The sequence below is a fragment of the Labeo rohita genome, chromosome 4 (assembly GCF_022985175.1).
Source record: "Labeo rohita strain BAU-BD-2019 chromosome 4, IGBB_LRoh.1.0, whole genome shotgun sequence".
Classification (NCBI taxonomy): Eukaryota; Metazoa; Chordata; class Actinopteri; order Cypriniformes; family Cyprinidae; genus Labeo; species Labeo rohita.
The window spans coordinates 39,876,223-40,164,580 of NC_066872.1; the positions used below are offsets into that span (position 1 = coordinate 39,876,223).

Below are 288,358 nucleotides of genomic sequence, written 5' to 3' on the forward strand. Positions count from 1 at the left end.
TATTTAAGAGTGTATGGTGGTTTATTGTTGTTTTGGAAGTTTGACAAGCACCCATCCCCATTCACTTCCATTGTATGGAAAATATGAGGCTGAACATTGCTCAAAATAACTTTCAAAAACAGAATTTTAACAGGTCAGCTTATACTTGTTTTAGTTAGCTGCCAAAGCAACATTTCTAATTTTCGTATTAGATATTTATGTTTTTCAGCTAAATGGGCTAATACCAAACGTTCTCACAAGTTACTATTTTGTCTAACTTGTCTTCACATTCTCCTTTTTAATGAGGTAGATATGTTGATCTTCAAATATCCTGAGCTTTAATGAAATGTATGATGCTGAATATTGAATGTGATACTGAAATCTGTCTTTACATCTGTCTGTTTCAAAGCAATCATGACCCACAGGGGAAAACACCAGAGACATCCTTCAAAAGTGGCTCTTTGGCTCCAGAATCAATCACCCTATGAGCCCTCTCCATCTTACCTTCTTCAATAAATGAATGATGGAGAGCGAACGAGAGAGAGAGAGAAAAAGGATAAGATAACACAGAATATGTAATGTTTATACACCATTTACATCCACGAATTTTAGTTAGCAAACTATGATTTTCAGCAAAGCACAAAAGCCTTTTTCTGTACGCCAGCTTGTGCAGAAACTGTTTTTGTACAGTAGACGACAGACCTGCATGCTGTGATGTGGCCATTAGTTGTCATGACTAAATTTTCCAGCTGATTAAGGGGCTTGTATTCATGTTCCCATGTAAGGCTTGATTTTTACATTTACTGAAAGAAATGTGATTGGTGCTTGCCTGTTGCTATGTGGTTGCTAGGGTAATGAGATAAGAAAATTCGTTATACTATTCATTTTTGTTAATTAAAATAAGGCTGAGATAAAAAAAAAAATCTAAACATTTTCTGAAAAACATAATTGAAGTAAGGCGATATTGCAGAAAGATTTATAATTTTTTTTAAAGACCTTTCTTATGCTCATCAAGGCTGCGTTTATTTGATTAAAATACAGAAAAATCCGTAATATTGTGAAATATTTTTGCAATTTAAAATAATGGTTTTTAAAATAGAATTTATTCCCGTGATGCAAGGCTGAGTTTTCATTATCATTACCCCAGCCTTCAGTGTCACATGATCCTTCAGAAATCATTTTAATATGCTGAATTATTATCACTGTTGGAAACAGCTGTGCTGTTTAATATTTTGTTGGAACCTGTGATAATTTTTTCAGGATTCTTTGATGAATAAAAAGTTATATTTTGAATAAATGCTGTTCTTTTTAACTTTTTATTCATCAAAGAATCCTAAAAGAAGCATTACAAGTTCCAGCTAAATATTTGGCAGTCAACATACATAATTCTAATAATAAATCAGCATATTAGAATGATTTCTGAATGATCATGTGACAATTAAGACTGGAGCAATGGCTGATGAAAATTCATCTTTGCATCACAGGAATAAATTATATTTTAAAGTCACAATATTTCACAATATTACTGTCTAAACAACTAAAATGTAAATGAAAACTGAAATAGAAATAAAAGCTTAATAGTAAAAATAGTAATAAATATACTGAATAGTTAATAAATATACTTAACTGAATAGTTAATAAATGTACTTAATAGTTCAAAATAATAATAAATATACTGAAATAACAGTTTAGTTATCTGTGTGTTTGAAGCACAACTCAACTATGAGTTAAAATTTTTCTATAGTTCATAAACGGCAGTTTTAATCAAACAAAATAATAGAACACATACATTTAGTATACATTTACATATGTTTATACTTTAAAGCTTTCCTAAAAGCCTTGCATACACACATGCTCACACTCAAACACACAGACTGCACCCCAAAATGTAATTTCGAGGAAAAAAGCCATTTTCTCTAGATGAATGATTAATATTTTGTGATCATTAATCTTTGTAGGCTCATGTACCCAAACAAATGCATCACAGCTGTCACTGTTAAAATACACAAACTATAGCATTAACCACAAATTTTAACGGACCAGCTTAATTTCTAAGCTTGTAGCCTTATGCATATAAATTGGACATTAAAACACTGTGATGGCAACGGAAATTAAAATTCTCTTTTATTTACTCACACACCTCAAGACATGGTTTCAATACAATAAGCAGCGAATGGGCTTGTGTCGACTTCACAGCTGCTGTTTTGTGGAAAGACGCAAGTTAAGCCGCGGTAACGAGGTTAAAAGATATGTGGGCTGGGAGATACAGACAGAGATGTGGGACGTGTGATCTCTAGATCTGTTCTGGCCTGAAGATCGCCCTCATGTTCTCTAATAAGGAGACAAATTCTCGTTTTATCTGTTGGTTCATGCTGCAGTGCTGCCCACATCCTCCCCGTCCAACACTTCATCTGCTAATAATTAATCCCTGAACGGCTATAAACTTACATCTGAATGTCCTACCCGGTAAAGTCACTGTTAAAATGACTAACGCAGTTTCTGCACAAAACCAAAGAACAGTTTGTTTCAGATTTAATGACCTATGCAGTCCAAGCCCATCAGTGACATTACTAACATTACAATAGAAATAACCTCAGCCTCTAAAAGCATGCATGGACTGGCCAAAGTTGATTCAATGACCACCTAATGCACAAAATGGCAAGAACTGGCTGAAATCCCCCACTCCAATCTGATTGACTGGCTTTACACAATTTATAAACGAATGACTTTGCTAAAGTTCATGGAATTAAATCTTTGGGAAATAACATTTAAAGTGGATTAACAAATTAATCTGTGAAATAAACAGTACACATTTTTGGATGGAGAAAGTTGGTTTTTTTTTTTGTTTGTTTTTTTGTGATAGTTGGTTATGAGTCCCTTATTTGTCCTGAACTGCCCGCTGTTTTTCAGAAAAATCCTTCAGGTCCCACAAATTCTTTGGTTTTCCAGCATCTTTCGCATATTTGCACCCTTTCCAACAATGACTGTATGAGTTTGGGATCCATCTTTTCACAATGAGGACAACTGAGGGACTCATACTCAACTATTACAAAAGTTCAATCGGTCACTGATGCTCCAGAAGGAAAAATTATGTATTAAGAGCCGGGGATGAAAACTTTTGAACAGAATAAAGATGTGTACATTTTTCTTATATTGCACAAATATCTTCTTTTTTTTCCATTTAGTAGACCTACTGCCCTTTGGAAGCATGTTTCCCCCGAACCAAAAACTTCAAAGAACTTCAAAAACAAACAGTCATTGTTGGAAAGGGTTTAAATACACAAATGATGCTGAAAAACCAAATAATTTGTGGGACCTGAAGGATTTTTCTGAAGAACAGAGTGCAGTTTAACTGTTCAGGACAAACAAGGGACTCATGAACAACTATCACAAAAAATAAAGAGCTGTGGATGATTCAGGTAACAACACAGTATTAAAAATCAAGCATATTTACATTTTTGAACGGGCTAGTTTTTTTTTTAATTCAACTACTATTGTCTTTTGTGGACTATATGTATACGTCTTCTATGTAAAATATCTTATTCAAGTCAGTACTAAATAAAAAATAACATTTTGTATGATCACTCTTATTTTGATAAAATAGTTAACATTTTGCAGACACTGCAAGTGTATGTAAACTTTTGCATGACTTGAAAAATATAAATATAGTGGTCCCAAAAAGTATTTGGACACTTGAACCACAATTAAAAAATATACCTTTACATAACAGAATATCTAAACATTTTTTTGTTGTTGTTTTAAATAAAGATTTTTAGGTTCTAAAATATGTAATTTTGTCTCTAATTCAATGAAATTTAGAAATTTTTAATGTGTGAGTCAAGTGTCCAAAAGTGTCCATACACTATTTGTGTTTGGACACTATATTATTTACATACATTTTACTACTTTTTCTATTCTATTCCTCCGAACAATCTTGAACTTTCTATTAAAGTGGCGTGACTCAAGTGTCCAAAAACATTTTGTACTTGGACACTGTATAATAATTTTGTATATTTTTACATGTTTCATTTTTTTCTACCCTATACTCCTCTGAACAGTCTTTTGAACTTTCTATTACAGCACATCTCATGTTATGTTCACCTTAGCATGATGTGCTCTGTTATATTCCTCATTTGTGGGATTCTTTGACTAAAAGCATCTGCCAAATGAAGAAATGTATATGTAAATGTGCCTCCTCTAAGAGCGAACCCTCAGCGCACACCGATGATGATTGCAGTCAATGGATGCGTCATGCAGCATTATTGATTACCTCCGACCATAATGAAGGCTCATCAGAGAGAGGGGCCAAAAGAGCATCAGCATCTGAGACAGACAAGCATTCACTCCCACACGACTGCAATCCCTGTCCTAGATGACAATTTTCTTCTAAGCGTCACACTTTGTATTCCCCCCATACTTTTTCAAGTGCTCGAGACACTTACCCCAGGCGATAAAACAGCAGAAACCTTTCAGTCCATCCACCTCTTTACAAATGTTCAGAGTAAAAACCACTCTGGGGTAATTTAGCATTGCTTTCGACTGTGGCCTATTTCTTCACCACACCTCCACAACAGTGTTCTGGGGAAAAAAAGGGGACAAGAAATATTTCAGAATGTTTTTTAAATCCATTTAGCAATGATAAAAATAACCTATGAAATGGCTTGACAAATGTCCTCTTTCTATTGAAACAGTAAGTTTGGACAGGACATAACGAATAGATGTTGAAACATAATTTGCTACTTGCTACTTTTTTTTCCAAAATTGTAAATAAAACAAAGACTATTGTAGCACTTTATTAAAGAAAATACTGGTCTTTCTACTTGAAAATGTCACGCCTAATTCAATGTGTTACATTCTGTTTCTTAGTAATACTTGTGGAATTTACTAGCAAGTAAATCCTACACAATTTTTAATGTATCTGCTAATAAGTACACACACACTAAAAGGCACAGATGCTTTTAAATTCAATCAAACAAGCCATGTGCTAATTCATTTCACAAATGTAAATTCAACATCAGAGCCTCGCTCAACTCATTTGTGCTTCAAGCAGACGACCTCCATAAGCGAAAAAGTAGCGGTGTGAATCATGGGTAATGAGGCACCTGTTCCTCATTATCTGCACTCTCATCGTAATGAGACTTAGTGTTTAAATATGACAAGTGAGATTTAAGCATTGTGTACAAACCTTTGCTCTAAGTGACCACATCCGACTTATGAAAACCAGTGATTGCTTCATCACGGCTGAAAACCTTGAAGCTGAAAAAACATGGATTGGAACATGTTGTTAAATTTGATGGCATTAAAAAGAGTGCAATTAGGCATATACTATAAGCATTTTACACCAAAATCAGAGTGCATTTTACAGTTTGTATAGAGTGTTTTCGCAACATGCCATCAGTGGCAGCACTGAAGGTAAACAATGCCACTGAACCAAACAAAACTTGCATATTTTGCTGATTATTGCTGCTGAAAATGGTCAATTATTGCCATGTTTGGGACTGTTGTAATCAGTTGTACCGGGAAAAACATTTGGAGTACTACAGGCTGCCAAACATTGTCTGAGGAACAAAAGGCGTTTGTGGTTGGCCAAATTGAACCAGGATTTCCAGGGCAAGAATCTTCAAACATTTGGGTTTGTTTTTATCATTTCCACTCAGGTAGGCGAAATATTAGCATATCATCTTAATTAATACTCCTCGTACATATTTAACTTTAGTTTGTCAAAATATTGCATCCTTTCCTGCTTACTAAGTCCTACTCTATATGATTTAGCAGCTTCCACACATTTTTTCCCATGGTTTAGACAGCATAAATTAGCAGAACGATGTATTTAGTAGTACATTAACCGAGCAATCCATGCTGTTGTTGGGCAAATGAACAAATTGTGACATAAGTGCAATCCCTTTATACTCACCCCACTTTGCTGTTTATTTCTTTCTTCTCTCTCTCCTTTACTCTCTCTCACATACACATACACACACACACACACACACGCTTAGGCAAGATATAATGCTCAGCTGTGACCCCAAATGTCAGCGACAACTGAATAAGCTGAATTACAAAACTAGGTTGAGTGTTTTAAGGTGTTTTTAATTATAAATCTATATTGCAACAAACAAAACTATATATGCCAAAATGACAAGCATATTTTATAGTACTTTAAACCATCTTTGTAGTATGTACTGTGCAGTATGCATACTGCACATTGGTCGTACTTCTACAATTAGGACAAGAAAATAAGAAAAATAAACATATTTTCTAGCCAGATGCTCATAAACACAATAAGCGAGTAATGCTAATAAAACTATATTGGATCCAAACGTCTCTTTCTTTCTCATAAACATGTCTGCACACTGGCCTTAGTATAAATATGACTACAAATTGGCCTGTGGGTAACACTTCGGATTCATTATCCGCTATACGGAAATAACGAGAAGAATAACAATGTGCAATGAACAGTAAAACTGTTTGCACTACAAACCAGTGTGTTCATAATTAAGACAGTACATTAAAATAATATGGTAAGACACACCAATTTGCAATATCAAGCAGCAAAACCAGCTGTTTTGTAGCTAAAAGTAGCTAGAGGCAAACCAGAAGCCAAGCCCATACAATTTACAAATGGCCGCGCCATGCTTATGGGAAACATAAGGATGGCATTTGTATTTGGAACATGATGGGATAGAATTAGAAAATTTATTAAATGTTTGTCATTAAGGACAATCGTGGTTTCCTATAAATGAGAAAAACAATGCTATATTTGCCAAATGTGAAAACCACTTATAGTTTTATATACCCCTAAACTGCAAAATAAAAAGACTGAATAAACTAAATAAAACTGAAAAATGATAATATTGTCTTTTTAGAGCTTTTCATAATTGAAGACCTTTGTAACATTAATACTGTTATGTTCTTGTTAATTGCTGTGAAGCTACTTTGATTAAATCTGTACTGAATGAAATAGACTAGAACGCACACGGTCGCTTCCACTGAGGGCGCGAAACGCGCGTACTTAGATTGACTTGTACCAAGGTTGTTTTTAATGTTGGTTAGGGGCGTGCTGTCGAGGAGGGAGAGGGCGGCTCTTGAGCTTGCCACCCTCTTCAGTGAGGGCTGGATTTAAGGAATGCAACACTTGTCGGGCAATATTCCTTACCTTTGCGCGTCAGATCACCACAGCTGAGGCGCACCAGAATATGATCCGCGTCTCTGAGACTTAAATGCATCAGTCCTCTCCAGTGTGCTCACTTGAAGACTCTGTGGGGGATTCCCATCTGCTGCCTTTTACGCACGAGTATCCGTGCGCAATGACGCTCCGGCTAGCGCGCACCTCTCCACATACCTGAGAGAGCGCACTCGATTTTACGCATGAGAATCACAGCTCGTTTCCAAACCCAACCATGGGCAACGCGTCGAACCAAACCACGGTGAGCAACGACACCGACCCGTTCGGCAGGAACGAGGACGTGGCCAAAATGGAAATCACGGTTTTAAGCGTCACCTTCCTCGTGGCGGTGGTCGGAAATCTGTGCGTGCTGCTGGCCATGCACAACACCAAGAAGAAGAGCTCCCGCATGCACCTGTTCATCAAGCACCTGAGCCTTGCAGACTTGGTGGTGGCTTTCTTCCAGGTTCTTCCACAGCTCTGCTGGGAGATCACCTTTAGGTTTTACGGACCTGACTTCCTTTGTAGGATTGTCAAGCATCTCCAAGTCCTAGGGATGTTCGCGTCCACCTATATGATGGTGATGATGACACTGGACCGCTACATAGCCATATGCCACCCTCTCAAGACCCTCCAGCAGCCTACGAAGCGCGCCTACATCATGATCGGGTCCACTTGGCTCTGCAGCCTGTTGCTCAGCACCCCTCAATACTTCATCTTCTCTCTGAGCGAGATTCAGAACGGCTCGGACGTGTATGACTGCTGGGGCCACTTTATAGAGCCATGGGGCATCCGAGCCTACATTACCTGGATCACCGTGGGCATCTTCCTCATCCCTGTCATTATCCTCATGATCTGCTATGGGTTCATATGCCACAGTATCTGGAAGAACTTCAAGTGCAAGACCAAGAAAGGCACCCCGCACAGCACTAAGAACGGGATGATTGGAAAGGCGTCTGTTAGTAGCGTCACCGTCATCTCAAGAGCCAAACTAAGAACAGTGAAGATGACTTTCGTGATTGTTTTGGCGTACATCGTGTGCTGGGCTCCGTTCTTCATCGTGCAAATGTGGTCAGTCTGGGATGAAAACTTCTCCTGGGATGGTAAGTTGACACAGGGTTACAAATGTAGATATATTTACGCACAATATTAAGTTTAAAAATGATTCAAAGACTTTCAGAGGGTTGGCGTTTTAAACGTAAAGCGTGACCCTGGACCACAAAACCAGTCATACTGGGTATATTTGTAGCAATAGCCAACAATACACTGTATGGATCAAAATGATCGATTTTTCTTTTATACCAAAAATCATTAGGATATTAAGTAAATATCATGTTCCATGAATATACTTTGTAAATTCCCTTCCGTAAATGTATCAAAACTTAATTTTTGATTAGTAATATGCGTTGCTAAGAACTTAATTTGGACAACTTAGGCGATTTTCTCAATGTTTTGATTTTTTTTTTTTTTTTTGCTCCCTTATTGTCCTAACAAACCACACAAATATGTATTATGTATTCAGCGTTCAGATGATGTATACATCTCGATTTAAAAAAATGGACCCTTGTGACTGGTTTTGTGGTCCAGTCACAATAATATTTTTTGGGCGGGAACGATGACGGTTAGTCTTTTGTCACTCTAGAGCAGTTAAAACCAACGGTAAACATCTTTAAGATGTTATAACAAAAATAGGTAGTGTTTTGTTTAATTTCTGTGGCTTGTAATTCTTTAAAAACAAACAAACAAACTATATTTATGTTTTTCGACTTACCATACAAAACAAAACAATCGGCTTGCTGTTGCTATGGTTACCTCCTGGCGCGAATACGATTTCCGTTCGCAAATGTATAACAAATTTATTATAAATTTGAAATTTATAATAAATTTATATAAATTTATATTGTAATCTAAATTTTGTAGTTATTTTTGAAACTTGTATGTGAACCCCGGACCACAAAACCAGTCATAAGGGCAAATTTTTTGAAATTGAGATTTACGCATCATCTGAAAGCTGAATAAATAAGCTTTCCATTGATGTATGGTTGTTGTTAGGATAGGACAATATCAACTATTTGAAAATCTGGAATCTGAGGGTGCAAAATATATATATATATATATATATATATATATATATATATATATATATATATATATAATTAGAAGTTTATTCAAAGTTAATAATAAATAATTTACATTGTTATAAAATATTTATATTTTGAATAAACACTGTACTTTTTAAACTTGTTATTCATGAAAGAATCCTGAAAAAAAAAAAAAATCACAAGTCTTACTGACCCCAAACTTTTGAACGGTAGTGTATATATATATATATATATATTTTATATATATATATAAAATATATATATATATATATATATATATATAAAATTATATATATATATATATATATATATATATAAAATCGCCTTTAAAGTTGTCCAAATGTTCTTAGCAATGCATATTACTAATCAAAAATTAAGTTTTGATACATTTATGGTAGTAACTTTACAAAATACCTTCATGGAACATGGTCTTAATATCCTAATAAATTTACTTAAGACTGGTTTTGTGGTCCAGGGTCACATATAAAGGCTAAGGAACAAAAAAAACTATATTTCAAGCCTTAATTAGGCAATCATAACAATACTAGGGTGAATAATAGCCCTAATTCTGACAATATTCACATTACTAACAGGATGTAATTGCAAGCATCTACAAAAATAATTGCTTACATGGTTTTAATTTCCTTGTTAATGAAAATGCTAGTGTAATTTATATAATAACTAGGAACCGCTCCTAAAAAGACCAAACAAGAAAGAACCAAAGATAACACTGGAGTCCTGATTCAATGTATTTTCCAGACCAGAACTTCAGTTTATCCAAGCTTGCCGGTTGCATAAACATAGTCACTATGCTAAGACTGTGTATTAAACAGTAGTTTCACCAGCTATCAATAGACAAGGGGTAATCAGTCTTACTTTTAATATTCATATTAGATCAATCTAGCTTTTTGTAATAGAATTTAACGTTTTAAGACTAGTCTAAGACGTTTGTGCAACCAACCACTTCAGATCTTATCTATCAGAGGATTCTTTTCTGAATTCCATTAGCATTCCTTTGAGATTACAGGATATATAGGTTGTATTACTTTTTTTTCATTATTATTATTAGTGTGTATCCTGTACTATTGCATAATGCTCATTATAGGCTAAAACTAATGTTTTATTAGAAGAACATCTTTTAATCTGGAGACATACTTGCATTCCATTCTAGGAAAAAAATTGATTACATAATCAATATTTTGTGGTTCATAAGTCTAATATTGATCTATCTATCATTTATTTATGCTTGAAAGACAGAACTGTGCATAAAACTACCGTGCACTCAAGAGTACTAAAAATGCAATTAATTTTCAAAAACACCAATGCCAGACTACTATTATTTGATTATATCTGTCAAAACAGATTTTAGTACAAGTAGATATGGCTTGATAAATTACAAAACACATTATAAAAGTTCACACCAGATCAGCCACCAGTTAACAGTTTTGATTCAAAACTGTTAACTGCAAGGTTTCAACCTGCAACTTTTCAGTTGCCAGCCCAAATCTTTAACCCCAAGGCTACATCACTCAATCTTTCTCTTTTTCAGATTCTGAAAATGCAGCGGTGACTCTCTCTGCCCTTCTGGCGAGTCTCAACAGTTGCTGTAACCCGTGGATCTACATGCTCTTCAGCGGCCACCTCCTCTATGACTTCTTAGCCTGTTTCCCCTGCTGGAACAAACCCAGAAACACGTTACACAAAGAGGACTCGGACAGCAGCATCCGGAGGAACACCCTCCTGACCAAGCTGGCTGCTGTCCGGACCAAAGATGGGTTCGACCCTTGGAGAGACCCGTGCAACTCCCGAAAATCCAGTCAGTCTTTAGGGCTAGACAGTTCCCGCAAATCCAGTCAATGTTTGCAGCTTGACTGTTCACGCAAATCAAGCCAGAGCGTTCCAATGGAGTCCTAGGAGCCAGATGGGGATAAATAAAGAGACATGAAAATAAATATACACATAAATATATATCTACTAATCTGTTTTATTATATATATATTATACATAAAAGTTGTGTGATGAGAGTCTGCTCATTTTCTGCTTATATAGGTCCTTATGGTGAATGAGATGGTCTGGTTAATCTACACTGAATGAGTTCTGATGACCTAAAATGTGTTCATTCTTATAAATGATGCATTTATTTTACAGCACATTATGTCATGTTGCACTTTCCATTTAGGTTAAAGTCTGTGACTTCAGGTTTGTGTTTTACTTGTGTTTAATATTGATGAGAACTTCAGCTTAATTTCTTAGGCTGACGCGTATCTTATTTGTTTACACCGATAACATGAAGCTCTTTTTAAATAGGTGGGAGTAAAAAAAAGTGTATTGTGAGTGTGTGTACGTGTCAGTGTTACGACTGACTAAACTAAACTTTATTTCCGCACTGGTGTATAGCTTGTGCTCTGTCTTGTATTGGTCGTGCCAAACGTTAACTGAGCAAAACAACTAAAACTGAAACAGCTTGTCTGGTGTTTGGCGAACTGTTTACGCAAATATTAAAAAAGTATGTGCATGACAACATGCGTCGTCTTGTTTCAAATAAAGGAAAAAAAAAACATGTGAAGAGAATTAATCTCAAGACATGTGAATATATAAAATACCTCAACAAGAGCACAAACATGCCAGTTACAAACAATCTTGAGTGTGTGTCCAGTTTGGTTAAAAATGAAAATGTACCTGCAGGCCAAATCCAAAAGATTTGATGAAATGTAGCATTACATCACTTGCTCAACAACGGATCCTCTGGAGTGAATGGGCGCTGTCAGAATAGAGTCCAAACAGCTGATAAAACACCACTATATTTTACAAGTAATCCACACAACTTCAGTCGATCAATGTTAACATTTTGTAACTTAAAACCATTGCTCTATTCATAACATTGCTTTCTCCAGTGAAATTATTCATCATCCTTATAACACACAGGCTCAAAAAATGTTTGACAGGTCTCTTCCAGATTTAGACGTATTATATTAGTAATAATGGCACTGAGATCAAAGAAGGATGGAATATAAACTTAATTAAGTTATTTTTACCGGCTCGCTGAGCTGTGGGAGTAATTTTCCACTGCGTTAACCAGTGTCTGCAATCTTGGTTGCATAACGTGGGACCAGAACACACACTTATTACAGAGTAAATCTTCCACCCTTAAACACACTGCATAACTAAAATATCAAACCAAGGGGAATCTGCAACAAGAACTAACTTCATATTTCTAAATTGTTATATCATTGAGTGTTTTCCCAACGGCTGCTCTCAAGGTGATTTAGTAGGTGTATGAATACAAATCTTATATAGTCCACATAGGTGATCCTTTACATCTGCTTCAGTCTCAGTGTTGGTTACATTTAAACACTTCATCTCCCACAGCTTTTCTTTATCTGTTTAAAATGAAAACCCCATTGGCTCCAACCTGCCAATCACAGTGTTATCAACAGGTTCTGGCTAAGCCAGGATTTGAACAACCTTGTCACATAGTGCTGGTTTCATGCCAAGCAATCAGCATTTTATTATAGGATTGTAACCCAATTGACAGGTAATATCAGGCTCATCTTTTGAACTAAACGTTACGGATGAGGAAAGCCAGCTTTATCAATGAGAAGAGAGAAGGGGTTCTTTGTTTTTCAGACAGAAAATCTAATAAAGACAAGGGCCATGTGGACTTAAAAAGACATTGAAAATAGAGAGCCAGGAGGGAGGTTCCACAGAAGCAGGTGCAGACACATACAAACACAAACAAACTGGCCCGGAACATTCATGGAATGTTCTTTATAGTGAAAAAAACTTATTTAGAATGTTTATGTTCTTTTAAGAATCTTTGACTGAAAGATTCTTTGACAAATCAGAAATTATTTCTCTATGCTGTGAAAACACCTTTCTGGATGTCCCTGTCACATTTAATTATAGAGTGAAGAAGGCCTTTTTATGGAGTATTTCATTAATGTGTCACCTTTTCTTCAAACACTCACATTAGTTCTCCAGTCTTACCAGGGCTGTCAGCTTGCTGGTGTAATTGGGATCGCAGCGGTTACCTTGTCCTCACATGCCCCTGAATAACAAAGAAAGGTTCGATAAGTTCAGGTGAATGATGAAACTTTCTCTCTTCTCTTGATTTCCATTTATAAACGCAGTCTTTGTTTAAAGGAAATTTTTGGTTTACCACAGAAAATGTATAAAAGTAAACAAAAGCGTGTTCATTTGTATTGGCGAACCATTGTTCCTAAGACACAACACTAGAGTGCTTCAAGGATATCAAAGAACATTACTTATTTTAAACACAATCAGTTTGAATGAACACATTGTTCTATAGCTTGGTTCGAACGTAAACAATGCGTTACATTATTTTGCAAGGTTGTCAGGAAGGAAAGTGCATTGTTTAAGACAGGAAGTTTAGCTTAGGGTTAATGGGAGAGAATCCAAAATAGAACAACTTTCATCATGCAGCTTGACTGCAGGAAGCTTTCCTGTCAAGAAGTCTAGATGATGACAACAAACTCAACTCTTTATCCATAATTCTCATGCTGTACATTCCTTCTAATGGCTTCCTCTCCAGCTGTCTGCAGCTTCTTCACCTCACATCTCCACCTCACCCACTCAACCGGTTTCTCCTCGTTATTTCTCCGCTTTTTTACTGAAATGCAACACTGTGACATAACAAGAGGTCAGTCTTCCACAACAGAGATTTTACACACAGTAAACTGTAAAAATGACCATTAATTTAACGGTAAAAGACTGTAAAAAAAAAAAAGCTACAGTAAAAATCCATTAAATAGTTAACACTAAGTTCCCATATGGTGAAAAACTGTATTAGACATTAAATATAATTTTATGGTAGTATACAATTTTTTAAAAAACTGGAAAAAGAACGTAAAATAACCATAAAGTGACATGCCCCAAATTCCCTGCATTACATTTTTTAAATTTGATGTTTGTTAAAATGTTTCTTCTTAGATTTTTCTTATCAATTTTGTACATTAGGGTTGTATGTTACACGTAATATTGTTAAATTGTTTATTGCATTATTTCAGTTTCATGTGTGTTACCATGATGGTGTTTAGTGTTTGTGTGAATAACACTGTGCACCTTCCATATATGTTAATATTTGAAAGCTGCTTGTGATTGGCTTTGGTTCACCATGTGACTTTCTCATCACCACCTGCTTTTGGTGGTTATCAGTGTATTACAAAGGTACAAAACAGATTTCAGTACTTCAGTAGGTTGGTACATTAACATTACATCAGTTAATGAAATTACGGTATTTAACTGTAAATTAAGGTTAAAACCGTAAAACCTAAAACATTGCTACTGTTTTTAAATTTTGGCAACTACATCTGCCGCTTTTTTTTTGTTGTTGTTTCTTTTACTGTAAATTCATTTTATTGATTTTTTTTTTTTTTTTTTTTTTACAGTGTATGGTTATTGGAAATCCACATAGTGCATACTGAGAAACAGTGAAACTTTCCAGTTCTCAGAATGATGTTTAAAGGGGAAAGTAGATGCAAAATTCACTTTTACATGATGTTTGCATATAAATGTGTCTTAGCAGTGTGTGGACACAACCACCCTACAATGATTCCCAAAAAACCTAAACAGTCTCAATTATAAAGCCGTTTTGATTTTCTGAGCAATATGATGTCATACTGCTCAAGCCCCACCCACAACCGCTGATGGACTGTTCCTTATTTGCATATTTCTGCTCTCAGCCATTTGTACGCTGTCCGCCATTTTCTCAGCGTTCGAGCAGCTGTAGCAACAACATCTCACAAGCAATGCAGGTGTTTTGTAGTTGGATGCAAAAGTGAACATGAGGACACAGTGCATTAGTTTTGTTTTTAAAGGTAACTGAATACACAAAAAACGGAAGGGAGGGGCGGGGCGAGCAGTGGCTCATTATTACTTAAAGAGACATGCACCGAAATGGGTTGCTGCGAATGGAGCTGTTTTTGAAGGTAAAAAGGGTGTTGTTTCACAAGACAACTGAGGAATTTTAATCCAAGTAGGTTGTAGACATTTCATGAAGACTCTGAAGAATCATAGCAACTTGTGGAAAATGGGCATCTGATGTCCCCTTTTAAACTTTTCTACGGTAATTCTCCTCTTCCGGCATCCCTCGCTTCATACTTTCCTCACTCTGGCAACCCCCTGCAAATGACATCATTCTTTTTCCTACTTTGAAATAAGCATCGCCATCTCCTTGTTTATTTTTCCACAGACTCCCAATCTCTCCGTCTCTATGCTCTCTGTATTTATCTTGGAATCTGTTTTGTGTAACCCTCCATTCCTCATCTGCTGAGTGCCTGTTTTGTTGTGACACACATTTGAAAGAACAAGTGACGTTATTTGTATATTAATCAATAACAGCTTACATGCCACTTTTGTCTTTTTCCTCGTTCTGTTCCTTTATTGTTATTCGTATAAACTTTGTAGCTCTTTCATTTCATTCATAACAGCAAGATAGATTGTTAACATAACAAGATTGTTATGTAAGGACTAGCTGACAGGTTGTTCAGTCACTGTCCATCTTTCAATGTTTTTTTTTCTCTCTAAAATCAGCGAAGGAAGTGTAAGCTGTCGTCACCTCAAAGAAGTGCTGTCTATAGATGGAACCCATTGTTCTTTTTCAATGTAATTTACAGACACAGCATGAAGCAGGTTTTCAATTACGAAAGCCAAACCTTATTTTAATCTCAACGTCAGTTCAAACTTAGTCTTCGAGATGTTTGCTTAACTCTAAAGGTAGCCTTCAGAATGCCTTATTTTTCATATTTCTTATATAACTTTATGTAAGTAATGCATTTACTATTACATCATGGAACAATTGTCTTGCACCACCAAACAAACGCCATTTTTAAATGTCACTAAAAGGCCTCAAATGTGTTCTTCACATCTGCATGCCTCAGAGAAAACAATTTGTGAAGAAGAACTTTAATACTGACATAAACTTGCAGTCTTTTGATTCATAGTTTTGAGTGAATATAGCTAAACCTATCACAAACCATAACGTCTAGTGTTTATGGTATGTCTGTAAAATCATTCCTCATTTGCTATGCCTCTGTAAACCCCAAATCCTTATACAGACTTTTGCTGACCTCTAGGTTTCACATATGATATTACAACTTAAACACAGTTTATGGACAGTAGATATTAATCTTCTGCTGTTTTGATGCCTTTAAAACCAAATTAATATTTTTATCTTTTGGTTGTTGTTGTTTAAAAATAAATATTAAGATATATAAATAAATAAAAAAAATAAATAAAATTTTATATTATATATATATATATATATATATATATATATATATATATATATATATATATATATATATATATATATATATATATATATAAATAATTTAAAATTTTATTTATTTATTTTTATACACATTATATAATATATAACAACATTTTTCTAAAATACATCCATGCATATACACACACACACACACATATATATATATGCATGGATGTATTTTAGAAAAATGTTGTTATATATTATATATTATATAATGTGTATGTTATATAATTAATTATATGAATTAAAATATATACATGTAAATATATCCAAATATATACTGTATACATGTGCATTTATATATACATAATAAATATATACAGTTCACATATATCATGTAAACAAAAACATTTATTTTGAATGCGATTAATCGTCTGACAGCACTATTTATCATTTTAATTATAATTAGAATGTTATAATTACATATTTTAATGTAGCATTTATTTCTTTCACCGTCTACAGTACTTATTTACACATTTAAAAACAAGGACTTTCTTGTCATGCATTTGTCCTATTATATTATAATAATGTGATGAATTGCTTTTACAGTCCTCGGGGCTTATTTACTGTATTTGCTTAAAAAAGAGGGAGGAGCCTAAGAACTACAAACGAATTTTGATTGGTCAAAAGTGCGCCGCCTTTTGACCACGTGATAGGCGTTGAGCCAATCACAGACACTGTTCCACGCATGTGGAAGCGGTGTTTGCATGTAGTCCGCGTTTACTTCAATGCTTTAGTGCAAAATCAAACATATGTTATAACTGATAATTTATTATGATTAATAAGGGTCCCATATGGAAAACAGTGCGGTCTTACGCTGGACCTGTCCCGAGGGCGAGGCACGGGCACCGGGCTGTGGCCATACGGGAGCTGGTGGTTGTGTTTGGAGGTGGAAACGAGGGAATAGCGACCAATCTGCATGTTTATAACTCGGGTATGGCACTAAATAGACACCAACTGCGTTCATACTACATGCATAGTTTATAAAAAACAACAAAATGCACGCATATTTTCATACAGAGAGGTGTATGTAGATCACAGCAATTAAACCACTGAATTACTGTAACTAATCGTTTGTTAATATACTTTAAAGTAGTTAGAATTCCCAACTCTATTATTATGTTTCCATATTAATTCATTCATGAATTCTGGTTTATGTGCATTAATATTTTTTATATTTAATGCTGATGTACAGTGCAACTCATTAATGAAAGTTCTAAACTATATTTTCAGTGACCAGGCAATGGTTCCTGCCAGCAGTGAGAGGCGATATCCCACCTGGTTGTGCAGCTCATGGCTTTGTTTGTGAAGGCACACGGATCCTGGTGTTTGGAGGGATGGTTGAATTCGGGCAGTATACCAACAGCCTCTATGAACTGCAGGTGAGTACTTAAAGTAGCTCAGCTGATACTTAAATGAAAGCATGATGGTAGTGCACACAACATTAGGAGCCAGGGCCCTAATTTCATATGTGTTCTTAAAGGCCAGTCGATGGTTGTGGAAGAAACTGAAGCCCCGCCCACCAAGGAACGCATCACCTCCATGCCCACGGATTGGCCACAGCTTCACTCTTCATGCTAATAAGTGTTACCTTTTTGGTGGAATGGCCAATGACAGTGAAGATCCAAATGGCAATGTACCAAGGTGTGCATATTTATATGCATTTATTCACGTCAAACTTCATACATTACTCACATGGATTGTGTCTCTATGCAGGTATTTAGATGACTTCTATGAGCTGGAGCTGCAGGTCCAATCTGGGGTTAAAGGCTGGAACATTCCTGAAACCAAAGGGGGAGGCCCGTCAGCCAGGGAATCCCATAGCTCTGTGGTGTACTGTGGCAAGGGTGGAAGTGCACCAAAGCTGTATATATTTGGGGGCATGTGTGGGCACAGACTGAATGATTTGTGGCAGCTAGACATTGGTAAGTCCTTGTTCATATTCATCAAAATAACAGAGCTCTTTTTATATTAGGTCATTTGGTTCAAGCTGATGTTTTCATTAATTTCAGAGACTATGACTTGGTCATTACCTATGATCAGAGGTCAGCTGCCACAACCCAGGAGTCTGCACACCTCCAATGTGATTGGAAACAGGTAATGCCGCAACTTGTTTCTTTTTGAGTAGATTTACTGTAGAAAGCCTTTCAGTATGTGGTCCAAAAACCATAACAATAAGAAAGCCCTGCAATATTTGCAGATTGTCAAAAAAAAGGGCCTAATATTTTTTGTTTTGGGATACTGTTTGTGTGTCTTTATATATACATAATAAACAAACACAGCACACATACATATATAAACCAAATTTTTTTTTTGGATGTGATTAATTTCCCAGCACTAGAATCTTCATATTATATGTATCAGTTTTAATGCACTCAATTGTCAGAAGTTTAAATAAAAAAATATTCAAAATATATAATTTAACTTCCAATCTGCAAAGAAGTAAAGAAATGCTTTTAAATATTTAATTTAATGTCAAATAACAAATAAGTTTATGCATTGAAAAAAAAATCTATAATTTTCTGTTTGGATGCAATAAATAATCTAAAGAATTTTTCTGTTGTCACTCACTATAATTTTAACCGTAAAATCATGTATACATGTAAAAATCGAGTAAGAATTGAACAAATAATTGTAACCTGGCTTCTTTGTGGCAGTTCTTCTGTTAATTAAGGGATAATACAAGACTTCATCATGGTAAAAACTGTTATCAAAAGCAAAAATGCTACAAAATAGCATGTTTTATGAGAAAGTGTGACATTTTAGAGCAAAACAGGCACTATTTTTTAAGGAAGTGCTGCAAAATTAGTAAGAAACAAGTACTGGATTTTTCAGCAAATATAATTCAGGGCATGTCATGTCGTAATAGTTTCAAAATTCCCATTTGAGAAATGACAGTGTAATTTATATTGTAGAGCAAAATGTGAAAGGCTCTTCATGTAATGTTAACAAAACTGCTACTCTAAAAACCCATTAGAAATCCATTAGAGGTGAATTAGCCTCTTGGGTTTGCCTAAATATTGATGTAATGACTAAACAGCTCCATTGTCCATTTCCTCTCTCAAATTCACTTTTAAAGTCAAGATGTTCAGTGATGGTTTTACAGTCAGAACGGTTATTCCAACATCTTGTATATTATCTTACCTCCCACTGTCTCAATTTTTCCTCATTATCTCTTCTTATTTATCTTGTCTTTTTAGGTTATATGTGTTTGGAGGCTGGGTTCCTGTTGGAGAGGCAGAGGACACGCTCCACGCTGATGGAGTCAAGTGGGTCTGCACTGACTCTCTTTCCATGCTAAATCTTGGTATGATCAAGAATAATATGTCATTTGTGCAACTAGATAATCTCAGAAGCTGCTTTAACAGCAAACATTGTTTTCTCTTGGTATGGTTTGCTTACTTTAGACACAATGACATGGCATGACTTGACACCGGAAGAACACCAGCAAAGATTGACTTCAGACGAACAGTTGGACGAACAGGCAGAGGGTGATGCACACTGGCCGAAAGCACGAGCTGGACACTGTGCGGTAACCGTCGGCACTCGTCTGTATGTCTGGAGCGGACGAGATGGATACAAAAAGTACAATAACTACCAGGTGTGCTGCAAAGATCTGTGGTACCTGGAAACAGGTGAGTGATAAAGGACGACAGTGGTTAAATCAACAATTTTTACATCTTAAAATTGAAATCAACAAGTTGTCATTTGTTGTGTGTAGAGAGGCCTTCCACTCCTGGTGCGGTGTTCCTTGTGAAGTCCACAATTAATATGCTGCATGTCGCCTGGCGGCCCCTACCTGCAGCTGAATGTTATTTGCTTCAGCTGCAGCCAATCACATCTCAGTCCGCTTCCAGTGATCCACAATCCACACCAAGTCCACTGCCAGACACTGACAGAAAGGAGTCTGTACAAAAAGGTATTACAACTTAAACATTTGGTATTTGGTGATGCTGCAAATTACTCTGATTTAAATGTGTCAAGTTAAAGGGATAGTTCACCTAAAAATGAAAATGTAGTCATTCATTACTCACCCTCATGTCATTCCAGACCTTCATTCATCTTCAGAACACAAATTAAGATATTTTTGATGGAATCTAAGCTTTCTGACTCTACATAGTCAGCAACGCAACTGACACTTTCAAGGCCCAGAAAGGTAGTAAGGACATCGATATAATAGTCCATGTGACTTCAGTGGTTCAACCATTATTTTTTGAAGCTACGAGAATACTTTTTGTGTGCAAAGATGGATACATGTCACATGACTATTTTAATGATGTCCTTACTACCTTTCTGGGCATTGAACGTGTTGGTTGCATTGCTGTCTATGCAGGGTCAGAAAGCTCTTGGATTTCTGCAATAACATCTTAATTTGTGTTCTGAAGATGATCAAAGGTCTTACAGGTTTGGAACGACATGACCGCGGGTAATTAATGACAGAATTTTCATTTTTGAGTGAGCTATGCCTGCAATAGTATCTAGCTGGTAAGGCTGACATACAGTAGATGAGGTGTTGTCAAAATTGCAAAAACTTGAAATTGGAATGATTTTCTGAAAAATATTAACATTTAACACTTACAAAAAAAAATGCTGCTAAAAAAACTACATTTTTATTTATATACATAAATTTATTTATTTAATTTAATTTGAATTTAATTTTGGAAAAAGGTGTAAGAACCCTGATTATATTATTATATGTAAATATATATTAATTTTCTGTCTAGTGTCCCAGCCAGGTGCTGATGTCAAAGTTAAAGAAGAGAGAGAATCTTCATCACAGGTCAGATTTCTGCATTTTACTGGATTTTATATATAAATTTTTTAATATGTGACCCTGGACCACAAAACCAATCATAAGGGTCATTTTTTTAAAAATTCAGATTTATACAACATAAGCTTAATAAATAAGTATAATAAATAAATTTTCCATTGATGTATGGTTTGTTAGGATATGACAATATTTGGCCGAGATACAACTATCTGAGGGTGCAAAAAAATCAAAATATTGAGAAAATCGCCTTTAAGGTTGTCCAAATGAAGTTCTTAGCAATGCATATTACTAATCAAAAATTAAGTTTTGATATATTTACGGTAGAAAATGTACAAAATATCTATATGGAACATAATCTTTACTTAATATCCCAATGATTTTTGGCATAAAAGAAAAATCAATCATTTTGACCCATTCAATGTATTTTTGGCTATTGCTACAAATATACCCATGCTACTTAAGACTGGTTTTGTGGTCCAGGATCACATATATATATTATATTTTTTAATCTCAGTGGGCCTTTCTCATTTCAGGAAAGCATTTTAAGGCCAAAAGAACTGGGTGAGGACGGGGCAGAAGTCCAACCAAAAGGTGACAAAGGGACAAAAGCGAACACTGCTTCTTTGTCTAGTTTGTCTTATTTAATATGCATGTTTATTTCCACTCTTGCATTCTTGCTCTTTCTGTGTTGCACAGTGGTTTAGTCACATATATATATATAGCTAATGATGTCTTTTTAATGTGCATGATCAAAGATCAAGGTGTTTCCGTGATGTCAGACGTGAATAAGACTGGTAAGCTGAATAGCACATCTCAGTGCCAGAAAGGTAAGCGCACACTCTTCCTGTTGAAAACAGATCAACTGTTACTGTAGTTTTCCTTTCTTACTATTTATATTCTCTTACACAGAACGAGACAATTCTCTAAAACCATCCCAAAAGGTAGGGTGTTACAAGTGTGTTTCTGTATTAGTATAAAACGCCTAACACACTGACCCATTTTCTCTCTTTGCACTTACAGTCTGAAGACCCAGTGTGGTTTGATGTTGGTGTGTTTAAAACACTGTACTGTGAGGTTACACACTACTTCCTGCCTTCTGAGGATGGTGACATGGCAACAACCCTGTCTGGTCGAAACTCATCCAGCAGTGAGGTTTGTCTGTGGTACTGTTTTGGTCCTACCACACCTAATTGTAACGGTTACTAGTTGTGTCAAATGTGTGTTGTACATCACCGCTTCTGTCCCACAGTGGAAGTTGCCGGGTCCTCATTGTTTTAAGGATCGGGAGAAGCAGGAATTGGCCTCAGGAGTCACGTATAAATTCAGGGTGGCCGGACTGAACAGCCGTGGCCTTGGCGACTTCAGCCCCCTCAGTGAGTTTAAAACCTGCCAGCCTGGGTTTCCTGGAGCGCCATCTGCTGTGAAAATCACCAAGGTATAATCAGTCTTCTTAGTGATGACGACATTTTGCGTTTAAAGATGTTTAGATGCTATGTGATGATTTCAGGATAAAGATTCAGTGCATATCACCTGGGAGCCTCCCACCTCTCCATCCGGGAAGATTACGGAGTATTCCATGTACTTGGCTGTGAGAAAGAGTCGAGGGAACAGCGTGGAGAGGCCTGGCGAGCTGGCCTTCATCCGAATCTACCGTGGTACCAAGACCTCATGCACAGTCAGCGAAAGCCAGCTGAGCAACGCGCACATCGACTGCTCAGCACGGCCTGCAGTCGTCTTCCGAATCGCTGCCAAGAACGAGCAGGGCTACGGTCCGGCAACTCAGATCCGCTGGCTACAAGGTGTGCAAGAACTTCAAAAGCTTTGACTCATGAATGTATCTTTATATTTTCCTTTGTGTTTATGTATTTTCCATTGAACAGGAAGTTAGGGTGGGTCCTATTGAGGGTCTCATATTCAAATAGCCTTTGGTTTTTATGTCACAGCCATGAGACAAATATATATACAAAGTGAATTCACATCTTTAAAGGAGTAGTTCACTTCCATAAAATTTCCTGATAATTTACTCACTCCCATATGATCCGAAAAAGTTTTTTAGAAAAACATTTCAGGTTTTTTCTTCATATAGTGCACTTTGATGGGAGACGGGTTGAAAGTCCAAATCGCAGTTTCAAAGCAGCTTTAAAGGGCTCTACATGATCCCAGCCAAGGAATAAGAAAAGTCACGTGCGGTTAGTTCGTCGTCTGTGTTCTTCGGTTCAAAAAGGATTACATAATGCATCGAGCTAGTGCAAGATGAGCATTTGTGGTTAAAAAGTATATCATTTTATTTTATTGTTTTTAAATGGCCAATCATTTCACTAGATAAGACCATTATTCCTCGGCTGGGATCATGTAAAGCCCTTTAAAGCTGCACTGAAACTGCAATTTGACAGTCAAAAAAAGTTCTTTTTGACTGAAGACATGAACATCTTGGATGACATGTTTCAGAGTTGCTTTTAGAAAAAATGGCAATTATGGCATTTAAACTCTACACAAACTAATCGTAATTTCAATAATTAAAGAAGCATTTAAGAGCCAACTTCCCTTGATTATGGCATTGTTGATGTTAATTGGCCAAGTATTTGAACCAAAATACAGTAAAAATAATATTGTGAAATCTTATAATTTAAAATAATGTTTTAATTTAATCTTTTGTTACATTAGAAATGTCTCTACTGTCATTTATGTTAAATAAATATATTTCTTCAATTCCTTTAATTTCCTAAACTGCTGGAAATTAAAGGATTTCAGAATAAACATTTCTTGATAGTTTACTCACCCCTATGTCATCCAAGATATTCATGTCTTTCTTTCCTCAGTCGAAAAAAAATCAGCTGAGGAATAAGGGTCTTATCTAGCGAAACAATCGATCAAAAAAAGTATATACTTTTTTTTTTGCACTAGTTCAACCTCACGCATTATGTATTTACGCACTTGTGATGTAAGCAGTCCCAGTGTTTACAAAGCGAACGTGCAAATAAAGTCAAACATCCTTTACAAAAAAAGTAAAAACGTTATACGATTTTGAAGTTGAAGAAGAAAATGAGATGGACTTTTTTGCCCTACCCTACCTTTTTGAACCAAAGTACACAGATGAAGAACTAACTGTGCATGAGCTTCCCAGCATGATTACGTGCATCGCAGAGCTAATGCATAAGGAGCATTTGTGGTTAAAAAGTATATAAATTGTTTCACTTATTCCTTGTCTGGGATCACGTAGAGCCCTTTGAAGCTGCATTGAAACTGCAATTTGGACCTTCAACCTGTTTGGTCCCACTGAAGTCCACTATATGGAAAAAAATCCTGGAACTAATCCTTTAATGTATGCTGCAATATAATATCAAATGCAATATACAGTCCGGTCTTAATTGCTTTTTATGTCGTCCTACAGATGCAAGTAAGCTAAAATCGTCAGTGACACAGGCAGACTCCAGTCCTCCAGCAGCAGAGCCTGACACCACCTGCAGATGAACTCTCACCCCTGATGGGTCGACCAGCTGCTGCACTGACCGCCAAAGCTCTAATACTTAAGGACTACATTTCATGCTCTCTGTTATTCACAAAGCCTTTTACTATTTTAATTTAACCCCTTCGATGACTGATCTCAGTTGACTGTTTTTCTAATCTTGATTGTCTTTTAATGTCACGGTTTTGTTTATACTGTGAGCTTTAGGTTTATCACTATAGGTCAAATAGGTCATTATCACTGTAAAATGTACATTTAACACTTTTTATACTGAGTTCGTACATTTATTTTTATTATGGACTGTTGTAGCGACAAATGACACTTTTTTTTACAATCTCCAAATCCCTAATATGTTTTTTTGTGAGCAAAATGTACCATTTCCCCATATCTTAAACTGCATGTACGTTTCTTAAAATAGGCTCCTGTATTTTTAGGAACTGCATAATTGCCAGTAGTTTGAACATAAACCGCTCCACCAGAGCTCCTTTTATTTCTGTTTTTTCCATTTGAGCTGTTTCCTTTCTAACAGACTTCAGTTGCATAAATGGAGAATGAGAGTACCATTTAAATTCAATCATAGAACAATTATAGTTTTGTTACCATTATAAAAACTGTTACGCCTACATTTTGCAACAATTTGGCTTAAATATTCTGTGCATTAATTAAACATAACATTTAGTATAATCTGTCTACTGGGGGATTTATATCTCGAATGTAGAATTGCTTATGCATTAACTAATATATTCAATTAGCATGTCACTAACCTAGAGAACTTTTTTTGTTCTTTTTGTTTCACAACATTTCGGTCAAATTTAAAGCATTTTTTGGTGTACACTCCAATCCTGGTCTTTTTGTATAGACTAAAATTTACTAAAATATATATTGGATTAAAATTCATTTGGAAATAGTGTTACGACAACGCATATTAATTTTTTAATCTTGACCATTTTCATCAGTTTCTTTTTCTGAATGTTCATAGTCCACTGTTTAAATATTAAACAACATTCAAACAAAGACAGATTACTTTTTTATTCAAAGAATCAGCATAACAATGTCAGTTCAATAGGTTAATTAAGATCAAATGTCATATCAAATGAGAATTCCCCTAATTCTGGGAATGTAAATTGTCAATATGGCCTATCTGTCTTCCCACTGCCCTATCCCAAACTTTAAAAATTATTAAATACAAGGAACCCCCAAAAAACATAATTTGGTGTGGCCTGTACCAAGCAGACCAAAACAAACTGGCCTAAATATAATACTGAATGAATTACAAGACATCACATTAGATCAAATCAGCCTCCTGGCAACAGGCACTTTTGTTCCTGCTCTGGTAACCAGGCATCTCTTGGTCTTACAGCACTGACCTGAAAACTTCAGGGCAGAGATAAGTGTGTCTGGACACTGGACAGGCTACTAGATATAGTTGGGCCAGTCTACAGTCATGAGAATTGTATCTGCTGAACGCCAGGGATCTGAAGGAGCAGAAAAAGAGAGATAGTATAAATACTAAGCATACAACAGTAAATGCTTCAGCCATATATCTGTAGGTTAACTTGAGTTGGTTTACATACTAACCTGCTGGTATGAGGTGGTGTATACCATCACATTCTGTTGCTGGCCATCAGCAGTGATCAGTCCTGCAGGCAACTGACCAGCTGCAAGTTAAAACACAACATTAATTGATTTTGGAAACCTTTTAAAAGACTAATGGCTATAAACAAGCAAGAGAATAGTGCTGTATGTTTCAACTGCATCAAATTTTCTGAACAAGGCACTTGCTAAAGAGTTTAGATAAGTCTCTTATGCCAACTCGGATGTATGAAATAAGCTTTGCACTTACTGAAACTCTCATCTGTAAGCTCTTCTCCAAGGCCTTCACTGACTGCACCCGGAGTGATGCCTTTCTCACCCTTCATTGCCTAGGAAACATGAATGTTACTTCTTACACAATTTGAGCTCTAAAAATAACATTTGTGATAACACATGCAGGTATTGCTGAATGTGTCTCTCAAAGACAGGTTCTCTACAGTCATTCATGTGTTGTTTTTAGACCATGATCCTCAATTTTTATTAATTTGCATATGTGAGTGAGTGAGTGAGTAATACCTCTCTGAACTTCTGCAGGTAGAGTTTAAGCGGCTCCACGTACATGTCAAAACCCAAAGTGGACATAGCAAACAGAATGTCCTCTCCGTTTATGGTCTTGCGCTTCTCTTGATGGCATCTCTCGCTGGCCTCAGATGTGATGAAGCTAATGAACTCGCTCACACACTCCTGCACGCACTCTTTTGCATCCTTGGCTATCTGTGATTAAAAAGAGAAATGACAGAAGCGATCACGGTTACTCATACATCAGATTAGGATTTTATATCCACCTTATTTTTCTCTTAAGAGCAGAAATATAATGTGCAAGGCATCCGGTTTCATCCGCTTCCAGCTATTTTCAGCTGTACAAAACTCGTTTTGCTGCTTGACATTGCTAACTGGTGTGTCTTACCATATTATTTGAATGTATTAGCTTAATAATGAACACAGAAGTTTGTAGTGCAAACAGTTTTACTGTTCTGCACTTTGTTATTCAACCAGAAGCCTTGCACGTTCACAGAAAATGGCTTACTTCCAAATTGAAAAATAAAGTGGATAGACTGCACTCAAAAAAAAAAAAAAAATCTAGCTAATTAAATACTTTGAATACAGTTCCCCATACCAGGAAACTATTTTAAAATTCCCTGATATTACCTTTCCAGTTTGTGGGATGGCATTCTTCATAATGCGGGCGACATTTGCGATGGGAAGGTAGATGTCTTGCTCTCGGAAATGGTCTTTGCCGCCATTGCCATCCTCATGATCGTTGAAACTTTCGTCTCCATCATCTGCACAAGAGGAAAAAAACATGACAATGAACGATCAAACTTTTCATAATAACCATTTTCTTTATTCAAGCACAGATTAATGATTTATGGTGACGTCATGTCCATACCATCCTGGGTCTGTAAGACATAAGTCCCTCCGGTCATATACTCTCCAGTTATTCCTAACTGAGTGGTATCTGTGGTGCTGCTGTCTCCGTCCATCTAAAAAAAACACAAACAGGACAATGAGGGTTAAGACTTTTATTCCAATTACAGCTTTTTTTACATGATCCAAGACAACTAAATAACTCTCCAGAGTGTAATAAAATAAAAGTGCAAATAATAAATAATATTAAATAATAAATATCTACATATTTAGAAAAAAAGGCACACATTTAGCAAACATTTTTATCCAAAGAGGAACATAAAGTACAATTACAAAACAGAAACTAAAAGTCGTCAAACAAGCAATAAAAATTGTAACATATTTAAAAAACTGTAAGCTAGAGAAGAAACTTTTTTCAACACATTTACGAACTATAAAGCAAATATTAAAATAAATATGTACGTGGTTCTAAATGTCTTAATAATATAGCTAATAAATGGTTATGTAATTGTTTGTATGCATCTCTGTCAGCCTTTGTTTTGATAGTCAGCTAGCATTAGCATCGTACCAGCTCAAGCTAACGCAGTACACATCCTTAACATAGTAAAACATCTAACTTATACACAATTTGAAAAATTTAACCAGAATTAACTTCTTCTTTTAGAATTAAACTTGCTTGTTTATTAAATGTGGTTAAATGTGGCTTCGGGGCCTCGTTTTCATGTAGCCTCCATCTCTCCACTCAAATAATCCCTTACCCATCCTCAAACATTCAATCTTTTAAGACTTCCTGCATTTAACGGCTGCTTCGGCCCGGTAAAACCTGTAAAAAACCTGCCGGTATCAGCTTTTCCCACCCGTTTAACACGAGAATTACCGCTGAAGCGGATCATTTGACCGGAGCCACAAATACAAACCTGACTCGCGCTCGCGCTGCAACTTGATTGGACGGAAATGGAACTGCGCGCGACAGTTTGTGCCCGCGCTTGTGCATGCGCGTATGTCGGTCGCCAGGGGGCGCGCTGGAAATAAGATAGTGAATTAAAACTACAGAAAAGCTTGCATTTATCGACATTTCTGTGCGCAAACGATCTTTTATTGACCTTAATAATTAAAACGTTGTTTTTTCATCATGTTCCCTTCATTTGGTTTGATGGCATGATTAGATCCATACTCATTACGTATGTAGGCCTACATGGGTAATTATCATATAAATTAATTTTATGGAAATAGGTGGAAATCCTCTACACACTTGCATCTAATTTCCCTTTCCTTCCCATTTTCGTGTCTCAGGTAAAGATTAATGGTGCTAGAGCTCAATTTGACAAACCAACCTAATGAGGTGGATTTCAAATTCAAAGGCAGTCTTTGTTTATCATCATAAACTGTGAAATATTGTTTTTTTCTGCATTTTCTTCATATTTTCACTTTTTCTTCATGCATGAATAATGCACCTATGGTGATGCTTTATTACTTGCAATATGGTCAAAATGATGGAATGATGTTTTTTTTTTTTTTAAGAAGTCTTTTCTGCTTATCAAGGCTGTTTTTATTTAATTAAAAATGTAGAAAAAATACTAATATTATTGCAATTTAAAATAGTGGTTTTCTAGTTTAATATACTTTAAAATAAAATTTATTCTTGTTATGCAAAGCTGAATTTTCAGCATCATTACTTCAGTCTTGTGTCAAATGATCCTTCAGAAATCATTCTAATATGCTGATTTATTATCAATGTTGGAAACAGTTATATGTTTTTTTGGAACCTATGATACTTTTTTAGGATTCTTTGATGAATAAAACATTACAAAGAACAGCATTTATCTATAATAGAAATCTTTTGTAACAATATACACTACCGTTTAAAGTTTAGGGTCAGTAAATGTTGTCTTTCTTTCTTTATTTTAAAGAAATTAAAATTTTACTGAGCAAGGATGTGTTAAATTGCAAAAAGTGATAGCAAAACTTTTATTGTTAGAAAAGGTTTTATTTTGAATAAATGCTGTTCTTTTTATTAATCAAATTAATAATTTTGCATATTAGAATGATTTTTGAAGGATCGTGTGACGCTGAAGACTGGAGTAATGATGCTGAAAATTCAGCGTTGCATCACAGAAATAAATTCTATTTTAAAGTATATTAAAATAGAAAACCACTATTTTAATTTGCAATAATATTTCACAATATTACTGTTTTTTCTGTATTTTTAATCAAATAAACACAGCCTCGATGAGCAGAAAATCTGACTGGTCACAAACTTTTGAACAACAGTGTTTGTTGCACAGTGAAGCAAGTGGAAAGATATTAAAGTTATATATATGGGCATAGTTCGCACCTAAAGAACAAATTAAAGTAATAAAAAAACATAATACATTTTTACTAACTTCTGATTGCTTGTGATACATTTTCATAAGAGTATTTCACCAGATGCTTGTACAAAGAAACAAACCTTTCCTAAGAGTAGCAGTTTAATCGCAGCAAGCTCTGAAATATTAAAATATAATTACAGAACCCTGACATCCTCATCCCAGACCTAAGTAGAGGGAAAGAGAATTATGTTTAATGCATTTTAGTACTTAAGCCACTGTAATTTCCTCATTATTGTGTACAGTAATGGCTTTAACTAATTTCTTACAGTCAAATAAAAATATAACACTATTTCACCCCTGTCCTGGCTGCATATTGGGAGTCTAATCTGGAGTTTACAGTCACCAGCTGACCACAAATAACTGCATTTACCAGGAGTTTCCCAGAATACTTTTTATGTTGTAATTTCTGGCTGTACAGTAAAAACTCTTCTTTCTTCTCCTCACAGGGTCTCAGAGGACATCAACACCATGACCTTGTAAATCTGGCCTAATTCCCTGAGTGCTTCCTCTTGGGAATGGACACCTCAGAAAGTGCCTCTAATCAGCAGGTCCAGAATGCAAAATCACTCATGAATTTTAAACGTTTCTGCTTCACTCAGCACCGAATGCTGTGGAGCGTGAATGCATAATTATATTAGCGACTGCTTATTGAGGAGGAAATGTTGTGGCAGTTTATATCCATATAAATTAAGACTTAATTTTCAATTTGGAATTGCCACAAACTCTTCTGCACTCAGCCAAGAAACTTAGAAGACTATGTAGAGACATTAACGCCTGTGATAATCTTGTTAATATATAATTAACATTCGATTAGACTTCCAGTTTTTACCATTGATTAGTTTCTACTGTAAATCTCAAAAGTCATTTCTGCCATTGTGATTGGCTTCATGTTGCAAATGCACACTTCACCACAGGGGGACATCGACTGAACACTATTTGCCTGAAGCTGTAAAGCAAACTGGTAGCAGTTTGAAATCAGTTTTTCAGTTTTCTATGTTTAAATGATTCCATTTTATTTATCTATCTGATTTATGGCTTTTTGTCTGGAATAAGACTGATTTTAAATTATATTAATAACCCCCTGGTGGCATATATTTAACAGTCCACTCGTTTTTTTTTCGGGTCTTTCCAGCTTCTGCATTTACCAGCACATGCTCAAAAAATTTCCACCAACCTGACCACAGTTTCATAATGCAGATTGGGATTTTCAGGCCAGTAGTCCACGTGTTAATGAACTTCCTCTTGTAAATACATGAATATATGAGCACAATATCATATCATCTATCTATAGTGGAACCAAATGACTTGGCACATTATAAATTATTAATTTAATAACAAAAGTTTTCCAAATGAAGTTCTTAGCAATGCATATTACTAATCAAAAAGTTTTGAAATATTTACACTAGGAAATTTACAAAATAACTTCATGGAAGATGATCTTTACTTAATATCCTAATGATTTTTGGCATAAAATAATAATACTTTCGACCCAATGTTTTAATGTTTTTTTAAGGAAGTTTTTTGTCATTTAATTTAATTTAATTTATTTAATTTATTTTTTATTTATTATTAGTTTGTAATAAAATGGAATGCAATTACAATTTAATTAAATAAATAAATGTAAAATAAATGAATGAAAGCTACTTCTTTTATTACACTGTTATTTTATTTATGTATGTACATGTAGTTTCTATTATATGCAAAGTATAAATTATTATCATTATTATTTGAATATTTGCATGTAGCATCTATACATGCACACAGTAAAATGTATATTCATTATAATTCTAATTATTTTTAATTAATTATTATATAATTTACAAATTACAACACATTATATTGTGTTATAATTATTACACATTATATTATATAATTAACACATTATAAATTATGATAAATTATATATTTAATCACATATTCACTATACCTTTTGACTTGATAAACTTAAGGATTTATTTGTAATTTCCTGTTTATTTTTTATCATTTTATTACAGTTTTATAAAAAAATAAAATACAAATAAAATAAAAACTAAAAAATAAAATAATTGTAATAAAACTGCATGACAAAAATAAATATTATATATATATCATTTATTTTATTTATTATTAGCTCTAAAAACAGAATGCAGTTTTATTAAATAAATAAATGTATAATAAAAAATAAAGAAAGAAAGCAAAGCTACTTGTTTTATTACACTATTATTTAATTTATGTATATGTGTGTAATTTCCAGTTTATTTTTTTTTTTTACATTTATTATAATTTTGTAATTAATAAAATATAAATAAAAATAAAACTAATAAAAATACAAATATATATGCATGCAGCATGTCATTTATATTTATTAAACAAATAAATAAATAAATGAACCTTCCCATACTGTTTGAATCAGATTTACAATAAAAATAATAGCTACAATGATTACCTGTGGTTACAATGGGAAATTGTACACTTTTTCCACATATGCAATGTTCACATATGCAATAACCATCAAATTCAGTGGCAGACTTTGGTTTGAGACACTTCTAAGTGGTATATGTAGAAACATATAACTTAAAACCACTAACTAAAAACCTTGAGTTTAATTGCCATGCTGCCTTTATTTTCAAAGCAACTTAAAGCGCACTCTCAGACCTCTTTGCATTTAACTGCTGATGAAGAAATTATAGTTGCGACTTTGAAAACTCGAGCAGAAATTCGACATACAAGTCAAACTGAAACAAAGATGCTGTTGTGAGATAGAGATGAAAGCATTTTTACAGTGTGGGCGCGCTCATTCACCGCGCGGCGAGAGGGGGCGGAGTTTCGCCGCTGTAGTCTAGTGTGCGGAGGAAGGTAGTGCACTCCGGGGAGCTGCGCTGAGATCTTTGAGACACGGACGCAGGCGGCAGCAGCGAGAGCATCAGCAGCATCAAACACAGACCCGCTGTACGGGGCTCGGCAGCCTCCCTCCGTCCCTCCGTGTCTCCGTGCCCAGCCATGAAACAGACATTACTGGACCTCATGAGGATGAGTAGGATCTGCCGGATGGTGCTGGCCACTTGTTTAGGATCTTTTATTCTGGTCATCTTCTATTTCCAAAGTATGTTCCAACCAGGTAGGACTTCGTGACGGTTTCATCCTAATCGATTTGTGATGCTCTTTTCTTCCCCTTTTGTAGCCCGTGACATGCTGATTTAGTGTGGAAGAATGTCATTAATAATCAATGAGCTGTTTGAAGGAGCTCATCGATCGGCAGCGGCGAGAGTGAATGATGCACTGACTCACATCAAAGCTCCAGCTGTCTGTAGCCTATCAATAATGTCGTACGGGTTTATGTGTTTTTAAGCGTTTTACTTATATAAAACACAACTGGGAGAGCCCGGGACCGTGTTTAGTTGTGGAGGGACGGTCATTATCTCCGGTGGCCGGTGGTATACAGTAGAGCCACTGTAGTGAATCAAAGAGCTGACACGCTGTACAAACATTCATACATCAATACTGACACACAGCTGACATACATACTGCTGCTTCTGTTCATAACTGTTGTTCATACTGATGTGAAATTGAATATAAAGTATAAAGTGGAGAACAATTCAGTCAAAGAAAAATATATACTGAATACTGAATAGCACAGTTTTCATGTATTGTGCTTGACTGGTTGAACTATCTATCTATCTATCTATCTATTTTATTTGACCCTGGACCACAAAACCAGTCAAGGGTCAGTTTTTTGAAACTGAGATTTATACATCATCTGAAAGCTGAATAAATAAGCTACAATATTTGGAGATACAACTGTTTGAAAATATAGAACCTGAGGGTGAAAAAATCAAAATATTGAGAAAATCGCTTTTAAGGTTGTCCAAATGAAGATTGATAATCAAAAATGAAGTTCTGATGTTTTTACAGTAGGAAATTTACAAATATCTTCATGCAACCATCTAATATCCTAATGATTTTTGGCGTAAAAAATCGATCATTTTGACCCATACGATGTATTTTTGGCTATTGCTGCAAATGTACCCGTGCTACCTGAGACACAGGGTCACGGGGTCATATTTGCGACCCTGGACCGCAAAACCAGTCTTAAGTCGCTGGGGTTTATTTGTAGCAATAGCCGAAAATACTTTGTATGGGTTAAAATTATTGATTTTTCTTTTATGGCGAAAATCATTAGGAAATTAAGTAAAGATCGTGTTCCATGAAGATATTTTGTGAAGTTCCTACTGTAAATGTATGAAAACGTTTTGATTAGTCATATACATTAAGAACATTATTTGAAGAACTTTAAAGGCGATTTTCTCAATATTTTGATTTTTTTGCACCCTCAGATTCCTGATTATTAAATGGTTTTATCTCGGCCAAATACTGTCCTATCCCATACATCAACAGAAAGCTTATTTATTCAGCTTTCATATGATGTATAGATCTCAATTTTGAAAAAATGACCCTTATGACTGGTTTTGTGGTCCAGGGTAACATTTAGGATTTTTCAAAGTACATCTATCTACACTGTCTCCACTGGAACTCCACATTAGTTGTGCATTGAACACATCTGGAAATTGTATTGATAGATGATGTGGGATCTATAATTAGGCCTGTCCTTTAGACTTTTCCGTTGTCCTGCTCACTATTTTGGTTCATCTAGACCAGAGCATGTGTCATGTTTTTTTGGGGATTCCCATGTGCTGTGGATGGAAGATCCAGATAAGGACAATGAAACCTGTGTAGTAGTGCAGTTGTGAGTAACCGCTGTGGTCACCGGCACGGAGGAATGTCTCTGGAAACGGTGAGTCATCAGCGTTACCGGCATGTGAAGGTTCTCAGCAATCCGCTGGAATGCCCATGTCATCATTGTCTTACACAGAGGGGATGCTGAAACGAGAGGGGGAAACTGATGAGTTCATGCACGCTCATCTCCACATCTGGACATTATGTTTCAGAGAAGATCAAAAGCGCAGCCTCTTGTGTTTTACCGATTTAAAGGAATAGTTTACTGGAAGCTTGCTCAGACATGCAAGAGTTTGTTTCTTCATCAGAACAGATTTGGAGAAATTTAGCATTGCATCACTTGCTCACAAATGGATCCTTTGCAGTAAATGGGTGCCGTCAGAACGAGAGTCCAAACAGCTGATAAAACATCACAATACATGTGACCCAGCACGACAAAAAAGTCATAAGGGTCAGTTTTCATGATCTTTACTAAATATCCTAATGATTTTTGACATAAAAGAAAAATCCATAATATTGACCCATACAATGTATTTTTGGCTATTGCTACAAATATACCCGTGCTACTTATGGATGGTTTTGAGGTCCACGATCACAAATAGTTTCGTCGTTAACACGCTTGTAACTTCAAACCACTGCTTCTGGCTAAAATATGAGTATTCCATAATATTTCTTTCTTCAGTGAATATTTGTGTATTAATCAGGAGATAAATATGCACAGATCAAGGACTGTTTGCAAGCAAAAACAGTTCAAAACATTTCTAAACAAATATTATGAATAATATAATAAGCATTATAATGGATTACAGACTGGTATTTTGGCAAGAAACAACTGTTTTAGGTTTACGAACACGCAGCTTTGTGATATTTCATCAGCTGTTTGAACTCATTCTGACGGCACCCATTCACTGCAGATGATCCATTGGTGAGGAAATTATGCTGAATTTCTCCAAGTATGCTCTGATGAAGAAACAAACTCACATCTTGGATGGACTTGGAGAGTCCTTTTTTATGTGGTCTACTCCTTCAATTCAGTTTTTACAAAGCAACGATGGGGTGCAACGGCATGCATGGTCTGTTGGGATGTACGGGCATTTTTATGCATGGTGGTACGAGCAGCTGTTTCTAAACGCATCTGTGCATCCCACATGCTTTTGACTAAACATGTCTAAAACAACAGTCTTCCTTATGCGCCACATTGGCTTGACAGGTGTTTCAATTTCCTCTTCTGTGTGTGTGTGTGTGTCTATGGCCGCATGCCCTTGCTCTTTTCTCCTTTTCTCCCCCCGTGTGTGACCTGATTATGCACTCTAGCCTACAAACATACCCCGAGAACACACACACTCACACTGGAAATTGGCTCAAGTCAACCTGAGCAGTTGAATGACAGACTAATGTAATGCGTCAGTGCGTTTCTGATGAAGTCTGGGTTGCGGTGATCTGGATATTAATACTTTTTCAATTGCACAGTCATGAGACCTAACATGCTTGCTGACATGACTTCATTGTGAATAATTCAGCTTTGTATTTCTGCTTTTAAATCCTCCAAAAATGTCCAGATGTACAATTGATCCAAATAGGTCTGTGCTCTGATATGTCAATATACGAAAACAATACTTCTCATCACATTTCTCTGTGTTAAAGTTATCTGAGCTATGCTATCCACGTATTATTGCTCAGTTGTCTCTATTTTTATTTCTCCTGTGGAAACATCTGAGAAAATGTTACTCAGATGAAGAATAACCGAGAGCTGTTGATAAGAGCTGCTTCTGAGCGCTACAGTTTTCCTCTGGGCCGAACCAGAAAGATAGAAGGAAATATGGGGTGGAAATGAACCAAAATGAATTGTCTTAGGAGAAAAGAGATAAGGAATGTCTGCAGGGAGCTCAACATTCCTTAAGGGTTGGTTACTCAGGGCTGGGACGAGGACCCAGACCGGTAGACCAAAAAATCCCGGTTCTTCCTGAGAGCTTAGATAAGGCCGGGCCGTCTTTCTGTGTTTGTCTGAGTGACTTTCCTTGACGCACGACAGTCTTTCTTCTTCATCTTCCGAGTCTGGGCTGGCGTTTGATGTTTATGAATGATAAAGGTCACGCCAACGTGAAAACAAATAACATACCGAAGCTCAAATCACACTCGTTGTTTGCCATTGCGCAAGTGTTTGCCTGCCAGTTGTGAGTTCATTGTTATTTTAATTTCATTCTGTGTCCATTTTTTTTGAGAATGCATATGCAGGATATCCTGTTTGTGTGATCTTGGTGGGCTGTTGTTTTTCAAGCTCTCTGCATCAGTTTGCACACACCCACATGCTTAAGTTGGCCCCAGAGAGATGTGGACACTGGTGCAGCTGGAGTATTAAGGAATCTAGAATATGGTTATGCTGAATAAGGCATTAATATGTGCTTTATTAATACTAAGCAAACATACAGCCAATATGCTAGTAATATGCATGCTAAGCCACTAGTTAAACTCCTTAAAATAAAGTGTAACTTTATTTTTAATAATAGTTTTTTACACACACACACATATTTATATATTTGTTTATATATATATATATATATATATATAAATTACAAAAATTATTATATTATTATATTGCTATTATACAATTATAGATTATCAAGTTGTGAGAGATGTGTGATATGCTGTCATAATATTTATTTATTTTTATTAATGATTTGATTATATTCATAATAAATTAATAAATATAATAATTATATTAACATTAATGTATGTTTATTTATTTATTTATGTATTTATTTATTATAATACCAAATTCTGTAATAATATTAACTGAATGTATGTATATATATAAGTTTTTTTTTTCTTTTTTCTTTTTTTTTTTTTTTTTTACATATGTACATATATTGTCTACACTGGTACAGCTATTTCATAAAAAAAAAAAAAAAAAATATATATATATATATATAGTATAGCAAATATTATAGTAGCAAATATATTATAATACCAAATTCTGTAATAATATTACGCTTTTTTTTTGTTTTGTTTTTTTTACATATATACATCTATTATATGCATATACATATAAATTCTATAATACATTACATTACATTACAATAATTATTTTACATATAGGCAAATATATTATAATACCAAATTCTGTAATAAAATTAATAAATAATTAAGTAATATTACAGCAAAATGTTCAATTTGAATTATATTGAATTATATATATTTAATATATAATTTAAATTATATACTTATACATTTATTTATATATATTTAATATAAATAAATAATATAATAAATATATAAAATTTAATATAAACTTTATATGTAATGGTCACAAAGAGGAGTGATGTGGTTATTAAGATGTGTTATTGAGATACACACATTATTCAAATAGGTTTAAAGCAACATTTCTTTTGCCTGTGTAACATAAATTTAGTGAGCTCAGGTTTGATTAATGGCCCTGATCCACATTGTCCTCGCTGCACTTGTCATTATTGCACCATGCTTTGTGTTCGAGCCAGAGCCTGTGTTGTTGGAGCCCACCAGAGCAATTTGGTTGATATCCATCTGCTGAAACGGATTGAATTTGTGGCTCACACTCCCGATTCATGTTTTTGGGTGGCATACGAACAGCTGCCGCTATCATACCTGCCCCAAAACATGTAGCGTATCCCGATAAGCTTGCATCTCTAGAGAATGTGAACGGTAGGATTCCCCAGCATATCTAAAAGGCTTTTTTGTTCCTTCATTTCGGCTGATGTCAAAAGCCACGCCTGCAGACAGACGGGCAAAAGCTTTCTGCCCATCTGTCTCCCTCTTGCTTGCCCCTTTCTGTCTCTCCGATGGTTAATTGTTAAAATAATTCCCAGCGCAGCCATATGTGTGAGATAAAAGGTGTGCACATGTTTGTGGTTTATGAGTCAGCCCATTAGGCTCATTAAGCCCAGTTTGCGCCGTCTGCAGCGCGTCGTCGTGGGCGGAGCCGCGTCTTAACGACGGAAAACGGCAAAAGTGTCATTTACCAAATCCAACATCTGGATGCCAGCCACCCGCAGCTGGAAGAATGAAGCGATCTCTGTGCATGGCTGATTATATCCCAAATCCCATAATAACTTTGCTTTTTTAGCAGCCGGTGCTTGAAATATTTCGGTAGAGTGAGTTTGTGTTGCGTGATTATGTGTTGCTTCTTTTTCGAATTTGATAATTACAGATTCGGGAGGTCATGGTGTGTGCAGATCCCAGAAGAAATGCTCGGAGGTTGTTCTTTTATAGCTTAGGAGAGATAAAGTTCTCAGATACGCTTTATTTAAGTCACTTGGTTTTGATATTGTTCCTAAAAGTCCTTAGGAGGAATAAAATTAGACAATTGTTGACATGAGGTTTAAAATGACTGTGTGTGCTGATATTTTTAACGTCTTTTGTTCAGAAGAAAAATCAGCAGGAGACTTCTAGAAGAATCAGATGAGATCTTATTTGTGCTTTTTTTCTTATGGGCATAATAAAAGAGTGAATGTGTGTGTTTGTGTGTCTCATTAGGGCCTTTGTCAGCTTACTAGCTGCAGTCATTATGCTCAGCGTAGAGTGTCAGCACGTGCTGAATTGAGTGTTTTTCTGGCGAGAGTATTGATAAGCATTGATCTTGGCGTACGACTTGAGCTTTGGACTGTTAATGGGAGAATAGAATAGGAGAAGAGGGACCTAACCACATTTGGCCGTTGTTTTTGTCTTTTACCATGATGACATGGAGAGGTCATATATTTTGTCTTTGACAGAATGAACTATGAACCCAATAAAGGGATGAGAATGGCAAACATGCAAAAGACAAAGTCAGCTGGACCATAGTTACATGTCATAAATTGGAACGTCTAACTAATGCACCAAAAAATATGATTACAGAATATTATAAACTATTTAAATGCCAAAGTATATAGAACAGAATAGAATGGAATAGAATAGTATACAATAGAATACAATACAATAGAATTTCAGAATTGTCAGGGTCATATTTTACCAAAATTTATATTTTAAAATGAAGTCGATTTTTTTCCCTTCCATTTTCTTGACATTGAAGCATATTTCCCCACAAATTTCCATTAATGTTATGCAAAACAATCAGATATTAAATTACAATAATGATATATCACTTTCAAAATTTCAGAATTTTTCAGAAAATATTATTTAAAATAAATAGAAAATATTATAGAATATTATGAACGATTTGCAGTATAATAATAATAGTAATAATGATAATAATAAAATTATCGTTGTATGTTCTTTTTGTATTCTTTGGGTGAATTTCACAAAACTTGTCAAATATGTCAAAAATATAAAGATATATAAAAGGAAAGATAATATTTGAAAATATTTTCAATTATATTTTTAGGATCATTGTGTTTGTTTGTTTTCATTTTCTTGAAAATTCTTCCCTACCCAATTTCATTAATGTTATGCAAAGTGATTAACAAAACAATCAGATATTAAATTATACTAATGATATATCACTAATAATTATTAGAAAATATTATAAAAAATAAATATAAATTAATATATAAATATTATAAACACTTTGCACTTTAATAAAATTATTATTATTAGTTATTTTTTTATTGCCATACCAGCATTTATGGATATTTTCATGGCCAGATCAATGTAATTAAAAAAAAACAAATTGTAGTAACATAGTAGTAATGAAAAACAACAAGTGACAGCCAACTTACATCAATATAATATAATATAATATAATATAATATAATATAATATAATATAATAATATAATATAATATAATATAATATAATATAATATAACATATAACATTTTTTGGATCTTAATTGTCATGAAAATAATGACACAATGCAAAATATAACTTCTTTTTTTATTATTCCCTTTTTATTATTGTTTCTGAAATATGACCTGCATATTTCAAGTTTTTCACATTCAGGCTGAGCGGGTCTTTGGACTTGTTTGGAATTAATTACATTCTTGAAAAGTGCTAAAGTGAATTATAGTTTTTAATAAGGGAAATGGTTCGACTGTGTGTGTGTGTGTTTGCCTTTAGGAGGTGTGTGTATTTGTACAGACTTCTCCTGACTGTTGTGTGTTTAAAAAATGGCCATTAATAGGCATAGATAAGTTATCTATCACTAACCACTAGTGCTGAACAAGCACACTTGTCTTAAGCACACAAATTATATTTGTGCATATAAGGTCAATTTGTTCTTGCAATACTTGATAGTTCATCCTGTTCGGGAATTAAAACATATTTATCAGCGCAACAGGCCAAAGTAGAGAAACGAGATGAAAGAGGCCATTAGAAAGAGACAAAGAAAAGCACGAACTCGAGTGAGAAGATATGCGATGACGAAGAAATTCCACATTTCACGGGGTGTAAGCGATCACCATGGAAACAGTGGCATGTATGATGTGTGTTTTGGGGGATGGGGTGTGAGAGTATAAACAGGTGTTCACACGTGTGTGTGTGTTAGCAGTGTGGATGATTTTCTTTGTAGGTGTTTGTAAGCATGTGGACATGAGGGCTCACTCCTTTGTATAATAAGATGATGAGTCCTACAAAAAGTGGGTGTATAAGCATACATATGCACCCATATTTATATGTACGTTAAAGGGATAGTTCACCCAAAAATGAAAATTACCCCATAATTTACTCACCCTCAAGCCATCCTAGGTGTATATGACTTTCTTCCTTCAGACGAATGCAATTGGAGTTATATTAAGCAATGCTCTGGCTCTTCTAAGCTTTATAATGGCAGTGAATGGGTGTTGAGATTTTGAACTCCAATAAAGTGCATCCATCCATCATAAAAAGTGCTTCACACAGCTCCAGGGGGTTAAAAAAGGCCTTCTGAAGCAATTCGATGCGTTTGTGTAAAAAAAATATCCATTTTCATATGACGTAGGTGAATATTGTGACGAATGCAGAAGTGACAAATGCAGTTTAAATATGGATATTTTTGTCGCACAAACACATCGCTTCACTTCGATTGGCTTAACACCATTGGTTATGCCAGTGTTGTTTTATCTCTAGCTGGTTGAGACGCTCAAACAAATGAATATTAAGTTAAAATATGAGAAATTTGTGCTACTTATTTGAAAATGTGACGTTATAACTAGCAACGACTGCTTGGGATGTTTCTGAAAGCTTTTTGCAATAACAAGAGGCTTCTGAAATAACAAGATTGCTTTTATACACCAATAAACATAAAAGTAACGTTAAGTAACTTGCATTTCAGACATAGTATTGTCAATTACTGTCTGTTTTCACTCTGCCCAATAAATTTGAAATAAGGAGAGCCAAGAACACAGCAATTGTGTTTTTTTTTTTTAATTCCCGAGTGATTTAGCAGTTTTTAACAAAATGGTTAAGTGAATAGTTCAACAACTCATTCATAATAACAGTCAGCTGTTTCATTTGTTAATGAAGCAAGGCTGATAAATGAATAGGTTGAATGAATGATTCAATCACCCACTCGTAAGGTTAGTAACCTGTTTTATTCCTGAGTGAATCAGCATGTTTGAACAAATCACCTGAAACAATGATCAATTCAATGACTCACTCGTAAAGTTAGTAACTTGCTTCATTCCTGAATTAATCAGAATGTTTGAACAAATCTCCTGAATCAATGAATGATTCAATGACTCACTCGTATGGTTAATAACCTGCTTCATTTCTGAATGAATCAGAATGTTTCAACAAATCACCGAAATCAACGAATGATTCAATGACCCACTCATAAGGTTAATAACCTGCTTCATTCCTGAATTAATCGGAATGTTTGAACAAATCACCTAAAAACAATGAGTGATTGAATGACTCACTCGTAAAGTTAGTAACCTTCTTTATTCCTGAATGAAGCAGAATGTTCGAACAAATCACCGAAATCAGTGAATGATTCAATGACTCACTCGTAAAGTTAGTAACCTGCTTCATTCGTGAATGAATCATTCAATGACTCACTCGAAAGTTCATTTCTGAATGAATCAAATGTTTGAACAAATCCTGAATCAAATGATTCAATGACTCACTCGTATGATTCAATGAATCAGCATGTTTAAACAAATCACCTAAATCAACGGATTCAATGACTAACCTGCTTCATTTCTGAATGAATCAGAATGTTTGAACAAATCACCGAAATCAGTGAATGATTCAATGACTCACTCGTATGGTTAATAACCTGCTTCATTCCTGAATGAATCAGCATGTTTAAACAAATCACCTAAATCAACGAATGATTCAATGACTCACTCATAAGGTTAGTAACCTGCTTCATTCCTGAATGAATCAGAATGTTTGAACAAATCACCGAAATCAGTGAATGATTCAATGACTCACTCGTATGGTTAATAACCTGCTTCATTCCTGAATGAATCAGAATGTTTGAACAAATCACCAAAATCAAATGATTCAATGACTCACTCGTAAGGTTAGTAACCTGCTTAATTCCTCAATGAATCAGAATGTTTAAACAAATCACCTAAATCAATGAATGGTTCTATGACTTACTAATAAAGTCAATAATGTCGCCACCTACTGGCTTAATGAGTCCATGAAAAAAAATCCACCACTAAACTCTCATTATGAGTTTTTTTCCAATGAATGACAAAAACACTGACAGCCAATCAGAATCAGAACTTTAAAGAGCTTGAGTATTAAAGTGATAGTGTATTGTAAAGTGAGTATAAGTGTATATTATAATAGATTACTGTTGCATTACAATGGCCTTGTCCCTCACACAGTCTATAAGTGAAACCATTTTTATGTTGTGACACTGTTGAACGTCCTGGAATAATTTGCATCCTTTTGGTCTGACTACTGTCACTTCCCCCCCTCCGGTCTATTTTAAGATCTCTCTGTTGCATAGTCCTCTTCCAGTCTGTAATTTTGTGGTTTGTGTATGTGTGTGTGTGTGTGTGTATTTCAGCTTCTTTAAAACCATACCATTTGGTTACGAGTATAAGGAAGAGAAACTTTAGCAGGAACGTGGACGTTATGTAGAGAATCGATCGTATTGCCTAGGATGAATGTGGAAGTGTGTGTGATTCAATAATAGTGCTTAATAGACGTCCATTCAGAGCCTAATTGCAAAGCCTGATTATTAAGTCTCAATGCTGTTGTTGTTTGTTTAATTCACATTTTTCTTGGTTTTTTAAAAGTACGCCCTTGGCCGTGACACGAAGACATCCCATCAGTGCGCTTTCCTGTACATGTTTCCATGGCAACAGTCACAGTGGCCCTTATGGGGGCCTTTTGGTAAGAGGTAGCGGGTGATTTACGGGCCTGATTTTCTGAGCATGCTCCAAAGAGTAACACTAAACAAAGAGCCAAAACAGTGCTCGCACAGACAGCGTCGCACGGCAGTTCACTGCTTCATAGTCATTCTCACACATAAAGCTGATTGTTCTCTGATTTACGCCTCATAAAAGCTGCCATTGTGCAAGATCTATGTGTTTAAAATTGTCTCAAAGATGAAGTCTTACAGAGGAGTACTATTCCATTTTGTGGCTCATTTATTTGTTGAGATCTGCCATGCACAATAGGGCTTTCACATTTATAAAATTTCTGCCGAGGATGAATTCTATTAATACAAATGATTGCCATTAATTTTTTTTTCTCTTTTTGTTGATGTCATTTACATCTTGATGTGAAATGCATAATTTGCTCATAATCAAATATTTGAAAACGAATGTTGCACAGGGTAGAATTACAACAACAACAACAACAATATTTATTATTATTGTTGTTGTTGTTGTTGTTGTTGTTATTATTAATTAATTTACTATAATATTTAGATTTTTGTCTGGGTTCCAAATACTAACAGTAATAATAATAATAATAATAATAATACTCATCTACTATTGTAATTATTATTATTATTATTATTATTATTACTATTATTATTATTATTATTATATTTGCAACATTATCATTAAAATTATATTGTTATTTCGTTAATATTTTACTAAATAATAATAATAATATTATAAAATATTATAAATTGTATATATTATAAAAATTAATATAAACAATGTTCATCAGTATTTTAGTAAATAATAATAATAATATTAATAATAATACTGACATGGAATATTATAGTATTAATATTGTTTATTAGTATTTTAGTAATAACAACACTACTACTACTACTACTACTAATATACTTTAAATTATTTTGTTATTTTATTAATACTGTCTTTTAATATTTTAGTGATACATATTAATAATTACATTACAGTTTAAATTATATTGTTATTTTATTGATATAGTTTATTATTATTATTAATAACACACCTGCTATTGATCACAATATCACTCAGTTTGCACTTTCCCCTGTTGAGTTTGTCAAGGTTGTTGATTAGATTTTTGTCATTTATGTCAGATGACATTTATTATCCTTGATTGCATGTTTACTGAAGTTTGTCAACAGGGGAAAAGTCCAAACTGATTGATAATGTGACACCTATGTTGGAGTTTATTTTGAAAAAAAAAAAAAAAAAAAAAAAATATATATATATATATATATAATATTTTACTAAATAATAATAATAATAATAATAATAATAATAATAATAATATTATTATTACTCATTTACTATTACTGTAGTAATTATTATTATTATTATTATATTTAGAACATTATAGTTAAAATAATATTTTTATTTGTATTAATGTTGTTTATTAATATTTTACTAAATAATAATAATTGTTATTACTTATTACTTATTTACTATTACTGTAGTAATTATTATTATTATTTTTATTATTATTATATTTAGAACATTAGAGTTAAAATGACATTGTTATTTGTATTAATATTGTTTATTAATAATTTACTAAATAATAATAATAATAATAATAATAATTATAATCGTTATTATTACTCATTTACTATTACTGTAGTAATTATTATTATATTTAGAACATTATCATTAAAATGACATTGTTATTTGTATTAATATTGTTTATTAATATATCACTAAATAATAATAATAATATAATAATAATTGCTATTATTACTCATTTACTATTACTGTAGTAATTATTATTATTATATTTAGAACATTATAGTTTAAATGATATTGTTATTTGTAATAATATTGTTTATTAATATATCACTAAATAATAATAATAATATAATAATAATTGCTATTATTACTCATTTACTATTACTGTAGTAATTATTATTATTATATTTAGAACATTATCATTAAAATGGCATTGTTATTTGTATTAATATTGTTTATTAATATATCACTAAATAATAATAATAATATAATAATAATTGCTATTATTACTCATTTACTATTACTGTAGTAATTATTATTATTATATTTAGAACATTATAGTTTAAATGATATTGTTATTTGTAATAATATTGTTTATCAGTATTTTAGTAAATAATAATATTAATAATACTAGCAAGGAAAATTATAGTATTAACATTGTTTATTAGTATTTTAGTAATAACAACAACAACACTACTAATACTACTACTACTAATAATAATACAATTTAAATTATTTTGTTATTTTATTAATACTGTCTTTTGATATTTTAGTGATAAAGAATAATAATTACATTTGGAATATTATAGTTTAAATTATATTGTTATTTTATTAATATAGTCTATTATTATTAATGATTAAGTGATTAGTCAAAGTGAGTCACACACCTGCTATTGATCACAATATCACTCAGTTTGCACTTTCCCCTATTGAGTTTGTCAAGGTTGTTGATTAGATTTTTGTAATTTATGTCAGATGTGTCATTTATTATCCTTGATTGCATGTTTACTGAAGTTTCTCAAAAGGGGAAAAGTCCAAACTGACTGATAATGTGACACCTGTGTTGGAGTTTATTTTGAGCGGTCACAAAATGTGCTGCAGTACTGTTAAGACGTGGCATTTCAGACTGTACGTGATTGAAATATAAAGTGTATAACAATCGCAGTCATGTATATAATTGATAACACTGTAAGGAACCAAAACTGTAATATCTGTCAAGGTGAGCAGAGCACAAGAGGCAGAGGAGAATCAAATCTGGAAAATGCTCGAACCGCACTTGTAATTCAGGGGTTGTTTGATTTAATGAAGCTAATTAGTGGTGTAAGTGGGTGATCTAATCAAACCACACTCGAAACAGAAGGACCGTGGATGTGAGAGGTCCGTCAGCCTGACCTCCCCCGTGTGGCGCAGTAATGGTGCGCTCCTGTAGTAATGGACTGCACGGATCACCATTGTGAGTCTCTGGGGTAGAATCAGCGAGCGCATTATTTGGGTTGTTGTATCTCTCCATCTTTTCCTCATGCCACTCTCAGTCTAAAACATTCATGAGGTTGCCCGGGTCAAATCAGCACCGGTCTCGTGCAGTTAGACCTTGACTAATAGCATAAGACCGGCCACTTTGACCCACATGAATAGCAGACAACTCTTAAGAGCCATTTAGAGGCAGGTTTACTATTTTACAGAAATAAAATGGGTTGCATGCCTCGCAAGCACTGCAAACGTGTACAGATTGCACACGAGTGCATTCATGCCCTATCCTCTCATTACAGTGTGGTGGACACAGTGTGTATTATGTCTGTGGTAGCCTATACACTGAGTCATGTTTTGACACTTTGCAATGGAAAGAGAGACGTTTCAAACAGCTCAGAGGTGATGATTGAATGACACTGTGGCTGAAGTGTTGTAGCGTCATTTGTCTTCTGAGCATCAGGCTGACGGCTGTTTGCTTCTCCATATCTACCCATACATTAGACCTACGCCGGTTCCTCCTGATTATAGAGCTTCTGCTGCTCTGACTCTGACTTCAGACTCGGACACCGTGGGTTTCAGTCTCATCAGTTGCTATTTGTTGTGTTTCTGTCCTGCAGCTTCTTCTCCTTCTCCTTCTTTAAGGGTGTGTCATGCAGAATTAGAGGTTTGTGGTGGAAGCGTGTTTGAGAGAGGAGAAACTCTGACCTAGCAGCTATAAATAGAGTCTGGCTTGCTTCACAGGGAGAATTACAATATATGCGACAGTATATGTGAGTATAAGTGCACGAATTGATTCAATGTTTCAGTTTAGAAGGACGTTTATTAAACATTTACAATGATTCAGTTCTGTCACTGCATGTTGGAAATAGTTACCAGGTATGTAAAATCTCAAAATGTGCAGTTGTTACCTTAATGCAACCCATTTTACTTCAATAATGTGACATATTTTCAAGTGAAATGAGAAAAACGTGGGATGGGACTTGATTTCAATCAAGTTTGATAAAAAAAAAAGTGCTAAAGCCATTTGTCTAATGGTTAACATTATTTAAAAGACCATGCAGTTGTTTCATTGTTTATTATTATTATATCATTTTATTTATTATTTATTTTTTAGACAAAGAATAAAAAGAAGATTTTATTTTATTGTATTTTATTTTATTTTTACCTGATCCTTAACTCTCAGATCTATGAATTAATAATTCACAAATATTGTCTACATAAAATAGCGAGGCATCTTCAGTTAATTTAATTTAATTTAATTTAATTTTTTATTTTGACCTGATCCTTAACTCTCTGATGCATGAATTAATAATTCACAAATATTGTCTTTTAAAACATAACAATTTTTATATTTTTTTAAACTTAAAGGCAAGGCATCTTCAGTTAATTTAATTTAATTTAATTTTTTATTTTGACCTGATCCTTAACTCTCTGATGCATGAATTAATAATTCACAAATATTGTCTTTTAAAACATAACAATTTTTTTAATTTTTTTTAAACTTAAAGGCAAGGCATCTTCAGTTAATTAAATTAAATTAAATTAAATTAAATTAAATTAAATTAATAATTATTTAATGAATGCATGAATTAATAATTATAATTATAAATAATTTACAAAAAGATTTTTATATAAGAAGTTTATTTTTAAAGGAAACACAAATAACACTGTAATAATTGTATATATTAAATTCATAAAACAAAAACTGGTAAGTGTTGTTACTAGAACTTAACTGTAAAACTTAACAATAAAACTAAAAAAATACATATTGTCCTTTAAAATATAACAATTTCTATATATTTTTTAAACTTAAAGGCAAGGCATCTTCAGTAAATTATTATTTTTTTTTATTTTTTATTATTATTTTTTTTTTTATTTTATTTTATTTATTTTTGACCTGACCCTTAATTCTCTGATGCATGAATAAATAATTCACAAATACAAAATAAGTTTATTTTTAAAGGAAACACAAATAACACTGTAATAATTTTATATATTAAATACATAAAACAAAAACTGGTAAGTGTTGTTGCTAGAACTTCACTGTAAAAATAAAGCTAAAAAAATACATATTGTCTTTTAAAATATAATTTTTTTTTATATTTTTAAACTTAGACACAATGCATCTTCAGTAAATAATATAATTTTAATACATAATTTTTCCTAAATTATGTGTTTGCTTTCATCAGAAATGTTGAATTAAGACATCATAATGATATAAAAAGAGGACATAAAAATATATTTTTTATTGTAACATCACATCCTAAATGGTTAAAATTTGCTTTTTGTCAAACTAAGTGGACCTTGTGCATCAGGGAGCTATTTCAGTCATATTAAACATTGTTTTCTTGACTTGAACATTTTTTAAGCTACCTACAAAGCATTTTTACAGTACAATTAAACATCAGTACTACATCAGTAGCCATCAATGCACACTGAAATACAATCCGTCATGTGGTAAGGAGACAAAATGCAGATCTTTTTAATGATCGAACATCCTTAAATGGAGGCTAAATGCTTTTTTAACCTCCCATAGGCCTTTTTTAATGCCTATGGGGACTATGTTGTAGTTCTCGCGCGCCGCAACATTATACAGCTCAGTTAGATGCTTTTATTTTAATTGCCGAGTCTAGTTTTGAGAGATTTATTTACATTTTGAAGCTATTTTCTGAACACCCATTTAAAGTGATTTATTGCATTTCTGTCTCATTTTTAATCTAAAAAAAAAAGCCACTGAGATGGGTGGTATACATGGTAGGCAAGCAAATCTGGTGAGAGACGGATATGTTTGTAGAAAGGCATATTGATTAAAGGGTCACATTCATGCACTGCGCTCTCTAAAACTGCGTAAACACTTTGGAGAGTTTATCAGATACCTCATTTTTGCTTCAAAGAGCTTAAGTATCCATCATTTTATTTCCCAGAGTCCCCGGTATAAACAAACGTCTGCCATCTGCCAGGTTTGCAGCTTGATGTCACCCGCTGGTGTTGTCAGATGTGGTTAGTTGCTGTGTTTCCCAACAAAATGGTCCACAATGACCTGAAATCAGAAGCAGTTACAGAGAGGAGAAGTTGCATCAGAATAAGACAGAGAGCAATGCAATAGAAAAGTTCATGAAGGGAATAGTTTACTCAAAAATTACAGCTCTGCCATCGTTTACTCAAACCATATGACTTTCTTTTTTCTGTGGAAACAAAGGGAGATGAGTTTGCAGAATGAGATAGCGACAAGCTACTCTTTTCCACACAGTAAACCTGAATGATTCAGCATTAAATGATTCACTCATTAAGACAGCTCATTCAGTTTGTGGATGAATCAGCATTTTTGAGCAAATGATTCAATGATTTGTTATAAAGATTCTATTATCTATTATGAATGAACCAATCTGGTGAGCAAACAATACAATGATTTACTTGTAAAGAGTATCTTAATTTCATGATTTACTCACAGAGATTTCTGAATTAATCTGTTGACAAATGATTCAGTGATTCCCTTATAAAGAGTCTCTTGTTTAGTTTCTGAATGAATCAGCATTTTTGTTAACCAATTTATAAACCTTAGAAATGAATGAATAATAATTTAATAAATAAATAAAGAATATTTAAAACATCATATTTAGCAAGAGTGCTGTTGTTCCAGAATATCTGATTCACTGCATCTGTGAGCAAAAACAAAGATGTTTTTGAATGAATCTGTTGACAGATGATTCAATGATTCCCTTATAAAGAGTCTTTTAATTAGTTTCTGAATGAATCTGCATTTTTTGAGCTAATCTGTTAAGCAAATGATAAAATGATTCACTTGTAGAGAGTCTGTGAATGAATCAGCATTTCTGAATGAGACAGTTGAGTGAATGATGCAATGATTAACTTGTGAAGACAGTCACTGGTTTAGTTTTTGAATGAATCAGTGTTTTCAAATGTGTCTGATGAGCAAATAATTCAGTGATTCTCTTATAAAGGAGTCTATTGTTTAGTTTCTGAATGAATCTGCATTTTTGTGAACTAATCTGTTGAGCAAATGATATTAGATTCATTTGTAGAGAGTCTTTTGTTTAATTTCAGAATGAATCAGCATTGCATTTTTGTACAAAACAGTTGAATGAATGATTCAGTGATTAATTAATAAAGACAGTCACTAGTTTATTTTCTGAATAAATCAGCATTTTAAATGTATTTGATGAGCAAATGATTCGATGATTTCCTTATAAAGAGTCTCTTGTTAGTTTCTGAACGAATCTGCATTTTTGTGAACCAGTTACTTGAGCAAATAATACAATGATTCACTTGTAGAGAGTCTTTTATTTAGTATCTGAACAAATCAACATTTTTGAATGAAACTGTTGAGTGAATGATTCAATGACTCACTCATAAAGAGTCACTTTTAGCAAGTCTTTTTATTTAGTTTCTAAACAAATCAGCAATTTTGTACGAAACGGTTGAACAAATGATTCAGTAATTAATTCATAAAGACAGTCACTTGTTTCATTTCTGAATGAGTGACCTTTTTTAAATGTTATTGATGAGCAAATTATTGAATGATTGTCTTAAATGAATCTGCATTTTTTTTAACTAATCTGCTGAAAAAATACAATACAATGATTCACCTGTAGAGTCTTTAGTTTCTAAATGAATTTGCATTTTTGAACAAAACAGTTAAGCGAATGATTCAATGATTAAAACACAGTCACTTTTTTAGTTTATGAATGAATCAGTGTTTTTAAATGCATCTGGTGAGAAAATGAGTCAGTGATCCTCTTACAGAGTCTCTTGTTTGGTTTCTGAATTAATCCACATTTTTGTAAATTAATCAGTTGAGGAAATGTACAATGATTCACTTGTAGAGGGTCTTTTGTTTAGTTCCTGAATGAATCAGAATTTTTGAATAAAATGATTGAGCAAAAGATTCAATGAGTAACAAAACACGTCGTTGTCACTTGTTTAGTTTCTGAATGAATCAATGTTTTAAAATGTTTTTGATAAGAAAATGATTGAATGTTTCTCTTAAAAAGAATCTCGTTTAGTTTCTGAATGAATCAGCATTTTTGTGAACCAACCTACTGAGCAAACGATACATTGATTCACTTGTAGAGAGTCCCTTATTCAGTTTCAGAACGAATCAGCATTTTTTAACTGAAACAATGGTAGCAATGATTCAATTTCTCCTACAGAGTCTCTTGTTCAGTTTCTAAATGAATCTGCATTTTTGTGAACTAATTTGCTGAACGAATTATATGATTCACTTGTAGTCTTTTGTTTCAGTATTTTTGAATGAAATGGTTAAGTGAATAATTCAATGATTAACTCATAAAAACAGTCACTTGTTTAGTTTCTGAATGAATCAGAGTTCTTGAATGAATCTGAAGCAGATGATTCAGTGATTCTTTTGTGAAGAACCTTTTGTTTAAGTTTCTGAACGAATCAGCGTTTTTGAAAGAATCATTTGAGTAAACTTCCAGTCATTGCCGAATACATTTTGTTATTTTTCATAAAATGTATAGACTCTTCAATCATGCGTACTTGCAAGTCACTGAAAATCTTCTCCTCTGCCAGAGTTTTCACATCTTGAGGCAGCACATTTAAATATGATGACAGCATTTTTATCTATTCCATCTCATTAGTGTCCTAACCTGCACTAACTCTTTAAAGCTTTGTCTTCCAATGTGTGCGCATCACAAGTCTTTGATCACCATACAGAATGCAACATGAAATGAAGCTTCTGAGCTCTAGCGGTTTCTCTCATTGAAATGACAACAGCATGAGCTGTAGACTAGTGTCTGTTTCCTATTCTCCAAACCAGGATGTGCACGTTCCTATGGGAGTGCTTTGGTTGTAGTTGGGATATGAACAATGACTGCAGGCAGCATTTCAACTATCTTTCCTTTTTTTTAGACTCTCTCTTCTCTTTAGCTGACACAAGCACTTCCTTCCATCTTGGAGACTAGCTAATTACCCACATGGGCACACAGAGCAGTGCTTAGCATTGGCCTGGAAATGCTCTTGACAACCCGCCGACGGTTTTAAGCTTTATTGCATCATCAATGATGTCAGAAAGTACAATCATATTTAACCTCAAGATCTATATGTAACTCTCGTGGGCATTATACATCAAAGTCTGCGAGTGAAAGACTTCATATGTGGGAAGTCATACCAGTCTTGAGAGGTTAAAGGTCAAAAAGGTCACCTATGCTGTATAAAATCGGATTATGAGGTCATTTTTTTCAATATGTGTTTGGAAACCTTTCACCACGTCTCTATTATCTGTGTGTGTGTGGTCTGTGAATGTAAGGGAATGCACTGTATTGTTTGACTGTCTGTTGTGTTTTGTTTTGATGGATGGAGCTCTTGAGTGGCAGATGGCCCTCCAGCCTGCAGACGCGTTATCACACACCAGGGGGTCCGAACACAAAAACACAACAACACAACTCTATGCATTAGACCACCAACATGTCGAATGAGAGGAGGGTTTTCCATTTTTAGTTACTATATATGGCACTTTCCACAAATAGGGTACAAATAAAAGCTTAAAATGTCTTAAAAATGATTTTATTTTGTTTGGTCAATGCAAGAAGGTCAAGTGTGTAATTTCTGTGCCACTGGCATCACCAATGCCTGTGTAATTGTTTTATTTTAACATTTGGAATTATTTTTATATGGGAAAAATTATACACTACAGCTTTAACTTTCAGAAAATGTTGTTTGTCCACCTCATAAATATTTTATGAGCTGTTTTAGTTTCTATTTATTGTATTTGAGCTTTGCAGCTCTTTCAATGCTGGTACCAAAATATAATGTCCGAATGCAGGGTACAGCTTTATTTGGGTGATTTCATTGTTTTCATTAAATAAACAGAACATGAATTTTAAAAAAGCAAAAATAATAAAAGGATACAGAAAAAAACACCAAAATGGGTAACACAGTTGCAAATTCAGCCTATATGTGGTTCAATGGGGCTAGAAAGATTGAAATTAAATAACATAATAAAATTAAATAAAATAAATGTAGAAATTAAAATGACTAATGTTAATATTATATATTTAATATAGAAAATATTAATATTTAAATATAGGTATTGGATATTATATGTATTTTTAATGAAAGTTTAAGCATTTTTGTCACCAAATGTATAGCAAAATAAATAAATAAATATGAAAAAGTATAATATGAACAATTTTATATATAATTTATATAACTGTAAATGATAATTATATATCATTGTAAATGATACTATATAATTATAAATATAAATTGAACTATATAATAAATAAACAACTAGATAATATATAACTATTTAATTTTTTAATAATAATAATATAATATATAATAAATAAACAATTACAAATTATCTGCAGTTATAAATATAAATCAAATTATATAATATATAAATACACAAAAAGAAAATCATGGAATTTCATTTAAAAAAATCAATAAATAAATTTAGAAATTAACATTACTAGTGTTATTATTATTAATGACATTAATATTGTATACTGTATATTTAATATAGAAAATATTACTATTTAAATACAGGTAATAATTTATTGGATATTACAGATTTTTTAATGAAAGTTTAATAATTTTTTGTTCCGCTATTCAATTTTGTCACCAAATGTACAGCAAAATAAATAAATAAATAAATACAAATAAAAAAATATTATGTTATATATAATTTATATAAATAATAATTAAATTATATATTTATAAATATAACTTAAATTATATAATAAATAACTAGATAATATATAATTATTTAATAATAATAAATAATTTTGTAATAAATTTATAATTTAAAATGTAGGTAAATACAAATTAATAAATAAAATAATATGAATAATTTAATAAATATTTTATATAAATAAAGTATATATATATATATATATATATATATATATACTAATAAATAAATAATGTAAATAATTTATATAAAAAATATATATAATTTCTAAATATAAGTAATAAATAAAAAAACTAATAAAAATTAATTAAAGGTAATGCAGGTTGCGGGCAGTGCCATTTTTAATAAAAATGCATGTATGGTATAATAAGCAATCATTATGTTTGTGTTAATAGCTGATGCTGAATCAGCTCAGCTGGTGTCAGGCAGCCAAACTCAGCCATTAGACATCAATTTGTCTCATTATGATTTACTATATCTTTACCATCTTGTGAGTGAGCGTGTATGATTAAGTATCTTCCTTATGAGTTTCCAGGTCACCTTTAAACGTGACAGACACTGACTTTAAGACCGAAGTACCGCATAGGCATGTGTTTTTTTAAACATCTATGTGGTTTTTTGTTTGCTTAAGGCAGTTTTTTGGCCAGAGTTGAAGGACAGATGCGGATAATCCTGCGACCACCTGCAATGCAGATCAAAAAGCTCAGAATAATATTTGCAGCAAATATATGAATCAGAAAGCGCTTTTGATGACATCCGCATTTGAGGAATGTGAAGACTGTATGTCTTCAAGGTGATGCGTTTGTTGGTTAGTTTCAGATGTAATGTGATCTGAGGGACAATATGGACGGATGGAGACGCCGAGGGAAGAACGAGACGGATGAATAATGACAGCCTGTGTCGCCCAAAGCGAAAGCGTGTGTACATTTATTTTGCACAAGGACGGTGATACAAAGATGAAGAGGGACAGAACAGGAAATAGATGGATGCAGATTCGTCCCGATAGTCTCAAGAAAGAGTTTGGATAATGAATACAGCTGTGTGTGTGTGTATGTGTGTGTCCATATTCAGTATGCAATTAGAGTGCTGTGTCGGCATCACGCCGGCAGGATGCTGACACACTCATAAAAAGCCCCACAAACAACTCAAACACACACACAGCAGAGGTTCAGTGAAGTATAATGCAGTTAGGAGTCATAGTCAAGACTCCAGGCTGGCTTTTGGCTAAATTGTGGGAGCGAATGTCCCTTCAAGGACGGTAAAATCTGTAATCACCTACAATGGGGAGAAGCAAACAGTCCCCGTGAGAAAAACGGCTTAATAAACAGACTAAATAACGCCTTAATGGAGGTCTTCTGTGAGGGTTTGGGGGATAAAAAACATCATTAGCTTACTGGAATAACAACAGAAGTCAATGGAAAGTCCCCACCATGACAGAAAAAACAAACATGGGCTATTAGACGCAAGTTTCTCAGCTTTTTTGCTCTCATTCAACGTTGTTGACCTACAATTCATGGGACCAAGAGCACTTTTACTGCACTCACCCACACAGCAACTTACACACCCCTCTGATGAAAAGTAGTAGGAGAACATGACAAATACATCTTAACTTGACTAAGTGGAAAGCCAGATATAAGGGTGAAGCCGCACTTTATTTTGTGGTTTTGGATAGAAACGGCCAACGAGTTAAAGGAAACACATTGAAGTGGTGGTTCACCCAAAAAAAATGAGCACTCATCTTCATGTCATTCCAAACCTGGGTGACTTTCTTCTTCTTCCATACAGTAAAAATAAATTGAGAGTTGATTTTGGACCCAATTGGCTTTTATTATAGGCACCTCCAAAAATTAACATTCATTCTCATGTTGTTCCAAATCTGTATGGATTTCTTTCTTCTGTGGAGCATAAAAAAGATACACTGAAAAATGTTGAACAATTGTTTTTGGTGTCAATACATTAAAAGTCAATGGCTAATCATTTTGGACCCCATTGGCTTTCATTATAGGCACCTTAAAGTGGTATTTTACTTGAAAAATGAACATTCATCCTCTTGTCATTCCAAATCTGTATGACTTTTCTTCTTCTGTGGAACACAAAAGAAGATATTTTGAAAAATGTCTTAGAGTTTGGTTGTGTATACAATGAAAGTCAATGGCGAGTTGTTTTGGACCCCATTGGCTTTCATTATAGACACCTTAAGTGGTATTTAACCTAAAATGAACACTTATCTTTTTTAAAAATATCTCAGTGCTTTTGTTGTTTATTCAAAAAAAGTCAGTGGTGAGTTGCTTTGGACCCCACTGGTTTTCATTATAAACAACTTAAAGTGGTTTTTACAAAAGAATGAACACTCACCCTCATGTTTTTGCAAGTCTAGATGACATTCTTTCTTCTGTGAAACACAAAAGAAGATATTTTGAAAAATAGTTTAGTTGTGTATACAATGAAAGTCAATGGCAAGTTGTTTTGGACCCCATTGGCTTACATTATAGACACCTTATAGTGGTAATTAATCTTAAAATGAACACTTATCCTCATGTTGTTCCAAATCTGTATGACTTTCTTTCTTCTGTGGAACATAAAAGAAGATATTTAAAAAAATGTTGCAGTGTTTTTGTTGTGTATACAATGAAAGTCAATGGCGAGTTGTTTTGGACCCCATTGGCTTTCATTATAGACACCTTAAAGTGGTAATTAATCTTAAAATAAACACATATATTCATGTTGTTCCAAAACTGTACAGCTTTCTTTCTTCTCTGGAACATAAAAGAAGATATTTTTAAAAATATCTCAGTGTTTTGTTGCCCATACATTGAAAGTCAATGGTGAGTTGTTTTGGACCCCATTGGCTTTCATTATAGATACCTTAAAGTGGTAATTAGCCTAAACATTAACACTTATTCTTATGTTGTTCCAAGTCTGTTTGACTTACTTTCTTCTGTGGAACACAAAAGAAGATACTCTGAAAAATATCTCAGTGTTTTGTTGCCCATACATTGAAAGTCAATGGTGAATTGTTTTGGACCCCATTGGCTTTCATTATAGATACCTTAAAGTGGTAATTAACCTAAACATTAACACTTATTCTCATGTTGTTCCAAGTCTATTTGACTTACTTTCTTCTGTGGAAGATACTCTGAAAAATGTCTCAGTGTTTTGTTGTTTTTGCAATGGAAGTCAATGGCGAGTTGTTTTGGACCCCATTGGCTTTTATTATAGACACCTATAAGTGGTAATTAACCTAAAAATTAACATTCATCTGCACAATTTAATGCACAAAATATCTCTTTTGCACAATTTCATGTACAAATGTCTCTTTTGTAAAACGTCATGTACAGTACTTATGTAAAGTTTTTGTTGTCAAAAAAGTTTTGTATGTGTAGTCCACTATTTATTATAGTATTTATAGTATGTATAGTCAAATGGTTAACCGTTGTATAAGTCTGTAATTGCTTTTCTTATTCATGTACTGTTGTATGTTTATATTGCTTAACTAGTATGTAGCACCGTGGTCCTGTGAGACACGACATCTCGTTCTACTATATGCCCACACATGTAGCAGAATGACAATAAAGCTCGACTTGACTTGACTTGACTTGATGTTAGTCCAAATTTTGTATCAATTTCTTTCTTCTGTGGAACACAGAAAGATACTTTGAAAAAAATATCTCAGTGTTTTGTTGCCTATACAATGAAAGTCAAAGGCGAGTTGTTTTGGACCCCACTGGCTTTCAGTATAGACGACTTTAAGTGGTATTTCACCCAAAAACCAATCTTTATCCTCATATCATTGGCTTTCATTATATACAACTCAAAAAAGTGGTATTTTACCCCCCCCAAAAAAAACATTCAACCTCATGCAATTTCAAATCTGTATGAATTTCTTTCTTTAAAAAGATATTTAAGAAAATGTATTTTGTTTTTGTTGCCTATACAATGAAAGTCAATGGCGAGTGGTTTTGGACCCCATTGGCTTTCAGCATAGACAACTTTAAGTGGTGTTTTACCCAAAAATGAACCTTCATCCTCATATCGTTCCTAACCTGTATGACTGTATGATATGTCTCAGTGTTTTTGTTGTCCGTACAATGCAAGTCAATGAGGAATTGATTTGGACCCCATTGACTTCCATTATATGGTCAAAAACAGATTAAACATTACTCAAAATATGTTGATTTTGTGTCAGCAGAAAATAAAAAGTCAGACAGGTTTGTAACAACTTGAGGGTGAGTAAATGAGATAGAATTACAATTTTTCAGAGTGGCTGTCCCTTTTAAGATCAACTGTTACACCATACACAAACAACCTCTTTCGCTCGCTTTTATATAAATAAAAGAGGATTAGGCGGCTACAACAGCGTTAACCCTATCTGACAAAAGAGCTTAACACAGTACACACATACGCACATGAGCTCATTCATTAGGTCGTAGGTGAATGGGAAAGATCATCCATCCTGTGGTTGTTTGGGTTCAGTGAGTCAGAATATCTCGTTTTAAGTTCCCACACACACTTCTGCCTACTCGAGTAATGCGTTTTAAGCTGTTTAGTCAGATCTAAAAAATATAAAACAGAAAATGTCATTGCTGAACTTCCTGCTGTGTTATTTTTAATTTTCTTCTGTTTAAAAAAAAAAGTCTTTTTACCGTTATAGTCATTGTTATTCAATAAAAGAAAAAAATAATAATTAGAGGATTAAATGCTTAAGCAAAAGAGAAAATGCCAGTGAAGTTAATCAGAGAAAGTGGACAATCTGTCCAGATGTCTGTGTCCGGTGGGAACCAAACACACACTTCCTCTCAGTCCACATAAATACACACACTCGCTCTCAATCAATTCTTATCAGCCGTTGTTTAATGAAGTCACCCAAATACATTGTAAATATTGAAGAATTAGTAGAAAGCTAAATTAAACCATAATGAGGTTCAGGCCTTGTCTCTTTTCACAAGAGACATATAAATGAGCAGGACTCTCATAAAACAAAGCACTGTACCATGGTATAGTGATAGTATCAGATGGTAAAACCATGTCTCTTTGGTATTTAAATGATACTCCAAGACACTTAACAAAATACTATGGAATTAACAAAAAAACAAAACAAAAACAAAACATCAACATAGAACATGAAAAAACAAAACAAAGACAACAAACAAACAAGCAAACAAACAAACAAGCAAAAAATAAACAGTAATGTGTCAACTTAACATGCCAATTTAATAAAATTATATAAAAAATATTTTTCTTATGTTAGAAAGAACAAAATCAATACAATTTTAAACATATAATATAATACAACATTGATGGAAAATTAAATTTTAATAAAAAATCATAATAAAATAAAACAAAACAAAACAAATAAAATAAAACACACATGGAATGACGTGTCAACTTAAAATGGCAATTTAATACAATTAATTATATATATTTTTAAAAACATCATTGTTAGAATGAATGAAACAATACAATTTTCAACAATATATTGATTTCTAAAGCCACTTTTTATAGCATTTACATGGAACATGAAAATAATAAAATAAAATAAAATAAAATCTCACACACATGGAATTACCAAAGAACGTGACCAAAAAAAAAAAAAAAAAAAAAAGACAAAGACAAAAAACAAAAACATGGTAATGTGTCAACTTAACATGCCAATTAAATCCAATTAATTACATTTAAAAATATATATATATATATATTTTTATGCTAGAAAGAATGAAATCAATAAAATTTAAAACAAAAAATAAATATAATAAACGGAAATGGAAATATAATAAACAATATATTGATTTCTAAAGCCACGTTTTGTAATAGCTATTCAACAATGCAGTCTTTGAATTATTTTCAAGCACATTAATTAATTAATTATCATAAAATTTCTTTTATAATCAATTGAGAGCAATAGTATTTTCTTGCTATTGGTTTAAAATTTAAAAAAATTGTGTTTTTGTGTGTGTGCCGGTGCAGATCTGATGGCCTGTATTCATCCAAATGTAGCCTTGTCATCTTTATTGACTGAAAACATCCTTTTATTACTGTATATGTGGTTTTATGAGCAGACGTATTTTAGTTGTAGTCTGACTTATGGTTTTGTGCGCTCGGAGCGGTGATAAGGGAACTGATGTGTTTTAGAGTATGTTACGGGTAGATAGAGACAGATTAATCCTCCGGTATACCATAATCCTCGGCTGACGGACGGCTGCAGATATGTGACAGTGTGATCACGGCTCGGAGGAAACAGGCCTGCTGGGAACGAGCAGCGCAAGGTCATGTGTACGCCCGGGCCAGAATTTTGACATTAACATCTATGTATTATTCAGTGCTCCCTTGTTCTTTAAACTTTGTTTGTTGATGAGTTTAGGAGGCTAAAACATTCCTGCTTTGCTCATTTAGTCCTCTGATTTCCCCTAGGACTAAACAAGATCTCTGTGCCTAAGGTTCTTTCGTTTCCCGGCTCTCCGGGATAAAATATTGCCATTAGATCCTCATCTATCAGCGCCGAGACATTTCATCAATGTGTACAGGCTCAGATCTTTACAGCTTAATATTCATAACGCTGCCCACTACATGGTTTGTCACAAACAATGGCCAACTGTCTGGTGAAGCGGGTGAGCTGAAGGTCACGCAGCGGAGAGGGGGGCAGGTGCTGTACCACCGACAATGATGTTGTCAGCATATGGGAAATTACTGCAGGTGTGTGTCCAATGGACTACCAATTTAATAACAGCAACATCCACCTGGACACAGGTGGGATAATTTTAGTGCTTGCTCAGGGAGAGTGAACCCATATTGAAACTCAAAACAAACACACACACAGACGCACGCTTTGTTTGCAGTCCATTGTTTCTGGCTATAATGAGGTAGTGGGCTAGATAAGGTCAGTATTTGAAGTCAAGATTTATTTTTAAAAAGAAATTAATACTTTTATTTTGTAGGAGCGTATTAAATTGATCAAAAGTGACAGTGAAGACATTTATAATGTTGCAAAAAAAATTCTATTTTAAATCAGTGATGTTCTTTTGAACTTTTTATTCATCACGTAATCCTGAAAAAAAAATATTAGAATGATTTCCTAAGGACCATGTGACACTAAAGACTAGAGGAAAATTCTCAAAAATGAATTATATTTTAAAATATATTAAAACGGAATGTTGCAAACAACAAATATAATAAGAAAAATAACAACAACAAATAACATTTAAAAAAATATCATGAAAACATTCTCATTGTTTCAATGTTTGGACAGCTTACATCCTTTTTTAATTGCCTTTTAAATTGCAAAATCATCCAGAAAATGACGTTCATTTGGCATCGGCAGAATTTCTGACAAACAAACGCACCTATTATTCAAATTCTCCCAAAATTATCAAAAAAAAAAAAAAAAAGTTATTAATTTTGGCATCTATACGATTCGGGGTAGCTTTTATAGCTGATACACTGGAAAAACTCAACATTTATTTAAATTCTCTCAAAATTATCCAAATAAATTGTTATTTTCTGGTAGGTTTCAAAGCTGATACAATGGAAAAACTCAACACTTATGTCAGTTATCCTAACATTATCAAAAAACAAACAAACAATGTTGTTAATTTGACATCTGTAAGATTTATGGTAGCTTTCAAAACAATGAAGAAATCAAGACTAATTCAAATTCTCCCCAAATTCTCCATAATAAATAAGTTAATTTGGTATCTGTAAGATCTATAAAATTTCTGTATAAGATTTCTTAAAGCTGACACAATGGAAATTAAGACCTACTTAAATTCTCCCAAAATTATATATAAAAAAGTGTTAATTTACCATCAACAGGATTTCTGGTAGTTTTCAAAGCTGACACAATGAGAAAATCACATCATCACAGGATAAAAAGTGTTGGTAATTTGGCATCTATAAGATTTCTAGTAGCTTTAAAAGCTGACACAATGGAAAACCCCCCAAAAATTATATATATCATTAAAAAAACTGTTCCTTGATGGTCTTACAATTTCGAAAATACAACCTCAGATGAACAACAACACATGACAAATTGCACCATATCATTATTTACTGAACAAAAATAAAGCCAATATGGCAAAGCCAAAACACCCTTACTGTTAACATTGGAATTAAGAGGGTAAATAACAGTCAAGCACTGCTAGTCAAATACCTTTGATTAACTGATCACCAGCAAGTCTGAGCGCCTCTATAAAAGCATAAGCTTTGGCAGTTTGCTGGTCTGGAGCCTTCAGGTGTGTGTTAACACAATTCCAAGGAGGTAAGACATCAGCAATCATCTTAGAGAAGCAATTGTTGCCGACATCAATCTAAGAAGAGTAATATGGCCATTTCCAAGTAATTTGAAGTTTATTCACAAGTGGAAGACGTTTAAAACAGACTCCTCTCCTTCTAGGAGTGGAAATTCACCCCAAGATCAGACTGTGTAAAGCTCAGAGAAATGGCAGACAACCCAAGAACTACACCTCAGACTCTACAGGCCTCAGTTAGCATGTTAAATGATAAAGTTCATGACAATACCATTAGAAAAATATGGGACAAAATGGCATGTTTGGAAGGCTTGGCAGAAGAAAGCCTCTTCTATCGAAAAAAAAACATTGCAGCACAGTTTAGGTCTGCAAAGCTGCATCTGAACAAAACACAAGTCTTCTAGAATAATGTTCTCTGAACAGACGAGAGCGAAGTGGAGATGTTTGGCCAAGTTTGGTAAAAACCTAAAGAGCGTATCAGCACAAACACCTCATACCAAAAGACAAACATGCTGGAGGAGGGCTGATCATTTTGGGCTTGTTTTGTAGCCACAGGACCTGGGCACCTCACAGTCACTGAGTTGGCCATGAACTCCTCTGTATATCAAAGTTCTCTAGAGTCAAATACGATGGCATCTGTCCGACATCTAAAGTTGGGCCAAAATTGGGTCATGCAACAGGACAATGATCCCAAGCACACCAGCAAATCTACAACAGAATGGCTGAAAAGAAAAGAATCAATGTGTTGCAACAGCCCAGTCCAAGTCCAGAGCTCATCCTGACTCAAATGCTGTGATAAGAGCTATGCAAAAGCAAATGCCTACAAACCTCAATAAACTGGAGCAACGTTAAAAAGAAGAGTCGTCCAAATTCCTCCAGAACGATGTGAGAGACTGATAAAGTCACACAGAAAATGAATGCCTCAAGTTACTGCTGCTGAAAGTGGATTACAGGCAATTGACTCATAGGGTGTCCTAAGTAATTTATTAAAATATTGTTATTTGGCATCTATACAAATTCTGATTTTAAAACATAATGGAAAAATCCAACACTTATTTAAATTCTCCCAAAATGATCAAAAAAAAAGTGTTGGTAATTGGGCATCTATAAGATTTCTGGAACCTTTTAAAGCTAACAAAATGGAAAAAATCAAGATTTATTTAAATTCTCTCAAAATTATCATCACAGGAAAAAAAGGTTTTGGTAATTTGGCATGTGTAAGATTTCTGGTAGCTTTTAAAGATGTCACAATGGGAAAAACCCAAAACATTTTTTAAATTCTCCAAAAAGTATATATATAAAAAATGCTGGTAATTTGGCATCTATAAGATTTCTGGAAGTTTTAAAGCTGACACAATAGAAAAAAAAAACAATGCTTATGTAAATTCTCCCAAAATTATTGTAAAAAAAAAAATGCTGGTAATTTGGCATCTATAAGATTTCTGGTAGGACAATGGAAAAACCAACACTTTGGGCAAACATGAATAGTTTTTGGGGTGATGGTATTGGCAGAATGAACGTATGACTAAAATAAGTATGAATGCCAACAGCAATCTAGCTTGAATCTCATTTGCTTGTTGCTTGTTTGCTTGTCTCTACAAGTGGTTGACAACCTTTTGATATAAAGTATCGTTTTATGACAAGACGAAACTTGTATTTGGCATCATAACCTGGGTTAGATAGAATCTGTTTTTCAGGAGAAAATTTTTTCAGATTAGCCAAAATATTTATACACATAAATGGTGAGAGATTTTCATAACACAAACGTTGGGTTTGTATTCCTTGGGGTTGTATTTACACTAAATAAAACAGACTGCATGATTATGAAGGATTACTTCCTCATACGAGCGAACGAAAAACTGGCATTTCTAAAACGGCCAATTAAATCACACAAACCCATCTCTCGCTATCACCGGCGCACTAATGACAAGCCCTCAGGTTGTCGATCCCCTGATCCAAACTGTCTGTTTCTTGTCCGACAGTCTCTCTATCCCTCATTAACACATCCTTTCTGTTTCTCCGTCACTCTCGTTTTCCTTTCATCTCTCGTTCCCAGCGGTCTCGGTTTCATTCGGTTCCCTTACCTCGAGCTGGATTAAACCATAAGACATCAGACGCTCTGAGAACACTGTGCACTTACAGGCATTAACGCAATTTGAAACAATGCTTTCTGTGTGCGCAAACACGTACGACTCTTAACATAACACAAATACACGCTATAAGTCAGGATAATGTTACATGAGAACGAATAAGCGAAGCTATGTAGTACTAAATCTGTCAGTCTCAATCTTAGCACAGAGACTGCTTTCATAGGGCACCATTTTAGCGGTGCTGGTCATTAGCTTTCATGTAGTGTAATTTCAGCAGTGCCGGTCACTCTCTGCGGACTTGCTGCTGAGAGACAAACTGTATAAAACTATTACTGTCAGTTACGACATGGCAGAGCGTCTACACATGCTTAAATTATTCATCGATTGCAACATACACACTCTAGAGGTGTGTGTGTTTGTGTGTTTTGAGGCAGTGACTTGGAATTAAATGTATTGTTTATATGGAGATTTGTTGGATGGCTTTACGGCTTTGCATTATTAAAAGCTTGCCCTTTTCCTGAGGGCATCCATTTAGCCAAATGTGTGTGTGTTGAAGTGGCCGTATGAACACTGCAAACCCGCCTTGTGAAACCCGCCTTGTCGGTATTGGTTGATTTTGCTCCTGTCAGTCTGTGATTGGCTACTCTAACTGTCCGTCTGTCTCTCTCTTTGTTTTTGTTCCAGTTATGAGGCGGAACCCATTTGCAGCGGAGGGCTGCTGTCGGAAAGGCTCCAGAAATGCCCTACAGGAGCTGTACAATCCCACACAGGTATCAGTACGCTGGATTTTATGCTACATATATCAATTTATGGGATTTGAGAAATTGCATACGCTGTAAATAGTGTAATACAGGAAAAGGTGGTGAGAAATTGCATAATACAGTAAAAAGTGGTGAAAATGTTAGAAAAATATGGTGAAAAATTAGTTAATCATAAATGGCCTGTTCATAAACCATCAAAGTAAAATAAAATAGTGCAATAAAAATGAAATGTAACACAGTAATTCATCATTTTTACATATATAATAAATCACAGTAAAATTACATAATATGACCCTAAACTATTTATAATTTTTCACAGCATATGCTAAGATTAGATTTTTATGGTGCAACCTTTTCCTTAAAATTAATATATTTTTTTAATATTTTAAAGTTTACAATGGTTTACGCTAATTATATTTTTCTTTCATTTTGTTAATTTTTAGTACACTCGAATATAGATGAGCTCATACACTGAAAAAAAAAATTGGTGTAGAAACAATGTTCCCTCATAAATTTCAACTGTAAATGTGTTTTGTATTTGAACTTTAATGAAAATATATAATTTTTATATAATACATAATTTTAACAATATTATGTAATGTAAAATACATGTATTTTTTTGCTGTTTGTATATTTAAAATAAATAATATAGTAATTTGTATTTTTCCTAGCAGAAATCATATATCATGTATCATAAATCACAGCAAAATTACATAATATGATCCTATTTGTCACAGTTAATGGTAAGATTAGATTTTATGGTGCAACCTTTTCCTTAAAATGAATCATTTTTAATATTTTAAAAGTGATTCAAATATTAGTACTACTAAAATAGTATTTTCTTGGAAAACAAACTCCAATTCTCTTTTAGTTTACTCAGTTTACAACTTTGAAAAATACATTTTTAGTTTCAAAAATTGTGTTCATAAGCAGTTTAGATTCAATCTGAAATCCACTAAGTAAATCAGATATTATTGGCATTGATTGGACTGTGAAATATGGATGTTATATACCAGAACGAAGGCTGGATGGGGGAAATTATGAATGAAAAAAAAAATTAAAGAGGAATTAATGACAGATCAAAAGCAAAGTTGTTTCTGTGATCCAGTGAGTTATGAAACATTACCAAGACAAACTCTTTTTTTATCCGGAATAAAATGCACCAATGAATGGTTCACAATAAGATCAGGAACATGTGTTGGAAAAGTAAATTGAGTCAAATTTGATTTCATGGGTCTATAAGTTTGTGGTCCTCTCCTCATTGAGGTCAGTGGGAAAAAAATAACCTCTGGACCTCTGCTGGAATGCCTGAGTATGTTACTATGGAAACACATAAGAGCACTCACATTTCATTTCCAATGTAAAACATGCACGTCTAGAGCTCAGCCGAGCAGATCCGCTCCACCACAAAGCCGACATTATGCGAGGATTGATTTCATCCGGTTTAATTTCACCCCTCTCTCTGTCTTTATTTCTCACGCTCACCTTGCTGCACGTTTCCACCCACCTCCACCTTTCGGTGATTGATCGCATACCCCGTTTGTTCTTTGTCGCCCAACCGACCGTACTGTTCCAGAAAGCAGGGAAAGAGGGTGTAGCGGTAATAGTTTGTTTTCATCTCATGTTCAAAAACTCTTTCACCTTGAGAAATCAGGCTCGGCGCTGTCAGAACGTTTTGCACGTAAAGGAAACCGACAGCTCCGAAATGTCACAGCACAAGCAGTAGGTGGTCTAATCTGGCACCACGCAAACACACTTCTTTTTATTTACTTCAAATGTATTTATACTGAGCTAATCATATTTTCTATTCCTTAAAGGGATACTTCAGCCAAAAGTGAAAATCACCCCATGATTTACTCACCCTCAAGCCATCATCTGTGTATAGGATTTTTTTCTTTGAGATGAATACAATCAGAGTTATATTAAAAAATGTTCTGGCTCTTCCAAGCTTTATAATAGCAGTGAATGGGTGTTGAGAATTTGAAGTCCAATAAAGTGCATCCATCCCTCATAAAAAGTGCTCCAACGGCTCCGGGGGGTTAATAAAGGCCTTCTGAAGTAAATCGATGCGTCTGTGTAATAAAAATATCCATATTTGAAGCTTTATAAACCGTAATCTCTAGCTTCACTAACTGTCAAACGCGTCACAAGAGAGTGGCGTTCCAGCAGATGATGTAGGACGTAGGCAAACGCATCGATTTGCTTCAGAAGGCCTTTATTAACCCCCTGGAGCCATTTGGAGTACTTTTATGATGGATGGATTCACTTTATTGGACTTCAAAATCTCAACAGCCATTCACTGCCATTATAAAGCTTGAAAGACCCAGGACATTTTAATATAACTCCGACTGTATTCGTCTGAAAGAAGAAAGTCATAGACACATAGGATGGCTTGAGACTGAGTAAATCACGAAGCAATTTTCATTTTTGGGTGAACTATCCCTTTAAGGACATATGGGACACAAGATGCAAATAATAAGCATGTTAACATGATTTTAATGCAAATAACCTTTTTTTTGTGAAATGCATGTTAACATTTAAACCCTAAAACCAAAACAAAACTGTAAAAAATACGATTTAAACAGATTTACAGCTCAAAAATGAATTTAAAAAAAATCACTTACCAACCTTTTTTGTAAACTTATAGACAGTTTTACAACTTCACTGGCATGAAACTGGAACGCGATAAACCCTAAAGCCACAAAATTACTGTAGAAATTATGATTTAAATAGGTTTACAGCTCAAAAATATTATAATATATTATAAGCTTCACTTCCCTGCCCTTAAGTCCTCCAGAAATTGTCCACATTCACTGTAACCTCGATGTTTTATGCTACAACTACAACTGAACCCGACATTTCCAACAAACAATATGCACCATGATTTTAATGTGAAAAAGATCCTCTACTAACCTTTCCTATAAACTTCCATTCCATTTTACAACTTTGTTGCCAATACAACGGAACACTATAAACTCTAAAACGACTGTAAAAAATATTTCAAACAGCTTTACGGCTCAAAAATATTTAAAAGCTTTACATTTCTGCCAAGTCCTCAAAAAACTGGCCTCATTCACTCCCTTTGTAAAAGAATCTGAGCAACCTTATGTTTTTTATGCTACAAACATTGTCAATTGAGATTAAATTATACTGAACCCGGAAAATTCCTTTAACTCTCACTAGATGTTATTTAATACGTTCAATAAGCCGCTTTCCTCTTTGTGACCATTGGCTGCTCCTCACATGTAGTTAATTTTAGGTTTTACTATCCTTGAAGGAACATTTGGTCTATACAAAACAGACAAATCCGACACGCACACAGCTGTTCTGATGTAAAATCAAGCTTTTTAAACTAAACTCAATCCCTGGTGGATTCCGGGCGAGTCTGAATACATGTACAGTATATTTAAACTATGTTTCCATATGCAGCAGCACATGTAAAGTTCCATTCATTTTTTCCACCAATATGAGGCTTTCTTTTCGACCGCTCGTGCCATACGATATGCACGAAGGCAACAGAGTCCCATTGAGATTTGGAGACACTTTTACGGGGGAAACATTTAGAAAGGCCGTTGCTTATCTTGTGAATTTCAATAGTCTAGGCTCACACACGGTTGCATGTAAGTTCAAGTAGCTTTACTGTAAAGCAGTGGACTATAGAAACACTATACAGGAGATTCAGGTTACTGTGGGCGCACGGATAAAGCCGAAGTGTGCACTTAATAGACTAGAACACTGTACTCAACAAGCATCATAGTGTATATACATACAGCATGCAGTAAAACGCAACACAGCTTTTATTATTCCTCCAGAAACTGTGACAGGTACTAAAACTATTACATTGAGACTATTATAGCAGATTATACTCTCCCTCTCTCGCTTTCGCTTTTATTCTTTTACAGGCTGTTCGCTCTCAGCAAAGCTCTTTAGTCAGGCTATAATGTGCCTCGGTTCGGGTTTTACTGACCCTGCTGGGTAATGAGACTTTCGCTCATCCGCCGAACGCTTCCGTTGTCTTTCTGTGTGAATGAGCAGGATGGTCCAAGAATCATCTGCTCGGTAAATGTTACCGTTTCGGCCCTAATGAGGACACCCCGAGAGATGTGCAGCTCTAGCTGTGTGTAGAAATTCAGCAAATAATCATAAGCATAACAATCAAGATTAGATCAAGTATTTAATCAGCTTTATTTGGCTTATTAGGGACTTCAGAGCAATGTGTTGTGGGAAAACCGACACGTACGCTCAAGTGACGGATTTTGAACGCTCTACATAGAAACAAACAACTCCCTTAAGGGAAGCGCTTGATGTTCACATAATACACACAAGCAGATACTTCATTGTAATACAGTATAATTCTAATTGGCACTGCTGTCAGATTGCCATCTTAAGCTTGTTGCAATGCATTCTGGGATATATGCTTTATCTTGTACATTTAGATTATGCTAAAATGCATGAGGTTCTTGTCTTAGAAGGCAGTGTGATTATGACGATAAAATACTCTAATGAGAATTTAATCTTTTTGATATTGACTTGATTTCTCGATTTAAACTTGAGTTTTTCCACTGAAATCGCTGCAGTGCATTCTTGGTTTGCTTTATGAGTTTTTAATGTTGCAATGCATACTGGGAAATCTGTTTTATTATATACTTTTTTATGCAGGAATGCTTCGTGAGATCATCAAGCTTATTGTATATTAAAATGCAGCATAATTATATTAAAGCAATGCTTTTAGAAATATTAAAACAGAATTTAAAACAGATTTTTTTTCTGAATTTTCTTGTCGCAGTGCATTTTGGGAACATATTCACTTATTTTTTTGTTTGTTCATCACATCTTATATTTTATATCTTACGCATGGTGTTGTTATTGTTAACAAAAGCTAAAACTAAAACTATTACACTGTAATTCTGGTTAACTGAAATAAAGTTAAAATAAAATATAATTATAAAAAACATAAAAAAAACCCTAACTGAAATAAAATAAAATAAAAATCTTTAAAAAGATTAAAAACTTAAAATAAAAAAATTAAATTAAATTAAATTAATAAAATCAATAAAACTATTATACTGTAATTTTCTTTCAATGAAATTAAGTTAAAATAAAATATAAATACAAAAAACATAAGAAGAAAATCCTAACTGAAATAAAATAAAAATCTTTTAAAAAGTTAAAAACTTTAAACAAATAAAATTAAAATAAAATAAAATAAAATAATAAATAAAATCAAAACTATAACACTGTAATTTTCGTTAAATTAAATTAAGTTAAAATACAATATAAATATAAAAAACATAAGAAAACCCTAATTAAAATAAAATAAAAAGTTAAAAACTTAAAACAAACAAATTAAATTAATGAAATTAAAATAAAACAATAAATAACATAAATAAATCTAAAACTATTACACTGTAATTTTTGTTAATAGAAATAAAATCAAAATATAATTATAAATATAAAAAAAACTTTAAAATTTCAACTGAAATAAAATAAAATAATATAAAAATCTTTTAAAAAAGTACAAATAAATAAATAAAATGTAAAAAATTAAAAACGTTTAGATTACAATTAATTACAATAAATTACAAAAACTAAAATGTAAAGCTAAATAAAAAAAAAAACAGAAAACAACAAAAAATGACAAGCACAAATAAAATGACTAAAACTAAAAAAAAAAATGACACACTAACTTAAACATGAAATTCTGAAGAAGAACAATTAAAATGTTCTTCAAACAATTTTGTTTATTTACAACCCTGATAATTCTTTTTTTTTTTTTCCAGTGTAGGATGCAGCATAATTTTGCTTTATAATACCTAAAATCATTTACTCACCCTCCACTCACACACCAGTATGAGAACCAGTATGAGAAGATAATGTAGTTGCTGGCAGCCATTGACTTCCATAATATTGTTTTCCATACCACGGAAGCCAATGGCTATCATCAACTGTTCAACAGCTGAAAGAAATTCATAGGAGGTTTGAAACATCTTGAGGTATGCCTTTAATATTAAATTTGAGTAATCATATCATGTAGCAAGATCATGTTACAGAAATGACTTATCCAGATATCAAAGACATTGCTGACGAATCAGTTTGAGAGGGAGAGAGGGATCGTGGGAATGAATGAGCGATTCTATAGAGGTTGGCTGACAGCTGCCATACCTCATTGTGTCTAAGTGCTCTTCTGCCCTTCATCACTAAAACACGCTTGATGCTTGATTTCACCACTGTATGTGTATGTGTGTGTAAAGAGAGTGATAGGTTACACCTGAGGGCCGCACACACCCCAACCGTCACAAACAATTACGAAAACACGGGAAGATGCAAGATCAGACAAGCACAGAGACGTACCTAATCAAAGTGCATTTGACTCAGAAAGCCACTAACTGGCACATATATTTCACACTCTCATCTCGGAATCGGTTTCACTGGGCTTTAAACATCCTCACTGCTTTCTTTTACTGTCAGAGTCATTTGCGGCCTTCCATATTCAGATGTTTACGGACATGTGGCTTTGCTCCGGGACTAAACGCTGGACAGGGAGCCCGAGCACAGAGCGGAGACTTATGGCTTATGGCTAGTTTCAGGTTCACTAAAGTGCACAATAAATTAGCTCACAGTGCTGTTTGTGTATACTCATATGAAAACTACTGAATTAAAAGCATGTTTATATGAGCTGGAAACAGTTAAGTGCAAGTAAATGGAAAACTGAAACTAAAGTACAAGCAATGATGGAAAACTAACAATAATAAGCAATTAAAATAAATCGTTTTTGTGATCAGTGACCTTCACGTGAATTAAAATATAAATAAAATAAATAAAAAGCAAAAATAAAAAGAATAATATTAATAATTTAAAATAAAAGCAAATTTGGTAAAGCAAAAACTTAAAATAAAATAAAATAAAAAAATTAAATTACATTAAATTAAATTAAATAAATGAATAAATAAATAAAATAAAATAAGCTTTTTTAACTGTTAGTCCACCAGATTTTACCAATTTAATATTTCAAGTCTTCCTTTTGTCACTAATATATTCAATAAATGCTCTGTTGGTTTCTCAACTACTTTCTTATACTACTATAACTAAATATAACTACTATATTTAAAGAAAAATAAACTCTAAACTAAAACTAAACAGTTACATTTAATTAAATTAAAAAAAATTTTTTTTAAAAATAGGTATTTTAAAATTTGAAGTCTTCATGTTCTGTTGGTTTCATAACCACTTTCTTAAATATAATTAGTACTATGTATACTATATATATAAAAATGTACTATATATATTAAAAAAAAACCTCTAAACTGAAATAAAACTAAACAGATTTAAAGTAAAATTCGGAAAGCAAAACTGCAATAAAAGAAAAAAATAACATTAAAAAATAATAAAATAAAAATACATTTTTGAATGTTTGTCTACCAGGTTTGCTTTTAAAAAGTTTTCATTTCATCTGTAATATATTTTAAAATATTTAGTTGGTTTCTCTACTTTCTAAAATAAACTAAGCGTAGAAAATAAAAGCAAATTAAATTAAATTAAAATCTTGGTCTACCAGGTTTTGCTCATTGAAAGTCTTCATTTCATTAGTAATATATTCTGAAAATATTCTGTTGGTTTCTAAACTACTTTCTTAAATATAATTACTACTATATATACAAAGAGAAATAAAATCTAAACATAGATTTAAAGTAAAATAAAAGCAATAAAACCTAAACATAGATTTAAAGTAAAATAAAAGCAAATTTGGAAAAGCAAAACTGCAATACATTAAAAAATAAATAAATAAATAAAATAAAATGCATTTTAAAATGTTTGTCTACCAGGTTTTGTGAATTGAAAGTCATTTCATCTGTGATATATTCTGGAAATGTTCTGTTGGTTTCTCAACTGATTTCTTAAATATAATTATACAAATAAAACAGAAAATATATTGAAACTCTTTAACATATATTAAGTTTAGATTTGATTATGCACACACGCACACACACACATATATAATCTAAACTGAAATCAGTCAAATCATTAAAATAGAAGCAAGTTTGTAAAACTAATACCCTTTGAGTGTGTGTGTGTTTGCGAGAGTCTTTGATAATCTGGTGAAAGTTCAGGCAGCCTTTCATTACGCTTAAACTCTTCAGACAAGAACTATAATCAAAGCATCAGATGTCTCGTATTTCCTTCAGCATGCAGCAGCAGCAGCACAGCTCTGACATTAGTTTGCGAACTCACTGAACTGAGCTCCTCTATGCCACTTGTCTCTGTAGCTCAGTGTAAGATGCTTTTCAGGTGCGAGAGGTGGAAAATCACTGGCTTGACATTGACTTCTCAGGATCTCTCACTCTCTCCCTCCTTTTTTCCCTGCTACTCCCGCCCTCCCTCGCTTCCCTCGCCTTGTCCTCTGTACGAGTCTCTTTCGCTGGCTCAGTGGGAAATGCGTGGTTTTATTTGTTTTCATAAGGCAGGTTTTTCAGGTGAGGTGGATCGGGGTAAAAGAGGGTGTGTGTCCCAATCTACACAGTGAATAACTAATGAAACGTAGCAAAGCTTCTAACTTGAATACATATTTCATTTCATTCATAATACAAATACATTAGTCTAATTTAATAGTGAGTCATTTCGGGCACACTTTGTTTAAAGGTCCACTATTAACTATGACTTTTGCCTCAATAAAGTCCAAATTACTGCTTATTATTAGTTAGTCAGGTAGTTGTTAAGTTTAGGTATTAGGGATGCAGCATATGGTCATGCAGAATATGTGCTTTATAAGTATTAATAAACAGCCAATATGTTAAAAATAGACATGCTAATAAGAAACTAGGTAATAGCGAGATTATTTATGACTTTATAAAATAATATGAAATATATACTTAAAAATACAAAATAATACAAAAGTATGTTAACTGTTTACCAAAATATATCTTATATTTGCAAATATATTATCAAATATGCATAAATGAATAATAATGCTAAAAATCAAATGAGAAACATTCTAAACAAACAAACAAATAAATAAATAAATGTAGAAACATATATTCAGGTCTGATTTATTTATTTAATATATATTGTACAATGTATACAACCTAATGCAAAATAGTACAAAATTTATTGCGTTTATGTATATTTTTGTACAATTTAATTGTGTTGATTTTAATTTGTAATTTGTGATTTTATTTTTTTAAATATCTTAAATTTGTATTTTTTTGTTTTTTTTTAAATATAGTATTTCTTTTTTCTCTGTATGTATATATATATATATATATATATACATTTACATTTTAATTTTCTTGATTTTAATTTGTAATTTTGCTGATTTTATTCTTTTAAATAATTAAAAAAATATTTTTAGTATTTTATCTTTTTTTATGTCAATATAGCTTTTCTTTTGCAAACATATTTTTTGTATATATTTGTAAATTATAATTTTATAATTTCATCATTTAATTTGATTTTATTTTTAAAATATATATATATATATATATATATTTTTATATAATTTGTATATTTTTTGTACATTTTAATTTGATTGTATTTTTAAATTAAATTTTTATTATTATTAATTATTTTTTAATGTCAAAGTAGTGTTTCATTTTATAGTTTTTTATAGTTTAATTTTGCTGATTTTATTTTTAAATTATTTACACAATAGTAGAAAATAGTTTGTAATTTTTTTAAATGTCAGTGTAGTTCTTCTTTCGTTTATAATTTGTATATTTTTGTAAAGTTTAATTTTTCAATTTTGCTGATTTTATTTTAAAATATTTTTTAAATGTAAATATAGTTTTTATAGTATATATAGTTTTTATGTATATTTTTGTAAATTGTAATTTTGTTGATTTTAAATTGTAATTTTTCTGATTGTATTATTTTAAATAATTTTTTTTTTTAAAAATTCAATTTTTATCATTTTTATTTGTTTTTATGTCAATATAGTTTTTCTTTTGTAAATATATTTTGGTATATATTTGTACATTTTAATTTTGTAATTTTGCTGATTTTATTTATTAATATTTAAAAATGTTTTACATACACTTTAGTTGTACTCATTTTAGTGCTTTAACTTAAACTAAATACTAATGAGAATCTGTCTATCTATCTATCTATCTATCTATCTATCTATCTATCTATCTGTCTATCTATCATTTTAAAGTTGCTTGGCAATCTCTGGTTTCAAAGTAACTTCTTCAACACTAGGTTAACAGTCTTACATCACTCCAGAGGTATCCCACAATCCTCTACCAGTGCACATGGTAGCATTTCCCTCACACTTTTACGCAACCTCTCAATGCAACACCCTGTGAGTTCATGTGTGTGTGTTTGCACGTGTACCTGGCCCGTAGAAAGGGCACATTGGCAGCGTCGGGCAGAGTCAGTGGAAACTTCCTGTTTGAGCGCTGAGGGCATTCGACACTGCACCCATTCACCCCCTCTCTCTATCTCTCCGGCCGCTCCGCTCACCCTCCCTCTCATCGGCGGCGTCCATACACACCTCTATTAGATGCTCACTAGAGGTCAAAGGAAGTTGCATGATTAATTACAGCAGAAAATAGCATTATAGAACTTCTTCATGTAATAGTTTCGTGTGTCCCTCATTTTAAAGGAAATCTGAAAATGGTGTAAAAATATCCACAGCAAAGGCAGTGATTGTATTGTGGGATGATGCAATAACAGAGTCATGCCATGATGCAACACTGGAACGACATCACACAGTGGCTTGACCTTTTTAATACTCTGTTAAAATGAAGTGTAAACTGGTGTTTTTATGAGAACGCACGAGCTCGTTCCTGCTGTGCGGCTGTTAGCGAAATCATGGAAAAGTTGCTTCAGCTTTTACAGTTCGGAAAAGTTGATTTGGTCTCTTGTGCACGAGGTTTTGCGGGCAGGAGTGCGTTCGCCTCTTTCTCCTCCTCTCATTGACACGGGATCAATTTTACTGCAGCAGCACTAAATCAAGTCCTCCGCTTTAAGAGATCCGTCAAGACGAGCAGCGTGGACTGCTGGGAGTGTGTGTGAGGGAGAGATGCACAAGGACACCTTTATCAGCAGCGGCAGCGAGCGTGTGTATGAATATGTGTATGCGACGGCTAAAAAGAGGTATTAACTGTCTCGCGGCGCAGGACTCTGAGAGCTGGCATGCAGTTTGGTGTTTACTGAGCAAACACAGACAGACGCGAGCGCACAAACTAACGCAGCACTCAGCTGGACTCAGCAGCGCAGCAGGCATGAGTCATCATCATCATCATCATCATCATCGCCACAGCAACAGCCGCTGTAATGGACGAATGATAAGAACGATAAGGATAAACTGCTTGAATTTCAGTGTGATATGATTAAGATGACCAGATTCTATTAATGCTTGGAAAAACAAACTAATGTATTTCTTACTTTAGAAACTATATATATATATATATATATATATTACTCCATTACCCATTATTACTACAGTCCTCAGTCATTGATCCTAATATTAAAAATTATTAAATATTTTTGATTATTATTAATGTTGAATAGTTTTTTTAGTTTTTGCTGCTTAATATTTTTGTGAAAGCATGATACACTACTATTCAGAGGTTATGTAAGATAGAATATTTATTCAGCAAGTATTAATACATTTTTCAAAAGTTTGGGATCAGTATAATTAAAAAAAAAAAAAAAAAAAACATATGATCAAAAATTCAGAAAAAAAATGTAATTTTGTGAAATATTATTGCAATTTAAAATAACATTTTTCTATTTTAATATACTTTAAAATGTAATTTATTCCTGTGATGCAAAGCTGAATTTTCAGCATCATTACTCCAGTCTTTAGTGTCACATGATCCATCAAAAATCATTTTAATATGCTGATTTATAAACAATGTTGGAAACAGTTGTGCTGCTTAATAATTTTCGCGACCTGTGATACTTTTTTCAGGATTCTTTGATGAAAAAAAGTTAAAAATAACAGTGTTTGTATGAGTTAGAATATACACTAATATTTAAAAGTTAGGTGTTAGTAAATCTTCTTACTTTATTTATTCATGTATTTATTGTAGAAGAAATTAATACTTTTATTCAGCAAGGCTGTGTTAAATGGATAAAAAGTGATAGTAAAGACTTATATTGTTATAAAGGATTTCTATTTTGAATAAATGCTATTCATTTTCACTTTTTATTCTTCAAAAACTCCTGAAAATAGTATTACAGGTTCCAAAAAATAGTTTCAACATTAATAATAAATCAGCGTACTAAAATGATTTCTGAAGGATCATATGACACTGAAGACTGGAGTAATGGCTTTTGAAAATTCAGCGCTGCATTACAGAAATAAATTGTATTTTAAATTACATTAAATATATTATAAATTGCAATAATATTACATTTTTTTCCATTCATTTTTTTCAAATAAATGCAGCCTAGATAAGACTTTTTTAAAAAACATTACAAATCTTACTGATTCCAAACTTCTGAACAGCAGTATATTGTTAAAAACATTTCTATTTGAAATAGATGTTTGTTTGTTTTTTTTGTATTATTTCTATTCAGCAAATAAATCATGATATCCAAAATAATATTAAGCTGCAAAAGCTGTTTTTAGCATTTATAACAATAATAACCTTTGTTAATAATTGAATACCAAACATAAATTGTAATATTTGAGCAGCAAATCAGCATATTAGAATGATTTCTAAAGGATCATGTGACACTGAAGACTGGAGTAATGATGCTGAAAATTCAGCTTTGATCACAGAAATAATATTTATTTACAATTTAATATATTACCATATTAAATGAGTGTTAATATAATATAATATAATATAATAGTTAATGCATATCTTAGGGGTACAGAAGCACAGAGTGATTTGAATCTAATTCCAAAAATTTGACATCTTATTGTGGATGGTTCCAGTGAGGAAATCGAATTTATTCTTTGAGTTAAACTTCAGCCCTCTGAGTGTGCTAATCTCTCTCTCTGAGCTCATATAAATGGATGATAAATCTCAGCATGAGGACAGATGGAGGAAAGGATGAGAGAGGGGAAGGCTTTGACTTTCTTTAATAATTCATCTCATGCTTATAAGAGCTCGTCTGAGAGCTTCTGAGGTCGTCGCGGTCACGGGGTCAAATCATAACCTCAGTGACCGAGAATCAATCTCCTAAAAAGCAGCAGCGAACTTTCAGTGAGGCATTAGTGGGAGTTTCGGCAACTATGTGAGCACAGGTTGATTTTTATGCAAACTAATATAGGATTAGTTCACTTTCAGGATAAAAATGTCCTGATAATGTCATCCAAGACGTTCACGTCTTTCTTTCATCAGTCGAAAAGAAATTAAGGTTCTTGAGGAAAACATTACAGGATTTTTCTCCATATAGTGGATTTCAATGATGGGTTGAAGGTCCAAATTGCAGTTTTAATGCAGCTTCAAAGGGTCCCAGCCCAGAAATAAGGCTCTTATCTAGAGAAACGATCGGTCATTTTCTAAAAATGCTTATCTTGCACACGCATATAACCTAGTGTTTACAAAGCAAACATGCAAAGAAAGTCAAATGCCCTTTACAAAAAAAAGGTAAAACAACAACGTTGGATGATTTTAAAGTTGGAGGAGAAAATTAGAGTTTTTCCATCTACCTTACATTTTTGAACCAAAGTACAAAGGCATAGAACTAACCACACGTAACGTTCCAACGTGTAAGAAATTATTTATACTTTAGATGCAATAAATGTTTTTAATAATAATATTTATAAGTAATATTTAAAATAATCTGTTGTTATAATTTATAACTTTTCAAATTATTACTTGATAAATATCAATTATCTATATATATAGTTTATATAGTTTATATATATATATATATCTATTATAGTTTTTATATGTTTTGTTTTGTTTGTTTTTTTTTACAAAATTATTATTGTTTTTAACAAATAAATTTGCTTATTTATAATTTATAAATTATTATTATTGATCAAAATATTACTTGATAAAAATGTAGCAACTTCTTGATTCTGTTCTGAAATCCTATTTTTTTTTTATTGTTTTTTAACCATTTTTATGATGATTTAACAAATAAATTAGCTGTTTTATAATTTATTATTATTATTCAAATTATTACTTGATAAAAAATGTAGCAACTTCTCCTTGATTCTGTTGTGAAATCCTATTATAGTTTTTATGTTTTTAACAATTTTTATTATGTTTTAACAAATAAATTTGCTGTTTTATAATTTATTATTATTATTTATCAAATTATTACTTGATAAAAAATATAGCAACATCTTGATTCTGTTCTGAAATCCTATTATAGTTTTTATGATGTTTTTAACAAATAAATTTGCTGTTCTGAAATCTTTTTTTGGTTTTTAATTATATGTTTTTGTTTTTGTTTTAACCACATTTTTATTATGTTTTTATTTTAACAATTTTATTATGTTTTGACAAAAAAATTGCAGTTATATATTTTATAATTTATAAATTAGCATTGAAATTGTGTAGAGTCCTTTGACCCAGTGATCCCTAAAAATCCTGAGAAAAATCCTGAAATGTTTTCCTCAAAAACCTTAATTTTAGACTGAAGATGAATAGGAAATTTTATTCTGGAAGTGAACTAATCTTTTAATCTTGTATAATGTTTATACAATCATGATTATGTGTGTAAATGTTTGTGATTTGTATGACAAAAATGACCTGCAATGCACTGATTTCCAAGGATGAACATTATTAGGAGACAAATTAAGAGTGTGAAAAGTATTTTCAAGAGTTTACTTTCCAAACTTCCACAAGGCCAAAAGTGGCAGTATATTTAAGAAACACCCCGCCACTCTCTCTGGTGGGCAAACAGACTATTTGAATGTAGGATTATTAATGCTTCGCTCCTGGTGCTGTTTATGTTTGCTTCTTACGGTGTTTTGCATTCTCTCTATTTCAGGAAAGCCTGAACGTGGTGAAGATAAATGTACCGCACACAAACACAAACGCACCTCAAACACACTCGTGCATATCAACGCTCTGTTGTAGCGTATCGACTTGACAAAATGTTACAATTACCGCAGGCTACAGCCAGCTGTGTTTTACTGTGATTTGAATCTCATTAAAGGTGTGCGCAGTCATTTTTTTCTCATTAAAATTTAACACGTTAAGAAATTAAGGGAAAAAAATATGGTTAAAATCATATCACTAGCCTAATAAAACATCCCATGACCAGCCGAATACTCATCAACCTCTACTCATTTGTTTCTCAATTATTGTACGCTGAATATTTATTAATGCATTTTGCAGCTGAATGCAAATATGTCTGTTTTTCTTTCCCACAAAGCTCTGCCAGAGTTTCACCGGGCATCTGTGTGTGTGTGTGTGTGTTTTGTTCTGGTATCATTGTAATGTGAATGCATTCCAGCTATCTAATTGCGGTGGAGAGCAGCTAGCTGTGTTGGTGTGCTGGGAATAAATTAGCTCAGGGCGTCTACAAACTGACAGAGCACCATGTGAACGTGTGTTTTTGTCTGAGAGAGAGAGAGATACTGAAGGGAGAAGGGAGAGAGAGAGAGAAACAAAGAAAGATAGGCCGAGGGAGAGCCCATATATCTTAGCATCCTTGTCTTCTCTGTGATAACGAGGTGAAAGTGCGTGCTGAAGATTGATGCTGGATCTGTGTGAGCGCGGGAGAGAAACAGGCAGGAATAGATAACACAACCAGTGGACGGTTAGAATTCAGTTCTGTTCACACACGCTTCAGTTACAAACAACCAAATTTAATAAACAAAGTGACTCCCTTACATATTCTGAATTTTGAAACTAGAAGACTTTCTAGTAGTGGTCAAACAATGCTTTTTTTTTTTTTTGGTCCATGTTAGAGAGTGGCTGAGAAGCTGAATGTACTGTATATATGTATAATATCACAACATTTTCTTTGGAAAATGATTCAGTATAAATAAATAATGAATACATAGTTATTATTAAGTTCAAATGATTTAGGATCTACAACATTGCTGTAATAAAATGTATATTTTTACATTACATTTACTTAAATATTTTAAATAAATAATGTAAAAAAAATAATTTGAACTTAAAAAAATCTGTAATTTTTTTTATTTAAATAAAATTAATATTTATTTTTTAAATAATTGATTTCATCAATTTATCAGTATGAAAAAATATACTGATAATATTTATAATATTTAGAAAAATAATTTCAAATAATTAATTAAAGAATCAATCTGAAAAATAACTTGATAAAAATAGATCTGTAAGAAATTATTTATACTTTAGATGCAATAAAATGTTTTTTTACATAGTTATGTATTTATTGTAAATAATATTTTAACCAATCTATTGTTATAATTTATAACTTATTATTATTATTATTATTCAAATTATTACTTCATAAATATCTATTATCTATATAACCTATTATAGTTTTTATTTTGTTTTTTTTTTACTGAATTTGTATTGTTTTATAATTTTTAACTATTTTTTATAATTGATAATTTATTATTATTCATCAAATTATTACTTTATTAAAAAAATTAGCAACTTTTTGATTCTGTTCTGAAATCCTGTTGTAGTTTTTATTTATTTTATGATGTTTTTAACAAATAAATTTACTGTTTTATAATTTGTAATTTATTATTATTATTCATCAAATTTTAACATAATTTTTCATTCTGTTTTAACATAGTTTTAATTATATGTTTTAATGATTTTTAATTATATGTTTTAACATAATTTTATTATGTTTTAACACATTAATTTGCTGTGTTATAATTCATAATTTAGAATTATTATTCATCAAATTATTAATTGATTAAAAAATGTAGCAAGTTCTCCTTGATTCTCTTCGGAAATCCTATTATACTTTTTATTATGTTTTTAACCTTTTTTTTATGTTTTTTAACATCATATTATTGTTTTTAACAAACAAATGTGCTGTTTTATAATTTATTACCATTATTAATCAAATTATTACTTGATAAAAAAGGTAGCAACTTCTTGATTCTGTTTTGAAATCCTATCTGAGTCTTAAAAATAAAAAAGAAATTAACTGAATATGACATATAGCAACTAAGTGGACATAATGTACAAGGGTATGTAATCTAGGATTTTCAACCTTTCCAGTGGTGAGATACTGCTTGACTACTATTTTCTACAGAAATACAACGTGTGATATTTACTTTCGGCACTATCACTATGATTACAGGCTGTGACAATAGAAAGGGACTCTGACCTCAGTTATTTATCCATAAATTCAGTATTCAACACTTTTTAATAAGCTGGGAGACTATTTAAGAGTCACATCTGTTGATAAATGACTCTCAGTCCTAAACACAGACTGACTGAACATGTGACGTGTAGCTGTTGTTAGCCCCCTTGACACACAGCTCACGATCACACACAGTGCTTTGAACCGGCCCTGTGGACGTATGGTTGTGGAGATGCCATGGTCGATTGCGTTACAGATCAGAGAGAGAGGAGAAGAGAGGGGATGGCATGAAAAATAGCAGAAAACAGGTTTGTAGAAAATGGACCTGCAGAGGTTTTTCGGTGAACGAAAAAAGTGGCCAAACCAGGAGCCATCCAACTTTAATTTGCCTCACATTTACCGCTCTTCACCTCCATTTTTACCTCTTACGACCCCATTTCTCCTATCTATACCTCTGCATAATGGAGTTCAGGGCCGATAGCGGGAAAATCCGCTCTAGCTTTTATATCGAGGTTTTCTATTACCAAAGTCTTGACGTGTCTGCAGGAACTGGAGTGGACACTATATCATTAGCTATGTGTATGTATAAAGAGACTGCGCTTCCCAGAAAAGCTCTCAGCGTTTTGAACGGCTCTGCCAAATACAGACACTTTCCTGCTACTGATGAGGCTCAGTGTATAGTTTAAACAATTTTACGGAGCTACTGAGTGGAAGCGGGAGTTAATTTCATTATGATTATTCATTGTAATGAATTCTTTCATTCTGCCTGTCTCCTAACTTTTGAAATTTAAAGGAACAGCTCATGCAAAAATGAAAATGGTTATCAATTACTCACCCTCATGTCATTTTAATCCGGTATGACTTTCTTTCATCTGTGGAAGACAAAAGCAGATATTTAGTTACATGTTCATGCTGCTCTTTTCCATAAAATGAAAGCTGATGGATGTTAACAAGCTTCAAATATGATTAAACACCATAAAAGTACAATATCAGGGCTTTTGTGACATATTTTACAAAGCTGCAGAATTTCATATAAGTTTAGAACAACATGAATTTGTTGGGTGAACCCTGGGTATTAAGATGTGTATGGCGTAATATAACCTAAATTATGTCTCGTACTGAAATATGTAGTAGAAAACCCATGATAGAATTACGTTATTTATTAGGGGCACCATTATTTCAATGATGACAAATGGTTACACTCGGTAAATGGTTGAGCTACTCGGTAAATAAAATACTGATACGATGCAACATTGTGCAGCTTTTGGTTGTAATTTTTGGTTGAAGTGCAACAAGAAAAGCGATGTAAGTCTTCACTGCTTTCCTAGCGATAAGAAGAGAAAAATGGGAAGATGCTTATGATTGAATAAAACTTCCTAAAGACCTGCGTCTTTGTTCTCTCCACTTTAGCCCTGATTCCTTTGAGGCTTTTAGTAGACCACAGCTACTGACAGAGCTTACAAACGGCAGAGACAAGAAACACTAGATGCCACCCTGACAGGATGTAAACATGCAAACGCTTGTCATGATGCCACAGCCAGTGAAGGAGTTCTGTTTCGATTGCAGAGCAGGGATGTAAGTTAGACAAGAATATCTCCGATTGAGGTATTTGTGTTGCTGGATGTAATAATGAACATAGTGGTCGTCATTTACTCCCCAAATCTGAGCCGCTGAACATGCAGTGGATTACGTTTGTTTGTGAGGGAATGCGCCTCCCGATCTACATATATCCATCTGTGTTTGCGCTTAATAACGTGCTAGTTAGTAAGTTTAGCGGCTAAATGCAGCTAAAGTAAACAGGCTCGTCACTCCACAGAGAGAAGAGAGGGGTGGGGCGAGCAGAGCTCAATAACATTTAAAGCAACCTCGACCAGAAAAAGATGATTTTTGCAGAGCTGATTTTGGCAAGGTAAAAAAAGTGTTATTTAAATTATAGACTGTATATTATAGACTTTTCATTATGACCCTAAAGAATCATAGCAGCTTGTGGAAAATGGGCACCCGATGACCCCTTTAAGCTTACACTTACATCCATCACCAACTGTAAGCTCTTTCAGTAGCTGTAGTCACCGTATCATTTTTTTTTTCCGAGTTGTGTTGTGGTAAAAATAGCAACAGGTCGCGCCAGTAGCTCACCGAGTGCAACCATTTCAGGTTATTGAAATAATGGCACCCCATAGTCCAAAATATGTATAAGACGATGTGGATTTTTTTACAAATAATGTCAATCTTTCATTTCTACTACATATTTCAGTAAGAGACATCATTTATGTTATATTAAGTCATACAAGTAAAACACAGAGTTCCCTTTAAGAATAAACGTCTACACAACCTGATCTTACAATCTGTATCTGCAAAGACATGGTTTTGATTTCCATATTAATCTATCTGCTAAAAAGGTGATGCAATGGTGCTTTATTCAAAGAATCTTAGAACCTGTCGGCACAGATACTGTCCACAAACTCTGGGAAAATTCCACTGGAATAGAGTGCTTAAACTGATGAGAGTGGGTGTGTATAAAAGAGAGTGAAAGAGGCTGAGAGACACACACACACACACACACAGAGACAGAGTATGTGGGTGGCTGTAGGTTTGAATAATGATTTTGGAGAAGTGTACAGTGCTCTTCTCTTTGTAAATGTTAGATTGCATCCAACATGAAGAAACTTGATGAAACCAAGTGAAACGAGAGCTATAGAGATATTGATTTCAACTACTAAAGAACTCGAACGGGAATAGTTCACACAAAAAGTAAAATTCTGAAAGTTTAGATAGATAGATAGTCCAGTATTCCAGTGCATGTCTGAATGACTAGAAAACCTCCTGCATGTATGCTAAATACTGCATTGTTAGTCATAAATTCACCACTGACCTGTAAGACTGACCTTTAACTTTTGGCCCCTATTGAGCAGACTGAGGAAAGGGTCAACACAGCTCAGCAAGACTCCGCTTTCACTGCCTTAGGCCTTCTGTAGAGCTTTTCACAAGTCTTGAGTTTGTTTGATGTGGTGAGATGGTGTGTGCTCACTGCTTTTGTTACAGAGTGGAAGAAGTTCAGGGTTTTAAGAGCGCTCTTTAATAGGATAAACACCACAAAATAGCACGGCTCGCTGGAAGACTTACAACTGATTGCAATAGAATTTGACATTTATATAAGGCTAAACTAATAACAAAAAAGCATACAAATATCATGCACCAATAGTAGGTAAAATAGTCCATTTTAATTAGATTAAACTCTTTTGAAAAGTATTTTTACAATTTTCTCTCACCTTTAGCTGCTGTCTTGAATGAATTTTTCCCTTAGTTTGTTGCATTGCGTTCTGGGATTGTCAACAAATTAATGTAGTGGAAAACCCATGAAAAATTGTATTATACATATTTTGGACTATGGGGCGGCGCCATTATTTCGATGATGTGAAATGTTTGCACTCGGTAAGCCACTGGCACTACCTGTTGCTATTTTTACCGCAACACAATACCGCAAAATAATTTACTGATATGATGACCATCGTGAAGTTATATAAAGCCATACAAGTGTTAATACCCAGGTTTTCCTTTAATATTTTCCTTAGGCAGATCTACTGTCCTGCAAAGTTAAGTTACTCTAATTAAACAGATTGGATGTTAAAGGGTTAAAACCAAAATTGGCGGGATGGGAGATCTCTGGAAGCAGAATTAAGTGTCCCTGCTGTAGAGGATTTAAAATAAGATTTTAATAATATTGTCTGGTGCAAAACTTTCCCCTTTATGGCAGCCTGCTGATTTACAGTCTTTACAGGGCTTTAAATGGCACATGGGAAATGAGTCTTTACATTTATATTCACATTTATGCATTTGGCAGATGCATTTATCCATTGCATTGAATGTCTTCATTTTTATCAGTTCATGCATTCCCTGAGAATTGAACCCATAACTTTGGCATTGCTATAGCTATGCCAGGGGTGTCCAAACCTGCTCCTAGAGGGCCAATGTCCTGCAAAGTTTAGCTTCAGCCCTAATTAAACACACCTGAATTAAAGTTCAGACTCACTGAAAACTTCCAGACAAGTGTGGACCTAGTTGGAGTTAAACTCCACAGGACATTGGCCCTCCAGGAGCAGAACACCCCTGAGCTATCCTCTACTGCTGGGTTTCTCACCTCTGGCCCTCGAGATCCACTTTTTCTGCAGAGTTTAGCTCCAATCCTAATCAAACACACCTAAACAAGCTAATCAAGCTCTTGGGGATCACTAGAAAGTTACAGGCAGGTGAGTTTGGTTGAAGGTTGAAGCTAAACTCTGCAGGAAAGTGGATCTTGAGAGCCAGAGTTGAGAGCTTCTGCTCTACTGTTTGACCTACTTCACGGGTGCCCAAACTCAGGCCTGGAGGGCCGGTGTCATTCAGAGATTAGCTCTAACCCCAATAAGACACACCTGAACCTGCTAATCAAGCTCTCACTAGGCATACTACAAACTTCCCAGTAGGTGTGTTGAGGCAAGTTGGATCTCAACTCTGCAGGACACTGTCCCTCCAGGACAGAGTTTGGGCACTTTATCTGTTTTTTAATTAATACCATAACCCTTTCCTTTTTCTCTTTCCTAGGCCGAGTTCTCTGCAGCGGCAGTGTTGCATCAGGCCCGGCGGGATCAAGTGGCGGACACGTGCCGTGCCCACAGCGCGTCCAGCCGCAAGCGACGCGTCCTGACTCCCAGTGACCTCAAGCACCTTGTGGTGGATGATGAGCATGAGCTCATCTACTGCTACGTCCCCAAGGTGGCCTGCACCAACTGGAAGCGGGTCATGATGGTGCTGAGCGGCCGGGGCAAGTACAGCAACCCCATGGAGATCCCTTCCAACGAGGCCCACGTGCCCTCCAACCTCAAAACCCTCAACCAGTACAGCATTCCCGACATCAACCACCGACTCAAGAGCTACCTCAAGTTCCTCTTTGTGCGCGAGCCCTTCGAGCGGCTGGTGTCGGCCTACCGCAACAAGTTCACGCTCCGATACAACACCTCATTTCACAAACGCTACGGGACGAAGATTGTGCGGCGTTACCGGAAGAACGCAACCACCGAGGCGCTGCAGAGCGGCGCTGATGTGAAGTTCGAAGAGTTTGCGGAGTACCTGGTGGACCCGGGCACTCAGAGAGAAGCTCCGCTCAACGAACACTGGCAGACGGTTTACTCGCTCTGCCACCCCTGCCACATCCACTACGACCTGGTGGGCAAGTACGAGACTCTGGAGGAGGACGCCAACTACGTGCTCAAACTGGCAGGGGTGGGCGACTCCTTGCGCTTCCCGACGTACGCCAAATCAACTCGTACCACCGACCAAATGGCGGCCATGTTTTTCAACAACATCAGCTCGCTGCAGCAAGGCCAGCTGTACCAACTCTACAAACTGGACTTTCTAATGTTCAACTACTCTATTCCCAACTACCTAAAACTGCAGTAAACACACGTACGCAGTTACGCACACGTTCCGAGCTTGCTCAACAAGGTTGAGCAATGGGAGAAGGGCCTTGGCCACAAGACACAGGAGGGGGAATCAACCGAGCACTCAAATGTAAAATTGTATTTATATTCCGCAGGGACGGTTGCTTAATTTCGAGATGGCTAAGGAGCTCTCGGTCAACAGCAAATGCGGACCACTTTGAAAGACTGATGTATTTGCCCATCGAATTGTACATTTTCAGTGTAAAGGCTCCAAACATCAAAAGCAATATGACAGACTCTGAGCTATACCTGCTCAAATGGTTTATCTATTAATATACTCAGCCAGCCGCTGCCGCCATTATTGAAGCTTCACAGAAAGGAGCACCTAGACTAATAATAAGACTCGAGATACAATCAGACTTCAATTCCCCACTTCTAATTTCATGTTCCCTTTGGAAGTTCCCTCGCTTCTCTCCCATACTCAGACGGCCTTTGTGTGTGTGTATTTATACGGTGCATATTTAAAGTGCACACTAAAATAAGAGGCATTGAATGGTGCCTTCCTGAAAGGGGCAGGTCTAAATGTGAGTGACAGGCAGGGGCTCCGCCCACTGGGTCAGTCAGGGAGCATCTGTAGCAGTCGGGAGGTCAGAGGTCACTGCGGGTCGGCCTCAAGCACACTGTTCCCACAACCCCTCCTCCCTTGGTTGGTCTTAAGTAAGGATTTTGGATGTTTTGTTTCGTTTTGTATTTGTTTATAATGGAAAAAGTTGCTGCGAGCAGCACGTTCTAATATTATTTGAATTACTGTGTGAAATAGAGATGAGAAAGACTTAATATTTTGTTTCCAGGAAAGGAATTCAGCTTAGAGCTAGAGACTTTCTGAGGTTTAATTGTCATAATTCGCTCACTCATATTTCTCCTCGCCTCATATGTAGAACACTGTTGCTGGGATACCTCGCTGGTTGTTTTGTGACGGGTGTATCGGAAACGGGCAGGACTTTGTTTTCTGAGCTGTTCTCATGGGAAAGTTTCACACAGTGGTGTGTGTCTGAGAGAGGGAGAGAAAATACAAGCAAATCTGTTCCATCCATTAGATGAATTATATGTCTTTCTCAATTTGAGTTCAAAGGAACAGCCTTTAACTTAGCAAGCTGTCTTTTATGATCTTAATTTGCTTTGACGGTGCACGAAAATTATAAAAATTACTTATTTATGTGCACAGTTGGCCACAAGTGGGTGCGTCCGAGTGCTTTATTTCAATGTCTTTGTCTGAAGCATATCTTGACTCTGGCTAAAGGCTTCTTTTAGCTTTCTCCCTCCCACATCTCTTTGCTTTTTAGGAAAAATCCCGGGTTTATTTGGCCAGAATAAGCGAGTGCTGATTAGCAGGTTTTTAAGTTCTGTAGAACAGGGTTTTTAATGAAGACCACACACACTCACACACACTTGTGGCAGCACCCTAGTAATTCAGGGGCTAAAACGTGGCAAAAAAGCAAACGGGTAAAAAAAAATCGTTTTAAAGCCAAGCCACGTTATCAACCTTTCTACATAGTACAGCTATTTCTTTCTCACGCTGCTTTTCCTAAATCTTATCCTACCCAAAAAAGCTTTGAAAAAAAAGATTAAAATTCTCATGCAGATTCCTTACTGTGGAAAACCAGTAATTGCAAAACACATTTCTTTTAACCGAGTTGCATTTTAGTAGCCTAATTATGGTAACTGACTGGCTGGTTAGGTGAAAAACTCATGCCAGAAATTCCAGCAGATAAATTTAAACACATAAAACCTTTATCTAATCTGTTCAAATCTCTGCTCTTCTCTTCTCCAGAACAAGAAATGAATCAGAAGTGAAACAAATCACTCAAGCCTGAACTTCATTTTTGAATCATCAGCTCTGAAAACAAAGCATGCCTGAATGGTTTCTCGGTTTATACTGTTTATTTCATTTGTTCTGTAACAACAAACATGGTACAGCCTCATTAGCGCCCACACGACAGCCACGCTAATACACGCATTAGCGCCCACATTAGCAGGCACAGTGCCTTTCAAACTGTCACTCTATCACATGCAGTACAGCTCACTCACGTTGCATGTGGCATTTTTCATTTTTAGAAATACAAAACACGATTTTCTTTATTTATGTTTCTGAGCACTTTCCCAGATGGAGCTAACTTTACACACAATGGCTAGGCTCACCTTCCACAAATGCTTACCTGTATGTGCCTGTTTAATAATCAGTGTCTGCATTGGTTCAACATTGCTGTATTTGTTTTCAGTGAGCGTCTGCTCACATTCTTGAGCTCACGGACAGTATCCGCAGTTTAATTTATTTATTTATTCCTCCTCTGTATTCAGGATGGACTCTGCCGGGTCACTGGGTTGGACCCTCGCACTGTAAATGGGAAAATTCAAAACAAGTGAACTGTCGGATCAATGCGCTCCCTGGAGAACACGCTCACACTCTCTCTCTATCTCTGTTTTCTCAATAAAGCTGAAACTGAAACCCTTAGTGGCCAATTTGTCACTGTCTGTGTCTCCACATAATCATTAAACTTGAGTGAAAATGTTGTTGGTTGTTAAAGGGATCTTTTTAACACAGCTGTTCCTCCTCATTTGGTGTGGTTTGCAGCGTTTTATGCTAAGATGATCTATAGGAGAACATCAAATCTTTTTCAAAAACCTGCACAGCACGGCCCTGCTTACAGCTTCTTATAGGGGATTTGTTCAATTACAATGTTCCTTAAATCCTTAGGGGTTTAATGGGACTTATTCAAAATAAGTAGAGGGTGAATGTGATCCCTCACCTTTGGTTAAACCACTTCTAAGTTTGTGTGCAGTTTGAAACCATTTATGGCTATGGTTCCTCAGCTGGTAGAGCTTGATGCCAGTAACGCCAAGGAATGGCTTTATACCTGAAAAAGAAAAGATGAAAACAAGTCATGTTTATGCATAGGAAAGAGAATTATTAAAATGTGGTTCTTGAGCAGATCAATTAATGGCTTTTTTTACTATTTTTGAGGTAATAATTTGCAATTCCACTGCCAAAAGAGATCATTTTATCTTAAAAACATTTCAAAATTGGCATAAATGCATTTAAATAACTGCCATTAACTATATACATAGTGAATACTAAACAACAGCATACAATTTTTTTATAAAATACTACTGGCAAAACTCCTAAGGTGTTGTTATGTGAATAACCAGTCAGTAAATACACTGAAGTCTCACTCTAAACTGGTACAACATTATAACAGTTAATAGTAAATTTTATGCGTTTGATTCATTAAAAAGAATGACTCATCATAAGAGGTCAACACTGATTGTGCTCTATGTTTATGATTAATTAAAAAGAATTGACTCATTAGAGTCATTGTCTGAAATGGAATACACTGGTTGCGCTACATGTTTATGACTTATTTAAAAGAATCTACTCATAAGAGTCATTGTTCAAAATCACTGGCTGTGAAAATGAAAAAAAATCACTGAGTCATTGTTGAAATGAAGTTCACTGGTTGCACTATATGGCTGATTTATGATTCATTAAAAAATGAATACACTGGTTGCGCTCTGTTTATGATTCATTAAGACAAATCGACTCATAAGAGTCATTGTTTGAAATGGAATACACTGGTTGCACTCTACGTTTATGATTCATTAAAAGAATCGGCTCATAAGAGTCACTGTTCAGGAAACGAAATACACTGGTTGCGCTCTCTGTTTATGATTTATTACAAAGAATCGACTCATAAGAGTCATTGTTCAGGAAACGGAATACACTGGTTGCGCTCTCTGTTTATGATTCAATAAAAAAAATCGACTCATAAGAGTCATTGTTCAAAATAGAATTCACTGGTTGTGATGTTGATATTTCATTTAAAAAAGAATCGACTCACAAGAGTCATTGTCCATGAAACGTAATACACTGGTTGTGCTTTATGTCTATGATTCATTAAAAAGAATTGACTCTTAAGAGTCATTGTTTGAAACGGAATACACTGGTTGTGCTCTTCATTTGTGATTCATTAAAAAGAATCAACTCATAAGAGTCACGGAATACACTGGCTGTGCTCTATGTTTATGATTCATTAAAAAGAATTAGCTCATAAGAGGACAACACTGGTTGTGCTCTCTGTGTTACAAAGAACCATCTCATAAGATTCATTGCTCAAAATGGAATTCACTTGTTGCGATGTTAAAGATTCATTAAAAAGAATCTACTCATAAGAGTCATTGTTCATGAAACGGAATACACTGGTTGTGCTCTATGCTTATGATTCATTAAAAAGAATCAACTCATAAGAGTCATTGTTCAGGAAACGGTATACACTGGTTGCGCTCTCTGTTTACGATTCAATAAAACGAATCGACTCATAAGAGTCATTGTTCAAAATAGAATTCACTGGTTGTGATGTTGATATTTCATTAAAAAAAAAAATCGACTCACAAGAGTCATTGTCCATGAAATGAAATACACTGGTTGCACTATATGGCTATGATTCATTAAAAAGAATTGACTCTTAAGAGTCATTGTTTGAAACAGAATACACTGGTTGCGCTCTTCCTTAGTGATTCATTAAAAAAAATCGACTCATAAGAGTCATTGTTCAGGAAATGGAATACACCGGTTGTGCTCCATGTTCATGATTCAATAAAAAGAACCGACTCACGAGAGTCATTGTTCAGGAAATGGAATACACTGGTTGCGCTCTATGTTTCTGATTCATTAAAAAGAATTGACTCATAAGAGTCATTGTTCAGGAAACAGAATTCACTGGTTGCGCTCTATGTTTATGATTCATTAAAAAGAATTAGCTCATAAGAGGACAACACCAGTTGTGCTCTCTGTGCTACAAAGAATTGTCTTATAAGAGTCATTGTTTGAAATGGAATTCACTTGTTAAAGATTCATTAAAAGGAATCTACTCATAAGAGTCATTGTTCATGAAATGGAATACACAGGTTGTGCTCTATGCTTACAATTCATTAAAAAGAATCAACTCATAAGAGTCATTGTTCAGGAAACGGAATACACTGGTTGCGCTCTATTTTTATGATTAATCAAAAACTGACTCAAAAGAGTCATTTGTTCAGTAATTGGACAACAATAAACACTGTATGTATTGCATTGTAGATTCACTAGCATTTAATATATATGTATGTATGTAATATTTTACCACCTTGAGGAAAGAATGTGAGAGAGAACTGTTAACAGAATCAAATGTCATTCCATTCGGTTCTGAATTGATTCAATTAACGTCTTTGAGGAGGAATTAATAAGTGGACTTGCCAGGTAAGAGGCTTAAAATGGTTTAATTTGAGGCACTTAGTGCTACCATAAAATGTGGCATACATTTGTAAACTAAGTATGCACAAGCCTGCTTCTGAAATTCTTTATAATTCAGTTTTTTTTTTGGTAAGACAGAAATTCACATTATAAAGTATTTTCACATTTCTGCTTATGTTTTTTGTGTTTTAAACCGGCATTTCTACTTCTACTTCAACTATTTTAGATTAGCCCTAAAAGGCATGTAAAAACAAATTTAAGTGGTTGGCTGTTTTACATGCTGATCACCAGTATGTTGCTTTCTAAGAGGGTGTAATAAGCTGCAAAGCGAACTAGACTTTATTCATCAAATATGTGGTTTTGCAAGACTAAATATTCCCATCATTACTATATCAAAGAACCCAGTTATTAGCCTCTTAGCAAGGCCACGTTTTTGAGTCTTTGACAATATGGCTGACCTTCTGGTGCTTGCAGGGCCTCCCAGGTCTTGCGGTGAGTCCAGATGTGTTTGGTTATATGAGCGCCCCGCTATATCCCAGCAAGATTTGAAGTGGAAGCTTTGAAGAGGAAACGCAAAAGCGTGCCAAGCTTTTGTGCCACATAGGTGCAACAGATCTGCATTACGGGCTGCCAGAGAAATGTGTGTCACTCCACTGCGAAGAAAGATTCATGTACGGTCTTTGCGCTTTAGTAGCGGGTTGTCACTTTGGTGTCAAAAGCGAGACTGCAGCCAAAGCTTAACTTCACATCGAAAATCCTGAGCTTTGGGGTTTTTTTCTTGCTGAATATGCAATTCTCATGCAGTTTTGCTACCGCACCTGCTATGGTCGCCTCAGCTCCACCCTTAACCTCTCAGAATACACCAATTCATTTACCGCTAGGGCGAAGTTCATCCTCTGAATTAGGTCCTTCAGCCACATCAAACTTGGCTTTGCGATAGGGTTTGGGTTTTCTCAGCGAACATGTGCAGGGTCGAGTTGGCAGCAGTTCTCTGTCATTACCTAACTTATGAAGGGCTGAAATGATGATGTTGGAGGGAAGTTAGATGTTGTTCCCTTAGGGACCGCTACGCTGTTTACTGCTAATATGCAGGCGTAGCTGAAAACTACTATCATTTGGTATAATCTCCGAGCTCTAAAACCCAACCAAAAGACTCGCAAGATATTTTGACTGAAGTGCTCCTTAATTCCCAAGGATGAAATTGGTTGTGGTTCAATCACAGCTGAGAAGATTTTCCCTCCATCCATTTCCCTAAGAAGTGTTTCTCATTGCTGTATCCTCGATTAATCCATAGTAATCCATTTGCACAACAGTTGAACTCCTTCAACCCTTCGCTTCAACTTCAGTCGAAGAGGAATTTCACACCTGAACGGCAGAAACCGCTCTCTGTTGGTGTCTAAGCATGACAGAGAATGACAACTTTCGCAGACATCTTCCTCTCTCATGGCTGAATTTAGCAATAAAGAGGATAAGGTGAACAATCAAAACCAGTAGTTTGTCTAAAAAAATATATAGGGCTGTCGCTAACAATTAATTTGGGTAAATGAGTAATTGCTAGTTATTCTGACGATTAATCGAGTAATCGGATAAGTATAATTAATTGTTTTGAGGTAATAAAAATAGACCTAAGCAAACAATAATAAAATTAAAATGACTTAAAATACATATATTAGCAATGAAGCAATAATATTTACTTAAAATAAAGTATCAAAAGCAAGTAATGATATGGTTTTAACAAAACTGTTTAAATACATAACGTACATTACGCATTAGACAGCCCTACCGGAGAACCCAAATTATGATATTTTGGAGAATATTTCAACTGTTTTTTAGCTGTAGGCTACAATAAAAGTCAATGGGGTTCATTGTATGAACAAAAGAGACTTTTTTCAAAATGTCTTCTTTTGTGTTTCATATATGAAAGCAACTCATACAGATTTGGAATGACATGAGCGTGAGCAAACAATAATAATTTTCATTTTTTGGCACACTTGTCCTTGAACCACATTTCTAAACTATTTCAGGTCAAAAATGGTGCCAGATCAAATGAAAATGTTCGATAAATAGTCCAAATGGAAAAATAAAAGTGGCCACAGAGAGTTAAAAGCATACTGTACAGTCCAGTGTCCCTCAGAACTGATTGAAGTGGAGTTGTTCAGTCTAAACCATCATTTTGGCTTGTATTTAACTTTCATCTCTCACGCTCATGCCAGGGAAAGTCTCCAAATCCCATCTTTAAGATGTACTCGATGATTAGTATGGCAAAGGTTGTAATGCAAGAGTGGGTGTTGTGTTGACTTAAGTCTGACTTCATTACCATAGTTCGGCGCTGCTTATGCTGTCAGGAAAAAGGCAAGGTTATGTTATATACAATAGTGAAAATGCTAGTCCTAAGGGCCTTTAAAGGGATAGTTCACTCAAAAATGGTAGTTAGCCTCATGTCGTTCCACTCGTAAGACCTTCATTCATCCTCGGAAGACAAATTAAGATATTTTTGATGAAATCCAAGAGCTTTCTGACCCTGCATAGACATCGACACAACTGAAACATTCAAGGCCAGAAAGGTAGTAAGGACTTTGCTCAAATAGTCCATGTGACTTCATTGGTTCAGCTGTAATGTTATGAAGCTACAAAAATACTTTCCATGCACAAAGAAAACAAAAACAACGACTTAATTTAACAATTCCTTCTCTTCCGCGTCATGAGAGTACAACGTCTGTCTCTTTAAGAAAATAAAGTGAGTTATGGAAAAAGCGTAGCTGGTTTTTGCGTGTCAAAACCTGGTCCACTGTTTAGTAGTCAAGTAAATAAACCATTTAGACCAGCTTGGCCCAACTGGAGACCATGTAAACAGAATTTTCCACCAGGAAACAACAAAAACCCACAAAAATCAAAGCCAGTTTTAAAAGCCATTGCTCTGGTTAGCTCCACAAGAGTAGTAAATTGGCCTGATGACCTGTTTGTTGTTAGTGGTGAATATGAGGGATCATGGTATAGCGGCTGTGGGCTGCATTCGGGGATTGGGTCTGCTTTAATAGAGTGCTAATATGCAACAGCATGGTCCCTCTGGCTCGATTCGGAGGCCGTTTATGAGCAGGCTCAGATTTCAGGGCCTCCAATCTAGCACAGCGCTCAAATAACCCCATTAAACCCTGAAGACAGGAGAGTTCAACAACCATCATTAACATGGCCTGTCTAGACTCCCAAACACTCACACAGAGGCCTTTTGTTTTAGATTGTCGACAACAACATACTAGACGCGTCAAAAACGTTGAGTGATAAGTGACGTCTGGAAGGCGTTTGCACTCCTGACGAATTTTAACAGCTGTATAAATGGTAATAAAATAAATATCTATCCATAGATGCCATGCTAATGTGTGAAGGAATCAAATTGTAAATGTAATTTCTAAGCTCAGCTATAGAGTTTTAAAAGCTCAGTTTGACAAAACTGCTGACAGGTTTGAGTAAAGCGCAAATTTTAGGAGCACACCATGAAGTGCCTGATGTATTTTTTTGGCAGTGCTCTTTGCAATCAAATAAAAATCCTTTATGATTCACGCTTCGCAGCAAGCGAATGCCTTCTTTTCGAATGTACATAAAGATTTCTCATAAAAGCAGTTTCTAAACCGATAAGGGAGGTTTCGCCGTGTCCCTGTAGTTCGAAAGACATCATATGCAGGTAATTACAGTCGACAGAATTAAATTAGGGCCTCGGGAGTCCAAAGGACGAATAAACATCAGACTGACAGATATTGGACATAAACTTTTATTAAACCTTTATTAAACATTTTGAGTATCAAAAAAAGCATGGCAAGAAAGAAACACAAAGAATCCTCCATTGATGCCAGTAGAAACTCATTTTTTCATCATAGAAAAATGCTGTTCATGGCACCTTAGTAACAATGTACAAAAATGTTCACACACACAGACACACACATACAAGACTACGTTGCTCATTCAACCCATTTCGTTTAATTGCATACATGACCATTAAACACAAAGTCGGAGACCGAAAAAGAAAGTCTGACATTTCCAATCGATACTCAGACCGTTGTGTTTCTCTTTAAACGAGCAGACTATTCCCTTTCCTCAAAGCTGATATATATTAGTTTATTATTCTACCCTATTAAGCAATACAAAGCAAACTTCCAAACTGCATTACAGAGGTTTATATGAATTGATCTGGCACTGCTCGAGTAAAAACTGTGCGGCTATACTTGTAATAAGGTCTGACTCGACTGGACAGACATGAGAAAATGGTCTCAAGTCTCAAAAAAGAAGACAGAGCAACATGGGTAATTAAGAAAGACAAAGACAAATAAATAAACTACAATTACCAAGACAATCCTGTTTTTAAGGTTTGTTTTTGGTCCTTCCACTGCAATAGTGCTGATGAAGAAGATTTTTTTTGTACCGTCCCACATCAGACGCACCAGAAATCACCCTGTTTGAGATGATGGAGAATCTTTTGATGCAGCTTATAAATCATCTGGCACTTTAAGAAGAGTCACGAACTGACAGAGAAATGCTAAGTTTGTTTATATGCCACATGCCCGATCTGACAAGCAGCCATTCAAGGCAATAAGTGAGGACAGCAAGTATGGAATTGTTTGATCTGCGTGTCAAAGGTCAAAGAACGACCTCAGTCGCCCACATCGCTGTCCTGGTCCCCGATGATCCACAAGAAGTGGAAGCTGAGAGCCAGGAAAGCAGTCCCCAACAGGTCGCCCAACGCTGTTAGATACGGGATGGAGAAACTGTCCGGATCTTTCCCGCTTTTCCACATGGAGTGCACCATCCAGTCCGCTATGCAAAGCAACAAGAAGACCTGGGATGGAGAAAGAATGCACATAAAATGCGCTGAATATTGAAAAACCTGCGCTCTTGCATAAAGCACGAAACTACCGTCCCTTCTGCTGAATCTTTGGATGAACTTTCCCATACATGCACACACACACACACACACACATAACAGGAAGCTCTAAACTAAAAAGAGACGGACTGAGTTATTCCAGAAGTAACAATGTTTTTGTTTATGGAGCTTCTTTGAAAAGCTCATCTCGGAAATGAAACAAGATCCTATTCTTTTTAAAACTTTCATTCACATTTAAAGATGACAAATCATGAAAATCTGATTTTTTCCATGATTAAGTGCTATAATCGGGTCACAAGTGCTTCTACCAACCCAGAAAACTTGAAAACGAACAACCCAGTACATTTTTTGGTAAGCTTTTCTCTGTATGTATCAATGATTCAATTTACCCCATTCATAACACTTGCTTTATTCCTGAATGAATCACTTTCAAATTAATCAAATGAATGAATGATTCAGTAAATAAATCAGCGACTTGCCGCCACCTACTGGCAATTTTAGTTTCATTTAAGAATCTTTGCAGTTATTTAAATCATTTAATATTTCGATATTCAAAATGTTATATTTAAAACATTAATCTCAACATGAATTTATGAATTTGATTGCACTCATGCCACCTCTGAGCTTCATTAAACATGAAAATACACCTAAAAGTCACTTTTGTGTTTGTCTGTGACACCTCTGTAGTACAATTTAATTTTGTTAATACTGATTTAATTTGGTTGGTAACTTATTCTTATTCAATGTTGTTTTAATCAGAAATTTTAAAAAGCTTATAAAATATAATTTAAAAAAAAAATCTGACATAAAAGATGACATACTTTTAATAAAGTTAGAAAAATGCCATTACAAAGGTAAAAACTCCTTAATTCCTCTTAATCACTTTAAGGAGTCAAATATCACCTCGTATTGGGAAGGCTAATTTTTGATCAGATTTTTTGATTATTGATTAGAAGGTGCTCCTGAAATTTTGACTGTGCTCCTTTATTTTTGCCTCAGAGAACAACAGAGCAGTGGATTTATTGATTTATTTACTGTATATTATGCTGCTGCCACAAAGATCTAATGTAAACATGCAATTTCTTTCCTTCACAGACACAACCAACTGTATTTGTAACTCGTGTGTTTTTACTATAAACTGTGTATTTGACAGTTTAAGCGCAATAAGACATGAGAGAGAACTTATTTGCACATATTTCGGATGCGCTCAGAAAACCGTATATAAACTAATATAAATTCAGCGCGACAGACATAATAAAAACCAAACAGATGTTTTTGGCAGAGTATCTGAGGTATGAGCTGTAAAGGCACAACCCTAATCTGGAAAAGGGGGCGGGGAGCAGCATCTCATTTGCATTTAAAGAGACATGCACAAAAAAAAAAAACAGCATGTTTCTGCATCTACACAAAACAGATATTTTCAAAATGATACAATAAATGATCTGTGAAGTATTTTGAGCTGAAACTTCACAGACACGTTCTGGGGACACCTGAGGGGCATAATAGGTCTCCCTTAAGAGAAATATCCAAAACGGCTTCAGATGTAAACATCATAATGCTTTTCATCTAGTGCAGCTCATTAAACACCAGCAAATTAGCCCGGAGTTTGTCTTCGCTGAGCATCACAGATTATTAAAATGCTCTTTTGGATCAGTGCGGCCCAGCGGATGCCAGTTTGTTTGCTTAATGGAGATGTAACATTTCAAATCTTCATCTTGCATTCAACTGGAAGTTAAACAGATTGACTGCAGCCATTCCTGAAGGCTTTCCGCTAGTGTTTCCGTGCATGTGTGAGCGAAGGATTTTCATTTAAGCGAGATAAAAACACGGCCTGCCCATTAATCAGGCTGACAGGTCGGTGTGAAACTCTATTTGGAGGTCTGATGCTCTGGTTATCCAGCCCGGGCGGCGTTCATTTATATCCGTTATATTAAGGTCAGCGTGAGATGGTTAAAAAGCGATCCGCTCTCCGCTGCAGATTTTAAACTTCAATTTACGTAGCAGGAAATAAATTGCCGTTTTAAAGGCTATTAATTGCGCCTGCCAGGCAAGATGAGTTTTGTGACATTATTTCAATAATTAACCTTGCGTGTTTCCGTGTGCGGGAATATCAGAACACCGACCTTTCTGTGGGAGATTTCGCCTCGTGTTTTCTTTCCCTTTCGCTCTTTATTAGGGTTCTATTAATTAACGATTAAACTCTTAGCAAGGAACGCCAGAGGCCTTCCGAGTAGCTGAGGAAAGTGATGGTTTGCTAATGTACACAAGCTGTTGAGGCCCGACAAGATTAGCCTTGTAGTTCCACCCTGCGCAAACACACCGACACACTTTTCCATCACTCACAAGGACAGAGAAAGCAGTCAGAGATGTTGCATGGCATTCATATGTGTCCACACACACACACACACACACACACGTTTGCTTAGCTATCTAAATGAGGATGTATAACACTCCTGTTGTTTTATATAAAGTTAATTATAATCAGTACAGACAGAGTACATATAATGAGCACCTAAACTCTATTTGAGGTTCCCTTAAGGAAGGTTGTGTCAGATTTAGCCAACTCGTAAACCCGCTGAAAGCAAAGGTTAGTCCTTTTTTAGGTTCACAGTGGCAGCAGAAACTATTTTGTTTGCAATATGACATAATACAGCTGTTTTCTGAGCCCTTGCTATCTATCTATCTATCTATCTATCTATCTATATCTCTTATGCTCATCAAAGTTCCATTTGATCAAAAACAGAAAAAAGTAATATTCTGAAATATTATTGCAATTTAAAATAACAGTGTTCTATTTTAATATACTTTAAAATGTAATTTATTCCTGTGTCATAAAGCTGAATTTTCATCAGTCATTATTTCAGTCTTCAGTGTCACATGGTCCTCCGGAAATCATTCTCATATGCTGATTTATTAACAATGTTGGAAACCGTTGTGGTGATTAATATTTTTTTCAGAATTCTTTGATGAATAAAAGGTTAAAAAGAACAACATTTATTCAAAATAGAAATCTTTTCTAACAATTTAAGTCTTTGCTATCACTTTTTATCAATTTAACACAACCTTGATGAATACAAATATTAATTTCTTTAAAAGAAAGAAAACTTTTACTGACCTCAAACTTTGAACGCTAGTGTTTATTGTTACAAAACATTTCTATTTGAAATAAATGTGTCTGTTTCATCAAAGAATCCTGAAAAAAGTATCACAGGTTCAAAAAAATAAAAATTTAAGCACAACTGTTTGCAACATTGATTATAAATCAGCATATCAGAATGATTTCTGAAGGATCGTGACCAGGAAGACTGAAGTAATAATGCTGAAAATTCAGCTTTGCATCACAGGAATAATTTCTATTTTAAAATATATTAAAATAGAAAACCACTATTTTAAATTGAAATAATATTGCACAATATTACAATTTTTTCTGTGTTTTGTAATCCAATAAATGCAGCCTTGATGAGCAGAAAAGACTTAAAAACATTAAAAATCTTACGTTCGGGGTCAGTTTTTTAAAGACGTTTCTTATGCTCATCAAGGCTGCATTTATTTGATCAAAAATACAGTAAAAACAGTAAAATTCTGAAATATTATTACAATTCAAAATAACAGTTGTCTATTTTAACATACTTTAAAATGTAATTTATTCCTGCGTGGCAAAGCTGAATTTTCATCAGCTATTACTTCAGCCTTCAATGTCACATGATCATTCAGAAATCACTCTAATATGCTGCTTTATTATCAATTTTGAAAACATTTGTGGTGTTTGTGATTCTTTGATGAATAAAAAATGAAAAAGAACAGCATTTGGGGTAAGTATTTTTTTATTTATTCAAAGAAGTGTTAAATTGATAAAAAAAAAAAGTGATAGTAAATACTGTGGACTATTTTCTCATCCAGATTTTTTGAAGAGGCACTTTATTGCCTCATCGGAAAAAAACGTCCCTGGAGAGGCATGAGAATATCTCTGCACAGTGTCACCAAATATACTTAACAGCTATGTACTGGGAACTTCATTTAACCCTGGAATTTCTTCCTCTAACGCAGACTCTGTTTTTTTTCTGGAATTCTATAGATGCCTTGTATTTGAAGACCCATAAAGGTCAGAGGTCAGGGGGCCACTTTCAGGGCACTAGACATATGTTCAAGCTATAGCTGGTGCAGGCTAATAATAGTGAACTTCTGTTAAAAAGATTTTGGTCTGAGAAGCATAATTTAGCCATATAAGTGTTTTGTATATATATTTTTATATCTTACATACAGTATTTTTTTAAATACTAAAATACTAAAATATTATAAATATTATATAAATATATATTTTATAATCTCAATGTATTGTTTTATAGATAATTAATTATTCAATCTTTTATTTTTATAATTATAATTATATTTATTTATTTATTTAATTATATTTCAAAATTATTATATTTATAGTTTATATAGTTATTATAGTATATTTTTTGTTTACGGTTACAGTTAAATAAATAGTATTTAAAATGCACATTTGTGCAAATATACTATTTGATGATTAATGTACAGAAATAATTCAAGATCTGAGCAGCAGAATAAACCAATAAATGGCCCCACTCATTTTTCCTGTCTCTCTCTCCTCAAGGATCCTTCTGAAGTGAAGCAGCAAGGCTGCGGATCTCAAAGGCGTGTGTGTTTAGGTTAGCGAGGGCGTTTCACGTACAATGTACACATACACACAAACTTCCTAAAAATACCACACATTCCACATGCTGGCAACATGCCGGCGCATGCCAGCCGTTGAATGCACTTGGTTTTCTGCGGGTAATCGATCTTAATTGCGATCCAAACAATTTATGAAAACACCCTTTTGGAATAACCAAACACTCACAGATACATACACACCCGCTTACACACACAAACAACACCTGCTCGCTATCGCTAATGTCATCGTTGCTTCGTTCAGAGGGGAAATGGGGCGTCTAAAAGCTCTGGGGATTTTCTAAAAGGCTCGTAGGTTTATGATGGAAAAAAAATGCATGTTGTAACATTGTTACATGTGGGCTGCTGGCGGCACATTCATCGCGATTAAACTGGAGATGAAATAGATTCTCCAGACCGGTATCGTAAAACGGGTGTCTAGTTTTATGATTAGAGGCTGACATTTTCGTCTGCTACAGGAAATAGTGCTTACAGCTGAGCCTCAAATAGGTGTCAGATTTAATAAAACGATACAGTGATGACAGGTTCTCTAAACAGCATGGAAATAACTGCACTGCACAGCCTGTAAACTTTCATGTGAAGATGTCAGTGCTTGACACTCGGTTAGAAGGCCCTATTTCTGTCACGCTCACCTGGAAAAGAGCAGCAGCCAAATACACAGCCATGAACACGGGCGTCAATGAGGTGTGACCCCTTTCCATCAGATCGATGGTGTACAGGAAGATCAAATGACCAGGGATGACCAGTAACAGCAGAACCTGTGCTGACCTGTGATTGGCCCCTGAGAAAAACAGGGAAAAAACAACAAAATAAAATAACATATATTATTTTTTAAAGCAATATATAAAATTGGAATAACAATAATAGTAATGATATTAAAGGGATCATTAATTGAGAAATAAAAAAAATCTCTCTGATCTCATTACTGCCTCTGCCCCACCCATAAATATTTACAAATAAAATAAAACTTGAATATTTTTTTGTAGAATATTCAATTATATAGATTAACAAAAAATATTTTTTATTTATATATTTTTTTTTATAAATTATATATATATATATATATATATATATATATATAATTACACGTGTATATATTTATTAATTTGTTAGTATATATATATATATATAAATAAATAAATATACATATGCAACACACATATATGTATATATTATATATACACATACATACATATTTTATATACATTTTATACTTTTTAACATAAAAATTAACAAATAAAATAACATATAAATAAAAAATTAATAAAAATATAAATATACACACATATACATATATATATACAGTGAGGTCAATAAGTATTTGATCACCCTGTGATTTTGCAAGTTCTCTTACTTAGAAATCATGGAGGGGTCTACAATTTTCAGCATAGGTGCATTTCCACTGTGAGAGACAGAATCTAAAAACAAAAATCCGGAAATCACATTGTATGATTTTTTAACAATTTATTTGTGAATTACTGTGTCAAATAAGTATTTGATCACTTGAGTCAAAAAATTTTTAATATTTGGTACAGAAGCCTTTGTTAACAATTACAGAGGTCAAACGGTTCCTGTAGTTCTTCACCAGGTTTGCACACACTGCAGGAGGGATTTTGGCCCACTCCTCCATACAGATCTTCTCTAGATCTGTCAGGTGTCGGGGCTGTCGCTGAGCAACACGGAGTTTCAGCTCCCTCCAAAGATTTTCTATTGGATTTAGGTCTGGAGACTGGCTAGGCCACTCCAGAACTTTGATATGCTTCTTACGGAGCCACTCTTTGGTTTTCCTGGCTGTGTGCTTTGGGTCATTGTCATGTTGGAAGACCCAGCCACGACCCATCTTTAATGCTCTGACTGAGGGAAGGAGGTTTTTTCCCAATATGTCACAATACATGGCCCCGTTCATCCTCTCCTTAATACAGTGCAGTCGTCCTGTCCCCTGTGCAGAAAAACACCCCCAGAGCATGATGCTTCCAGCCCCATGCTTCACTGTAGGTATGGTATTATTGGGATGATACTCATCATTCTTTTTCCTCCAAACACGGCGAATGGAGTTAAGACCAAAAAGTTCTATTTTGGTCTCATCTGACCACAGGACTTTCTCCCATGACTCCTCTGGATCATCCAGATGGTCCCTGGCAAACTTCAGACGGGCCTGGACATGGGCTGACTTAAGCAGGGGAACCTTCCGTGCGATGCAAGATTTTAAACCATGATGTCTTAGTGTATTACTGATAGTAGCCTTGGAAACGATGGTCCCAGCTCTCTTCACGGCATTGACCAGCTCCTCCCGTGTAGTTCTGGGCTGATTCTTCACCATTCTTAGCATCATTGATACCCCACGAGGAGAGATCTTCCGTGGGGCCCCAGTCCGAGGGACATTGACAGTCATCATTAGCCTCTTCCATTTTCTGACAATTGCTCCAACAGTTGTTCTTTTTCACCAAGCTGCTTGGCAATTGCCCCGTAGCCCTTTCCAGCTTTGTGAAGGTCTACAATTTTGTCTCTTGTGTCTTTTGACAGCTCTTTGGTTTTGCCCATGTTGCTACTTAGACTTTGGCTGATTGTGGGGTGCACGGGTGTCTTTATGACAGCTAACGACCTCAAACAGGTGCTACTAATTTAGAATCATTAGCAGAGTGTAGCTGGACTATTTAAAAGCTAAATAACAGGTCTTTGAGGGTCAGAAATCTGGCTGATAAGCAAGTGATCAAATACTTATTTGACACAGTAATTCACAAATAAATTGTTAAAAAATCATACAATGTGATTTCCGGATTTTTGTTTTTAGATTCTGTCTCTCACAGTGGAAATGCACCTATGCTGAAAATTGTAGACCCCTCCATGATTTCTAAGTAAGAGAACTTGCAAAATCACAGGGTGATCAAATACTTATTGACCTCACTGTATATATATATATATATATATATATATATATATATATATATGTATATGTATATGTGTGTATATTTATTTATATTTATTTATTTTTTTTATTTATATATATATATATAAAATATAAATAAATAACACTATAAATAAATAAATAAAGTTTTATAAACAAAAGTATAAATAATACACACGTGTGTATATAAAAATAAATAAACAATACACACACCACATACATATACATATATTAGCTTTTATTTTCATTTTTCATTTCAGTTTAAGTTTTATTAATTTATAAATTAATTAATTTTGTTACCTGCTTTTGTCATTTTTATTTCAGTTTCCATTTTAGCATTAGTAACTTTAGCACTTTAATTTCAGTTAATTGCTAAGGCAACATTTCATCTAAAATTTATATTACTTCAGGTTTATTCAAATGAACAAAAATCATTTTTAATAGTTTTTAGCTGTACCATAGTGTTTCTTGCTTCAACAAAACCAAATTTTTCTAGTCTTTTATCAAAATAACTTTTCTGATTTATAACTGGAGGATGAGTGAGTGGAATGATATTTTCCACAAAGATATCCGAACAAAATCTGCAATCTGAGACACCACAGAACACAAACAACCCTCCATGTGCGATCCGTGCACATGTGTAGCTGTTCATATTTGATTTATTCCACATTTAGCAGTGAATATGCATACAGTAAACATCTCATTCACAAACCCAACACTTCTCACTCCATTAACATCCTCTGTCAACCCCCGCAGTATGGCATCGCTCTGCACTCAGAGCCCTTGAAGGAGGAAGATTTATGCCCATCTTTCCAGATGGCACTGCTAAGCTTGCAGTGAGCACAGTGCCCCTCATGTACTTGGGCATCTGGACTCTGTCCCTAGAGTCCTCCTGCATCAAAGCTGTGGCATCAACATGCCGTCCGCTGCCTCTGTTGTTTATAGGAAGCGTTCTCCGCTTTTCTCCAAGATGGATCGTTTTACACAAACCACTGTTACACACACTCCATTAAAGCTAATGTATACAAACTTGCAAGCCCTGCTAAGCGATGTTGCCCTAAACACTGCTTACTCGTTCTTGCTCTCTTTAATACAGGCTATGAAAACAAAAACTGCCTTCAAAGTGTGATTAAGTCACTCTCCTTAAATTTGTAGGCCTTAAAGGATGTTATGAGGATTTAAACCCCTCTCTTACACGAGAGGTTTGGAGCCGTTTAGCACACATGCTCCACACCTATTGAGCTGTGGTGTTCATGTAAGAGGCGTAGGTTTGAGCCACATCATGACTTGATCCTATTCTTTTATTATTTTTGTTAAATTTATCTACTTTGGCTGTCAATAAAACTGCAATTAAAATTATATAAGAGTGTATATAACATTTAAAAATAACTTAAATATTTTTAAATATTAATGTATGCATTAAAGAGATGAGTTCACCCAAAAATAAAAATTACCACATGATTTATTCATCCTCAAGCCATCCTAGGTGTATATGACTTTCTTCTTTCAGGTGAATACAATTGGAGTTATATTAAAAAATGTCCTGACTCTTCCAAGCTTTATAATGGCAGTGAATGGTTGCTGAGATTTTGAAGTACAATAAAGTGCATCCACCCATAACCAACTCTACATGGCACCGGGAGGTTAATAAAGACCTTTTAAAGCAAACTGATGTGTTTTTGTAAGAAAAATATTTAAATTTAAAACTTTATAAACCGCAATCTCGAACCTAATTCATGAGAGAGTTGCATTCCAGCGGATGACGTAGGATGGATGCACTTTATTGGACTTCAAAATCTCAACAGCCATTCACTGCCATTATAAAGCTAGATATTACGATTTATAGTTTTTCATATTTACATTTTTCTTAAACAAACGCATCGATTCACTTCAGAAAATCTTTATTAACCCCCTCAGAGCCGTGTGGAGCACTTTTTATGATGGACGAATGCACTTAATTGGAATTTCAAAATCTCAACAGCCATTCACTGCCATTAAAGAGCTAGAGATTACGATTTATAAAGTTTTTATATATTTACATTTTTCTTAAACAAACGCATCGATTCACTTCAGAAGGCCTTTATTTAACCCCCCCGGAGCCATGTGGAGCACTTTTTATGATGGATGAATGCACTTTATTGGAATTTCAAAATCTCAACAGCCATTCACTGCCATTATAAAACTAGAGATTACAGTTTCTAAAGTTTTTTATATTTACATTTTTCTTAAACAAACGCATCAATTCACTTCAGAAGGCCTTTATTTAACCCCCCCGGAGCCATGTGGAGCACTTTTTATGATGGATGAATGCACTTTATTGGAATTTCAAAATCTCAACAGCCATTCACTGCCATTATAAAGCTAGAGATTACGGATTATAAAGTTTTAAATATTTCTATTTTTCTTAAACAAACGCATCAATTCACTTTAGAAGACTTTAATTAACCCTCCACAGCCGTGTGGAGCACTTTTTTTGATGAATGGATGCACTTTATTGGACTTCAAAATCTCAACAGCCATTCACTGCCATTATAAAGCTAGAGATTACAGTTTATAAAGTTTTTTATATTTACATTTTTCTTAAACAAACGCATCGATTCACTTCAGAAGGCCTTTATTTAACCCCTCCACAGCCGTGTGGAGCACTTTTTATGATAGATGGATGCATTTTATTCGACTTCAAAATCTCAACAGCCATTCACTGCCATCATCAAGCTAGAGATTACAGTTATAAAGTTTGAAATATTTCTATTTTTCTTAAACAAACGCATCAACTTGCTTTGGAAGGCTTTTATTAACCCCCTGGAGTCGCGTACTTTTTATATTCACTGTTGGACACTGTTCATGGACAAATGAGTCAAATGTGGCTATATTTCACAATATTTTCATCTATTATGCACTAGCATATGGCTAGGGCACATGCTGGTGTCATTTAAAGCACATTGGGGCAGAGGTTGGGATTACCTGTGCCACAGAAGGTGCGGCAGGGGTAGTAGCAACCCTTGGCCTCATCAGGAACCTCTCCAGGGGTGCTGTGAAAGTGCAGGTAGGTGGATATCCGACTGGACTGGATGGCCACCAGGTTTCCTCCAATACCTACAATATAACACACAGTACACATTTCAGACAAATATATACTGAGAGTGCAAGGACAAAGCCTGAATTAATAATGAGGAGGAAAATACAGTATGCCTGTTTCCAACACATTTGAGACTTAAAGTGAACCTGCGAACAACTCTCATGTCAGTGAAGCTTCTGCAGTGAAAACACTTTTTAAATGAATACAGGCTTCATTTTTTTTTTTTCACTGTCAGACTGGCAGCCATGAGTCACCAGTACTAACTCTGCTTTTGTCCCCCGCCTCTTTATCTCTCGCTTTCTTTCTCTCGCACACCAACACGTACAGCCCTTCCCCTCTCTCTCTCTTTCTCCTTTTCCAGAGTAAAGTAGAGTGCTGTCCAGAGCCGCAGTAACGATATGTCACGCCCAGCAGTTCTGGGAGAAGACAAGCAAGTAAGAGAGAGAGCGAGAGGAAAGACAGAAGACAGAGGACAGAACAGAAGGGACAACAGAGACCGACTACATACACATTCTCTCCTCTTTTTACACCATCTGGTTTGTCACTCTGCTGAACTTAAACATCTGCTTTTGAAATGGAACAAAACAGAATGGAATAAAACAAATTAGATTAATTTGTAAATTAGAGTAGAATAGAACAAAACAAAATCAAATAGAAGAGCACAAAATATAAATGCATAAACTATAATTGCACAATAGAATGGAACAGAAATAAAAACAGTAATAAACTGAATATAATAAAGCAGAACCTGAATAAAACTGAATAAAATCTACAAAACAGAATGTCACATTAAACAAAGCAACAAAACAAAAATAGAGCTGATTGAAAAGGATAAAACAGAAAGCAAAGGAAATTTTAGTGAGGGTAGACACTGTCAAATCCATCAACCAACTGTTAGGGATTTGGGAATTGCTTTAAAAAGCTCTTGCCAAAGTTGTCACTCCAGGAAAAACTACCAGAAATAGTTCTTTCAGCTCAAAATGTTTAGTAACTGCAAGTGGACAGTCACGACGAATGGAAAAAAGATACCTTCAGTTCACAGCCAAACAGGAAATCAGTAATCTGAATTACAATAAGAAACACCAAATCTATTTCTCACATACAGCGGTGCATTCATGCCCACAACGGCAATACCATTTAGCATCGTTAAAGAGCAGACCTGAGGTGGAACGATTATATTTTAGCACAGCTCGGGCTCCTGCACAATTAGCTCCAACAAGGCTGTGTTTATGTTTAATGCAGAGGTTACCATTAAGCCACACTGTGCCACGTCCCCGTGGCTGTGCTGGAGAGACGCCATTTGTATGGAGGAGTGTGTGGGCAAGTGTCTGCGGTTCAGATTAGCTGGCAAAGGTCTAACATTTTTTCATTTTCACACAAACAAGCAACAACATGACATTTTGGATATGAGTTGGGGGCATGAGAAAAGAGCATATGGGAATTTTTTGACCTTCCCTGGAGCAACAAGGTACAATTAATCTGATGCTGTTTTAGCTACATCTGCCAACAGGAAATGAAGATGATATGCAACCTCATTTCTGTCCAAGCAGTGGGATTAACATATATAGATGGCTTAATCTGGGTCACAAAGTGATGCGACTTTGGCTAGGTGTGCAGCAGGGCTCTACTATGGGCCCAGTTGGTTTTCGGTAGGTTTACTCTCTGGGTTGGGATGTGCAAAACAAATGACTTTAATTCTGCTTTTAATAAGGCCTGTATAATTATTAGCCTGGATATAGGTTTATTTGACCCAAAAATAGAAAACATGAACTACTTTAAACTTAACATATACAGTGGTGGCCAAACTTATTAGAACACTAGTATTTTCATAAACTAAAAAGTGGTTTTAAGTCATTATTTCTATTTTTTGCTGTAGTGTGTCAGTAGGAAATATCAGATTACATTTCCAAACTTTAATTTTCCATTAACTGTAATAGTCCAGTGAGATTTTTGTTTCCACATGGAGTCTGACAATAGCCAGTGCTCGACACAGAAATGTGATCTCATCATCATCAAGTCTGCCTGGAATGACATGAAGAAACAGAACAAACTGAGACAGACCAAATCCAGAAGAACTGTGGCAACATCTCTAATATGTTTCAAGACACCTTCCTGCAAACCTGAAAAACTATGCACAAGTGCACCTAGAGAAAAAGCTGCTTTAAATGCAAAAGGATGCTCACGCCAAATGCTGATTTAATTTAGTTAATAAAAGTTCATTGATAAAAAAAAATCTATTTATGACATTATTTGACTTTATTGACATTACATTATTTGACTTCGGCTGGGTGTGCAGCAGGGCTCGATCATGGGCCCAATTGATTTTTGGTAAGTACACTCTCTGGGTTGGGATGTGCAAAACAAATTACTTTAATTCAGCTTTTAAAAAGGCTTGTATAATTATTAGGCTGAATACAGGTTTATTTGACCCCCATTGGACAATAAAACAGAAAACATGAACTACTTTAAACTTAACACAGAGTGATGGCCAAAATTATTAGAACACTAGTATTTTCACCAGCTAAAAATGGGTTAAGTCAATTATTTCTATATTTTGCTGTAGTGCATCAGTAGGAAATATCAGTTTACATTTCCAAACATTCATTTTGCCATTAATTGTAATAATCCAGTGAGATTTGTGTTTGCACAAGGAGTCTGACAACAGCCAGTGCTCCACACAGAAATCTGATCACATCATCATCCAGTCTGTCTGGAATGACATGAAGAAACAGAATAAACTGAAACTAAATCTAGAAGAACTGTGGCAACATCTCCAAGATGCTTCAAGACACCTACTTGCAAACCTGAAAAACTATGCGCAAGTGCACCTAAAGAAAAAGCTGCTTTAAACACAAAGGACGGATGCACCAAATGTTGATTTAATTTAGTTAATAAAAGTTATTTGAAAAAGAAAATCTATTTATGACATTATTTGACTTTGGCTGGGTGTGCAGCAGGGCTCTGTCATGGGACCAACTGGTTTTCAGTAAGTACACCCTCTGGGTTGGTATGTGTAAAACCTTTTTAATAAGGCCTGTATAATTATTAGGCTGGATACAGGTTTATACGATCCCCATCTGACAGTTTTTGAAATGAATTTTTGTAAAACATCCATCTGTTCAAAAACAGAAAACATGAACTACTTTTAACTTAACATATAGTTTTAAAAGGGCATTGAGATGCAACTGAATGCTTTTCAGAGAGGGTTTTTATCATACATGCTTTATGGCTAAAGCACAGCATGCCAATTAAAGCAGTGCCACGAAAAACCTACAAAAAAATCTAGATTAACCACACTAATTGGATTGTTGGGCAACCGTTCGACCACTGCAACCCATCCTCATACTAGGGGCGATAAGAGAGGTCTGTTTTAGCACTATTTACGTATGACGGAAACTATTTTTCTGTACCTAGGTGGCACATGAGCATGTGTATGTTGCAATCATTTAAATTACCTTCCCTGACTCGCTTCCTATTTGGCCAGACAAACCACAAAAGCCTCTGTTACTCATCCTATCTCACTCTTGTCTCACCTCTTGTTTTGAGTTCCTCAGAAATTCCTTCTCTACTCAGTTCTACTTCTCTCTTAGAATTGAGAACAAAACCTTTGATTTTGAGATATCCTGATACAAACTTCATCATCTTTCACACACACACATACACAGGCAGAGATTCAAACAGCTGTTTGGTGGTCTGGGCGGCAGAACATAGACAGGCTGCAGACAGTGTAAATGTCTCTCATTAGTGAGCTTTAATTAAAAATCGTATGGCTCTTTGTGGAGGTACCACGGTCCTGGCTTCCTTTCCTGTTACCACGCGAAACTCAACTACTGCAATTAATGACTTTACCCCACAGCTCAATCTCATCCAACTCTATTTCAGCTATATTCCATCCTTTGCCTTTTTCTCAATATGGAAACGTTCATTAAAATCACAAAAGTGGCTATATCTGCCACAAGGATTCGTGCATGACTTTAAATGAGGACGGTTATTACAGAGACGTTTCTTTGAGGTAATAACAGTCTGAAAGGGGACTGAAATATCAGCTGAGAGCGCCAATATGTGCCGTGGACATGGGGGTGTTAAGAATTAAGATTTTAAAAGCTTAAACCTTTCAAAAGACAAATAAGACAAGACAGGTAAAAATGGAGATATTGATGTAGTTTAGCCTATTATGCAGAGTATTGACCAAAAACGTCAAGAATAATCCTCCAGTATTGATAAGTGTACTATCCGCAGATATATTTTTGTATAAAATAAAATCTCACCGTTGATAACAGGCGTGTAAACCACAATCCCAGCCAAATTGGGATCAGACACAGTTTTGTCCAAGATGAGTCCTCCAATACTGAAATACAGAAAAATGTTATTGTTATTGGAGTGGCAAATGAAGCGCCACATGCTTTTTCAGCGTCTGTGCAAAACTGTGGCCAGGTGTGTGAGGTGTGTATCACACCTGCTGATGAACATGGCAGTGATAACGGGCTCCCAGCCCGAGTAGAGCAGCTGACGGCTGGCGGGGTGTTTGGAGGAGATGACCATCCACAGCGGAGTCAGACACATGAAGAAGGCACACACCAGAGATGACACATATGGGTGAGAGTCTGATAAAATAGAGAGAGAAACACTGCAGTGAACACAGATTCTGTATTCATGGTGAAATACAGAAGCATTTTACAATAAAAAATTAAATCACTTTTAATAATTTAATGATTATTCTAAATTGGCATTTTGGAACAGTCCCGCTGCTTTCATGCTCTTAGTTATGTAGCCAAAAATGTTATATAAAGCTGTCTAAAAGACTGGGGTCAGTAAATTAGTTTTCTTCTTTAAACAAATTAATACTTTTATTCAGCATGGATGCATTCAATATAATCAAAAGTGACAGCAAAGTCCTTTATAATGTACAAAATATCAATATTTCAAATAAACGCTGTTCTTTTGAACATTCCTTCCAAAGAATCCTAAAAAATCCTATTATGGTTTCCACAAAAATACTAAGCTGAACCTCTTTTCAACACTGATAATAAGAAATGTTTTTTGAGGACAAATCAGCATATTAAAATGATTTCTGAAGGATCATGTGACACTGATGGCTGCTGACAACTCAGCTTTGCCATAACAGGAATTTATTGCATTTAAAAATATAATCAAATAGAAAAGACTTATTTTAAGTTGCAATAATGTTTTAGAATGTCACTGCTTTTATTGTGTGTTTTTCCATAAGAGACAGCAGTGGAAAAACTCAGCAGGAGTGTCCTGCACTCTGACCACACTATAACTCATTTTCTGTCATTTTTCAAAACCTGAGAGAGATTGACAGCCGAAACGCGAGACTGACAGGAAAAAATAACTATGACTGACATCTTGTTGATGATAGAAATCATGTTGTTGGCTGCAGTTCTGTTCAAGCAGAACACATGAACTGAATTCGCATTTGGAATTTTGGTTTTAGAGTTCTATGTGGGGTTTTAGAATATTAGAATATTCATTTAAATTCATTTGAAAAGTCATTATTTTTGTCTTCTTTGCGCAAAAAAAGTATTCTTGTAGATTCGTAACACCACGGTTGAACCACTGATGTCAAATGGACTATATCAAAGAGCAGTTTCCTTACTGCCTTTCTGGACCTTGAATGTTTTAGTTGCATTGGTGTCTATGCAAGGTCAGAAAACTCTCAGATTTCATCAAAAATATCTCAATTTGTTTTCCGAAGATGAACAAAAATCTTACAGGTTTGGAACAGCTTGAGGGTGAGTAATTAATGACACAATATTCATTTTTGGTTGAACTATCCCTTTAAGATTGATTCATTTTCATGTAGCACATTCTTTATCTTCAAATTGATTCAAAATGTATGACTGATGGTTTGATTCTCGATTTGTTTAGCGGCGTCGCTCGAAAACATTAATGGCGCCCTGATCAAAACTAACAGTCATATTCTGCTGCTGTGTAAATGCAGTCGTACTGACTGGCTCTAATTGGATTTAAGCAGATTGACGAAAAAATGATCTTCTTAAAAAACGAATCAAATCTCTTGATGCAGACGGTGATGCCAAAAGAGGTTTCACTCTTTGCTAAATACTCTTCATCGCACATTAAACAGCCTAAATCTTTAAATCCCAAACATAGAGGCAACATCTGTGTGTCTATATTTAGTGTGAGATGGGTCTGACAGGGCAGCGGTGTGCACTAATGATGGAAGAAGCCTCTCTTCTCAGCTGGCTGGCACGGCTGATATGGTTTTGGCATGGCACGGTGGTGCCATTTGCCTTGCCCTCACCTCACTTCACCTCTCGCAGAAAAGGAAAGACTAAAAAAGGAGCGCGGCGCTCAGTCTGGACCAGTCTGGGGCTTATCACACTGAGTCATCATGGACCGATGGCCCATTAAACTCAGTATAAACACTCCAGAACGCTACTCAGAAAAGCCCACGTGCGACTTTCACACATTTTAGATATTGTGTTTGTTTGAGAGAGAGACACTGGCTATTTGGCTATGCCTGTGAAAGGCAAATGTTTGAAAAAGTCACCACAAATATTTAAAGTGATGATCAACCAAAAAAAAAAAAAAAAAAAAAAAAAAAAAATCATAACAAATCCTTCAAAATCCTTTTCTTCAAGTTACAAAAAACCTGGTTAACGCTAACGCGAGGGTGTTTCTAATGAAGCGTCTTTGGGAAGGACGGCAAATTTGACATCATTCTCTCGTGTGACTGCCGACAGTCTCTCTCAATTTGTTTCCTTTGACTGAAAGTCGTGAAAACGCTATCGTGGAGTTTTTCTTTTGCTATTTGAGCAAATGGGAACGCAAAAAATGTATTTGTGGTACCTTCCCATTCACTGCTCCAGGATTTTACCCAACTATGACGACTTCCGCTACGAGAAACCCGGAAATGTGAGAAAGGTCCATAAATGTAATTTCTAAATGAATTAATTTCTTGTTCTTTGTTAGTTTAAATTTAATTTGTTAATATCATATTATCATTTAACAATATACACTATTTAAGAATGTTTAATATTATTAAAATAAATAAATAACTAATAAATAAATAATAAATAATTACTTATAACAGTATTTTAATAGAAAAATTAAACAATTAAATTAAAACAAAGTGTAAATGGGAACTATCAAAAATGGAACATTTAATAATTAAATATTATATACCATTTTCAACAAGATTAAAACAAGGTGTAAAATATTTTTTAAAAATTAAAGCACTAAAACCTGAAAGGAAAGGACAAATGTTCAAGAAAGTTAATTTCTAATTATTCTAATATTACCATTTAATGATGCATTGTGTTCAAAGTCTTAAAATATTTTAAAAAATATATAAATTATATACATTAAACTATATATAGATTATAGAAACACACAGACTCACACACACATAGTGTGTGTGACCCTGGACCACAAAACCAGTCGTAAGTAGCACAGGTATATTTGTAGCAATAGGCAACAATACATTGTATGATATTTCAAAATTATTGATTTTCCTTTATGCCAAAAATCATTAGGGTATTAAGTAAAGATCATGTTCCATGAAGATATTTTGTAAATTTCCTACTGTAAATCTAAACTTAATTTTTGAATATTACTATGCATTGCTAAGAACTTGATTTGGACAACTTTAAAGGTGATTTTCCCAATATTTTGATTTTTTTGCACCTTCAGATTCCAGATTTTCAAACAGCTGTATATCAACCAAATATTGTACACATTCATACACACAGAGAGAGAGAGCGAGAGAGATGCATAGTGAGCCTGTGTGTGTGTATTTCACAAGAATGTGGATACGTAGTAGACCCAGCGAGGTCATGCACTGTGTCACAACACTCTCATTGTCCTGAGCCAGACTCATTAGCAGCATGACCTACCCATAAAACATATCAACCCCACTGCCCTATAAACTGTAACTTACACACCTCACATCTGCTGACACCTGCAACAGAGTGTGAGAGTGTGAAAGGTGCTGCTACGTTTAGGATACATTACTAATCACACTATAATATGACAGATAAAAACTGAAATATGATCAGTTTTTCCACATAATATTAAGACAGCTTTATGACAAGTATCTGAATGGAATTCATTCCAGGCTGGAGTCTAAAGTGATGGTTTCTTGCGCCCCCTTGTGGTAGAAAACAAAAAGCATGTCTGATCTGATAGAGAAACTACTACAGATGTATCAAACTCTGACCTACTATCTATTCTGGGCAAAAAATAAATCTCTTTTTGGCTCTCTCACAATTTCTAGTGAGCCGCCTCACTGTCTGCTGTCTAACAAGACTCATTTGAAACGTTGTCCATATGCACTTTTTAGATGCATACTTTTAAATCAAATGTGCATGTGATGCCTAAAAATGCTTGGAACAAAGCTCTTTTCACACACATCTTTCTCACCTAAGCAGTTGTAGAGGCCCTGGCTGATCCATGCCAGGATGGCCAGCGTGATGAGGTCACCGAAACTGGCGGCGATGGGTGTAGCTACATTATCAGGGTTGATACCTGTCTTCTTAGAGCCCACAATCACACCCACCATTATAATACCTGAAGAGAAGAGACACTGTTCACCTTGCTCACTTGGAGCTGGACATTCATAATGTGAATCGCTCCTAATAACAAATATGACTAATGTCGGATTGTGATTTAACAATGTAGCCATTATTTGCTGTGAAAAGAACCGCTTTAGTAAGTACATGTAAGAGTATTAGAAGTTAATCTGTAATACAGACCCTGCAGCAGAGATGCTATGAAGGCTGTAGCAACGCTACTGGAACACAGCAACACGGCGTGACTGATCTGGAACTTTCCCTCAGGAATCCAACCCAGTACAACAGCCGCTACCGCTGCCAGGAACCCGATTACTGTGGCCTGCACCTGAGAAGGTGAGACAGACAGAGGTAACACTGGGTTTCATTCATTCATTCCTTTTTTCATTACAACCAATTATAATAAATCAATATAATATAAATAGAAATTCATTTACTTTTTGAAATTAATAAATAAATCAATATAATATAAATATATATATATATATATATACACATACACACACACACACATATATATATATATATATATTTTTTTTTAATTGATTTAGATTATTTCATTTATAATATATATATATATTTTTCAATATAAATAGAAATTAATTCATTTAATTTATTTATTTTTAATTAATGAATTCATTTTTAAAATTAATTATCATTTAATTTTTACATTATTTTATCTTGTTTTTATGTTTTTATTTTAAACAAAAAAGTACAAATATAATATAAAAACAAACTGTATATGATATTATATTTAAATATCAATTTCTAGATTATATTTATTTTTTAGTAATTTATAATTAATAATTTTATATATAAATATATACACCCAATATAATATAAAAAAATAAATTATAATTTTTAAATTCATTATATATATATATATATATATATATATATATATATATATATATACTTCATATAATATGTATATTATATACATTTCAATATAATATATAAATAGAATTAATTTATTTATTTTTATTTAATGAATTCCTTTTTTTATTTAATTTTTAATGTATTTTTATTTTTCTATAATTTTATCTTATTTTCTATATTTTTATTTTTTAAAGATAAAAAAGTACAAATATAATATAAAAACAAATTATATATAATATCATATTTAAACATCAAACTTGAGATTATATTTATTTTTTATTTTATCTTAAATTACTTCAATTATTATTACTTCAGTTATACACTTACATAGACACTTCACTTTGTTTTGTTAGTGTCTGTGCAAATACGGAAACCGGTAATCTTGATAAGATTTCTGTTCCTTTTCCAGGTAAAAACCCTGATAACCACGCAAGCGTATTTACATTTACTGGGTTTCTGATGGGGTTTGCTTGTTTACTGTCTGTACATGTAAACCGAACTGAAAGCTCTTACCTGTTTCAGTGCCAAATTCCCAATAATAAGATTCCACTTCTCGATGGGTGAGTCCATTTTCCCCACATTCACCTAAAGACAACAAAATTCATTAACAGCCTTTATCCAAGTTTTATGCATATTCTCTAGCACTTTATATGTGAAAAACAAATGTAAAAAGTTGAAAAGTTGACATTTATAAATGATCAATATTTAAATTAAATTAGTGTTTAAATTTAAACTAATTTAAATTAGGGTTATGCAAAAAATAATGATACATTGTAACATGTTTATACATCATGTTAATATTAGCTGTACTGAATTAAATTTAATGCAAAATAATGCAGAAAATCTTAATGGCCCTAAAAAGAGGCTTAAAATATAATGTTTTCTTTTAATTTTTTAATTTGGGCCTAAAAGCTCAAATAAGACAACCATCAAGAAGGAAAAAAAAAAAAGTGACCAAATTACTTCCAAGTGGCATATTTTAAACCGAAAAGAAAACCACCATATGAGGTAAAGACAACAATATTTCGAGTTTGGAATGGATCTCTGCCCACAAAGTAACAAGATGGCCGTCTCCACAACCAATGAGCCAGAGTGTGCGCGCAAGTGTGTGTGTGCTTAAGAAAATACAGGAAACAAATGTAAATGTGAAAGAGCAGCGTGTAGGAGAGAGCCGTCTGAGGGCAATAGACTCAGTGTGTGTTTTTCTTTTTTCCCCCAGCTGCATGAGGGTGAACAGAAGGCCTGTACTTTAGCCTCGCTCCTCCGCTCGGTCCACACCGCCAGGGTTTGTTTATTCTTTCACCTCGAGGGGGGACGACAGATTTGCCATGAGAACACTAGACGCTAAACGGCATGAGGTGAAACCCCTCTGAGCTCTAAAGTCCTGGACTGAGAAAAAAAAAAAAAAAAAAAAAAACACTAGCTACCTAAAAAAAAAAAAAAAACCACTCTGTCAGCAGATAGCAGCCGAGACTATAGCGCCCAGAGGAAAGGCCAGGAGAGAATCTGTTAATAAAAAAGCTTATGTAAACTACACTTGTCTATGCACACATATAAGCACACCTGAGACTCCAACGACGGAAAAGTTTAAATGAACAATATGGTTTTAAAGACAACATATGCTTTATTTATTGCTTTTATTTCAAATTTCTGATGGTTAACTTTAATAAGAACATTGCATACAATAAATCAGACTCCATCAGACAATTATTTTTTGTGTTTTTTCAACATAAATCTAATAATTATGGAAGCTTGTTTCTGCTACGGGATTACAAATAAAGGTAATTGCACCTTTTTCTCTCACAATTTGGACATTTTCATGCAGTCGTAAGTTTATATCTCACTTGTCAAATATAAACTCAGAATTGTGAGATATAAACTAAGAACTGTGTAAAAGGAAGCCAGAATTTTGAGGCAATAGCAAAATTAACTTACAATTTTTTATTTATTTATGTACACACACACACATATATACACATATATATATATATATATATATATAATTATTTATTTTTACATAAATATTTACATTAAATATTTGTACATTTTATAAAATGAATGTGGCTGATAAAATGTTCTGTCATTGTGGTTGATGAGCTGTTGTCACTTTGCTGGTTCTGGCTACGCCAGCAGAAAATGTGTTTCTCAAGTGGAAGAAGTCATTACACTTTGATTAAAGATTATAAATACAAACTTTTCTTTAAAATATAAATAATGTGCACAGTAATGCCAGGCAGCAAAGCTGTGAACTACACGTTGTCTTGAAAACCTGTGTTTGTTTTTCTTACTCAGACATATGGGGGTTGGAAATACCTATGGAGTCATAACCATAATAATAGGCTGGCTAGTTATTCTACCTCTGATATATGGTTTTTACTACCAGGCCTAGTCTGTGGAGATGGGCACTAGCATGAATCGTCAGGTCCTGACAAGTGAGAGCATGCCCAAAATGGGCCAAGATTTCATAACAAACCACCTTAGTGTCAAAGGAGCACTTCTTATAAGAGCTTCTAAAAAAATTACAAGCACACCTACTGTAAATTAAAGCAAGATGCAGTTGGGCAAACAGTAGTTAGTTAGTTAGTTAGTTAGTTAGGATACTAACCGCTGTGGAAAGCCTGGAAGCAAGAGTCATCTCTAGGTTTCCTTTCAAACCCAAAAGAGCCGGAACCAGGATGAAGATCTCCGTAATGTTCTTAAATGCTTCCCAATGCTGAGGAAAAAAAGAAAGAAGAGAGACTTCAATTAGGTCTATGAGGTGGCTCTTAACCTGGGGTCCAGGGCCCACTAGGGGGCCTCAACAAACTTCCAGTGGGGACCCAAAAAATCTTAAAATATTTAAATTTAGTTATACTAACATAATCATACTTAAAAAGCAAAAAAATAAATAAATACAAATAAAAATAAATAAATAAAAAAATAACAAATAAGTGATCAAATAATATTTTTAAAGCTATTGCTTCAGTGTATTTTGTTCATAAAATGAAAGTCAATGACTTTCATTATATGGGCAAAAATGTCTTCAAAATACCTTCTTTTGAGTTCCTTAAAGGGATAGTTCACCCGAAAATGAAAATTTAGTCATTAATTACTCACCCTTATGTCGTTCCAAACCCGGAAGACCTTTGTCATCTTCGGAACACAAATTAAGATATTTTATGCAGGTGACACGGTCGTTGTTTTGGTTTTCTTTGCGCACAGAAAGTATTCTCGTATCTTTGTAAAATTATGGTTGAACCACTGATGTCACATGGACTGTTTTACCAATGTCCTGCGTTTCTGTGCCTTGACCGTGGTACTACCCTTGCTGTCTATACAGGGTCAGAAAGCTCTCGGATTTCATCTAAAATATCTTAATTTGTGTTCCAAAGATGACTGAAGGTCTTAAGGCTTTGTAACAGCATGAAGGGTGTGTAGCTAATGCCAGAATTTTCATTTTTGGGTGAACTATCCCTTTAAAACAAAGCAAGTCAGACAGGTTTGGAAAAAACGTAAAGTTGAGTAAATGCTCCCTTTAAGGTTTCAGAATCTCACCTGTACTATATCCAGTACTACTCCAGCCGACACAGTCCCGAACCCAGCTAGAAGGAAGGGCACCAGTATCTGCAAAGCCATAGCGAGGGGTGACTCTTTGGGCATATTTCTAGTGGCCTGCTGCTGCCCTTCCTCCTCGCTCTCCGCTTCTTCATCTGCCTCTTCTCCCGAAAGCCTGCCATCAGGCAACATGGGGTCCGTCTCTGCATAGCGTCCATCTCCAGCGTCAGACAGGCTGATGGACGTTCGGCTGCTGCGGTCCGAGTGGCGTCTGGGTTCACGGTGGAACCCGTTCTTGAGGGACTCTGGCTTGGGAGTGCCGAGGTCCACCATGGCCAGGCGTTCCTCCTGTAGCGCGGTGTAACTGGCAGGTACCATGGTCTGAAGCAAGGACGGTATGGGTCTGAAAGAGATGGAGCTCCAGGCTCCTCCAGCCTGAGCTGCCAGACTAGGGCCCAGGGAGCTGAGCACAGCGCCCCCTATGGTTCGGAGGCTCATATTGCAGATAGAAACTGGTTGGGCTCATGGCCCTCTGGACTTTGTGAAAAGCAGCAGATCAGCAGAAACAGCAGGTGGCATCCATAACAGCTATGAAGAAGCACTGACAGTATCGCAGTGACCTGATAAAGAGAAGTAAATTCGTCAACAAAAGTGTCACATACAAGGTCACACTATCATTGCATGCTTCTTTTAGTCGTCAGCAACAGTTATTCGATCCAGATGCTGAATTGGCAGTCATAGTGTTTAGTACACAGTCTAAACCTTCTTTTTTTTTTAAACATCAATTACTAAATACACCATACTTGGAACTAACTTTTAAACCCCTTGCAACTTTTTATCTGACAATTGCAAGCAAAAAAATTGGAAAAACAAAAATTAATTGCATGAAATGTTCTTTTTAAAGTTAATCATCAGAAATTTGACATAAAAGCAATGAATAAGACATATATGGTGTATATGTAATAGTGTATTTCAATATTATCACACAGCCAAAACAATAAACAACACATATTACATGAAAAACGTTTGTAAACAAACAATGCTAGTTTTCTGAACTTTGAAAACCTAAAGGAAAAATAAACAAATGCATCATATCATGTGTTTAGAACAACATATTATTATGCCTGTAAGTAACAAAACATACATTTGACTGATATTATTTGAGATACACGAATATATTATAAATGTGATGCAGTTGGAGGGAGAGGATACGTTGCATTCCCAGCTGGACAAACTAAAAAAATATGGCAGGTTTGTTAAGTTTAGATTGTTTATGATTACCAAAACATACTCATTTATATGTATAAACCTTTATGTAGATGACTTGTGCATTGGAATCACCCCAAACATCCTAAAATATTCTCCAGCTGCTTGATGGTAAACATTAATAATTAATCATTTGAACTCCGATGCCTGTCAAATGAAAGCGGCTCTTTATTTAACGTGTGGCAGATTTTATTAGTCTCTCTGTGGATTAAAAAAGATAATAAAGAAATGTATGTACCGTGATATTTTAGCTCCGTCGAGACGAGTTTTAGCTTCTTCCCTGATCGCTGGACTGGAGCTCTATGACAGCGGCGGCGCGTCATCACTGCCGTGCACTGCGACAGCAGCGGGAGCGAGCGCGCATTTCAAAATAAAAGACCCGTGAGATCGCATTAAACTACATTAAAACGTAAATTAAAACACATCAAAAGCTTTTACTAATATGCATTGTTGTAAGCATTTTTGTTTTTTTGGCTATGCTTTAATTTAAAAATTTTATTAGTTCATCCTTATCTAATATCGTCAGACAAGAATGTCGCCAAACAAGCATTTTTTTTTTTTTTTTTTAATGTGTACAATTTACAATTCAAATACAAACTTTAGCGACACATTTCAATAACTGAACACATACTGTTAGTGTTGATTCAGCAAATTGAAAAAATAACAGAACAAATACAATAAAGCAGGAGAACAAAACAAAACAAAAAAGAAGAAGGGTGAGGGTCTTATTCTAACAACAAAAACGAGTTCAAATTATCTAAGAGTTTCTGGGCATTTTTGTCCTGTCGCCAAACAAGCATGACGACCTACATTTCTGCGAGGTCAAATCTTCAGCATAGAGCTATGTCAGGTATGAAAACAAACAAGCAAACAGGTAATCCCAAACTGTTTAAGAAAAAATCTTAGCAATTTCACAACACAACCTAACAATAAAAAAGAAGAGATAAGAAAACAATAAAACAAGAAGGCTATTAAAAGTTATTGTCTTTGAAAATGCTGTTTTATTCATTTTATACTCATTTAGGTTCTACACTAACATTTTATTTTATTATTTATTTACTTATTTATTATTTTATTTTATTTATTATTTTTATTTTATTACTTTATTTCATTTAATTTTATATTTTTGTTTTATTTAGTTGTATTATTTTTTATTTTATGTTATTATTTTTATTTTATTTTGTTATTTATGTTTTATTTTTAATTAATTTTTTTATTTATTTTTTATTTTTATATAATTTAACTTTAGTATTTTTTGATTGATTTGTAATTTTATAATATAAAAATAATTTTGTTTATTTCATTTTAGTACTTTTTGTTTTATTACTTTATTTCATTTAATGTTATATTTTTATTTTATTTAGTTGTATTATTTTTTTATTTTATTATTTTTATTTTATGTTATTATTTTTATTTTATTTTATGTTATGTTTTATTTTTAATTAATTGTTTTATTTATTTGATCATTTTCTAATTAATTTAATTCATTTTTAATTTTTATTTAATTTAATTTTAGTATTTTTTGCTTCATTTGTAAATTTTTAGTTGTTTTTTATTTTATTTTATTTTTTTATTTTATTTTTTATTTTATAATTTTTATTTTATGTTATTTATATTTTATTTTAATTAATTTTTTATTTATTTGATCATTTTTTATTTAATTGAATTAATTTTTAATTTTATTTACTTTATTTTATATTTATTTGCTTTATTTGTAATTTTATAATATAAAAAATAATTTTATTTCATTTTATAATTTTTGTTTTATTTTATATCATTTTAGTATTTTTTATTTTATTTTATTATTTTATTTATTATTTTTAGTTGTTTTTTATTTTATTTTATTTTTTAAATTACATTTTTATTTTATCATTTTTATTTTATGTTATTATTTTTATTTTGTTTTATGTTGTTTAAATTTAATTTTTAATTAATTGTTTTATTTATTTGATCATTTTTTATTTAATTTAATTCATTTTTAATTTTTATTTAATTTAATTTTAGTATTTTTTGCTTTATTTGTAATTTTATAATATAAAAAATAATTTTATTTCATTTTAGAATTTTTGTTTTATTTTATATCATTTTAGTATTTTATTATTTTATTTATTATTTTTAGTTGTTTTTTATTTTATTTTTTAATTTAATTTTTAATTTTATAATTTTTAATTTAATTTAATTTTTGATATTTTAGTTTAGTTTACTTTCGTTTTTTCTTATCGATTCCTGGATGAATAATGTGCAGCACGTACATCCAAAACTCTAGAGGGCGCCAACAGTGGCTCGACCCTACAACACGGAAGTTATTATGTTGTGTAAAAACACATGTGGACACAAGTGAATTTGTACATGTGAGGGACTAACCATGGCTCAAACACAAAACAATATCAAGAAAACCTCTTCTAGAGACTTACTGACCTGTGGCAACGGAAAAGGTGAGACATTCTTTAAAAAAAAAGACTCGATTCCAAGTTAACAAAGAAAATGACAGTTTACAAAGGGAATCAGTTCAGAAGAATATTCTTGTATCGGATCAGTTGTGACTTGTTGTGCATATTTGTGATTAGATAAAGTTACTAAGTTTCTGCTTTCATTTATTGGGCGACAATTCAGTTTTCACTTGACTAATTGAAATCTTGAATAATTAAACTTCTTCAAACTGATTATTTAAAAAATATGTAACACACGTCCTGCAATAAAGCACAAATAATGGTTTTGATGAACACTCAAGTGGATTATACTTGGTTTTTTATGTTATGTGTGTGGTGGCAATACCATTTCAATTTAGAAAACGAATTAGAAGTCTTATTATAATTAACTTATATTAAAAATAAATAGTCTTTTTCTAAATTAACATTTGACCAGTTGAGAAGAACTCCTCTCAAATCATAATGTAGAAATCTACATCTCTGATGTGCTTTGTTGTTACTTCTTATTTACATTTTAACCAAATATCTTTTGGGAACACATAATCATGAATGAATTGCTACCTTTGTTGTCTCCAGGAATCCATGAGAAACTTCTGTTGAGCTCTAAAAGTGCTTCATTGCAGACAGAAAGGGTCCCCAAAAGTAGTGGTGAGTATGTTCATGTCATCAGTTGTATTTGTAGGTTATATATATATATATATATATATTGATTATAATGGTTTATCTTGCATAAAATGCATAATTGCTGTAGTCCATTAAATAAGAATATATTGTGTTTCTGTGTGCTAGTTTTGAACAGACTGCAAAGTTTCCTTCCCCAAATCGCCCAAGCCAATGAGTCTCTAAAACAGCAGATGGACGAAGCTCCTGCTAGTTTCTTTGACATTGAGAATGTGGAGGATGCGGAGAAAGTCATCGAGATGGTGTGTCGTCTTAAAGTGTCTAAATATAACAATATTTTACTTTTCCCATTATAACCGGATGTGTTTGAACCGCAGGATGTGGCTCTGGTTGAGCTAGAGGATTCGGACAGCAGCGAAGAGGATGACTCTTCATCGTCATCGTCATCATCCTCGTCGTCGTCATCAGAGGAAGACAGCTCAGATGAAGAGGTGACAACTGTCACAGCAAAGACACTGAAACTTCCAGGTGACAGAAAGAGAAAGGCCAACATCCAGGTGATCGAGAATAAGGGCGAGTGAAAGAACACATAGAAGATGTTAGGTTTCGGACTGGAGTCGTGTGGATTATAGTGTTTTTAACTTCTGGACTCGCGTTCTGACGGCACCCATTTGCTGTAGAGGATCCACTGGTGAGCAACTGATTTAATGCAGAATTTCTCCAAATCTGCTCTGATGAAGAAACAAACTCATCCACATCAATGTTCATTTTTGGGTTGGCTATTAAAGGATTAGTTCACTTCCAGAACAAAAAATTACAGATAATGTACTCACCCCCTTTGTCGTCCAAGATGTTAATGTTTTTCTTTCTTTAGTCGTAACGTTAAATAAATTATGTTTTTTCAGGATTTCTCTCCATGTATCGTTAACGGACTTCAATGGTGTCCCCCAAATTTGAACTTCCAAAATGCAGTTTAAATGCAGCTTCAAAGGGCTCTAAACGATCCCAGCTGAGGAATAAGAGTCTTATCTAGCAAAACGATTGGTTATTTTCTAAAAAAAAAATTACTTTTTAACCTCAAACGCTCGTCTTGTTTAGCGCTGTGTGAACGGTTGGTCGTGACAGTTAGGGTACGTCTAAAAACTCCCGTCTCATTTTCTCCTCCAACTTAAAAATCGTCCTACATCGCTGTTTTTACCTCTTTTTTTTTTTTTTTGTAAAGGGTGTTTGATCTTCTTTGTATGTTCACTTTGTAAACTCTGGGTTGGTACTTCTGCAGCGATGTAGGACGATTTTGAAGTTGGAGGAGAAAATTAATTGGGAGTTTTTAGACGTACCCTAACTGTCTTGACGGACTGAGCGAGACGAGACAAGCGTTTGAGGTTCAAAAGTATATAAACTGTATTTAAAAAAAAAAACAAAAACGATTGTTTCGCTAGATAAGACCCTTTTTCCTCACCTGGGATTGTTTACAACCCATTGAAGCTGCATTTAAACGGCATTTTGGAAGTTTAAACTCGGGCGCGAAATAGATCTCCGTTATATATAGAGAAATCCAGAAATGTTTCCCCTTAAAAAAAAACATAATTTATTTACGACTGAAGAAAGAAAGACATGAACAGCTTGGATGACAAGGGAGTGAGTACATTATCTGTAAATGTTTTGTTCTGGAAGTGAACTAATTTTTTAAGTCAGTCTCTATTGTTGTCCCAGTTGAGTATAAGTTACTTGAATTGTGTTTTGTGTTCTGCATTAAAAAAAGTTCAATGTTTCAATCAAGAAAAACAGTTTTTGCAATTTACATTCTTTATTGTAAAAATGGTTTCCCGACGCTCCTTAATTTTTGTTCATAGTTGACATAAAGTTGAAATACTGTCGTGTGTAATGACTGTTTGGCACCATGACACTTCCAGTCTGACTGACAGCGTATACAGAACCTGAAATAACATCTGCATATGATGACACTTCATTGTTTGTCAAATGCATGTCATTGAAGAAGCGTTCATGCATATCAAAAACATCATGAATCTTCAGCGAACATTTGGCAACAGATACTTTCAGTCCTTTTAACAAGAATGTGTCTGAATGCTTCACATTGTATTGAATTTAAGAGTAAGCTGCTATCAAGCATGTCCAATATTTTTGTACAAAATAAATAACTTTCTTTCAAAAAGAATAGTGTTTATATTGTTTCCCTTTCCAATCATCTGTCTGGAATGCAAAATTAAATATATAAAATAAGACACGTTGTCGAATCCTCTAATAAAATATATACAGTTATGCTAATACAAATGAGGGATGTGAAAATGTTATGCATAATAAAAACCCTTGTGATGTGCAAATATGGTAACACAGATTTCATAAAGTGGCAGTGATGCAACATGGCTTGAAAATATATGAATATTATATATAAAACAAAAGACTGTGTGTGTCTGAATAGCTTAAAAACTGAAATATGTTTAAACTAGTGCTGTCAGATGATTAATCGCATCCAAAATAAATTTTTTGTTTACATAATTTATGTGTGTGCACTGTGTATATTATGTAAATATAATTATATACACATGCACGTATATATTTAAGAAAAAATGTTGTTTATATATTAAAAATATTTATATATAATATCAATTATATGAATATGAATATAAATATATACATGTAAATACATATTTTCAAAATATTTACTGTATGTGTGTGTATTTATATATACATAATAAATATACACAGTATACACACATATATTATGTAAACAAACTTTTTGGATGCAATTAATCGTGATTAATCATTTGACAGCACTAGTTTAAACATTTTAAAGTTTGGGGTCAGTATTTTTTTTGTAGAAATTAATATGTTTATTTATCAAGGGTGCATTAAATTGATGAAAAGTGGCAGTAATATTGTTTATAATGTTACAAACGATTTCTATTTCAAATAAATGCTGTTCTTTTAACTTTCTATTCATGAAAGACTCAAAAATGTCATGTTTGCACAAAAAAATGAAGCAGAAATTTCTAATAGGCTGCTCAAATTTACTTGAGCAGCCTATTAGAATGATTTCTGAAGGATCATGTGACACTGAAGACTGGAGTAATGATGCTGAAAATTCAGCTTTGCATCACAGGAATAAATTGCATTTTAAAAAATATCAAACTAGAAAACAGATATTTTAAATTGTAATAATATTTCACAATATTACTGTTCTTACTGTATTTTTAATCAAATAAATGCAGCCTTGGTGAGCAGAAGAGACGGACCCCAAACTTTTGAAACATTGTGTACATTATCTTAACCAGTTGTGATATGATGAGTGACAGGACATTTTGCTGGCTACTTGGTTTCAGCATCACGGATAAAGCATCATGCAGCAGTTTCACGTTCAGTGTGGACAGACAAATTACTTGACACAAAATGCTCGATCATAATACTATTGTGGTTACTTCCTGAAACTGACTACCTCAGTATGATAATTCAATGTTTAATATTTAAAAACCATTACTTGATCTGATTTGTGGCTGCTTTTGTGTCCTTGGGTTCACTTGGAGGTCATTTTTCCATTTTTTAAAACCTTGTTAGCCAGTGTAGACTGGCAAGTCAGCATTTGTCCCACTCCAACAACTTCCAGAAAAAAGGGCGATAAAAAAACGTAGGCACATCAGTGTTGTCATGGCAGGAAATGCTTTTCCTATCCTATCAAACCTGCTTCGAGACAGTCCGGCCACTTTGAGCTGCAGTCAGGGGCCTTGCAGTCTTTTCCACCACAGGTTTTATTTAATACTCCACCGTCACAGCTTTAGTCCGCAGGTACTCGTGCAGGGCTTCCTCACCTGTAAACATATGCACATGGTCCTCATGTTCATGAAACTTGTTTTAATGTGATACAGAGATATGATACAGTGTGTTTTGTTCACTCTTACCAAGGTCTTTGCCAAACCCAGACTGTTTGAAGCCTCCAAAGGGAGACGCCACGTCGGTTTTGTTGTAGGTGTTGACGAACACGGTTCCCGCTTCCAGTCGCTCGCTCACATACATGGCCTTGTTGATATCACGGGTGAAGACTCCAGATGCCAGGCCAAACTCTGTGTCATTGGCTCGGCTTAGAACTCCATCTACATCACTGATGGGCATCCAACAATCATATTTGATATTCTAATGAGCTTCTGCCTTGGTCAGACTGCCATAACAAGCCCTTCTAAGGTCCAAAAAAAAAGCCTTACCCATCTTTGAATTTGGATACCACCATAACGGGGCCAAATGATTCCTCTTTGGCGATGAACATGTGGTCTTCTACATCTGTGAAGACTGTGGGCTCCATAAAAAAGCCTGTAATCATAAATAGGCAGATATTACAAATGGAATAATCAGTGTTGTTATTGTCAACTAAAACTATTAAAAATCGTTTTGGCAACTGAATTAAAGTTGAAATAAAACATAAATATTAGATGAAAAACTGAAACAAGTTAAAGTACTTAAAATACAAAAACTAAAACTGAAAATAAATAAATAAATAAAAATTCAAAACTAATAAAAATGAAAAAAGCTCATAAAATGACTAAAACTAAAATTAAAATGAAAAACTTAAAAATATTAGAAATGGTGGCTTGGCAGCTTATTAAAAAAAACTGAAGTAATAAAAATTGCTAAACTAAACCCAACATAAAAAGTAAAGCAAAGTATAATTAAATATAAATATAAAAATATAAATATTAAAACACGTATAAATATGACAAAAATCACATTCAGTTATTAAAACTTAAATAAAAATGAAACACTGAAAATTAGAAAAACTTAAATGAGAATGAATAATGGTGCCTTAAAAGCTGACTGAAATAAGTAAGTTAAAGTACTAATAATTATAAAATTAAAACTGAATATAAATATACAAGTATATAAAAACACTAACAAATATGACAAATCATAACAAATTACTAAAACTTAAACTACAATAAGAAATGAAACACACGAAACTTAAAAACAAAAAATAATAAAATTTAAGTGAGAAATAGTGCCTTAAAAGCTGACTGAAATAAGTTAAAGTACCAATATTGATCAAATTAAAACTAAAATAAAAATAAAGCTACATATAAAAAGAAATATATTAAATGAAAATTAGAAAAGCTACTTTGGTAACTGAAATAAATAAGTTTAAGTACTTACAATAATAAAACTAAAACTGAAAAAAAAAAAAAAAAAAATGACAAAAGCTCATTAAATGACTTAAATTACAATGGAAAAACTTAAAAAAAGGCATTAAATTAAATTAAATTAAATTAAATAAATTAAAGCACTAAAAATGACTAAAAACTAAACCTAAAATAAAAAATATAAATATAAATATAATTAAACACAAATATATAAAAACACTAATAAATATGACAAAAATCACATCGAATTACTAAAACAAACTAAAATAAAAATGGCACTTAAATTAAAAAAAAAAACTTAGAAGAAAATAAGAAATTGTGCCTTAAAAGCTGACTGAAATAAGTACTAATACTGATAAAACTAAAAGTGAAAAAAAGCCAAGTATAAAAAATAGAAATGTATTTAAAAAATATTAAAGATTCCAAAACGCATAAATTAGTACAATTTAAGATCTAAAAATAAATATTAAGATATTAAGAAAATAATACTATTTTATAAATGACTAAAATAACACTAGCAATAATGCATATATGATTATACATGTATTTATGTTCACAACCTCTTTTAAATCAAGGGTGTCTGGTTAGATTGAACACTGAGGTGTCTCACCTGGTCTGTCCACCTGTCTTCCACCATAGACGAGCGTTGCCCCCTCCTTCACGCCGATCTCACAGTACTCCACCAGTTTGTCCAGGTGAGCCTTGTGGTTCTGAGGTCCGTGATCTGTGGAGCGATCCAAAGGATCTCCAATCTTCATCTTCTTGATTTCCTCAACCTGAGCACACCAGTATGTCATCATCTATAACAGCTTGCATGCTTTAATATACAATCAATGTAAGACGGAAATAAGTACCACTCTGCTGATGTACTCGTCATGAATAGACTCCTCAACAAACAGCCGGCCTGCAGCGATACAGTTTTCTCCCTTGTTAAAGTAAACAGAGCTCATGCCCTGCAATGTACACACAAACACACAGTAAGATCAAGAAGAAAATGATCTTGCATCTGTTTGTTCTGGCACTAGTTGTCTTCTCTCACCATTCTCACTGCTTTGTCCATGTCGCAGTCGCTGAAGATGATGAGGGGAGATTTACCGCCCAGCTCCAGAGAAACTTTCTTCAAGTTACTGACCGCACAACTGCAACAGAAACAACAGAAATGACATATTTAAGTAATAGCAACAGAGTAATTGATTAAGTGTTGATTCTAATGAAATTACATGAATGGGACTCACCTTTTCATGATCTGTTTGCCAATGGGAGTAGAGCCTGTGAAACCCAGCTTACGGATATCAGGGTGATCAGACATCCTCTGCCCGACCAGACCACCTGAAAGAAACAGATGATTGAAATGTCAGTCATCATAAGGTGTAAGAAAGTGACATCAGCTACCAGTCAACACAGGAAATAATGCTTTAACAAACAGACAAGCTGCACATTATGCTTTTAAACTTTTTGAAATGTCTTGTTCCACTGTTTTTCATTGTAGGTGCATTACTGCAAATGAGACCTATTTGTTTATACAACCCGAAAGATGAGTCGAATCCTGATACCTGATCCTGGGACAATGTTGATGACTCCTTTGGGAATGCCAGCTTTGACTGTCAACTCAGCAAACTTCAGCGCAGTTAATGGGGTTACCTGGAAAAATGTAAAAAATACATGTATGTCTAGTTTATATACAGTAGTTTGTGTTTTTTAGAAAATAAATCATATGTTTTTATTTTGTATATTTTTATTTTACGTAATTCAGTTGTTATTCATTTAACAGTAGCTGTACTTTCATTAAAATATAGTATATGTATTAATTTATATTATATCTAATATTAAATATGTACAAATATAAACATAAAATCACTGTGGTTAGTGGGAAAATGTAAAGAGAATATGAAAAGAATTGAGAATATCTAGTCTAATATAGTTTGTATCAGAAAATAAATCAATCATATTTTGTATATTTTTGGTATAATTTTTATAATTAAATTCTTATTAATGTAGTTAATAGTATTTTTATTTTAACTACTAAAATACAGTGTGTGTATAATTTATAATAAAATATAATCTATATTAAAATAATCTATATTAAAATATAATCTATATTAAAACATAAACAAACTCAGCAAATATCAGTGCAGTTTGAGAATACAGAAATAATATCAAAACAACTAAGAATATAGACTAGTTTATATGCATACATTTTTGTTTCTTTCTAGAAGTCATATTTTGTATATTTTGTGTATATTATATTTTTTATCGTTCAGTTTGTATTAATTTATGCAATGGTATTTTTACTTTATTAAACTATAGTAGTTGGAGAATATAGAGAGAGTATTAAAAGAATTAAGAATATAGTTTAGTTTGTATCCAATTGTTTGTGTTTTTCAGAAAATGAATAAATCATATTTTGTATATTTTTTTGTTTATTGTATCACTTTTATAATTTAAATCTTGTTAATTTAATAGTATTTTTACTTTAATTATTACAATATTGTATACATATTAATTTATATCCTAAAATATATATTGATATAAAAATATATAAATATAAACTCAAATTTCAGTGCAGTTAATGGGAGAATATCAAAAGAATTGAGTATACAGTCTAATTTGTACCCAATAGTTTGTTTTTCAGAAAATTTCAATTATATTTAGCATACTTTTTGTATATTGTATCATTTTTAGAATTTAAATCTTATTAATTTATTTAATAGTATTTTTACTTTAATTAATAAATTATAGTGTACCTAATATATATATATGTATATATATATATATATATATATATATATATATATATAAGCTAAAATTTCAGTGGGAGTGGGAGAATATACAGATATATATATTTTAGTATAAAAATATACATATTTTTATTTATAATAAAATAATCATGTTTTTGTTTGTGTTTTACCTGAGCAGGTTTCAAGACGAGTGTATTTCCTGCCGCCAAACAGGCTGCGCTCTTCCATGCCAACATCATAAGTGGGTAATTCCAAGGAATCACTATGGCACACACACTGAGACACAAACCAACACCATGTTATACTTTAATACTAATCAAATTTGCATACACACACATTAACAATTACTCACCCCAGAGGTTCTTTCTTTGTAAAGGTTAGGTTGCGATTGGGTCTGGCCTGATTGATAGGTATCGTTGAGCCCTGCGAGGAACAGGACATGATGTGTCAGCGACGGAAGTTATAAAATAAATGCCTGAGTAAACACAAACACACACCTGGATCTTGTCACACCAACCAGCGAAGTATCTAAATGTCTGAATGGACATGCCGACGTGTGTTTTCAAAGCCAGTGTATAAACAGCACCAGAGTCAATCGTCTCAATAGTTGCCAGCTCCTCCTGGTGTTCCTCCATCAGGTCAGCCAACCTACACACACACAAAAAAAAAAAAAAAAGTTCTCATTTGTTGCAAATTAACCATGAAACCTGCCAACCAGGAGTTCACTGAGAAATCATTAATTGGTCGAATGATTACACTGTATTGCTGTTTGTTTTGCAAATGAGTTTGACTTTACATATCAATGTTAAATATTGTCCCAGTGGCTCAATAAAGTCAACAAAACTCTTACCGGTAGAGCAGCCGCCCACGGTCACGAGGGTTCATCTTACCCCAAGGTCCGTTGTCAAATGCCTCTTTGGCTGCACTAACCGCTCTGTCCACATCCGCCACGGATGCATATGACACTTTACAGATCACCTGAAACACAACGCAACCATTAGACATGCCAGGGATGAGTTTATGTGTGTGTTTGAGATGACTTGAACGTACCGAGCCGTCTGTAGGGTTCACCGTGTTGTATGTCTTTCCATCTTCGGCATCTTCGAAACTGCCGTTGATGAAACACTGATATGGCATCTTCACGGTCATGTTATTGACGTCTTTTGTCACGTAATCGATGACTAGTTCCTCCTCCTGGTCTTCTCCGCGCAGGCGGCGGACGAACATCTGGATGAAGCTCTGGAAGGTCGTGGCCATGTAGACGTCTTCATTCTGAAGCTGAACTCCTTCGCATTTCTGCTTCACCTCCTCCACCAATCTAAACCAAACAATCACAATAACACATGATCCACTTATAATGTGTATAAATGTCTCCTTCAAAAACTAGTCATAATATAGTTTTACATGAACATTTTTAACCCCTTTACAAGTAAACAAGTTGTTTTTACTTAGACTTTCATATGTAAATGACCTCTGTTTGCATGTTAGCTAAGTATGCTAAGTTGTTAAATACTGAATCAACATTGATGTATGTGGTAAATCATTTTAATGTTATCATGGTTGTGACGTCAATATCAATATGTTTTTGCCTCTTAGTTTCAGTGTTATTATTGTTAACTAAAATTAAAATAATAAAAAAAAAAAAAAAAAAAATATATATATATATATATATATATATATTAAAAGTCAGTCATTGAAAGTCGAAAAAATGTAACTACAAAAAGGCAAGTAACAAAAATGTAGCTTAAATATTAAAAATAATAAAACAGAAACAGAAATAAATGAAAGTTAAAAAAATAAAATAAATAATCAGAAATAGAAATAAATAAAATATTAAAACAAATACATAAAATAATACAAAAAAATTCTACAACTTAGAATAAAAAATAAGCTAAATAAACAGAAATAGAAATAAATTAAAAATAAACTAAATAAATAAACAGAAATAAAAAAGATTAAAATAAATGCATAAATAAAAGACTGAGACTAAAATTTAAAAACGAAATAAAGAAACAGAAACAAATTAATTATTAAAAAAATTGAATAAATTGAAAAAATAAACAAATTAAACAGAAATTGAAATAAATAAAAGATAAAAAAGATAAATAAATAAAAAATAAAATAAACAAACAGAAATTTAAATAAAAAGATTCAAATAAATGCATAAATACAAATAAAACAAATACATATAAATATTTTTAAAAACATTACTACATTAGTAAAAACACTAAAACTAAGACTAAAATTTAAAAATGAAATAAATAAACAAATAAATACATTATTAAAATAAATAAATAAAATAAAATACATAAACAGAAATAGAAATAAATAAAAGATAAATAAATCAAAAATAAATAAATAAACAGAAAACTTAGAATAAAATTTTAAAATAAAACACATAAACAAAAATTTAAATAAATAAAAGATAAAAAAAGGTAAATAAAAAATAAATAAACGGAAATTGAAATAAAAAGATTAAAATAAATACATAAATAATAAAAAAATAAATATTAATATTTTTAAAAACATTACTAAAAGCACTACAATCAAGACTAAAATTTAAAAATGAAATAAACAGAAATAAATAAATGATTAAAATAAACAAACATATAAATAAACATATTTTTTAAAACATTTATAAAAACACTAAAACTTAACTAAAATGAAAATGGAAATAAAAAAAGCTTATTTAAAACATTAATAACTACTATAACAGTATAGAAATAAATAAGATAAATAAAATAAACAACATAAATAAATAAATGATGGTCAGACTCACCTGACTACATCCATAGAAGCAGCTCCAGACTTGAAGAAATCGGTTGTGTCATCAATAACTGGAACATTACTCAGAATACCTTTCCAGATTGCCTAGACAAGTATAAAACAACATACAAGTGACATAATTGCTCAAATGTATACCATAATGCATTTCTGAGGCACATAAACATACACATACCCTGATCTCCTCTGCCATTTTCTTCTCATCATCTGTGAGATCCAAACTGGCAGCCTCGTCTGACGAGAAGTATTTGGACGCAGGAATCATCTTTCCATCCTCAAACTGCAGGTTCTTCACCTGGAGCTGCACAGTGATATTATATTAAAGCAGTTAGTACTCTTATTATGAGTTTGTAGCACAGACTTAATGCCTAGACGCCATGTAAATAAAAAAACAGAAGCTAACCGCTTTTCCATCAGACCCAAATAGAATAAGCCCAGATTTGGCAATGAGTCCAGGCTGAGACGCCCCTTCCACCTCAACTGGCTGTCCTGCGGGCACCGACCCGCTCAGCATTGATGAGCTGTACAACGTTACCGGCTACAGAACAGAACACACACACATTACTATCCAGTAAAACTTAATTTACTTCACATCTTATAGCAGGACAATCAGAATAAAGTGAGTTTGTGATACCAAATATGTAACCCTGGACCACAAAACCAGTCTTAAGTAGCATGGGTATATTTGTAGCAATAGCCAAAAATACATTGTATGGGTCAAAATGATCGGTTTTTCTTATATGCCAAAAATCATTAGGATATTAAGTGAAGATCATGTTCCATGAATATATTTTGTAAACTTCCTAACGTAAATATATTAAAACTCAATTTTTGATTTGTAATATGCATTGCTAAGAACGTCATTTGGGAAACTTCAATTTGCACCCTTAGATTCCAGATTTTCAAATAGTTGTCCAAATATTGTCCTATCCCAACAAACCATACATCAACGGAAAGCTTATTTATTCAGCTTTCAGATGATTTATACATCTCAATTAAAAAAAATAAGCCTTATGACTGGCTTCGTGGTCCAGGGTCACATATGAAGTATCTTTTTGTTATAGTCCTCTTTGTAGCCCCACTTAGATCAAGATTCAAACAGACTATGTGTTTAGAAAACGCACCTTGCCATCAATAACAACCCAGGCACCTGGAACTTTATCATGACCACGAATCCAATTATGGATGACCTCTGCCGGCTGAGCCATATTCACCTGGAGAAAGAGAGGCAGAAAATGACAATAAAAGATTTTCACTTCTTGGGTCTTCTTTGCTTACCTTTGAAGCCCTATAATCACAGCTAATAACTGTTTTACATATGTCTCACATTTGCATTGGATTTCTTTTGGATTCCCTCATAGCTGGCTCCTTCTTCAGACTGAGGGATCTTGGGCGCTTTGCCATCTGCAATGAGCTGTACAGCTTCTACCTGTTTGAACAATTTGGAAGTCAACTCAGATTCATGAACCTCACAGGAGTCAAAATCCAACATTTACACTCTTAAAAATAAAGGCTCCAAAGGGGTGTTTTTGCAGTGATGCCATAGAAGAACCATTTTTGGATCCTCAAAGAACCTTTCAGTGAACAGTTCTTGAAAGAACCATTTTAAAGAACATTTTAAAAAATCTAAAGAACGTTTTCTGCATTTGAAAGGTTCCATGGATGTTTAAGGGTCTTTGTGGAACCATATTCGTTTTTAAGAATGTGATTTGAATAAAAAGTCATTTTCATAGTTACCATAGCCTTGATGCCCTCCGGAAAGAGAAAGCGGTTATAAAGTGTGTCCACTGTATCGTTGGGCTCTACTGGACATTCCTTCTGCAGCAGGATGGGGCCAGTGTCCAAACCATCATCAGCCCAGAATACACTAAATCCTGCTTTCTTATCACCCTCGATTAGCGTCCTGCACACACATAATTAAATCCTTTTCATTTAAAACAATAGTTTACCCAAAAATGAACATATGCTGAAAATCTACTCATGTTTAGGCCATCCAAGATGTAGATGAGTTTGTTTCTTCATCAGAACACATTAGGAGAAATTTAGCACCACATCACTTAGTCTGCAGTGAAGAATGAGAGTCCAAACCGATAAAAACACACGACTCCAGTCCAATTAATGTCTTCTGAAGAGAAAAGTTGTGTGTTTGTAAGAAACAAATCCATCATTGAGACGTTTTAATTGAAAAACATAGTTTTTGGCCAAAAAAAATGAATCCTTCATATCAAAATCCACCAATTTAGAACTGTTTTGGGCTGTTTTCACTTGTGAACAATGCTTGACCTGTGCATATTTCTCTCCTGATTCAGACTAGATGACTTTTTCACTGGAGAAAGCAATATTATGTACTCGTATTCTAGGAATTTGATTGTCTGAAGTAGTGTGGATTACTTGTGGATTATTGTGACGTTTTCATCAGCTCTCATTCTGACGGCACCCATTCACTACAGAGGATCCATTGGTGAGCAAGTGATGTAATGCTAAATTTCTCCAAATCTGTTAAAGAAACTCATCTACATCTTGGATGGCCTGAGGGTGAGTACATTTTCGGCAAACGTTCATTTTAAGTGTCTAAATACAGTAGTTCTCAATATTACATTTTAGTAACATCTCACCAGTTAATGGCGGAGGCTCCTCTGTGTTTAGGTAGGATGGAGGGGTGGTATATAATCGAGCCGTGTTTTGGGTGGTCGATCACATTCATGGGGATGAACTGGGAGCAGAAGGGCATGACGTTCAGCTCGGCGCCCACCGCTTTGTACGCATCCACCACCTCTGGAATGGGCTTACCCTTCACCCGCCACCGTGGGAACTTAAACACCGGGGTCCCGTCTTTTTCCGCCACCACCGCTGAAGGTCAGAGAGAAATTGATTCTGAGAAGTTACGTAAGGTCGCACCTGGCATATTCACTTTGTTGTACTTCAATGAATAGAGAGGCAAAGCAAAACCTATCAAATCAATATCATGCATACTTAAGTAACTGACCTTGTCCTTCATATCTGAATCTATAAATGTATCAGTCATAAACTGTTAGTGTACGCCACTGTAACAACTTCAAAAGACTTACAGTGCCCTTGGCGCTGTTCAGCACATTATGTAATCATGATTTGTTGGAGATGAATTAAAAAGTAACAATTCAGAGGTTCTGAACTCCAGTTCAACTAGTTCTAAAGTTCAACCTGAATAGAAAGCAGATGCAAATAGGAACAGAGTTTATTATGTTCCCTGGTTTCCTAGGATAGTTCACCTGAAAATCAAAAGTCATCTCTCTTTAAATTCTGCATTTTTTTAATACTATTAATGGCTACCATCAACTGTTTTGTTACCAGCATTCTTCAAAATATCTTTGTTTGTGTTTAACAGAACAAAGAAACTCGAGTACTTGAGTATATGATGACAGTATTTTCATTTTTGGGTGAACAATCCCTTTAACTTTATACTATACGTTACATGTACAGTATACTCCTGCAACTCTAAACAATTTTCTACTAACAAACAGGCTAGACTACAGAACATAATATATAATAACTATATTTCCTAACTATAATGATATTAACACTCAATATGTCATTGCATGTTAATGAAGTGCACAATTTTTTTTATTAAATATAAAAATAAATGTGTTTTGTGTGTGCATATATATATTTTTATATACCAAATAACTTGTAACAACGTTATAATTACACATTTATAATTATAAAAGATTATGCAATTTTATTGTAAAAAAATGTATGTGCATATATGTGTGTGTTTATATTTTTTTCTTTTTGCTCTTATCAATAAGCATGCAAATTATTAAACATTATATTATCACTTTACATTGCAAAAACAGAAAAAAAATATTGTGTGCAAGTGTGTATATATATATTTATATTTATATTTATATATATATATATATATATATATTACAAAAATGTTATTATACTTTTAGAATTATAATTACGAATTATTATGCATATAATAATTTTTTTCTAAGAAAACTACATATATTTGTGTATATATGTGTGTATATATTTTTTTTGCTTTTTGCACTTATCAATATGCATGCAATTTATTATTCAATTTTAATGTATTTTATATTTTCATAATTTAAAGCTTTAAATTATTTTTTAAAATATTTTAATTTTATTATTACAATAAATTATTATGCATTAAAAAATGTAATAAATTTATATGCATATATATACATATGTGTGTTTATATTTCTTTTGCACTCTTTGCAAATTTTATGCATGCAAATTCATTTTTATTTTCATTATTAAATATTATTATATTATCACTCAATATGTCATTGCATGTTGCTAAAAGAAAACATTAAAATAAATGTGTGTGTATATATCAATATGCATGCAATTTATAATTTAAATTTAATGTATTTTATATTTTATAATTTTATAATTTAAAGCTGCAATAATATTCATAATATTAGTTTTAATAAACATTTTTTGGGCACTCAACATTGGGCAATGACACACTGATGTAATGAGTGAAGACCTTTACCATCTGTAGTTCATACAAACTCCTGTAAGAATGATTGTGTCTCCTATTTGTTCTCACATACATCACAAATGCTCCGATCACTAGGGGACTTCTCACCTCACACGGCTTCACACTGCTTTCGCCTAAACAATGTGGTCATTATGCGGGATGAACTTCTCCTTCCCTGACCAAAACTGAACTGCCTCTGCGCCTCATGAAAACATAAACACTCACACACAGAGGAGCTGTGAGCCATGTGCTTCTCAGGAATGCCACGTTGTGACTAAAATAGGCTGACCTCGCTTCCTGTAAGAGTTCATTAGAACAATGGCAGCCTCATTGTTATCCACAAACCTGATAAATTTAATTAGAGATGTTCCAAAGATGTTCTCCATCTTTCAGTTCCACTTCTGTGACACTTCCCAGCCCCCATGACACCACTACAGTAACAAAAAACGGTCAGTGCTCTGCTCTGTCCCACCCCCACCCATCTGACACTCACCCAGGGGGTCCGCCTTGCCATCCTTATCAGGAACTGTGAAAACGCCCACCACTTTATGACCCTGCTTGCGGAGGTTTGTGTACACTTCCTGTCCAAACAAGCTCTGGCCAATCAGAGCCAGCTTCAGCTTGTTTTGGTAGTAAGCCTGTGAGAAACAGTATTATAATGTAAAAAATATTACAAACAAGCTCATCAGACAAAACTAAGTGGTTTACTGTAAAGTGTCACTGATATTAATATATGAAACATAATCAATTTCAATTTCAAAGTCCAGTTACATAATATAGCCCTTTGTTCTTTGAAACTAACCACTGCTCTGATCTTCATAGCTGATTTAGTTTTGAGTGTATTATGTGATCATGACAAACTGCGAAAGTCAAAGATGATACAAAGGAGTACTTATGGGTTTAAAATATAAACAACACATATTAGTATTATTTAGTTATTTGTTCATGTTTAAATAAAAAAAAAAAAAATCAATAAATATTTAATAAATACCAAGATGTTTTTTTAAACAATCTTTCAAAAGATTTTTAATTTAGATAATGACAAATATTTTAATATGACTAATATTTAATAAGTTGTATTATTATTTTATTATTAGTTATGAATGAATAAATAAATTAATTCATGCAAACTACTTATTCCAAGAATTTAAGGCCATTAATGAGACTTCTTTTTACATCTTTCAAATGACTAAATTAAATTCAGATAATGATAAAAATGAGAGTAATTACTTTAAAATATAAATAATATATTTATTATTATTATTCAAATAAATAAAATATTATGCCAAACTATTTATACCAAGAATTTCATCTTTTTAATTATTATTATTATTATCTTATTTTTTGTTTTAACAACCTAACAAAAGACTTCTGCATGGAGATGTCTGCATGAATTGCATTTTTGTATTCTAAATAACTTTACTCATATGGACAAAAAGCACAACATTGTCTATTTTACTTCATTATATTCCATTCTATGTTGTATTGTCATTATTATTTGTGTGTTTTTTCTTTAAACATCTTTTAAGTGTATTCTTTTCTTTGTTTTGTGTATACATATGATGCTTTGGCAATGTTGCATGCAAAACAATCATGCCAATAAAGTACTTTAACACTATGAAACAGCAACTGTGCTGCACAATGGAGCTAAAATTAAAGAGCTGCAAGCATTGCTTACACTGCAAACATGCAGTGAAGTTTATTATGGATTGAGATATAGAAAGATCATGCATGCAAAATGCTTATATATCAATGCACATGTGATTTGAAGTTATATTTCGTGTTCTAGTAATAGTGACATTAGTAATATGATCTGCCTTCACATATTCTCGCCCCCCTGCTGATGCAACTCTCCACGGATCTGTCCAGTGGAAGTAATCCGACGAAGCAACGTGGCAAACACTAAATCCCAAGCCGGTTTAACTGTATAAAACCCTATATCTAATTAGCATGCATACAGTGTGCATATGTAGTGAATTAATGCATAAGTGTAACACCGACAACATTGCATTAAGAACTGGGTTGTATCAGGTGACAGCATGCTTGCAATAACTATACATGGTAAACCCTATATTATAATGTTATTTAAGAGCTCACCAACATTTATAAACTTATTTTAAGGTATATACATGCATCAACCACCAATACAGCACATTTTCACGTATGCATTCATTCATTCATTCATATCAATGCAAAATCAACAATGCAGAAGATGCGGTTACTCACAGAGCTCGAGGAGAATTTCCTTATGACCGTGTTCGCCGTCCACAACATGGTGAAAATATTGTAAACACTTAAAGAAAGGTTACGTTTATAGTCCGGGGTAGTGGGCTGGGAACATGCGGTACTGTAAACTCACACCTGCGGTTCGCTGACTGACTGTATGTGGTCAGTGTGGCAGCGGAACCAGACTGAACCGACGCGCACTGACGCTAAGGCGAGTTCAGTACGTGCGCGCTCCCGGGACATACGTCACGGCGGCTATTCATTTGATGCGAGTAACCGTAATAGCAGCAGTTATTAATCATTAATAACTAAGTCTAGTATTATTAATAACATACAGGGTATCTGAGGGGTTTATGAAGGCAAGTATAAGACTTTTTACAACCAAGTAAAGAAAATGTAAGAAATAAATCGAAGTCAGTATGTTCTCTAAATGTAAATGTCTAGGGAGCTCATGAATTGTATTAGCAATATTTAAAAGCTAAAATCATTACTTTTTAATTCATTTTACAAATTCTTAAAATTGTACAATATTTATATAAACATATTTTCCAACATACAACCCCTTTGACAGATATGTGTTCTTGTTTTAGCATAAACTCACTTAATTTTATTCAGTCTTTATTTTGTCCATGTCTTTATTTTACATCTTAAGTAGATGTATCTTGATTTATGGATGTCATTGACATACCACAAATTCATATATGTGACCCTGGACCACAAAACCAGTCATAAGGGTCAATTTTCTAAAATTGAGATAATATAAGAGATAATAACTGAATAAATAAGCTTTCCATTGATGTATGGTTTGTTAGGATAGGACAATATTTGGATACAACTATTTCAGATAAAAAAAAAAATCAAAATATTGAGAAAATTGCCTTTAAAGTTGTCCAATTGAAGTTCTTAGCAATGCATATTACTAATTAAAATTAAGTTTTGGTATATTCTATGATCTTTACTTAACATAATATTTATGCATAAAAGAAAAATCTATCATTTTGACCCATACATTGTATTTTTGGTCATTGCTACAAATATACCCATGCTACTTCCGACTGGCTTAATGGCCCAGGGTCGCATATCCGAAAGGAAGACAAAAAAACTTGGGAAGATATACATTTTTTGCAATGTAGGCAACATTTAAAGCCAAGAATTGCAATTTTCTGCTTGTTTTTAAGGCCTTAATATGTGGAATTAGATTCTACATAAATTGTAGACTTTTCTAGGCCTGTACAATCATTAGACCTTCTAATTTAGTATTATGTGTTGAAGCTGAAGTATTATTTGAACTCACAAAACTCACAAAGTGCTTTACTGTAAGTTATCTGTTGGAACAGGGGGTGTGTGTTTGGTCCTTACCTCAAGGTTAGTTGTTTGGCTCTGGGGGGATCCTGCAAATGCTTTGGACACATTTCTGCTTACTTTTCCACAACAGATATCAAGCTATTCATGATCAGTTAGTTACCCTTGATGGGAAGAAAAATGGGCTTGATGTGCGTGCGTTTTGCCACGCAAGAGACTAAAAACTAAAAGCTATTGATATTTCTATTTTCAATCTCATATGTTTTAATTCTTCATCCTGTAAGGTCTCCAGCAGATTCTGCAATTTTCAATAAGTGTTTTATATACATAATTGAATATAGAATATAGAATATGTGTTTGACAATTTAATTTCAGCTGTTCAATGCGATAATGTTTTTTTCCATGATCACAAAATAAGAACAAATACTTCAGGGAACCAAAAGGTTTATTTTTGTGCACAATAAACATAAATTTAAAGTTCAGACGATAATAAAAAGTGTCTTAATAGTAAAGCACTGCTGGTGGATCTCACAAAGGGGACTTATGGCTGGAGGAAACTTGACTCGCTACTGATTCAGTGAAGTCAGTTTAAATCAATTCATTTATCTAGTTTGGTATTAGAGGAGACAACTGACTGAAACATTAAACAATCAATCATATTTAAAAGCAGAAAAAGTGCTCAACTCAAATGGCTACCGGATAAATGCATCTTTAAATAATGCATTAATAATTCATATAATTCAGTGTTTCATCAAAGCAGCAGGGACTGCTTAAAAAAAAACTCTCCCAATGCAGGCCAAGCACATAATCGAGTGGACGGTGGTGTGGATTTGAATTTAATCTCTGGTTTAACAGACTGATCATGAATAATCTCTAAAGCTCTCCTCATTGGAAACTACTGTAAAAGCCTAACTATTTTAGCACCTGCAGTCTCGTTGCAGACTGATAAGGTTTCGTTTACTAAACCCTGGACTTTTATTCAAACAGTGAGAGGTTTGCAGGAAAACCAAGTATTTTTTGTCTTACAGGTACAAAAACAAAGTGCATCCTTAAGAGTGTGCATGCAGGAGGGATCCCTCGGGTTCAAAATCCAAAAAAATGCTATCCCACAAACCCCTGCTTCAACAGTAGGACGGCAGCCGAAGAGCTCAAAGGAAACGGATACCTGCTCCAAACTGCACACCGTCACATATCCTGTCAGGGAATAAAAATAAAATAATTTAGGATTCAATTTGCTGGTTACATTGGTGAATATTACAAGCTAGGGAATTTTAAAAACTCAATTCAATCTGACAATTTTTGTCAAAACCATCACTGTTTAATTTAAAACATCAGAGTAAAGGTAAAAAATTAGTGGTTTGGCTACAAAAAAAAATTGCCTTTATGTTGCCAGTGATTCAGCATGAATGTGGTTCAGTGGATGTGAATATGTACCTGTCTCCACTTTGAACACCCATTGGGAAGCAGTAATTGAGTTCAAGCCTAGCAATGTTTCCCAGTCGTAGAATTATTCCTGCGCCGTAAGACCAGCGGATACACTCTGCTAGCTTCTGCAGATGTGCATGTGGTCCCTCTCCTACACAAACAGGATGCATAATGTAAAGAACAAATGTCAAAATAGAAGAGGATGCAAAATGTCTTTGGTGATACCACACTGTTGTGACTGAGTGTCATGCTAAAGTTCACTTCAACAACAGCATCACCATGTGGACAAAAGGCGTCAGTGCACATATTCAGTCATTAACTACAGATGAGACTAATGAAATAATGTTTTCAATAAATGACTACTCACCGTAGTTGAGGTTGCAAAGGTTTCCAGCATTAAGGAAGAAGTGTGTTCTGAAGAGGTCAGCCAGGCCACCCTTGTTTGAGCGGAAAGGGAGGGGTGTGTACAGGTGAAGCCCACCGGCCCAATACGCTTCCCCACCCAGATAATCACCTGATCAGGTAAGACATCAAATCAGACACAATCATTAAGAAAACTAATGTTTAAATGTACAAAAAAAATGACTGTATATGTTGTAAATTCAAATATTTTTCAGCTTTTACCTTCACTCTGAGGGCCTATACTGTACATGCCGAAACCTCTCACACTGGTTGGGCCACCCAGGTAGAACCTGACATAAAACCACATGCACAATGCAATCTGTACAACCGTATTAACGTGTTCAGGCTGGCTAACATGTCTAGAAGGCAAGGAGTGAAGGGATGTGAGCATCTAATTCAGTGTCTAAATTAGCAAAATTGCTTACATGTTTTTGGTGAATGGCTTTTTAATTGAGCACAGAGTGATTTTAATATCATAAAATGTTTCTTTAGATCTGTGTTGATACAAGTTGGCTTTACCTAATTTGGTGTTCCCAGGCAAAAACGATGTGCCTTTTAAAAATAGCGTGTAAATCTCTTATTATGCTACACTATCACCAAATCTTGGATTTAATCTTTTTGTCAACTTGTTTTCTTTCAATTAGTTTATATATGTATATAGGTTTTACATATATTTTTAACTGATTAGCCTAACCTAATGTTGGATTTATTGAATTCTTATTTTCTTTCACTTAGCACAGACTTTGTATTTCTTTTTGGATTGGTTATAGGCCTCATCTGAGCTTATTCACCTCAGCTTTTGAGTGAAGAAAAACATTATTTGCAGATAATTTTGGCAATGTTCACTCAAAAACTGAGGCACATGAGCTCAGATGAGGCTTTTAACCAATCCAAAAAGAAATACAAAATCTGTGCTAAGTGAAAGAAAATAAGAATTCAATGAATCCAACATTAGGTTATAGCAAAATTAGAGATTTCTAAGCATTTTTCATTTTTGAGAGGGGGGGGTTGCTATACCCAGCAAAGTGTGTCCAATGTGATAACATTAACTTGCATTTTCTGGGACAAAATTACAAAAAAAAAAAAACAGAGCATCCACCTAAAAGTAAGCAAACAAACAAACACACACCTGTCAGCAATAGAAACAGGCTGACCCCCAAGCGGATAAATCATCCCTCCCCATAAAGATGCAGATAACACCTATAAGGGAAAATCATTAGACCTACTTAATATTAATGTCCAAATACCACAAATGTGACCCAGGACCACAAAACCAGTCATAAGGGTAATTTTTTTTAATTGAGGTTTATACATCATCTGAAAGCTGAATACATAAATCTTACTGTTGATGTATGATTTGTTAGGATAGGACAATATTTGGCCCGAGAAACAACAATTTGAAAATCTGGAATCTGGGGGTGCAAAAAAAAAAAAATCTAAATATTGAGAAAATCGCATTTAAAGTTGTCCAAATGAAGTTCTTAGCAATGCATTACTAATCAAAAATTAAGTTTTGGAAATGTACAAAATATGTTCATGCAACATGATCCTTACTTAATATCCTAATAATTGTTGCCATAAAAGAAAAAGAAATAATTTTGACCCATACAACGTATTGTTGGCTATTGCTAAAAATGTACCTGTGCTACTTCCGTCTGGTTTTGTGGTCCAGGGTCACAAATATCCTTTTAACAGACTTTTATAGCAACTGCAGTCTTTCTAATGCAGTTAATTCATGACAGACAATATCAAAACCAGAAAAATCTATAACACCATACATTAATCAAGCCTACTCACTGATCCCCAGATAAATGGTTTGTTAAGTTGCAGCTCAACGTCCTCTTTGAGAAAGCTGGCATCTCCGCCGGTGTATCCTGCCAGCTCCTAAACCAACAGAGCGAACGTAGGTATTGTTTAACAGCGACGCTACACCTTCTCCAGACAGTTTTAATCAATGATGGACTTTGTGAGGCGAAAGTAACGGTGAGCGAAGAAATACAAAACAGCTACTGATATGTTCTGGGCTGGTGTTCAAATCCACACACCTGGTTGATCCGCAGTAAGGCACCTCTTCGGGGCAGGATGGCAGAGTTCCTGGTGTCTATTACCATGGTGTGCTAGCGTGAGACAAGAAATCCGTGAAATCAGTCATTAGTATGAAACCAGGGAGGCAAAACACTTGGGATTACGGCAGTGGGGAGCATCTTACAGAAAGGGCAGATTTAAGAGTGTGGCCACTCTCCTCTCTCACAGCAAAGGAGGCGCTGCGGGCCAGACATCCCAGTTCACGCCACACACCCTCCCATTTCAAAGTGTGATCTGTCATCCACAGAGGGAACTGGAAAATGCATATTACATTGAATCTTTAATTTTTAATAGAACAGTTCAAGCTAAAGTGAAAATTGTCCGAAAATGTACTCAACTCATCCAAGATGGAGATCAGTTTGTTTCCTCATCAGAACAGATTTGGAGAAATTTAGCATTACATTACTTGCTCAGCAATGGATCCTTTGCAGTGAATGGGTGCCGTCAGAATGACAGCTGATAAAAACATAACAATAATCCACAAGTAATCCACACGACTCCAGTCCATCAATTAACATCTTGTGAAGTGAAAAGTGTTATTGTCCAGTGAAAAAACAATCTCGTCTGAATCAGGAGAGAAATATGCTCAGATAAAGCACTGTTTACAAGTGAAACAGTTCAAAATAGTTCTAAACAATGGGTGGATAAAAAGAACCAAGCATTGACTTTTTCACTGGAGAGAAAGCGTTATAATTAATTACGAACTCACATTTTGGCCAGAAGCTTTACTTGTGAATTATTATGATGTTTTTATCAGCTGTTTGTACTCTCATTCTGATGGCACCCATTTACTACAGAGGATCCATTGGTGAGCAAGTCATATAATGCTAAATTATTCCAAATCTGTTATGATTAAGAAACAAAATCATCTACATATTTGATGGCCTGAGGTTTTTTTTTTTAAATATCTTACATTTAGCTCTGTAGAAACTCCCCCTGTCCGTCTCTTTTAAAGAGCTCCATGGGAACTGGCCGGTGACTTTATACAGGTTTAGAGTGAAGCTACACAAAGCAAAGACGTCGAGTTGTTTAATATCTATTCAATATCACTTAAGTGAAGGGTGTAATTGCATCTTAACATTGAAAAAGATGACACATTTCACCTTTAAAGTTTAATTTCGAAATCATACTTGCGTTCATAATATCCCAACTGTGGTTTAAAGAAGGACAGGCCATATGATGTCTCCTTAGTTCCATAGGAAAACTGAAAAGTGAGCTTCTCTCCTCGGCCAAACATGTTTGGAAGTTTAACGCCCAAGACCTTTAGAAGAACAAACACACAAATGCAGTAATTAATATTCATAATAAACATCGTTCGATTCATTTTCTTATTAATAGTATGAATGGACATCTTCTTTGAGAGTAACAGTGTCTTAAACAGAAATGTTTTAGAATTAATTATATATTATTATAACACTATTAATTCATATTTTAAAATAAGCTTTTATTTCTATAATTCCAGTTTTCATTTTATTTTATTTGAAGTTTTAGTAATTGTGTTATGTGCTTTTGTTATTCATTTTATTATTGTTTAAAGATTTCTACATAGCTTTCATTCATTCATATTTCAGTTTTGGTAATTTTAGTACTGCAACTTAAAATTGTTTCAGTTAGTTGGTAAGGCAACATGGCATGGGTAAGATGCAAAGTAATATATATATATATATATATATATATGGATTATGGTTCTTACCATACTGCCTTCATTGTTTCCAACCATGGTATTATAACTGCCAGTAAGTCGTTTAAGCTCAGTCACCTCAAATGTAACATCGAGTCCATTTGGCAGTGCGTCTGCTCCTAAAGAGGTGATCAAAAACACATTGTAGAAACAACACCATTGCTGAATGTTAATGCATGGTGGATCCCTATATGAAGTTAACAGAAAATCCTGTAAATATATTTATTATGAAGCCAGGTTAAATTTCTAAACTTGTCTCTCCTATATCTATGCTACAGATCTAATACTGACAATAAAAAGGTCGACCTTTAGACCCACTGGTCTTCCTTTTTTATGAGTATGTAAATGTGCTGATGTAGGTTAACACGTTAAAAGTCAGAGCTAGACAGCTGATCTGAGGAGAATGCAACAGCCCAGTCCAGAAAAATGGGGCATTTTCCTTTGAACAATCTATAAATGAATCAGATGTTATGGATGTAATACCTTCTGAAACATCAATCACCACCTCCACTTCTTTGAATATGCCTAGACGGAGCAATCTCTGTCTGGCCTCGTGGGATTTTCTCATAACCTGTGGAAACACTGAGCTTGTTAAAAATTGTTAAAAAATGATCGCATTTTACAATTAGTGATCGACCTAAAGGGGTATATCTATGTCCAATATAATGCTGACATGTTTCATACAATTTAATTGTATTATTTGACATTCATTGATTTTATACAAAGCAAAATTATATTTATATTTAATCCAAATTATAAAATGACAAAAACGCGCACTATCCATTGACAATCATGTCATGAAATTTACGAGGTGTAATAAACCCTTATGTTAATCAGCCAAACTGGATGACTTTGGTCTGTCACCACTCATAATAACGTTACCAATTCTAACAAACACATTGACCTTGACAGCTCGCTTACTTCAACCAGGTTCCTGGCAGTGAAGACATCAGAGATTTCATAGCCCAAGTAATCCTCTTTAGTTCTGCCGAGCCCTTCAATGTTGACATGCTGTACAACAACCTAGATGAGAACAGTCAGAGATGTTGTAGACTGCAGATTTTTGACAGTAATACCATGTTTTTGGACATTATTGGAAGCATCTTGGAATACCAATACTGTATATACTGGAAAATACTGTGGTATTACCATCAGATGCTGTCAAAATTTGATTGCACTTTTTTGTAAGTGTGGTGCAGTCTGATCTGAAAAGTGGCATTAAGTGTTTACCAAATTTATGTACCATGACATTTACATGATATATACCTGAAAAAACATAGTAGTTCCATTTTATTAGCATAAAATTATTTGAAAAAGAAATCAGCACCATTTTAACACAACTTACATCTTTGTTTTCCAAAACCTCTTGTTTAGTTTCTTGCACCGCCTCCATCACTTCCAAATCTTCTGAGTTGACGCCCAGGTCTCGCCCATACATGGGGTACGAATCCATGCTCTACAAAACAAACATGACCAGTTTTATTTTTTGCATACATATACAGCCATATCCAGTGATACGTACACAAAAACGCAATGGATATCTTTTGTTAACAATACAAGAACACACAAAGCAAGCAATAAACCAGCACAGTAATTCTGAACACGAGAGGTCACAGACAAAACAAGCATATTTGACCCTGAATTTTTAATAAAACACTTACCCGTGCGTGCACAGTCCCCATTTCTAGTGCAATAATATCCTAAACGTACTAAAGCCGCTCAGCTGACCGTGCGAATGTAAAATATCGCACTATTATGAAGCTGTGAACCCAACCCCCTTCAAGGAGGACGCCATGACACGCAACAGCTTGGCGAACCTGGACGGCGATTGGCTAGGGTGATGTGACGTCGTACATAGTGGGCGGGCTCTTGTTATGTGCGCCGCCGTACGTAACGTTACCTTGGCGTTGCTCGCGTTCACTCATTCAATTTGTACACAACATACTCGGCGTTTTAGACAGTATTTACTTGTCAAAAAGACAAATGTGGAAGTTAAAAACTATGTTTGGAGTATATCTTTCAGACCCTCATAGAGGCAGTTATGCCGCAGCTAGGAAGAGGAGTACGTCAGTTTGTTTGTTTGTTAGCTTGTGTGTTTTGTAAACTAACTAGCATAGACAGTTGTTGATAATGCGTCTAATATTTATTTTTCGTTGACTGGGGTCACATACAAACAACTTCAAAAGGCGTGATTGTATTTCCAAGTTTTTAAGTGTCCTATCTTGGTATACCAAAGTATATGAATATGCTAATATTTCAGTTCCGTGGTATTTACAGAGGTTTTATGGTCATGAAAAACCTGGAAATAGCAGTAAATTTGTCATTTACAGGCCTGGAAAAGTAATGTAGTTAGTTTTATATAGTCTTTAATCATGAGTATGATCTAAACATTAGTATAATCTTTCGAAGTCACAGAAATGTCCAATGAGAAAATGTTTTAGTGTTATTTTTAACTCTAGAAATAGCTCTTTTTAAATGCAAAATGCAATCTGTACAATTATATTTTAAATTCGTCATCCATTACATTTCCATGGAGCAACCGCAGTGCTTTTTGTAATGATGTCCATCCATTTTGCCCTTAGAGGGCAGTATAGCCTCTCTAGTAAATGGTATTTTTACTGATTAACACTTTTAATAAGTCGCTGCATTTACAGAAGCAAAGTTGGGTGAATCTTTTTTGTTGAACTGAAAACTACAGCTTCTATTCGGCTGTGATTATGAGATTAATTCAGACTGAGAAGCACTTTTTTAAATGCAAATGATTATTAGGAAATGCTATAGACATTAGGAACGTTACTGATTCACTGTTTGACAGCAAGCTGTCAGTCACTAATGCGCAATTTAAACATCGTTTTACTTTTGACAGGAATACAGCTCACCGAAGTAATCAGAAATGTGAATTATTGCAAAGCCTAAAATTTAGATTCAGTCTGGATTTTGTGTAGTGGCGTTGTGTGTTATAAAGTTATGTATATTGCCCTAATATAGACCATTTATTTATCTTTTTATCCTTGTTTGCTTATTGTTTTTGTATTCTTACTCTATCTATCTATCTATGTCTAGACCCGCGCACACACACAGTCTCTCTCTCTCTCTCTCTCTCTCTCTCTCTCTCTCTCTCTCTCTCTCTCTCTCTCTCTCTCTCTCTCTCTCTCTCTCTCTCTGCCCCCTTCCTTCCACCTCCCATCTCCTCCTCAAATGTACGCAAACCAATCAGCAGGCGTCTCGAGGCTCGAGCTCTCGTGCTCTTTCTGCCAGCAGCAGCAGAAACGCTTCTTATCAAAGAAACGCACAACTGGAGAAGTCCATTCACTCACAGCCTCTAACCATGGGTCCTGCCTGCTTCTCCTGGGACGTCTGTTTGTTTTTCCTCCTCATAAATTCTTTAGATGTCATGGGAAATGTTGGAGTCGCAGGTAAGTGTTCCTCTGTCTTTTTTTCCACCCTGTACCTTTCACATAATTTATTTGGGGAAACTTTTAACACCTGATATAGGTTGTAAGTCAGTGGTTGCATGTTTTTTTTATTATTTAATTTTATTTATTCATTTATTTTTTGCACATTCTGTATTATTAAGCCTGAAATTGCATTAATCTAAAATAACAGATTAGTCACACTTTGTTTGAAAAATGTGCCCTCTCATTTCTGACATTACTGGACATGCATACAGAATAAGGTATATGCGTATTTAAACGCGTCCGCGTTGTTTTACGCGTGATATTCCTTAAGGAGAGCTTTTGCCGGGGTCTCTGCTGACTCCCATGGGGTCTATAGGAACATGAGCCGCCCTGATGGGGTCGGTTCGGGGGGCTTATCGACCCCTCACTCCTCCACTACCGTCAATACGCATTGTGTCTCTCCATAATGAATGCCTGGAAAAGTCAATAATGAGACAAACAATAAAAACTGATTGTTGGTTCTTTTAAACCACGACCCTCCTAAAGATTTTATGGTATTTTGTATTTGTATGTGTGTATTATTTTAAGTCGAACATATGCTTTTGCAAATAAACAGAGATGAATAGCAGTAACTCATCTCCAAAGGAGTTTGACGATTGCGCATAGCGGACTTTTGGCTTTTTATGTTTTGGAGCTTTTCAAATAGACAGTATTTTATGAGGTGAAGTTATGAAATGCACAAACAGAACTCTGATTTTCTCTCTCCATGTGTATTTATGGTTTGGACGTTGGATGAAAAGAGCGCACCGTTGCGCAAAAGGTGCTCAGTTTGCGTAAAGTTTAAGAAACGCTCAATTTAGATCTTACAAATGATAAAAAGAAGAAGTTGAGGGCCATCTGTGTAACTGCACATCAGTATCCAACCACATCACCTCACTTACCTTCTCAAAAAACACTTTCTCCTATAAGAGCTTTCCAGGAGTCTGCTTATTCAGTCATTCATTCATTTACCTCTGTATTTGGAGCATCATTTCTGCTTTTTAGGTGAATCAGTATATCACTTTATTGGACACTCTATTGGTTTTTCTTGGCTGAAAAGCTAAACATCTTCTTTCCGGACTTCTTTCGTCCTGTATGAGTGGTTTTGGTCATTTGTGTTCTGTTCTGTTCAGCTTCACCTGTCTAAACCAGCAATAATATCATCATGAGAAAAAGCAAACTGATCTCAGATCAGTAACCTTTACCACACCCCGAACCTCCGGTCAGAGACACATAAAAACATAGATTTTTCATGAAAAAATATATTTTTTTTAATTCAGTTTGACTAGATTGTCTTTTGGTAGATTGATGTGCTATACTTATGGATTTAGGTGTTTCTGAAATCCATTTTCGCTCTTCTGTTTGAATGTTTTCTGTTTGTAAAAGATTTGAATGAACAAAAAGATTTGAGATTATTGCATTTAAATTTAGCTCATATCTTTTTTTACTACTTCTTACAGCCGTCTGAAAATGTTCACTTATCCATTAAACCAAAAAAGTAGCACTTTCTGTCTAATGTGACAGCATAATCTTTTCAGATCTGGGATGTGTAACAAGCATTTAGCTAAATCTTATCCCTTATGATTACTCCGCAGATGCCGACGAGTGCTCCGAATCCACAGACGACTGTCACATCGACGCTCTCTGCCAAAACACTCCAAAGTCCTTCAAGTGCATCTGCAAGACTGGCTACAAGGGAGATGGCAAGCACTGCGAAGGTGAGGCAGACAGATGTCTCTCCCTCTCTTTCGCTCATTCTGTCCCTGTCCGCCCGTCTCTCGCTGTCTCACACACGCAATCTCGGTCAGGTCATCCAGCTGTTCTCTAGCTCCTGCTGTGGGTCTTAATTAGTGAGGAGGAAGTGCAATGTGAGGGTGAGAGGTGCTGGGAGGGCAAAACCTGCTCCAGTCTTTACACCTCCTTCTCCTGTTCTGCTTGAGAGCACAGCACAGCTGGAGCCAACACACACACGATCAGAGCAAATCACACTCACTGAAACAGACAAATGAACATCTCATAATTTCTATATACACTCATGTAGATCTGTTAAGCAGGTATGTTGGTAGAAAGTTCTGAAAAGATCTCATATTTGCGATGTCAATCCCAGGGATCTCATCTACATTTCATTTATGTATCACCATTGTCTCAGATGCTAAAACACCTTAATTGCATAACTATATGTGACCCTGGGCCACAAAACCAGTAGTACGGGTATATTTGTAGCAATAGCCAAAAATACATTGTATGGTTCAAAATGATTGATTTTTCTTTTATGCCAAAAATCATTAGGATATTAAGTAAAGATCATGTGAGTTTCCTAACATAAATGTATCAAAACTTAATTTTTGATTAGTAATATGCATTGCTAAGAACTTCATTTGGACAACTTTAAAGGCGATTTTCTCAATATTTTGTTTTTTATTTTCACCCTCAGATTTCAGATTTTTATATAGTTGTATCTCGGCCAAATATTGTTCTATCCTAACAAACTATACATCAATGTATGGTCAAAAAATGACTGGTTTTGTGTTCCATGGTCAAATATTGACTATAAATTAGAAAAGAAATAATAAGAACAAATAAGATTACCTAAAAGCAATTGTTCACACAAACATAAAAATTTGCAAAAAAAAATCATAAGCAGTATGCATTTTCGGCTACATTTTTTTCCCCAATTAGAAGTTATAGATTGGCATTATATTACAAAAATTGATATACAATATGGATTATTGTAATTTAATATTCTTCTTAAAAATTACAGATTGGCTTTAAATTACACGAACTGATATATAATATAATTTTTCTATTTTTTCGTTAGTAATTATAGATTGCCATTATATTACACAAATTGATAATATGCATTTTCTAATTTAATATTTTTCTTTAAAAATGATACGTTGGCATTATATTATACAAATTAATAGATAATATGCATTTTTTTCCATTAGAAATGATAGATTAGCATTATGTAACACATTGATATATAATGTGCATTTTTCTAATGTAATATGTTTCTTTAAAAATTATAGATTGGTGTTATATTTAATAAAAAGTAGATATACAATATATGTTTTGTCTAAATGAGTATTCTTTTATTAAATATAGATTGGCATTGTAATACAACAACTGAAACAATATTTATTATATTTTATTTATTTTATTTTATTTTATTTTATCAGCATAACAATTTTAGTAAAAGGTAATTCTATTTAAAATTTTAATTCTAGTTTAATATTTTCTCTATTTTAAACTCTATTATACAATATATTATACAGTATGCATAATTCTATTTTGTACTTTATTCTGTAATTTAGTGCTCATATATTTCACAGTTTTGTTTCCTGGCCGTGCAGGTACATGGATAACAGTTATTAATAATTTTATAGAAAATTTGCGCAAGTGAGGTCATTTCAGTTAATATGTTTATATGTTTCAAGAATATTTCCTTACCGCAATCAGAATTTTATAGACCCACGTTAAGTGAAACCAGGACAAATTTTTATTCAAAGACTCGTTCTAGAATTCATCTAGTTGTCCAGACAACACACGCTTCTCTGACTTACAGCTGGTGCGATTGATAGTACGAGGTACATGGGTGTAAATGAGTTTGTGAGTATCAGAGAGGTGAACTGAACATGATGGACACTTTTACGGCTGCTGTTTCCTGTTATTGTACTCTGCGTTCTTCATCTGTGGACTCTAGATTGTTCGTTTTGCATTTCTCTCCCCGTTTCACCCACACGTGCGGAGCTTGTGTTTCAGGAAAAGCATGAAATGTGCTCTTTACCTATTATGACACCCGACACCAGTTCTCAATTGCATTAATGAATTAGGTGGATGTGAAACGGCATTGCGCCAGACTGCTCCTCAGTTAGCGCTTGATACTCCTGTCTGAGGCCAGACAGCGTGGGCTAGAACAACATCTTTGTATTTCTCTAAGGAAACACGGGGAATGTTCTGGACTTTACAGAAGCCTTTTCCTCCCACCTTTAAACCGCAGTCTACGGTCGTAGGGCAATGAGGCCGTCAGTTACACCGAATCCAACCGGGCCGCTTTGCTCTTAGCATGTTAACTATGCGTGCATGTGTGCTTCTCCTCTCTTTTTTGGCTCTGATGCTGTCTGAGCGGACATTCCGTCCACAGTGTAATGTGGTGTATTGTGGGAAGTGGGGGGGCTGTTTTGTCTGAAGCAAAAAGCCCATTAACACCCCCATACCCACCCTTTAATTAAAGCCCTGCATGTTTGGCTTTGAAGAAAATTAAGAAAACACTTGCTAACACTCTAATGCAGTCATGTTGTCTGTCTACACATCGGTGCATTTGTAGCCAGTTACATGCTGGTAAAATCTGTTGAGCACGAGGAGATTCATTACCCATCTCTTTAATATCTCACTTGCTTGTGGACACTTTTAGCTGAAGTTGCCTGCTTTTTAAATGTCTCTCCTGAGAAATGATCATTGCAGTCCATCATGTCGCAGAAAGATCTCAACCTGTGTGCATATTTAAAGGAATAGTACACCCAAAAATTAAAATGGGCTGAAAATGTTCTCACCCTCAGGCCATCCAAGATGTAGATGACTGGACTTGTGGACTACTTGTGGATTATTGTGATGTTTTTATCAGCTGTTTGGACTCTCATTCTGACGGCACCCATTCACTGTAGAGGATCTGTTGGTGAAGTGATGTAATGCTAAATTTCTCCACAAGTGTTCTAATGAACAAACACATTAATTCACATCATAAATGACCTGATGGTGTGTAAATATTCAGAAAAATTACATTTTTGGATGAACCCTTTCTTCAGGGTCTCAGCTGTTTTTTCCAATGAGATTCAATGGAAATCAGATGGAGTCTCCTGATTGCCAATACAATCAATCTTTAACATGTTTTTTAGTATTTCCAATTAAATATCACTTTAGATGATGATAAGTTATACATGGACAGAAAAAAAAAAATTTTTTGAGGTCTTTGAGGTTCATCTGCTTGTAATTGTGAGGTTGTAGCTGCAACTTCTCCGAATTATTATGAATGATGCCATGGCTGTCACTCACTGGTGACAGATTTGGATTCAGATTGAGCCAGAAACAAAGCCGATGAAACCGAAAAATGTGTGAGCTGATGAAACTGGAACAGAAGAATGTGTATTTGCTTGTTTCTGTCAGTGTAAAGTCAAGTGATATGTGAGCTGTGATTTGTAAACCTGCTTCACATTATGCAGCTGATGTTTTTGAGGTCTGTGGACATAATTTAAACTCACACTTTAAATGCATCTGATGGTGTGTCCTATAGTAGATGGCATAATGCATTTAAAATGCTCTTTGGCAGAAGTGTTAAAATACTTCCTGTCCAGCTTAAAATGCAGAGACAGCTATAAGTAAGCTATTCCCCTGAAAAATGAAATTGCTGTGGTTCTGTGGTGCTGTCAAAACATTGTTCTATTTGTTTGAGCATCCCAACCAACATGACACAGCAACCTTGGCTCAACCAATGGTGGGAGTTGGGGGCGGGACTATCAGAAATTACACACATTGCATGCTTTAAAGTCAAAAGGGAGAATTATGTAACATGTGATGGCACAGTTGTGACACAGCGCTTCCTTACCCTTTTGGGTTTGATTGATTATGCAAATTGATTAATTGATGAAATTCATCAGTGGGCGGAGCTCACAAATCCCCCACGTTGCCCAGGTTTATTTGCAGGCGAGAGAGATTAAACCAAACCTTAACATGACTCAGCATTAGGTCAGTGAGTTTACCTGAGAGAGAATTGTCTTGTCTGCCTCTTTCTTTTTTTTTCTTCCCCTCCGTTCCTTTTTTATCTCTGTCTGTGAAAGAGGTCAGGTAATTGTCGCCGCTGAAGAAGTGCCCTAGTCTCTGAGTCGGAGTGTGAGTGTGTGTGTGTGTAGTTGTGTTTCTGGGTGTGTGTTTGTATGTTTCAGTGATAGAAAAGGGGATGGGGGGTGGTGAGGAGGAGACGGATAAATGGAATGAGAGATGGAGGTGTCGGCCCATTACTAGGCCATTGTCTGCCTGGTGTCTGCGGACTCGTCACAGAGCTGCCGGTGCTCTGATTGGCTCTCTGAGTGTGCCCACCCTTCATCCCTGACCCTCCCCTCACAGGACACTTCAGTCTCTTTGCTGCTTTATGTTCCACCATACACACACTAAAAAAGCTTAACATCATCACGTAGTTGACATACAATTTCAAGTAGTTTAATGTGGAATCTAAAACTTACTTTCTTCTTTTGAACCTTCTATTCATAAAAGAATCCTGGAAAAAGAAATTGCATTATAGTTTCCACAAAAATATTAAGTAGCACAGCTGTTTTCAACATTAATAATAGGGCTGTCAAACGATTAATCGCATACAAAATAAAAGTTTGAATTTGCCTAATATATGTGTGTGTGCTGTGTGTAATTATTATGTATATATAAATACAAACACATTCATGGATATTTTAAAGAAATATTTAGTATATGTATTTATTTTAATTTTTATATAATTTATATTTTATATAAATAAAAATATCTTTTACATAACATTTCTCTTAAATATATACATTAATTTGTGCATTAATATATACATAATAATTACACACAGTAGACACACATTTATTAGGCAAACTTAAGCTTTTATTTTGTATGCGATTAATCATGATTAATTGTTTGACATTATTATTAATTAATAATAATGAGACTAAGAATAAGAGTTTCGGGAGCAGAAAATCAGCATAAATGATTTCTAAAGACTGGAGTAATGATGCTGAATATTCAGCTTTGCTATTGCAGGAATAGTCTACATTTTAACATATATTAAAATTGAGAACATTTGGAATAATCTCACAATATTGATCTTTTTACTATATCTTTTTTTACTACTGATTTAAATGCAACCTTGTTGAAACTTTTTTAAAAACATTAAATATATAGTGTACATGCACTTTTAATGGTATTATATTACTTGAAAGACTACATGCAGTATTTGTACTTCAAGAAAATCTATATATATATATATTTTTTTTTTTTTGCATCACAGAAACTTTGAAAATGAAGTAGTTATTTAAAATGATCAGTTACAGGAGGAAACACTTCCTCTTATACAGTAAGTATTCAGAGTTAAACCTTAAAGGGATAGTTCACCCATAAAATTCTGTCAGTAATGTCATTTCAAACCCATAAGTCCATCGTTCACCTTCAAAACACAAATCAAGATAATTTTGATTAAATCTAAGAACTTTCTGACCCTGCATAGACAGCAACGCAACTGACATGTTCAAGTCCCAGAAAGGTAGTAAAGACATTGTTAAAGAAGAAGTCCACTTCCAGAACAACAGTTTACAAATAATTTACTCACCCCCTTGTCATCCAAGATGTTCGTGTCTTTCTGTCTTCAGTCGTAAAGAAATTATGGTTTTTGAGGAAAGCATTTCAGGATTTTTCTTCATATAATGGACTTCAATTGTGCCCCTGATTTTGAACTTCCAAAAAGTAGTTTAAATGCAGTTTTTACAATAACATGCAAATTCCAAAAATCTAAGAGGGCATGTGTTTCAGTTTATGTAAATTTTACACTACTGCCTTTTCTGCTCACTCACATGTACTAAACACCAGGAGTGGGAAACTTCACAGAAACACACATTAGCAAGGCGTCATCGTTTGTCTCTGCCGTAGTCAATCAAAACAGGCCTTTTTTGCAGAACCCCCTCTTCTTTTGCTCTCTGCATGGCGTGTTTATCAGCAGTTAGGATTTGGACGTGTTGTGTTGGGCCGTAGGAGTGTTGAGGTGTTGCCTCCCGCGGGCTCCACCCCTGCTGAGGTGTTAGCGGAGGTGCTTAATCTGCTTGATGGGATGTTGAGCGTAAACACTTCTCCTTCGATTAGAGATCTGCGCGTGTCGACAGTGGAAACCGCAGCAAGCATCAGCCCGGGCTGTCGGCTCACTGCAGGCTCATATCAACAACAGCTCTGAGGCAGGAAGTGTGTCAGCTGGAAGCTAACTAGCCATTCGCCTCTTTTACAACCCCGTCCCCCTCACACCTTCGCTGGCACCCTGTATTCACCTTGTTAGCCTTGCAAACGGCCGCAACACACACAGACACCTAAAAACATTATCACCTTGAATCACACTCGTTTTTTTTTTTTTTTTCTGTTTAGCCATTATAATGCTCCTGACAGAGTCTTAGTCACTTATAAAATGTTTGTATGAGACTCAGTGTTATTTTAAAGTGGCATTTAAGGCAAACTTTAATCTCTGGATCTGTCATTCTTCCATTTTTTTGTACCTTCAGGGGTCTCCCTTCATCCATCTGTTTCTTTTCTCTCATTTTTTCCCTTCCTAGATGACTCTTCGGGAGCATGTTAACTAGATGAAACGGTAGTGAAACATGAACTTTTTGTTTGCTCCGGAGTGTTTATGGATGTTTTTGTGATGAGTTGGCTCCGTGTTTGTCTACTGTGATGGCCCTTTTCTTCACAATAAGCCAAAACCGACACTCTTTGATAGACTAAAGAAACAAACAACGAATAAAATACTAGTGAAGTATTTATGCCTCCGTAATTTTGGTGTATATCTGCATATGTGTGTGATTTGTGTTACTGTATGCTCAATATTTTACTGTCTGGATAGATTTTCGGTCAAAGAAAAGAAAAACAAAACATTCTTAAACGCAGTTCTCACTGTCCTCATAGCCACAGTTGCACAATGTGGGTTGTGAGTGTTTTTTTGTGGGAAATAACGTGGATATTTTTAGTTCGCGCCGTATGTCTCCAAGAGCACAAGCCAGGTTTATTAAATCACACACTCCGAGGTAGCGCAAAACACAAAGCAGATACCCGCGATCATCGTCTGGCAGAGAACAGACACTTGCTGTCTATCTGATTTCAATGTATTCAAGTGTGAGTGAAAGGGAAAGAAATATTGTGTTTATTTTAGTGTCCCTACTTACGTCTGTCTGCTGTACAAACTCATAGCAGCGATGAAAGCTTGTTTTATAAGCCATCTTCCTTATTTAACCTCTGCTTAGTATCAATAACAGGATTAGACTTTGTAGCAGTCTTTGCTGAAGGTTAGTTTTTGAACAACCCCTAACTAATCCATTTGTCCAAAAAACGATTTCATATTGCATTATGTGTGCTGTCTTTTTCAGATATGGACGAGTGTGAAAACGACTACAATGGCGGATGTGTACACGACTGCATTAATATTCCCGGAAACTACAGGTGCACATGCTACGACGGATTCATGCTGGCAGATGACGGGCACAACTGTCTCGGTAAGGCGCTAGAAAGAAATATGCACACTCAGACACCGATCCTGACGGACTTGCAGTTGAGCTAGTCCCTCGTCATCTCTTTGCCCGGCTAACGACCTCTGTAATGACCCCCCTTTGCAAACGTAAACAAATCTGCCTGAGCGATCTCCGCGCAGCGCCTCGGAAAAGGCCAGCCGAGCCGCGTCTAGCGCCAGTATTCCATTCCCGTTGTGACAGGAGCACGCCAACAGGAACCTCGCGATTATTTTCATCTCTTAAAAATGTCACCCAAATGTCACCAGTGGCGCAATCGCGTCCAATTCCCAGAAATCGGCAGTCAGGTCCGATGTTTATGTTAGCGGTTAAAAATGGAAGTAGGGGAAGAAAAGGCTGAGAGAAAATTAATAACTTGCCATCTCGTATTTATTGAAATAGTTCAAAGATGAAATTCCATGACCCGGAGAGTTAGGGCCGGGTCTCATGGTTTTACTGGATTGCTGTGGGGATTGAGGAATTCGTTAAAAAGTGTGTTTTTTTGCAGTGAGTCTGTCTGCGTTACCCCTCTAAGTGAGTGCAGATGTGACTTTGGTTGAAAGCGACTTATCAACCTGAAGTGTGGTGGCTTTATGGTGTCATGGTGACTACGTATTACAATCCAAACATCAGTGTCGCAAGAGATAAAGAGAGGACAGCACTGGTGTGCGTCTGAGCAGCTGGATGAAGAACTTGAGCTGCTCTCATCTCATCTCCTCTCTGCTCTCATAATCCAAAGCAAATATGCGTGCCGAGCCAGGTTTCAGGATGCTGAGGTCATCATTTTTCATTATCCACTATAATGATGATGAATCCCAGAGCAGGACACCAGAGCTCAGACCTATAGAGACCTTTAGCATCTCCTTCGCCTTGCTACATTAACTTGCATGATTTCTTTTCCTAATTTGTGTTTCCTACACCTGAGGTGGTACAATGGTGACATCAGGTGATAGTAATAATTAGATATATCACAAAGTACTTATGTAGGTCCACCCGTAGTTTGTGGTTCTGTATGAATTTGCGTGATCTGACTGGTACGAAACTGTACAATTTGTAGGTAAACTGTGACCCCGACCCCTAGCTGATTTAATATGGATTTGTACGATCCCACTGGTATAAAACCATACGATTTGTAGACAAAACAGATAAAACATCACTATGAAGGTCCACCCCAACCCTCCCCTTAGTTGTCGATATCCTCTAAAATCACACATTCTGACTCATACATAATTTTTAGGTAATTTGTTACCATGAAGGTCCACCCCTAACCCCACCCCTTGTTGGCAACATTATATGATCCTCTGTGATCTGACTGCTACAAAAAAGTACAATTTGTAGATAAAATATCACAATGGAGGTCCAACCCTAACCCCACCCCTAGCTGTCGATTTTAAAACAATTTGTACAATTTGATGGGCATGAAAACATACAATTTGTAGGTAAAACATCACCATAAACGTCCACCCTTAACCCCACCCCCTAGCTGGCATTTTTGTATGAATTCGCACAATCTGACTTGCATGAAAACATAAAATTTTTAGGTAAAATGTCACCATGAAGGTCCAGCCCTAACCCCACCCCTAGCTGGCAATTTTATATGAATTTGTACAATCTTATTGGTACGAATACATACAATTTGTAGGAAAACCCTGAAGGTCCACCCCAAGCTGGCATTTTTTGTATGAATTTGAGTGATCTGACAGGTACGATAATGTCAAATTTCTAGGTAAACCATGGCCCCACCTTAACTGGTGGTTTAATATGGATTTATACAATCCAACTGGTATAAAAACATACAATTTGTAGATAAAACATCACTATAAAGGTTCCCCCCCTAACCCCACCCCTAGTTGGCAATATCATAAGAATCAGTATGATCTAATTGGCATGAAAACATACAATTTGTAGGTTAAATGCCATCATAAAGGTCCACCCCTAGTTGGCGATTTTGTATGAATTTGTTTGATTTGATTGGCACAAAAACCTACAATTTACGGATAAAATGTCACCATAAAGGTCCACCCCTAACCGCACCCCTAGTTGGTCATCATGAATCTGTATGATTTAACTGGTACAAATACATATAATTTGTATGTAAAACATCACCATAAAGGTCCACCCCTAACTGCACCCCTAGTTGGCGATTTTGTATGAATTTGTATGGTCTGACTTGCACGGAAACATACAATTTTAAGGTGAAATGTCACCATGCAGGTCCACCCCTAATCCCACCCGAGTTTGTGATTTTGTATGAATTTGTACAATCTGATTGGCACAAAAAACTACAAATTGCAGGTAATACATCGCCATAAACACCCCTAACCCTACCCTAGCTGACTATTTTGTATGAATTCGTACGATCTGATTGGCACAAAAACATGCGATTTGTAGCTAAAACGTCACCATAAAGGTCCACCCCTACCCCTAGTTAGCAATATCATATGAATCTGTATGATCTGTTTGAACAAAAACACACAATTTATAGGTAAAATGCCACCATAAAGGTCCCCCCCTTTTAGTGGATGACAGTAGATCTGATATAACATATGAATGAGATTGTACAAATTCATAAGAAATCACAACCAATTTACTTGAATATTTACGAATTGTCAGTGAAAAACGAGATTGTTGGTCATTTCCGCACCACTAAAAGCACCAAACATCTGAAAAAGTAATGAATATTTGCACTCTGTGCTCCATTGTTAGACCAAACAAACAGTCCCACCCCTAAATCACACAATTGGTTGAGCCAATGTTTTAAACATTTGCTCTTAATATTTTTTTTTTGCAGTTGTGCTAATAAAGTCCATCATTGTCAAGCAATCTTTGAATACTATAGTACAACCATGGTACCATGCCAATAAAACTAAGGTATTGCTATGATACAATATCTAAAAACTGTAATGATACTCTTTGGTAATCTATCTCTATACTTCTTTCCCTCAAAATCAGCCTTTCATTTTTCACTTTCTCTAACTTTTATTTTTTTTTATCCTCCTCCTTAAAATCTCCCTCTCTTTCTCCCGTCCTGTCTTTGCACTCTCCCCTCTCTGTATTTTCTTGGTTATCTTGGCTGTGGGTCTCTTTGGAGTAACTCCAGGCTGTTTCCCTAGAGGCGATAGACTTGCCTTCTATTTGACATCTTTATTGTGGAATGTCTCAAATACAAGTCTAAATGATGGCTCTGGGAACTAAGACAAGGCCGTAGAGGGCCATCAGCAGCACTGTGGGGGCTCTCCTGTTCGAACCCCCCCTCCTTCTGCTGCTCTTGTTATGTCTTTCCCTCCGTGTCCAGTTTTCTGTGTCTGACTCGCTACATTTCTCTTCATTTCTTTCCGTCTTGTCCTCTCTCCTGGATTTAATCTGGTTCTGTCTGTCTTTGTCTCAGCCCTCTCCTCCACCTCTGCCTAGAAATAGATTGACACAGAAAAAGACGATCATTTAGAGATTTTTCTCTCCCTGTCCTATTCTTTGCCTTGCATGATGCCTTCATCCGATTCAGCATTTGTGGCATAAAGTTTATTATGACGTGAAGTGATTCCAGTAATTGTCTTTCGGTAAAGCTTACCTCATTGAACTCAAAACATTCAATAAAACACTTCCTCGGTCAAAGAGATGTCATATGGCGCTTCGTCATGTTTCCTGTTAATCTCTCCTGTCTGCTTAATGTTGATGGTTCTCATTCACACATCATCTGTGTGTGTGTTTGTTTGCTCTTTCGAAACCTTATTCATTCTCATTGACGTTTTAACGTCATATGACGTTTTCTCATAGCAATCCTCATGTTTCTCATTGGCATCTGCGCGCATTATGGCAAGTTCAGATGGAAGTGAAACCGCTAAACTATTGACTTTGTTGAAAGGTTAAATGAATCATGTTTATGATGACCTTTTACTGTAATCTCTTTTTTGTGCTTTTGACATTCTCTTTCTATTTCATTTTCTCCCTGTATTATTCCTCAACCTTTTCTGTGATAATTAATGACTTCTTTTACCTAGAGTTTTACATTTCCTGATGAAAATGTGATTGGTGCATACACAACTTTGTCGCATGGGTGTTGATCCTCCATAAATCCTATCTATTTAAAATGACATCGACATGCCATTTGACATTTCAGCATCAAATTATCAGAAATTGTCTGACTTTCAGGCTAATTTGTTTATGTTTTCAGTAGTATTCAGCTCAGTTTTAAATCCATTTTTAAATCTGCTCCACAGTTACCCAACCCACACAAGCAAGAGTAAAGCACATGCGATGAGCAATAGCAATAGTGATGCTTGCCTTAGTGTGGCTTGTGCCACTGATTATGCTCTGCATAAACACACACACGCACACACTCAGAGAGTGTGTTCAAACAAACCTACTGAGCGCTAACCAAACCGCAAGCTCTTTGAAATGGTACGGAAATCAGTGCTGTGGCTTGTTTGCCTGGCTGATCTTGTGTAGGAAGTCGTTTTAGATCTCCACATGTTAACAAGTTAAAGCTTTAATTGATTTAAGATTGGCTAATGGGGGGCTGATTAAAGAGCAATTTACTGCAGTTCCTCTGTCTTTTTCATTTCCATTCTTATTTGTTTTTTCTCTCCGTGCAGGCAGCTGGACTCAATGTGTTGATCATTTGGCTCTTTTTTTATGAATGCCTGCGCTGCCGCTGCTGTTTATTTATCTTTTGGCTGCTTTTCCCTTCTCGCTCCAACATCAGAATGGGAGGAGAAAACTCATGTAGTTACAATTACAACAGGGGTGATGTTGAACCGAGGTCACTTGAAACGAGAGAATTTACAGTACCGTTCTGTTATGTTTACTTCAATTCATTTCAGTTTAACTCAGATCTTTTTTTCCTGTCCTGTCTGTTGCTTCGTTTTGTCTTGTTTTTCAATTCTTTTGAGTTAACTTTGCTTCTATAATATTCTCCTCTGTTTGCTCACTTCTGTTGAGATCAATTCACACTTCTGTTTTGTTCTGTTCTTTTTGTCACTTCTGTTCTTCACTTCAATTCACTTCTCTTCTGTTCACTTCTTTTTAGTTAATTCAGTTGTATTTTGTTGTTCTGTTTGCTTTGCTTCGCTTCCCTGCTGTTTTGTTTAATTCTGTTGAGTTAATTTCGCTTCACTTCTCTTTTGTGTTGCTTCGCTTTGCTTCTGTTTTTCACTTCTCTTCCGTTCACTTCTGTTGAGTTTTTCACTTCACTTCTGTTTTGTTCTGTTTGTCGCTGTTTGCTTTACTTCGCTTTTGTTACGTTCACTTCTGTTGAGTTCACTTCACTTCTGTTTTGTTTGTGTTGCTTTGCTTTGCTTGTTTTCTCACTTCTACAGTTCACTCTTTTCTTCTTTTCACTTGTTTTGAGTTCATTTTACTTCTGTTGTATTTGCTTTACTTCGCTTCACTTCTGTTCTGCTCACTTCTGTCTTCTGTTGAGATCAATTTACTGCACTCCTATTTTGTATTTCTGTTTGTCACTTTGCTTCTGTTTTTCACTTCAATTCATCTCTCTTCTGTTCTCTTCTGAGTTATTTCAATTCTGTTTTGTTGTTGGTTGTTACTTCGCTTCACTTCTGTTTTGTTCTGTTCTGTTTCTGTTGCTTTGCTTGTTTTTCACTTCTCTTCTTTTCACTTTTTAAATTCATTTAACTTTTTTGTTTGCTTTGCTTCACTTCACTTCTGTTATTTTCACTTCTGTTGAGTTGATTTCACTTCACATTCTGTTTGTACATTTTTTGCTTTGCTTCTGTTTTTCACTTCTCTCTTGTTCACTTCTTTTAAGTTAATTTCACTTTTGTTTGCTCTTCGCTTCACTTCTGTTGAGTTGATCTCACTTCAATCCTGTTGTGTTCTGTTTGTCACTTTTTCTTTCTCACTTCAGTTCACTGTTCACTTATTTGAGTTCATTTCACTGTTTTGTTCGCTTTACTCTGCTTCACTTCTGTTCTGTTCACTTCTGTTTTCTGTTGTGATCAATTCACTACACTTCTGTATTGTTCTGTTCTGTTTGTGTTGCTTTGCTTTGCTTCTGTTTTCGGCTGTGTTCACTTCTGCTGAGTTTGTTGCACTGCACTTCTGTTTTGTTTTGTTCTGTTCTGTTTGTGTCACTTTTTCTTCTTCACTTCTACAGTTCACTCTTTTATTCTTTTTTTGAGTTCATTTCACTTCTGTTGTGTTTGCTTCACTTCACTTTTGTTCTGCTCACTTCTTTCTTCTGTTAAGATCAATTTACTGCATTCTATTTTGTTCTTTTCTTTGTCACTTTGCTTCTGTTTTTCACTTCAGTTAATCTCTTTTCTGTTCACTTCTTTTGAGTTATTTCAATTCTGTTTTGTTGTTGTTTGTGTTACTTCCCTTCCCTTCATTTCGCTTTACTTCTGTTTTGTTCTGTTCTGTTTGTGTGGCTTCCCTTTGCTTGTTTTTCACTTCTCTTCTTTTCACTTCTTTTAAATTAATTAAACTTTTTGTTTGCTTTGCTTCACTTCACTTCTGTTCTGTTTACTTCTGTTGAGTTGATTTCACTTCACTTCTGTTTTGTTCACTTTACTTTGCTTCACTTCTGTTCACTTCTGTCTTCTGTCACTTTTTCTTCTTCACTTCTACAGTTCATTTCACTTCTGTTGTGTTTGTTTTTCTTCGCTTCACTTTTGTTCTGCTCACTTCTGTCTTCTTGTTCTTGTTCTGCTCACTTCTGTCAATTTACTGCACTTCTATTTTGTTCAGTTCTGTTTGTCACTTTGCTTCTGTTCTTCACTTCAATTCACTTCTCTTCTGTTCACTTCAAGTTAATTTCCCTTTTTTGTTTGCTTCTGTTCTGTTAATTTTTGTTGAATTCATTTCACTTCACTTCTGTTTTGTTCTGTTCTGTTTGTGTTGTTTTGCTTTGCTTGTTTTTCACTTCGCAAAAGTTCATTTCACTTTTGTTTTGCTCTGTTTTTTTTGCTTTACTTCGCTTCTGTTCTGTTCTGTTCTGTTTGTCACTTTGTTTCTGTCCTTCACTTCTTCAGTTCTCTTCTATTTTATTCTGTTCACTTGTTTTTAATTCATTTCACTTTGATTCACTTCTGTTCACCTGTGTCTTCTGTTGAGTTAATTTCACTTAATTTATATTTTGTTTATTTCTGTTAATTTCACTTCTACTCCATTCACATCTGTTGAATTCTTTTCATTTCACCTTTTTTCCATTTCTTTTCTGTTATTTTCATTTGTCAATTCACTTGGCTGTTTTTTCTCTTCATTTCAGTTCACTTCTGCTTCCTTTAGTTCTGTTCACTTCAGTTAATTTCTAGCTCTGTTCTATTCACCTCACTTCACTTTTTTCTGTTCTTATTTTTTCTGTCCCATTTGGTATAGTTCTGTTTACCTCTGAACTTTTGTGTTTCTGTTCAGTTCAGTTTAGTTTATTTCTTTTCACTTCACTTCTGTTCCATTCAGTCCTCTCCTCTTACTCTTTGATTCTTGTGCCTTCTCTTTTATTCTGCCCTGAATTTCTCTCTCAATTTCCTTCGCCCCCATCTTCTTTCTTTTTCTCTCTCTTTCTCTCCCTGTTGTGTCATGTCATCTTAGATCTCTTCCAAATTAAAGTTTACACAAGAGCAATCAAACAAAACAAAAGCATTCTAGTTTAAACTCGCAGGCCGGGATGCCAGCGCTCTTGTTTAAATTTTGGCAGAGAGGGCCTTAATTGAGAGATGACAGCTGAAATGTTATTTTTTTTTCCCTCCTTTTAAAGCAAGAGAGGGCTGTCACACTGATGATATCTGTTTCCATTCCCACATTAAACACGGCACACAACACGCTCGCAGCTATAGAGTCACTCGAGACAGAGGCAGCCAGCATGTCTTCTCCAAACCCTCGTATCAAATATTACTCTCATCCGTAAACTGACAATTGAGAAGCAAGCCACCACGATTGGATTGTTACATGTGGCAATAAACAGATAAAAGCTTGTGATCTGGGTGGCCTCATATCTGAGAAGAAATGCGTTTCAGGGAGGAAATTAAAATAGTGGAAAGAACGAGATGATAACCTACAAAATAGCAGCATACCATTTATTTTGGAAGGTATCAACCACAAAGTTTTTTATTAATTAATTAAACACTTGTAAATGAAGATCGCAAATTATTTGTAATGTGCTTGAGGGTAAAATGTAATTAGGAAAAGCTTGTGTATTTACTTTGTTACATGGCAACACTTTCCCAAAGGAAAATTTTATTGCTCAGAGTTTGCTCTTTTATAGCTTAGCAGACCTGGAGTTTACATTTATGTTTTATTTATCATTTTTTTATTTGTGTATCAGCTTTGTCTCATATATTTCTCCCAAAATTCCATTGGAAATGTGGACACAAATATCACAGCTGTGATACCTTAATACCTTTAGTTCAGTAAGTAAACATTAAATTGACCAAAAAGGGATGGCAAAGACATTTATAATGTTACAAAAGATTTTTGTTTCAAATAAATGCCATTCTATTTCTCAATTAATTCCAATAATGAAAATGATTTTTACTAAAATATTAAGCAGCACAACTATTTTCGGCAGTGATGATAATGTTATTTGATCATCATATCAGCATTTTAAAATGCTTCTAAATTGACATTAAATGATTCTAAATGTTTTTTTGTTTGTTTCGTTTGGTTCCATTGTTTTTGCTTTCGTTTGGGTTTGTTTTGCCTTGTTTTGTCTGGTTTTGTTTAGTTTTGTTTAGTGATTTTGTTGTTTCTTAAGTGTAAAACTGGAGTAATGGCTAAATTAAATGTTTCAACATAAAAATATTACTGTTTTTATTACTGGTTTTGTTTGTTTGTTTGTTTGTTTGTTTGTTTGTGTTGTTTCTTAAGTATAAGACTGGAGTAATGGCTAAATTAAATGTTTAAATATATTAAAATATTACTGTTTTTATGGTATTTTTTGACCAAATTAAATGTAGCATTGGTGAGATTTAAAAATCTTACTGACCCTAAACTTTTGAGTGGCAGTGTAGGTTATAATATTCTAAAATAACTGTGCACTATATATATTTTGCATTCCATAAATAGAAGAATTTGATGAGAAATATTTCAATGTCTGATTTTGAGATTATTTTAAAACCTTTTATATTAAATCCATATAAATAGAAGCATTTTCGCAAGTGATCTTAGACTTTTAAACCCTTTTGCGTAGTACAAAAAACTTTCGGTTCCTGGTGCAGACAGGGATGCCTCTGTGGACGAGTGCATAAAGACCCCCTCTCTCGATGGGTACAGTAGTTAATAGGACAGTAAAGGCCTTGCTGTCTCGGCTGTGTTAACGAGACGCCCCACGGATGCTAAAATAGGAGTTATGTCGCCAGGTAAAGCCAGGAGCCACATAATAAACCACTGTGACCAAATTAAACTGTGGTTGTGTCTGCATGTTCTGGATGAGATTACGTGTGCTTCATTCATACATGCCTTTCAGCTGATGCATATTATTGAAACTTATTAGAAATAAAGTGTAATAAAGTGTACAACCCAACTCAGGACACAAAAGCTGGAGTTTATTAGACAGTTAGTCTCCTTTAGCCTAGTAGTCTTAGCTTGTAAGCTACACGGAAGATGACAGTGCAGTCATTGGACCAAATAGTGTGCTTTTGTGTGCTAACTGCTGTAAAGGTCTTTACGCACACAAATAAAGATCTTGTTAAACTTGCTGCCTCTCAACGCACTCCAAACAGAAAGGGTTGTAAACATAAACACACGTCCACATTAGCTGTCACATGCTGACATTATCAAAAAGCATGTAAATGTGACACGGTGTGGAAACAGAGGCTGCCGTCTCTATCTATACACAGCAGTGACTTTGAGCGTGTTTGTGAGGGCAGCGCTGATAATTCAGCTATGACAATGGAGGACACTGGCATGTTGTTTCCACACCTCATTTACAAAAGCTTTGATGCTCATTCATCCTTGAAGTGTATAACATTCAATGCGAGTTTTATAAGTGGCTTGTAAACAACAGAACTGGATTATGCTAAACAAGATGGATGGAAACATACCTACACAGACTGACAACGCATACACACACAAGATGTATATAGGCTCCAGTTGGGCTGTAGTGAAGCGTTTCAAAAGAGAATCAAATGCCAGAAGGGTGGAAAAAGCTATTTAAAAAAAGCTATAAGGACTTCAACTTTAATTATATAATAAAAATGTATCTATTCATAAATGTCACAGAATTACATTCTATATTCTTTTTAAATTTACCTTATACATATATATATATATATATATATATATATATATATATATATAAACACACAGTAATAAGTATTTTTATATAAGCATTTTTGGCTCAAAAAATCTTTAGTTGTGATATTTACTAGTGATTGTATTCAGTTTTATACATGTTTGTTTTATTTTTTTAATTTTGGGTTTGGGTTTGTTTGGGGCTGTTTCGTTTTTGTTTTGTTTCATTTGTTTTTATTTGTTTTTTGTTTCATTTTGTTTAGTTTCATTTGGGTGTGTTTTGCCTTGTTTTGTTCGGTTTTGTCTGCTTTTGTTTAGCTTTGTTTTTGTTGTTGTTTTGTTTGGTTTCTTTTGGTCTTTTTTTTATTTTGGGTTGGGTTTTGTTTGGTACTTTTTATGATTTTTGTTTAGTTTTGGTTTTTGTTTTGTTCTTGTTTTTGTTTGGTTACTTTTGTCCATTTTTTTGTTTTAATTTTGGTGGTGGTTTTTGTTTTGTGTTGTTTCATTTGTTTGTTTGTTTGGTTTGTATTAGTTTAAGTTTGTTTTGCCATGTTTTGTTTGGTTTTGTCTGTTGTTGTTTAGTTTTGTTTTTGTTGTTTTTTGTTTTGTTTCTTTTGTTTGGTTTGGTCTAATTTTGTTTTGTTTTTGGTTACTTTTGGTCTTTTTCTGTTTGTTTTAATTTTTTAAAAGTCTTTTTGGAGTCTTTTTTGTTTTCTTTTCTTTTGTTTAACAAAATACTGGAGTAATACAACCAGGATTTGTTGTCTTTTCAAATTATAGCTGTGTCAATTCCAAACATCTTCCCCTTTAGTGGTCTTCAAGTATCTGTGGTAATTACGGACTTGTAACCTCTAGCCTGAGGTGGGAAAATATGTTACCATGAATGCCCAGCAGTACCCTTTTCACATTAAATGACAAAACATACTTTTTCAGGCACAAATGGCCTTTGAGAAAGACATGCCAGATTGTTAAAAAGTGACGAGTGACAGAGAGTGGCAGCAGTGTTACTCTGAGACATAATAGCACCCCTGAGAGAGAGTTATGGGCTGCTGACTCCATAGAGGCAGGTTGCTGTGTTAAAGCTGCATAAAACTCACTCATGTGTGTTACTGGTCTCCAGTGTCATGCTGTTACTCAAACCAACATACCCACAATGCAATTCATAGAGCTGTCAAAGACACAGCAATGGGTAAACACATATACAGATTGGACAGTAGATTTACTTACAAGATACTCTTATCCAAACAGATTTAAAAAGTTTACCCAAAGTATTTAAAAAGTCACAATTTAGCCAGTACTACTGAGGGTCTGGATGATGGATATTGTTTTACATTTCTTCTTCCAGCTGCAATGATTGGATGTCTGTTTACTGGTTTATTTGTCTGGTAGATGTGTTTGAAAACTGGAAAATCAAACTACTCATTTAATCAACATTCTTCAGGAGCCACATTCCTCAGTAGCCGATAGTCTCCGAGAAGAAATCAAGGAAAATCAGTTCCGGATAAACAAACATTGCTGCAAATACCTGAGCTGAGCCGGCTTTGATTACGCAGAGAGACCAAGCTTGATGGTTTTGCCCAGATCCTTGTGCTTGAATGACTGTGTTTGTGTGCTTTGTAATGACCGTGCATGTTTGTGTCTGTCTAGATGTGGATGAATGTCTGGACAACAACGGCGGCTGTCAGCAGATCTGTGTGAACACCATGGGCAGTTACGAGTGCCAGTGCAAAGATGGCTTCTTCCTGAGTGACAACCAGCACACCTGTATCCACCGTTCGGATGGTGAGTCTCATCCTGTTAATGCTGCATTTTTTTGTCCTAACTTGCTGAGCTAGTAACTTCCTTATTAGCTTGTTTTTTTTGTAGTTGCTTCGCCCATAATAATAATTCCTATTCTGTTATGTAATTAAATTTGTGCCAAAATTATTGAATGTAACTTTTGGAGTACTGATTATTATATTATATTATATTATATTATATTATATTATATTGCATTATATTACATTATATTATATTATTTATTATTAAGTTTTAAGCTGCAAGTTAAGGTATAAATGTTTAAAATCTAACTGCATATTACGACATTTATTGAATTTATTGAATTTTTGAAGAATGGAAAAAATGACAACAAAACAAAGTTAACAAAATAGAAAGTTAAGTTATTATTGAATAATTTGAATTATCATTAAAATTGCATAATAATAATAATAATAATTATTATTATTATTGTTATTAAAATAAGTGTAATTATTTAAAACAGTTAAAAATAAAATAAATGAATTAAATTCTTATAAAAAATTAAAATACACATTATACACATTATACACATATTTTAGTGTTGTGATATTTACTAGTAATTTTATTTATTTATTTTTTAAGTATGCTACCAAAAGTTGTATATGCAATACATTTTTTTTGTTTGTTTGTTTTGTATGGTTTCGCTTAGGTTTGTTTTGCCCTGGTTTTATTTTGTTTCATTTAGTTTTGTCTGGTTTTGTTTAGTTTTGTTTTGCTTTTTTGTTTGGTTTGGTTTCTTTTGATCTTTGTTTGTTTGTTTTTGTTTTATTTATGTTTTGTTTGTTTTGTTTTGTTTAACAAAATACTGGTGAAATACAACTAGAATTTATAAGTTGTATGTAAAGCTATGTGAATTCCAAACGTGATCCCCTTTAGTGGTTTTTAAGTATTTATAGCGATAAATAAAATATAGAACTGCATAACATAACTTTTTCAAGGTATATCGTATCGTCATGCACTTTAAGATGTGCAGTTAAATTTTTGTTGTTATAATAAAACTATTTTTGGGCTGTTTGTGACATGTTTATGAAAAGTGATGTCCAATACTTGTGGCACAAATTTAATTCCATACTAAATATCAAAGTTGTAATAGTCTGTTACTTTCACTGTTATTGCCAAAATTTCTCCCTGTTGAAGGCTTGTTGTGTCCCATTGGGTTATTTTGTGTCCATATATGCTCATTGTCACTGTGGCTTCAGAACCGCCAATTCAGCAGCATCTCACTTCTGTACTTGTCTTGAACCCTGGACAGAGCCGAAGGTCAGAGGTTGAAGCTGAAGGCATGAACGCGCAGGCGGCCAGTGGGCATGTCTTTGTGTGCGCATGGTGCATTCGGTTCAAATGCTCGGTAAAGTCGGTTGTGACGTGTGACTTCATGACGTGTGCATGTGCAGATCATGCGACCCTCTCATTCCGCCTGTCAGATTTAACTAATGATGCTTCTCCAAGTCGAGGCGGATGCATTCCCACACACTACGCAAATCTAAACGATTCGCACACATAGTCATGAATGAGAGTGGGTTGCTTCGTAATCGCATCTTTGATGTCTCTCGCAATCATGTGTGGAATGTAGAGAGGAGTGTTCGACCCCCTTCTTTTCATCCTCTCCTACTTTTTAAGGCTTTGTTCACTGGATATATATATATATAATATTAATATGCTGATTTTTACATTTCATGGGAGAAGATTGGAGGGAGAGGAGAATGATAGAGCCAGTCAGGAGCTGGACAGAAAAATATAGGATATGACAGAGGGGATACAGAAACAGAAATGCTCCGTATTTGCTTTTCGGGAAGCCCATAACTGGTGAATCTCTGCTTCTGCATGTAGTATTTTTACTTCAAAAGCAAAACTTCTGTAAATACTGTAGTTATGTGAGTGTGTGTGTGTGTGTGTGTGTGTTTTTATGTGAATGCGTGGTGCATTTGTGTACTTGTCTGTAAACAAGCTAAAGGGTTGTTTTTGTGGATTGCTAACTGATGTGCTGTAGCAGTCCTGGATGGCTGTGCGTGCTACACACACACACACACACACACACACACACACACTGCTCTATATATCCACTGTAAACAGAAGAGGAATCAGAAACTCTCCACTGGAAAAGATCTTTTGCCTTTACTAATTTTATGAGGTATACAATTATGCCCAAAGTTAACAACAACCTTTAAAAAATAAATAAATAAAAGAGCCAGTGGTTATTCATGCTTTTTTTTTATTTAGTATTTTTTAATTTTGTTTGGTATTTTATTTTATTATTTTGTTTTTAGTATTTTTTCATTTGTTTATAATTTAATATTATTTAAAAACAATGCTATAAGTTATTATTTAAATTTCATAATAAAAATAATTGAATTATATAATAATAATTTGAAATGGAGTTTACAAATTAGATCGAAACAACAGGTTCCACACATCGTTTGTAGTTTCCCATGTATAGTTTTCCTCATCTGCCTTGGTCTCACAGTCAGACATACTGATTACAAACAGGCAAGCTTTCACACGTTTAATCTCACCCTAAATGAACCTCTCACCTTCCTTCATCACCCTCACTCATCAATAGCGTGTGTTTGGGAATCTGTGTGTGAATGTGTGTATGTTTCTTGTTTACAGTTCGTCTGTCACCAGTATGGCCCATTGGCTCGTGTCTGAGACTCATGTATACGTGTGTGAGTGTGTGTGTGAGAGAGAAGTGGGGTGTTGTGTGTTTACAATTCTTCACTCACCAGTGCGTCCTACTGGCCTGAGCCTAGCGCAGTTTTGTGCGCGTGTGTGTGCGTGTGTGTGTGTGTGTGACATTGGCGCCGTCTGTCTGCTGTGGAAAACTAGAGCTCTATAAGAGGCCATGTTCTTTTGACTCAGGCTTCTGTCAGTTCTATTGACCTGTGTGGGTCACTGTTTTACTGTATGTCCACTTCTGCAACACCTCATATAGTTTATGAAAGAATGTGGGTTACAGCAGTTGTCCTGGTCTGCTTATGAATATTCATAAGAAATAATCTGTCTGTTTGTCTGTCTGAATAGACAGATGGATAGACAGACAGAGGTGGACAGACAAGTTGAGGAATAAATAGACAGATGGATAGACAGGTGGATGGACATGTAGACAGATAGAGGGATGGATAGATATACAAACAGATAGATTATAAGATGGATAGACAGGCAGATTATCTATCTATCTATCTATCTATCTATCTATCATCTGTTTGTCTGTCTGAATAGACTGATGGATAGATTGAGGGATGAATAGATACTGTATAGAAATGGACAAACTGAGAGGTGGATAGACAAGCAGATGGTATCTGTCTGTCTGTCTGTGTGTCTGTCTGAATAGGCAGATGGATAGATAAATTGAGGAATAAATAGATATAGAAATTGATAGACAGGTGGAGAGACAGACTGAGGGATGAACAGACAGATGAGGGATCTGTCTGTCTGTCTGTCTGTCTGTCTGAATAGACAAATGGATAGACAGACTGAGGGATGAATAGACAGGCAGATTCTGTCTGTCTATCTATCTATCTATCTATCTATCTGACTGTCTGTCTGTCTGAATAGGCAGATGGGCAGACAGGTTGAGTGGTGAATAGATAGATGGAAAGACAGGTGGATGAAAGTAGACAGATGATAGATATGTAAATGGAAAGACAAACTGAAAGGTGGATAGACAGGCACATGTTATCTATCTGTCTGTCTGTCTGAATGGACAGATGGATATATAGAATGAGGGATGAATAGATATAGAAATGGATATCCAGATGGTTAGACAAACTGAGAGGTGAATAGACAGGCAGATGGTATCTGTCTGTCTGTCGGTCTATCTATCTGTCTGTCTGTCTGTTTGTCTGTCTTTCCATCTGTCTGTCATTCCATCTTTCTGTCTGTCTGTCTGTCTTTCTTTTCATCTGTCTGTCTATCCATTAATCTGTTTATCCATTCCACAATCTGTCCATCTATCTGGATGAATAGACAAACAGATGGATAGACAGATTGAGGGATGGATGTATATGCAAACAGATAGACAAATTGAGGGATGGATATACAGAAAGATGTAAAAATAAACAGACTGATTGAGGGATAGACTGATGGATGGATAGACAGACAGATTTATGCATGAGAGCTTTACAGATGGACAGACTGCCTATCCATTTCTCTGTCAATCCATCACTCAGTCGTCTATTCATCCCTCAGTCTGTCCATCCATCAGTCAGTCTGTCCGTCTGTGTATCGCAGTGTGAGTTGAAATAATAAGGCACATGTACACAAGTACACACACACACACACACAGAAGGAAACGATAAAACCTGATAGCTCTGAGTTGTCAGGGACGTGTTTCCATTATAGTTTTTTTCTTTCATTATTCTTTTTTATAGTTATGTCTCAAGCATTCCTGGGAATGGGTGACTATTGTTTTTTTGGATCCCTTTAGTTTACACAGTTTTAAACTGAGTTTCTGCTCCAAATGGCCCAGTGCCATTGATGGAGTCAGAGCAGCCTAACCTAGTGGATGTAAACCCGTCACTTTCTGTCATTTCTATTCCCGCTCTGGAAAGAAACACTGTAGATTGTAGATTCTTCGTTTTATTACAGTATCAGCCCCCTCATTTGCTTGCATTTTATTTTTTCTCTGGAATGGAGAACAGGCCAAAGAGTAATGCTATGTATGCATCTATGCTTGCAATATTACCTAGTTTGTATGGCATTCCTGACCTGGTCAAACTTCATCTGACTTTACATGAATTTCAAGATCTGATCATGCTGCTGTTGCATGTTCTGCTGGCCCGAGCGGTCTAGTTTGAAAATGAAGTACTGGCTCCTGATGGGATTTTAAATATGGCACAAGATGTCACCACATGTTGTGAAAATAATAACCTTGTAAATTCTTCTTAACCGCTGAAATCCTGGCACTGTTGGTGGGTTGTAAATAAGGACTTTACTTTTGTTGTGCCCTGCCAACAGCCCGTCGGCTTCTTCGGACTCGGAATAGTAGAAGTAACCAATTGGTTTGGCAGTGTAGTGTGAATGAATCAGAACCTTTCCTAAATATTTAAAGGAATATTATTTCTAAAAATGAAATTCCTGCCATTCGTGTTGTTCCAAACCTGTATGCTACTATTTTTCCCTTGAAACAAAAGGAGAAATTTTACAACTGACCTGTAGTGGCCACATCTGTCAAGCTCCCAAATTGCTGAAAAAGTATTATAAACATAACATACAATGCATGCACATAAATGATGTTCCTGCCTATTCTGTGTGACACGACGGGCTTCAGGTCTACCTGCCTGTCTCTTTTTCTCTCTGTCAGGGAAAAATCATTAATGCGTTGGCTCACCCCAGCGCCACCCCTACAATTCAGACGCTGGCAGAGAAATGCAGGCTGATGATTTATGAGCATGTGAGAGGAATACGACCCAAGCACAGACACACACTACACTCCTTTTCACACCTTTCATACACACAGATTGAGACACATTATAACATCTGCACATGAACATTAAATTATTGTAAGATTTTTCTTAAAGCTTATCCTACATGAAACTGGGAACGGTCTCATTTAGATGTCTCGTTTTTAATATCTTTTATGCAGTAAGAATGCACTGAATTGATAAAAAGTGACAGTAAAAGACATTTATGTTACAAAAGATTTATGTTTCAAGCTAATGCTGTTCTTTTAAACTTTTTTTTCATCAAAGAATCCTGAAAATCAAAAATATATCACAGTTGCTACAAAATATTAAGAACACAGCAGTTTTCAACATAAAATAGCATAAGATACAATACCAACCAAAAGTTTTTGAACAGTAAGATTTTTAATGTTTTTCTGCTCACCAAAAACAGTAAAATTGTTTAATATTTTTACTATTTGAAATAATTGTTTTCTATTTGAATATATTTTAAAAATTAATTTATTCCTGTGATCAAATCTAAATTTTCAGCATCATTACTCCAGTCTTCAGTGTCACATGATCCTTCAGAAATCATTCTAATATGCTCATTTGCTGTTCAAGAAACATTTTTTATTATTATCAATATTTTAAACAGTTGAGTACATTTTTTTTCAGGATTTCAGGATACTATACTATTCAAAAGCTTGGAGTCAGTATTTTTTTTTTTTAAAGAAAATATAGAAATGAATATTTTTATTTAGCAAGGATGTGTTGCATTGATCAAAAGACATTTGATAAAGACATTTATAATGTTACATAAGATTTCTATTTCAGGTAAATGCTGTTTTTCTGAAATGTATATTCATTCTACTCAGCTGTTCTCAACATAATAATAATAATAATGTTTTTTGAGCAGCAAATCAGAATATTAGAATGATTTCTTAAGGATCATGTGACTGGAGTAATGATGCTAAAAATTTAGCTTTGAAATCACAGAAATAAATTACATTTTAAAATATATTCAAACAGAAAGCAGTTATTTTAAATAGTAAAAATATTTCAGAATTTTACTGTTTTTGCTGTACTTTGGATCAAATAAATGCAGGTTTTGTGAGCCGAAGAGACTTCCTTAAAAAGCATTAAAAATCTTGCTGGTAGTGTATATTAACATAGAAAACAGTTATTTTAAATTGTAGTTATATTTCACAATATTGCTGTTTTACTGTATCAAATCTGTCACTCTCTTTACTCTCTCATTTTCTTATTCTCAGTCCTGAGGAGGATAATATGAGAAAAGGTGGGATGAAGTGTGGGATGAAACATTAGGATAAACATTAGAAGGCAAATGTTTATTTAGAGTGTGTGAGGAGAGGAAGTTGGCAAAATGAAGCCACTGTTGACACAAACACGCACACAAAATGTTTCGGTAATACAGATTTTATGTTGTTTTCATTGTAATAACCGCATAAAACTGGAATGATCTCGGGCAGAAAGCCACTGTGTGTGTGTGTATGCAAGTGTTTTAAACCTTTTCACTCATACACTGCCATCCGCTCTTGTCCCGAGTCGCCGGCAAACATCCTGCTCTGATGGTGGAATCCTGCAGGGTCACGGCAAAGGTCAAAGGGCACGTGCATAGCTGTGCTTGTAGTCCTAGTGATGCTGGGTTTTTTTTTTTACATGAAAATGGTGAATGATTTAGGACTTTTTAAGTGAAGTGTTTTGAGAACTATTTCAGTCCTCTCATGGTCGAAACTTGTTCTGGGCCAGTTTTAGGTTGGAAGAACTTTGATTGAACTGTACCAAGCACACATGCTCGCTTACAAACACTTGCACATATACTCTGAGGTGCTGACAGCGAGTGGGCACTGAAGGTTTTGCCCACCGTCTTCCGCTGGATATAAATACTGTGATTAAATATTAGCTTTTGAGGTGAAGTAACCTTCATAAGCTTCTGCGTTTCCTCATTTTGCTCTGTTTTTATAGTTTTCTTTCTGTCTTTTCCCTAACAGTTTTTTCCAGAGCGATGTAGTTTGACTGTTGCAGGTGGAGTCATGTTGGTAGGAGGGATGGACTATGGCTATAAGGGGCATCGGAACTTTTCCCTTGACTTGAGGGCCAGCTGTCGAAACCTGTTTAAATATACAAAGCAAATATACTTAGATTTAAAGGAAGAAAATATTCTGAGACTGGTTAATTTAAAGGAACTTCTCACCCCAAAGGGAGAATTCTGTCTGATTTTTTTCTTTTATTTCAGATTTTGTGTTCAAAAATAGTGCAAAAGCACCATAAAAATGGCATAAAAATTTTAGTCAATTTTAGTACACTCTAAGTCTTGTTAAGTCATATGATAGCTTTGTGTACAGACTCAAATTTTACTTAGAATTTTACTTATAATTCACTGCAACTGAAGCTCGAGAACTGGATAAGTTCAGTACCTGATATTCAGACTGGTTTTGTAAAACAAAGAAATTAAGGATTCAGTACTTTATTCCTTGATTTTACAGTTTTATTGATCACCTAACCTTTTATCAGGTTATTTATTAATTCATTTATTAATTAATTTATTTAATTACAGGGTTATTACAGTAAACAAAAACTTAAATAAAAATGAAAACATTTAAAAAAAAACATGAAGTAAAAACATAATACTTGAAAACAAAATTGACTGAAATAAAATAAATAAATGTTACAATTTTTTTAAAATTTAGTTTAACTTGATGTACTAAAGTAAACAAAAACTGCAATACGAAAAAGAGTAAAAATGAAAAAAACATATATATATTTCAGTTAATGTTTATGTTTTTTTCATTTTTACTCTTTTTCGTATTGCAGTTATATATATATATTATATATATATATATATATATCAGCTAGCAACATTTCTTTTTTTATGTAATTTAAATTAATGTAATTAATGTAATGTTTCTTTTTTTAAATGTACTAAAATAACTAAAACTGAAATAAATTAAAAAACGGCTTGAAAATAAAATAATAAAAACCATAGATATGTATAAAAAAATAACTACTAAAACTGAAAACAACAGAATTACTAAAACTTTAGCTTAAACTGAGATTTAAATGGAATATATAAAAACTGATATGTCATAATATTTAGTCTTAATTCAATTAAAATTGGTTGTTTTTTAATATAAATACATTATGGTAGTGTAGTACAATATATAATACAATATATAAAAATGTATGTAATATATAAATGTATGTAAAATGCTCTAAAATGATTATATATCTAGAAGATATATAGATACAATATTTGTTATAAAACACATTTAAATCAACTGAGGTTGACCAAAAAATAAAATAAAATAACATAACATAACATATAACATATAACATATAACATATAACATAACATAACATAACATAACATAACATAACATAACATAACATAACATAACATAACATATAACATAACATATAACATAAAACAAAACTACCAAATTTAAAACGCAACCATGTAAAACAATAATTAAATCAATGGAGTATTGAAAGCTTAATATTCACAGTTTATATTAAATGTGGTATACATACTATAGTTAGTATGGATTGCAATTGCAAGTACAGATCATAGGCTGTATTTTTTATCTCCAATCCATCGTTGTTTGGTAGAGGTGTGCATGAATTCTTCTATTCTTCATTAGATTTTTCTCCCTTTCTCCCACTTTTGCTCTCTGACTCTTTCCTCACTGCAGAAAACAGCTGCACCATGTCAGGATAGAGGCTTAAAGTGTATGTTAGTGTATGATCACACTAAAGTCACCAGGTCCTTGTAAACCTTCATGTTCAAGAAAAGACATGAGTAGAGAGAGAATCAAATTGCACATGGACACAGGAATACTGTCTCTCACCCCAGTCACTGTGACATCATTAAGGGTCACTGGGTTAGCCGGGGAACGTTCCAGAAAAAGGTCCACTTTAATGTTAACCGTAATTAATAAGCTTGTGTGTGTGTGTGAGGGAGAGAGAGAACTTGTGACGAGCTGTTAAGAAAGCTTGTGTTTGAAGAAGAGATTGGGGAGGGTTTTTGGAAAAGGCTGTTTTCAGTTGAAGGACATCAATGGTTGCTGGTGAAAAAAGAGCCTCATTGAAATTCATGGCTTAGTACCTATAGCATTGTGCATTTGGAGAGAGATTGAAAGTCTGACAGATTTCAATTAAAATGGCATTTACAAGAGATGGGAAAAAGGGGGCCTGTGGATATGTTTGTGGATGTGTGTGCGCGCTTATGTATAGGTAACCCATTTTGAAAGTTCATTTGTTACTTAAAATGACAGAAAAAGATTTCTCATCAACTTGATGATACGTGTGCTTGTAGCATTTGCTAATAGCACGTGCCATACATGCTAGTAACCAGTGGTCATAGTAATTTTTTTATGATTAGTAATATTAGTCGCAATAGTTTTGTGTCTAAAACAAGATTGGTTTTCCATAACCCTTTTAACCATTCCTCCATTCTTTCCAGAATTAAAATTTCCTGCTAATTTACTCACCCCATCTTTCTTTCTTCATTCGTAAAGAAATTAAGGTTTTTGATGAAAACTTTCCAGGGTTTTTCTCCATATAGTGGACTTCAATGGGGATCAACGCCTTAAAGGTCCAAATTGCAGTTTCAGTGCTGCTTTAAAAGGTTCTACACAATCCCAGCCGAGGAATAAGGGCTTTATCTAGCGAAACCGTTGGTCATTTTCTAAAAAAACAAAAATTAATTTTTGACCACAAATGTTTGTCTTGCACTAGCTTGTAATCCAACGCTCTCCAATGACTTTGTATTGCGGAAATCTGCCTCCTTGTCATTTCTGACTTATAACAAAAAAACAGAACAATGTCTACAAAATAAAAGCTGCTTTGTGACAAGGTGTACGGTAAACAAGCTAAAAAAACAAAGAACTATGTTTTTATAAGCTGTCAACCCAAAAAACGAGCGTTTAAGGACACAGATGGTTGTAGATGTTGGGCCATTCAGTTAGATCATTTCTCCAGCAAAAGGAAGGTAAGGAAAAGGACCACTGACATGCACTCTTAAAAATAAAGGTGCTTCACGATGCCATAGAAGAACCTGTTTTTGTTTAAATGGTTCTACAAAGAACCTTTAACATCTGAAGAACCTTTCTGTTTCACAAAAGGTTCTTTGTGGCAAAAGAAGGTTCTTTAGATTCTAAAAAGGTAATAAAGAGATGGTTCTTTAAAGAACCTTTGACTGAATGGTTCTTTGTGGAACCAAAAATGGTCACAAACAAACGTAATCCACTGCATCTTCAGCAGCTCAGATGTTTGGAGTAAATGAGGACCACTATGTTCATTATTACATCAGCAACACAAAAACTCAATCGCTCAATCGGAGACATTCTTGTTTAACTTACATCCCTGCTCCGGCATCAAAACAATGCAGGTCGGACTATTACAACTGATCTGAGGCAAGACGCTCACGTCAATCAACTATCGTGGGAGCGGCCTCTGTGGGTGTGACGCCACACCGACAGGCATCTGAGAATGGTTTGATTTGAAAAAGGGAATATTATTTTTACAGATTAATTAAAAACCACTGCATGGAGTTTTATCATTATAGCGTAGATTTGTACATACACTGCCAACACACATTAATGTTCAAACAACATGTGAAAGTGAACAATGACCCCTTTAAGAGTGTAGACCAATAAAATTTAGTTTCTTAATATATCTCCATTACATTGGGTGGTGAAATAATTCTTTGACTTGGTTAAAAATAATGAATGATTCCTGTTGCCGAGCAAGTTTCCCTCCACTGGGCATAGTTCTCAGAGTAATATGATACATTGCGCTCTACTTCTGTGTCCTTAAACGCTTGTTTTTTTGTCGACTGCTTATAAAAATTTAGCTCGTTTACTGTACACCTTGTCACATAGCAGCTTTTAGACATTGTTCTGTTTTTTCTTATAAGTCATAAGTTATAAGTTCCCGCAATACTAAGTCAATGGAGAGCATCTGATTTTGTATGGTTTTCAGATTATGATGCGAGTCTCCATACCTTACCTTTTCCAACATGATTACATAATGCATGAAGTAGTAGATGCACATAGCTAGTGCAAGATGAGCATTTGTGGGTTTTTGTGTTTTGTTTTGTTTTTTTTTAGAAACTGACCAGTTTTTTTTATTTTTTTTTATTTTTTATTTTTTTTACTAGATAAGACCCTTATTCCTTGGCTGGGATTGTGTAGAGCCCTTTTGAAGCTGCATTGAAATTGCAATTTGGACCTTCAGCTCATTCGCTCCCATTGAAGTCCATTATATTGAGAAAAATTTTGGAATGTTTTCCTCGAAAACCTTTTTTTCGACTGAAGAAAGAAAGATATCAACATCTTGGATGACATGGGGCTGAGTAAATTATCAGGAAATTTTAATTCAGGAGTGAACAAAACTTTAAACATGGTACTGTGCCTTTAAGATATCAATGCGTTTTTGCATATGAAATGAGTAAGAGTGCTTTTCTGTTCCGGTTTACCTTAAAAAGGTAAACTTTTAGATTTTTCAGAAGAATCTGCAGAGTTGTAGGTTCTACAAACAGCTAGAAACACCACAAAGTTTAGTAGGTTTTCATATTTTTTCTTTATGAAAAAAAGTTCAGAACTCTTTCATTTCTAAAGATAAAGCAAACCTGTTAACAGCTATTTTACAAGCAAACAAAATCACATTTACACAACTCTGCTCCTTGTAAATATTGCTGTGTTAGCCTCACCGGCTAAAACAAAAGTTTTCCACCCTTATAAAGAGTTGTCAGATGTAGAGGCCATCTTCAGAGGTCTTTTATTTCAAATTTATCCACATTACGCTGACATTCAGAGCTACAAAGGCAGATGCCATCCTATTCTCTCCATCTATGGACATCTGAGACCATTTTGTCAGGCCAGAAGAAATGCCGGGTTAAGCATCGCTGTAATTGGTGTATAAATTATTATACGATAGACTTTAAAAGGTGGCTTTTGACATCACATTTGGGGCTTTTAGAGCACTTATTTTAAGTGGTGGGTTTATGGGTAACATGGAGACACAGCGTATATCCTGATATTAAACACAGGCACGTACACATACGTGCATAACTTGGCTGTATTTTTCTCTCAAGCACTCACTTAGAATTCCTTTAATTGCCTTTTTTTTCTCACATTTTCTTGAGTGCTGCTGTGGATATACACAAATGACAGTCTAAGGTGAAAGAGGTCAATATTTAGTTTTCCTTTCTGTCTGTGTTCACCCGTGTGGCATGTTTAAAACTTTAGCCTGGCTGAACTTCTTATTTGATCTCTAACGCTTCCAGTTAAAACCCTATGTGGCCTAATGAAGTCTCATAGTAGTATTAATCTGCCAATCACAGAGTAATAGTTCATAGTAAAAATGCTTCACACATTCACACTCTCCGTTGGGTGAGAAATGTGGCAGATCTCTTTGTCGTTTAAAGGTTTGATGACCTCTCCAGAGTCCACGTTAATTGGGCACATCAAGGTGTCCTCCAGAACGCCGACAGAAAAGCAGCCCACTTTAGGCTCTGTCCTGAGAGCACTTAGTGCTTCTCAAGAGGCTACAGAGGGGGCAGAGATGCAAGAACCCGCCATGTTTCCACGGAGACTTGCTTTTGTGTACACACACATTCTTTGCTCATTGTTTGGCCTGAAGATGAGGAGGATGTCCATTAGAGAAGCCCAACAGTTCCTCTCTATCATCCCTCATCTGTGTCTTTTATTTAGGGCTTTTATGTTATCGTTTTGTTTAGGAACCTAGGAGGATTCGCTTAGGATGGTGAGATGCTATGTTTGATAACGGCGCTGTACTCTATGTGCAAGATCAGAGGGAAAGAAAGAAAGCAATTGGAAATTTCTGCCATTTTTTTTAAAATTGAAATTTCTTTTTTTTTTAATTTCTGTTTATTTGATAAAAAATACAGAAAAAAATGTAATATTGTGAAATATTATTACAATTTAAAACAATGTTTTTCTATTTTAATATACTTATGCTCATCAAGGCTGCGTTTATTTGATCAAAAATAAATTAGTATTATTGCTAAATGTTATTATAATATATATACTTTAAAATAGAATATATTCCTGTGATGCAAAGCTGAATTTTCAGCATCATTACTCCAGTCTTCAGTGTCACATGATCCTTCAGAAATCATTATAATATGCTGATTTATTATCAATATTGAAAACAGTGCTGCTTAATATTTTTTTGCAACCTGTGATACTTTTTTTTCAGGATCCTTTGATGAATTAAACAGTTAAAAAAACAGCATTTATTTAAAATAGAAATCTTTTCTAACAATACACACTACCTTTCAATAGTCTGGGGTCAGTAAATATTTATTCTTTCTTTTTTTTAAAAGAAATGAATGCTTTTATTCAGAAAGGTTGTGTTAAATTAATAAAAAAAAATGATTGCAGACTATTTTTATTTCTATTTTGAATAAATGAACTTTTTAACTTTTTATTCATTAAAGAATCCTGAAAAAGTATCACAGGTTAGAAAAAAAAAATGTTGCCAACATAGATAATTGTAATAATAAATCAGCATATTAAAATGATTTCTGAAGGATCATGTGACACTGAAGAATGGAGTAGTGAAGCTGAAAATTCATCTTTGCATCACTGGAATATATTCTATTTTAAAGTATATATATTGTAATAACATTTAGCAATATTACTCATTTATTACTTATTTTTGATCAAATAAATGCAGCCTTGATGAGCATAAGAGACTTCTTAGTGCCTGATCACAAACTTTTGCATGGCAGTGTATATACACACACTGGTTGTATTTTAATGCAAATACAGTTTGCAAAACTCAGTTTATGAGAGTATTTATTTAGATTTTGGTCTGTTTTTCACACACAGTGAACATGTACCGTCTGAAGATTTGGAATATAGTGCATCACTTTTATGATACTTTTATGGTCTTATTTAAATCTTTAAAGTTCTAATTTAATTTTTAATAATCAATACAATTATAAAGCCAATATTTGCTTAAAAAATCAACGAGTATGATCTTTATAATTTCTCTTTTTGTCTTCTGTGGAAGAAATTAAGTCATAGGGGTTTGGAACGATGTGAGAGTGAGTAAATGATGACCGAATTTTCATTCGTGGGTGAATTATTCCTGTGAGTGAAACAGGAGGAGAGGTTTTGCAATCCAGAAGAAAATAGGGAAAAATGAAAGAAGAAAAAAAGGAGTGTAGATGTTTGCTGAGCATGTCGTCCGTGGAGAGAGTCTTTATGTGTGCTTCCACGGGTCAGCCGGTGTCAGTGTTGTTCTGCGTGTGAAAAAAAGATCCTGTGGCAGAAACATTAAACTAATTTACACCACTCATAAAAATCACACGCTCATCTCCAGGAGCCTGTCAGAGGAGTGTTTGTAATGGGAAGATTACACGACTGTAACTCTCTCTTTCTCGGCAGATGGGATGAACTGTATGAATAAGGATCATGGCTGTGCCCATATCTGCAGAGAGACTCCCAAAGGCGGCGTGGCGTGTGAGTGCCGCCCAGGATTTGAGCTAGCCGAAAATCAGCGTGACTGCAAATGTATGTATCAATTTTGTTGAAATTACCAATCTTACAAATATCATTCTGTTCAGTCTATCTATCAGAATCCTATTCCATTGATTAAAAAAATTAATAATAAAATGGTAATAAAATATCATTTTAAATGTTATAAAATGTTATTATTTATTAGAAAACAATATAATAATATTAATTTTTTAATAATAATAATAATAATAAGAGTTATATGATTATAAATTTAAAAAAAATAAAATTCTAATATATATATATATATATATATATATATATATATATATATATAAAATGACAAAATGACAAGTTAATATATATATATATATATATATATATATATATAACTTGTCATTTTATAATTTATTTTTATTAATTTTTTTAATTTGTCATTTTATTTTTATTAATTTTATATGGTCAATATGGATCTCAACATTGTAGCCTCTTTATTGAACCTTATGTATTATAAAACTAAATTTACAGAAGTTACAAATCTTTCAAATATTGTTCTGTTCCCTGTATCTTTCGAAATCCTAAAAGTGTCCTACTTTTATAGTGTAATACTTTAATAATAACAAAATATTATTTTAAGCATTATAAAATGTAATTTCTCATTCACAAATTATATTACATAAAATAATATTTTAATAATAATAAAATCATAAATAATAAAATAAAAAATTGAATTAAATGTGTGTGTGTGTATATATATATATATTATTAATTTTAAATTATTTTACATTTTATAAAATATTATTTATTATTTATAATATAATATATAATAGTAATATAATTTAAGTAATAATAATAATGATTATAATATAAATCAGAAAATTTAATTAAATATAATTTTAAATTGTATAAAATCTTATTATTTATTATATACAATGATATAATATAAAATAATAATATTTTAACAATAATAATTACTATATTATATAAAACAATATTATTTTAATAATAATATAATCATAAATAATTTAAAAAATCAAAATTAAAAAAATCATATATATATATATATATATATATATATATATCAAAATTGTATGTACTGTTTTTATTTATTGTAAAAACTGTAAGTAACAATATTTTTATAATGATATAATCATTTAACATTTAAAATTCTATTTTATTTTATTTTATTTTATTTTATTTTATTTTATTTATTAAACCTTATGTACAATAAAACTAAATTTTGTAGATCACTGACATTACTAAATATTCCGTGCCGTGAACATTTTAAACATATTAGTCAGAAACACCATTAATTTCTTCAGGTGTAAAACCTTTTATAATAGGAAAAAAATACATGATACATTTAAAATGACCACATTGTAATTACTATTGAAGTAGCTACAAATTATAATGTCATCATGCATGTATTGATCTCATCCAAGTTAATGGCACTTGTTTAGACTCTTTTCAAGTGGTCTGAAAAAGCCCTTAGTTTTTCCTTTCGGCCACAAGTTGGCTTCTCAATATACATCTCAAAGGAAAACGGCCGGTGGCATCAAAGCCAAACAACAGGTTTACAGATTGATTTTAGTCTGTCCTCTAATACCGATCTCTCGTTAAACAAACCACTGATCTGTCAAGGACTTATTAGTTATAGTGCTGTGGCTCTGGCCTGAACATCTGGAGAACTTTCATCTACAATTCGTCATTCTTCTATTTTTAATACTAGTGGGAAAAACGTGGACCAAAGTCCTTGAAGCTCCAAGTATTGCACAATGTATTAGATGTGAAATATCTGGTTAGTCTCTTTGTCCAGCCAAAGCCCTTTGACATCAACAAAAGATATCAGACATAAGTTTATTTTGCTATATATGTGTACCTTGATTAAAAGGGCATCCATGGCGGTACACTTTTCTTTTTAGCCCTCCTCACAGTTCTTGTGTGTTGCCAGTGACATGTAACTATGGAAACGGTGGTTGCCAACACACATGCGATGACACCGACGTGGGGCCCGTGTGTGGATGTCATCAGAAATATGCCCTGCATTCGGACAGCAAGACCTGCATTGGTAAGTCGCGCTCTTTCATACGCACACACACTGCTTGATCCGTTTAGCTCTTCTAGCAAAGCTCTTCATGGAAACCTTGGCCTCATCGTATTTACACAATGAGCACGAGGGAGAGAGTGAGGTGAGTGAGCTTTACCAGGGTTATAAGTGCAAGGCTGTTTCTGACAGATTGGACACAATGTTTGTTGAAGGAGTTTTTGTAGGCCAGCCGAATGGTCCATATCACAGTTTCCGCATTGAGGGTCCCGGTACGCTGCGGTGAGAGAGTGCATTGGGTTCTGGCCCCAAAGGTTGGCCTCACTTCTCGAAGACGAGCACCCCACATCCCAGCCCATGTGGTATCCAGGAACAAACTGCTTCCTTGTGGTTCGGGGCTTTATAAACATATGCATTTCAATTGTAGCGTCCTCAAGTCGTGAAGCAAAACTTTAAAGGCATAGTTCACCCAAAGATGAAAACTCTGGTGTCATTTACTCACCATCATATTTTGTCTCCCGTGGAATTTGAAATGAGATTTGCATGTCTCTTTCCATACAGTGAAAATGAATAGAGGCTGTTGAGCTACAAAAGTAATAGAAAAACGATCGAATTTGTGTTCACAAATAAATCTGGTGTGGTTTTAATGCACAGTGTTTAATGTGCACAAATGCAAATTAAATTTGCATGTTTGTTTTTTTTCGTAGGAATGCAAATGAATTGGATATATTGTTTATTCTAGTCAATTGTGCATGCTCATTTGGGCCTTTTTTACAATAAGTTAAAAACATGAATTGTTTATTAACGCTATTACATAAAATATTTATATCTGAATGACTGTTCATTTTTTGTACTGTAGATTATAATGTTTTAATACCTAAATTTACTTGTAGCAGTATCAGACAGAATTTTAATATCAGAGTCAAAAGTTTTTGAACAGTAAGATTTTTAACGTTTTTAAAGAAGTCTCTTCTGCTCGCCAAGCCTGCATTTTTTTGATGCAAAATACAGCAAAAGCAGTAATATTGTGAAATAGTTTTACTATTCAAAATAACTGCTTTCTATTTTAATATATTTAAAAATGTAATTTATTGCTGTGATTCTGAATTTTCTATTCATCAAAGAGTCCTGCAAAAATCTACTCAGCTGTTTTCAACATAATAACAATAAATGTTTTTTGAGCAGCAAATCAGAATATTAGAATGATTTCTGAAGGATCATGTGACTGGAATAATGATGCTAAAAATTCAGCTTTGAAATCACAGGAATAAATTACATTTTGAAATATATTTAAATAGAAAGCAGTTCTTTTAAATAGTAAAATTTTTTTGAAATTCTTTTTTTTTTTTTTTTTTTTTTTTTTTTTTTTTTTTTTGCTGTATTTTGGGTTAAATAAATGCAGGCTTGGTAAGCAGAAGAGACTTAAAAAAAAAAACATTAAAAATCTTACTGTTCAAAAACTTTTGACTGAGAGTGTATGTACCTTTTTGTAGCTTTACAGCCCCTGTCTTCATTCACTTGTCTAATATAGCTATAGCTACTAAAATGACCAAAAACACCTAATTTTATGTGCATACAAATAAATATGACACGATAGGTTTGTCATCAGTAACAATAGCTGGGTTTCCATCCAAAATTGTGAATTAAACTTATGCGCAAAATTGTAATATTGCATAAAACATTTGCGAACAAACACCGTTTCCAGCCATTGAATTCCTGATAAACTCGCACTAAGAAATGTAGGAAAAGCCACTGAATATAATAATTTTCATGTGTATTAAATTATTTGCATCTAGAGTGAGCAATAAAAACAGTCATTGCTTTCGGAGGTGTTTGGGAACGCAGTCGTGTAAGACAGTTCTGTGGTGACAGACTTTGCTCAAGCATTTTAAGATGACCATAACATTTCAGATGCTGTAAAACAAAGATGGAAAAGCCCATTACTTTTGACACACTCAGGGAGCAACACGGCTAATTTGGTCATTCATCTTCTCGTCAGGCTTTCATGCTCTCATTGTCTCACACACACAGCTCCATGCGACTATTAGAGCAGAAAATGAGACTTCTGATGTATCTTTGCTGTAGCAAAAGTACGCAAGGGTGGGTTGGGTGAGAGAGAGATGTGTGTACTTGTGTCGGTTCGGGAAGATGTGCTTGATGATGGAAATTTCATCGCTGAACTCTCTGTGTGCAAAACACATTCATCATCCTGATAATGGTGGAAAAGCCAACCAGTCGGCCCATGGAGTTCTTCCACATTTGTAGAAAGGGAAAACTTTATACGCCATGCGAGTACGGCTGCATCCAGGGGTAATACTTCAGAAATTAAGAAAGAATTTCTTTTTCAATTCTCCCTTTCTTTTGACATTCAGGCAGACTAATGACCCGCTGCAGGTAAGTTTCATTTTTATGCTTGTTTTCTTAGGGTGAACCTCATGTCCTCTGCAGTGTCTGACCGGCTTTTATAACTTGTTGTGCCAGCGTGTGTGCATGAGTAAGAGTGAGAAGGCCTTCCAAAGAGCATCTTTTATGTCATTTGGCTCTTGCAAGTCTTTGCTGTCTCCTCAATGAACTTGCTGAAACCGAAGGCCAGCTACCACATCATTAGCTGAAGTTTGTTCCTGTTGTGAGACTACATACACCCCAAGTTTAACATTTAAATCATTTGATATCATTACTCAAGGTATGCGTAAGCATAAAATCTTCCAGACAGTGTGTGTGCACATGAGCTGGGACAAAAATGTTGTAATGAGGAGATAGAGACTTTAGAGTAGTTGGCAGGTGGGTTTAGTGGGCTCACATGGGCTTGTGAGCAAGTGAAGGATCATCAGTCATCAGAAGTGCACAGGAAACACATTTACACATCTTTTACCGCAGTGTGACCAATCAGATCCTCCATCCAAGATGTTGCTGTGGTGATGTTAGAAGTATATTTAAAGGTGCACTTTTGTGTTTATGTTGTGGCAATGCATCAGTCGTCTTGAACTTAGTGGCATGGATGCAAATGCACAAATGCCTTATTTATAATCAGGCATGATTGGTTTTTCCAGAAGCTAAATTGTCCACTACCAGGATGGTTGCAGAGATAACAATAAGTACTATTTGGCTCGTCATGTGATCTGAAAATTGTGGCCCTCATAAGGTTTCGTGTTGAGTAAAACAGCTTTTTTTATGCTACTGTTTTAACGTAATCTCATGTGGTTGTGCATAAATTCAAACTACTTTTCTTTTACTATAAGATTTTGTTGTGCAAAACATTTTAATAAAAGAAAAAATGTCCACTGTTCACCGTAAAACAATAAAAAACAACATAAAAGTTGTTTCAACTTAAAAATGTAAGTGTTCTCAACTCAAATATCCACGTTTTTATGGGTTTTTTTTATATTTCATGTTGACTAAACTTAAAATTTTAAGGCAGCACGAACACTTACTTTTTTTTAAGTTGAAACAACTTTTTTAAGTTGTTTTTTTACAGTGTTCACCCCGTCTGTCATTGCAAACATGTATGATTTTATATTTTTAGTCAGTCATACAGGTTTCGAATGACTCATGAGGGTGAGAAAATGACAGAATATTGATTTTTGAGTGAACTATGGCTTTAAATAGCACTTGTAGCATCATTTCAATGAATTTGTATCTGTTTAGAAGCTACTTTTTCATGGTTGTATACACACACACACACTTCCATTGGCCACAGGATCATAAGCACACGATTGTGTTTTGTTGTACCTGCTGATTGCCGTACACTGGATTGGTTCGTCTCTCTCTGGCAGCTTTGAGCCCGGAGCAACTCTCTCCCATCAAACTCAATCAATTCTTCCTTTCCAGCCTCCACGGAGCAACACCAAACGGCCGCGGGGACCAGAAGAGGAGTGTAGAGACCGCTCCCACCCCATCCCTGTCTTCCCACTCCTCCTTTCTTCCTCCTCCTACCTCTACCTCTCTCTCTTTCTGTCTCTCTGGACCCTTGCTGTGGTCTGTGTGTTTAGCTGTGCTGTGTGGGTCTGGTCTTTCCCTATGTTTAGCGCTCCTTTAGGATCCTGTGTGTGTGCCATGTCTCATGGGCTCCCTGCTCTTCCTCCTGCCTCTCTGGTGAAAGTTACTGATTGCCTGTCTTGTCTGCAATTTTAAAGGGTGATTCTGACTGGAATAAAGAGGTTTATAAGCATATCTACTAACGAATGCAAGGGTAAAACGGGTAAAACGCACCTCTCAATTGCAGCCTGATCAACGGTAGCGCCCCCACCAATCAGAAAACGACATCCCCCTCTGACCAGCCAATCTGTACACCAGTCCCGCCCCCCCCTGCCTGACCCTCTGAAATCAGCCGGCCAATGGCATCTCCTTGTCCTTGACCCCTCCCACAACAAGCATGAACCAACCCCATCTGCAACCTTGAATAAAAAGAGTCACTAAACAATGGCCTCCACTCCACTTTCATCTGTCACTCTTTTTTCATTTAGAGCGTCCCTCTTCTCCTCCTCATGCCAGTTGCATGTTTTCCTCCTCCCTGCACTCTCGCTGTCTTCTTATCGGCTCACTTCCTGTCCTCTCACACTAACGCACGAGCTGTCATTCGCCTGCATGGTTTTGTCAGTGTGAAATTTCTTTCTGTTCCGTTGTTTCCCTTCTTTACTGGTAAAAACATTAATAGTAACCCCTCTGTGCTTTTTTATGGTTACTGTAGTCACATTAGAGGTAGTAGATTATTGATAAGTTTGTCTTTTGCTTATTTATTTAATTTTTCTGTGACATCGCACTCACTCCAACCTCTGATTGGTGGAGTCCTCTAAATGGAGCCAAGTCTGTATACAAGCAAATCTTAAATACACAAAATAGTACAAACAGATTTTTGTAAATATGCACACTCAGTTTATTTCTACTGTCCTCCAGTCTGCGACTGAAGACGGGAGGACGAACAGACCGTTTCAGTCCCTGCTCTTAAAGGGAGGGACACCCGAAAAATTAAAGCATCTACTCTCCCTACTGTTGTTCCAAACCTCTTTTTTCTTTCTTCTGTGCAACACAGATGTGGATAAAGAGGAAGAATATTCATGTTGCTTTTCTTCCATGAAAGTAAATTGGACAAATGCTGTCAAGCTCCAAAAACGACAAAAAAGCACCATAGAATTAGTCACCGCTCTCAATTTTGACCACGTACGCTCAAATATGGCACATCAAGATGTGTGGTGATGCATTTAATTGCGCCTTTTTAAGTATAAAATTTAAATGACTTAAATTTTAGTCTGTTGCTCGCACAAAGTTATCATATGGCGTATCAAGACATATTGACCATGTCTTTGACATCAAACCTGGCATGATGCATCTTGATTCCCCATATTTGAATCTATGCAAACAAAAATAGTGATTTTCAGCAAGCAAAGACTTAAGGCTTGTATGTCTTCAGAAGCCTACAAATATTGTCAGACGTGCTTTTTTTTGTCATTTTTACAGCTTGACAGCCTCCCTTTCGTTTAACAGAAAAGAGCAGTGTGAACATTCTGCTTAGTACCTACTATTTGGTTCTCCCAAAGATTGAAAGACAGGTTTGGAATCGAGAAATGTCATTTTTGGGAGAACTGTCCCTTTAAGGCAGGACGTCCACATCCTGATTGACCCTTCTTTACCTCCACCCAATCAGGATTGGCTCCCTGCAGCCCAGAACCCCGCCCCTTACACTCTAACACCAATCCTGTGCTTGTATGTGCATGCTCGGAAGCCATTCCCGTCCTCATGACACGCGCCCGGCCATTCCCTATGCTCGTAAAGTGGTTTTCTGCATTGACTCGACTGTCAAAGCCAGTTGTAATATGTGTTCCATAGACAAACAGGCAACCAGCGCTGCCCCAGACTCTGTCATTCATCCACCTCTCGGCATGCCCCACCTTCCTCTCATGGACCCCACCATGAGAGCTCCATCCTTCTCATATCATCCTCCTTTCAGCTCTGTCACTTGAGTGTGTCCTTTTGTGTCCTGTTTTGTCATCTCATGCAATTTGTCTTGTATCCATCCTTCCCCTTCTTTTCTGGATCTGTCTCTCTCTGTCTCCCTCCTCCACTGCTCGTCCTCTCTGTTACTGAGGTAAACAAGTGGCCGTTTGATATGGAAGACGAACTACAACGGAAACAGCGTCTTATTGTCCCTCTCAGCCCCTCCCGTCCAATCCCTGTCCCCCTTTTGTTAAACTCCTCCCACATTCCCATGTTCGTTTTTCCCTCATTTCGGGAGATCTTGAGATTCTTTTATTTGTTCATGTGATTAACACTCTAACAGGGTTATTTGCGCTTCTTCATGGCTTTACGCCTCTTGGCTTTGGTTTGGGCTCAAACGCCAAGATGGTCAGGCAGCCCGCGTCCCGGCGTCCACGTGTCGCCAGAGGCGGGTCGGCCTGTAGCGGGGCTGTCTGTGCGGGCGATGGACATTGGGCTTCTCATTAACCTACTCCTCCCTGTTTGTCCCCTGTCACTTGTGTTTTAGAGAAAGATGAGGCTGCAATTGAGAGCTCTGAATTCAATACCACGTCAGTAGCTGATGTGGACAAGCGGGTGAAACGTCGTCTACTTATGGGTAACTCTTTTCTTCCTCTTTCTATGTGTTGCCATGGCGCTTGTGCTTCTACCCCCTCGTTTCTTTCTTTCCTTTAGTTTGTTTGAGTTGCTTTGCTTTCCTTTGCCCCTCCCCCGAGGTCACTCGTTCGATATTTCTGTGTCTGACCCTACTACAAATTAGAGAAATGTCCCTGCAAACATGACAAGGTTCCTTTCGCTCTCTCCTCAAACTGTCTTCGACGCTGCCGCCTCTTCTCTCTGACAAAACAACACCACTAACAACTGACCGCTTCCATCCACTCCTGTTTCCAAAGACGGCAACAAAAGCGACACTGGATTGCTCTACACTGGATAATAAACCAATCCTCGCTTTTCCAGTTGAACATTTCACTGTATGACTTTAGCATTAGGCCAGATTTTAGAGGAACATTTGTGGGCTGAATACTGAACAAATAATGGCAGGATAATTTTATGGAAGAAGAATGACACGAGGGTTGGTTCCGACCGTTCCACATCATAGGATGCTGTGGGCTGTGGTGAACCGCAGCAGAAGATGCCTGACATCATTTTTTACGCTCTATTAATAGTATGTGTTCTTAAAAATTAAACATTGGCATTTATCATCTGCCCGCATTTACCCTCTGTCATCTGCGCTCCATAAACTTGTGTCTGTAAATTTGCTCACCATTAGAAATGTTTCTATTCTCCATGCTCTCCTTTTTTAAAGTCAACATGAAATGCCAAACCCATTTTACTTTCATACTTATGCTTTTCTAATTGAGACAAGCTTCAATTAGAAAAATGCAGCATTTGATTTTATCAACTATAGGCATTGATTGTTCAGGAAATGTTGGTGTAAAATACCAAAATTTACATGAAACAAATTGTAATGCACCACTTTGGATTGGGTTCCAATGGAAAAATGTGACCCTAGACCACAAAATCAGTCATAATGGTCTCTTTTTTGTTTAATAAATAAGCTTTCCATTGATGTATGGTTTATTAGGATAGGACAGTATTTGGCTGAGATACAACTATTTGAAAAAACTGGAATTCGGTATCTAAATATTAAGAAAATACCCTTTAAAGTTGTCCAAATTAAGTTCTTAGCAATGCATACTACTAATCAAAATTTACAAAATATCTTCATGGAACATGATCTTTACTTAATATCCAAATATTTTTTGGCATAAAAGAATTATCAATTAATTATCACCTATACAATGTATTGTTGGCAGTTGCTACAAATATACTTGTGCTACTTAAGACTGGTTTTGTGGTCCAGGGTCAAATGTTTTTTACATGTGTAATGGTGCATTGGATGGAAAAAGAAAGTCATAGAGCCTAAGTAAGTTATTCTACTGTATGCTTTATTCTAACAATAATACTATGCATTGATAAATCATTCACATTAAGAACAAGAACGTATTAAGAAAGTAAATAGGCCAATTTTGGTTTCATGTTGACTGTAATGTGTCCTTAATAGAGGAATGATCGTTTCCAGGGTGCCGAACAGAAATGCAGAATAACGTTTTAGTTTCCAGTCCATCTGCTTCAGTTAGCTCTCCTAGGAGAGAGAAGATAACTCACGCAGGCTCGAACCTCAGAAATATATCAGCCATTTAGCCATTTGTCCTTGAATTCATGAACCGAAGCCAAGTTGTTGTCAGACAGACAACAGATCTGCCTTTGTATGGCAGAAAAACTGTTTGTAAAGTATTTGGGAGGACAGACCAGACACCTTTTTTTGATCTATGAGGTAGTGGAGGGCTCATTTGTTTTCTAGTTGTATTTTCTGTCACTAAAAATCGAAGTATAGATAGATCATATAAGTGGCAATTTTTTATTAAAGTGTAAATACAGTGATTTAACCAAATTCAGTCTGGTTTTCGGTTCATACATCTTTATTTTAGGTACACCCAGGAACCTGACGATGCAGAAATTTCTGTCTTTCACCCTTTATCTTCCTTCTTTCTTTTTTATAATTTCTGAAATAGTGTCTTTGGTTTATGACATTGCTTTCTCATCCCTGTAGTACTGTAGCTGCATTGAAGAAAGACAAAAGTTTAACCCTCTTTTGCTTCTCCCTCATTTCAGTTTGAGTTTGCTGCCCCCCCTTGAGCTGATATTTAATTATTTTCTTCCCTATAATGTGTTTCTGTTTCTTTTCAAAATCCCATTAGCCCTAGGAATGTTTTATGGATGGGCCCATCCTAAATTATCTTCTTTTTTTGTATATGATCTCTATGCTTTTGTTAAAAAAAAAGTTTGGAATAAGTAAGATTTTTAATGTTTTTATACTCATCATTTGATCAAAAATGCAGAAAAGTACGATTTCTGAAAAATCGTGACACTGAAGACTGGAGTAATGATGCTAAAAATTCAGCTTTGCATCACAGGTATAAATTATATTTTAAAGTATATTAAAATAGAAATTAGCTATTTAAATTACAATAATATTTTACAATATTACAGTTTTTTCTGTATGTTTAATCAAAGAAACACAGCCATGATGAGGAGAAAAGTCTTCTTTAAAAACATTAAAAATCGTACTGATCTCAAAGTTTTAAATGGCAGAGTATATATACTGCATATATATTTCAACCAGTTTTTGACTTGAATAATATGTCATAACGTGAACTGTTTGGAGAGGTTGTGAAGACTTTTGAGAACTTGTTGACAAGTCACATGTGATGTCATCACCGTCTAACTCACTGACCTCATTATTTTCCCCGTCTAAGATCATATTCCAAGTTTCATGATACACAAATGGGCCCGTTATGACAGATTCACACGAATAGCTTGGCTTTGCATGTGAGTGTTTGTGCAAGTGTGTGTGTTCTATCACACAGGAGCCACAGGAGAACGCTAGATTTGACACTCTGCGTTCCCGCTTCATCCTGCCCTCCTGTCACAGCTGGGGCCAACAGCACCAGGATGTGACCGATCCTGACAAATTAAACTGGAAAGTCGGTGTCAGAAAGAAAGCTGCTATTGTACCCAGGCATGATGGGAAACCCAGAGACTGGAGAGGTGGAGGAGAAGAAGAAGAGAAAGTGAGACACACAGAGGTGTTTTGAAAAGGTGGTCACTTAGCAGCAGGGGGGAATTGAAGGAATTTGATCTAAATAAACTGCCATGTGTCGGGCACATGTGGAAAGGGGCTGATTCTGATGCGTTGATCTCCGGAGCGTGATCCAAATAAACGTCACACACCTCTGGGCAGCTGTCTCTCGGCACCGACCGTTCAGCCCGGATTTACCACCTCATCTGAAAGTTGTTGTAGGCAGTGAAGCCCTCGATGTGTGGAAGGCCTGTGTGGTTTCCTCCACCTACCAAAGAAGGGCTGCTTTTCAGCAGTGGGACGTTCTCTCCAGTCGTCTGTGGACTTCTAGTTTTATCTGGCCGTTCGCCAACAGGAGCCGGCGAACACGAACATGATGGCTGAGGAATCTTCATCTTTCGTCGTGGAGAGATATATAAACATACAAATCCATCAATCAGAAGACCACGCCCATCTAGAGTTAACCACACCCCTTTCTGAAAACTTTTTTTTCACAGCTAACTTAATCAAGCTTTGTTTGCGTGCACACATGTCCCATGTACATGTCCCTGGGCAAGAGACGGTCCAGCTGTTCTTAGAGCAGTTGAATTGCCCATAGCATTAGACTCTAATAACAGGGTCTTTTGACATGCTTAATAAATCATTAACAGAAAGCTGCTTCACCCACTCCCCCATTTTGCAAAAAAACGTCCTGTTTTGGAGATCTTCTACACCTTGTCCTCAACTGAATTCCCTTTGGGTCTTTGCTTTGGGCTATGTGGTCAACAAAAAGGAATTTCCCAATTTCAACTTGGAAAAACCAGACTTTGTTGTACTTAACTTTGCACTGTGTGCTGACCAGGTGTGATTACGGACATAAAATCTGGTCCAATCAGAACATATCTCATCTTTAATATAGAGTAATGCAGAGTGACAGTTTGGACCAATGAGATTTCACAGTGGGCGGAGCTACTGACAAATCTCATGCAAATATGTGGCTGTTTTTTGCATAAAATGATCATGTTTTGTATGAACATGATTGTGTGATGACATCACATATAAGACATAAGTACTTAGGCCTAAGTTGTATAGTTTTCTTATCATATACAGTTGAAGTCAAAAGTTTTCATACACCTTGCAGAATCTGCAAAATGTTAATTATATTACCAAAATAAGAGGGATCATACAAAATGCATGTTATTTTTATTTAGTACTGACCTGAATAAGATATTTCACCTAAAAGATATTTACATATAGTCCACAAAAGAAAATAATAGTTTACCCTGTTCAGAAGTTTACATGCACTTGATTTTTCATACTGTGTTGTTACCTGAATGATCCACAGCTGTTTTTTACTTTTTTATTTATTTTTTTTTTTAGTGATAGTTGTTCATGAGGCCCTTGTTTGTCCAGAACAGTTAAACTGCCTGCTGTTCTTCAAAAAAAAGCCCTTGGGGTCCCACAAATTCTTTGGTTTTTCAGCATTTTTGTGTTTTTGAACCCTTTCCTACAATGACTGTATGATTTAGAGATCCGTCTTTTGGCACTGAGGACAACTGAGGGACTCATATGCAACTATTACAGAAGATTCAGACGCAACACGATGCATTAAGAGCTTGGGGGTGAAAACTTTTGAACATGAGATGTGTACATTTTTCTTGTTTTGCCTAAATATCATATTTTTTTCATTTAGTACTGCCCTTCAGAAGCTACAGAAGATACTTACATGTTTCCCAAAAGACAAAACAAGTTAAATTTACCCTGATCTTCACCCCCAGCTCTTAATGCATCGTGTTTCCTTCTGAAGCATCAGTGAGCGTTTGAACCTTCGGTAATAGTTGCATATGAGTCTCTCAGTTGCCCTCAGTGTCAAAAGATGGATCTCAAAATCATACAGTCATTGCAGGAAAGGGTTCAAATACACAAAAATGCTGAAAAACCAAAGAATTTGTGAGACTCGAAGGACCTGATCCCTCTTATTTTGGTTAAATTAACATTTTGCATATTCTGCTAGGTGTTTGTAAGCTTTGGACTTCAACTGTATACGTATTTAGGCATATGTTACCTATTATATGTTAACTTTAAGGGGTAAAACAGTTTCATAGGCATTCAGATGCAAGTAAAACTATGTTTTTGCAGTTTAACTGCTTATTTTGACTTTCTCTCCACAGTCATTCATGTGACAAGACTAACCGGCTCACTCTCTGCTTTCCACCCTCAAACCTCAGAAATGCTATCCTTTTTCTAATTTCCGTCCTTTTAACTTTAACCTCAGGAAAAAGCACAACTCTTCTTTTTTTGTGTGTTTTGTTTTACATTTTGATTGAGCAAGTTGCCAAATAAGTCTTTATCTTTGGCTTTATTAGAGCTTGAGGGAAGGTCCTGATTTTGTGCAATATGTGTTTTATGTCTGTCACGAACCTTGTCATTTTCTAAGTTCAAGTGCTGTGTTAGTTTCGTAATTTCTAATGAACTATCAGTTGCCGCACCCATTGGGATTCATTTTTTACATGCACCCTTTCAAAAAAAATAGTTGCGGTCAAGCCTAGCTCTCAAAACAACTGCACATCCTCTCTTAGTTAATAGTATCAGAAACTGTTAAAAATTATTTCTAATTGTGTTTATACTCCCTTACTTCCTCTGTCTGTCCCATCCTGTGTGTTTGTTTACCCAGAGACCTGTGCGGTGAACAACGGCGGTTGCGATCGCACCTGCAAGGACACGGCCACCGGAGTGCGCTGCAGTTGTCCGGTGGGCTTCACCCTTCAACCCGACGGAAAGACCTGCAAAGGTCAGTGTAGATGCGTGTTGTTTGTGTGACTTGTGTTTAAAGTTGCAAAGAGCATGTCCTGATTTCCTCCCTCCGTGTGCTTTTGAATGTCAGGGAACAATTTGAGATTTCCTGTATTTAGACTGCAAGGCTCAGATTAAATTGGAGACACGTTATTAGATGAATTCTTTTGCTTGAAATGGTCAGGTATTGGGCGTATGTGTGAGGGTGTGTGATCCCAAGCCAAGACCAACTGGCTTTACGTCCGTTTGTCCTGTCGTGTGGAATGGGTCGGTGATGGCCGTGTTGTTGTTGCTGTGGCTGCGAAGCATTTCTTCTTCCGAAATTCCAGCTTTGACGTCAATGACCAGGGGTTTCAAAGTAAAATGACCGCGGAGCGATCTTGGCACGGGATGATGGTGGGTTCTCTCTAAACAAACACACTCAAGAACTCACTGACCATACTATCATCCTGCACATTTCAAAATTAATCGCTTCCTGTTCTACCAAAATTGGTGATGGTGAACAAGTATGCGAATCTCTGCATGGGCACCTGTGGGTCACTTCAGGAGAATGTGTGTGAAATTGGCTGCTTCTCTTGTCATTTTCCTGAGTGGTTGCTGTAGTGATGAGGCATGGTCACGTGACCTTTTCTTCAAGAGAGAGGAGAATGTAGCACGTACATGCGGAAAACAGGCCCGTCTGCACCATACAGCGAGACGCCTCTGCAAACCAACCGCTGTTTGATTAGTGAGGCTGTCATACAAAACCACACACACATATAAACACTCACGCGTAGCGCCATCCTGAGGCCTTTAAAGACCTTTCTTTTCTGTGGTGACGTGTTTCCTGTTAAAACAGGAAGTTTGGGCAAGACTCCTTTTTTTTTTTTGCTCTAATTTGCATCACAGCCACTAGATTGATTTGCAACTGAAAGCAAGTGTTTAACTGTGTTACAGTTTGCATATGCAAGTTTGCGAGTGCAAGATGAACCATCATTTTACTGTACAGTATGGCTTTAAAGGGATAGTTCACTCAAAAATAAAAAATACCCAATGATTTACTCACCTTCAAGCCATTTGAGGTGTATATGACTTTCTTCTTTCAGACAAGTACAATCAGAGTTATATTAAAAAATGTCCTGGCTCTTCCAAGCTTTATAATAAAATAAATAAAAATTTATTAAATTAAATTTTACTTAATTATTACATTTTTTAAAAATATTTAAGAATGATAGAAATATATATTATATTATATATACAGTGTGTGTGTGTGTATGTGTGTGTGTATGTATGTATGTATGTATATATATATATATATATATATATAAACCCTCATGTTTTATATTTTTTAATATTAAAATCTATTGTAATAATGTCTAATGTATACTAATATATTTTATTTAGTTAAATTGAATTATTTTAAAAGAATTGACAATTGTCTTACTTTCTAAAAATACAAATAAAATAATTTTTACAATCATCACATGTAAAAAACTTTAAATAAGAAAACTCATATTTATTTTTAAAATAAAAAAAATATTTTAAAATATTAAAATCTATTTTCATTTATAATAATATTATAAAAATGCTTTTATTTATTTAAATTGAATTAATATACATGACTTTCTTCTTTCAGACAAATACAATCTACCAATGGCAGTGAATGGCTGTTAAGATTTTGAAGTCCAATAAAGTGCATCAAACCATCATAAAAATATTTTTCTAACACAAACACATTGATTCGCTTCTGAAGGCCTTTATTAACCCTCTGGAACCTTCTGGAGTACTTTTTATGATGGATGGATGCACTTTATTGGACTTCAAAATCTCAACAGCCATTCACTGCCATTAAAAAACTTGGAAGAGCCAGGACACTTTTTAATATACCTCCGATCGTATTCGTCTGAAAGAAAAAAAGTCATATACAGCTAGGATGGCTTGAGGGTGAATAAGTCATGGGGTAATTTTCATTTTTGGGTGAACTATCCCTTTAAGGCTCATAGACATAAACTTAATGCCACAAAACTTCAATTTAATGGGGTCTTTAAAATTTTTCCAACTGTTTTATCTTGTAACATACATTTATGTACTTTTTTGTGAGTTGTAATATGATGGCATTAGAGGGGGATGTATTGTGTTAGCATGAGGTGTTTTGTGTATCTCTGTGTTTGTACTGTAAGATGGATGTTGGTCTGGTTCGGCTGTGACCCGCCCTGATAATTAGGCCTGCCGGAGGGTCTGCCTTCATAAATCCAGCACAAGGCCTTAGATCTGCTCTCTGACACACCATTTATCACACACACACTCATGCACTCACACACATACTTTTGGGTCAATTATCACAGGTGTGCTGTGCCAGTGACCGCTTATTACTGCCTGTTAGTGAACTCTGTAAAAATAGCATGTAATCAGGCTCTTTAGTAAATAAGAACAAGGGTGCAAAAACAGGGCCGAGCATCCACCTAAAGGATGTTACAGTGGGCTCAAGCTGTGAATGTTAAATCTGACATTTAAGATGTCTTTGTTCAGTTAGGTAGCAAGTGTGAGTAAACAGTGTTCCTTTTGATGGTCTGTATCAGCATATTAGTTGATGCTTTGAAGCCTCTGATTAAAAGCTGTATGGCTGGAGGTAGAACACACCTCTCATAGGTTTAGGGCTCAATAATGATTGTCCAGTTTTATACAGGGCTGCCCATTCATTTTGGGCAATTTAGTTTTATTATTAAGTATTTATATATTTTTAAATATCTTTAATAGATTTGTTTGTTTTTTATTTAAAAAAAAAAATAATCTAAAGATTAAAAAAAAAAATTAAATATTTTAAATATAAACTGAAATAAAAATATTGATTTTATTTAATTTTATTTAAATGTAATTATTTTTATATTTTACTGAATCATTTAATTATTTGGAAGAATTTAAAAGTATACAAAATATTATTTTACTAAATATTTTATTACAATTAAACTATTTTTTTAAAAATGTTGAAAATCGTCTCACTTTTAAAAACATTGTAAAAAAAATTCTATATATATTTTAAATTTTGTTTTTTCTAGAGTGAATCAAGCTGTGTTGCCCAAAGATATTTATAAAAGAATATACAACCATGTATCAAATAAATAAATAAATAAGTAAATAATAATAATAATAATGCAATTATTTTTACTATGTTCCTGTATTTTCTGTACAAACTTTTAAAATAAAAACTAAATTTTAAATAAATAAAATTATATATTTTATTTATTTAAATTGAATTATTTAAAAAATATTGACAGTTATCTTACTTTTTAAAATAAAAGCAGTTGTTTTTATAATAAATTTTGATGCATTTTAAATATACAATATGTACAATAAGATACAATTGTATTTAATAAATAAAATAATAATAATGCATTTTTTTTACGATTTTTCTGTATTTTCTGTACAAATGTCTTTTAAAATAACATTTTTTTTAAATATAAAAATGTATTTTGTTTAAATTGAATACTTTAAAAATATTGACAGATATCTTACTTAAAATCATTTTTATAAAACATTTTGTTGAATTTGTACATTTTTGAACAAATATACAGTATATACAATAAGATACAATAATAAATAATAAACAATAAAACAATAAAAAAGTATTTTTTTTTTAAATAAAAAAAAATTAAAATGTACAGAAAAAAATATTTATTTATTTAAATTTAATTATTTAAAAAATATTGACAATTTTCTTACTTTTTAAAATAAAAATACATTTTTAAATATTATTTTATTTTCTTTTAATCATTATTTTATCCTATCTAGAGTGAATCAAGCTGTGTGTGCTTCCTAAAGGTATTTCCCTATATGTATATGATAAATTATTTATTTATATATAAATACAGTGTAAATGACTGAAATATAGTGTAAATGACCAAACATTATATCTTAAAGACTCCTTAGCTAATGGTAAGTGAGATTTAAGTCTTTGGAGGACGGGACAGATAAGAAAGCACAATAATGATAGGTGTTCAGGCCTCATATGTAATTGGATGTAAATTTTGCGCATAACAGAACAGGCACAAGTGCCACTTACGTAATAACTCAGGCGACTCTACGCTTATACCAACCTTAACCACAGACTAAACAGAAAAGAGCATCACATAAAGATCACGCTGCTATAATAAGTGCGTGTGGGTGCGTGTAAATGTCTACGAGTGACCTTTCCTCATTTTTCCGCTGTCGTCTTCACTTTATTTCTCTCACACTTTCTTTCCCCTCCTCACTGAGTGGTCTCACAGGGAGCTGCCCCATCTTGTCTCTGTAACATAATCATTTCAATATAAACTATTTAGGGCATGTTTAAATGCCTGAATTTGATAAAAGGCCCTTCGCCGGCGATGACAGACAGGAGAGCCCGGCCGGCGCGCTGACAGACGCAAACTGGATCGCGCACGGGAAGATAGCGAGTGAGCGAGGGAGGATAGAGAGAGTGATTGAAATGACTGCGAACAGTTTCCAGATGTTTGATTAGAAGGTGTGTGCGCACGGTGTCATCGGGGGAAATGAATTATGGGAGCGAACAGTTTGTCTTGTGTGCGTGTGCTCATATCTTTGTGTATTTCCTCGGTCCAGCTGATGGTACCCCAGGCACGTCTCCGCTGGCCTGCATACTTGCGTGTTTGGGGCTGAAATGGTTTGAAAGGAGTTTAGTGTAGGTCAACCACTGCTGCTAGTATAGCTGTTAGACTAACAATAACAGTGCTAGTCTGTCTGAATCTGCTATGATTAACATTACTTAAATATGTTTGCTAATTCATATGATCTATGTAATGTCAGTCAAAATAGTTTCTGTATATTATTTTTACTTGTTTATTATAATAATAATAATAATAAATAATAATAAAATATGAATAAGTATAATAAACATTAATATAGTAATAACAATCAGATTAACATTAACTCTTATTAATTATTATATATTTTGAATACTTTTTTATTATACATTTTATTATACATATTAATACAAATTATTTATCAATAATAATAATAATAATATATTAATATTAAAATAATTATAATAATTTATATAGTAATGATAATAACAATATTAGTTATTATTTTTACTACTACAAATAATATAGTAGTAGTAGTAATAATAATAATAATAATAATAATAATAATTCATTAATAGGAGTTGATTTAATTGTACCTAAATATGTGGAAAATATACTTTGAATTTACATGCACTATTATTTATTTATTTATTTATTTATTTTTTTTTGAGTTAGGTTTATTTTTGAAGTGTTAATTGAAAATAAAATAAAATAATGCATTTTTTCTAAATTTCTGTATTTTCAGTATTATTATTATTATTATTATTATTATTATTAATAATAATAATTATTATTATTCGAAAAATATTGTTTTGGTTTTTACATTAATTAATTTTAAGTTATGATGCATTTTTACTTATTTTCTCTATTATTAAAAAAATAATAATAATAATTCATACAATTTTGTTTACTTTTACATAAATATGTGGAAAATGTAATTTTATTGACTATAGTGCATGTAAAATATAATTTACATGTACTATATTCATTTAAATTTAAGTTATCCATGTACTGTGCTTTGTTTTTCTGAAATAAAATAGTAATATATAAATAAGTGTAAGTAATGCTTTTTTGCTAGTTTTCTGAATTATTATTATTATTATTATTATTATTATTATTAATAATAATAATTTTAATAAGATTTTATTTATTTTTACATTATTATTATTATTATTTAATAAGAGTTTATTTAATTTTACATAAATATGTGGATAATATAATTTAAAAAATATTGTTTTTGGTTTTGGTTTTTACATGCACTATAAACATTTAATATTAAGTTGTCCAGGTACTGTACTTTGTTTTTCTGAATTAGTTTTGAATTGTTTCATTTAATTATAAAATAAAATAAAATAAATAAAATAATGTTTGCAAAGGTGCTTGTCTGTTATTATGACCTGTAATTGTCTGAGTAGGTGATTCTTGATATGTGGTGTTATGTGGTGTTATTACGACCAGATCTTATGCCGTTGGGGTCTTTTCAGAAAGCTCACCTGTCCTCACAGTCACCAGTCAGCACTGTGTAAAAACTAGAGCTGGTAAGGGTCATGCAGCAGGCCTGTTTCCTCCATCAGTTCTCCTGGTCGCTCTCAGATCGGGACAGTGAGCTCTGGCACAGAGGATCCATTTGTATTAACACACTCCGAGCGCTGTAATCCGCACAATAGCAGCCAGTCGGCATCACCTCGGATGACACCGGCCCCGTCGGACCCCGCGCGCTCCGAAGAGTTTTAGTGTCGGGGGCGAAATCACGCTGGTTTTTCCTGGCGGCTCTGGACAAGCAGCGCCTGTGTTATTACATGGCAAAATCCCTTTATGAACAAAGCAAATAAAACAGGCCATTTAAATCTCCAAAAAATACACTGGCGTGCTCAACGGCGCATTTCTCAGAGATTAGCTAGCCTGAGGTGAACAGCCTGAAAACGATCTGCAAAAACGCTCCTTTTGTTGAAAACTCTGTCCCGACTTATTTGTAGAGGCTCGTGTTTCCACAAATGTATTAATTTTAATTGCTTTTTTCTCTAAATATTTGGTAAGGCTACACACATCCCTAAGTACAGACTTTCGCTCTGGAGCTCATGGGGATTCCACATTCTTCTCGCAAGCTTGCTTGCTTTCTTTCGAAAGGGATCAGGTTAGCGTAGCGCTTGCTTTTTAAGGACGTTTCTGACTGCTGCGTGTGTTTGCTCTCCTTGTTTCCGATCGAAAATCGATCTTGATGAATCCTCTGAGCCTTTCGGTCTTAGCCCCTGCAGTTGTTTATCATTTACAGATGTGAAAAATGTCCAATGTTTGCTTAAACTCAAAGCTTATTTAGTCCCATTAAACTTCATTATGTGGAATATCATTAGCCCCCTGCCTGCGCTAAGGAGCCATTGGAATAAAGTGCATGTGTGTGTGAGTGTGTACTAGAGAAATGTGAATGCTAAATCACTGTTAAATATTCCATTATGTCATTTGTGCAATAATGTTTTTACTCTGTTAATGAATATAATGATGTTATATTAGTTATCAAGCACCTAGACAACATCTTTTCAATGCTGAGATTCTTCTAATATATAAATATGACTACAGAACGTCTTAACCTGACAGACAAGAGACCGATTAATTACTGGTTATTTTATTTTATTTTATTTTATTTTATTTTATTTTATTTTATTTTATTTTATTTTATTTTATTTTATTTTATTTTATTTTATTCAAGCTGTGTGTATTGCCTTAAGGTTTTTGCACATTCATACAAAAAATTCAACCATGTATCCCATTTTTATTTTATTTTATTTTATTTTATTTTTAATTTTTTCTGAAAAAAAAAAAGAAATAAAATAAAATACAATAAAATAAGATTGAAATAATAATGCATTTTTTGCTAATCTTCTGTATTATTATTATTATTAATGAATAAGATTTTATTTAATTTTATTACATTTATAGTGGAAAATATACTTTATTATTTTATTTTATTTTTGTTTTATTGAAGCTGTGTGTATTGCCTAAAGGTTTTTGTACATTCATACAAAAAAATTCAACCATGTATCCCATTTATTTTATTTTATTTTATTTTATTTTATTTTATTTTATTTTATTTTATTTTATTTTATTTTATTTTATTTTATTTTATTTTGTTTTGTTTTATTTTGTTTTATTTTGTTTTGTTTTTCTTTTTTTTTTTTATTTTTAATTTATTTTATTTTTTCAAGCTGTATGTGTTGCCTAAAGGTTTTTGCACAATTATACAAAAAATTCAGTTCAGTTCAGTTCAGTTTTTCTCCCATGTATTTTATTTTATTTTATTTTATTTTCACATTTTATTTCATTTTATTTTATTTAAGCTGTGTGTGTTGCTTAAAGGTTTTTACACATTCATACAAAATTCCAATCATGTATCCCTTTTATTTTATTTTATTTTATTTTATTTTATTTTATTTTATTTTATTTTATTTTATTTTATTTTATTTTATTTTATTTTATTTTATTTTATTTTATTTTATTTTATTTTATTCAAGCTGTGTGTGTTGCCTAAAGGGGTTTACACATTTATACAAAAAAAAATTCAACCATGTAATCCCATGTATTGCCATGTCTATGAATGTTCTGTGCTCTCCACCAAATCTTATAATGGAAATATAGAGCAAGTGACTAAACGTTACATCTTTAACAGACAAGAAGACAGGAAATAAACTGTCAGAGATGATAAAGCACTTCCTCTAGGTCACAGAAAGTGACTGACCTCACAGCACAGGCTCACACTTGCTTTTATCAGCCAGCTTGAGTCGTCTGATGCTGCCGACATCTGAACCATTGAACCCTGAGGAAAGATTTGATGTTTAAGATGTTTAAAAGCAGACTATATTACATGTTATTTTTAATGTTTATATCAGTATCAGCTTGACATTAGGAGCCCTGAGCAGTTCTCCTCCTGTAATTTCAATCGTCTCACCATTTAACACATCAATCAAAAGACGCAAACTACTAGCGAGGTTTTTCTCATGTCTTACTGTTATTCTGTCATTCTCTGTCCTCTGGAGTAATAGACCTGTAGAGATAAATGATTCAGATTATGTGGATTTTAAAGCCAGCAGGGTGAATATTAAAATGTGAATCTGAAAAAAATAAAACCATAATGATAATGATTAGGAAGATTTGTTAATGCCGTCCCATGTTCAGTTTGCATGTGTATCTGTGCTCTTAAGCTTAGTGGAAACTTTCTGTCCCACCTCAGTTCAGTTAATATTAGTGCAAACCTGAGCCAGTGTGTGTTTGCCACAGCTACTGAAATAACTGCAGAGGAAACCCCAAACTCCACACATACACACACACGCACACACAGTTTCCTACACATTTGTTGACGGGATTAGCTTTTATTAGGTTTGTGGATGGCGTGCCAGGGTTGGCTGATATATTTAAGATGATGTTGTGAAGCTGTGTATGTGGCTGCCGGTTTAGGAAAACTGTTTATATATCCAAAAAGCTGTTTATGAGAATACTTGTACTGGTTTTACACCCCTGTATCAGCATTATTATCATCATCTCTCTCCTCTCTGCAGACATCGATGAATGTTTGGAGAATAATGGAGGCTGTGATCATTTCTGCCGGAATACGGTGGGAAGTTTTGAGTGCAGCTGTCAAAAAGGACACAAACTCCTGACTAACGAGCGCACCTGTCAAGGTGGGTCACTTTTCACATTGCATATTGTTTCTGCTTTCTGGGTGGTTTTACAAATTGATGTTTTAGATGTTTAAGGCAAAATAAAAATTCTGCCATATCCACTTTCCTTCAACGAGGAAGCAACGTCTGCACAGCAAACTAGTGTGTTCCTAAATAACATAATACATTAAAATAACATGGTAAGACACACCAATTTGCAATGTCAGGTTAAAGCTAAATATAGCCGGACAAGGATGAGACCGGAACCTTAAAATGTACAAATGACTGCGCCCATTTTTACAGAAAAAATAAGGTGGATAGCTTTCTTTCTTATATGGAACAAAAAAGGAGAAATTTTGCAAAATGTTCAGGCTGCTTATCTATATAACTTCAAGCTTAAGTATCAATCAAAAGTATCAGAATGGACCTAAATTTTGTTTTTCAGTGAAAATCTTCCTCTCTGCTCACTGCAGTTTTTTTCTGTTGAACAAAAAAGGAGATATTTAGCAAAATGTTTAGGCTGCTCTTAAACGTCAACTTAAAGCTAATAACAATAAAAGTATTAAAGTATCATACATTATATATATATATATATATATATATATATATTACATATATTTATATACATTACATATTTGTTTTATGACAAAACTGACCTAAATGTTTTTGTTTTTGTTTTTTTGAGTGAAAGTCTTCCTCCCCACTGTAGTTTTCTACATGCTTACACAACTACAGCTTGATATTTTCTGTGAATTTTCTAGTTTCTGTGAACAATTTATAGTGATATCTCACCTCAAATTAAAAATTCTGCCTTATTGCATTGTATCTTCTGTGGAAGGAGATATTTAGCAAAATGTTCAGGCTGTTATTATACAAACAACAACTCCAAAAATAAAAATAAAAATATTAAACTATCATACATGTCTAAAAAGTATTATATATTTGTTAAATGTATACATTTATGACAGTACACACCTAAAAGTTTTTATTGTTTGTTTTTGTTTTTGTTTTTGTTCTTCCTCTCCACTGTAGTTTTCAAACTGCATGCATGCACAACTCCAGCTTGATTTTTCTGTGAATTTTTGGTTTTCTGTAAACAATTTTCAAGTGATAGTTTACCTCAAAATAAAAAACCTTCCATATGGCTTTGTTTTTGTGGAACAAAAAAGGAGATGTTCAGCTAAATGTTCAGGCTGCTCTTATACAAGCAACAACTTAATTAAAAAAAAAAAAGTATTAAAATATACTACATGACTAAAATTAAATTATATATTTATGCTTTATTCATATATTTGTGTAGGTTTTAATTTATTAAAAATCTTACCCTCTTCTTGCACAACAACAGCTTGACATTTTTTCTGAATAATGACTTAAATATCATGAGTTTATTTCACAAAGCCATTGTACAACTTAAAAAGATTTGTAAAATAGTGCAAGTATAGTTTTGTGGTACTTTTTCCAATTTTGGATCTTGATTTTCACTGTTCACAGCCTGCTGTGGAAAAGAGCAGCATTAACATTCTGCAAAAAATCTTCATTTTCATTTAAAGAATTAAAATTTTGGATGGACAAGTATTTTAAAACCACTGATACCTGTGTTGGGTGACGTGGGTAGAGAAGCTGTCTACTCACACTGTCCCAAACCTCATCAAAAGCACCTCATGTACTGACTGTTGTTTGGTTGGGATGCTGGCAAGCATTTTACATCGTATGAGGTGTGTGTTTAGTTGAGTTTACTGGAGGTGAATAGTGGCGGATTCCTGAAAGCATGTCGGAGCACGAGTGGGAGTACAAACAGAAATTATTTTATTAAGCTAAACCAAAACACCACACCACCCTATTGCTAGCTATCAATGTGTGGAGTATGTGTGTGTTTTATTGAGGGGTGTGTTGGTGAAGCACTGTGTTTCGGCTGTGCCAGCTCTGATGATCTGTCTGTCTGTCTTTTTGTCATTCTTATCTCTTTTAGTTATTATCAACCACTTTATTTTTATAGCTACACTTTTGGTTTGGAATTATTTATTTGCTATTCTCTTGATGCCAGACAATCTATCAGGGGAAAAATAGCTGCCAGTCTGATGTGGGTGTAGTAAAGTTAATTTTATTTTAACATATTTTGACAGCAGTGATGCTAGGGAGTTGTGGATGGCTGCCAGGCTGTTTATATGTGGTTACTAAGGTGTTCTGATATTTTTGATGAAATCTGAGAGCTTTCTGACCCTGTGTAGACAGCAACGTAATTGTCACGTTCAAGTAAAGTAGTAAGGAAATAATCTGTGTGACATCAGTGGTTCAACCGTAATGTTCTGAAGTTATGAGAATACTTTTTGTGCACAAAGAAAACAAAAATAACGACTTTATTTAACAATTTCTTCTCTAGTGTGTCTTCGGTGTGCTTTCACAAGAACACCACAACTCTTGTAGCTTCTCCCATGAGGCACAGATCGGAAATGATGCACAAATGTGTAAGCAGGCTAAAAGCTCTAGGTATCCAAAATTCTCAGATTGATTTCAGGCCTCATTCATTTGTGCAAGTAAATTAGATATGAATTGGATACGTGCATTTGCGTCTGCCTTGTAAGCAGACAGATCAGAGATTCCCCTGTTAATGCGAGTTGTACGTTGTTGGAAAAAAAACTACAGTGGGGATTGACGTCGACTCAGGTGGACGCTTATTTTCGGGCAGTGTTGCCAAGTATGTGGTTTTCCTGCAGAGTTGGGCTATCTTTTACACTGTTACGGCAGGTTGTTTTTTAGTTTGTGGGTTAACGCAATCTCCTCCTAACCCCAGAATGTGATTTCAAGGGAGGGTACCTCCGACAAAGGGGAAAGCTAAGCTAGTTTTGATTAGCAATTGGGCTGGATTTGTTTCACAGACCTGGCAACCATGTTCCTCGGTCAGTATGTCTACATTGGGTTGTTTTTCGCCAAGTGTATAGTGTAAATGTTAGATCGTCAAGAAAATTGGATATAGTCAACTAATTAGAATTGGGCATTAAGATCTGCAGTGTAAATGTGACCTTTGAAAAATAATAGCAGAAGTCTTCTTAAGGTGATTAAAGTATCACTCATGATGTGCTATTTATGCATGCCAAAAATCACTTATGGTTAGGGATTATAACAAAGATTCTAAAAACCTATAAACTACCTAAAGTATGTCTTAGAAACCACCACGTATTACCCTGGTTTTGATTGTGGCTTTTAATGTAAAAAGTCAAAAGAGTGGGCTGTTTTTTATCTTTTAGGATACTGATGGTAAGTATCCAAGGATCTTGATGAAATCACCATTATTTTTAGTGCATGCCAGGAAATTATTACACACAAGTGATTTGCTTTAATGCTATTATGTGCTTTGTTTGTTCTCTGCAGATATTGACGAGTGCTCCTTTGAGAGGACATGTGACCACATCTGCATCAACTACCCGGGAAGCTTTGAGTGTGTGTGTCACAAAGGTTACAGTCTGTACGGCCTCACACACTGCGGTGGTGAGTTCACAATCTCAAAACCAGCCAATGGTTTTCACTCTTTTAAATATGAAAAATCACATTCTGATGCACAAACTAACATCTGTGTGTGGCAGATATTGACGAGTGCAGTATTAATAACGGGAGCTGTGAATACGGCTGCATTAACACAGCAGGCAGTTACGAGTGTGTGTGTCCTCCTGGTCAAAAGCTCCATTGGAACAAGAAAGACTGTGTTGGTAAGTCGTTCCTTGTTCCTTCGTTCCCCATCTCGAAATCCCATAATGTTTGCCGTTTCCATGGTAACACACCTCGGTTGTTCCTCAGAGGCAGTAAAATGCCTCCCAAATGGGAAACCGGCACCTCGCGCTCAGCTCAGCTGCACCAAGACAGGTGGAGGGGAGGTGTGTTCGCTGTCCTGTCCGTCAAACGCCCTTTTCCTGGCAGGTTAGTGCCTCACTTTTTGGGATTTCTGTGAAGGTTAGTTGACTCTGTAACTCTGTGTTTTTGGAAACATTCAGTGCAGTTTAAATAAAATGCACTTTATAAATCATGGATTTCATACGTCTGAAAGGAAATTGTTTATTTAGAATAAGCACTAGTTTATGGCCATTGGCGCAAACAGTCATTGCCGTCTGCTGCCCTCTAGTGGTTTAAACCTTATATCACATGTGCCATAGGGTCGAGCTGTGTTGCAGCCATGATGCTTATTTAATACACTAAACAAATCAAATCTGATTCATCTGATTAAAGATGATGGAATGAACAAAAACTGACCATAAATGAGGAACTGTATAAGAATTATGCGTGCTATAACTCTTTTTCTTGTAAAGACGTTGAACTGTCATAACTGTAAATGTTAGATGACTGAACAAACCGTAAAAGGCAAAGTACGTACAGCTGGCTTGACCACAGGACTCATGTGAATGTCATTTTTGACATTCTGTGAGAAAATGACTAGAAAGGAATGTTGCAACGATATTTCATAAGTACATCTGTCATCTCTGTGGACTGATTTGGTAAAAGTATTAAGGTGTTAAATGCCCAAAACTTGTCTCTGAAAAATTTTATGCAAGGACCATTGGCTTAGAGGAATGTGCATAAACATATTAACACCCAGAAGTAACTTTCAGACAAGTCCTGATTCACTTAACTATGATTCATCTGTGCAGCTCTTGCACAAGGGCCACATTCTCCCCCATTACAATAAAAAAAAAAGTACACCGCAGTCTAGTTTGCACTACAAAACATGCTTTCAAAATATCTAAACATCTTTTAAATAAATTATTTTCACAAAATGTTTTTTCTTGCTTGCTTAATGCACACATTTATTAAAATGCAGTTATTGTTATACCTGGTGTGCATTATAACAGCTGACTCTAAAATCTGTTATGCAATACAAAAATATGCATTTAAAATATCCTAGCGATCTTAAAAAAGTTTCAGAGAATATCTATTAATTTTTTTTAAAGCACAATTTACTTATTTTTATAAGTAAATGTACTTCAAAAATTGGTGTACATTATAGAAGTTAATATATACATTGAAATCTAGTATGCACTACAAAAAAATAAGTATTTAAAGTAAGTTTACAGAGACTGTTTAATAGATTAAGTCCTTAACCCCATTGGTAAATTCTGTTTTTCTTGTTATAGGCATAAAATTAATAAAATTATATATATAATTATATGATTAAAATGTATGTTAAAATCAATTAAAAAAGGTTGCCGATGCAGTGCATGCATACAGAGAGTAGTGAAATCTAGTCAGCACTACAAAAAATAAGTATTCAAAATAGCTTCCTTAAAATAAATTAGATAATGTTTAATAATTTAAGCGCTTACCCTGTTGGAAAATTGTGTTTTTATTTTTATAGGCATAAAATTATTAAAAAATAAAATTATATGTATAATTATATGCTAAAATGTATGTTGTAATCAATAAAAAAAGGTTGTCAATGCTGTGCATGTGTACAGAAAGTAGTGTGTATTATAAAATCTATTATGCACTACAAAAATAAATATGCACTGATCTGAAGTGTGTCCTAATAGTATGCATTAGAATAAATCAAATGAATAAAATCACATTTTCATCTGTAAATAAGATCCATGTGAATCTAAGTATGTGAGCATTTATCTTTGTGAATATGTATGTGTGTGTGTGTGTGTGTGTTTATGACTGTTGGATTCTCTGTCTCTGTGTGTTAATGGTCTCTCCGGGTTCACACAGTGAGCACTAAAGCTGTATAAAACCTCTTTTAATCCTGTTCACCCGGGGTCTGTTGCCTCACGCCAACAGAAATATTCAGCCTGCCATTGGACGATTTGTGGCAAGGCCGAAGTAAGGCCAATGAGTCTCTAGACAACTTCTCAGTACTCTGTCATCCTGACAGCCAACCCTCTCCACTCACACAAACATACATCATATGCACGCACTACAAAATGTTACTCAGGTGCATGCAGCACCTGGACCTGGAACATCTGTTTAAAAGCTTTTTCTATGTGTGTGTATGTGTGTGTGTGTGATTTAGATTCTGAGAACAGTTACACGCTGAGCTGTGGTGTACCTGTCCAGCCAGGTAAAGTTCCAGTGAAGAGGAACGTCACTACTTCCAGCAGTAGCTCCCTGCAAACATGCACAGGTACATCTTATATCTGTGTACATCCTGCACTCATTTGTTAAACTATGGTTTATCTGCACAGCTCTGAGACAAAGGCCATGTTGTCTCTCATTGACATGTATGTACAGTACTACATTCAAGCATGCACTGTGAACAGTAATCTAGGATGCAATACAAAGCTAGCATGCACTATAAAGTATAGTATGCACTGCAAAATATAGTGTACTTCGTCACTTGATTCACAGAAATGTTCATTTCTTTCCCATGTTTATTTTTCCATTTAATTTCTTACCAATTCCTTTTTCAGTTTTCTTTCCTTTTTACCTTGTTCATTTCCTTTCCTTTTCTCTTTCCTCTTGTTTTCTTCTTTAACCACTTATTTCTTTTACTTTTTCTATTCTTCCCTTTCTGTTTCTTTCCCTTACAATTAGGGCTGCACGATTAATCGCACGATATTGTGAGGCGCGCTTAGTCTGTGTATTAATTGCCGCTCCAGCTGAACGCACGTGATGGAGCTTTACTACTAATCAAAGTACCGGCTTCATTGACTAAGCGCGCCTCACAATATCGTGCGATTAATCGTGCAGCCCTACTTACAATCGTCATTACATTCCTTTCCTTATTATATTTTGTTTAAATTCTGTCTTGTCCCTTTTGATTCCTTTCCAATTTTTCTTGTCTCCTTTTCTTTCTGTCCTGTTCTGTCCTGACTACTTTCATTTCCCCTTTTCTTTCCTTTCTTTTCCTTTTCTGTCCTGACCACTTTTCTTTCCGTTCGCTTCCTTTTCTTTCCTTTCCTGTCCTGTCCTGTCCTGTCCTGTCCTGTCCCAGCCCGTCCCATCCCATCCTGTCCTGACAATCTTCATTTCCCTTTTCCTTTCCTGTCCTGTCCCAGCCCGTCCCATCCCAGCCTGTCCTGACAATCTTCATTTCCTTTTTCCTTTCCTTTCCTTTCCTTTCCTTTCCTTTCCTTTCCTTTCCTTTCCTTTCCTGTCCTGTCCTGTCCCATCCCAGCCTGTCCCATCCCAGCCTGTCCTGACCACTTTCATTTCCTTTTTCCTTTCCTTCCCTTCCTTACCTTTCCTTTTTTCTCTCCTTTCCTTTCCTTTCCTTTCCTGTCCTGTCCTGTCCTGTCCCAGCCCGTCCCATCCCATCCTGTCCTAACAATCCTCATTTCCTTTTTCCTTTCCTTTCCTTTCCTTTCCTTTCCTTTCCTTTCCTTTCCTTTCCTTTCCTTTCCTTTTTCCTTTTTCCTTTCCTTTCCTTTCCTTTCCTTTCCTTTCCTGTCCTGTCCTGTCCTGTCCTGTCCCAGCCCGTCCCATCCCATCCTGTCCTAACAATCCTCATTTCCTTTTTCCTTTCCTTTCCTTTCCTTTCCTTTCCTTTCCTTTCCTGTCCTGTCCTGTCCTGTCCTGTCCTTTCAGCCTTTCCTTTCCTTTCCTTTCCTTTCCTTTCCTTTCCTTTCCTTTTCTTCCCATCCCATCCTGTCCTGTCCTATTCTTCCCTTTCTGTTTCTTTCCCTCACAATCTACATTTCCTTTTTGCTTTCCTTTTATTTTTTCCTTAAATTCTGTCTTCTCCTTTCCTTTCCTTTTTTCTTGTCTTTTCCTTTCCTTTCCTGTCCTGTCCTGACCCAGTTTCTTTCTTTTCCTTTCCTTTCCTTTCCTTTCCTTTCCTTTCCTTTCCTTTCCTTTCCTTTCCTTTCCTTTTCTTGTCCTGTGCTGTCCTGTCCTATTCTTCCCTTTCTGTTTCTTTCCCTTACAATCGTCATTACATTCCTTTCCTTATTATATTTTGTTTAAATTCTGTCTTCTCCCTTTTGATTTCTTTCCAGTTTTTCTTGTCTCCTTTCCTTTCCTTTCTGTCCTGTCCTGTCCTGACCACTTTCATTTCCCCTTTCCTTTCCTTTCCTTTCCTTTCCTTTCCTTTCCTTTCCTTTCCTTTCCTTTCCTTTCCTTTCCTTTCCTTTCCCAGTGCTCTCTCTTTCCTTTCTTTTCCTTTCCTTTTCTTGTCCTGTGCTGTCCTGTCCTATTCTTCCCTTTCTGTTTCTTTCCCTTACAATCGTCATGACATTCCTTATTATATTTTGTTTAAATTCTGTCTTCTCCCTTTTGATTTCTTTCCAATTTTTCTTGTCTCCTTTCCTTTCTGTCCTGTCCTGTCCTGTCCTGTCCACTTTCATTTCCTCTTTCCTTTCCTTTCCTTTCCTTTCCTTTCTTTTCCTTTCCTTTCCTTTCCTTTCCTGTCCTGTTGTGTTCTGTCCTGTCCTGTCCTGACCACTTTCATTTCCTCTTTCCTTTCCTTTCCTTTCCCATTTCTGAGAGGCTCAGGTGTGCTCAGGTCTCTTTTCTTTATCGTATCTCATTTTTCCTGTTTCACTTTCCTTGCTGCACCATTCCTTTCAGTGGACCATAGTTCTAGTATTCATTACATCTCAGCCTCTCAGTTCACTCAGTACAAGGGCATAGACGTTCAAAAGGCATTTGCCTTGTTTTTGGCCCCTCCAGCAGAGATCAGGCAGGTCAACTGTAAACGAGTCATGTGGCATGACCTGTTCCACTCTATTACATTGCATGACAGACATTGCATCACTAATAAAGGGCTCAGACACAGATCTGCGAGGAGAATTAGGACAGGTCCTATCATTCAACCCTGCTGAGGTCACAAACACGCTACTATTATCCCCAGTACTCTCTCTTTCCCAGCTCTCAGAATTCGACATTCCCCATGTGGTTCGTTGTGTAGATTTTGGACAGCAAAGCAAGGCTCAGACAGACAGACAGACTGCTTAGAAATACTCTCGCATACACTCACACACACACATACACACGCCGCTTCTTGTTTTGGACGGCATACATAGGAATGCTGTGAACCTGAGTAAATGACTCTGTGCTGGCTGCACGTCTACATGCTGACAGATTTGAAATACACAGACGGGATTCTACCACAGCGGCTCCTGAGGGCCTCTACACACAGGGCCCGGGGAGAATGAGTAAACAGACGGTTCACGCTCGATTCACACATTCTGGAAAAAAAAAAAACACTTCGCTGAAAGGTTCACTACCAAACTCCTACTGCTGGGTCCAAAACCGCCACACGCTCGATATGGTTCTAGAAGACCAGCTGAAGTCCTCAACCGCAGTGTGTTCTCACTTCAACTCCTGACCCTTTGTCTCCCTTCGTTCTCTCACTGACTTTGGACTTGTCGTACTAAACTAGATACTCACATTTTTAATACTTTGGAATGGGCCGCTCAGCCCACAGGACAGATTTAGTGTGTATGAATGTTGGATTTCTAAAAGGCCTCATATTTTGTTGTTTTCCATGATTATTGTCCAAACCGTGCAAGTGAAAGTGAGACTTTGCCGATTTCCTGTCCATCAGAGATGCTGGCCCAGCCTGTGAAGCAGAAAGCACGGTTCAAGATCAAAGACGCCAAGTGCCACCTGAGACCCCGCAATAAGGAGAAACAGAGGGATGTGGGAAAGCAGGGCCTTCAGGGTGAGAAATAACACTGCACATTTAAAAATTTGTTTTCGTAAAATGATAAGTACTGAATGTATCCTCTCATTTCTTTTTCTTTGTTTTATTTCCTTTTTCCTCTTTTGTTTCCTGTTACTTTTACATTTTTATATATTGTCCTATTTCCTTTCCTTTGTAATTTTCCTATTTTATTTACTTTTTATTGTCTTTTCCTTTTTTACTTTATTCTTTTTCATTTCCTGTTTTCATTTTCCACATTTTCTTTTCCTGTCTACTCTTCCTTTTCTGCCTCCTGATTCCTACTTTTTTTTATCCTTTTTCATCTTCTCATTTATCCTGTTGCCTCTTCTTCTTTCCTTTTACCGTATTGACTCCTTTTTTCTTTGTTTCCTGTCTCCTGTTTTCTTTACTTTGTCTGTTTTGTTTGCTTTTTCTCTCCACATGTTCCCTTTTTCCTTTCTCTTCTTTTTTTCCCATTCCCTTTTCTCTTTTTCTGTCTTATTTCCTTTTCTCTTTCATCTTTTGACCCGTTTTCATTTTGGTAATGCCCTTTTTCTCATCCCTTATCCTCTCTTCCTTATTTCGGTTTCATTTTTCTCCTCCTATTTATATTTTCCTTTTCTTTCAGCAGCTGGTCAGTTCCCCTGCACAGACGATTGTCAGGTAACATTTGTGAATCTGAAGTGCGACTCGTCCAAAAAGCGCCGTCGTGGCCGCAAGTCTCCATCCAAGGAAGTTTCCCACATCACAGCGGAGTTTGAAATGGAAATGAAAGAAGAGGAAGCCTCAGGTAACGTTGCCTTCATGTGTGTACAGAAGTTCTCTCTGTGTTCACACATCATGCCATCTGTGACTTTAAAATACAAATATGATTGTTTTTGTCTTTATATACATGCCAGAATCATGCAATGTGGACTGTGTGCGTGAGAAAACCAAACAGAGGCTGCAGAATGCCATGCGCACATTAAGGAAGTCCATCAGTAAGCAGCAGTTCTACATTCAGTTCTCCGGCACGGCGTACGAGGTGGCCCAGCGTGCCGTGCGGCAGACGGAGGGAGATGAGACCTGCAGTATAGGACAGGTCCTCACCGACGGGAAGTGTGGTGAGCATTTTGTGAACTGCTTTTGTTTTCTGCTCTCTTGTATTGAAGACACTTTCATAAGTCTGTGTCTGGGTGCGCTTCTGTGTGTTCATGTGTCTCCCAGTCAGCTGCAGTGTGGGAACGTTCTACAGCGGAGAACAGGAACAGTGTGTGATATGTCCACCAGGAACCTATCAGGACAGGGAGGGCCAGCTGTCCTGTGAGCCCTGCCCCAGCACCGAGGGACAGGGCATTGCAGGAGCCAAGAATGTCTCAGAGTGCGGAGGTGTGTGTGGAAACACATTATAAACACTCAATCAATGAATAGCTTTGTGATGGTAATGAAACTCCTATTGATTATTGGATCTGATTGATACAAGACCATCCCTTTTTTTTAAAATTAATCAATACATTTTGAAATTCAGGGTCAATATAAGCTCGAAAATCCCAGGATTGGTCATTGTCATGCAAATGGGAGATTTCTTATGAAGGACTGAGCAAAGTCTGGATCAATTTGAGCATTTGAGCAGTTCAAGCACGACCACACCTTAATACTAATCCAATTTTAGGTGATTCTCTACGTGCTGCAGTGCACATGCTTGCTGCTCACAATAGCACTTCAGTTCAATTGACTTTTGATTGAGGTCGCTTTGCTTTTAGCTCCCCCTTGTGGAATTAAAAATAAATCTTGATGCATAACTGATGCATCATGAAACACTTTTCTGTTTATGTAGTTAATTAGCTAAATATCCAGGCTGTGCATTTCTATACAGTGGTAGTGAATAGGAACATGGGCTCTGAAGCAGGGCTGCCAGGTCTGTGTAACAAAACTACTCAAAACTAGCCCAACCACAACCAAAACCAGCCCAATTGAGTTTCAGGGGAAATTAGCTTTCAGAATTGCTCCAAAATCACATTCCAGGTTGAAAATCCAGTATCCAGAAATGTACCCCAGTTTGCCGGGAAAACCACAGACTTGGCAACACTGCTCTGAAGCTGTGAGAAAGAACAAAAAAGCACCATAAAAGCAATATAAAAGCAGTCTAAACAGCCTGTTTTCTATATATATTTTATTTATTTTATTTTATTTTTTCACAACAGATATTTGCTGTGTTCCTTATATATATTTCTAACTATATATTTTATTTTGTTTCTTTTATTTAAAAAAAACTAAAAATTGTTGTGTTCCTTTTTGTTTGAACTGTTTTTTTGTTTGTTTGTTTGTTTGTTTGTTTGTTAGGAATGAATACTTTTATTCAGCATGGGGGCATTAAATTGAATCGAAAGGGATGCTTTTTTATATTTTATTTATTAATTTTTATATTATATTTTATTTATTTATTTATTTTTCTTTTTTTTCATGTTAACATATATATATATATATATATATATATATATATTATTTATACATACATATACATATACATTTTTCTAGTTAAATATAACAATAGCACAGTACCATTTTAGGTAATGCATTACCAACAGTTTTTTTTTTTTTTACAAATTAATACTTTTATTCAGCGTGGGAGCATTAAATTGAATTTAAAGTGACAGTAAATACATTTATAATGTTACAAAAAAATCTGTTTCAAATTAATCTTGTTCTTTCAGCCTTTATTTTCATCAAAGAATCCTGAAAAAAATGGATGACAGTTTTATAAAAATACTACTACTACTATTACTAATAATAATAATAAAATAAGCAACACAACGGTTTTCAGCATTGATAATAATAAATGTTTCTTGAGCAGCAAATTAGCATATTAGAACGATTTCTGAAGGATCACGTGACAGTGAAGACTAGAGTAATGATGCTGAAAATTCAGCTTTGCATTACAGGAATAAATGACATTTTAAAACAGTTGTTTGCAAACTTCAAAAACATTTTTAAAAAGTCTTACCAACCCCAGACTTTTGAACGATAGTATAACTTCTGTTTTTATCTATTAAATGTTTTAAATGTTACTTAATTCATACTGTGGTTGTAGGCCAGTGTCCTGCCGGTCAGTTCTCTTCTGATGGTTTCCGTCCGTGTCAGCCATGCCCACTGGGAACCTTCCAGCCTGAGCCGTGCCGTGTCCTGTGTTTCCCTTGTGGAGGAGGACTCATGACAAAACACACGGGCAGCACGTCCTTTAGAGACTGTGAAGCCAAAGGTATGCTGGGAAACACATCAACACCTGGATAATGCTTCAAAGCGTGAACATTTCTTATGTACTCATATAATCTGCATTCTCTCTTCCCCTTATTTCCAGTTCACTGTGCTCTCGGGCATTATTATAATGCCACCACGCACCGCTGCATCCGTTGTCCAGCTGGTACCTACCAGTCTGAGTCTGGACAGAACTACTGCATCACCTGCCCTGGAAACACCACTACAGATTTTGACGGCGCTAACAACGTATCTCACTGCAAAAGTAAGTCAGATTCTTCCAAATCCACTCGCAGATAAAGCAGTGAATTCAAGGGTGTGTCTGTTTTATCCTGTGCAGATCAGCTGTGTGGTGGTGAGCTGGGAGATTTCATGGGCTACATTGAATCTCCCAACTATCCTGGTGACTATCCGTCCAATGTAAATTGTGTCTGGACCATTAACCCTCCAAACAAGAGGCGCATCCTTATTGTTGTACCAGAGATCTTCCTTCCCATTGAGGATGAGTGTGGAGATGTTCTTGTCATGAGGAAAAGTGGTACGATATATCTGTCGTTTGCATGCTGGTTAATTATTGCAGCAAGAATCTAAGTTATTAAGCTCCTCCTCTCTCTTTTTAGCCCAGCCAACTTCTATTACAACTTATGAGACGTGTCAAACCTACGAGCGACCAATCGCCTTCACCTCCCGTTCACGCAAGCTGTGGATCCAGTTCAAATCAAATGAGGGAAACAGTGGAAAGGGATTTCAGGTTCCGTATGTCACTTACGATGGTAAGATTAAGATAAAGTCCAAAAACAAACACATTCACATACAGTAGGTTTAGAAATTAAAAAAAATAGATTAGCCAGTGTATAATTGTTCAAAAGTTGTTGTTTTTTAAAAAAATAATACTTTAATTCAACAAGGACGCATTAAATTGATTAAAAGTGACAGTAAAGACAATGAGGTGTATAATATTACATAATTATTTGTAATAAATTCTATATGTTTGAACTTTTGGGAAAAAATAAGAATTGTTTTTGAGCAGCAAATCAGCATATTAAAATCATTTCTGAAGAATCATGTGACACTGAAGACTGTGAGAAAGTACATTTACATACAGTTACATTTTATATTTTATAAAGTTAGTTTAATTTATTATTTTATCATTTTAAAATATATTTTAAATATATTTAAAAAAAAAAGAAATGTTATTATATAATTATATTATATTATTATAGACTAACATATATGTAAAATTATGTTATTTAAAATTATAATATTTCACAATATTACAGTTTTTACTGTTTTTAATTAAATAAATGCAGCCTTTTTTCCTAATTATTGCCAAAATGTACTCATCCTAAAATATTTATTTATTGATTGATTTCATAATATTGTTTGTTAATTAACTAAAAAAGTACTGTTTCTACTGTTTTTAATCTAATAATACTTATTTTTTTATTATTACATAATATTGTTTATTTATTGTATATTGTTTATTTATTTACTACACAATATTGTTTATTTATTTATTTATTTATTTATAAATAATACGGTTTTTATGTTTTTAAACTAATAATATTTATTTACTTATTTGTTTGTTACTACATAACATTGTTTGTTAAATAATTAATAAAAAATAATACCGGTTTTACTGTTTACTGTTTTTAAACTAATAATATGTATTTATTTAATTATTTATATATTATTACATAATATTGTTTGTTAATTATTTATTACAACTTATTGTTGCACTCACCCTAAACAATATTATATAGTAATAATAGCAGTAAATTGATTGACTGATTGATTGTTTGAATGATTGATTAATTAACTAGTAAATTTGTTTATTTCTATTATTATTACATAATATTTATTGATTTTTATTTGTAATGCATGTGTGTATATATATATATATATATATATATATATATATATATAAAATCATGGAATTACTTTTTTATGTAGAAGACGCTACATAAATGAAATACATAACACATTAACATGCATTATTTTGAGAAAAGAGATTTGAAAATCTGCAGAAACTGTATTAAATGAAGAAATAAATACAAATATACATAAATATATACTACATATATCGGTTTTTGTTGATACAGCAATTTGTTTTTGTCATTACAGAAGACTATCAGCAACTCATAGAGGACATTGTTCGAGACGGTCGACTTTACGCCTCAGAAAACCACCAGGAGATATTAAAAGTGAGCATATATTTTCACCACAGCAAGTAACTGTAATCAAACTTGACTTTATCTACCATTTTTAATTCTCTGTTTCTGTGTTTTCAGGATAAGAAGCTGATTAAAGCTCTGTTTGATGTGCTGGCTCACCCTCATAACTACTTTAAATACACCGTGCAGGAATCAAAGGAGATGTTCCCACGTTCCTTTATCAAACTGCTACGCTCCAAAGTCTCCAGGTTTCTACGGCCGTATAAATAGAAACCCTGAACATTTCTTCCACGACCCCGGCTCTATCCCCCATCTCTCTTCCTGTCTTTTCTCCACTAGCTCCCAGAAGGCCTCACTACTGCAAGAAGATAAAGACGTTTGGCCTTCTTCCTGTCTGAGATTTGTCCCTTCTTGTCTTTGTTTGTTTTTTGTTTGCTAATATTTATGTGCTTGATTTTGCAAAAGCCCTCTTTGGATGTTTGATATCTACAGTATATATTTGTATATGTATGTATGTATATATGTGTGTGTGTGTGTGTGTGCGTACAAAAAAAAATTATGTGCAAGTTTATGGCGTATTAGGACACAGACACACACAGATATATATTCCTGTTTTGAAAAGGTTATTTTCATGCCCCTAATGTGCACAAGGGGTTTTAATATCCTAGTGCACTTAAAGTTTTCTGTTCAAACTGTATGAGAAAGGAATCGCTTTCTGCTGACCACAACATAAAAAAGACAAAGCCAGACAAATGAAAGAAAAAGAAAAAAAAAACAAGATAAAAGACAAAGACTACCTGTCCGTACGAGAGTTAGAGTTACGTGTACGTTGTTGAACTAGTATTTGGAGCTTCAATTGCACTTGAATTTTATATTGTAGAGAATAAGGAATTTAAGTTACTTTTTTTCTTAATGTTTTTGTTGTATAGAGATGTTTTACTTTGGTTGTAGAAACATGAAATGTCCAAACTTCCCCTCTACAGGATGCAGAAAGACATTCTCACCTACCAACAGAAGCAGATTTCATAATAATCATCTCATAATAAGGTTTAATATAAAGTGTTGAAGTACTATAGTGTTTCATTGGGTTTGAAGCCTGACAATATGAGATTGGTTCTATCATGATCCAATGGTTGTGCATGGAACATTTAGAGAAATTGTAAATATTGTGTTTTTTGGCAAGTCAGATTTTATTTTGAGTTGGTTGTGTCATAAAATCATTGAAATGGAAGAGTTTTGATTCGGAACTGCAAAGAATTCCATTTGGATTAAGAGTTTAATGGTCTATTACATAGTTATAACACATCTATTACATAGTAATAACATATCACCTTTGTGCTGTGCACAAAGACACATATTTTGCTCTTCTAGTTGAACTGTGGATAAAACTCAGAGGCTGTTTGTTGAAAAGATGACATACCTAAAGTATGCGAATGTTGACTAGCTGAAAGAAATCCAGAGATCAGATCGTTTCCCCTCACAAATCAACAGAATCCACTTCTGGAAGATGAAAAAGATAGTGTGAGTGTCTATGTGTGGTTCTGGTACAGTTTTATTTAATATTATTTGCTCATTTTGTGAAAACTGGTTTGTATCCACCTTTTTCTTTGATGCCGAAGTAAGCCTGTGGGTGAGACTTCCGGTTTATTAGCTACTAGGGAAATAACGAGACATGCATTAAACGGTAAAACTGTTTGCACTACATACCAGTGTGTTTATAATTAAGACAATGCATTAAAATAATATGGTAAGACACACCAGTTTGCAATATCACGGAGAAAAAAACAGCTGTTTTGTACAGCTAAATATAGCTTGAGGCGAGAGACCGGAAGCCACACCCATAAAATTTACAAATGGCCATGCCCACTCCTACGGGAAGAAAAAGGTGGATAGATTACGAAAAGGCGGAAAAATAAACAAACCACAAACTCCTACAGTAAATGTGCCATAAAGTCACAGAAATACAAATCATATTAACTGTCGTTTTAAAGTATTCTGCGTAGTTTTGCATATATATATATATTGGGAGAGAGGGACGGAGTGATCATCCTAAAGCTGCTTTGTTATATGAGCACTTATTCATGCTTGTATTTCTAATATCCACATATGGACAGGGAAACACATTCACTTTTGCATCGAGCGTTAATAAGCATACCTTCATGCATGCACACACAAATACATTACCTAATCCGTATTATTATGCTAGCACGGTCATTTATGATTGGTTGTCGTTGATCCTTTTTTGTGTTAGTCTCATTTGAGTACTAAAACAAAGGCATGTGACTGTTGGAAGAGCTGTTGCTATTAGGAAAGAAGACAACGAATGTTTGACATATAAATCAACTATTATACACACCTCGACGGCTTCACACAGATATAAGTACTTTGCCCCTTCAGATGGAGAGAGAGTGACTCAAGACTGCTGCTGGCGTGATTTGTAAGCTTTATGAATACAGATGTGTAAATGATGTACAAATGTTAGGTTTTTTAAGTTAATATTTACAGTAGAAGGAGACTATGCTGGGGAAGGTGACAGTCTGACATGTACATGACTGTTCTGGAAGGCTCTGTTTGATAGTATCATGATAAATGCCCGCATTACAGATGAATGAACAATTCAGTAGTGTGAAATCAACTCCAGAAGATGTGTAGAACAGAATGGGAACTATTGTTAAGATCTCACTTTATTAATAAATCATTCAAATCTTATGCTGCGTGTTTTGTGCTGATCTTTTGGGTTTTATTTAAAGCATTTGTTGGTTATATTAATTATTAGTACCTTATATGTGACCCTGTACCACAAAACCTGAAGTAGTAAAAATACATTGCATGGGTCAATCTTCTCACCTACCAACAGAAGCAGATTTCATAATAATCATCTCATAATAAGGTTTAATATAAAGTGTTGAAGTACTATAGTGTTTCATTGGTTTGAAGCCTGACAATATAAGATTGGTTCTATCATGATGCAATGGTTGTGCATGGAACATTTAGAGAAATTGTAAATATTGTGTTTTTAGTAAAAATACATTGCATGGGTCAAAATGTATGCCAAAAATCAGGATATTAAGTAAAGATTATGTTCCATGAAGACATTTTTGTAAATTTCTTATAGTGAATATATAAACCAAAAAAAATCAATTAGTAGTATGCATTGCTAAGAACTTTATCTGGACAACTTTAAAGGCGATTTTCTTAATATTTTGTTTTTCAAAATGTTGTATCTCGGCCAAATATCAAACCATACATCAATGAAAAGCTTATTTATTCAGCTTGTATATATCTCAACTTTTTAAAAAAATGCCCTTATGACTGGTTTTATGTTATTTGGTCACATATTAGTTAAATTGGGTATATTAAGCTGATTTGTCACCCTCTTCTGGTCATAATAATATATCCTAAAATATAATGAAGATGCCTCCCCACAAAGGGGCAGTGTGCACCAAGATTTCGCAAGCAATTTCTAGTTAACTTCTATTGATTGTTTTTATATATTTTAAGTCATTTGTAAACTATAAAGGTTGATATTCGTATTTTCATTACTGCCAGACAGGTCAAAACTGATATACGTTCAGTATATATTTATCTATAATTAAGTTTTAAAAAGTTACATAAAGGTCAAGGTCAAAAACAATATCATTAGTTAGACAGCACAGATATAGATATAGATGGCTGATATATAAAATAATATAAAGCCATCCTCTCTGACTTAAATAACTGACTCGGGCAAATGAGCAAGGAGTTCTCCTGAAAAAAAAAAAAAAAAAAAACGTTTTTTTTTTATCTTTTAGGAAGAAGATGGCGCATTATATTGTTACTTTAAAATTTTCTATGAAACAGAAAGCAATTAAAACGGTGACCATTAATAAACGCTTTAATATTTTTTTATATATTTGTGTTTGTACACAGCCCCTTTAGCGTATATGTGTTTATATTATGTATAATGTTTGTTATATAAACGTAATTTGTTTTTGTTAATTAAAAACTACTACGGGAAAGGCTTTTCTCATGAATATTAATTACGTAAGTGACGTTTATCCAGTAGGCGCCTAGCTGATTGGTTGAATCGGAGACGTTGGTTCTGATTCCGTTGAGGGAAGATTTGTGTTTGAGCGCCTCAGCGATATTAACGATATCAAACGTCCAAAAGTACACTTAAATAAGTACAAAACTATCAAATAACACAGTAACATGGATTTTGTAAAATTACTATCGATTATTATCGAATATAATATTATAAAGCCTCGCGAATGGCGCGAATATTTTTTTGTCTTTTTCTGTGAACACGGTACGTCAATAACAACAACGGTTCTGTTAACAACAACCAGAGGTTGTTTTATGATTATTAACGAAGTTACATTCCTGAAAGCTCTTGGCCATAGTAGGTTTCGCAAGAGGAGGAGAGAAAGCTCCAGAGCGGCGGGAGGGGGAGTGTCTCCGACCGCGAGAAACACTCACACATACCGGGCACCACGCGACTCCAGTTCAAACAAACCAGCGCGATCCTCTGCAAACAGGAGCCGCGGCATTTTCACGCTCTTCCCGGTTATCTATTAAGCGTCTTTACCTCCAAGTCTGAGAAAACGTATCGGCGTCAGCCTCTTGAGTTTGAATAGGTATGTATATTTCTGGTATGTAAATCAGCACCGCATACCTTTTGAATATGCATGAATATGTATAAGAGTGCGCTTTTATAAATGATGCTCGTCTGTTTGGAAAGCGGAGACAGTTACCATAGATACAGTCAAGTCCTGAACGCTTGTTAAACGTGCGTGATTGATTTTTGGCATTGATGTTCTGCGTTGGTTTTATTTCTTGTTATATAAACAAATTTCTTAGTGGCTTGCGGTGTTTATCTGGCAAAGTACACCTTGTAAAATTAGAAGCAAATTATCATGCAGTCAAGCCAATTAAACTGGTAGCTAATTTAGACTGTTTTTGTAAAGCATGTTACACTCACAAAAAATGCCAGCATGTGTGGTCGTATTAATTTTTATCCGTGATACAGTGATAATACCATGCATAGATATTCTTCATAGTTCATTTAAGTGAAAAACAAAATATTATGGTATATTATATTTAAGGATCATTGTTTTCCATTAGTTCCATTAGTTTACCATGGTATCGCCACATTACCTTTTATGTGATGATATTTTAAAGTTTTCACTTGACCATCTACTGCACTGTTATAATTTGACTTTGTTTGCTTAGTCATCATCTTATATGAATTGTTATTCCTTTCATTCCACATATCTCACATTTTTTAGATGTTCTTAAATGGTTTGAGCACTTGTATATTTCTCAAGGAATGAAGTAGAAGCTTTCAGCTTCTTTCCTCCTTGTTATTTCAGTTCAAAATAACATTTTAGCTCCGCTTTCTTTCAGAGGGCTTTTGTGTCCTCTTTCTTCCCAAACAATTGTCTCTGTTGCGTCGTATCTTTTTTTCCTGCCGTCTTGAAAGTGCAGGGAACTCTATTGTTAGACATAGAAATCGTGACAGAATGGTTACCATGGCTTTGTGTAAGATCTCGGCGCTAACACACAGGAGAGTGGGACATACCGCCGTCAACCGCACGTCTGATTGTGGGTTTTGATAATATGCTGCTGTCACCGCTCGCATCTCCCTTTATCTTGTATCTCGTACCTTTTTCCCCAGGTGTATTGTGGCCGCTGGTGTTTTGTGATTGAGGGGAAGCATGCAGGCTCGCTATCCCAGCAGCGGAGCTGTACGGTGGGCTGACCACTGAATACGGTCCTGGACTGTCCCAAAGACTTGCACAAGACCATCTGACCCAAGCTAAAGTGGGAATCGAGCACCGCCGGACAAGTGCGTGTGTGTGAGAGAGAAAGTGATAGAGTGTGTGCGTTGCCATGGCTTTCACACTTTCCGAAATCATGGCAGCCCGACGACAGCAGCAACAGTCTCAGAGAGGAGGAAGAGGAGTGGTAGAGGTGGACGAATACAGCGCCAACCCAACTCAAGCCTTCACCTTCTACAACATCAACCAGGGTCGCTTCCAGCCGCCCCACGTCCATATGTAAGAAACTCACACATGCACATTTAGTAGGGGTCGTATATGTGACCCTGGACCACAAAACCAGTCATAAGTAGCATGGGTATATTTGTAACAATAGCCAGTAATGCATTGCATGTGTCAAAATCATTTTTCTTTTATGTCAAAAATCATTAGGATATTAAGTAAAGACCATGTTCTGTGAAGATATTTTATAATTACCTACCGTAAATATATTAAAACTTAATTTTCAATTAGTATTATGCATTGCTAAGAACTTTAGTTGGACAACTTTAAAGGCGATTTTCTCAATATTTAGATTTTTTTTTCCACCCTCAGATTCCAGATTTTCAAATAGTTGTATCTAGGCCAAAAATGTCCTATTATAACAAACCATACATCAATGGAAAGCTTATTTATTCAGCTTTCAGGTGACGTATAAATATCAAAGTCATCTTATGACTGGTTTTGTGGTCCAGGGTCACATATGGTTGACTAGTTGTCCAAAAAGTCTTGTCCATTTTTTTTTAATTTAGATGTTTAGCAGCAGCACTTTAATTTTTGCATTCTAACAGCATGCTTTGCTTTAGCTGACAGTTTGCATGTTAAAATTGTCTCATGGGGATGTTCAGCACTTTTAAAACACCACTGGTAAAGCCATGGACACTTAGATAAACATGTTGCATCAAAAATGATGCTGTTTTTTAAGTGTCTAAAACCATGAGCGAAGTGTTTTTAAAATACCAAAAACTCTCTACAAAATTGTCCAGTTGGGTTTAAGTGGCTAAAGATTTTTAATGATTCAGTGGTTCTTTAAAAGAGATTTTTTGACTAAAGACTAGCTGAGTAATGACACTATTGTTTTCAGTAGAGTCTCATTTTTGAAGAAATGTGTGTGTGTGTGTGTGTGTGTGTGTGTGAGTGTGCTTTTTTTTTTTTTTTGCAACTGTATTGTATTGTACCACAAAATCAGTCATAAGGGTCAATTTTTCAAAAATGAGATTCATACATCATCCAAAAACTGAATAAGCTTTCCATTGATGTGTGGTTTGTTAGGACAACATTTCATTGAGAATTTGAAAATCTGGAATCTGAGGGTGCAAAAAAATCTAATTATTGACCTTTAAATATTAATGACCTTTTAATATTACCTTCAAAGATGTCCAAGTGAAGTTCTCAGCTATGCATATTACTTACTAAAAATTAAGTTTTGATATATTTACGGTAGAAAATGTACAAAATATCTTCACGGAACGTGATCTTTACTTAATATCCTAATGATTTTTGACATAAAAGAAAAATTGATCATTTGGACCCGTACAATGTATTGTTGGCTATTGCTACAAATATACCAATGCTACCTAGTTGTGTGGTCCAGGGTTGCATATGCTGATTGCACATGCTGTTGTTCATGACTGGATTTTTTTCCCCCAAATGGGCCATATTTCATTGTTTCACTTAGTTATTTCTTTTTATTCATGCCAATTTACAAAGGAAAACAGGTCACAACTATATATTTGCAAATGTGTATGTGTATATGAATGTCTGCGAGTGTGTACCTGTGTGTGTGTTGTCGGTAGAGTCTGTGTGGTCGACCCAGTAGGAGATGCTCTAAAGTGGGCCATTCTTATTCAAAACTCTGCCGTGTCCCTCAGAGACCCGTTTCTGCAAATACAACTGCGAGCCCATGTGAAAACGATATATAACCTTATGTATTCCCACATTTCTCTTTCTCACTCTGTCTTTCCACAGGGTAGATCCGTTACCCCACGACACCCCCAAGCCCCCGGGCTACACGAGGTTTGTCTGCATCTCCGACACACACTCGCGCACTGACACTATTCAGATGCCGTACGGTGACGTCTTACTGCACGCTGGAGACTTCACAGAGCTTGGCCTGCCCAGCGAAGTCAAGAAGTTTAACGACTGGCTCGGTGAGAATTTTTTTGTTCTCTTCCTTAGGAACCTTTTGTCAGCGACTTAAATTAAGATCAGATCAAAAATTACTTTTATGGAATCGCCGCATCTCTGAGTGTCATAGGACGCTTTTTAAAGCATTTCTGCATTGATTTTGTGGATTTAAATAAGATAAAATGTATTAAACTGAGCTGAGAGAGCTGCAGTGCTATTCTTAGCAAAATAGCATAATCAAATTAGCCAAATATTAAATAAATTAACATACAAGCTCTGCGGTATGAGTTTTGAATGCTTGTTCGAAAGCTGCAGAAGCCAGCTTTTGAAATAAGATTTTATGTACTGTGAAAACATACAGTATCAGTCCAAAAGGACTGTTTATTGTAGCTGAGATGGGCAATTCTGAACTTGCATAGCTTTCTGATGTCAGCTGCATTAGATATATTTATATGTCAGTGATATTTCTCATATACTTACCTGGATTGTAAACCCTGAGTTCATAAACTCATCTTGACCAAATCCGTAATATAGAAGTCATATTGATAAAAGGGACTTTATGAGCATTGAACATTAAAATTACTTTTCATTTCTTTTTAATTTTACATAGACAATATGTAAATCGAAAGAGAGATTGTTATTGTTAATTTTATTATTGCTATAGGCAATAAAGCACAGAGATCTTTCAAAGTAGATGATATCAGAAATCCTGAAAGTGCATGTTTTTGAGGTAACAGCCTTTGATACAATACTTTTGAATGCAGTCTTTTTATCACAAGGAGAATATGGAGGTTTAAGATGTTTATCTTATAGACCATCAGAAGCATGGAGAGGTCATAGTCATGACATTTATTTTTTTATTCACTACTCTGTACACATGTGCATGTCCAAAGGATGAGGATGGCTCAGTAATAAAGCGAATCAGAAGGATGACTGGTGTTGGGAATAGAAAGCAGGAGATCTGGATGGATGGATGGAGGTTAGTCAGCGGGGTGCAGGAGACACCAGTCAGATTACGACTCCCGCTTGTGTGTCTCATCTTCTTTCCCGCTATTGATTCTCCGCTGTCCTGCCTCGCTCTTTCTTTCTGGCACGGCGTCCCTGTGCCAAAAAGGAAGTTCTCGCGTTTGTTCTCGCGTTTGTCTCTGTATAAATATTTATAACGTGGTTCTTTTTCTCATCTCTGTATCTTTGCTCCTGTGTATCTGAGAGAACTCGCAGCGCACATGCTTCCTTTCTTTATCCAGCAACAATCCTCAGAGATATGATTTACTTTTTACCTCACAATACTTTAAAGTGTGTGCAAATACACACTCGCGCACACACAGTCTCACATGGACTTCCTCATATTGTGATGCTGTTAACTCTAACCTAGTCTCATGGCCTTTTTGCTTGTCAGTCATATATTTTTTTCCCCTTTTTGCTTCAACACTCTGGTGTTTTTGCAAGATCTGTTTCCTTTCTTTTGTCTGGGCTCTTCGAGACTGCTTGAACTTGTCAGCTTTAATATTTTAGCCAGTTTGGGTACTTTTAATAATGGAGCATCACCTTAGACCTCAAAGTAGTCATGGGGATTGACGATACAGCATAAAAACAACTCGGAGGACGTCTGGAAGTGCATGAATTTGTTTTATTGGTAACGCTTTGCAATAAGGTTCATTAGTTAACATTGGTTAACTACATTAGTTAACATGAACTCGAAATGAACAATACTTCTACAGCTTAATTAATCTTAGTGCATGTTAATTTCAGCATTTACTAATGCATTATTAAAATCACAAGTTGTGTTTGTTAACATTAGTTAATGCACTGTGAGCTAACATGAACAAGCATTAAATGACTGTATTTTTAACTAACATTAACAAAGATGAATAAATAGTGTAATAAATGTATTGTTCATTGCTCGTTCATGTTAGTTAATACATTAGCTAATGTTAACAAATTACACCTTGTTGTAAAGTGTTACCATTTTATTTATTTTATATCCAAACTCTAGTTATCAGATATTTAAACCTATAAGAGATTTAGTGAACTGGTGTTATGTGTCGTAGTTGTTACTATGTTATTATGCTCTAATAAAATGGCACTCATGGTGTGAGATACTGGAAATAAACTGTAATGTGTCACAGTAATCAAAGATGTCTGTCTTGTGTGTGTTTACATACACAAAAACATTGCAACATAGATTGCTGTGGACTGTAGACTGATAGACTTGTGATCAGTGATATGGAAATAAATAATTAGTTGTCTTCTAAAGCCACTTTTAAATATTTACTACTCTGCCATAATAATGTGGTTGCTTTATCTTCATTTATAGGCTCTGCTCAGTAAAAATTCATATTTATGAATAATTTGATTACTGTTGCCCTTTTGCATTATTGATGCACTATTTCCTATGTTATACTATTTAATATACTTAAAAATGCTGGGTTAAAAACAACCCAGCAGATGTGTTAAATGTTTAACCCACCCTTTTGGGTAGTTTTATTTAAGTCAACTATTGCTTAAAAATGACTATATTTTCATAGGTTGAAAATTAACATTTAATAATATGTTCAATAAATGTTTAATTATTAAATAATATACATTTTTTAAAAAACAACCCATTCGCTGGGTTTGTCCACATTTCACCCAGCACTGAGTTGTTTTTAACCCAGCATTTTTTAGAGTGTAAGTTGAATAAATAATAATTAAATAATATACTTTTTTTAAAATGGCTTATTAATAAATGTTCATGTTTTGATTGCTGATGCCTCTAGTAATTATGTGTCTGATTTTTAAATTACAATAATTTGGGGTTAAAACAAACCAGTCGCTGGCTTTGTCCGCATTTCACCCAGCACTGGGTTGTTTTTAACCCAGCATTTTTAGAGTGAAGTTGAATAAATTATAGTTATATAATACATTTTAAATTGCTTATTAATAAATGTTCACCTTTTGTTTATTGGTAATGCCTCTTGTAAGTATGTGTTTGATTTTTAATTTACAACTTTGGGTTAAACATTTCACCCAACTGCTGGGTCTAAACAACCCAGTCGCCCGGTTGTATTTAACCCAGTTTTTTTTTAGAGCATAAGATTTACATCCCTCATAATTATATTGTGGTTGCACTCTTTTCACCATTTGACCATTCTTGTGACTATAGATATCCATTCTGAACTGGTATTGGCCATTTAGTACCCTTTTTACATAATGTACTTTTTATTTTTACTCTTTGAGCAAAGATCTTTTTTTGTCATTTGACTAGATGACAAAAATGCTCATTTTTTCACTCATGTGAAAAATGATTACAGCATCGTCTCATTTGCCGGTTTGTCCGCCCAACCAGTTAATTTGAACCAGATCGAGAAAACTGTTAGGAAGTACAGATGTTCATGAATTAACAGTGCTAATATATGAATGTGTAGCAGAAGTGTTGAAGCGCAGTTAAAGCTGTGTGATTTTAAGCAAATTTGTATCTTCACAGGTCTCCTTTTGTGTTTATCGGTCTTGATTCATTTGTATTTGCCTGCTGAACAACTGTACTAGCAAGAAACCACATTTGTACAGTATCTTCCGCTTGTATCCTTCAGGCTTACATGCTTCAGGATCATTTCTTAGCTCTTTTAAAAACTGTGTGAAAGGAAAGATCTGACGTGAATTCCCAGTAATCACAAGTGATACTACAACCTTTCTGGAGATCATAGACATGGCTGAAATCTGCTGTACTGCCAGGGTTTTTTGTTGAAGAATGCAATCAATAGTTTTTGTAAGATATGTCAGTGCGGACTCCAGTAGTAGTCCAGTCCAATTTGAGATGACGTTCGCTTGTTTGAGTACTTCTTGGCATTGTTTCTCATACACTTTTTCTGTGTGGCAGTCATTATATGCAGACCAGGGTTAGAGGAGCAGGTTGAAATGGATAATATACTTTCCTTTCTCTCAGGTCAGGAAGGTTCGGTAGTTCCCCCCGTCTTGTTCTGTCCTGTCCACATTATGAATAATAGATTAGCCCAATGGTGATGTGACAGCTGCGTGGGCTGTGTGAGACGTGTGTTTGAGTGTGTGGGGCGGAAGAATCTTGGGAGAAAAGTTTACACCTTTCTCACTCCTTTTCTTTTCCCTCTCTCTCCTCTCAACTTTGGAGTTTTCCCTCCATTCTCCCCTCTCTGGTCTGTATCTGGAGAGAAAACCGTCATGAAACTTTAATGTGCTCTCTCTTTTTCTCCCTTCAAGCTCTACAGCTCTCTTTTTTGCGTTTTTTTTTTTTTTTACCCAGCCATGGGTTTACTCAGCTGAAGGTTTAGCTGTGGATTATTAACAAGGAAGCTTGACACTCCTTTACGGTTTTTCTCTTAAAGTGTAAAACAATCTCAGACAAAGATTTCAACTTTGTGTAGTTTTGTGGTTGAATACTTTGTTAGTGTATCTGTGTGTGTACGGCATATCATTTGTTTAGTACTGTTACTCTTAATATCTTTTTCCTAATGCTTGAAAGTTTGGTGCAGATTTTGTATGGAATATTAATTTAACAAGTAATAGAGTAACTAGCCCAATAATTAAGATTCTGTCATTATTTAACTGCATGCTTTTATTTTTTAAATGGAAAATAAAAAGAGAAATTTTGAATTCATAGTGACAGTTCATAGTGACTATGACCTGTCAGGATTTAAAATGGAAATAAAGCACTACAAATGCAGCCTGTGCTTTAGGAATTTTGTAGTATGATTAGTAGCATACTGAAATTTTCTAATGTAAAAACATAAAAGAGAAATGCACATTTTTCAGAAAGTAAAAATGAGCGCATTTGTCAGAAAATTGTCGTTTTAGTTCTCTATCTCTGTTGTTTTATGTAGTTATATCTAGACATGCAGTTTTATGTACAGATTAATTTTATGGTCTCACCTTATGCCCTCCCACCTGCGTGTGAGTGTGTGTGTGTGTGTGTGTTTAAAACTGAATTCTTAGGCATGGGTGGATGCTGATGCTGTGTGTGTGTGTTCCTCTTATAATACTGTATGTTTACATTTCACATGGGCACATGAAGAAACACAAAGAACACCTACACTGTTTGTGTGTTTGTGCACGTTGGCAGAAAGATTCCTCACTCCACTTCTTCAAAGCGTCACTGTTTTCTGTTGAGCTGGGATTATGGACTGAAAAAGATCTAAAAAGAGGGAAGAGGGCGAACCGAGGGTTTGAAGCAAGTGAGAAGCACGTACCAAATAAATCAAATGTCACAAATATGCTTTAAAGAGGTCATATCATCAGAAATCAAATCTTCCTTGATCTTTTAAAATGAAAGCATTTGATGCACCGTGAAAACAAACTCTAACTGTTTTTTAGAACTCAGTCCAAAAAGGCTGTCTATTGAAACTAAGCTGAAAACTAAGCCGTGCTTCTTTAACTTCAGACAGATAAAACACAAGGCCACCCACATTTGAACTTTACACTTCGGGTGGCACATTACAACATGGATTGTTTTATGAATCTGTTGCGATGCAAAGTAACTGTTATTGAAGTATGGGGTGCTGAAAACTTTTTTAGACTAAACCAAATACCCACAGCTTGTGCAGTAAAGCACTGGTACCTATTTCACATGTGAAATGGGCATTTATAGAGTCTTGAAAGCAAGAGCAAAAACAACTTGTTGAGTAAATTAAGTTTTTTTGAGAAAAACATTCTAGGATTTTTCTCCATATAGTGGACTTCAATGATGGCCAAAGGGTTGAAGGTCCAAAATGCAGTTTCAGTGCAGCTTCAAAGGGGCTCTAAGCCGAAGGTCAAGGGTCTTATTTATCGAAATGATTGGTAATTTAAAAAAAAAAAAGTATATACTTTTTAACCACAAATGCTTATCTTGCACTAGCTCTGCGATGCAGATGCGACTGCAATTGCCTAGTCACGTTGGAAAATTCATGCACGGTAAGTTCTTCATCTGTTCGTCTGCAATTTGGACCTTCAACCCATTGGCCATCATTGAAGTCCACTATAAAAAGGAAAATCCTGGAATGTTTTCCTCAGAAACCTTAATTTCCTTTCAACTGAAAAAGAAAGACATGAATATTTTGGATGATGTGGGGGTTAATAAATTATCATGAAATTTAATGGTTAAAAAGGGTCAGAATTTAATGGTTAAAAATGGTCAGAAATAGGGTTAAAATTTGACCCTGGACCACAAAACCAGTTATAAGGGTCAATTTTTTTGAAACTGAGATTTATGCATTATTTATGCATCTGAAAGCTGAATAAATAAGCACTGTATTGTTTGTTTGGATAGGACAATATTTGGCCAAGATACAACTATTTGAAAATCTAGAATCTGAGGTTGCAAAAAAAATCTAAATATTGAGAAAATGGCCTTTAAAGTTGTCCAAGTGAAGTTCTTAGTATTGCATATTACTAATCAAAAATTAAGTTTTGATATATTTACGGTAGTAAATTTACAAAATATCTTCATGGAACATGATCATTACTTAATATCCTAATGATTTTTGGCATAAAAGAAAAACCAATAATTCTGACCGATACAGTGTTTTGTTGGCTATTGCTACAAATATACCTGTGCTACTTAGGACTGGTTTTGTGGTCCAGGGTCACAAATGGTCATGGAGAAAAAAAAAATTGGGGGACAAAAAAGTTTTAAATTGGCCTCTGAAAAACACATATGTAAAATATATGCATGATATGACTTTTTAATAGGCTTGTCTACAATTTCTACCTTAAATTTTCTAAATATTAAGGGCTTGTGGTCATTCAATGTCACCAAACTCATAGTTTTATAAAATAAAATAAAACACAGTTTATCTACAGTTTCTTTAGTAAAAAAAACAAAAAAACAAAAAAAACAACAATGCTGTTATGATGAATAAAATAAAATAATGATTACTTATAAAATAAACATGTAATCAGTCAACACCATCATCTACACGTGGTACATGATAGGAAGAAAAAATAAGAAAAAAAGAAAAGAGTCTGTTAAAAACTCAAAATATGAATATCGAATGATGAACGCTGTGATAAACATAGAAACTTTATAAAGAGAGGCAGGTATTTTCATATTTCTTTTTGATGTATTGTAGTAACATAAATTATTTATTTATAGTGAATACACTGCAAATGCAACATGACAGCGTGACAGTTTTAAACTAAAACTGATTTTTTTTTTTTTGTCTTTTGTCTAATGACAAAATCCTTTAATGTCATGTACACTGAAGCTCTGTGATCATCCATTTATATTTCACAATACGGCATGATTAAATTTCATTTGTGGCATATGTGTTAAATGTACAGTTATGTTGTTGGCTGATACTTTCTCAGTCAGCCAACTTACAAGAAAGTGCACATATCACGTAGGTGGCAAACGTCTCGCGGAACGTCTGCAGCATCGCAGCGCGAGACAGCGCCGTAATCCTCTTGAATGAGCTCTGAATTTTGGAGGTTGGAGGATTTGCTCCATCAAAGTCCAAAGACCACCCACCAGAACAGAAATGACAATAGCACTCAAATCCGGACACTTCCTCTGGGCTTATGCACCTCTAAAACCCTGATGGTCCACAGCACACACACACACACACAGAAACAAACAAATATGTCAGTTTTGCAGCTCACAAGACATGTTTAGGAGTGAGACGTTTTGTATGACAAGTGCTTTTGTATGTGTGTGTGTGACATGCTATTCTGGCTGCATGTATGTGTCTGTGTGAACACGCACGGGCCTGCATTCATCCGCTTTAATTGCGCTCTTTTTGAAGTGAAAAGAACAGAAGCTGTCTGTCAGATTCACAGTGAAATTTAAGCTATTGCCGCCTTGAAAGTGCTTTTGAAATCAAAGACAAAGGGCCCAAGAAGATAGAAACTAATAACAACAAGCAGCACACACTCTTCCGTGTGTCCGGATTAGGCGTTTTGGGCTGAAATCGGCGAGCTTTTTTCTTTCCCGTTTCCCACTCCTTCTCATCACAAAAGCTTTGGGCTCGTCTTTTCCATCCTCCCTCTTGCTGGCGTTTTGTATTTGTGTGATTGATTGCTTCCAAAGACTTTTTTTTTTGCTTTGTGTTTCTAAGAGAATGACTCCATTGTAAAATGGTGATTCTCTCTGTAATTCTGCCTTTGAAGGAGTCTGGCCGTTTGTGGAATCTATATGAGAGAGAAAGGGAGCGCGAGAAGGAGAGAAAAGAAAGGCAATGAGTGCACAGAGATGAACATATGCACCGGGAGATTTTCACACTTTTGCAGTGCCTACACATGTATGTGAAACCGATGGTGCACAACATAAACACAATATGGAATACTTATCTTTTTTTGGATGCGAGGACGCACGATAGCAAATGACTTTATGTGGTGAGAATATAGATGAGCAGAAGGAGAACTGGTGGGTCGTGATCTCAAAAAACATGGTTGTGGACGGCAGGGAAAAGCAATGCTAAATGAAAATACTAGAATGCATCTAAACATATAATGGTGCATAATTAGGATAGCAAGATAAACAGGCTTGTCAGCTTTTAAAATCCCATCCTTATATATTTTTGTTGACAGGCTGTTCATCTGTAATTGACCAGCATGGTATTTTGCAATACTGTAGTTTTATTTTATTTTATTTTTTTTTTATTTATTATTATTTTTTAATCAGCTTTTTAATTTTACATGCTAGATCATTTTGATTATAAGGTCAAAAAGGAAGTAAAGTCATAAATTAATAATTGACCTTTATTTTATTTTATTTTGATTTATTTTATTTTATTTTTATTTTACATGCTACATCATTTTGAATATAAAGTCTTCAATATAAAGTGATTTTTTTTTTTTTTTTTTTTTTTTTATTCTATTTTATTTTATTTTTATTTCGTTTTTGGCATAATTTTGAATTTAACCAGTTGAGAACAATGTAAAGTCATAAAATAATAATTTACCACAATTTTATTTAATTTAATTTAATTTTTTTTTTTACATAATTTTGAATATAAAGTCTTGGTTTTTAACCAAAACCAGTTGAGAACAATGTAAAGTCACAAAATAATAATTTACCACAATTTTATTTCATTTTATTTTATTTATTTTACATGCTACACCATTTTCAATATAAAGTCTGGGTTTTAAACCAAAACCAGTTGAACCACTGAAATAAAGGACCATGTAAAGTCACAAAATAAACCCTGACAGAGTGATCGGGACCTTAAAGTGAAGTAGAGGGATCGTGTGTGATTCTGAAGGGATTTCCTTTGCAAAAACGAACAGCTAACTACATTATTACACTTTTCACATGGATATTTACCTAATAAATATTAAATATTTATTATACGAGCAGAAACAGACTGCATAGCGATACGAGAAATGTAAAACTAAGACACCATGTAAGAAATCTGTTGCCTGGTACAACAAAATGCAAAGACCAATCAGAATGGAGTCTTCCATAGAGCTGTGCAATATAGAGGCTGTATTGACAGCTGTCTGAGAAATTGATGTTGAATTATGGATTTGACATGCATTAGAAGATATGAACTCTCTTAAATCTGCTTGGAAATCAAATCATATCATGGTAAAGCAAACGATTGAGCTGGAAGCTAGTTCTTTATTACGTGTATTACAAAAGTGTTGAGCAACCATAAAAGATATCAGAGCTTTGCCTCTGGAAGAAGGCTTTAAATCTCCAAAACTCCTGTGCTGATTTCTTGTGAAGCATCTGCCATACACACATAAAGCTCGCTCTCAAATTTGCTCATGTCTTACTTTTACGATCGTCTCCCAGCGATGGTAAAATTGTGCTTATGGCCGCAGATTTTTAGAGGTGCCGTGGAGTATTGTGCGTGTGTTAAGTGTCAGGCAAATTGCTGTTAAGTCACACGATTTGAGCATAAGCATGTGCGAGGGACCGTCTGTGTGTGCGCTGTCATTTTTTTTTTTTTTTTTTTTTTTTGTAGGTCTTCAAAACCAGCACCCCCCCACATCCTTCCCGCCCACAATTTAATTGCCGCTTTTCAGGGACGCGCTTGGCTGCGTAATTGTCAAAACACAGGCTGACTGAACTCTCCGTCACACCTCAAACCTTACACTTTCTGACGCATCTCATCTCTTTTATGACATATTTCAAATAAAGGGAACATTTCCAGATGTTTGGCGTAATTTCGCCTCGGATCTGCGGGGCTGCGGGGAGAGCGATTTGGAGAGAGGAGATTTGTGGGGACAGACTGTCTTTGTGTTTGTCAGGCGTGGACAGGTTCGCTCCCCGGTGCGGTATAGAACCGTGAAAAAACTGAGACGAAGATGGAACGAGGAGTAATAATATTTGTGCATTTATTGATGTCAGAATTATGAAGTGCCGTATTAATTTCCATTGTTCCAGAGAAAAGCCGAAAACAAGTTCTTTAAGAGTCCTGATTTATTGCAAGCTGTAAAAAAAAACACACACAAAAGTGCCAATATCAACCAACTTAATACCTCAAGGAGAATGGTGTAGCCCACCTTGTTGGCAGGCCCGCTCGGCATCTGTGCCTGCAGAAAGCAGTGCAGATTTTCACAATATTCGTCTGCCTGTCATTCACAGTGCTACACGTCCTCCTTTCCTTTATGTGTTTATTTTGGTTAAATTGACTATGCTTTCAGCTACCAATAAAATAGTAAGTCTTCAAAGGAAACCCTGGGTATTAAGACATGTATGGCTTAATATAACGTAAATGATGTCTCTTACTAAAATACGTAGTAGAAAACCTATGAAAGATTTACATTATTTTAAAAATCCACATTGTTTTATACATATTTTGGACTATTGGGGGCGCCATTATTTTAATTACGTAAAACAATTGCACTCAATGAGCTACTGGCACTATCTACTGCTATTTTTACCGCGACACAACTCAGAATAAGCAACTTGGAAAATAAAATACTGATATGATGCCACATTGTGTGGCTTTGGGTTGTAATTTTCAGTTTTCCAAGCAATAAGCCAGGAAATAACTTTAGCCCTAATGCCTTTGAGGCTTTTAGTAGACCACAGCTACTGCAAGAGCTTACAAATGATGTAAACATGCCGATCCATGTCATGACGCCGCAGCAACTTAAGTAGTTTTTCAGCATGGATTTCACACGATATTCAGGGGCGTTTGGACTGTTTGTGGGGAAAATCGATGGTATGGCATTTTGTTTAAGCACACACTTATATCCATTGCCACCTATAAGCTCTTTCAGTAGCTGTGGTCATCGTATTAGCATTTTTATTTTTATTTGTGTATTCAGAGTTGTGTTGCGGTAAAAATAGCAACAGATAGTGCCGGTCAGGGTTGCCAGGTTTTCACAACAAAACCTGCCCAATTGCTACTTAAAATTAGCCTAATTGAGGGGGGTCACCCGGTTAAAATCACGTTTTTTGCCGGGGTTCACTTTAGCCCGTGGCAACAATGTGAAAGTAGCCCAATTCCGTGGGAAAACTGCGGATTTGGCAACACTGGTCCCAGTAGCTCACTGAGTGCAGCTGTTTTATGTAATTAGAATAATGGCGCCCCCACAGTATATATATATTTTTTTAAATAATGTAAATATTTCATGGGTTTTCTACTACATATTTCAATAAGAGACATCATTTGTTATATTAAGCCAGTCTTAAACACTTTTGACAATATTAAAATCAAATTTTCTGCAGATTTTCCCTCAAAATTAAGTGTAGAAAATGCAAAAAGTCTGCAGATAGTCTCGTTGGTGCAAAATTGGTTCAAGGTTAGTATGGTTGCATGTTTGAACCATACAAGTCCATAAAGTTGTGGTAATAGCTATAGTGAATGTTGAATTATCTAGTTATTCTTAGGTTAGATCGGACTGAAACAGCTTTTTTTGAATGCCTAATGTCTATAACATATACAACATAACATCTATAAAATATATGCATTGTATGGTCAAAATTACCGAATTTGAACTTCATCTGAGCTTCATCAAGACAACTTTAAAGGCAATATGCTTAATATTTAGATAATATAACTTTTTTTCCCTCAGATTGCAGATTTTAGTTGTATCTTAGGAAAATATTGTCCTAACAAACCTTACATCAATGAAAAGCTTATTTTTTTCAGCATTCAGATGATGTATAAACCTCAATTTTAAAGAATTTATCCTTATGACTGGTTTTGTTTTCCAGGGTCACAAATGGCTTATAATAGTCCTGATATTGTAACCACAACTGACTTGAAAAATTGTGGAAATTTGCTTGTAAAAAGTGTGGGAGACCTGCATTTACTTAATGGGATAGTTTACCCAAAAATGAAAAATATGTCATTAATTCCAAACCCATAGGACCTTCATTTATCTTCATCACACAAATTAAGATATTTTTGATTAAATCTCAGAGCTTTCTGACCCTGCATGACCCTTGAACATTTCAGTTGCATTGCTGTCTATGCAGAAAGCTGTTGGATTTTATCAAAAATATCTTAATTTGTGTTTTGAAGATGAACAAAGGTCTTACGGGTTTGGAACGACACGAAGGTGAGTAATTAGAGACAGGTTTTTTATTTTTAGGTGAACTATCCCTTTAACATTGCAACATTGCATGAATTAATGATGATGAATAATAAAATAAATAATGATACTATTTTAATGAAGGCACTTCATCATGATGTCTGTTTTCTCTTTCCTCAGGCACTCTGCCTTACGAGATCAAAATCGTTATTGCCGGGAACCACGAGCTGACGTTCGATCAGGAGTTTATGGCGGACCTGATAAAGCAGGATTTCTACTACTTTCCTTCGGCCTCCAAACTCAAACCGGAAAACTACGAGAACGTTCAGTCCCTGCTCACCAACTGCATCTACCTGCAGGACTCTGATGTTACCGTCAGGGGCTTTCGCATCTACGGCTCACCGTGGTGAGTCTCTCTCTCTCTCTCTCTGACGCGCTTTCTCAAGTCTTCCTGTCACCGTGTTTGTCACCATATGTTGTTGTGTTGTCCCTTCCCCCACAAGTCTTCCTCATTTCTTGCTCCTTCTTCCCCGCATTCTGTCTATCTCTCTTGTTAACACTTCTTTTGCCACCCCTCCATGTCCTGCGATTTACCTCTGTGCCAGTGTGTGTGAAGAAGTATGTGTGTTTGTGTGACTTGTAGGCCCTGAATTCTATGTATAAACACAGATGTAATGTAACTGCATGCCAGGTAATTGTTTTTTAGATGAATTTGGCCTGCACAACAGCGTGTGTGGGTGTATTTTCTAAACTTGTAGGAGCAAAAATGTCCTTACGAGAATAGTAAAACGCCATGAAACCACACGGAGGTGTCGCAAAAATGAAAAACAAATTCATGAGGCTAAATGATGTTTTCTTTTATAACTAAAAGTGTGTATCTAGTAGTTATATTTTAATATGATTATATTAAAATAAATATTATTATTTTTTGAAGTATGGTAGTGTTTTAAACGAATACATTACATATTTATTAATGTTATTATATATTTATTCATATTTTTAACATTATTTGCAAGAAATAAATTAATACTATTTATTTATTTTATTATGTATTTCTTTTTATTTATTTTTTGAGGTACGGTAATGTTTCAAATTATTATTTTTTTAAATAATTATCTAAAAAATGATTACTAAAAATAGTATTTTTATTTTATGTTTTAATTTTTTATAGCTGTGTGTGTGAGAGGGGTAAAGTGTGTGGCCCATTTATTTTATTATGTTTTTATTTTTATGTTTTTATTTTTTTCAAATAATTACATTGTATTCTTATTAATATTTTTAACGTTTTGTAGTGAACAACCAATAATAGAAGTTTATGATATGTTTTAATTTTTATAGCTGTGTGTGAGAGGTGTAAAGTGTGTGTTTTAAGGTATGGTAGTATTTCAAGTAATTACATTATATATTTATTCATATTTTTAACATTATTTGTAATAAATAAATTAATGTTGTTTATTTATTTTATTATACATTTATTTATTTATTTATTTATTTATTTATTTATTTTGGAGGTACTGTAGTGTTTCAAATTATTATTATTATTATTATTATTATTATTATTATTTTATTATTTTATAATCCTTTTTTATAATTATCTAAAAAAATGTTTTTAAAAATAGTATTTATTTATTTTATTGCAAAAAGAAGTTTTCTTTTAGGAGTTAGGGTTTGTTTGGTAGTGAACAACTACTAATAGAAGTCTATGATATGTTTTTATTTTTATAGCTAGCTATGTGTGAGGTGTAAAGTGTGTGTGGCCCATCTAAGGTGTGTTCACTGACAGTCAGCTTTTGCAAAAATCACAGTAAGCCCTTACAACATCAAAGTTGATAAATAAGCGTTTATTTATGAGTGTGTGTGTGCGGCTTGTCAAGCTGATGGTGTTTACAACAGTCGTGAACTCGAGAGCTAAATTAAAACCATCTAGTATTAATCCACTCCGATACGTCCTGACAGAAATCCTCATCTCGTGCCAGCGTGCTTGTGTGTCTGTGTGTTTACACCATGCGGACCTAATAAAACCGCTGAGATCTGGTAATAGCATTCCGCCATAGGGGAAGACGGACAGAAAGTGCGTCTGTGAGCTTCTCTCTGTCTTTTATCATCATCTCCCCCTGTGTCAGTCCATCTCGTGCTACATTCATTTCTGTCCCCCTGTCACAGAAGTCGTTCTACCACACTGGGGCAGAGTGGCAAAACTCGTATCTCCATGGAGATTTTAAGTCGCTGGATTTATGGGCCGAGTCCTGTTTTGCTGTGGCCGATGGCTGTCTGTGATCTGTGCAGCGCTGCATCGCTTAGTAGAGTCGTCCATCTCCTTATCACTTCATCTCTACCTTTTTGGCTTCTTCATGTACTGCTCTGTTCCCGAAGCTGTCTACTGAGGCGGTATATTAATATACATTAAGTGTCAACTCTTGTTCCAAATAGTAGCCAACTTATTTAATACATTGTTTTGGGTATGCTTCACAGAGAAAACATTCCTAGAATGAACTGGAAAACAAAAATTTCAAAGCATTCCAAATATGTAAGAAACATTCCAAATTGGTTCCATTTTAGTTAAGACATCACTTTAGAAGGCAACTGCCTATGTAGGCAGAAGTTAAAAGGCAGTAGGTTTTGGAACAGGGCTTATGTTGTCCATCCAACTACTCAGAAGTTTAGTAGAGAGACCACAGCAACATCAATGCACTTTTCTTCATCTCTCTCTTATCTTCTGGTTCAAGTTCTGCAAAATTTGAAGCTTTAGTTGTGCAAAAGCTGGTCACTGAGTAGACCTTTTGTACATTATCTACTACTAATTTGTGCATATTGCTACTAATATACATCCTTTAGCGGTAGATTTGGACAAATGTTCTCCTTTTGAAGTTACTTCCTGAGTTCTAATCTTTTAAAAATGTACAATATTTGCTCTTTTTTCTAACAGTGCAAGTAATTTTTTGCATCTTTCTGACAGTGTGCATGTAGAGTACAGCAGTTCAAGTGCAGTTTAGGCATTTTTCTTGTGTTTAAGAACAACTTCAGCACAACTGAATGAAACTAAATGCGGATGACTTGAGCAGAAGCATCATGCTCATTTGTACCTGCTCTGATTAATTTAGCAAAGTGTAAATTGTAGTCATCGTTTTCTTTTTAATTAATTTGCCATGCACAACAAAGTGTGTGTTGGTGTATTTTCTAAATTTGTAAGAACAAAAAAAGAATAGTAAAATGCAATGAAATCGTAAGATATTACTAAAATAAAAAAGGATAAAAGTTATTATTGTTCTAGTTCTATTATTCATATCAATTTAATATTATTTATTTATTTAATTATTGAAAAAAGTGCAAAAAGTTTATTTTAGAGGTAGGATAATACTAATTATTATTATTATTATTATTATTATTATTATTTTATTTTACTCACTGTAGTCATTTTAATGTACAAATTATTATATCCATTTATTTATTTATTTACTTTTTAATTTCGCTTTTAAAAGTGTGTTTTAAAAGCTTTACAGTCAACAAAAAATTACTATTTTACCCAGAGCTTGCGTTAGACTTTAACATCAAAATGACGGACAGGATTGTAAAAATTCTGTCATAATCTCTTATTACCTGTCAATTTAATTTTCATGTTTTAATTATAATTACAAATTTAATTGCTTTTATTTTTTGTCCACATTTCGAAAATGTGAAACATTTTGCAACCAAAATCGATTCTTAAATCCCAATCGATCTTTTGGTCTATGCTGTTTTCAGTTAGTTATTAATATTAAATTAATAAAGCAATAAATACTGTTTTGGTGCTCTTTAGCGCGGCATCATAGATTGATGTAGCTTAAACTGGGTATGTATCTGTGCATAATTAAATGCAAAGCATAAGATTTGTGACAGTTTCACTCGTAACCAACTGGACAGAGGTGGGAAATTACGGTTACAATAAAAAGTTACAATAGATCACCCCCAGTGTAATCTGTCGAAATGACGGATGGCCTTTCGCTTTTCCGTCATTGATAAAAAGATTCCGTAAATGATGGACAATTTTCAGTTAACGCAACTTCTGATCTTACTATACATTTGTATTGTTTTTCATCCGATCATGTCTTATCTCTATCTAGCTTACAAAAGTGACCAGGAAAGCCACTTTTTATTTTTAAAATTATTTATATATAATTTGAAGCTTGACACACACATCTTAAAAACACAGTGCTCATAGTGCAAGATGATAAAAAAAACAGCATGACTATTGACGCAATGCCCAAAGATGTCTGTCTGCATATGTATGGCTGTAACAGCAGTACCTTGAACCCTCTGAGAGGATTGAATCCTGCAGATGAAATGCTAAATGAAATACCTCTACTAAAATAGAAATGGAAAAATAATAAATAAGAGAACGTTTGAGACTAGTCGACCTCTCTAATCAACTAGCTGGTTGTTGGACCCATCCCTACTCATAATCTGCGTGCTTTCACGCACACGCTCTCTCTCTCCCGGGCTAAATGAGATCTTGGCACGTTGCATTCTTTCCTAAATCCTGACTATTTGTCATGCGGTGATTCTGGAATGAAAAGAACTGCATGGGGGAAACATGTGGCGTGTTTTTCTGTTCTGCTGACGCTAATGCAAGTTTACAAGTCATTTGTCATCCGCAGATCTGCAAATGCAGAGACGCGTGGTGCGTTTGTGCCTATTTGTGTGCGTGCGTGTGTGAGCCGGTGTGGGTGGATGAAGTATTAAGGATGGCTGTCCCTTTCAGATGAGCGTGAAGCACAAACAATGTGTAGGACCCACAGCACATATCGCTCTGAGCTAAACGCACTCGCGCACACACTGCTTAAACTTTCCCACATCTCTTGCGTATGCACTCATATGGACGGTTACTCACAGACGTGGTGACAAGTCACGATGATGCTTGGTGAACACAAACACATCCTGTGTGCCCTGCGGGGGGTTACCGTCAGTGGAAAGCTGCTAGCTGAATGTTTATGCACCGGCAGTAAAAGAGCAGGTAGAAGGTAATTGAGAAAAGTGCATTTAAACTCGAGACATTAAAATGAAGTTGCACTGAAATTAACAGACTTTTGGAGGTAAATAAGATTGTGATGGTTTTCCTTTGCATAGTGTGCAAAAACAAATGTGGCATTTTTGGACTTTGAACTCTTTTATTTGGGTAGCTGATATGACGTCAGGCAGTGCCCTACAGTTTGGCATGCTGTACTGTTTTAAACAACATTTATTGCTGCATGCATTTTTGGTGATGCATTTTAATTTACAAACTACATTTATGCATTTAGCAGATACTTTTATACAAGCGATTCATCTTAAAGGAGTCATTGGATGCCCGTTTTCCACAAGTTAATATGATTCTTTAGGGTCTTAATGGAAAGTCTATAATATACTTTGGTTAATGGTAGTGTAAAACAACACCCTTTTTACCTTGCCAAAATCAGCTCTGCAAAAGTCATCCTGTTCTGGTCGAGGTTGCTTTAAATGTTAATGAGCTCTGCTCGCCCCACCCCTTTCTTCTCTCTGTGGAGTGACGAGCCTGTTTACTTTAGCCGCATTAGCCACATTTAGCCGCTAAACTTGCTAACTAGCACATTATTAGGCGATCGCAAAGATTCAACCACTCCATGGATTTTTATCATTTTTCTCCTGAGAAAAAAAAACCCCTTGTAATCTCATGTCTCCTCTAGAGTTCAAACAGATATCTAAACTATGTCCCAAATCTGTGCTCAAATTTATATATATATATATATAAAAAAGCTACATTCTGTATTGATTTTATATTTATGGTAAAGGGTTAGTTCATCCAAAAATGAAAATTCTGTCATTAATTACTTACCCTCATGTCAAACCCATAAGACCTTTGTTTATCTTCGGAACTCAAGTGAGGGCATTTTTGATGAAATCTGAGAGCTTTCTGACCCTGCATAGACAGCAACGCAACTACCATGTTCAAGGCCCAGAAAGGTAGTAAGAACATTTTTAAAATAGTCCATGCGATATCAGTGGTTCAACTGTAATGTCTGTGTAATGACTTTATTCAACTATTTCTTCTCTTTCGTGTCAATTTTTTTTTTTCTTTGGGTGAACTATCCCTTTAATATTTTCTCTCTTTTTTCCCTTTCTTTTTTTATTTTATTAATGACAGAAGTTTCATTTTTGGGTGAACTATCCCTTTAATATTTTATTTTATTTTATTTTATTTTATTTTATTTTATTTTATTTTATTTTATTTTATTTTATTTTATTTTATTTTATTTTATTTTTTATTTTATTTTATTAATGACAGAATTTTCATTTTGGGGTGAACTATTCCTTTAATGTTTTACTCAATTTAATTTAATTTTATTTAATTTTATTAATGACAGAATTTTCATTTTGGGTGAACTATCACTTTAATGTTTTATTTTGTTTTATTTCATTTTATTTTATTTTATTTTATTTTATTGCCTTTATAGTAAAAATCTAAAAATAAAAAAACTAAATAACAAAATAAAATTTTGTTGAAAAGGGTTGGAACAGGATTTGCTAATGACAAAAGAGAAGAACTGGTGCTACCCGCTAGGCTGTTGCTTTGCTGTCTGTCAGTCTGAATTATAGACTAGATCATTAAAAGCAAAAGAGATTAAGTGTAAAACATTTTTGTCAATCACTTTCTGTCTGTCTCGTTCTCCTGCTCTGTGGGGCAGCAGGGGGCTTCTTATGCTGTTATATAGCACAGCAGGGCATCCATAAGCAAAGACAGATGATCACCGACAATGTTCTTGAACACCTGGTTGCCAACATATATGTGTGTAGGTTTGGATGGCAGCATGTGCCCGATTGTTATTTAACCATGTTTCCATAACCAGCTTTTATGGATTACAAAGCATTGAAAGTAGGTTTTAGTATTTAATTCAAGGAATTTTGAATTTTGTAGTATTTTGTTTTTTAATTTCTAGCAAAGATTTCAGGATGAAGTCATGATATAAAGTTATATTAGTCATACTGCTCACCCCATATGTGTGTATGTATGTGGGATTTAACACATTTAAGTGTTTTAATGATGTTATTTAAGATCAGTGACTGCCATTAAAACGTTGTCCTGAGAAAGATGTAGAGAGGAGGAGAAGAGAACGAAAAGAGGAGGGGATAAAGCATAAAGAAGCAAGCAGACTTTTTCCCCCTGTAAAAGTAAAATGAAAATAGAAGAAATGTTCGCTATCCAGTGACTCCACGAGGAATAATTAATGCCAGAGATGCAAAAGACTCCGTAATTAGATTTTTTAATTATTGAGGATTTGCTTCTCCTCTGTAGTGGCCCAATTAAAGAAGCTCATCAAAACAAAAAAAAAAAAAAAAGAAAGAAAGAAAGTAAAGTGAAAGACAGAGAGGATGTGCGTTTTCTCCTCTCCTCTGTTCTAGTGTACCTGCCTCCCTTGTGTTTGATGACTCCTCTTTACTGATGAAGAGGACGAGAGACGCACGAGGCACGAGACGCTAATGAACGGCCCTTCATTTGGACGAAGTGAACAATTAAAAAGGAGTAGAGGAGGAACTGAGCCTAATGATGGAGAGGAAGAGGCCAGCGTGGTGGTGGATATATATATAAAACAGCGCGTTTAACTGCTTGACCTTGTCGGCACGTCTGTGTGAATTAATTAAAGTGGCGGCTGATGTGGAGAGTGATTTGAGAAGAGAGGAGAGATTAGTACAGTATCAGTCGTGTCTCCCCACGGGGAAAAGAGCTCACCGCTTCGGCTATGTAGGGCTGGCCACAGGAGGACCTCCTCAATTAACATCTGAGATGCCTGAGGGAGAGGGGGAGTCGGAGCGGCCTAGTCCTGTCATGTAGACCCCTCACGCTCACACACTTCAGTTAGCCGCTCTAAACACAGAGAAGTTATTCGACCTTGTCTCTTTCCAGCTGGTTGGGAAGATCTTGGGTTTTTTAATGCTTTTTCACATGATTCATGTCTTGGGTTTCAACTACCAGACGTGAGCATTATAGGCTTTTATGAGGCTGCATGGTAGAAAGATGTAGTGTAGTGAAAGAATAGGAAAGAAGAAAGAAAACTGACCCTTCGAAAAGACCCGCCCTCGTTGTCGCCCTCTCTTACGCCAAACATCATGATCAAAAATACATTGTGGAGCACAGAGGAAACTGACAATGCACCATTTTTAAACAAATTCAAACAATAAATACCATTTTGTGGCTCTTTAATTTGTCACTGTATTTCCTCAGTTCAAGCAGCATGTGAATAGGGTTGATCATTCCTCTTTACTATTAGTTATAGCATGAAATAAACATGAATGAACATCAAAAGGTACTTGTTTCAACCATGCAAAGACATCAATACACACAATTTTTTAAGTTCAGGTCCATTGACGTTAATCTAATCTCCTGTCTGGTTTGTTTGTCGGACAAAATGGCAGATTCTGCGTTACGACTGATCAGATCGGCTGTCAATTACACTTTCTGCGAAGGGACAGTTAGGCTTTTCCTGGGTTTTTTGTTATATATTTATTTATTTTGCAACATCACCACCAACATAATAGTAATGGTCAGTGTCAGAAATGTTTTTTACCTTTTAGATTGGTCTCCAAGGCAAAATAGCAGATTCTGCGTTATTATTGGTCAGATCGCCTGTCAATCAAACTCTCTGCAAAGGGTCAGTTGTACTTGTCAGCGTCAGAAGCTTCCATATATTACCTTACTACATTCTAAAACCCAGTTAGTTGTCCAGATATGTGTTATCTAAATGATTTAATTACAATGTTCACTATAGTCCTGGGTTTTTTGTTATTTATTTATGTGTTTTATTAATAGTAATGGTCAGTGTCAGAATTTTAAAGTTTTTTACCTTTTAGATTTTTTAAAACCTTTTACTTACTTATTAAAATGAAATGGACCATATATATTATTGTTACACAGAACACTCACTTTGTTTTCCCATTTTTTAAATAATTTTTATTCATTTTTTATTTTATTTTATGTAACTTAATGGTATTATCCAGTGTTTTAACTATTTTTTTTTTTTAACCTTTATGAGGACATTTTGTTTCTGCAATATAAAACTGTTTGCTGCCCATTTGTCGTATTATTATAAGTAACTCTTATGAATTAAAAATTTAAATATTCACTATGGTGTTAAAAATCTAGAATAAAAATATTATAATATATTCTAACTTTATATATTATTATATCCATAATATATTGATATGTTTTTGATGCACATTTCCTTGCCTTAAAACCTTTTTAATATCTGACCCTGATTACAGCCAATTATATGCATCATCATATGCTTTGAAACCTCAGCAACAAGTTTTTTGCCAAAACAAGCTAAACTTTGAGCATTGGTCAAAGGGTTATGCTGTAGCCTAATGCTTTGCTCAATAGAGTTGAGTGCATTGGGTTAAGTTGATGCGAATCAAGGGCCTTCAAGGTGTGGACCAAACACTTCAGCACTCCTCTCTTTTCAGTCCGATATCTATGTGTCAGTCATTCTGCTGGGAACACGACAGAAAAAAGCAACTTTTTTATTAAAAGCAACTGAGTGTGGGGCTTCGTGTCTTGGCTGGATGTTACCTGTAAATTGGTCTCCAAGGCAAAACTCCTCTCTCACACCACGCTTGTGTCTTCACACATATGCGAGTGTGCACAGCTCTGGGGAATTTCTTTACATTCTCATAAACGCTGAATTCGTTTACCTGCAAAACAGACAGGATAATTCAGTTTATCACTGTCCTTCTCCGTAACGTCACCCACTTTATCAGTCGCGTTCCGCATCCGACTGTGACATAAATGATCCAGAGAATAAATTATACACCGTATTAAGCGAAAGACGGACCATACAATGGTTCGTATCCATCCCGCATTCATCTCGTCCTCCCTCTCTCGTGTCTTTTTCCGGCTGCTGCCTCTTCAGTGCTGGCTGTGGCGTGTGGTCGGGCGTCAGAATTAGCTGCCCCACAGCGATGGCTAATCAACACACTTTCACACTTCCTGAGGAGGAGGATATGTAACCCTCTCCCTCCCTTTTCCTCTTTTTCTCTCCTTCCCTCGCCACTCCTTTCTTTTGCGCGCTCCTCTTTTCTTCTCCGTCTCCCTCCTCCCGGAGAACTTGGAAATAATTTGAGTCTCCTGGGTTTTTACACATTCTAATTTCCAACTAAATGGGACATCTGTTTGAGAAAAGGAAGATTTGCCACGGTTGCTACGGCAACTATCACTCTGTGGGAAAGAGACGGAAGAGGGAGGAAAAAAAATGTCCAGCAGTTACACAGGCGGAATTAGCCGCTGATTTTTTAGCAGCACCGTCACAATCCCAGACAACCACTTCTGCGCTTCCTCTGCTACTTTCTACATGTTGACTCCCTCTCCTGCTCATTACACCTTTCTTGCTCTCTATTCTGAACTGGATATTTATTTTCTTCGCACAGCTGTGGAGGAATGAAATGCGGTACCATGTGGCAGAACTTGTGTGGCTAGTGTTTTTGCCACCAATTAGAGATGGAGACATTTTATTCCCTTACACAGATGCACATTCACACAAATATTATTATCTGGGGTATAAGGGTGCCTACAAAACCATTTATTTTTTGTTATGATCCTTATTTAAAAACTAAATGCATTACTGTTGTATTAGGAAAACATCCTGTTTGGTAAAAGTATTGGTATTGTCCAGTATTAGAAATTAGTTTTTCAAACATAACTGTTTGTTGTCCATTTGTGTTTATTTATCAAGTAAATTGTATGAATTTAAAAAATTAAAATGGTCACAATGTATTGGCCAGGTAATGGGTTTGTTTATTTTTTATTTATTTATTTTTTTACATTTTGTGTCACCATTTTTCTTCACTAAAAACAGTTTATAAATTAATAATTAAATAATTCATATAAATTAATCAATTGAAATTGTATACTATATTATACTCAAAGCCTAGGTGGTAACTGATTACATGTAATCTGGATTATGTAATCAGATTCCAGAAAATTAAGATCTTGTAATTAGATTAAATTACATTTTAAAATAGTAGTTACTTTTTAAGTACTTGTAATTAGATTAAATTACATTTTAAATACTACAGTTACTTTTTTATTTATTACATGATTACATATTCACACAATAGCAATAAACTAGCAGTAAACAAATAAAATATTTATTTTTTAGTAAGGGTTTATTTTGATTGATGTTATTTTAAAATGCCTTATTTTAATTTTACATTTTTATTATTTTTTTATTATTGGCTTTTTAATGTAGGTACTATTGGCCAGTGTCAGGGGTTTATTTATTTATTTATTTATTTTAGCTTGTTATCTATTTATATTCAGTTATTAAATAATTCATATAAATTACTCAATTTAGATTATATACTGTATTATACTCAAAGCTGGATAGTAACTCATTACATGTAATTGGATTCCATAAATTAAGTGTAATTATCTTAAATTACATTTTAAAATATTTGTAATCAGACTACAGTTACTTTTTTATTTATTACATGATTACATATTCACACAATAGCAATAAACTAGCAGTAAACTAATAAAATATTTCATTTTTTAGTAAGGTTTTATTTTGATTGATGTTATTTTAAAATGTCTTATTTTACATTTTTATGATTTTATTAATTATTCGATTTTTAATGTATGTACTATTGGCCATTGTCAGGGGTTTAATTATTTATTTATTTATTTTATTTTAGTTTGTTATCTATTTATATTTATTAAATAATTCACCTAAATTTCTAAATTGAAATTATATAGTATATTATACTTTAAGATGGGTAATACCTGATTACATGTAATCAGATTAAAAAAATTAAATAATAATGTAAATAATAATATTACATTACATTTTAAAATATTTGTAATCAGACTACAGTTTCTTATTTTAAATTATTATTATTAAATTATTTTACAAATTATTCGCTTTTCAAACCCCTTGCAGTTCCTTCATGAACCCTAGTTTGGGATAATGCAATGTTTAATGCACTTCATGTTGTTAATAACAATGAATGGAATATATTTTCTTGTTTCTATATATTTTCTTGTATTTATATCAATATGGTACATGATTATTCTATTTAAATCAATGTGATAAATAGGTTAGGTTAAAAGTAATCTAAAAATAATCTAAAAGTAGTCTTATATTAACTAAAATGTGTAATGTAATGAATTATGTTACTAATTATAATTTCTGTATTTTTGACTACAGTTATATCCATAATATATTGATATGTATATGGATTAAGTATAATTAGAAACTTTTATGCACATTCTAAATATAAATTTTTCATTGCATTGCTTTGCAATTGTATTAAAACTATTTTTCTAAATAGCATGCATTGCATGTTTTAAAATGCATTGCATTTGTATTGAGCAATATTTAAATGCCTCCTCATAGAGCTAAGATGTCACTGAAAGTTTCAGACGGGCAAGCTGAGACAGAAAATTGAGTTGAAATTGTATCAGTGTGTAAAAAACTGTGTCTCAGCTGAGCCGAAAGGCCATGCTGGTAAGCCAACACAAAGCGCATTAACACAGCAGGAGTAAGTTTCTATGACCTGACCAGTTCACCTTGCATGTGTGTGTGTGCGTGTGTTCATTACCCAAAAGGCAATAGCTTTGCATCGCTCCAAGCCGCTCCATATGACAGTCTCATCTCTAACACACACACACATGCGGTCATTGACACACGTTCACACTCATTTACATACACACACACACACTGGTGCTGCTGTCCTGCACCTGCTCCTCACAGTTCAGACTAGAGGGGCCTGGCGACAGCTCATCTCTCTCTCAAACACACACACACAGCCTTGATATTTCCCTATTTACTCAGTCATCTTTTTTAAACTCTCTCTCTGTTTTTGTCCTGCTCGTTCCTCTCCGTCCACTCCGACACCATATATAAACTGCTAACACACAAGCTAACGTATTGCCAACGCAATTATAACGTATGACAGAGTGTTTGAGGGCTTCCAGAGGGAGCTCATTAGCGCTGCATGCGCGGTGTCGGTTTGAGTCGCACATATCTCTCAGCGCTCCTAAAATCCTCCCGGAAGAAGGACGAGAGACAAAGCCAAGGGACCCAACGGAAAAAAACAGAAGTAATCGTTCAGTGAAGTATCTCCAGACACCATGTGCTTTGTAGTTTAAAGGCATATTGCGCAAATATTCAGATTTTTATGTTTTTTTGGCTCTAGGATACTGTACAGTATGTCTTTAGTTTTATCAAAAGATTCAGTAAAGATGTTTGCAGTGCTTTTAAAAAGGTTATTGTGTTTAATAATTTTTATTTTTCAAATATTCTGTCTTATTATGTATTATATTATTATTATATGCATCTGCGAAATAATATAGATTTCCTTTGATAACTTCTTCCCCAGTATTTAGAATAAATAAAAGTCACTCATTAATTAAAAATCGCTTATAACTGAAACTAAAATGGTGAAAGCAAATGTTCAGGAATTTAAAAAAAATTTGTTTGTTTATTTTTATGACAACAGAAGAATATCATATTGTCAACCATTGTCTTGAGTTCAGACAGGTTGAGAAAGGTTTTTATTTTGTTGTAACGATTGGCTGATTATACATTATCCCACTTATTACATGGCTACTTGTCAAGTAAATAAATAAATCTGGTGAAGTATTGATTTAAGTTAAATTTATTAAAATATGTGAGCAGATATTGATTGCAGAGTGATGTGAGAGACGTGATATTAGCATAGCTTTGTGGGAAGAGTGTGGTCAGTTTAGCGGGGCTTATGAAAAATATTTGACAGGAGAATGCTGCAACTGACCAATCAGAATCAAGTATTCCAAAGAGCTGATTAATACATTTAAATACAGATTAGCTACTAATCATAAATTCCAGAATTTTAATGTTTGTGCAGGTGCTCATGTAGATATACTGTGTGTCAGAATTTTTTCATTAACCTTGCAGTCCTATTTTTCTTAACTTTAATTTTTTTAGGTTTATTTATTTATTTTTAAGTTAAAATCTTTATGTTGGCATGACATTTAACATTGAATTGTTTATTTCCTAGTTCAAGTGACCTGTCTTATTGTAAAAAAAAAAAAAAATCCATGCATTTTATTTAATTTAATTTTATTTTATTTTTCAACCAGGCTGCATTGACTTAAATCTGTGGATTTCTTTTTGATTCTCTCTTATGAAGAAAAATTGTCATTTTATGTTATTTTATTTTGTTGTTTATGCCAATTAATAACTGGTCACTTTTTTTGATTTATATTTCTTTCTTTTTTTCTCTATAAAATAAAAACATTAATTGATTATTTTATTTTATGCTAATTAACAATTGATCACATTTTTTCTTATAAGAAAGAATACTTTTTTGTATGAAAAAAAGAACAACAGCAGACAAAACCAAAACAATGTGAGCCTTTGTTTTTGTGTTTAAGAGAAAAATTGTCTCTCTTATTCTTAATCTCTTATTCTTCTTCTCTGTTTTTCTTCCACTCGATTAATTTTTGCCATCTCTTCTACTCCTCGTTTTTGTCTCTCTCATTCCTATTCAACTCTTCTTCATCTTTGTAAAGGGCCATGGGGATTCTTTTGGGAAGTTAGAGAACTCTTATATGTGTCATATAGCATAAATGACAAGTTTAATTGAGTATTACAGTTGTTGAGCATCGTCGTCTCTTCTGCGGACACACATACACCTACACACAGTAGCAAGGCGAGAGCTTCTCTGCAGATGTTGTCCATTGAGGGTTTTTTTTCTTGCAGTAAGCATTTATTAAGCTTGATTTTTCAAAAGGAATGCCGAATGTAGCTTTGCAGACGCAGAGGTCTTTATTCATGCAACCACAGACGTTTAAGAACTGCTTTTAAGAATGCATGGATTGACTTTAAAAGGCTTTTCCTTTAAAGTCAATCCATGCGTTCTGTCATTATTTACTCACCCCCATGTATTTCAAAACCCGTGTGACTTTCTTTCTTCCGTGCATATTCAAATTTGGCACATACGTTTCAAACTTGACATAAATAATGTCAAACTCCACAGCTTCTCATTGTGTGTCTCGTAGCCAATTGCAGCACGCCAAATCTGAATATGCTGATGTGATAATGAGGTTCTCCTTTTATATTCAGCATACTATAAGAGAGTCGTATGGGTTTGGAATGACATGAGGGTGAGTAAATGATGGCAGAATTTTCGTTTTTGCGCGATCCATTCCTTTAAAGCCCTGCATCAGCTATCAAACACTTCTGTGTGTCCCTGCTCTTGGCTCGTTATGTTAATCAGTGCTGTGAATGTTCCTGTTGATGAGTGTGAGTCCACACAGCTGTTCTGAAGTCTGCTGTGTGCCCAGGCCAGTACATGTGTGTGTGTGTGTATAAGTTTGAGAGACGTGTCAGGCTGTGTGGGCAGATGTCTCATTGCACAGATGGGTTTGTTACTGCTGGTTTTCGGACTGTCCGGATCAGATGCGGTGGAGCAGAAATGTTCACCCAGGGTCCAAATTCATTATCCACCCCTCAATTTATACTTAAGACTATCATTAATGCTTAATTGTAGGCAGAAACCTTGGCCTGGTGGTTAACACACATGCTCCGACACACTGAGCTGTGGTGCTCATTTGATTCATGTCAGTTTAAATTTTCAGTCCTGTTTTTCTTATTTTCTGCTCTTTTTCTACTGTCAGTAAAATTACTGTAATACTGTAAGTTTATTTTATTTTAATCAACAGTCTGCCTCAATTGTTTTTCTTATGAATTCATAAGAAAATTCTTATTTTCTTATGAATATATATTTCTTTGTTTCTTGGATTCTCTTTAATTTCATATATATATGAAGAGTTTGGTTCCAAAACGCTATAAATCCATTTTGATTCATTTGAATAAAAATGTGGGGTTTTTTTTACCAAGAAAGTGGCAAGATGAAAACCACTATTTTCTGTTTTAAACTTTCACATAGCATCATTAGGTTAAAGTAGCATTAAAAATTCAAATTCAGATTTTGATTTTCAAAGATTTATTACAAAAACTGATTATTTTTTCCCCCAAAATGCAATAAATTCATCAGGGCTCTACGCTTAAAGAAATTTAGGAGCACAGTCAAAATTTCAGGAGCACCTTCTAATCAATAATCAAAAAATCTGATAGAAAATAAGCCTTCCCATTATGAGGTGATATTTGACTTAAAGTGAATTAAAGGGGTGAATTAATTTTGTTTTTACCTTTGTAATGGCATTTTTTTCATGTCAGTTTAGGTGTAGGTGTATTTTCATTTGTTTAATGAGGCTCAGAGGTGGCATGAGTGCAATCAAATATATAAATTCATGTTAAGATTAATGTTTTCAATATAAAATGTTGAATACAGAAATATTAAATGATTTAAATGACGGAAAAAGATACTTTAAAAATGACAGTAGAAATGCCAGTAGGTCACTGATTTAATTACTGAATCATATCATTCATTTGATTCATTCAAACGGCTGATTCATTCAGGAATAAAGCAAGTCTTAATGAATGGGAAATTGAAACTGACTCACTAGATTAGATTAAAGTGCATGTTCATTCATAAACGAAACACTGCTGTGTTTGAATGGAGATGCACAGTGGCTCAGTTGTGACATGTTTCAAAATATTTTTGACGTCGAAATAGAGCAAAATCAGGCAATAGTGTAATGGTCAGACAGTGTAAGTAATTTAATATTAACGTCTTGTTTATTTAACTGTTGTATCAAATCAATATCTCATTTACAAACTTTCTTAAAAATCATTAAAAGCTGTCACTCGTCTTATATCATTGCGTTCTCGCAAAGTTCCATTATAATCAACAAAGCTCTCTACACTGCACAATGAATCTCTTATTTACAATCTCTCTACACTTTGTTTACAAAGGGATTCGTTAGATATGTCTGTGATTCATTACTTAACGTTGCAAAAACACATAGAAACCTTTGAAGCTCCCCTCAGCGGAAACGCAAATATGCTGATTGGGTCAGTCGCACTGGCGCTCCTAAATATGTTTTTCATAGTCGCACGCAGCGTTTTGTGTGTTTGTTGATCACAAAGTACAAAGTAGATGAGGAAAACTAAGATGCTGGGTGTATTCAAAGAGCCACCTTTACTGTTTACAATGCGTGGAATGGTGCGCTGTGATTGGTTAAGCGGATGTACCGCATTCTGCAGAGAAGTGAGACTGGCGTTTGTCGCAGTTATAAAAATAGAGAAAAAAACATGACAGAATAACATGGCGGATATCACATTTTGCATAAAATTTTCAATACCGACCAGATACAATACTGATTTTGGCAGGAACTCAGTTTTTTTAAAATGGCGTTTATCGCGTTTTGGAGCCAAGCTCTTCATATATACATATACAAATTCTACATTATTAATTACTGAATCTAAACACGCTCCACTGTGTGTGCGTATCTGTGAATGCATGTGTGTTTGTGAATGTGTGTGTGTGTGTGTGTGTGTTATGGCCAGTAGTCTTGGTTTGACTTTTACATGCTGAGTGTTGCGTAAGTCATGCTGGGGACCAAATGTCCCATATTTACCACGTTTTAACCCAGAGCCAGACAGAGAGCAAGTGGGGGACTCAGGCAAACAGTGAAGTTGTGCAGAGCATGTGCAGCTATGTCTGACAGAAACATAAACAGACCCACACAGTCCTATCGGCTCAAGCCTGGTCTAATCCCTTTATTGTCAGAGACTGATATACTCTGCCTTCCAGGGTTTCTCTCTCTCTCTTTTTCTGGTTTTGTAGAGTATGTCTCTCCTGCTGTGCTGCTCGGACTGGAGCCCCGTGTGAATGGACCGCTTGCTTCTCTCAGATTAAACATCAAAGTCCAGCCAGCCCTGCAGTTCAGCACAATACAGCACAGTACATTGTGCTAAATATACGACACGGCCTGAAAAATAAAGCTACAGTGTGCTAAATATGCAACGCTGCCAGAATGTACAACTATAAAACACAGCACTAAATATACAACACTGGCTTAATACTAGTGATATTCAAACAGTAGATTAGTTGCTATTTAATTAGTCCTTACAACTAGTTCCGAATGTTTTTGTTTTGTTTAAAAAGCAATTTCATTCGGAAATACCATCTTTTCATCTCATAAAAGTTTTATTCTAGCTCATAGTACAAGTGTGTAAGTGAGCGCTTGTGTGATGTTGACAGCACTTTTTATATGCTGGTAAATCTCAGTGGACTGTTGTGACCCGCAAGCTATTAATTGAAACAGGCTCTCTTAATGAGGTTATGTGTGTGTGCACCGTAAGAAGGCTGTCTGATATTGCCTCTTAACTCTTCAGAGATGTAACAACTTATCCCTGTAGATTCCCAACCTCTTCTTCTCCATACACACATCTGGGTCAGTGTCAGAAACATCACATTACTAATTATTCACTTGCATACCTGCTCCAGTGCCATGCACATACACTATCTTAAATACGCACACACATAGAATAATGTGTACACCTACTCTGTAATTAGGGTCAGGATACCACCAACATCTGTAATTACAGCAGCCACAGGTGAGGATGTTAAACAAAAGCTCTCTTCATTAGCAGGTAGCTTGTGTGTGTTTGTGTGTATGTGTGTAGGTATGCAGAGCTGTGCTCCAAAATTGAGTGAGCTGAATATTCAAGGCATCGTGAAAACTAAGTGGGCAAGGGATATTTCACCTAAAAATAACAATTCTGTTATCATATATCAGTTCTCAAGTTGTTCCAAACTCGTATGAATTTCTTCTGTGGAACATAAATGATGTTCTGTCTTGACAACTCATACAACTCACTCAACATGATTTGGCATGGTAATGTACATGTCAATGTTAATGTGTTTGGTTTTGGTGGAATAGATCTGCCATGCTGCTGAAATATGTGACCCTGGACCACAAAAACAGTCTTAAGTAGCGTGTGTGTATTTGTAGCAATAGCCAAAAATACATTGAATGGGTCAAAACGGTTGATTTTTCTTTTATGCCAAAAATCATTAGTATATTAAGTAAAGATCATGTTCCATGAAGATGTTTTGTAAATTTCCTACCATAAATATATCAAAACCTAATTTTTGATTAGCAATATGCATTGTTAAGAACTTCATTTGGACAATTTTAAAGGCAATTTATTTTCAATATTTTGAAATTTTTTAAACTCTCAGATTCCAGATATTCAAATAGTTGTATCTTTGACAAATATTGTTCTATCCTAACAAACCATAAATCTTTCAGATGAAAGATTTAAATTGAAAAAAAAAAAAAAATTTAAAACTGACCCTTATGACTGATTTGTGGTCCATAATCACATGTGAAATAACCCCCATATATGGCATACATGAATGACCCCATAGCATATTTATACAGGTGGAGCTGGGAAAGGTGGAGGGTTTCTGAAGAGCACTGCAACTGTTGCAGCCAAGCATTTGAATGTTGAGCTGCAAGCTCATTGGCTGCTGATACAAAAAGAACTAATCAGCTGCGCCATGTGATGATGTCATTATGTCAGATTAAGTTAGACCTATCAAACTACGGCATTTAGAGTTTCATGATAGAACTTTGGATATGTTTTGAAGAATTGTTTGGTTACCAACATTCTTTAAAACATCTTTTATGTTCCACAGAAGAAAGACAACATGAGGGTGAGTAAACAATGAATTTTAATGTTTGGAAGGACTATCCTTGTAATTAAGCTGTCTCCCAAAATATACATTAGTTCTAGAATGCATTGCAGCTACATGTGCGTCCACATTAATCCGGGTATTGAAAATGCATCTCTTCTGTACATTTTGGCCACCATTCACACTGAGATGGTGTTTTTGTCCAGTAATTACAGAGCATTTTAAATGGATAGTGCTTTCCCAAGTGAATAAATTTGTGTGTTTGTGCGTGTGTGTGTTTTCCTTATTTCTTTGCATTGTACTGTGGATTGTGAAGAATGCCAGTATTCAAAAACAATGACACGTTTAATCACATAACCCATATATACTGTACTTGCATTGATGTTCCTGAATATTATTACAACTGTCTATATGTCCCTTTGTATCTTCTTACTGAGCTTTTATGTTTTATGCAGCAAGGTGCAACAAGGTGCATTAAGCGTTTTCAGATGTGGATGAAGGGAAATGTTCATTATTAAAACATACTTCAGTTGGCTTTGAAAAGCATTGATAAAAAATATTATTTTAAAAATGATTACTTTACCTGTTAATTATATTAACTTAAGCACGCCAACAGCAAACTGTTGAAATCAATGGTGCATTTAGTCTCTTGTGGAGTTACTTCCTGTGGAGAAAAAGTTCCCACAATCCTGGAAAACCTTTTAAAAGTGTATTTTTAAGGCCTGAAAAAGTCATAGAAGTTAATAAAATCTTACACGGTCATGGAGAAGTCATGGAAATTTCTATTTGTAGGCTTTTCTGCCTTGTAAGCCATAGGGAGGTTTTGAAATGGGTGCATGCTCTTGATGTAAACAGGTCTGTTAGCACAAACTTTGACCTGTGAATGTCACTTTTCATATTTCTACTCCATGTTCTCCATTTATTTATCCCCAATTTTCATACACATTTTATCTTTCCACTCAAAGTGCACCACCTTACCAGCAGCAAGAATTGATTTAGATTTCACATTTCTGTGAATCATTAATGCATTCTTTAAAAAAAAAATCAAGATTTTCTTATAACTCCCATCTTCTCTTCCTGTAAAATCCTTGAAGTTAACCAATGGGATGAAATATTGAAGCGCAGTGGCCCCACAGCCTTTTCCCCCCCAGCCATGCTTTTAAAGATTTATGGCAAAACTGCACCGATATCATTTGGCCAAGAGAGGTTTTGCACACGCACACGCTCGCTGATTCGACCCAAACCCTTTACCTCTACTTTAAATAGACTGTTTTACATTAAATGACTATCCGATTAGGTTTGCTTTTTATTAGTGGTTCCTGCAAAAAACAAGAAGGATGATTAAAAAAATCCATTTTTTAAACTGGCAACACCCTAGCAATACACAAGCAACTGCTTTGAACACTTTAGCCCCTTTAACATTTGCTTAAGAATTTGATGAATGTAGTTTGCAAAGTAATTTTTCTACTTTTGCACTGATGTAACATCATGGGAGTAAAGGCATGAAAGCAAACAGCTGTTTTTGCTTTCTATTCACCTTGACAAATGAAAAAACATCTGAACTGATAAGTACACAGATGGTTTAGTACATTAAGTACACTAGTCGTTCCTTGTCACATTTGAAGGAATTATACATGTTAGTCTGATCTTCTGGCTTGATAAAATCTCCATTAAACTACATCAGAATATCTGAATTACATAATTGCTTGTATTTTTAAGACATTTTAATGCTGTTTTCACAGCGCCTGTCCCTTGCTGTCTGCTTTCACGCACAACCCTCTCTCTCTCATTTTCTTTCTGTTTATTAACCTCTCTCTATTCAGTTAGAAAAATATGTTTGGGACAGCAATAATAAGTCCTTTCTCGGTCCAGTGTAATTGAGACGTCCGTGTAAAGATGAAAATGAATATTTAAATAGCACCATCAATATGCAAAGGCCATTTTAAATGTTTTAAGATTAGAGATGTGAATTAATCAGACTGCGTCCGTGGGCCTTCGGATGTTTGATCATAAATGTTTAGACTCTGATGATAGAAGTGATTTGAATATTAAGCAGATGAAATCAAATGAAAATAGAATTTGCTTTCCCATGAGTCCCTTCTTTCCTCTTGACCTTCTTGAGATGATGGAACCCAGGGCCGATCTGGATCGCTCCTCAAAGGCTCTTGGTGTGTGTGTGTGTGTTTGCAGCGTGGGACACCGATGCGTCAGCCAGCTATAAAAGTAAACGTTTCAAGTGACTGCTCTCTATAAATTACAAAATCCACGTAGAGGCAAGGGAACCTTCATGTGTAAACTGACACACACACACACACACTCTCTCGCAAAGTCTTTCAACATACTCGCACACATAAATGTGCAAATCCGCCACAGCAGAGGAAGATGGATCTGGGGACAGATTGTTAGTGACATGTTAATTTCTATACCGTCACTCAAGCTTGGTGCATCTGCAATCAAAGTGATGGGGCATAGGCAAAACCATCAACCCCCCTCTCTATCCCTACATACTGTCTGTCTCTACCTGTTTCTTTCTCTTTCTTCTTGTTTTTCTGTTCCTCACCCATTTCTCTGTTTGTATCTGTCTTACTTTATGTATACTTATTAAAAGATGTAATAAAATAGTAACACTTTAGATAAGGGAACACATATTCACAGTTTTCCCTTAATAAACTCCTATTATGCTGCTTATTGATAGTAAGGTAGTTGTTGGTAATAGTAGTTATTCTTAGGTATTGGGTAGAGTTAAGGAAATATGAATGTAGATATGCTTTATAAGTACTAATAAACAGCAAATATGCTAGTAATATGCATACTAATAAGCAACTAGTTAATAAAGCCAAATCTCATCAAGTTAGTGTTTTTAAGCATTTCACATTTATTCCAAACTAATAACTCAAGGCAGTAACAGTTCAAACAATATATTTTATTTGTGAACTTATGTTTAGCTATTCTTTTTAATAGTTAACTTTTGACTAGTTTTAAATTTTTCAGATAATCAGTCATCAAAGCTTGGTAAATACTGGTCACAAACAGGAAGATTTACTTTAAATTTCACCAAGCTGATTACTCACTAAAAACTCCAACAGATCATTTTTTCAGGTCTTATTTTGACATCATAAAGTGGCTATATCTAAGTGTTTGAGTTGTTTATTTACTTTTTTAAATCAGTCTTCCCATTAATGCCATTATATTGTTCACTCAGACTGATTCGCGAACACTGAGCATGCACTAACACAAGAAATGGGATTTATGGCATGAACCAATCACAGCCAAACATAACCAGTCATATCCAATCATATCACGATGGAGGCATTGCCTCCTCTCCTCTCGTGACTTTAACCCATTCATTCTCAAATATACCCCATAAAGCTCACGGCACACTTTAGGTGGTCTGTTAAAACTCAAGGGCTCAGAGGAGGAGAAAGAGACGTGGACTCCCGTTGTATCTTTACCTGCTGGTGTCACACTTGGACAATGATGAGTGATTTGTACACTTTTTAAATGTATATTTTGTAATATTGCTGTTGTTTTATTTTTGTACTGCTGATTTTTTTCTCATCCAATATATTAAGGCAAATTGAAGCCAAAACTACTTGTTTATATGTGATGTTAAGACCAAGTAGAAGTCTCCATGTACCGTGGACTGAACAAATGCACAAATGGTAAACCTTCCTATGTGTTGCGCCCACTTACCAGCCTTTACGCTCAGTTTGGACTACTGGTTGAACGTTACATCACCTAATTAATATTCATGAACCAAGCTTTTCAAATCATGCCTACGCCCCTGCTTTTTTGGACAGTGATGGTAGAGAGATGACATTAAATGAAGGGAGGTGGGGAAAGAAAAAGATGGCCTTAATCCTGTGGCTTATTCATTCCTGTTTAAACTTTTTTTTTTTCAGTTACATTTTGTAGAAGATATGAGAAAGATGTCAGATGAAAGCAATTGCTATTTGTGATTTGGGTTTTTTTCTGTTATTTTATCATCATAGACCCAAGATCTCTCACGGATACTCCATATACAGATCCTAATGGAAATGTCATCTTGTTTTCATCAGCTGGGTAAAAGATCAGTGAAGCACAGGGGAAGATATTGGCGGTACTGTTCACGGTCACGTCAGTAGGCCTTAACTGTGTATTTTTCTCCTTTATGTATGCTTTCAGGCAGCCATGGTACTACGGCTGGGGTTTTAATCTACCACGAGGACAAGCACTGCTGGACAAGTGGAATCAGATCCCAGATTCCACGGATATTCTTCTCACACACTGCCCTCCTCTGGGTAAGACCTAAATCACACACACGCAAAGCGTGCGGTAATGGTTATTCCCCATTATGTTGTCTTGATCCTCACGCACACACACTCTTTTGCTCTGAGGCTTTGGCAGATGGAGTTGCTACAGCAGACTGCTAAAGCATGCAACACTGAGACGCTGTTCGCAGTGCAGCAAATCCCTTCGCACATAATAAAACCTTCACACACACAGTCATATGTACTGAGAACGGAAGTTTGTGCATAAAGACAGCTGCGGTTTAAAACACTAAGCTTTTGGGCTTTGAGATTGTGACAATGTGTAATTCTCACGGTAAAGACATGTCTCACTATACATTTGTGCAAATGTGGGTGTTTATCGTAGTGTTGCAAATTAGCCCCAAATGACGTCTCTGAAGATTCACAGTGAGTCTGTGCATTATGTATGTGCAAACATCAGACTGCGATTGTAAAATTAAGTTTGCAGTCTATAATGATCATTTTGGATTCAGTTAATTCATATATATACAGTAAGTCTTTTGAAAAATAAGCACAGTTCAGATTGTCGTAAAAACCTGTCCTGTCTTTACTGAGGTCACAAACTGGAAATCACTGTACTCACTCTATATTTAGTGTAGGTTTGGGAATCAAGAACCGGTTTGAAATCTGAACATTTTTGGTCTCACCCAATTAATTGTGAATGGAAAATCAAAACCGAGGATGTGGATTAGTAATCCTACTATGGCTAAGGTTTAGCTCATGAATATTAATTAGTCCATGCATAAGTTGCTTGCTAACCTTCCTAGAGCATCCAGTCACATCATCTAATTAAAATTCAGTGAGTCAAGACTTCACCCTCGTTGGGTTCTTAAATTAGCAGCCCAGACGAGCAAGATGTCAAGATGTTGTGTTTTGGTGACTTTGTGAACAAAAAATCTATTTTTTTCTTCCTTGAAATTACTAAATCTAGATTAAGAAACTAGATTATTAAAACTTCATTAAGAATATGAAACGCTAAGTGGAGTTAGAACTACAGTCTTTAAATTCATTGTGATTCTCTTCCCTAGCTAGGTACGTCTGGCAACTCCAAAACCATGCTTTAACCAGATTGCCTGTTCTAACACCATATGTGACTCTGAACTACAAAGCTAGTTCTAAGTAGCACTGGTATATTTTTAGCAATAGCCAAAAATACACTGTATGGGTCAAAATTTATTTTTCTTTTATGCCAAAAATCGTTAGGATATTAAGTAAAGAACAGGTTCCATGAAGATATTTAGTAAATTTCTTACTGTAAATATATCAAAACTTAATTTTTGATTAGTAATATGCATTGCTAAGAACTTTTTTTTCCTTCAGTTTTTTGCACCCTCATATTGCAGATTTTCAAATAGTTGTATCTTGGCCAAATATTGTCCTATCAAACCATACATCAGTTGCAAGCTTTTAGATGTATAAATCTCAATTTCAAAAAATTGGCCCTATGACTAATTTTGTGGTCCAGGGTCACATATGTATTTGCCTTATGATGTTCATATTAGTCATTACACTATTTTTGTATAGGTTTTTTGGACTGGGTCCCCAGGAAGATGCAGCGGGTTGGTTGTATGGAGCTGTTGAATACCGTCCAACGGAGAGTTCAGCCCAAACTACATGTATTTGGACACATTCATGAAGGTAATCACATGAGACTATAACGCTTGCAATTGTCTATAAATCATGTGCATGAAACCCACACAGCCCCATGATCTCAAACATATTTGTTCATGCTGCCACGTCAATCTGCCTGTTTTGGGGTTAGCAGGGCAGAGTCTGTCCCATGCTGCTTTGCCTTCTGACAGCTCTATAGCAAAAACTAGATCACATTCATATTCACAGTAAATTTAGCACACACACTCAAAAGGTTTCTCATCCTCGTCTGCGATATGATTGTTTTGCATGTCTGTGTTTGATTCTGTGCATGGTACAGAAATGTGCAATAATATCTCCACACATAGCAAAAATTGCTATTTGCATAAAATTAATCCCTTGTAAACACTGCATGATTATTTGTAATTACCATTTAGCTTTTAACCCTTTAAAATTTTTGACCTTATTAAAGGAATAGTTCACCCAAAAATGACACCCTCAGGCCATCCAGGTTGAACTTGCTGCTTGCTCAGAACAGTTTTGGTGAAATTTAGCATTACATCTTCTGCTCACCAATGGATACTCTGCAGTGAATGGGTGCCGTCAGAATGAGAGTGCATACAGCTGATAAAAACATCACAGTAATCCACTGGTGATCAAGTGATGTAATGCTAAATTTCTCCAAATCTGTTCTGATAATCTTGGATGACCTGAGTGTGAGTACATTTTTAGGAAATTTCCATGTTTGGGTGAACTAAACCTTTAATATAATTTTGCATCTGCTTTTAAATGCGTTTTAACCTGCTTTCACAAAAAATCTTGTGCATGGCATTTTTTAACTTAACCAATCGTAATATCTTTGTGTTTGTGTGAGGTAGGTTACGGTATGATGACCGATGGAACCACCACGTTCGTTAATGCCTCGGCGTGCACGGTGAACTTCCAGCCTATGAACGCGCCCATCGTTTTCGACTTGCCCAATCCCAGGAGCTCATGATTGAACTGGGAACCGCCCCCTTCTTTCAATCAGGGTCCCATTTTGATCGTGTACGGATGCTGCGTAGTGTATATAGAGCAGATGAGAGACGCTAATTTGGATATTCCCAAGGATATTTCCATCCATTTTTGTGACGTGTGCCACAGTGGCGTTCTGCTTCACTGACACGGATGTTTGAACTCTGAGTTTGACTGTTGCGTTGCACTTGAATCGGCGTGACAATCGCGTGTACTTAAAGTCGTGGAAGCCAATCAGTGCTCGAGATGACGGGAAGCCAAGCTTTCTTCTCATTGGATGGCACTTATTTAAGGAACTTTGTAACCTTGTAGCCTCAATGGACATCTGACTTGGAGAAAAAAAAACTTTTTTTTTCTTTCACTCTGGATCCACTCTTGAAAGTTACAGGATGTGCCCAGAGGAAACACTGCGCTATGGTGCAAACAAGTTTGTTCAGGGTCTCTACCGTTCTATCTTTCTCTCTCTCTTTCTCTAAGTCTCAGTCTCTCAACCTACTTTTTCCTATCTGCTCTGTTATTCTGCTCTTTTGGGCCACGTTGGGTTTCACTAGGAGATGAATTGGCCCTAAACAGGAATGTAAAATTCAAAATATTAATGGTGAAAAAGAAACAAAAAAGTGTCAGAATATTTTCCACATTTTCATGCCTTCTTTATTGTTCGATTTACTGTAAACGTGTAAAACTGTGAGTGTGTTTTCAAGCAAATGGTCCTTTACTAAAGCCGTGTGGACTTTTACAGTAGTTTGAAGTGTTTGTTTAAGGTCAAATATTTAAAAGTTCTTCTAAAGCGCCGCCGCTAACGTCCCTCCTCCGAATATCAAAGACTCGTCATGCACGCAAAGTGCGCTTTTGCATAACAAGAATATGTTGCACTTTGATCCACATGCTCCCCACTATAATTTATTAACATTCCTCCTGGCGATAATTTATTCCCATGTGTTTTACAGCGCTTCAGCATTAACTGTGTGTGGCATTAGGCCTAATATGACGGTTGTGTTAGATGTGCAGAGGGTTTTCATCTCCTCCATATAAATGGATGAATAAAAATGAACAAATCGAACGAATTATCGCTCTGCGTGTGTGTGCGTGCGTCTGTGGGCTCCTGTGTGTACGAACGCGATCAATTGCTCCTCTTTCATAGCCCGAGGAAAAGAACGAATCAGAGCGCTGAGAGATCGAAGAGATAAAAAGAAAAATATTGGAAACGCCAACTAGGAAGGATGAGCTGATGTCTGGGAGACGGATTTCTGTCTCATCTTTCTTTCTTTATTTTTTAAGGGTTTTTCTTGCTGTTTGTACACTTGTTTGCATTCGGTCAGAGGTGCTATGCACTCTCTTGTGGCTTTCCTCTTTTTTTCTTCCTCCATTCATTCGTTCCCGTATGAGGCCTTTCCTTTGAAGACGTTGTCGTCAGGTTTACTGCTGTGTTTGTTATTTTTTTCCCCCAGCATGCTGTTCTGAATTTCCAAACAGATTCTGTGGGTTGTTAATTCATTGTGTTGTGAAATTTCAATGATAAAGATACAATTTGGGAAATTCTTTTGTTTTTCATCACTTAATTTTATGCCATCTAAAGAGTTATGGTGTTGAATAAATTCTTGCAGAGATGAATTCTCTATCAAAATGGCTTCTTTTTGTTCTGGAAATGATCATTTGAAGAAAAAAAGGTAATATTTTAGTATAAGGACCAATTCTCACTATTAAGTAGTTGTTTATTAACATGCCTATATTTAACATATGATCTGTTTATTAGTACTTATAAAGGACACATTCTGCATGACCATATTCTACATCCCTAATCCTACCTTAATAAATAATAATAATCAGCAAATTATGATAAAGTGTGACTGGAAAAAATGTAGACACACTAATAATGTCTACACACTAATATTAATGCTTCAAAACTGTATTGAACAACCTTAACGTTTCAAACTCTGTTTCTTCAGTGTGAAATAAACCCATTAAGACAGGTAATGATATCATCAGATTGTCTGACCACAGGAAGTTACATGATTTGTGACCCTGGACCACAAAACCAGATTAATAGTGTTATTTTACAACAGCAGTATTATTTTATACCAGTAAAAATCCACGTATTATTTTACATATTCTAAGAATATCAGAAATAAGCTGATATTAAAATTTTGACCAAATGCTAATTTTTTAACGGCTCATTTTTGGTAATTATCAGTAAGCCAAAAATAATTTTCTTGTCATGGCCAATAACTTATAAACAGCTAATACTGAAATTTTGTAATATTTTGTATTTATATATTTTAAAATTAAAACAGTTAAAAATCAGTTATTTTAAAAGATAGAAGTGAATTTATGCATCACATCATTGTACTGTAGAGTATGAAAAATATATAGATATTTAAAAAAATAACATGACATCTTGACACTTGCATAATAAAAATGTCAAAATATGAGAGGACCATCTGCAGTTATATAGCCAATATTGAGCGATACTCATGAATTAAAAAATCTCTAATATCAGTTGTTTACTATGGAAGCCCCTTTCCGCCACTGAGTAAGAAATAAAAAAGGTAATTGCGATTTTTTCCTAACACAATTCTGAGAAAAAAACATATAAAATTGCAAGTGAGTTACAAAGTCAGAATTTCTGAGAAATAAAGTCAGAATTGCGTGATATAAATTCGCAATTGCGAGTTATAAAGACAAACTCACAATTTTTGTGACTTTTTTCTCAGAATTGCAAATTTATATTTTGCAATATAACTACAAAATATAAACATACAATTTTGAGAACATATCAGTCTTTTTTTCCCCTCAGAATTGGACTTTAACTCGCATTTGCAAGAGAAAAGTTTTTCTTACATTTCTGACTTTATTTCTCGCAGTTAAGTGTTTATATCATGCAATTCTGAGGAAAAAAGTCTGGACTGTGAGTTTATATAAAAAAATAAAACATCCTGTGACTTCCTGAAGGCATGTAATGTTTAATTTAGAGCATTCATGTAAAAGTAAGAGCAATTCTTGTTTCAGTTTTCTTTGTGTTCTTCGTCTGCAGCTAGTTAGACATGCGCACTTCTTTCTGTAGTTTCTTCGAAGATCTTTCACACAATTGAAATTCAAACACGTCACTTTCACCATGATATAACCCATTTCTCCATCAATCTCCATCACTGGGATATATCCTCATTCTTCTTCAATCTCACTTATTTTTTTCTGTCTCTGCGTTTGAGATGAGTCGATTCCACGTTATAACACTCTTACTTTTTAGTCCTAATCAAAGGACTCTGACTTTCATATCAATTATCTGCACGTGGCTAAAACTTAATTTACGTAGGTAAAAATTGTCCTCACTCTTGTATCACTTCGGCCTTCCTTCTTCCACACCTCTGCACATCCTAATGAAATCCCTCATTCAAATAATTACATGAGTAATCCTGCGGGATGGAAGGTAATTTATTCCGGGCTGGCTTTTACTATGCCATTAAAGACTCTGTTCTCTGTTATCCTTCCTGTCTCTGGCCACTTTTTACCTACATGTTCCCTCTTACTCTTCATTTTCTTAGATCTTTTTTTTTCTCCCTCTTTACATCTACTCATGTGCCATCCACTGCATCCTCTTTAGTACACACCATCAACATCTGTCTCTCTGTCAACTCTCTTGTGTGCTTTACACAACAATGTCCTCTACTGTCTGTCTCTCTCTCTCTCCGCGTCTCTTATAAACTCGCAAATACATCTTCGACATGTTCTTGTCAGCCGTTTCAGGCTCTTAAAGCCGAACAAAAGGCCCGGTGTAGTGCATTTTAGCGCTGTTAAACATCCCGGGGCGTGCCGTCTGGCTCGCTCTGAAAATACTTGATGCCAGTCGAAGGAATACGGGTGGAACAAATGCGTATGCAACTGCCGCTGGAAAAAAGAAAACACAAAACAATTAGCCGCAACAATGCATGCTGATTACTGTCATATGCTGCTTATTTATGAACAATGTTTGTTGTGACAAAGATGTTTAATTTTCCATCGTCTTTGAATTACCCATATCCTGAAGCAGAAGTTGCTTGACTTATTCTATAAAGAAACCTTTCAAAATTTGGAAACTGAATGCTGTTATTTGCTACAGTGTCATCCTTAATGACTAAAAAATGTCCTCTGGGGGGAATATTTTTTAGACCTGAATAATTTTCACTTCTCATTAACGTTAAGTAGAAGAATATACTACTTTAGGGGCTTTTATATCATTTTTACTTTTGCAGTGTTCAAAAATGTAACATTCTATACTATATTTAAAATAGTTGATCTAATTAAAATGTAATTACATAGGAATCTATTTTAAAAAAATCTGTTTCATTAAATTAAAATCTAATTACAATAATGTCTGATCTAATCTAAGTAAAATAAAAAATATTATCAATTACGGGTAAAAATTATCACATTCACATCACAGGATTATATAAATGACTTAGTGATAGCAAAACGATGAAGAACATTGAAAACTTTAATTTTTATTTCAATAATAAACACGTATTTAAAAGTTCTGAAAACCTTAGAATATGTACTTTTTTCCTTACACATTTATATGAATCTGTAATGTAAAATCCATGGACAATTTATGCTTAAGTGTTTAAGCTAAACAACAGCACATATTGCTTTAAACAACTGCAGTGCTTCCCTTCAAGTAAGACTGTAGGAGACTATACATTGTGTAATGAATAGTTATATGTGTTTGTTTAATATTTAGATCAAGCACTATGTCATGTAATGCAATAAGTATGCAGTTACTTTCTGATGTTATGCATTCCCTTAGTTTCATTACACACATAAATCATGCCATTTTTAAAATTGGAGATGAAAGTGGATTGGGATAAACATCCAAAAAAAAACCTAATTGTAATTTTTTATTTAAGAAGCTTTTATTTTTTAAAGTAAGAGGCATTAAATTAATCAAAAATTACAATAATTTATTTTAAATGTATTTTTTAAAATACGTTTTATGTAAGGTCTTACCGACCTTAAACTTTGAACGTTAGTGTACACAATTTTTTTTAAATCTGTAACCTACATAAGGAACTGTAAGTCATGAAGTGGAATTTTTGTTTGCAAGGTCAAGATGCATTGTCCTGGCTGGCTTCATTAGCATATGAAACATCATCACCACAAACGCCTCGGGGGCATTGATATGGACGGAGAACAATAGTAGCCATCTTAAGACGTGCAGAGTACAAATGGCCCAACTCTTGGAATAAATAAGTTTTATTTATCTTGTGTAATTTGCAACAATGTTTAGTCATTTGGTCATAATGCAGCACAAAATAGTCCAAGAAATGTTAAGATGCCAGATTTAGCTCAGGTTGCCAGGTTTAGCCTCTCCCTCCCACTTTTAGCATGGCTTAGGGCGTTGAGGACTTACTCCGTGGGGAGTCACGCAAAACCAGCACACCCCCTCACTCTTTTGTTCTGCGATGGTTCTTTCTGCATGCCAAAAATGACGAAAACTCCCAATTCTGTCATCAGGAAAGTGTCGGAATAGAGCCTCGGGGTGGGAGGTCCCTGCTGAGTTCTTAGCCAATCTGGTGCCCGCTCTCTTTTCTTACCAACATACAGGGCATTTGCACCATTATCAACAGACAAGATACACCATTATACTAATGCTGTTTTGATGATGTCCAAAGTGTCCTGTACCGAAGCCATCTTTTCACCTCTTGATGTTGGATGTTACCCATATCAAGGCCTCTGTTTGAGTCTGTGCCTCTATGTATTTTTAGAATTACATTTTCTTTATTATATTAGATGGGCACAATGACACAAATCAGAAAATGATGATAGATACACTGCCGTTCAAAAGTTTTTTTTTATGTTTTTTAAAGAATTCTCTTATCCTCATCAAAGCTGCATTTACTTGACAAAAATACAGAAAAAAACTAATATTGTGAAACAGTTTAAAATAATGGTTTTCTATTTTAATGTTTTAAAATCTAATTTATTCCTATGATGCAAAGCTAAATTTTCATCAGCCATTGTTCTAGTCTTCACTGTCACATGATCCTTCACAAATCATTCTAATATGTTGATTTATTATTTTTATTTTCTATGTTGGAAATAGTTGTGCTGCTTAATATTTTTTTGGTACCTGTGATACTTTTTTCAGGATTCTTTGATGAATAAAAAGTAAAAAAAAATAGCATTTATTCAATCTTTTCTAACCTATAAGTCTTTGCTATCATTTTTTATGAGTTTAACACATCCTTGGTGAATAAAGATTGTTACAAAAAATATTTTTTAAATAAAATGTAAATGGTGCTGGAAATTTAGCTTTGCATCACAGGAATAAATTACATTTTAAAATATATTTTTATAGAAAACAGTTCTTTTACCTTGAAATAATATTTCACAATATTAGTTTTTTTCTGGATTTTTGATCAAATAAATGCAGCCTTGATGAGCGTAAGAAACTTCTTAAAAAAAAAAACATTACAAATCCGTTCCCAAACTTTTGAATGGCAATGTAAATAAATGTGTAAATTTGGCTTGAATTACAATACAATTTTTACTTTCATAAGAAATTGCAAGAAATTTTGAAGACTGAAATGTTTTCTTGTTAAATACGCTGTGTATGACAGTATATTGACAGATAGCGTTAAAATGGGTTTAAAGTTTAAATGGCTACTGCAGTCCAAATTCAAAATATTGGAGAGAGTTGTTTCTCTCGCCCCTCCTGCTCAGACTCAATGCTCAAGTGGGTTGCCAGATTGGTACACGCAAGAGCAACGAGCCTTACATTGTAAGTTACTAAGTTGATTTATCCGTGTTTTAGATGAATGCAGAGGCTTTTTGGTTCGGGTAGAATCTGCAATCTCTAACCCAGTTCATTTGTTGGCTTCTATGGCTGCAATATGCTGAGTTTTCCACCAACTGGCAACCCGGTGTGTTGAAATACTGTTGGGTAAATTGTCAGTGGGCGGAATCACACGGACCAAAACAGACATTCTGACATGGAACACACGTTTTAAAGTAGAATAACTGACCGTAGATTGTTTTTCGGAGAAATGAGTATATGAACTTAACATGTTTTGTAAATATCTGCAAACATATTGTGGTATTTTTATGTTTTAGTACAGGTAAAAATTACATACAGCCTCTACATACTCCACAAATCTTTTTTTAGCATTTTAAAATGTTAACATTACTTAACATTAGTTAATTTATTAATGTTTAGTTAAAATTAATGTTCATTTTAGCATTTACTAATGCATTATTAAAATCACAAGTTATTTAACATTAATTAATGCACTGTGAACTAACATGAACAAACAATAAACGACTGTAATTTTATTAACTAACATTAGCAAAGATTAATAAATAATGTAATGTATTGTCCATTGTTCATTCATGTTAGGTAATACATTAACTAATGTTAATAAAAAACACCTTATTGTAAAGTTTTACCTTTTTTACAACTTCAAACAGTCATTTTTTTACAGTATAGCAAGAACAAAGTGATCTAGAAGATCAGTAAAAGTCAGTTAGGGTTCATTCCTCTCTTCAAACATTTTCTCCACTGACTCACTGTCTCTTCATAATGCTTTTGAGAGTTTTGACAATTTGGCAATGTGTGTTAAGTGGAAGACAGTTATTTGGCTTTCTCTCCAAGGTCTCTAGGATGAAAAGAATGAATATATATATATATATCTGGACTATTCAAAAAAATAAGTCTGACATGTGAAATACTACATAATCTTTTCACAGGTGCACCGGGGTCCTTGAAGTACTAAGTAAAAGTATGAATTGTTCATAATTGATTCGTTTTATTCCGTGCCCTGGACTGCTGAATCACATGCCTCTGGTTAGAAAGCAACCGATGACATCATCCCTGTAGGACGAGGTCATAGTAATGATGATTTACTATGACATTATCCAACATTGATTTTACAATTCATGAATACCTTGAACTTGGACTGCCTAGCAAGTAGGATTTCATTACACATTTATTATTTACTTTCTAATGCATTATCCGTCTCTCTAAAGTGCAGGTAAATGGGCTGAATCACAGAAATGGCCAGGTCTCTCACCATTTCATTTCCTGTAGCACAACCACAACTCTATTGAAAGATCCGTTCTCAACATCTGGAAGGCATGCAGTGCTATGAGTAAAAATTCTTTGAAAACATATGCACGGATAATTACTTTATCCAACTTCAATCTCACACGATACAGAAACAGCTAATATAATTTAATTAGAGCTCAGTATCATAATGAAAATGAACACATAACTCTTGTTGAAGATTCACCTACACTGTAAAAAAAACACAATTTATTGAGTCAACTTAAAATAATTTTTTACCCTGCTGTCTTAAGATGTTATGTTTAGTCAACTCAAATAAGTTTAGTCAACTTGAAATGTTAAGTTGTACTAAGTGACAATTTAAATATTGTTAAACTTAAAAGCTGCATTTGTTACCCAGCTGCTTTAAAAATTTCAAATGTCTAGGTTGTCACTAAGTACAACTTAATATTTCAAGTTGACAAAACTTTTTTGAGTTGACTGAACTTCAAATTTTAAGGCAGCGGGGTAACAAATTATTTTAAGTTGACTCAAATTGTTTGTTACAGTGTAAGTTGTATGCTTTTTAATCATAAAGGAGAAGATCTGATCTCATCAACTGATCTACTCATTAGATTAAGAAGTCACAGTCATATGTGTCATTCTTTAAAAAAAACAACCATAAATGACCATAAAAATGAAGAAAAGACTCACTTGGAGATTTAATGGGCATGATGTATGTGCTGATGATCTATAAGCCATAAAAACATGTTTTGAAGTCATTCATCACTATGGCATCAAACCTATCTGCAGTATTATGTCATGTTCATGATGTAATAAATCTGTGGAGAGACTGAGAATCTAAATAGCAAGAAAGTACAGTTATAGAGTGGTTTGCATATTCACATACCGAGAAGTGCTACTACAGGCGCACTGATGACAGAATATGAAGGAAAGCAGACAGATCTTGGACATGTCAAGCCATCTGTTCTGAGATATTGATGTAACAGGTTTGATATGCGCTCAGGGAAAACTTATTGTATCGAATCCGAATGAGTCTATTTGACATTTGCACGTTATCCTCATACTTCGCCCATTGTTCTTCTAAACATGTATGCACATGTACTTTTTTAGACGCAACATTCCTGCTGTGCCATATAGGGTTGGCTAATGTTTTTGTGTACTGTAGATGTTGGCACTGGTGCCAGGTTTGAATTCCAGCAGGTGCTGTGCATTGGTTTCCTTGGTGACAAACTTCAAACTGTCTTACAAGTCTTGTTCAGATTCTCTGTCCGTGAAGTGGAAAGCAGTGAAGATGGTCTGCCAAAATCCATCACGTTCTCCAACATGTAATCCATCATCAGATTAGCATGCAGAGAGATTGACAAAATGCATGACTCTAAACACGTTCTGGTTGGATTGATTTGTGTGTGTGTGTGTGTGCTGGGTTTTGGTCTGGTTTTCAATTTGGTTCTCCTCCACTTTGAATAAGAGATTTGATCTCGCACCATCACCAGACACACAGCTTCCAGTTGCACAGATGAACATTAATATGAATATTTGTTTGGAAGACGCATTTCTTTGCATGTTTTTATAACTCTGCATATCAAAGATATTTCCAGCACTGTGTCAAGAATGTTACACTGAATTCCATGGTGATTTTAAAAAGCCTGAGAAGTCCTGTTTTAAAAGGTATATTCATTTTAGATATGAGAATATGGAATGATTCTCTTTTACATGATTGGTTATCATCTGGTTATCATTTATCTATCTATCATTCTGTCGTTATATTTATTGTTCTGTCCTTCTGTCTGTCTGTCTGTCTATCTATCTATCTATCTATCTGTTACCTACCTATCTATCTATCTATCTATCTATCTATCTATCTATCTATCTATCTGTCTATCTATCTATCTGTTACCTACCTATCTATCTATCTATCTATCTATCTATCTATCTATCTATCTATCTATCTGTCTATCTATCTATCTGTTACCTACCTATCTATCTATCTATCTATCTATCTGCCTATCTATCATCTATCTACCTATCTATCTATCTATCTATCTGCCTATCTATCATCTATCTATCTATCTATCTATCTATCTATCTATCTATCATTCTATCATTCTATCGTTCTATCATTCTATCATTGTATCTTTCTATAGTTCAATCTATTGTTTTATCTCTATCATTTTATTGATCTATCTATCTATCTATCTATCTATCTATCTATCTATCTATCTATCTATCTATCTATCATTCTATCGTTCTATCATTGTATCTTTCTATAGTTCAATCTATTGTTTTATCTCTATCATTTTATTGATCTATCTATCTATCTATCTATCTATCTATCATTTTATCGTTCTATCATTGTATCTTTCTATAGTTCAATCTATTGTTTTATCTCTATCATTTTATTGATCTATCTATCTATCTATCATCTATCTACCTATCTATCTATCTATCTATCTATCTATCTATCTATCTATCTATCTATCTATCTATCTATCTATCGTTCTATCGTTCTATCGTTCTATCTATCTATTATTCTGTTGACCCTTCTATCATTCTATCGTTCTTTCATTCTATCTATCTATCGTTCTATCGTTCTATCATTCTATAGTTTTATTTGTTGTTCTGTTATTTTTTCCTCCTGTCTAACTATCTATCTATCTATCTATCTATCTATCATCTATCGTCTATTTACCTATCTATCTATCTATCTATCTATCATTGTCGACCCTTCTTTCATTCTATCGTTCTTTCATTCTATCTATCTATCTATCTATCTATCTATCTATCTATCTGTCTATCTATCGTTCCATCTATTGTTTTATCTCTATCAGTTTATTGATCTGTCTGTCTGTCTGTCTGTCTGTCTGTCTATTGTTCTGTCGTTCTGTCTGTCTCGTTCTATTGTTCTATTCTATCCTATCTGTTGTTCTCTCTATTTAGCGATTGTTTGTTCTATGTATTGTTCTGTCATCCTACTTGTCTTATTACAGTTTTTCTCAGTCGCTTTGGTGCATTTCTCACAACACTATTTACATTTGCACAACAGTTAATGCAATTCTCAAAACAATTAGTACAAACTGCAAAACCTAGCTGATAACCTGCAAAAGCGTGTCACTTGCTCAAAATGGATAGCTCATTCCTCAAAAGCAAGTATTCATGTCAATGAAATGTCAGTGTCATCAAGATGAAAAGTCCTGACACCATTGTTTATGAACAAGATAGTCAAATGGCTTTGTCATGTTTTCATTATGACAGTTTACTCTGTAAATTTTTTCCAATGCAAAAAAGTCAGATTTTGGTGACACTTCCTGAAAATGCTCAAGACAGCACTATACTATTTGCACAGCCATTTGAAAACTACAGTAAAGTTAGACATTACTGTATTTAGTGAGGTATCTGAGTACAAGACACTGAATATGTATGTTTCACATTTTTACTGCATATGCTCTTTGCAGTTCTAATTTATTCAAAGCATTGTGCAAACGAATAAATACACCCTTATTTACAACAAACATAAACTCCCTTTGGGTAGAGCTGTGCACAACTATAAACAATATTGCAGTACATATTGGAACTGAACCTACAACATACATAGGTCTGTAAATCATTCATGCACATTTGCAGAAATTGTTCAATTTAGAAGACATTTTTAGGAAAAAAAAGATTTAAAATTTTTTATAAAATTTGCTTGACAGATTTTGACAACTAGTTCAACATTTTTGTATGTAATGACTCAAGCAATGAAATGAGGACTATTAGTTTTATATGGAATGACTATTCAGCATTCACAAGTTTAGTTAATTTTGACTGACATGACATAAGCAAATGATAATGTTATAAAACAGCAGAGAGTTGTATGAAAGCAATTGATGCATGTCCAAAAGCATTTGCAATTTGTTGGAAGGAATGAGAAACTGCTACTATGATGTGCACAAATGACTAAATGTTGTGGAGGTTGAAGTAAATGTTGTGCAAATGTAAATAGTGTTGTGAGAAATGCACCAAAGCGACTGAGAAAAACTGTAACAGCCAATAATCCACGACACAATGCTTTAAGCACCAACCAAGGATTTTAATTTACAAAAAATGTTATGTTTTTGTTCCTTGTTTTTATTGATGAGGGCATGTTAGATCAGACCTGAGTCTCATTTTTGGATCATGACCCATCGTTGTAGTATTTTTATAAACTGCAAGCTGAAAAGGGCCTTTAATGAATAGCTCCAAGAATTCATGTTTGTTAGTCAGTACCGTAGCCCACGCAGAGTAATGCCTACAGTGATTCCTCTGAATATATTATCTCTGAATTTCTCACATATTACATTTAAAATATAACCAATATTTACTTTGCGTATTGCTGTAATTGGTTTGTTTACAAAGCGAGAGCAGCAAATTTAAGGATGCACTTCTAAAGGGGAGTTCTGTTTGTGTTTGGCTTTTGAATACAACAGATGATATAAAACTAGTACTGCTGCCCACTTTACATTTAATTACC

General features: G+C 34.7%; 10 protein-coding genes across 15 annotated transcripts; 6 read left to right on the forward strand and 4 right to left on the reverse strand.

Annotated features, from left to right (window-relative positions):
• The first annotated feature begins 7,132 nt into the window (after positions 1-7,132).
• Positions 7,133-11,757, forward strand: avpr1ab (arginine vasopressin receptor 1Ab). Its single transcript, XM_051107045.1, has 2 exons — positions 7,133-8,247; positions 10,796-11,757. Exons 1-2 carry the CDS (start codon positions 7,380-7,382, stop codon positions 11,158-11,160), a joined length of 1,233 nt encoding a protein of 410 aa, XP_050963002.1. The 5' UTR covers positions 7,133-7,379; the 3' UTR covers positions 11,161-11,757.
• A 5,469-nt stretch (positions 11,758-17,226) lies between these two features.
• hcfc2 (host cell factor C2) lies at positions 17,227-25,711 on the forward strand. The gene is made up of 16 exons (XM_051108435.1): positions 17,227-17,471; positions 17,771-17,919; positions 18,021-18,181; positions 18,254-18,462; positions 18,550-18,634; positions 19,738-19,844; positions 19,945-20,172; positions 20,259-20,456; positions 21,262-21,317; positions 21,842-21,899; positions 22,064-22,135; positions 22,218-22,249; positions 22,329-22,460; positions 22,558-22,743; positions 22,816-23,107; positions 24,700-25,711. The coding sequence occupies exons 1-16, from the start codon at positions 17,312-17,314 to the stop codon at positions 24,777-24,779; spliced, it is 2,205 nt and encodes a 734-aa protein (XP_050964392.1). The 5' UTR covers positions 17,227-17,311; the 3' UTR covers positions 24,780-25,711.
• A 77-nt stretch (positions 25,712-25,788) lies between these two features.
• On the reverse strand, positions 25,789-28,709 carry nfyba (nuclear transcription factor Y, beta a). Of its 2 annotated transcripts, none has more exons than XM_051108436.1 (7): positions 28,653-28,709; positions 27,758-27,851; positions 27,517-27,650; positions 26,884-27,081; positions 26,618-26,696; positions 26,353-26,432; positions 25,789-26,249 (listed from the first exon to the last, which is right to left on the reverse strand). In XM_051108436.1, exons 2-7 carry the CDS (start codon positions 27,849-27,851, stop codon positions 26,217-26,219), a joined length of 618 nt encoding a protein of 205 aa, XP_050964393.1. In that variant the 5' UTR covers positions 28,653-28,709; the 3' UTR covers positions 25,789-26,216. The 2 variants fall into 2 exon arrangements, with proteins under 2 accessions (XP_050964393.1, XP_050964394.1); XM_051108437.1 differs by lacking the exon at positions 28,653-28,709 and adding an exon at positions 28,494-28,646.
• Positions 28,710-32,930: 4,221 nt separating this feature from the next.
• chst11 (carbohydrate (chondroitin 4) sulfotransferase 11) lies at positions 32,931-91,128 on the forward strand. 2 transcript variants are annotated; one of them, XM_051108424.1, is made up of 3 exons: positions 32,931-33,186; positions 65,751-65,836; positions 87,581-91,128. In XM_051108424.1, the coding sequence occupies exons 1-3, from the start codon at positions 33,084-33,086 to the stop codon at positions 88,433-88,435; spliced, it is 1,044 nt and encodes a 347-aa protein (XP_050964381.1). In that variant the 5' UTR covers positions 32,931-33,083; the 3' UTR covers positions 88,436-91,128. The 2 variants fall into 2 exon arrangements, with proteins under 2 accessions (XP_050964381.1, XP_050964380.1); XM_051108423.1 differs by having other exon boundaries at positions 32,932-33,201; positions 87,581-91,127.
• Positions 91,129-97,453: 6,325 nt separating this feature from the next.
• On the reverse strand, positions 97,454-123,830 carry slc41a2b (solute carrier family 41 member 2b). The gene is made up of 11 exons (XM_051107894.1): positions 123,722-123,830; positions 122,218-122,837; positions 121,289-121,396; positions 119,197-119,268; positions 117,988-118,132; positions 117,656-117,802; positions 113,709-113,856; positions 113,521-113,600; positions 109,138-109,269; positions 103,901-104,049; positions 97,454-98,531 (listed from the first exon to the last, which is right to left on the reverse strand). The coding sequence occupies exons 2-11, from the start codon at positions 122,713-122,715 to the stop codon at positions 98,346-98,348; spliced, it is 1,665 nt and encodes a 554-aa protein (XP_050963851.1). The 5' UTR covers positions 122,716-122,837; positions 123,722-123,830; the 3' UTR covers positions 97,454-98,345.
• Positions 123,831-125,781: 1,951 nt separating this feature from the next.
• nopchap1 (NOP protein chaperone 1) lies at positions 125,782-128,403 on the forward strand. The gene is made up of 4 exons (XM_051107504.1): positions 125,782-125,918; positions 126,489-126,560; positions 126,702-126,835; positions 126,911-128,403. The coding sequence occupies exons 1-4, from the start codon at positions 125,849-125,851 to the stop codon at positions 127,112-127,114; spliced, it is 480 nt and encodes a 159-aa protein (XP_050963461.1). The 5' UTR covers positions 125,782-125,848; the 3' UTR covers positions 127,115-128,403.
• A 19-nt stretch (positions 128,404-128,422) lies between these two features.
• aldh1l2 (aldehyde dehydrogenase 1 family, member L2) lies at positions 128,423-144,867 on the reverse strand. Of its 2 annotated transcripts, XM_051107500.1 has the most exons (22): positions 143,912-144,867; positions 142,179-142,323; positions 139,812-140,046; positions 138,934-139,099; positions 138,524-138,625; positions 138,321-138,410; positions 137,600-137,734; positions 137,372-137,497; positions 137,192-137,283; positions 135,463-135,730; positions 135,263-135,390; positions 134,910-135,060; positions 134,765-134,835; positions 134,583-134,688; positions 133,228-133,315; positions 132,910-133,003; positions 132,714-132,813; positions 132,529-132,627; positions 132,285-132,450; positions 130,748-130,853; positions 130,448-130,647; positions 128,423-130,357 (listed from the first exon to the last, which is right to left on the reverse strand). In XM_051107500.1, the coding sequence occupies exons 1-22, from the start codon at positions 143,957-143,959 to the stop codon at positions 130,302-130,304; spliced, it is 2,772 nt and encodes a 923-aa protein (XP_050963457.1). In that variant the 5' UTR covers positions 143,960-144,867; the 3' UTR covers positions 128,423-130,301. The 2 variants fall into 2 exon arrangements, with proteins under 2 accessions (XP_050963457.1, XP_050963458.1); XM_051107501.1 differs by lacking the exons at positions 142,179-142,323; positions 143,912-144,867 and adding an exon at positions 142,031-142,155.
• A 773-nt stretch (positions 144,868-145,640) lies between these two features.
• On the reverse strand, positions 145,641-152,629 carry samm50l (sorting and assembly machinery component 50 homolog, like). Its single transcript, XM_051107503.1, is given in 16 exon segments — positions 145,641-146,407; positions 146,648-146,789; positions 147,006-147,152; positions 147,263-147,330; positions 148,170-148,240; positions 148,838-148,924; positions 149,086-149,157; positions 149,250-149,378; positions 150,039-150,059; positions 150,061-150,127; positions 150,256-150,386; positions 150,819-150,925; positions 151,290-151,377; positions 151,728-151,829; positions 152,152-152,262; positions 152,468-152,629. Coding segments are annotated over 16 exon segments (1,410 nt in total). The 5' UTR covers positions 152,489-152,629; the 3' UTR covers positions 145,641-146,361.
• A 1,393-nt stretch (positions 152,630-154,022) lies between these two features.
• On the forward strand, positions 154,023-231,727 carry scube1 (signal peptide, CUB domain, EGF-like 1). Of its 3 annotated transcripts, none has more exons than XM_051107847.1 (23): positions 154,023-154,222; positions 155,839-155,961; positions 163,390-163,515; positions 175,363-175,497; positions 190,337-190,462; positions 192,357-192,473; positions 198,928-199,017; positions 204,716-204,832; positions 213,941-214,063; positions 217,412-217,528; positions 217,624-217,746; positions 217,835-217,954; positions 220,038-220,148; positions 223,512-223,628; positions 224,242-224,400; positions 224,510-224,713; positions 224,817-224,978; positions 226,681-226,848; positions 226,948-227,109; positions 227,185-227,382; positions 227,465-227,617; positions 228,969-229,048; positions 229,136-231,727. In XM_051107847.1, exons 1-23 carry the CDS (start codon positions 154,135-154,137, stop codon positions 229,286-229,288), a joined length of 3,072 nt encoding a protein of 1,023 aa, XP_050963804.1. In that variant the 5' UTR covers positions 154,023-154,134; the 3' UTR covers positions 229,289-231,727. The 3 variants fall into 3 exon arrangements, with proteins under 3 accessions (XP_050963804.1, XP_050963802.1, XP_050963803.1); XM_051107845.1 differs by having other exon boundaries at positions 154,034-154,222; positions 224,239-224,400; XM_051107846.1 differs by lacking the exon at positions 198,928-199,017 and having other exon boundaries at positions 154,035-154,222.
• A 1,750-nt stretch (positions 231,728-233,477) lies between these two features.
• Positions 233,478-277,441, forward strand: mpped1 (metallophosphoesterase domain containing 1). Its single transcript, XM_051108490.1, has 7 exons — positions 233,478-233,634; positions 234,675-235,056; positions 236,785-236,966; positions 249,547-249,772; positions 273,106-273,221; positions 274,755-274,868; positions 275,699-277,441. Exons 2-7 carry the CDS (start codon positions 234,890-234,892, stop codon positions 275,815-275,817), a joined length of 924 nt encoding a protein of 307 aa, XP_050964447.1. The 5' UTR covers positions 233,478-233,634; positions 234,675-234,889; the 3' UTR covers positions 275,818-277,441.
• Positions 277,442-288,358: the final 10,917 nt, after the last annotated feature.

Excerpts from the sequence above, each read along its gene's own strand:
- mpped1 (XM_051108490.1), top strand. The coding sequence starts at position 234,890 with ATGGCTTTCACACTTTCCGAAATCATGGCAGCCCGACGACAGCAGCAA. Across the intron at positions 235,057-236,784 it reads CAGCCGCCCCACGTCCATAT|GGTAGATCCGTTACCCCACG; the intron begins GTAAGAAACTCA and ends GTCTTTCCACAG. Across the intron at positions 249,773-273,105 it reads CGCATCTACGGCTCACCGTG|GCAGCCATGGTACTACGGCT; the intron begins GTGAGTCTCTCT and ends GTATGCTTTCAG.
- scube1 (XM_051107845.1), top strand. The coding sequence starts at position 154,135 with ATGGGTCCTGCCTGCTTCTCCTGGGACGTCTGTTTGTTTTTCCTCCTC. Across the intron at positions 163,516-175,362 it reads TGACGGGCACAACTGTCTCG|ATGTGGATGAATGTCTGGAC; the intron begins GTAAGGCGCTAG and ends GTGTCTGTCTAG. Across the intron at positions 217,955-220,037 it reads AAACGCCCTTTTCCTGGCAG|ATTCTGAGAACAGTTACACG; the intron begins GTTAGTGCCTCA and ends TGTGTGATTTAG.
- chst11 (XM_051108423.1), top strand. The coding sequence starts at position 33,084 with ATGAAACAGACATTACTGGACCTCATGAGGATGAGTAGGATCTGCCGG. Across the intron at positions 33,202-65,750 it reads CCAAAGTATGTTCCAACCAG|TTATGAGGCGGAACCCATTT; the intron begins GTAGGACTTCGT and ends TTTTTGTTCCAG. Across the intron at positions 65,837-87,580 it reads AGCTGTACAATCCCACACAG|GCCGAGTTCTCTGCAGCGGC; the intron begins GTATCAGTACGC and ends TCTCTTTCCTAG.
- aldh1l2 (XM_051107500.1), bottom strand. The coding sequence starts at position 143,959 with ATGTTGTGGACGGCGAACACGGTCATAAGGAAATTCTCCTCGAGCTCT. Across the intron at positions 139,100-139,811 it reads GGAGCCTCCGCCATTAACTG|GACGCTAATCGAGGGTGATA; the intron begins GTGAGATGTTAC and ends ATGTGTGTGCAG. Across the intron at positions 138,626-138,933 it reads CGGAGGGCATCAAGGCTATG|GTAGAAGCTGTACAGCTCAT; the intron begins GTAACTATGAAA and ends TTGTTCAAACAG.
- hcfc2 (XM_051108435.1), top strand. The coding sequence starts at position 17,312 with ATGATTAATAAGGGTCCCATATGGAAAACAGTGCGGTCTTACGCTGGA. Across the intron at positions 17,920-18,020 it reads ACAGCCTCTATGAACTGCAG|GCCAGTCGATGGTTGTGGAA; the intron begins GTGAGTACTTAA and ends GTGTTCTTAAAG. Across the intron at positions 23,108-24,699 it reads TCAGATCCGCTGGCTACAAG|ATGCAAGTAAGCTAAAATCG; the intron begins GTGTGCAAGAAC and ends GTCGTCCTACAG.
- slc41a2b (XM_051107894.1), bottom strand. The coding sequence starts at position 122,715 with ATGAGCCTCCGAACCATAGGGGGCGCTGTGCTCAGCTCCCTGGGCCCT. Across the intron at positions 113,601-113,708 it reads ACTGCCATGTTCATCAGCAG|TATTGGAGGACTCATCTTGG; the intron begins GTGTGATACACA and ends TCTGTATTTCAG. Across the intron at positions 109,270-113,520 it reads TTACACGCCTGTTATCAACG|GTATTGGAGGAAACCTGGTG; the intron begins GTGAGATTTTAT and ends GTTATATTGTAG.
- nopchap1 (XM_051107504.1), top strand. The coding sequence starts at position 125,849 with ATGGCTCAAACACAAAACAATATCAAGAAAACCTCTTCTAGAGACTTA. Across the intron at positions 125,919-126,488 it reads GACCTGTGGCAACGGAAAAG|GAATCCATGAGAAACTTCTG; the intron begins GTGAGACATTCT and ends TGTTGTCTCCAG. Across the intron at positions 126,836-126,910 it reads CGGAGAAAGTCATCGAGATG|GATGTGGCTCTGGTTGAGCT; the intron begins GTGTGTCGTCTT and ends TTTGAACCGCAG.
- nfyba (XM_051108436.1), bottom strand. The coding sequence starts at position 27,851 with ATGGACGGAGACAGCAGCACCACAGATACCACTCAGTTAGGAATAACT. Across the intron at positions 27,082-27,516 it reads CCATCCCACAAACTGGAAAG|ATAGCCAAGGATGCAAAAGA; the intron begins GTAATATCAGGG and ends TTTTAATCACAG. Across the intron at positions 26,433-26,617 it reads GCTTACAGATGAGAGTTTCA|CTGGTCAGTTGCCTGCAGGA; the intron begins GTAAGTGCAAAG and ends TTTAACTTGCAG.
- avpr1ab (XM_051107045.1), top strand. The coding sequence starts at position 7,380 with ATGGGCAACGCGTCGAACCAAACCACGGTGAGCAACGACACCGACCCG. Across the intron at positions 8,248-10,795 it reads TGAAAACTTCTCCTGGGATG|ATTCTGAAAATGCAGCGGTG; the intron begins GTAAGTTGACAC and ends TCTCTTTTTCAG.